At 46.3% G+C, this 209,140-nt stretch overlaps 4 protein-coding genes and 2 long non-coding RNA genes across 13 annotated transcripts; 3 read left to right on the forward strand and 3 right to left on the reverse strand.

Moving 5' to 3' along the window:
• Window positions 1-277: 277 nt before the first annotated feature.
• Window positions 278-7,074, reverse strand: LOC132225770 (CDKN2AIP N-terminal-like protein). 2 transcript variants are annotated; one of them, XM_059680747.1, is made up of 3 exons: window positions 6,767-7,074; window positions 5,432-5,514; window positions 278-2,447 (listed from the first exon to the last, which is right to left on the reverse strand). In XM_059680747.1, exons 1-3 carry the CDS (start codon window positions 7,003-7,005, stop codon window positions 2,296-2,298), a joined length of 474 nt encoding a protein of 157 aa, XP_059536730.1. In that variant the 5' UTR covers window positions 7,006-7,074; the 3' UTR covers window positions 278-2,295. The 2 variants fall into 2 exon arrangements, with proteins under 2 accessions (XP_059536730.1, XP_059536731.1); XM_059680748.1 differs by having other exon boundaries at window positions 5,415-5,514; window positions 6,767-7,068.
• Window positions 7,075-7,216: 142 nt separating this feature from the next.
• Window positions 7,217-85,818, forward strand: LOC132225771 (uncharacterized). The gene is made up of 7 exons (XR_009450983.1): window positions 7,217-7,990; window positions 15,522-15,568; window positions 75,665-75,827; window positions 78,235-78,391; window positions 79,333-79,668; window positions 81,666-81,796; window positions 85,551-85,818. It is a non-coding gene; the product is annotated as an uncharacterized LOC132225771 (long non-coding RNA).
• Window positions 85,819-87,572: 1,754 nt separating this feature from the next.
• On the forward strand, window positions 87,573-139,256 carry JADE2 (jade family PHD finger 2). Of its 7 annotated transcripts, none has more exons than XM_059680740.1 (13): window positions 88,870-89,299; window positions 92,988-93,170; window positions 98,048-98,105; window positions 99,990-100,078; window positions 112,161-112,318; window positions 116,899-117,059; window positions 117,707-117,918; window positions 119,094-119,261; window positions 120,649-120,765; window positions 121,866-122,330; window positions 130,544-130,661; window positions 133,284-133,412; window positions 134,734-139,256. In XM_059680740.1, the coding sequence occupies exons 3-13, from the start codon at window positions 98,048-98,050 to the stop codon at window positions 135,549-135,551; spliced, it is 2,493 nt and encodes an 830-aa protein (XP_059536723.1). In that variant the 5' UTR covers window positions 88,870-89,299; window positions 92,988-93,170; the 3' UTR covers window positions 135,552-139,256. The 7 variants fall into 7 exon arrangements, with proteins under 7 accessions (XP_059536726.1, XP_059536728.1, XP_059536727.1 ...); XM_059680741.1 differs by lacking the exon at window positions 88,870-89,299 and adding an exon at window positions 89,463-89,569; XM_059680743.1 differs by lacking the exons at window positions 88,870-89,299; window positions 92,988-93,170 and adding an exon at window positions 87,573-87,717.
• Window positions 89,571-90,423, reverse strand: LOC132225768 (uncharacterized). Its single transcript, XR_009450982.1, has 2 exons — window positions 90,231-90,423; window positions 89,571-89,992 (listed from the first exon to the last, which is right to left on the reverse strand). It is a non-coding gene; the product is annotated as an uncharacterized LOC132225768 (long non-coding RNA).
• A 12,458-nt stretch (window positions 139,257-151,714) lies between the features above and the next one.
• SAR1B (secretion associated Ras related GTPase 1B) lies at window positions 151,715-180,332 on the reverse strand. Its single transcript, XM_059680746.1, has 7 exons — window positions 180,179-180,332; window positions 169,948-170,023; window positions 166,834-166,953; window positions 162,215-162,280; window positions 160,282-160,385; window positions 159,120-159,251; window positions 151,715-156,381 (listed from the first exon to the last, which is right to left on the reverse strand). Exons 2-7 carry the CDS (start codon window positions 170,003-170,005, stop codon window positions 156,265-156,267), a joined length of 597 nt encoding a protein of 198 aa, XP_059536729.1. The 5' UTR covers window positions 170,006-170,023; window positions 180,179-180,332; the 3' UTR covers window positions 151,715-156,264.
• Window positions 180,333-190,095: 9,763 nt separating this feature from the next.
• Window positions 190,096-208,611, forward strand: LOC132225765 (protein transport protein Sec24A-like). Its single transcript, XM_059680738.1, has 3 exons — window positions 190,096-190,667; window positions 202,670-203,146; window positions 208,382-208,611. The coding sequence occupies exons 1-3, from the start codon at window positions 190,571-190,573 to the stop codon at window positions 208,594-208,596; spliced, it is 789 nt and encodes a 262-aa protein (XP_059536721.1). The 5' UTR covers window positions 190,096-190,570; the 3' UTR covers window positions 208,597-208,611.
• Window positions 208,612-209,140: the final 529 nt, after the last annotated feature.

Genomic DNA, 209,140 nt, shown 5'->3' on the forward strand with positions numbered 1-209,140 from the left:
GTTCTTGTGCTTTTCACAAGTATTGAGATTTATGTCTTTAACAGAAAAGATCCTCTTTTAGTCATTATTTGAAGGTAATACTACACTATGTCTCTTCCTAAGACATCACTTGATCCTCACCCCATCTTGGGGAAGACTATATATATGAAGAGGCCAATATCTTGTAGCTTATATCTGGTGCGAGCTCCTGTTTGAAAGCTAAGAGTGGACCATTTTACCTACACCACAGGAGTGCTGCCATGCAAAAAAATTGGATTTCAATGCCAGAAAAACATGATAAAATTGTAAAATATTATTTAATTTTGTAGGTAAGATAGCCATATCAGTCATAAAGATGAGAAGAAAAAGGAGCTGCTTAAACTGAGGAAATAATGAAAAAATGCATCAGAAAATGGTATTAGAAAATTTGATTTTGGTTAGCAAAGTCTTCAAAAATAAACTGATGGGGATGGAGGTGGAGAAGTTTATCCATCAGTATACAATTTAAGCTTGCTGTATGCAATAGATATATTCCTGATGGGATATTATTAATTTAATGGGACATTATATCTTCTAGAGAAAAAAGGATGCATCATGAGAAACCCATGGAAAAACGCATTTTAAAAGTGAATAATCAGCCCCGGCCGGTGTGGCTCAGTTGGCTGAGTGTCATCCTGTGCACAGTGAAGTCATGAGGTTTGATTACCAGTCAGGGCACAAGCCCAGGTAGTGGACTCGAGCCCCAGTAGGGGGTGTGCAGGAGGCAGCCAATTTTTATTTCTCTCTCTCCCCTCTCCAGAATCAACAAAAACATTTTTAAAAAGCAATAACCACACTCTGACTTTCCACTTTGTAATTTGGCCTTTTAAGCCTCACAAATTTCTACAAATAATTAGAATGAAAGAGACTAGGCTATGTTTGAAAAAATGAAGAGGTTAAGGCTCATTAAGCATGTGCTTGGCCCTCCATCTTAATCCTTGCCATAGCTCTGGTAGTAGTAATTTCTATGATCTCCATTTCAGATAAGGCTGGAGGGAAGAAGTGGCTTGTCCAGAGTTATAGGTCAGAGATCTTGTTTCTCCCAACTTGGTCCACTCCAGTGGTCACTAGAGATGAGCTAAAAGTTGCACAAAGATGAGGCCCATCCAAGGTGTGCAGCCTGGATTAAGCCATGGTAAGAGTCATCCCATTTCTCTGCCACCAGACACCATGCTCCCACAGTCAGCTCTCCTCGTTAGCACTTCTGGTTGTTCAGGTACCTGGGTTTTTCAATAAGTTAAACTAAAGCAGGATCCACTGTCTTATTTACTACTATCCTCAGGACCAAGCACCCTGATGCGAGAATCCTACTGTGACTGGCTATTACACTGCTGTCTCCTAAATGATGTCCCTCTCTCAGTACTTATGCTTGGAATAAATACTTAATGGTGGATGCTAAATAGGAAAGAGGAACAGGAGAGGGATAAAGAATAGGTACATTAACTAAAAGGGGGAAATAAATACCAAAATTTCAGAGCAAAGCAGCACTGCAATAAAGAATTTCTTTGTGCTTGGCAATTCCTCGAGTCTAGTAGAAGACAAGAGCGTAAGGCTCCCTCCGGGGGCGGGGAAATGAGGCCTTTACTCAGCAGCTCGGAGACCTTCTAGAGCAGGGGTCCTCAAACTACGGCCCGCGGGCCACATGCAAATACAAATATTGTATTTGTTCCCGTTTTTTTTTTTTTTTTACTTCAAAATAAGGTATGTGCAGTGTGCATAGGAATTTGTTCATAGTTTTTTTTTAAACTATAGACCGGTCCTCCAACGGTCTGAGGGACAGTGAACTGGCCCCCTGTTTAAAAAGTTTGAGGACCCCTGTTCTAGAGAATCTACAGATGAACTGGCTGCCTGGATCAAACTAAGGAATCTTTTGTCAGTTTAAAAATAAGATCAGATGCTCTTTTGCAGGCTGCCTCTTCCCATGAGCTGATGGGTACTTGCAGCCTATGGTTTGATTCTCTCATCTCTTTAAAAATGAGTGTGTGTGTGACTGTGGAGTATATGGATGGTGTAAACTTCAGATAGCAATAGGAAATAAAGGGTCTGGTTTGTGGGGGGGAAAAAAGGACCATAAGACCAGAATCACACTTAAAGGTGCATTGTTGAGAAATCCAAAGTATAAAATCCATTACCTGCCATTATTATATCAACATAAAAAAAATATGCATTTTAACAAAAAGTTTGATATTCAGAAACAAAATAAAAAGTCATGATTTATAAATACATAAATATCCATGCATACTTTTACAATGATAGCTACTGGAAGAATGAGACCTTTTAAAATGCCACTTTCATTTCAACTGCCTCTTCCCTACATGTTGGTAATACCAGGAGTTGTAAGAGAGCTTCTGTGGTCAAAGTCACATTCTTCCTTTCTAGCCTGTAGCTGATAATGAAAATGTGATGGATCTTCTGTCTTAGCTTTGATGCTGGGAGGAAAAAGGAAAAGATTATGTAGTCATGTAGCCCAGTGAATCAGATTCATAAAATACAGCAGCGATGCAATATTTATGTACTACCCAGATAGTAAGGAGACTCAAATTATTAATATTTTACTACACACAAAAAATTCAGAACTCTGACCATACCATCCATTTGGAAGCCAGAACCTAATTTTTTTTTTTGTCATTTGTGATCTGTAAAAGTTCACAATTTAATGTGAAATGGAAATGCTTAAAATATAACTTTTTTTCCTAGCATGCTTTGCAATGAAAGGTTCTAAAAGCAGAATCACACAGTTATTGTTCTAAATTAAAATCAGCTAAATCCAGGTAGTAATTCACAACATTCCACATTAAGTGAGGATATTTAGGAGATGTGAAGGTTATATACTTCTGGATTTCACACTATTAGAAACTGTCTTGAAATAGTGGCGAAATGAAGCCGACATATTATTTCTGGGTACTCTCTAGCACCTTTGGTAAATTTAAACATGGCTTAAGACAACTTTTAAGGAAGGTGTGAAGAAATCATTTTGGCTGTCACCTTGTATTTGAATGGATTTCCTGAACATTTAGCAGTGTGAATGAATCAATCTGAGAGTCTTTTTAGTAATCAGAGTTTTCAAGGTATGACCTATATCCTAGCTAAGCCTAGTGCGTCAGTCTTTTTGAGTAATTTAAAAGCAGCAAAATTCCTCACCAAAAACAAAAAGTATAAGAAGTCTTTCTCCTTTTAGGAGAATGCAGTATCACCTAAAGAAACCATCTTCAAAGGGAAGGAGATTATTCTCTAAATTGTCTCTCAGATTTCTGATAAGACCAAGACTACAACAGCACAACAGTTGCCACTGGCTTTGGTTGCTGCAAGTCTGGTGTTTGACACAAAGTGTTGATACGTGATCCACTCATCCTGGGCACCAGGCAACAGAATGGCCTATGGGGTCAGACAGAGCTTTTCTGGCTTCTTTTAGCAGATAAAGGGGAAAAGGTAGCTCCACTGAGCATTTATCTTGGGGATGCAAGACAAAACTGATTTAACTAATCTGCTTTTTTTTTTTTTTAATACAAATACTTACCACCTTAGAATCCTATCTCCTTCCACCAAGTGGCTACTCCACTACCCTACAGCTTGCCAAGACTGTACATAATGCACACAAAAAGAACCTCTTGAAACGCAGATACACTCATTTTTCTAACTTCTTCACTTTCCATTCTGCCATTTTCCCTCATGGATAAAAATGTTTTCAGGGGAAATGGACAATAATTACAATGAAAAATTCTTTCTTTTAGTCAATAATGACAGCTTCCTAGTCAATCACTCCTCTTTCTCCTTAAGACAATGCATTGGAAATATTAATTCTGACAGTCATAGTAATGACACCCTTTCTGAGTAAGCTGCTGCTCATTTGTTAATTATTGCTTGTTAATGGATAAAGCTGGTCAACCACAAAAGCTGCCAGTAGGTGCCTGGGGATGATTGTTAGATAAATGTTGTTCACTCCATATATTTGTGTTCGAACCTCCCTCTTTCAAAAGAAAAACCATACACTGCAACTGTTGGACAAGTACCATCAGTAGACCAGACACTCTAACCACTGAGCCAAACCGGCCAGGACCGTAAGTGTTTTTAAAGTCTTACTTTAAAGAGCTCATGTCCCTAAGTCATCTTCACTAAGTCCTAAGATATCAACAATGCCAGGCGATACATTTCCACCTGCTAGCTAGCCATAAGACTCAACTAAACTCTAATTTTAGAGGTAGGGGTCAATTGTGGGCAGAACTACATGTTTTCAGGTGCCTGGCTCAACATCAAGGTTTTCTTTTGTTCTGGGCTGGCAATGTTGCTTAAGGTTTGCCAGTATCTACTACATGCAAACACCTCAGGGAAGAGACAAAAGTCCCTGAAGGCTCTTTCCAGTGGGCTCTCAAGGTGGCCTTCAATGGAGAGGGGACAGCCTTCAACACAAAGTCTGTCATGCACACATGCCCGGGTTGTAGGCTCAATCCCCAGTAGGAAGTGTGCAGGAGGAGGCAGCCAATTGATGTTTCTCATCACTGATGTTTCTCTCTCTTCCCCCGCCCCCCCCTTCTCTCTGAAATCAATAAAAATTAAAAAAAAAAATTTAGAAAAAGAAAAATAAGTATTGAAGGAAATTGAAACACATGTAATCCAAAAGTGCTACAGAACTATAGGCCCCCTGCAGGCTTCTTCCAGGTAGCCAGATGCTAAGGATTAGTTTGACCGCAAAGCTGGTTTCTAGGATGCCAGGTTCGTGCCTGAGAACTATTATCTGGAACAGTGGTTCTCAACCTTCCTAAAGCCGCGACCCTTTAATACAGTTCCTCATGTTGTGGTGACCCCCAACCATAAAATTATTTTCGTTGCTACTTCATAACTGTGATTTTGCTACTGTTATGAATCGCAATGTAAATATCTGATATGCTATATGTGTTTTCCGATGGTCGCGACCCACAGGTTGAGAACCGCTGGAGGCTCACAGCGTGCGATGACAGCATAAAAAAATGGACATCCCAGGACAGGGCTCCCTACATTTTTGATGCTCAAGACCCCTTTACAATATATAACAGTTTAGAGAGACCTTCCCCCCAACACACACATACACTTCACTCTGGCCTACGGGTAATGTTAGGGATGTGCGTGTCAATTACAAAACCTCCTTAGGTTTTGCAACCCAATTATTATGAAGGGGTCTGATCTCTAATAGCCTGGCATGACAAAATACAGCTACATACGAGAGAGGAAAGTATACTACAAAAGAAAATTGATGTGAAAGATCTCAGGGAGGGCAGAATACCTTTTAGGAGCAAAAGAGCAAGGAGAGGATCTGCCACAAGCAGGAAGTAAAGGTTCACCCTATTCAGAAAACAGTATATATTTTAATGCATCACTATCAACTCTATACCATTTCAAATGCACTTGGAAAGCCTGTTTACCTTTTTCATTAACTCACTTCTGGTAGTAAATTGTGGCAGGTCTTCCACTTCAATCCCATCAGCCATTTCCATCACCTTGTCTAAAAGGTCTTTGTTGTAACTGCACAATAAAAAGTAGTAAGGTTAAAAACCTTGGGAAAAAATTGCTTGTCAGTATGGGGCTAACAAGAAACTGCAGGTAAAGGGACCGTAAACTCAATTCTCAGAGGACTGATTTGATACTACAGGGGAAATCAATACATGTTCAGCAGCAGGTTAGTTAACAGTTCTTCCTGTTGGGAATACAGAAGTGGCTCTAGGAATGCCAAGAGAACAGGTATTTCAAAACAAATTTGCAAAACAAGCAAAACATTCACAAAAATAGAGGCACTGTACATCTGGCAGTACATATTCATGCATATGGTATGGCAGCCAAAAACTTTGTAGTTTCTGAACACATGGAATGTTGGTCTAATGAAAATAAAATTATTTGTTCATTTATCCAACTTTCTGACATTTGCCGAATCTCGGATCCTGTTAACCAGGATTTCCCAGGGGCGCCTAGAAGGCAGAGAAAAGAGATGGATGTGACTGGCAAGATTTGCTTCCCCAAATCTTGTTCTAATAACCCCCAACATCTGAAAGCATAATCAAGTGAATTAGGGGTAGGTGACAAGAGTCAGACAACCAGGAGTAAGCTGAGTCATTTTATTGTAACATAATTTCAGGAAACGCTCAAATAAAAGGAGATGGGAGCCTCAAGATCTGTCACCTTCTTCATGGCTGGGGAGGGGGGAGATGCAAGACACCTGTTACTTCCCTGAGAGGAAAGGCAGTGAGGCAAAAGCTGGCTCTGGCTCAGGGTCCAGCAGGCTGGGGAGTGGGGAGATGAAGGCGAGGGCCACAGATTACATCCTGCCAGAAGCTGCAAGGCCCTACGTATGTCACCTCCCCTCTCTCAGCTTCTTCATATGTAAATTGGGGACCTCAGTTTTCGTCTCTGCATTTGCCATGTGGGTGAACGGAGCTAATGGACTTGAAATGCACTCTGCAGAGGTGACGGCTGGGGCTCACACTAGCAATACAAATAACGGCAATTTCAGAGGCCAGCATGTACTGAGCTCTTGCCAGATGGCAGCCTGTGTGCTAGGTGCTTTTCACCCTTCAATACTGTAATCTTCACAACGCATTTTCCCAACGAAGACCCCGAGGCTCAGAGAGGCCACACACATCTTCCCAAGGGGCAGGCCCAGGGTGGGAATCGGACGCAGGCCTGGCCAGTGCGGCTGGAGGCCGGGGGCGGGGTCCGCCTGGGCCAGAGCGGCGGGTCGGAAGGCGGGGGGCCGGGTCATCCAGCCGGCAGGGGACCGCACCTGCAACCCAGGAAGAGGTGGTTGGCCCAGACCATGGAGAGGGACAGCAGCTGGTCCAGGCGGCCGCCGCCGTCCGGCGGGTCGCGGTAGTCGGGCAGGTGGCGCAGGATGAACTCCATGCGGGCCTTCCATTGCTTCTCGCTCTCCGAGTAGGAGCGGAACTGCTCGGCGAAGTCGGTCGCCTGCCGCACCCCAGAAACCAGCTCCTCCACCGCCGCGGCGGCATCCCCACCCACCATGACGCCCTCCGCCGCCGAGGGCCAGGCCCGCCAGCCACCTTCCCGCGCCGCCTTCCCGACACGCACCGCGCCGCTCCCCGGCGGCTAGAGGGGCCCGGGCGGCGCGCGACTGCGCCGGAGGACCGGCCTGGAGCGCCCTCGCCGGGCGCGGCGGCCTCACCGGCCCGGCCGCTCCGATCTCCGCAGCCCTGGGCTCCGGGGCGGTTCTCCGCGGACCCCTGGGGGAACCCGTAGGGAAACCGAGGCCCCCAAGCGCAGGGACCAGGCGCCCCTTTCTCTCCCTCGGCAGCTGGAGGCACAGCTGTGCTGTGTCCTTGCCCTGAGGGTGCCCCGGGCGCCCGGCTCGCGGACGAATTTCCTCAGTTCGGGGGACTTTTCCGTGCAGCTGCTCCGGTTCCGTCTGTGACTCCCAGAGGTCGCCACGCCGCACCCAGGTGGTGGGGGACCCGCCTTCCTGGAGCGAGCCATTCATCCAGTTACGGACCCGCCAGGCCCTCTGCAATGAGAGCAAACCCAGAGGCCTGCTTTCATGAACTTGATCATCTGCTGAGGGAGCCATTGGTGAAACACCTAACTGTTCAAGTGAAAATGTCCAACGTTGACAAATTTTAATAAGGAAGAGGTCCAGAGTGCTAGGCGTCCAAACAAGCAAGGAACCTGCTCCAGACCTGGGGGGCCAAGGAAATGATGCTGGATGCTGGGAGCTGAGCAGGCGTTAACCACGCACAGAGGAGAAGGCCATGGCAAGAGAGGGCCTGGCCTGGTGAGAACAGCAAGAGCTGTGTGCCAAGGCCCGGGAGTGGAGGACAGTGGAGGAGGTGAGGCCACGGACATCCGCAAGGACCGCAGGCCGCGGCAGAGACTGTGGGCCAGATCCTAAGAGGAATGGGGAGCCACTGAAGGATTTTAACCCAAACAGGGACACCTGTGTTTCCAAAAGATGTTGGAAGGAGCCAGAATGTGTGTGTCCAGAGGAGATGAGCAGGTGAGCTGGCATGACTGCTGTCTGCTCTAGGACCACATAGCAGACCTCCTGAGAGACAGAAGAGCTTCGCTGCTCGTGGTGAATTTCCTACCCCTGAAAGCATTCCAGTACAGTAACAGGGAAAGCACTTGAGCCAGCATCAGCCTTGAGAGATTATTGACCTAATAGGCTTCCCCGTCATCCCCTATAAGATGTGGCATAGGCTACAGAGCCGGCCCTAGAACCCAGGATTAAGGGCTCCAGTGAAGGTCCTGTGTTGTGCGTGGGGCCCAGGGGAAGAGCCAACCATGTGTTGTCTGCTGCTTCTGATGAGAAATCAGCTGCATCCCCCCTCTTCCCCCCAAGGCAGAAACCACATACAGAATGGAAATACCAGGCAGTCTTATGAGTATACTGTTCCTGCAGACCCGACACCAGCTGCGGGGACATCTCATTTACGGTTAACAATATGGAGGCATGCTGCTCTCACCCTGTGAACAAGGAGAGGGTGGGCAGGGCTGTGAAGCCAAAGACAGACTCAGCTTCTCCACAGCAATCAGGAATAGATGCCCGGAGCTGGGCCTGTCTAACTGAGTGCAGATCACACCTCCTGAGGGGCTTGTTAAAACAGCGCATTCCCAGGCCCATCACCAGGTACTCAGTCAAGGCCCTGGGTAATTAATTCCACCTGTGAGTGACCAAACTTAACACTAATAAGGGCTTGCTGAACAAAGTTCTTTGTCACCTGATTGTAAGGTGGAAAGGCTGACCCACAAATAGGAACCTGGGCTCTGTGACCAGCAGCTGCAGCTACACAGCTGTGTCAGCCACAGGTGTGAAAAAGCTAAGGGGTCATCCAGCAACTAGCTTATTTAGCATCATCTTTGATAATGATGGGATATATGCATACATATGTACCTATATACAAACATACTCAGACATGTATGTAGGTTATAAGAACCCAAAAGTGCACAAATGGGTATCCTTTTAAATATATATATATATATATATATATATATATATATATATATATATATATATATATATATATATATTTTATTGACTTCAGAGAGTAAGGGAGAAGGAGAGAGAGATAGAAACACCAATGATGAGAATCATTGATTGGCTGCCTCCTGCATGCCCCCTACAGGGCACATGCCCTTGACCGGAATCCAACTCAGGTCCCTTCAATCCTCAGGCTACAGCTCTATCCACTGAGCCAAACTGGCTACGGCGGTATTCTTTGTTTTTAATAATATGAAATTGTTGACCTTATGCTTTCAAAATGTAAAGCAGAAAAAATTTTTTTAATGTGAAGTAGTTTAAAAATGCTAGTATTACTTATATAGAACCCTGAGGCAAGTCCCGTTACTAACCAGTTTTTGTCTCTAACTTGTTTCTATGATTCAGATTTTCTTAGAGGACTTACTTCCATGGACAAAAATCAGTTTTTCTACCTTATCTTTTTTTAAACATTTTTATTGAGGTCCAATTCATAAACCATAAAATCCACTCATTTAAAGTTTTTTTAATTCAATTAGTGTATTCACAGATTTATTCAACCATCAACACAAATTAAATAAAGAACATTTTCATCACCCCCCAAAAGAAATCCCATATTCATTAGCAATTGCTCTATTTCATAACAACTAATCTACTTATCTCTGGATTTCCTATTGTGCACACTTAACATAAGTGGAATCATACAATAAGTGGTCTTTTATAATAAACTCTCACTTATATAATGTTTTCAAGGTTTACCCATGTTGTGACATGTCAATACTTCATTCCTTTTTTAAAAAAAATTGATTAGAGATAGAGAGGAAAGGTGAGAGAGAAAGAGAGAGGGAGAGAGAGAGAGAGAGAGAGAGAGAGAGAGAGAGAGAGAGAGAGAGACCCATTTGTTATTCTACTTATTATGCATTCATTGGTTGATTTTTGTATATGTCCTGACCAGGAATCAAACCATGACCTCCTGGTTCATAGGTTGACGCTCATCCATTGAGCCACCACGGCTGGGCTCTCTTGCCCTTTTATAAATTTATTTATTTTTAAATATAATTTTTTTATTGATTTCAGAGAATAAGGGAGAGAGATAGAAACATCAATGATTAGAGAGAATCATTGATTGGCTGCCTCCTTCACGCTCCTTCTGAGAGGGCTCAAGTCTGCAACCAGGCCTGTGCCCTTGGTCAGAATCAAACCTGGGACCCTTTAGTCCGAAGGCTGACACTCTATCCACTCAGCCAAACCGGCTAGGGCTCTCTTGCCCCCCACCCCTCCCTTTTTAAAAAATTGTTTTTATTGATTTTAGAGAGAGAGGAAGGGAGAGAGAGAAAGAGAGAGAAATATTGATAAGAGATACATCGATTAGCTGCCTTCTGCACGCTCCCCACCAGGTATCAAGCCTGCAGCCTGGGCGTGTACCCTGACACTGAATCAAACCAGCAACCTCTTGGTTCAGGGGACAATGCTTAACCAACTAAGCCACACTGGCCAGGGCAGATCTCTTGCCCATTTTTTAAAAAAAATAGACTTTATTTTTAGAGCAATTTTATGCAGCAAAATTGAGTGGAAAATATTGAGAGTTTCCCTTACACACACATAGCCACCCCCACTATCAACTTCTCCCACCAGAGTGGTATATTTTGTTACACTGAAACATCATTAGTCCATAGTTTACATTAGGCTTCACTCTTGGTGTTGTACATTCTATGAGTTTTGACAAATGTATAAGGACGTGTATTCACCATTAGAGTAACATACAGAATAGTCTTACTGCCCTGACAATCCTAAGTGTCATTTGAAGAGCAAAAGTTTTTATTTTGATGAAATTCAGTTTCTTTTTTTCTTTTATGAGTTATGCTTTTTGGTCCTATCTAAGAAATCTTTGTCTAACCCCATGACATAAAGATTTCCTGTCTTCTTCTGGAAGTTTTATAGTTTTAGGTTTTTTATTTAGGTCTATGATTCATTTCAAGAAAATTTTTGTATATGATGCAAGGTAGGGGTTGTCAAGAGCAATAAAGGATATAAAATTTTACCCTACTTGCAAGTTAACAAGTTGCCCTGCCACAATTTCAACGGATGCTGACAAAAGACATAGGACTCCTGAGACAGAAACAAAGAACTTCGTTACAGCACAGCAAGTTGTGTGAGTTTCATGTTTGCATTGGTTCCCCATGTCCCCCAAGTCTCACAGGGGCTATGCCAAAAGACCCAGGTGGATGAAATACAAACAGGTACACAGAGAGGGTTTGTATCACAGCTCAGCAACTCCAAGCTTAGGGAACATCAATTCTATATAATAAAGAGCTAATATGCAAATGGTCATCACGCCCTCGTGCCCTCACACCCTCTCGCCCTTGCACCAGGGCCGGGGGACCTGAGACTGGGCCAGGGGACCTGAGGCTGTGTCCCACTCAACTGCTCCCCGCCCCCGCCCTGTGGGGCTTGACAGGGGTGGGGCCCGCCAGGTCTGGGTCTCGTGTGATTTCAAGATGCACGCGGGTAGGCGAGGACTTGACTCTGGGTCCCGCGGCGTGCCCCAGACTCTGACAAGAGGAAGATTTTCATATACATTTTACTAATTTTCTTTCATCTCTGCACTTCTATTATAGAGAAAGGACAAATAGCAATATTAAAATATTTCCTCTAATTACCCCCCTTTTAATGTGCATGAATTTTGTGCACCAGGCCACTAGTCTTTTATAAAGGACTGCAGGCAAACTTGTGCAACCTTTGCCCCAGAAAAATACATTATTTTTTTTACCTGAACAGTAAAAACAAAAAATTGCCCTTTGCTCTGAAGGTAGACACTATCTCCAGTCTGTTTCATGGAAAACATCCTTGAAAAGACAGTCTGGAACAAAACGAGTTAATGTCTAACTCTTAAGATGTGAAGATGCATGAGAGACCCATGGAGAATTGTCTCCCAACATAGGTTGAGATTCTTTTTTACCTTTTTTAAAAAATATTTATTGATTTCAGAGAGGAAGGGAGAGGGTGAGAGAGATAGAAACATAAATGATGAGAGAATCATTGATCGGCTACCTCCTGCATGTCCCACATTTGGGATCAAGCCCGCAACCCAGCATGTGCCCTGACCGGGAATCAAATCATGACCTGAGCCACACCAGGTGGGCTTTTAAAAAATATATATATATTTTATTGATTTTTTACAGAGAGGAAGGGAGAGGGATAGAGAGTTAGAAACATCAATGAGAGAGAAACATTGATCAGCTGCCTCCTGCACACTCCCCACTGGGTATGTGTCCGCAACCAAGGTACATGCCCTTGACCGGAATCGAACCTGGGACCCTTGAGTCCACAGGCCAACACGCTATCCACTGAGCCAAACCAGTTAGGGCCAAGGTGGGCTTTTTTTTACCTTTTTTCTTCCCTTCCCTTTCGTTCCCTTCCCTTCCCTTCTTTCCTTCCCTTCTTTCCCTTCTTTTCTTCCTTCCTTTCCTTCCTTCTCCTCCTCCTCCCCCTTCTCCCCCTCCTCCCACTCCTCTCCCCTCCTCCCACTACTCCCCCTTCCTATTCCTCCTCCTCTTCCTTTTTTTGCATATGGTTGTCTAATTGATCGAGTGCAATTTGTCAAAAATACTATCCTTTTTCCATTTAATTACCTTGGTACTTTGTCAAAAATCAATTGACCATATATGTGTGAATCTATTTCTGGACTCTATTCTGTTCCATTGATCTATTTGTCCTCTTACCAACACTATACTGCCTTGAATACTGTAACTCAGGAGTTAGTAAACTGTTTCTGTAAACAATGGGTTACCTATAATTCCTGTTGCATACTTTTCTTTGTTTCTTTTTCCAAACATTTAAAAACCTAAAAAAAGCATTTCTAGTTTCTAAGACTTACAAAAACAACCTCCAGGTTAGATTTGGTCCATGGACCATAGTTTGCCAACCCTGCCATAGCTTTATAGTAAGTCTTAAGATCAGATTGTTTGAGTCATCCTACTGTGTTCTTCCTTTCTTTCTCCTTCCCTTCCTCCCTCCCTCCCTCTTCCCCTCCCTCCCTTCCTTTCTTTCTTTCATTTTTAATTTTTAAAAATTGGTTTTGAGCCCGGCCAGTGTGACTCAGTGGTTGAGCATTGATTGACCTATGAACCAGGAGGTCCAGGAGGTCACAGTTCAATTCCCATCAGGGTACATGCCCAGGTTGCGGGCTTCATCCCCAGTGTGGGGTGTGCAGGAAGCAGCCAATCAATGATTCTCTCTCATCATTGATATTTTTATCTTTCTCTCCCTCTCCCTTCCTCTCTGAAATCAATAAAAAATATTTTTAAAAATTGATTTTGAGAGAAATGATAGAGAGATTTATTGTTCCACTTATTTATGCATTCATTGGTTGATTCTTGCATGTGTCCTGACCAGGGATCAAACCTGCAACCTTGGTGAATCAGGACAAGGTTCCAACCAACTGAGCTATTTGGCCAAGGCCAACTGTGTTCTTTTACAAAAATTTTTTGGCTATTTTATGCTATTGCTTTTTGATACAAATGTTATTATTAGTTTGCCAATTTCTAGAAAATAGGCTGCTGGGATTTTAATTGGGATTGCATTGAATCTATAGATCAATTTGGGAAGAACTAACATTTAACAGCATTGAATCTTCCAATTCATAATTCTGATGCATCTCTCCACTTATTTAGATCTTATTCTTGTGGTATATTTTTAAACCCGATGAAACATTAGATGTATACACACATTTATCACTTGACTTGTTTTTCATTCCTTCTCTATCTCTTACAATCTGGTTTCATTTTCCTTCTACATGAAAAATTTGTTTGCAGTTTCTTTACTATAGGTCTGCTGGTGGCATGTTCACTTTTTATCAACCTGAAATTACTTTATTTTGCCTTCTGTATTAGTTATATGGCTGCATAACAAATTACTCCAAAACTTAGTGACTTAAAACAATAAACATTATCTCACAGTTTCTGTACATTAGGAATGCTGGGGGAGCTCAGCTGGGTGGTTCTGGCTCAGCATCTCTGATGAGGTTTCAGGACCTTTATTGGCTGGTGCTTCATGTATGGGAAGGCTTGTTTAGGGCCAGAGGAGCCCCCTCCTAGATGGCTCACTCACATGGCTGTTTGCCACAGATCTCAGTTCCTCACTATGGACCTCTCCACAGGGCTGTTGAGTGTCCTCATATGGCAGGGGTCTTCCTTCAGAGCAGGTGAATCAAGAAACAGCAAGGTAGAAGCTATAATATCTTTCATGGCATGGATTCCGAGGTCACATAGCATCATTTTTGACTTATTCATTAGTCACTAAGTCCAGTACACATTCAGGGGCATGAAAATTAGGCTCCGTATTTTGACCCCACCAGTGTGTCTCAGTGGTTCAGCATCAACCTATAAACCAGGATGTCACCGGTTCGATTCCTGTTCAGGGCACATACCAGGTTATGAGTTTGATCCTTATTGAGACCATGCAGTAGGCAGCTGATTAATGTTGATATTTTCTCTCTCATTGATGTTTCTATCTCTCCTTCACCCTTCCTCTCTCTCCCCCCCTCTCTCTCTCGTCAATAAAAACACATTTAAAAAAATAGGCTCCACATTTTGGAAGGAGTGTCAAATGTATTCAAACCACCAAACCTTTCTTTTCATTTTTTCCTTTTCTCCTTCCCTTCCTCCTCTTTTTGCTTATCCTCTTTCCTTCACCTCCTAATACTACCTTGAACATTCCTTTCCAATCCTTTTGGGTCTGGAAACCTTAAGAGAATTCTAGAGGCTACGCTAGAAAAATAATCTAGAATGTTTTTCTTCAATTCTTTTACCACTAATTTATTTCTCATGCCTACAATGCATTGGTTATTAAGTCTAAGATATTCTATATATTAGAGTCTCTAGCATTTCCCTGTTAAGCAAACTATTGCTTTTCTGCTAAGAATTTTTTTTTCATTTTGAGAAAGTACCCATTAATTCCCATTTTTCTAAATGTTGTAAATCAAGAATAAGTATTTATCAAATGCATTTTCAGTATTTATAAAGCTACCCATGATTTTCTATTTAGATGACCCCACTGGTTTGGCTCAGTGGTTCAGTAGTTCATAATATGATTTATATTAGATTTTCTAATATTGAACCTTATTTCCATTCCTAAAATAAACTCCATTTGGTTATATATTCTTTTTAAAAAATAACTTTTATTTATTTATTTTTAAATATGTTTTTATTGTTTTCAGAGAGAGGAAGGGAGAGGGATAGAAAAATCAATGATGCAACAGAATCATTGATCAGCTACCTCTTGCATGCCCCCTACTGGGGGTCAAGACCACAACCCAGGCATATGCCCATGGGTCAATGCTCAACCACTTAGCCACACTGACCAGCTGGTCATAATATATTCTTCTTTCAGTGTGCTTTTGGATTCTGTTTGCTAAAATTTTATTTAGGAGTTTTGTATTGATATTTTTAAATGATATTGGCCTATTTTTCTTTATTCTTACAATTGTTATTATATTTTGATATCAATGTACTTATATTTTCTTTTTGAAATGAGTTTGTTCTTTTTCTAGGCTATGGAGCATTTTCAAAAATCATTGGAATCATTTGTTCTTTAAAGGTTAGTAGAGTTGTTGAATTCCCCTATAAAACAATGAACCTGATGTTTCTTACGTTTTCTGGGGGGAGGGAGAAGGGTGTTTGACAAATTTTATCTAATTATTTTGACAAAATTATTTCTTAAAAGTTTTATTGTAACTTTTATAACATTATATATATATATATGTTATATTATGCATAATATTATATTCAAATTATTTTGAAAAATTTGTGCAAATTCGTCTATTTTGGTTTTCTATCTTTAGTTTCTGATGAAATTATATATTTCATATAGGTTTTCAAATTTATCTGCATAAAATTGTATAAGGTATTCTTTTTTGTTTTTGTTTTGTTTTCTACTTTCTAATATTTGTGTGACTATTTCCCATTTGTAATTTCTTATTTTGGATTTTAGTGCATTTCCTTCATTATGATTAACTTAGCTTGTGACTTACTTAATTTATTGAATTTTTAAAAAGAATAAGCTTACTTATTTATAAGTTCTATATTTTGTTAGATTAACTGATTAATTTCTGTGTTTATCTTTATTTATTTTTTCTTTTGCTTTCCTTTGGTTTATTTTATAATTCTTTTTCTTGTTTCTTAAGCCAGCTGTTTATTTCATTTATTTTTCTTTTATTTATGTTGATATACTTATTTAAGGCGGTGAATTTTTCTTTGAGTACTATTTTAACTATATTCCTAGATCCTCCTATATATGCTCATTATTATTGTTTACTAGAAATTCTGCAGTTTTGAATTTGTATTTTCCACTTGATTATGGGTTTATTTAATATATATTCCCACACACATCCAAATAGAAGGGCACTCTTTGTTTTCTAAATGCTAGTATGTTATAAATGTCAATGTTTATTGTGTTGTTATTATAGAATGCTATCTATATTATTTTTACTGTGAAGATTTAATGAGATTTGGTTTATGGCTTAACATATAATCTTTTGTGTGTACAAATATTTCAGACCACTTGATAAGAAAGTATATTCTCTATTCTCAGGGTATAATGTTTGATACGTATCAGTAACATCTGCCTTATTGATTATATTGTTTGGACTTCTAAATTCTCATTTAATTTTGACTACTTGATTTGTTTGGAATTGGGCAAAGCAAATCAAAGTCTTCTATTATTAGTGTGTCTTCGTCTAAATCTCCTTGCATTTCTATAGTTTCTATTATATGCAAGTTCCTGTTGTATTATTTTGTGCATATATACACATATCTTAAATTTTTATGGTAAATTGTAGCCTTTAGCATTAAAAACTACTTCACTTTATTTTGCTTAAAGCTTTTTGTACTGAATTCTATGTTGTCAGATATTAAGAGTTTTAAAGTTTGTATTTTTCTTGTGTGCTTTTCTTTGCCCATCCTTTCATTATTAAGCTTTCTGAATTATTTTGTCTTATATGTATACAGCCTATAGTTGGATTGGGCTTTGCAATCTATTTTGAAAACTATTTTTAAAGTAGATGAGTTAGCCCCAGCCAGGTGGCTCAGCTGGTTGGAGCATTCTCCATACACCAGAAGGCTGTGGGTTTAATTCCTGGTCAGGACACATACCTAGGCTGCAGGTTCTTATCCCTGGTCAGGGTGCATTTCTCTCTCTCTCTCTCTCTCTCTCTCTCTCTCTCTCTCGCTCTCTCTCTCCCTCCATCCCTCCCTCCCTCTAAAAAAGTAATAAAAACATACCCTCAAGTGAGGACTTAAAAAATTACAAATAAATAAATAAATAAAATAGATGCGTTAAACTAATTTATATTTATTGAGATAACAGATATATTTGGTCTCAATTCTATACTTTTTAATGTGTTTTCATTATGTAGTTGCCCTTTTTCTTAATGTGGTTCTGATATTTAGGAAGTTTTGTATTTTTGTTCTAGAAGTTACCTTTATAAAATACTGTTGATCCACTCTCTTTAGGGACTGTATCTTCTAAATACCTACTATGAAGAATAATAAAATTATCTTGTAATCTCATCCTCTCCCCCTGACCCCTCCTCCATAATACAATCAATGGAATTATCAATCCTAGTGTTTATGTTAAATATGCTTAAGCTTCTACTTTATTTGGAATTTTTAAATAGTATCCTTTGAATCAATTAATTTGAGGTGATCAGTGAGCTTATTCTTTTTAAAAATATATGTTTTTATTGATTTCAGAGAGGAAGGGAGAGGGAGAGAGAGAGTTAGAAACATCAGTGGTGAGAGAGAATCATTGATGGGCTGCCACCTGCACTCTCCACACTGGGGATCGAGCCTGCAACCTGGGCCTGTGCCCTGACCTGGAATTGAACCCGTGACCTCCGGATTCATAGATCAATGCTCAACCACTGAGTCATGCTGGCTGGGCAGTGAGCTTATTCTTATTCCTATCTTCTCTCTTTCTTCTTCAGTTTTTTTATTAGAAATGAGAAATATCTATCATATTAAGGAATGTAACATCTGCATTCTGATCTGTCATCCTAACCTCTGTGTTGGTTTTACTCTCATTTCTGTAGTCAAATACATTTCATGCTCAGGGAGTGGCCTTGTATCTGGATTTCCTCAGACTCGCTCAGTAGTACTGAGACTGCTGTTCCATGGTTCTAGTAGGTTCCTCAGAAAAGGCTCATGATATTTCCTGATTTCTTACAGTTTTCAATATGTTTGTCTATAGGCTTTATACTTAAACTTTACTTTTCTTTGAGTGTCTTGTAGGCATTGCTCCACTGTTTTGTGCATTGAACAAGTGTTGGAGGGGTGGAAAGGTGTGGCCCGGGGAACTCTTTCTGTTGCCACAGTGACAAACTTCAGACATGGTCTCTGTGGATTTCAAAGCGTGGTTGATGAGAGCTTCTCTGTCCATCTCTCCTTCCCAGATTTCTTTACAGCCTTTGTTTCTAAGAGAAGGCGTCCACTTTTCTTTTTCCAGTGCTTTCCGTTGTCCCTAGCAATCTTTCTTTGTATGATTTAGGACTTGTTTTCATAGTTCCCTTTCAAAGTGGGGTTTTCCCGTTCTGGAAAGGATTAATAATAATAAGAGCTTTCTAAGCTCTCGGAGAGTCTACATCCCCTTCTCATTCAAGGTTTTTCACCAGGTTTCCTACTCTTTCTCACCTTTGGCAGCTCCTGACAAAACTTTGGAGGCTGCAGCTGGTTTCTCTATTTGTCGTTGTTCTTGTTGAGTGTGAGTTAATTCAGAGCTAAACTACTGCTCTAAAACAAAATATTCTTCTATTTAATTATAATTTAAAAATTTAATGAATGCCACTGTGACTTGTCCTTTCAACTAAACTTCCATGGACATCTAGGTTTTATTTTACTCCTGATAAACTAGAAGTGGAATTCCTGGTTCAAAGAACTGCACACTTTTAAAGCTTTTACTATGTTTTGCCAAAGTACCTTCTAGAATGTTTGGACCTAAGTTACCATACCTACCAGCTGCAGGCTTCCTCTTTAAAGCAGGTAAATAGTGCAAGGCGGCAATGAGTGCTCTCACATTTTTTAATTCCTTTGTTAGCATCATAATTAGCTAGTTAATATTAATAAAAGGAAGACAGCACATACATGAAGGAGCCATCAATGTTTCTCTCTCAGACCGATGTTTCTCTCTTTCTTTTCCTTTCTCTCTAAAATCAATGAATTTCCTTGGGTGAGGATTATATATATAAATCCCAGGTAATGTGGGAACAGAGGACACAGTTGGAGAGGCCCTATGCCTGTCTTCAGATCTTTGAAGAGCTGTTTTGTAGAAGATGGTTTATTTTCTGCTTTTCAAGGCAGGCATAGGGCCAAAGAGTGAAAGCTATATAAAGTCAGATTTTATCTTTAAATAGAAGAACTTTGAACAATTAGAGCTGTCTGAAAAATACTAAATACCCCTTGGATTGAACTGAGCCCCCGGTCATCTCACATCTATAATAGATTCATGATTGAACTAGATAACTAAATATTTTACAATTAAATACATACATACACACACACACACACACACACATATGCACAGCTCTTTGTTTTTAGAAAGTCTCTTTTGTTATTCTGACCAGTAGTTTTATAGAATAAGACCCTATAGCTACTCATCTTAATCCCAGTTTGATTTCTGAAACCTGTTGCCTGCCTAGCTGCTGTTAACTTCTATTCACTCAAGGTATAAATAATAGCGAAGCAACAAAAATGCTTTATGTTTGTGTTCATCCTCATTTTTAAAATATTCATATTTTAATTGTGTCGCTCTCTTTTTATTGATTTCAGAGAGGAGAGAGAGAGAGAGAGAGAGAGAGAGAGAGAGAGAGAGAGAGAGAGAGAGAGAAACATCAATGATGAGAGAGAATCATTGATTGGCTGCCTCCTGCATGTCCCCTACTGGGGATCGAGCCCACAACCCGGGCACGTGCCCTTGACTGGAATCAAACATGGAACCCTTCAGTCTGCAGGCTGACGCTCTAGCCACTGAGCCAAACCAGCTAGGGCTAGTTGTTTCTCTTTATACATTTATGTATGTGTATTGCCAAATTGTATATTTATATATTCTGGGGATGAATTTAGCTTTCAGGAGGACTCATATCCCTAGTCTTAATTCTATTAACCACAAAGAATAGTTTTCCCAGCACAAAAGGGAAAAAGTTGATTACATTTCCACCATTAGTCAGTGGTAGAGAACCTCCCAACACAGTACAACAACAAAATTCTCCTTTGAGAGTGAAACTTTTAGTAAGCACATTGTAGAGAAGATTAGGAACTTGTGTAAATTTGCTTAAAGAGAGATAGTTTTTCAGTAAAAAACAAGAGTTGGTGACATGGGTATGGTCCCACTCCTGAATTTACCTAAATTGAGGTCCCTTGTCATCCTGCCCTGCTCTCTTTCAGAAGAGAAAATGCAGCCTAGGGACCTCTATGCCCTGCAGGAGCCTTTGGGCACAGCTCCTGAGCCCAGGGATAGAGCCCTCAGGCAAACCCAGCTTCCCTGTAAGTGTACTCTGGGCTCACAGAGGCTGGCAAGGAGCTGCTGGCACCACGTCATATGTCTTGACTAGATATCAAATCACTGCCCAGCATCTGACCAGGAAGTTTTGTCAGCCTCTTTACACATCTCCCACACTATGAATATTAATTGCAGAACTTTCTGGTTCCATTAATCGCTTTAGCCGCAGACCTAGATTGTGGGGTCTATATTTTAGGGTGCCAGATTTAGCAAATAAAATAGGTTAAATTTGAATGTATTTTCTCTGGCAACCCTACCACATTTTCCAATCAACATTTAAGATTTTGAGAGAAAATAAATGAATGAATGACTAAGTGAATGAATAAATGGAGAGGAAGATCAATAGAAACAATTCAGAGCTGTGATTAATGAGTAACTAATACTTTAAAAATTTTGTTTTTCTCCATGTAAGATATTTTCTATTGATTTTCTTTTTAAATTTAAATTTTATTTTAATGAAAATTATACACACACACACACACACACACACACACAAATTTTAAAGTCAAATAGTACTAAAGGCATATGGTCAAGAACAGCAGTCCCCTATCCCACCCAACACCAACCCCCAGCCTGATCCCCAGAGGTATCTAGTTAAACTTTTTCAGCTATTTTGCCCAGTTTTAACCTCCTCCCCCATATTTTCCAATAATATACTTATAGTACCAATTTGTTGATTTGTCAGTTTTAGACATTACTATTTTCTTGCAATTATGGAAGATGAGGGTTTGTTTGTTTAGCCATTTCCTGCATCTTCCTTCCCTTTCCCCCAGCTTCCCAACCTGTTTCATAGTCGTTGGTTAAATCAGTTATCCTTTTTTACATTGTTATGGTTATGTAAATGTTTTTGGTGTTGTATTTTTTTATTATTATTATTTATTTTAAGATGATGGCTTTTTAAAAAAATATATTTTATTGAGTTTTACAGAGAGGAAGGGAGAGGGATAGAGAGTTAGAAACATCGATGAGCCGAAACCGGTTTGGCTCAGTGGATAGAGCATCGGCCTGCGGAGTGAAGGGTCCCAGGTTCGATTCCAGTCAGGGGCATGTACCTGGGTTGCGGGCATATCCCCAGTGGGGGATGTGCAGGAGGCGGCTGATCGATGTTTCTCTCTCATCGATGTTTCTGACTCTCTATCTCTCTCCCTTCTTCTCTGTAAAAAATCAATAAAATATATTAAAAAAAAAAAAAAAGAAACATCGATGAGAGAGAAACATCGATCAGCTGCCTCCTGCACACTCCCTACTGGGGATGTTCCCACAACCAAGGTACATGCCCTTGACCGGAATCGAACCTGGGACCCTTGAGTCCGCAGGCTGACACTCTATCCACTGATCCAAACTGGTTAGGGCTGCATTTATTTTCTTTTGCAGTTTATGTGTTGTAGTTTTTCTGAAGGTAGTAATTGCCTCATATTTTTTAATTTATTCACTTTTTTAATAAACTTATTATTAATTCTCACAACCCTCTAATAGCCCCTCAACAAAATTTCCCACCTAGTCACGCCTGTCAGGTAATCCTCTGGCCCATCTCTGACCTAAAATCCTCTATTTTCTGGTCAGAGGGCACTCCTGTCCTGCTGTCATCCAGGGCCTCCTTTGACCTCTCCTGGGCATGTCTTCCTCATTGTTGGATTATACTCTTTTTTGGGTGGACAATTTCCTGAGAAAGGGAACGTGAAAGGCAAATTATTTTTGATCTCCTGTGTCTGAAAGCATCTTTTATTCTACCACTTCTCTTAATAATTTGGGTTTAGAATTCTAAGCCATTAATAATTCTCACTCAGAATTCTGAAAATTTCACTCGATTGTCTTTCAGCTTCTAGTGCTGCTGCTGAGAGGTCTAGTGCCATGCTGATCCCTGATCCTTTCAATTGACCTGTTTTTCCTTCCTGGGTCCTTTTAGGGTCTCTTCTTTATTCCTGATGTTCTGACATTTCATGATAATGAACCATGAGTTATAAATCTTATTTTTCTTCCCTGAGGATGTTATAGTATTTTTAAAGCTTTCTTCTTCTCCCTGAACTTATGCATTCCCTTCCCACTTGCCCTTACTCCCCCATACCTGTCTGTCATGTCTGAGGCTTGCTTTAAAAGTCTAGGGATCTTGCTGCTTAGAGCACTGTCCCAATATGCCAAGATTGTGGGTTTGATCCCTGGTCCAGGCACATATGAATCAACCAATGAATGCATAAATAAGTGGAATAACAAATTGATGTCTCTCTCTCTCCTCCCCTTTCCTTTCCTCTCTTTCTCCCTAATCAATACATAATTTTTTTAAAAAGTTTGAGGATCTTGACTCTCCACTCATATGTAAGGGTTTTGTGCTACAGAGATGATTGCATGGTCAGCATGCCTGGGTGGAGCTTTTCCAATGGTGGACTTCCCTGTAGTGGGCGTTGGTCATAAATTGGCTTTTGCAATGGGGATCCCAAATGTCTGTATTAGGAGGTCTTACCCTTGAGTCTTCTCAGTTCCTACAGAAAAGGGTTCTTTAGTCTTCAACTGAGGGTAAGAGGTGTGCCTGGCTGCCAGGTTGTCTAGAAGCAGGGTGAGGAAAAGGAGCTGGGACTTAACCTTTTAGTATCTAGATTTCTACTTAGCCCCCATATTTTCTGCACTTCATACCCACCCTCCATAGTTCCTCATGTGCTGATGCAAATTGTCCACTGAGCATATCAGGTCTCCTGTGGGAATGGGCAAGGTGTGGCAACTCCACTGCCCACGTAGACTGTGCTCTCACGGAGGCCCCATCAGTCCCTTTTGCAGCTCTGCCCTTCCCTGCAGCTTGGTATGCTTCTCACCTTCTCACAGGGAACCCCTCTGCAGGCATCAGGCCTCCTGCCTCCCCCGTGCTGCCATGTGACTCACTGCTTCTTCCTCTGCTTCCCACACTCCTAAAATGTGCTAGCATCCTTCATCTGCTGCCATCTCCTATTCTCATATACCTTATGGATTTGCAACTCTTTTTATTCCTTTATCGTTGTTTTTGGCAGAGTTTTGGGAGGGAGCAGAGATTCATGAGAGGCTCTTCTGCCACATTTAACAAGAGCTTCTTTAGGGTCTGTTTTCACTCTGAAGCACTTGGGAACAATTTCCAGGCCCCATTCTCATGCTGTCAGTCAACACAGTCATTTTTGTTTGATTATGAAGTAGGTGTTTCTTTATGGGAAATAGAGCAAAGTCCAAACGCACACATTGTTTAATAGTATTAGTAAAACACCCTTGATCTTTTGAACAAAATTGAAATATGTTTCTCTGCTTTTGTCTAAGAATAGGGGACAAAAAAGCATGAGGGGCACTTTGAAATGTGGCCCAAGCCCCAGTGCTTACCAAACCTGCTCTGTCTTCTGGGTTTGAATAAAAGCAAGGAGAATGCCGAAATACCATCTCCTTTGAATTAATCATGAGCCCCACCTCTCCTGCTCTCCTGTGTTTACACATTACTGCTATTGTGTTGTATCTACTGGCGGATCTCCTTTCATCTGCAGGCCACACAAAACCCTCTTCATTTAAAACTACACATGTGGCTCTTGAATTAAGAGGGGGCATTTCAACAATAATTTCTCATTCCTCTTTTTGAAGGGCTCAATGTCTTAAGGAAAGCTCCCTGCTCTTTCTATGTGCTCTGCTGTGCCCAGCCAACATTTAAAGTCTGGAAAAGCTAAGGAGAGGGAGCAGGGTCAGGAGGCTGTCACAGGAAAAGGTGGGTCTGTGGGGTGGGGCAAAGGGTTAGCAATGGACCAAGATGGAGAGGGCCTTGAATGTCACATTAAGGGCTTTATTTCATTTATTCTTTTATTGTTGTTTTTAAATCCTCACCTGAGGATATTTTCCATTGATTTTTAGAGAATGGAAGAAATAGGGAAAGACAGAGAAATATCTATGTTAGAGAAACACATGGATTGGTTGCCTCCTGCGCACGCCCCGACCAGGGCCTGGACCAGGGAGGAGCCTGCAACCAAGGGATGTATGTGCCCTTGACCGGAATCGAACTGGAGACCCTTCAGTCTGCAGGCTGACACCACTGAGCTAAGCCAGCTAAGGCCACACTAAGGGCTTTATACTTTTCTGCAGGCAGTGGGGAGCTACCCAAGGACCTTGAACAGGAGAGTGACACGAGATCAATTGTGCTTTAACAAAATTAAGCTGATAATTGTGGGTGGGAGGGCTTAGAACAGAGAGAGGCAGGCCAATTAAACAAAGTGGTTCTTAACCCTGGCTACCAAGATCACTGGAAAAGCTTTGTAAAAATCCATTCCTCAGATGCAGCACTGAGCAGGAAGGCTACTGTGATAAGCCAATAAAAGGGACCAGACCTGAAACACGGGGCTGTGCTCTGAGAGGGAGAGGAAGAAACAGATTGGAGAGAGGCTGCCAAGGGTGGTGGTGGACTCTCACCTGATCTCTGCCTGTTTCAGAGACTAGAGGAAGGAGGCAGGACGATCATTGAGCTGGGCCAAATGAAGGCTAGTTCTCTCCCTGCAGAAGAACTAGAGGATCAGATTTGAGAGAAGACGGTGACAGGGGAACATGCAGGATGCCGAAGGGGCCTGGGACTTGGGGAAAGATGAATCTGTGAGCATCTGGCTCCTATATACAGTCATGGAGTGCATGGAGCTGGAGACTACAGTTCAAATCCCTTTGGTTGCACACACACGTGGACACAGGCATGGATACACGTGGACACACACAGCCCTGTTCTGCAGGAGCTGTGTTTGTGTGACACTGGAACCACAGCCTCCTCACTACAGAAAGCTGCTGATGCTAGCATTAACTCAATATGGCTGTTGTGATGACTTGATGAGATACAGCGTGCAAAGGCTGGGCACAGAGCCTGGCACGCAGGGAGCACTCCGTAAATGGTAGCTGTGAGTAATACTAAAAAATGCGATCTCATTTCTGAAGCCAGTGAGCCATAAAGTATTTCATTCAGTGTATCTCACTTCTGAAGCCAGAGAGCCATAAAGTATTTCATTCAGTGTTAGGAGACATGTCCACAGGAAGGCATGAAACCTTTCATTTGTTGCTACTCACTCTAGGTGACTTTCTCTGGGTGTGTGTTTGCTGAGCCCCTTGCCTTTTATTTCTAGGGCTTTTAGAGAAATGACAGTCCCTTGCTGCTGCGTTTAATTGGAAAGGAGCTCAGAGACTGAGATTATAATTATGACGTCTTAAATGTTAAGCTCTTCAAAAGTCTGCCATTGCCCTCACTGTCACCCTGAACACATCTGGAAACCCAAACCCTGCAGCGCCCCAGAGCATGCACTGGGTCTCAGCCAGGCTTCACCTGGGAAATCTGAGTGAGTGCCGTGCAGGCAGCAGGAAGATACACAATAAACCGAAGAGCCTATGATGAGCTCAGAGGAGGTGAGTTGATAATCTGCTATTTATAGCCCCACTAAGAGGCTCTGGCCGCCAGCTCCATGTGAGGCTGGGTAGAAACGATGCCTTCACAGAGCTGAGAGCACAAAATGAAATTGGTGATTCATGGGCAGCAGCCACTTGGAATACAAACACGTCCGCACCCCAGCCCCACGGCCCTTCCAGACGCCCGCTTTGGAAGCATGTTGCAGAGTTGCTAGCCTGCTGCCTCCTTTTCTGCATGCGTTTGGACAGGATGTGAGGACAGGCAGGTTCAGCTCCAACAAGGGGCCTAAGAAGGGCAGCAGCACCCCTTGGAGAACCCCAAGAGCCTGAACCTGCCCCTCTCAGAGACTCAGCCAGAGCCCAGGTCAGGGCTGAGTAAAAGGCAGGGCCTGGACGCAGGAGCCCACCCTCAGGTGCTGTGGCCTCAGAGAGCCTGCAGTTCAGAGAGAAAGGACAGGTCACACTTGCCAGCTGCACAGCCTCCATCACATTCCTCTTGGAGACTCAGTTTCCTCCCCAGTAAAATGGGAATAATAACAGAATCGGCCTCACTGGGTGCAATGAAGATGAAAAGAAGGAACATATGTAAAGTGGTCAGCACGGTCCCTGGCCCATCGAAGGCTCAGTGAATGGGAGCTGCTGCCTCTGCAGCTGTTTTTGCTACGGTGTCCTGGTCCCCACACTGATACCACTCCTCTGCTCACAGCCTGTGGCCCTGAGGCTCCTCATGGAGGTGGTGCCCTGGGGCCTCCACAGAGACCCTCTGCCTAACACAAGCACACCCCACACCAGGCTACCCAGCATTATGGACTCCCCCCCCCCCCCCCCCCCCGCCCGGGGAACTTGACTCTTTGCTTTGCCTGTCTCTGCCTTTGTCTAGAAATTAAGTGCTGTGCCTCTGGGTTGGATCTTGCCTGGGTTTGGCCACCCTATTCTTCTGTTCCTCTGATACCTGGGATGGTCCAAGGCGGCATTAACTATCACCCTCCAGTGGTGGGCTTCACCTAAGAGTCCCTAGTGCTAACTTGAGGTCTGTCGCAAGCACTCTGCCCACCAAGGGAGGGCTGGACGACTGGCAGGGTGGCCCACCCCACCTACCAGCTGGACACAAAGCGCAAACTGCTGATTCATGGAGGCTCATGAGGTCTGGCTGTTTGTGTATTCTCTCAGCTCCAGCTGTCGGCCAAAACATAATTGTAGCTGTCACTTTGGCAGCGAGATGCTATGAAGTGTCCTAATAGAACGGCCTCTGCTCCATGGCAGTGAGCGTTGGGGAGGTGGGAGGAATCTGCAGCTGCTCCTGTGGAGAGAGCCATTCTGGAAAGTGGTCTGTGTGATGCTCGGCCAGGTGCAGCTGCTGGAATGGTGTGAGCAGCAGGGTAAGGCCTTGCATTAGAACAGGCACTGGCATGCCTGCGTTTGCATAGATAGTAACGCAATTTTGATGATACCAATTAATATAAGAGAGTCTGCCGCTGAAATGAGGCTTTTGGGGCAGCTATGAGGACTTGGAAAACAGCCTTTAAACCTATGCACAAATTGGACAAGCATGCATGGGGTGAATGAGTGGTTAGGCTGTAGGGTACATGGCATAGAGAGATGGTCTAGAGATATGGCTGGGGCCATATTGGGAGCAAGGGACTTGAAGGCCAACCATGGAGCTTGGCCTTGATTCTGGAGGCAATGGGGAACTAATGAAGCACTTTAGGGAGAGAGTGATAAGGTCAGACAACATTGGGATCTAGGCTCAAACATCCCCAAGAAGTGTCACTAAGGGTAATTCTCTCCTTCCCTACAATAGTCTATAAGAAGTGTTGTTCTGCCCTGGCCAGGTAGCTCAGTTGTTTAGAGCATCGTTCCGATAGACCAATGTTACGGGTTCGATCCCAATCAGGGCACATAGAAGAATCAACCAATGAATGCATAAATAAGTAGAAAACAAGTCGATGTTTCTCTCTCTCTCCCCCCGCCTTCCTCTCTCTCTGTAACATACATACATACATACATACATACATAAATAAATTTTAAGATTAAAAAACTAAAAATAAGTAGTGTGATGCTTGGGAAGGTGTTCTGCAGCACCAGCTCTAGGATTCAGGAGTGGCTGTGGCTCTGTGCTTAGTGGGGAGGGCTGGCCCCCGTCAGACCAGCTGAGCGTGTGTGGTGAGTGAAAGGAGACAGCAGGCTCATGCTTTCCTTCTTCCTGGGTCCTCCTAGGCCAGAGTTCACTAATGAAGCATCTGCCTGCAGATGCGCCCAATGCAAGGGACTGCACACACTTGTGCTAAAGGTCAGGGGAGCTCCTGGAGCTGAGAGATGGTCGTACTGCCTGTTGGTGTTGCCTCCACCACCCCATGTACACATTAAGAAAACAGCAGAGCCCAGCTGGTGTGGCTCTGAGGTTGAGTGTCGTCTTATGAACCCAGTGAACCAGGAGGTCACGGTTCAATTCCGGGCATGGGCACATGCCCAGGTTGTGGGCTCGATCCCCAGCAGGGAGTGTGTAGGAGGCAGCCAATAAATGATTTTTCTCTCATCGTTGGTGTTTCTGTCTCTCTCTCCTCCCTTCCTCTCAGAAATAAATAATAACAATATTACCAGTATTTTTTTTTAAAGAAAAGAAAACAGTATCCAGGTTTGGTTGATGGAGGAATTCCTAGAAGGAAGGTTCTATCCTCATGTACTTAAATACTGGTTTATAGGTTGGCTAAGGAAGACGGAAGAATAGAAAGTGTTGAGAGTCATACTAGTAGGTGAGGCACCCAAGAGCTTGCAAGCAGAGCACACTGGGTCCACCATGTAAGTTAGGAGGAAGACAGGACTCAATTGACGAAAATTTTGTGTACCCTTCTCAGAAGTGCATTGTTGCACAACAGTGGTTTGGCAATGATTTTCCCTGTTCAGCTGCAAGCCAGAGGGCAGGATGCCTCTCAGGTTGTCTGTCAGGGGAGATGGGCCAGGAGGAAGGGATGTTCCCATTCTGGCATGATCTTCCATCAGCGTTCCCTGAATTGAGCTGCCAGGGGTGCCGGAGGGTGGAGAGCCAGCAGGTGTTGAACAGTGAGGAAGGCTCCTCACCTGGCAGCTCCTGACAAAAGTGGGTGTACTGGGTGACTGGAACCATTTGGCCTATGGGTGGGGCCTGAACTTTATGCTAGTCCCTAAGGGCAGGTAGCATGTCCTAACTACCTCCTGGCTGCCCATGGCTGGCTTGGAGCAGTAGCTCAAGATGTAGTTTATTTGGTTTGCTTTTTCCCTTAAAATTTACAAAATTTAATGACAAAGTATATCCAGTTTTTTTAAATTTTATTTAAAAATAGAACATAGAAAAGTCCAAGCAACCTTAAGTACAGCTTAAAATGAATGCTTTTTAAAAATAAATATAGAAAAGTATAAAAAAGAAAACAAATGACCCTTAAATATTTGCCTGGACAACTTCCACTGAAATTATTTTAACATACAAAAATGAAAAGCACCTCCTTCTTTCTTTCTTTTTCTCCCACAAGTAACCACTAACAGTTTCTTGTGTATCCTTCTAAAGTTTTTTTCTCTGTACCACGAATATTTCTAAAATGCGCATGTGGTCATACAGGCTTTGTCTATATTTAATGGTAAATTGTAAAAAAGGATGCAATCACACCCCTCCTAAGATATAAAATTAACATGTGTTAAAGATTTAACTCATTAATTAATGAGATAACTGCTAAAATGTTACAACCAATTGAAAGGAGAACTCAAAGTATGGCACACGATAGATAAGCAATGCTGAAATGGTTTTAGAAATGGATGGAAAACTAGTTAACTTCCTCACGGCAGTAATAGTCAGTTGTATTCCACAATTTGCATTTCTGTGAACAGGAATTATTTTCATTGCTATCAAGTTTTTACGACTTACCTTCCATCTTTAGAGTTGAGAAATGTCTAGTCAAAGACAATGAAAGGCAGAGATAACCCCAGTGGGTAAATTCTTCAGGACACCCACAAAATTTCAACATCTTTCACAGTTTTCCATACACTTATAATTGGGTCCCTCCCTCCCTCCCTCCTAGGATTTCCCTGTCACAGTCCCTGCTGCCCATTTTTTTGTCACAGCTGACCCAACCCTCTACCCAGGTTCCAGGTGATGGGTTGGGGCTCAAAGCCTGACCTGGGAGAGCCCACCATCACCTAGGGTGAGCCAGACAGGTGCTCCCCAGGCTCTGACACCCCACTTCTATGGTGTTGGGCCCTGCAGTTGTGAGTCAGGGGACTCAGGGCTGGCGATCATCTTGGGCCTTGTAAAAGAAGTATACAGAGGGCTGTCTAATGAGTTTCTAATTTCTGGGATGGCTTCATGAATTTGGATTCCATGAGAGTCCCCCTTTACTCATGAGTCAGTTTGGGTGGGTGTCTGTCCCAATAATTCCCCACCCAAGAGAATAGCTGGAACGTAAAATGTACAGTATTATGACCTAAGGGGTTGGGGTAGTGTCTCAATCCTCCTGGTCTGAGGTGCTCCCCACAGATCACAGGGTCTGTGTTGGCACCATGGGGCTTGATGTCAGCCCCAGAGGGCAGGGGCAGAGTGGTCTATGATACTGTGGAAAAGAACATATATCTGACTCACTCTGTGCCCTTTGTTTTTATTTTTAAAAATTTTTTTTCAAATATATTTTTATTGATTTCAGAGAGGAAGGGAGAGGGAGAGAGAAACATCAATAAGGAAAAATCACTGTTTGGCCGCCTCCCGCACGCCCCCTCCCTGGAGATCGAGCCGGCAACCTGGGCATGTGCCCTTAACCAAAATCGAACCTGGGACCCTTAAGTCCACAGGCCAACGCTCTATCCACTGAGCCACACCAGCTAGGGTGCTCTGCACCCTTTGACAATCATCTCCTATGAACAGGTTTTTTTATCTTAAAAATGAGGGATAATGCTACTTTCTGTCTTGCCTCCTAGGGCTGCTATGGGGGTCCAGTAGGAGGCATGGGTGTGAATCTACTGCCAAGACCAGTCACGTGGTGGGAACTGAGCCTACAGCTCTGGCAGGACAGGAGAGCTTGGCCTCTCTGTGCAAAGTGCTTTGGGAGAAGAGGTTTTATGCAAATGGCCAGTCATGATTAATTGATGGGGAGGCTCTCAGGCAAAGGATCAGATTTCACAGATAAATATATATATAGTTTGGCTCTCCTGAGAAGGAAATGTTCATTTAGCATAAGGCAAGTCTATCTAAATAAAGATTTTTCTTATCTTCAATGGGTACCTTCTCACCATCTTCATTCATTCACTGAGCATATATTGAGCACCTACTGTATGCTAAGCACTGTCCCAGGCACTGGGATAGTGAGATAAAGGGAGCTAGCTCCTACCCTTGTGGTGCTGGGAGGCAGACATACAGAAAGAGCTTTATCAAGGAGTGTGATGAGCACAGACAGAGGATATTCTCGCAGCACCAAGGAGGGGCACCCACCTGTGACCCCAATGTGGCATCAAGGATCCACAGGTCATGTACAGAGGAATGTCTGGTATTGCTGGAGTGTCAGGAGAGCTGAGGGGCTGGCCGAAGCAGGCAGTGGGGGTCAAATTTGTACCAAAAAACAGTCACTCTGGCTGCCTGTGGGGAACAGATTAGAGAGGAACAGACTAGAGGCACAAAGACCCATTAGGAGGTAGTTACAGGCATCCAAGCAAGAAATGATCTGAACTAAGGAAAGGGGTGGAAGGAATTGATTCAAGAAATGTTTTGGCCAAGATTTAACCTGAGAAATGAGACAGTGATGACCCTCAGGGTTTCACTGTGGATGACCATGTGGTTAGGGTTCACCATTACAGGTTAAAGAAAGTACAGGAGTAGAAGCAGGCTTGGGGGAAGGGGCGGTGCTGGGCGATGTTGAGTTGCATCATAAACGTGGTGAGTATGGAAGACCTATGGGCATCCAGGTGGAAGTATACAGTGGGGAGGTGAATACACAGGTCTGAAAGCCTGGAAGTTGTGAGGCTGTGAAGCCAGGGAGAGGAAGCTGAAGTGAATCTGAGCAGAGGCAAGTTTATATGAGTGTGGAGAGGAGGAGAGAGCAGGGGGAGAAGTGGAGGGACATCATGCCCTTTGGCCCTAAAATTCTCATTTGCTGAGAATGAGGGTGAGGGAGGAGCTAAGGGCAAGGAAAAGATGCTTGGAAATCTTTATATGGGAAATAGGAGAGAATCTGACCCAGGCCAAGCAATACAGGGCCCTGGTGGGAGGTTATAAGTCTGAATTGCTATGAATCTGTCCACCTCAGCTTTTCTCCACAACACAGAAGCCAGGAAGGCAGGTTGGCTTATAGTGCCGCACTGTGGTCTTGCTAGGAGGGTGTGGCAGAAGGAAGGGAGAGTGTGTACTAGAGAGAGCTAACAGTTCACCAAAGAAATAGTCCCCACCCTCCCATAGAATAGCGGCTTCCCAGCAGAGACTACATTTCCCAGTACACTCCTCCCCTCACACCTATTACATCTGAGAGGAGGCAAGTGACTTGTTCTTGCCAATGGAATGTTAATCAGAGATGACGTGTGTCATTTCCAGCCCAAGATAGTTAAGACACAGTTGTGCCTTCTGCACCCTTCCTTTCCTCTTCTTTTAGTTTGATGCCCCCTTGGGAACCATGTCAGATATGGAAGAGGCATAGGGTGGCAGTATCCTGGTCACTGAATCACTAGAGGGACACCACTGATCAGAAACGGCCATTTGGGGGTTTTATGAACAGGAAATTATGTTATCTGAGCTGATACACATTCTGGAATTTTTTTGTTATAGCATTTATCATTACCCTAAGTAATACAGGATTTAAGAAAATTGATGGGCCCTAACCGGTTTGGCTCAGTGGATAGAGCGTCGGCCTGCGGACTCAAGGATCCTAGGTTTGATTCCAGTCAAGGGCATGTACCTTGGTTGCGGGCACATACCCAGTAGGGAGTGTGCAGGAGGCAGCTGATCGATGTTTCTCTCTCATCGATGTTTCTAACTCTCTATCCCTCTCCCTTCCTCTCTGTAAAAAATCAATAAAATATATATATATATATATATATAAAAAGAAAATTGATGGTTATTCAGATGACTCTGATGGGCCAGGCTGGGGAAACAATCGAGGCCTCTAAAAACAGAAGATCTCTGTTAAAGTCCAAGAACAGCAGTGGAGAGAGGACTAGAAAAATATAAGAAGCAGGAGGTCAAGGCCTTTGGTAGAATTTAGGAGGCAAAGAATTCTGAGAGAAACTATCTCATGATGTGGCAAGAGCCAAGTGGGAGAAGGTGAGGAACATTAAGCAGGTCCAGGTATCGTGATGCTGGGAGTCAGGCACTGTGTTAGCTGGTTAGTGCACCCAGATGTGATGGTCTATGTTGAAGCAGGATGTGGGTGGAGAGGAAGCCTCAGAGGACTGGCCATTGTCCTGCAACCAGGGCACCAGGAAGGAGTGCTTTAGTATAAAGAATAAACCAACAGGACTGCCATCTCTCAGTCCAGTCAGTGGCCATGGCTGAATAGAACCAGGGCATCTCACCACTGTTAAGGACTTGCTCAGAGGCCACATAAGATGCACACTAAAAGCTGGTCCATGAAAGGGATACCTGTAAATGCTGATGTAGGCTACCTCCATCCAGAAACAGCCAGACCCACAGCAAGAGAGCTCTCTTTAGTTGATAGTTCCACTTGAACTCTCCAAAGCACTTATTTACAAACTAGAGGCCCAATGCACAAAATTCATGCACAGGTAGGGTCCCTAGGCCTGGCTGGCAATCAGGGCTGATCAGGTCCCCCACCTCCCCGCCTTCCTGCCTTCTCCTTTCCTCGCTCCCTCAGCACCCCGCTGCCACCACTGGTCTCCCACCATGTTCCTCACCGCCCCCTGGTGGTCAGTGCATGTCATAGCAAGCGATCGGTCTCCCAGTCAAACTCCCGAGGGGACAATTTGCATATTAGCCTTTTATTATATAGGATGTTTAAGCCTCATGGAAATTCCAGGGAGACCCATGAGAAGATGGTGTCTCTGCGCCTGGTAAAATCACCAGAGTGTTAAGTGAGATCTCACAGGAGGGGGTGGAGCCAGGGTCTCCTGATCCTTGGCCTGTGGTTCTCATTATAAAATTCCTTTGATAGGCATTTTAAAATATTAACTTCTCATCATCTTAGAAAGATTTAGGCATCAACATGCCATTGGCAGCAGGAATGACTGAGATGGCCTCCAAACACACTTCCAGCTAGTAAGTCTTAGAAGAATTTTTGAGTGAATGGTGCCAAAACAGGGCTGGGAGTAGAAGTGACAGAAAACTCAAGATAATAGTTGTGAAAATAAGAGAAGTTTATTTCTCTTTTAAAATAAATAAATAAATAAATAAATAAATAAGGTAGGTATCAAGAGTTGTGATGGCCCTCCACAATTTCAGAGGGAAAGGCCCCTTCTATTTTGCTGTTCTCCTCTGTTGTTGTGTAGTAAATTATTTCAAAACTCACTTGCTTAAAACAATGGTAAACATTTATCATTCTTTCTATATGTCAGGAACTCGAAGTGACTTAACTGGGTGGTTCTGGCTTGGTCTCCCTCGTGAGGTTATAGTCAGGGTATCACATGGATCTGTGGTCATATGGAGGCTTGACTGGGACTACAGTGTTGCTGGCTGTTGTCAGAAAGCTGAAGTTCCTCACCACCTATAGTTCTCCGTAGAATTGCTTGAATGGCTTACAACACAACAGCTGGCTTCCACTAGCCTAGAGCGAGTGATCTGAGGGAGAGAGCAAGGCAGAAGCTACAATATCTTTTATGATACAGTCTCAGAAGTCACACTATCTTTTCTGCAATATCCTATTGATCTCACAGGTCAGCCCTACTTGATATGGGAGAAAACTAAACAAGGCCCTGAATACCAGAAGTTGAGAATAATTGGAGGCCCTCTCAGGAGTTGGCCTACCACATCTGCCAGCCTCAAAGTGTGACTTTATCCTCATGGTCCAAGCTGCTGCTCTAACTCCAGCCATCACATTATAAAAGGTGCCTTCTAGCTAGCATGAAGAAGGAAGAAAGGAGGCAGGGCATGGCTTTTTCTTTTAAGGATACTTTCCAGAAGTTGAATACATTATCCTACTTATATCTCATTGACCAGAACTTAGTCACATAGCTGGAAAGAAGGCTGGGAAATTTAATATGTATTTTGATGGTGATGTACTCAGCTAGACCAGATACTAGGGATAGTTGGCACTCTCTGCCACATCAACAATGTTCCTGTGTAGATTTCAAAAGTTGGGGGTGGGGGAAGGGAGCACAGAGAACATAACTACCTTGGGTTACTGATCTGGCTAAAGACTTATGACCCATCTTGTTTAAGAAGTAATTGTGTGTATGTGTTGCAGGGATGGGGGAGGAGTGGAGATTAGTGCTTTTCCCTGTAATTAGTAAATCTCAGTATAAAAATAGTCCTTAGAAGAGCTCTGGAGACAAATGAGCATTAAAACAGACCTAGTCCTAGAAGCCCAACCAAGGGTGGTCTCAAAAATTAAGATGATCCAGAAAATGAGAAGATCATCACAGGACTCACCGTGAGGGCAGCTTCATTCTGCACCCAGACCTGCAGGTTTAAATAAATTTTAAGTAGCCCGATTTCCTGATTCAAATGCAGAAGCACAGATGGGCAACTCTACCAGCTGTGTTTTTAAAGGATCTTATGATTCCTGATCAATGAACCGAAGAGACCAAATACAGAAGTGTTTAGAGCTGAGCTGCAGATTTGTGAGAGACCTCTTAGAGACCAGAGCCAGGGCTTGGGCAGCCAGCTGAGAGCTGACTCAAGCTGGGGTGAGGGGGCAGGGAGGGTGATGTTGGGCATTGGAAACTGCCTAAGCAAATGAGCCATTAGCTAGCCAGAGAATTCTAAGTCTTGGGAAATCCACAGAAAAGCTGCCCTGGCAGAAGGAGGGCAAGGCTCTGGCTTAGCTAAGTGGCCAGTGAGAAGAAGCACTGTCATCCTGGAGAAATGCAAGAAGCCTGGGGCCAGGGTGCCCAGGGGGACAGCAGGTACTGCCAAGGCCTTGTGGCAGGGCTGGCTTTCTCTTTGCTGCCACAGCCTGCTTGGACATGGATCCTTATCATGAGAGTGGAAGAGAGTCTACTGAGGACTCAGAGGTTCTTGTTTCATGGAGGATGTCTGGGGGTCTCCTACCTGCCTGGCTGGTCTCACATACCCTGCCTATGGTCCAAGCTGGAGGATGTCCTAGGACCTGAGTCCCTACCTGGCCAGGATGGGATTGTCAGGATAGCCTGGGCAGGCAATATGCTCCCTCATTCAGCCCACAGCCCATAGGGTTGTCAATCATCACCACATTGCTGCTGCACCAGGGTCATTTTTCAGAGCAGTGAGGGGATCAGCAAAAGTCCCAGCTTTCCTCACTCTGCATTGGCTTCAATCCCAAGTTCATCAAGAAACTGGGGAACCTCCACAGACTTCAAGGACCCTTTCAAAAGAGACACCTCCAGGAGTAGCTGAGATTGATCTCCAAACTTCGGCAGAGGGTGAGGTCCCTGGGGACAAAGTTGGGCTGGTAGCAGGTAAGATGGGGCAAAGTATCCCAAAGTATCCTGTAATTGGCTTGGGAAATCTGGGATTCTGTTGCACAAAAGCTTAGTGAGCACCTGTTCACTGAGACAGAATAGGCTACCCCCTCGGGGTACAGAGCAGAGAAAGGTTCATATGACATCACCCCAGACAAACAAGTAAAGCAAAAGAGCTGAGGGTGCAACATGCAGTGATGGGTTAAGTACAAGGTACAGAAATAATGGAGGGTGGTGAGTAGAGAACAGAGTGGTAAAGGAAAGCTTGACAGAAGAAGTGATACCTTCAAGAAGGAATGGGGTTCCTCAACCAGCAGTGGGACCAGGTGAGGAAGGGCATCCAGGCAAAGGGAACAGTAGGTCCCAGAGTTCTGAGCTGTGAGACCTCCTGAGTAGAGGAAGGGAGTTTGTTTGCCTGGTGCATTTACTGTACTCTGAAGTTTCTGGGCCTGTTCAGGGTGCAATGTGGCCTTGATCTCTTTCCACTAAGCAACTCAGAGGAGTCAGAGCGGGGAAAGATGCTCCCTTGCTGCGGAGGCATCTGGTCATGATAGTGGAAGTACCATAATTAGGAAGGGGAGAAGTGTCCTCTGGTTTTGGAGAACCTACCCAAGGCCCAGTCCTTCTCCATGTAGGTCCCTTAGGTGTGACTGTCTCCCACAGTTTCTGATGGAGCAGAAGGCAGGGCTGGGAGGTGCTCTGGGTGGGGCACTCTGGCTTCACCTCCCTGTTGTCAGATCCAACCTCTCCAAGTCGCTGGTACTTTCCAGAGCTCATGGGAACCCCCAGTATTGTCAAAATATCCATCCTGCCTCTTGCAACCAGCACTACGGTAAAAGAAACATCATCTGGCTCATATTGATAAGCCTCATCGCTCTTTTTTTGTGTGGTACACATGCTTGCTTTTCCTCCAGGACCCAGGAAAATGTGATATGCAAATGAATCACCAGGTGACCCCAAAACAAACAGTAGCTCTGGAGTTGTTCTCTGAAGCAGAAGGAGCCAAAGACCCCAGAGGCCCAGTGGGTACCACCTCTGCTCTGGGTCAAAGTGGGCAAGTAGAACTGAACCAGAGCCATGCTGGGATGTCACCCTGTCTCCACCTACAAGTGGACCAGGAGCCTCTGGCACAGAGCTGCAAGTGCCACAGCAAGGCTATGAGAGAGTTTGTGGTGTAGGTAGAGGATAGGCCCTGCCCTAGGTATCAATGTCCTCACCAGCCCAGCTCATTCATCCAAGAACTCCTTTCCCCTGATTATTGCTCCTCTCACTGGGATATGCAAACAGCCTCCTGACAGCTCTGGCTTCTCTCTCATCTTTGCTAGTGCCAACCCCAAGGCCTAGCTCAGGTCACATCCTTCTGGCTCTATAATGAATTCCCTTAATTACAAACTCCTTGGCCTGGCATTCAAGGCTCTACTCACTACAGTACTAACTCACCTCTCACAAGTCTTCCTTACACTCCTCCATCTTTTTTATACTTCTGCCTGCAAAGCTCTCCCAACCTTGGGCCCTGGATCTTGCCTTTATCTGGTGTAAATGCCCCCTTGCCACTGCTGTAGACACCACCTTTCTGACCAGGCCTAGCTCCAGTACTGTCTCACCTATTGAGTCTTCCTTGTCACCCTCTGCCCTCTGAACCTATGGCCTTAGGGATGGAGCTTTTTTCTAGATTTGCATCTTTAGTTACAGGAGTCTCACATGCTAATAAAAACATTCCCACATTACAGAAGCATACACAATAAAATGAGCATGTCATCCCAACTCTCCTGTCCCTAGAATTTGCCCCAGTTAACAGTCAGGCGTGCACATAGGTACACATTTTACCCAGCACGAGAGGGACCAAAACCACTTGACATGGTAGGAGCAGGGTTGGGTTGGGAAAAGCAGAAACCTAGATTGACTTTGAAATAAAATTCTCAAAATCAGTCTGTGGGACCTTTGATTTCTTTCAAAGAACAGAACTCTAGGGAGGCATTTTTAATTTGTATGGGAATATTTATTCTATTCACCCAAGAGTCAGAAACTCAAGTTCAAAAAGCAAAGAGGGCCTAGCTGGTGGCTCAGTGGTTGAGCATCATCCCATGTACAAAGAGATTGCCAGTTCAATTCCCAGTCAGGACATATGTCTGTGTTTCAGGCTTGATCCCCAGTAGGGGGCATGCAGGAGGCAGCCAAATGATGTTTCTCTCTCATAGATGTTTCTATCTCTCTCCCTCTCCCTTCTTCTCTCTCTAATATCAATAAAAACATTAGAAAACAAAAAACTAGGCCTCTGCAGAATGCTCTTGACCTAGCACAACCCCCAGGTTGTGCAAGCCCAGGCTGAGTTGAACAAGAAATCTGCCAGCCTTGCCGTAGCCGGTTTGGCTCAGTGGATGGAGCGTCAGCCTGCGGACTGAAGGGTCCCGGGTTCGATTCCAGTCGAGGGCATGTGCCTTGGTTGCGGGCGCGTCTCCAATAGGGAGTGTACAGAAGGCAGCTGATCGATGTTTCTCTCTCATCGATGTTTCTGTCTCTCTGTCTCTCTCCCTCCCTCTCTGTGAAAAATCAATAAAATATATATTTTTTTAAAAAGAATAGGATCTCTTAAAAAAAAAAAAAGAAAAGAAAAGAAAGAAAGAAATCTGCCAGCCTTGATGACATGGTCACTCAGTTTGATGGAGAGAGATGAGGTTTGAACCCTGGCCTTTCCTTCTCCAGCCTAGGCCTTTGCCTGGCCCAGTGTTCTGGCTGGGCAGCCTGGAGCCCCTCTACCCCCTGGGTGATTCTCTTTATAGCATGGCCAAGAGAAGAATGCACCCTAGGGACTAAATGGTTCCCATCCACCTTAGAATAGGATCTGTGCTGGCATTTCAAGGGGGAAGTGCTGGCATTTCCTTCTCCAGGGACTCCGGCTCATGTTACGAGGCGGTTTGAGGGGCAGGGGGCAGATATCTTCCCCAGATAACCCAAAGAACCACATCTCTTGCCCACACTCCAATTTAAATAAATATTTAAGTAGGGAGAAAGGACTGGAGTGCACTAGTTGGGAACACCTAACCCCAACTTAAGTATGTCAGGGAAGGCTTCAAGGTATTGGCATCTAAACTGATACTTGAAAAATAAGCAGGAGGTGGCAGGTGAAGGTGAGAACAGCATTCCTTGCAGAGGGAACACCACGGGCAAAGGCCTGAAAATGAAAGGGAGCCTGACTTTGGAGAAACTGAAATTCACTGTTGCTAAGCTTAGTGTGTGAGGGGATGTATAGAGGTGTGGTTGGAGAGGTAAACTGCACGTGCAAACCCCACGGCTTTGTCCAGATGGCCAAGGTTTGCTACACAGACTATGAACTGGAGGTGAAGTGAACGTCTTTGGGTGAACAATAATGGTGGCCTGGACTAGGCAGACACAATGGAATATGAGAAGAGGTAGTATTCAACACAGCATGTCAAGGTGAGGGAGAGGAAGAGGACCCTGCCTTAAATGTTGAGGATATATATTCCTGATCAACAGTTGCATTTAAGAAACAACTTTTAAATGGTTTGGACTCAGCTCTAGCCAGTTTGGTTCAGTGGATAGAGCATTGGCCTGCAGACTGAAGGTACCCTGGTTCAATTCCGGTCAAGGGCACATGCCTGGGTTGAAGGCAACCCCCCCAGTATGGGGCATGCAGGAAGCAGCTGATCAATGATTCTCTCTTATCACTGATGTTTCTATCTCTCTCTCCCTTTCCCTTCCTCTCTGAAATCAATACAAATATATTTAAAATAAAATAAAGTAAATGGTTTGGACTCAGGGTGTGGGGAGCTGAGGGATCCCACATCCTTTTATAATTTGTCAAGAACTGAAGGCAAGTACTAAATGATAAGCCCCAATCTGGCCATCTAGCCTGCTGACATCAGTGCAAACCTGACTGGACACGCAAATCTTGTTTTGAGCATGTCTATGGCTAGACAACATAATCCTGAAGCAGATACCCCAGGTACACAGCTGACTACCTCCAGCCAACAAAGCACTCACCTGACGTTTAAGCCTAATGTCCCAGTCACTCAGCAAAACTCAGAACCTTTGCTTTTTAAATACAGAACAGACATAGTTCCTGACCAATTCCATTTCTCTCCCTTCCCCAACCCTGAGCCTAGGCTCTCTGCTGGAATAGTCCCTGTATTTGGTAGTAAACTTTTTCTACTCAACACTCAACTTTGATGTCTAGTCTTAACTCAAGGCAGAGGTTCCCACCAGGCACAGGGGCCTGAAGGGGCTTCAACAAAGTTGGACCCACCCTCTATGTTCTTTGCACAATTCTGATATGTTGCACTCTGTGGTTTGTCTTTGAGTTCTCCTGGACACCTGGGGGGTACAGTGGAAGGCCCCAGTAGGGGTTTGAGGGGCTGTCTGAGGCATGAAGCTTGAGGGTGGTGGGCTGTGGGGTATGGTAGAAGAATATTGGTAGGAATCTCAAAGCCTCAGTGAGGTCTTCAGCTCCTCGGTGACCTCTCCTCTCTGGGCCTGTTGCCCCCACCCTGACCCCAGCTCCCAGGCCTTTGCACATGCTGTTCCTTCTGCCTGGAATACTCTTTCCCTTCTTTGTCTGTTTGGTTCATCCTTCAGATGTCAGTTTTCTCAGGTAACACCTCACTGACTTCTTGGTCCAGGTCAGAGTCCTTAGTTAAATATTCTGATAGACCAGTGTTTCATTACTTTCCCCCCTTTATTAGAGGTTGTTTTTTTTTATTGGCTACCATCTGTCTTAATCAGGATGAAAGGGACCCGTCTGTGTCTTCCAGGAGAGAGAGGTTCTGCCTCTCTTACTTACTGCTGTATCCCCAGCCCCTGGCAAGAGAAGTGTCCAGGAATAGGTAGTGAATGAATGGATGAATTAATGAATGAGCAAATGGACAGCTGGATAGATTTCACTTGGTAAAACAAAAAACTCAATTGGACAAGATCCTTCCCAGCATTAATATAATTCTCTGGCCTCTATTGTTTTATCTCTGAAATAAGAAGAATGTTCTCTGCTTGCTGCTTTACTTCTGTATCTAACATGGCTCAAGTCAACCTGATAAAGTTCGGGGAGATTACAAAAAACAAACAACTTGAATAAAGGATCCCATTTGGCTCAAGGACCTTATTTTATGACACCTGGTTACATATTTGTGAACCTTGGGATAGAAATTCAGGCTGTGCCTGAAAGTACAGGTCTCTCTTTCAGAGCTGGATTTCAGTCTTCAGCTCCCCGGGCAGGGCAGGATGAGTTTCCAGAAGCCCCAGACATGCCTCCTAGAGTTAGGGCAATAATACTCTTCTGTATCTCCATGGCCAGGCAAGGAGGGTGGGTGAATGTCACAGCACAGAACTGGGGGTTGTGCCCCATGAGGGGCCCAGATGTTCTGCTCCTTTGTCCATCTGTCTAAATCAGTGATGGGCTGAGTGCAGGAGTTTTTCTGAAGCAGAGCCAGAGGTGTGACTGAGGGCCTGGTGAGTCATCTCCCAAGAGTCTAGGCTGCATAAGAAGGCTGCCTTTGCTGTTACTGCGGCAGGTGGGCCTCACCTATTGAGGTCTGGGTCTCCCTTTAAGGTGCACAAGGATGAGACCATCTCTATAATCCTCACCAAGTAATCTTCTCCAAACATCCTCTTGCGGAGAGCCTGGAGCTGCCCTTTCCTATTCCCCCTAGTCCTGAGGAAACAAGGTCCTCCTAAAAGGAATAGCTGGCTGGATGGAGGGATGACCTGTCTAGGGGTAGGAGTGAGACAAAGTCCTAGCCACATCATAAATAGCACTCATGCTCCTAAGAACCAGGATAGGGAGTACCAGCAAGTCAACAAAGGACATAAAAGAGCTGAAAAACCTACATGAAGGAAAGGAGGAGGCATTTCATTCTGGAGGAATCTTTTCAGTCCTTAAGAATTTAATGTCCACCCAGCTGATGTGCCTCAGTGGTTGAGCATTGGCCTATGAACCAGGAGGTGAGGGTTGGATTCCTGGTAAGGGCACATACCCGGGTTTCGGGCTCGGTCACCAGTGTGGGGCATGCAGGAGGCAGCCAATCAACGATGCTCTTTCATCATTGATTTTCTCTCTCTCCCTTCCTCTCTCTCAGATCAATAAAAACATATCTTTGGGTGAGGAGAAAGAAAGAGAAAGAAGGAAAGAAAGAAAGAAAGAAAGAAAGAAAGAAAGAAAGAAAGAAAGAAAGAAAGAAAGAAAGAAAGAAAGAAAGAAAGAAGAGAGAGAGAGAGAGAGAGAGAAGGAGGGAGGAAGGAAGGAAGGAAGGAAGGAAGGAAGGAAGGAAGGAAGGAAGGAAGGAAGGAAAGAAGGAAGGAAGGAAGGAAGGAAGGAAGGAAGGAAGGAAGGAAGGAAGGAAGGAAGGGAGAGAAAGGGAGTGAGGGAGGGAGGAAGAAAGGAAGAAAGAAAGAGAGGCCAGGGAGACAGGAGAGTCATAAGGAAGCTAGGGGCACACAGAATGAGGTCACTGTGACTGAGCTAAGGTCAAGGTAGCAGGAGATGGGCCTGGAGCCAGACTGGGCAGGACCTTTATCCAAAGGGATCATAGCCTCCTGGAGTGTTTGCAGCAGGACAGAGACCTATTTGACTTACATTTGGGGAAGCTCACTCTGACTGTAGGGTGGAGAATGGACAGCAGGGGGCATGGATAGGAGCAGGCAGGCAGTGAGAAGCTGCTGTAGACATCTAGAAGAGAGAGGGTGGGGACTCCACCCAGGTGGAGGTGGAGGTGGAGGGCTACAGACAGGTTCTGGAAGTGTTTTGGAGGAAGAGATGCCAAGGCCTGTGGCTGGATTGGCCATGGAATTGGGAGGCTTTGTCACATAGGTGGACAGTAATGCTATTTTCTGGAACAATAGCTTAAAGGGACAAGGCTGGCACTTGGTTGCTGGGAGCTGAGTGATCAGTTCACCTTTTCCCACCTTTGTTGGTTAGACATCACAGCCCATTCAGAAAGTTCTTTGAGTTTAACCCTGACCTTCCAGCTGCAATTTGAGCTCAAGCCATTCCATACTTGCCCTTGGTGAGTGCGTTGGGTACTGAGGGGCAGGGGGACTGAGGCATGGGCTCAGGTCCAAGAGCTTGGGTGGCAGGCATGCTTCCTGCATGACCACTGTCAAACATACCAACCTCTGGTGCTCGTCAGACTCAGACCCAGGGAGCCTGTGCCAAGTGCGTGGGCCAGAGGACCCAGTACAGGATCTTACTGCCTCAAGCCCTTCAGGCCCGCACATGCCCCTCATCCTGCCTCTGGAGCCCTCCCTCAGATCTGAAGCATCTCCCAGGGCCCTCGAGAAGGGATCTTCTTCGTGATTCCTTCAGAGGTAGGAGGTGGAGAGCAAAACCTCTGATCTTGATGCCAGACTCCAAGAAATTACTCACCCGAGGGCAAAGCTTCAGAAACCCAGGCAAGGTGCCCTGCCCAGATCTGATCAGTGTGACTGTTTAGCAGGCACTGTGGTATTGGGGGGCTTTCAGGGATGGGTCCAGGGCCTAGCACAGCATAGCTCCTTCCAGGCCTGGGCTTCCCTACACCTCATCTTACCAAACTGCAAGTGGGGACCAGGGAACCACGGCCTGAGCCCTCTTGGGACCAGTCCCTCTAGCTGACCAATTGGGACCCTCAAAGCCCCCAGATCTACTCAAGATTAACCTGACACATATTCTGGAGTCCCATCAGTGGCTTTCTCATTTTGATCCCTATACTACCCTTCTGGAAAGTGTCAGTCAGTACCATAGTGGCCCCATCCTGGAAGCCTGCTCCCCAACACACTCAGGAAAGTGCCCCAGGCTTAGCCACCCATGAGCTTCCCATCTCTAGGAGCTGGGATCAGATGACCAGCCTGCTCAGGTGTCCTTCTGCCCCGCCCTCCTCTGCTCAGCCCTCCTGGGCCTGGCTCAAAGCCACAGGGTAAAGGGACTATCACTGGGAAGGGAGTCAGGTGACCTGGGGTCTAGCTGGCTGGGATAGAGCCAGATGTTGTCCCAGCAGAGGTGGCATTTGGGAGTCATTAAATCTGGAGGGGCAGGATGAATTCACAAGGGTGGTCTCCCCACTCTCCCCTGAGCAGAAGCTTGTCTGGAGTCGTCTTGAGAGGCAGGCCTCTAAGGGAATAGCCCTGTGATGGACATTCTCCCCACCACCTCCTGTCCTGTGCTTTTGCAGCTTGAGTGGTAAGGACGCCTTCCTTATAGGAGCGGGGTTGCCAAGACTTTCAGCCCCAGGCCTGGTCTGCCCTGAAGTCACACAAACGCCTGCCCTTGGTCCTCCCACACACAACCCTATGAACCCCCTCCCCAAACTACCCCTCTTGGCTGGACTTCTGAATTTGCTCCAGAGGGCTGGATGGGGCTAAAGGGACCTCAGAAAGTATCCAGGGTCAACTTCAGGCAGAGGTTGGATCTGGCTATGTAAGAAATGGGGGCTGCCGAGGCTGGTCAAGGCAGGTTGTAGGGGTGAGGCCTGAAGGTGCTAAGAGAGGGGCTGATGGCTACCAGGTTAGGATCTGGCGGAGATTCAGCCACAGTGTGCTCCCCCAGCAGCCACCTCTGATTTAGCCATGGAGTTCTCTAAGATGGCTTCAAGGACTTTCCCAAATCCCATAGTCCCCTCCATCTCTATTCTCAGCCATTGTCAAGAGCAGTAGACTCTTCAAGGGTGAGCCAGCAGATGAGCTAGCAAAGTCAGGACTGCCCCACTCCCTTTTACTGTCCTTCTGCCCCATGTTCTAGGTATGAGACAGAAGTGCCCATCCCTGCTTGCCATCCTACTCTGTGTGGTAAACAACGCAACCTGCATTCCAGGCTCCTCCTGCTCAGTATATCATGTCCTATGCTTCTCCTGGGGGGGTGTGCTCCACTTATTTCCTGTCCAGACAAGGACTCTGACCAGGGTGAGTCCTCCACTGCCAGGGAGCCCCTTTGGGTTTCCCAGGGGTAAGGCTATTTGCCTCTCTGTTCCTGATATTGTCCTATGATAAGAACAATATTCCGGGAGGATGAGGGTCAGGCAGTCAGGGTGAGATGGGGAAAGGCCCATTCAGGAGTAGTAGGGGGTGCAGACCCTTTCTCTCTTGTCCATTGTTCACTGCCCCCTTCTAGCCAGATGATTCTTCCACTTGGCACCATAGAAAAGCTCTCTGAGAAAAAGAGGCTGAAATCTCTAGGGGCTCTGCATATGAAGGCAGATCGGGGATGGGAGAATGCTAGAAGAAACCCCCAGAGAACAGCTGTGACCTAGGAAGGAGTCACCATGGGCTTGTCAACCCACTCTAAAACTGGATGGTGGGCAGCCTCCTTTGGGGCCTGAGGGACCCTCACTCTCCCAAAGGAGACTGATCTTTGTTGGGTCCTGCAAAAAAGAGAGCCTGGTACAGCTTCCCATGCTGCTGTTAGAAGAGCCCTTAGGGAGTCGAACAGTGTCACTATGGGTCTCTGTCACTTTGGCCATTTACCAGAAGCTTCATGAGCTTCTGCCATTTTCTGGGCCTCAGTTTCTACATCTGTGAAATAGGTAGCAGTCTAAGGATTCAAAAGGATTCTATTTTATTCTCAAAATAACTCCCTTTTCTGCCTGTCATTCATTCCAACTGCCCACTTTCCTTAGTAAGTTCTGGTTAGACATTGCCCTAGTCAGGTACTGCTCTTGAAAGGTGGTGAGGGCACAATGAGCTTCTCATCTTTGGATCGTAACATTTTTCTGATGCCATCGTGCCTCCATTCCCTTTCCCCAGATCTGGCCATGATTTCCCCATAAATTGAGACCTCTGGGTAGCACCCTTGTCTGCTGCCCCCTATGCCATGCCCAGATGATCCCAATCTCATGGACAGGAGCCTGGGCAAAGATGTCAACACAACATTCCTTTGCTAAGGGGAGCCGAAGCTGTCATTGGCCCAAACAGGACTCTGACACTTAGCCAAGCCACCCTCTATTTCAACTGACACCTGTTGGCTGAACCCTTATTCTGTGTCAGGCACATAGATAGGCTCAGAGGCAGGACGTGGGTAGAGAGAAAGGTTAGCCATTCCACTGCCACCATTGCATCCTCACAGATGTGACACTGAGGTTCTACTTTAGCAAAATCCTCAAAGAGGGGACTTGTCCTTAGGAGCCAGGTAAGGAGGGCGGAGGGGGTTCAGCCAGGTCTCCAGGCCCTCTAACACCGTTAATGAGATGGCAGTGCCATGCGATATCTGGTCCAGCAGGCTGACCAGAGGGCACAGTCCTCTCATGTTTAAAGGAAAGTAGGATGTTGGGTTTGCTATCAGGCTCAAAGCAGGGAGCTGGCAATAAATCAAGAACTGAAAAGCGATGTCACTGCTTCAAAGTAAATTTCCAAGCCTGGGAAACAATTGTGCATTAAAATCCATTGGAGGGAAAAAAATCTATTAAAACTTCAGGAGAAATGCTTTGCTATAAATTAGATTTTTCTGCCAACCAGGATAATTCAATAATTTCCCCTTGACATTCTTGAGATTGCTCTTTGGGGGGAATTATGATGCTTTGAAGTTGGGAGCAATTTGTTTCCAAGGAAAGATGAAGAGTTGACTGGGAGTGGAGGTGAGAGGACAAGTAGGGGCTCTTCCAGCTAAAGGGGGAGGGAGCCCCACTTGGGGGTTCAGTGTCACTCGACAGAGGTTTTCCATAATGGCCACAAGGACTGCAATGCAGGTTTTTGACCAGGGTCTGCCCCAGGCCAGACCATGACGCTGACAGGAAAATGGCAGGGGGCTTGGGGAAGGCTTTGGGGTCCTCCAGTATCACTTTACAGTTAGGGCAGCCTCAGTCTTACAGCTTCCCTGGATAACTACCTAAAACCCTCCTCAACCCTTATGGAGCCAGACCTGGTCTCAAGTAACAAGGTGACTAGTCACTTCTTCTTCTTCTTCTTTTTTACAATTGATCTCATAGGGTAAGGGAGAGGAAGAGAGAAATAGAAACATCAATGATGAGAGAGAATCATTGATCGGCTGCCTCCTACACATACCCTATTAGTCTTCCTCTCTTCCTTTGCTGTGCAAGATTCAGCACCAGCCAAGGCTCCTCCCGCCCATCCCATCCACCTCCTGTAATTTGGGGCTTTGATCCTAGCTCTTGTCAGCCCAAGTCCTTCTGCATAAGGTCCAACCCAGCCATGCTGCCAGACTCTCTGGTTAGCCAAACCTTCTCTGGCTGGACAGGGCAGCTGGCAGAGGGAGGGTGCCAAGCAAGGGATGGGATCTTAGAGCGCTGGGCACAATCTGCCTGGCCACTGGGTGCCAGCCTCCAAGACAACTGTGGGAGCAGGGAAAACACTGAAGTCAGGACTTGAGCAGAGCAGGGCTCCAGAGGCAGCCTGCCTGGCTGTGAATCCTGATTCCTCCACTGGCGGGCAAGTCACTTAACCTGTCTCTAAACCTTGATTTTGCTATCTATAAAATGGGGGTAATAGTAGTACCCGCCTTATAGATAGAACTCAATGTAACAATGTGCATGAAGCACCTAGCACCAGCCTGGCACTCAGCAGTGGTACTTAGTATCTTTCAGACACAGGACCCCTGACCATAGGCTTTCCCACCTCAGGAAGCCCATCCCCTGCAGCCCCTCCTCAGTCCCCTTTCTCTCTCCCACCCAAACTGGCCTGTCCTGGGGACTTGTCTCCTCAGATAAAGCCACAAAGAGTGATGTCTGCCTGTAGAGCTGGGATGCCCACTGGGCACTGTCACATGATTGTGCTTGAGAACCTCACCCACTGTGGTCACTCATTGTTGCTACTACAACAACCCTCACAGGAAGGTGGTTGATTAGTTCTCTCATTTCACTGAGGCTCTGGGAGGTGAAGTGACATTGTCAAGGTCACATATCTAGAGGAAGAGTTTGGAACTGGGACTGGAACCCAAGTTAAACCAACTCAAACCACAGAGGCAGACTCTCATCTCAAGATCCCTTCCTCCCTCCCTGCCTTTCTTCTGCCTTCCTTTCTTCCTTCCCTCCCAGGAACCAGAGCCTCCCAGAGCCCAGAGGGTGGCCAGAGCGGCACATTGAGGCAGGGACATGTGAGAGTGATCTTCCCAATATTCTCTGCATCCTCGGGAGGAAGATCATAGGGCCCAGCAAAAAGAGGTTAAAGGGGAAGGAAGTGGGAGAGTCTGGGAATGTTTCCATTTAAACAGCTGTCAGAACACGCCATTCACTTGGACACTGCCTGACTCATAGAAAAGAGGAATTTGGGGTTTAAAGGTCATCTCATCTCACCCTCCTTTTGAATAATTTCTTCCACAGGTGCTCCCCAACCTCAGATAACAGGGATCTCACTACTTCCCAGGGCAGCCCCAGGGTACAGGTTGCTCTTGCTTCTGGACCCCTTCTGGGGCTCAGGCTTGTCTTTCAGTGGCTCTGTCCTGCCCACCCCCCCCCCCCCCGGCCCAATGGGCAGGAGATAGCAGCAGTTGGATGGTGTGTGCCCGCTGCTTCTCATGGCAAGACTCCAGGTTTTAGGAGCTAATCTGTGAGCAAGGCAGAGGCTTTCTGGAGGCTGCGTCTTTCCAAAGGGCAGGGCTGGGTGCAGGTGGGGCATTATTCCCTGTGGGCCTGGGCCTGTGCTCAGGAGTTTCCCTCAGAGTGAAGATCAAGGGGAAACTCAGGGCTGGAGAACTTTGCTACCATCTGAAACCAGGCTGGGAGTTCAGCAGACACCTAATCAATACCACTGGGTTTGCCTTAAAATGATAAATCTTTATATTGAATTAGCCCCCAGGCCAGGGGATGTCCAGATTCCTGGTTGTGCCTAGGAGGACACCATCAAAAGACCTGCTAGCAACTGGAAGGGCAGGACATGGAGGCTGGAAAGGGGCAGGAAGGATCTCGGGGTTTTGAAACTGTGGCTCCCACTACTCAGTATCAGTGTGACCCTCTCTGAGCCTCAATTTCCTTATCTCTGAATGAAGGTAACAGTGTTGTATGTTTCAGAGCCATGTGGGAGGTAACAAAAGACAGGATGCCTGCGAAGTGCCTAGCACTGAGTGGGTTCTCTGAAGGTGCTAGAGTTTGTTACTATTTGCAGCAGACGGGGAAACCCGTGGGAAATCCGGGCGCCTCTGGGAAGTTGGGGGTGGTGGGCTGGCCTTCCCGGACCCAGGGGGCGGGGCGGGGGCGGGGCGTCCCAGGTAGGGCCCCGCCTCTCCTGTCTGGCAGCCCCGAGGCCCACTGAGCTTTCCTGCAGCCGAAAGCAGCTGAGTCACTGTGGCCCAGCCGGCCTGCCGGCCGTTGGCCTAATCTCAGGACGTCACTACCCCCGAAAGCCCCCGGCCTGCACGTCGGGTGACATCTAATGTGTGCCAAGTCCCTCCAGCAACTCTGAAGAAACATGCAGGGGCCCATGGGCATGGGGTGCCAAGGAAAGAGGGAGCCTTCTTCCCAGCTGCCGGGAGGTATCCAGTAAGCCCCGTTCCTAGAAAATCCCCCTGCCTGCTGGCACAGTGCCTATCTTTCCACCACTAGCCAAACTTTCCTTGGGAATAATAATCGTCTTCTGCAGACTTCTCTTTTAAGATGCTCTGAAGGGGAAACAAGAAGACTGGAAAACAGGGGCTGATGGACCCTCTGAGCCAAGAGGGGGAGGAGGACTGAGAGGCAGGCCTGGGATCGGACTGCCTCCTAGGCTCCCTCTGGCCCCGCCTGCCCCCTCCCATCCCCCAGAACTCCAGGGGAAGTGGTGGGTGGGGGAGGGGAACAGAGCTGACATTCTGTAAACAGAGCCGATTTGGGCCTCAGCCAAGGACGGGGTGTCCTGGCCCAGCCTGGGTGTGAGGCCTTTACTCGGCTCTCCAGGACTCCCCGCCCTGCCCGGCTGCCCCAGGGGTTCCCGGCCCACTGCCAGCTCAGGCCAGGATGTGTCTTGAGTTTTGGGAAGTAGCCAGTTCCCTTGTGGGTAACGTGTCCTGGCCTAGGGGGACAAGGTGGGGGCTTCTCTCTAAGAATTATCATTGTTTGCTCATTCACCAAGTGCCAGGCTCAGGCATGGAGACAGCCTCTGGTCCCTGTCCATGGGAGAAGCTGCTACTGGGCTGTTGCCACTCCCATCTTCACCTCCCATTCCCCCTGCTCGCCTGCTGCCTGAGGCAGTCCCTGTGAGGTAGAGAAGCTGGGGGGTGGCGGGAGGGGGGAGGAGGAGGTCAGGTTCTGAGAACATTTCAAGACCCAGTCCTGCTCCCTGGGCTTGTTGCCAAGTATGGTATCCCATGCCCATGGCCTCACAGGGGCTACTCAGAGCAGCAAGGAATGACCTGGAAAGGAGGAAGGGAAAGGGCAGGCATCCAGGGACACTCAGTGGTACTCAGTGTTGGAAGCAATAGTCAGCTGTGGGTTTAAGGTGGGGAGAGTGGTCTTGGGTGTTCAGGGGAACAGGTGGCTCAGAGATACTGGCACCATAGCAGGTGGAGACAGCTGTAGGCTATCCCATGGATGAGAATGGGTTAGATACGGAGAGGATCCTGGTAGCAGGAGAGGAGAGAGGTTGGCAGTGAGACTGTAGGCAGGTCCCCAAGTACCAGTCAGATTTTAGACTTTATTGTTGAGGCAATGTGCTCCTGGATGATAGTGGGTGGGGTGGACAAAAAAAAGGATCCCATAGACAATTATGTTTGGAAAACACTGTTCAAAAAAGTTAAACACACCTGGCCAATGTGGCTGAGGGGTTGAGCATCAACCCATGAAGGTCCCATGCCTGGGTTCATGGTTCTATTCAGGTCAGGGCATGTGTTGCGGGCTTAATCCCCAGTAGGGGGGAGTTGCAGTAGGCAGCTGATCAATGATTTTCCCTCATCATTGATGTTTCTATCTCTCTCCCTCTCCCTTCCTCTCTCTGAAATTAATAAAAACATGTATTTTTTTTTAAAGCTAACCACCATTTATTGCAAGCTTTATCAGAGCCTTTATTTCACATGCTAATTAGTGAACATATTTGTTCTCCAAGACAGGGACTGGGTATGCAAAAGTTTCCCTCCCATCTTAAGCCCAGCCTCATAGGACTTGTGCTCTTCTGAAAACATTGGTGCCCAAGGATTAATAAATATGTCTTACTTGCTGGTTCTGGCCTGGGTGGAATGGATGTGCACACATAGGCACCAAAGAAAACAGCTTTCCTAGAAACCCAGATTCAATGACCATCTCCTCAAAGGAGGCCAGTCTGCAGAAGCACAGGCAGGGAGTGATGGTCATAAGAGGATATCAAATGAATGAGTTTGGCAGGCTCAAGGTTCCAGGTCTGAGGCTCCAGGCAATCTCCTACTTCCCAAACCAGGTCCCCAGCTCAGCATTAATGAATGTGGGATACCTGGTCATGGCTGGGGAATCCATGGCCTTCACAGAGAACATACTGAACAGAGGTTATAGATTGTGGCTGAGGTTGGTGCTTGAGGCTGTGGTCAGTGTGGTTCCTCAAAGTAGGACATATCTTGAGCTGAGCCTCCTATGGCCCCATATCTAACTCCACTGAAAGCTAGTCCTCAAAAATGGGGTTTTTCTCATTGTAGGGCGGCTGTAGGGTTAAGCCTTGGACTGACCTGTTGGCAAAGCCACAAACAAGTCCCAGCTTAAAGGGCACAGTTCTCTTAGCATAATTAAGCTTGACCTTATGAAGCTCCCTAGATCATATCTGGGTAGCTAATGGGCTGAGGAAGATACAGCAAGTGCTGCCAAAACAAGTGAAACTCACAAGAACATTGTAACTATGGTGACCACTACCTTGTTTACCTCTGGCTATAAAATAAAGGCTCAGCTTGCCTCTGGATCTCTCTCTCTGGCCTCAGCAGGGCACAGGAAGGCCCACCTAGACCCAGTTTATTCTCTTTGTCATTTCTCCATCCTTTCGCCGCCCTCACTCAGGCTTGTGAACCCTTGGCTGAGCTGGCTCGGCACATCTCATTGCTTTGGGAAAGAGGCTGCATCCAAGCTGTGCTACTCAGGGACCGCTCTGACAAAGAAAGACCTGCATCCTCACTGGGAAGCAGAGGGTGACCAGAAGAGCAGCAGAGGAAAGAGACTGCAGACCCTGCATGGCATCTCCAGAGCGTTCCCTGGGGCTCCCAGACATCCTGGGGGCACCAAGCGGGGAGCTGCAGAGGCCCTGCTTGAGCAGGTGGCTGTTAGATACAGAGGCTGGAATATATAGGCTGGAACCATGCAGGTCCCCCTGTCCTCACAGGCTGGGGAAGCAGTGTGTGTGTGTGCCTACATCTTCCTCCTACTTGCAAGCTGCTCCCATAAACTGTAAGATAGATATGGTGATGACATCTTGTATGCAGTGTGAAAGCAAACTGAAAAGGGAGAGGTCATTGGGAGCTGGCATCTCCAGGGAAGGGCTCCAAAATGAGGTAGGGTGTGGTAAGCCTTTCTAGGTGGCTAAGTTTTAGTGGTATAGAGAAGAAAGGACTGGCCTGGCCGGTCTGGCCAGCATCAGGAGAGAAGGCTGGAGAGGCCCAGAGTCAGTTTCACCAGCTTCTTTGAGAAGCTGATTCTCAGGCTGAGCAATAGAATGTCTTATGGGGGCCTGCAGAATATACACCCACAAGCCTTCCTTCCTCCAAGTCTCACTCCTGGCTTCATGGCCAGATGAGCCTCCAGAGTCTTCTTCATGTATTTTTCTTGCTTGTATAACTCCTGCAACTTGGCAATACCTCACCATAGTGCTGAAGTGGCTTTGCGTGTGGATGACCCAGAGTCCTCTTGACTGCCATAGCCATTGAATTATAAAAAACTAAACAGCTTGATTGAAATATAATTCTGTTATTCACTTCCTTAAAGTATACAATTCAATGGTTTTTAGTATATTCACAGAATTGTGCAATGATTGCCACAATCAATTTTAGAACATTTCATCACCCTTCTCAATAAATCATACCCATTAGGAGTCATTGTCTTTTCTCACCATGCCCCATCTGCGGTCCTAGAAACCACTAATCTACTTTCTGTCTTTATGGATTTGTCTATTCTGGATATTTAATTTAAATGTAATCACACAAAATGTGGTCTTTTGTTACTAGCTTCTTTTCCTTATATTATGCTTCCAAGGTGCATCCATGTTGTAGCATATATTAGAACTTCATTTCTTTTTATGGCTGGATAATATTCCATTGTATGCATATACTTCCATTCATCAGTTCATGGTCATTTGGGCTGTTTCTACTTTTTGGATATTATGAATACTGCTGCTGCGGACACTAATGTACAAGTTTGTGTATGTACATATGTTTTTATTTCTCTTGACTCTATCAATAGTAAAAGTGCTGGGTCATATGATAACTCAATATTTAGCATTTGGGGGAACTGTCAGATTGTTTTCCAAAGCAGCTGCACTACTTACTTTACTTTCCTACCAGCAGCATATGAGGGTTCCAATTTCTCCATGTCCTTGCCAGCATCTGCTATAATCTGTTCTTTGGATTATAGCCATTCTAGTGGCATGATGTTGTATCTCACTATGGTTTGATTTTATATATATATTTGATATTTTACAGAGAGGAAGGGAGAAGGATAGTTAGAAACATCGATGAGAGAGAAACATCGACCAGCTGCTTCCTGCACACCTCCTACTGGGGATGTGCCCACAACCAAGGTACATGCCCTTGACCGGAATCGAACCTGGGACCTTTCAGTCCACAGGCCTATGCTCTATCCACTGAGCCAAACCGGTTTGGCTGATATGCTTTTTTCCTGATGGCTAATGTTGAGTATTTTTTCATGTGCTTCTTCGTTATTTGTATATGATCTTTGGAGAAATGTATATTCAGATCCTTTGCCCATTTTTTAAAACTGGGTATTTGTCTTTCTATTATTGAGTTGTAAGAGTCCTTTATATATATGATTTGTAAACATTTTCTATCGTCCTCTGGGTGTTTTTATACTTTCTTGACTGATATTCTCTGCGGCACACAATTTTTAATTTTGATGAAATCCAATTAATTAATCTATTTCTTCTTTGGCTGTTTGTGCTCTTGATTTCATAGCTAAGAAGCCACTGCCTATTCCAAGTAACAAATATTTATACCTAGGTTTTCTTTTTAGAGTTTTGCCTCTTATATTTAGGTCTTTGATGTGTTCTGAGTTATTTTTCCGATATGGTGTGAGATAAGAGTCCAACTTCATCCTTCTGCATGTGAATATTCACTTGTCTTAGCACTACTAGTATTTGTTGAAGCTACTCCTTCTCTCATTGAATTGCCTTGATACCCTTGTCAAAAATCAGTTGGCCTTACATATAAAGGTTTGTTTAAGACTTTTTAGCTCTCCTATTGATCCCATCCTTATGCCAGTATCACACAGTGTTAATTATGGAAGCTTTGTAGTAAGTTTTGAAAGTGGGATATGTGAGTTCTCCAACATTATCCCCCCCAAATTGTTTTGGTTGTTTGGTTCCCTTGTACTTCCACATGAATTTTAGAATCAGCTTGTCAGTTTCTGCAAAGAAGCCCATTAGAATCTGATGGGGATTGCTTTGAATCTGTATATCTTCTGATCCATGAATATGGGATGTTTTTCCATTTATTTAGGTCTTCTTTAATTTCTTTCAAAAATGTTTTGCAGCCCTAGTTGGTTTGGCTCAGTGATTGGAACATCGGTCTGCTGACTGAAAGGTCCCAGGTTTGATTCTGGTCTAGGGCATGTACCTTGGTTACTGGCTCCATGCCCGGCTCCAGATGAGGCGTGTGCAGGAGGCAACCAATTGATATGTCTCTCTCAGGTCGATGTCTCCCTCTCTCTGTCTCTCCCCCTCCTTTCCACTCTATCTAAAAATCAATGGGAAAAATATCCTCGGGTGAGAATTAACAAAAAAGAAAAAAATGTTTTGCAGTTTTCACTGTGTAATTCTTAAAGTTCTTATTTAAATTATCCTGAAGTATTTTATTCTTCATGAATTGTTTTTTAAATTTGTTTTTGGGTTATATTGCTAATATATAGAAATGTAATTGATTTTTGCATATTAATCTTATATCTTGCAAACTTATTAGTATGCTGGACTTATTAGTTCTAATAGTAGTTTAGTGGATTCCTCAGGATTTTTTATATACAAAATCATGCCATCTGTGAATAAACAATAGTTTTACTTCTTCTTTTCTGATCTGTCTTTATTTATTTTTCTTGTCTAATTGCTCTGACTAGAACTTCATTAGTGTTGAATAGAAGTGATGAGAGTGGATATTTTGCTTATTCCTGACATTAGGAGGAATTCAGTCTCTCATTAATAGGATGTTAAGGGGTTTTGTACATGTCCTTTATCATGCTGAGGAAGTTCCTTCCTATTCCTAGACTGTTGAGTGTTTTTATCATGAAGAGCTGTTGAAGTTTATCAAAGGCTACTCAGATGATCATGTGGTTTTTGTCCTTTATTCTACTGATACGGTTTATTACATAAATTGATTTTAAGATGTTAAACAAACCGGTGTTCCTGGAATAAATCACACTTGGTCATGGCGTATAAACCTTTTTATATGTTGTTGGATTTGTTTTTCTAGTATTCTGTTGAGGATTATTATATCTATATTCCTAAGATATATCAGTCTGAAGTTTTCTTACTTATGATGCCTTTATCTGTTTTTGATACTGGGATAAAACTGACCTTATAGAATGATCTGGGAAGTGTTCCCTCCTCTTTATCTTTTTTAATGACTTATTTTTCATATTGTAAAAATAAAAAGATATAGAAAAGTATAAGTAAAATTAAAATTACTAGTAATTCCACTATATAGAGGTAAGCACTATTATTATTTAGGTGAATTTTCTTCCCATTCTTCTATGCTTATACATGTTAAAATACAAAATAGGCATCATGCTCTATATGGAGTATGGTATGCTGTTTTGCTTTTTTTTATGTTAAAATTATATTGTGAGCTACAATGAAATATTATTCAACCATAAAAAGGAATGAGGTGCTGATACATTCTATAACATGGATGAACCACAAAAACATCATGCTAAGTGAAAAAAACAAATTCAAGAGGTCATATATTGTCTGATTACATTTACATGAAATATTCATAATAGGTAAATCCATAGAGGCAGTGTGAAGATTGATGGTTGCCAAGGGCTGGAGAGTGTGAAATGCTTAATGAGTACAGAATTTCTTTTTGATGATAATGTTTGGAACTAGAGAGAGGTGGTGATTGCACAACATTGCGAATATACTAAATGCCACTGAATTGTTCATTTTTAAAATGCTTCTCTTTAGCCCTGGCTGGATGGCTCAGTTGGTTGGAGCACCATCCCATGCACCAAAAAGATTGTGGGTATGATTCCCAGTCAGGACACATACCTAAGTTTCAGGTTCAATTCCCAGTCAGGTTGCATACGGAAGGCAACTGATTGATGTTTCTTTCTCACATACATGTTCCTCTTTTTCTCTCTCCCTTTCTCAAATCAACGAAACATATCCTCAGGTGAGGGTTAATAAATGAATTAAATAACCATCTTTATGTTAATCAAATTTTACCCCAGTAAAAAATTATATTTGTGAATGTTATTAGATGTGATTTAAAATAAAGCTCTTATTAAGTTTGATTTTAAAATATTTTATTAGATTTAAAAAATTATAATATGAACATATTTTCTTATGATAAAGTGAAGTGATAGTTAAGGTTTATGTGCAAATTTCAGAATAGCATAATGATTTCTCAATAGCTACAAAATATTTCATTATTTTATTATATAGCTAATCTAATTTTTTATTATGTATTATGCTATAATGAATATCTTTAGGATTGTTTCCTGGAAGTGAGTTATTATTTCTTGAGCTTTATAAGATACTCCAAGCTCAAAAACCATAAAATTAATGCATAAATTGAACTATATTCAAATAAAAATGTTCTGTTCATCAAAGTATCATTGTAAGAGTGAAATGACAAGTTACAAAGTAAGAAAAAATATTTATAAAACATATACAGCTGATCCTTGAACAACGTGTTTGAACTGCACGGTTCTACTTACATGCCATTTTTTTCAATATGCATAGTACTGTCAATGTATTTCTCTCCCTTATTATTTTTTAATAACATGTCCTATTCTCTAGCTTACTTTATTGTAAGAATACACTATATGATACATATAACATACAAAATAAGTGTTAATCGACTGTTTATGTTATTAGTAAGGCTTTGAGTCAACAGTAGGCTACTAGTAGTTAAGTTTTAGGGGGTCAAAAGTTATATATGGATTTTTTTTTTTTTTTTTTTGCTCTGGCAGGATAGCTCAGTTGGTTAGAGTGTCATTGCGATTCACCAAGATTGCAGGTTTGGTCCCAGGTCAGGACACATATAAGAAGCAACCAATGAATGCATCAAGAAGTGGAACAACAAATCAATATTTCTCTCTCTCTCTTTCTCAAATTCAATAATTTTTTTAAAAAAGAACAAAACTGGGGACTCTTTCCCCCTTCCCACGTGGGAGTCTGTGCTGTGAGTTTCTTTTCCCTTCCCCACATGGGAGTCTGTACTTGTTCTTTAATAAATTTCCACTGTTGCTATATATATATAAAAAGAACAAAACTTATATGTGTTTTTTTGACTGTGCAGGGGTTGGTGCCCTAACCCCCATGTTGTTCAAGGGTGATTAGTAAATGGCTTGGATCCAGCATATATAAAGAGCTTCTATAAATTCATAAGAAAAATAACTAAATATAAAAATTTCTGAGTGTAACTAGGTAGTATTTAGAGGAAATTTTATAGCATTAAATGTATGTATTTAAGAAGAAATTATGAGCCAAGGATGCATTTCAGGAAGTTATTTTCAAAGAAAGTAGAAAAATTAAAAAAATAAGAATTTTAATGAAATAAAAATCAAACATATAATAGAGAGAATTTTTTTTATTGATTTCAGAAAGGAAGAGAGAGCGAGAGAGAGGTAGAAACATAGTGATGAGAGAGAATCATTGATCAGCTGCCTCCTGCACACCCTCAACCAGAGATTGAGCCCAAAACTCGGGCATGTGCCCTGACCAGGAATCCAGCTGGTGACCTCTTGATGCATGGGTTGAGTCTTAACCACTGAGCTGGGCTCATTATTATTTTTGAAGAACAAAGTTTAGTATTTAAAATTCTCTCTATTAACCTGGCCAATGTTTCCATCTCCCTCTCCCTCTCCCCTTCTCTCTCTCTAAAATCAATAAAAAAAAATCTATAAAAAGGATAATGAAATTGATAAAACTCTGATGAGAGTAATAAAGAAAAAAATAGATGAACAAATAATGAATAGTAAGAATGAAGAAGGGGACATTACTAGATGTCCTAGAGACATCCAGAAGATACTAAGAAGATATGAACAACTTAATGCTAATAAAAGTAAAAAGTTTAGATGAAATGGGAAAAATCCCTAGAAACAATAACTTACCAAAAGTGATTAATGAAGAAATGGAAAACCTGAAATAATTCCATAACAATTACAGAAATTGAATCAGTAACTTAAAATCTTCCCACAAAGAAATCTCCAAGTCCAGATAGCTTTACCTGTGAATTATATTGAACACTCGAGAAAAATAAAAATCCATTCATATAGAAACTCTTCTAGAAATTTAGAAGCTTTGACTCCTAAAGAACCAAAGTTATCCTTCGTAACTCATTTCACAATATTAATATGACCCTGACCCTCAAATCTAACAGTCAATATAGGAAAATTAAAGGCCAATCTCACTTATGAACATAGATATAAAAACTCTAAAGTACCGTGGAACCTCATTTCTCAAAGTTAATTCATTCCGGAAGGCTGTTCCAGAAGCTATTTGTTCGAAAACCAAATAATTTTCCCCATTAGAAATAATGTAAATTGAATCAATCAATTCCAGACCCCCAAATGATTCCCTGTTTTAAACTTTTTATATACAGTACATGTCTAATGTACTTTTATAAATAAACACTTCTTTTCTTAAAATTATTGAACCACCCCCTACTAGCCTTAAGTGAATTTTTCATGTATCATTGCCTCGGAAACGCTGTCACTGGCTAACTGCTTTTGGTTTATCCAATCAACAACAGTTTTTCTACCTACTCAATTGCCTGTGATTGTTTTGTGAGCACCCTTAGGAACATTAGCACTCTTTTAAAAAAATTTAAATAAATTTTTTATTGTTTAAAGTATTACATATGTCTCCTTTTTCCCCCATTGTCCTCTCCCCGGGCCATTCCTATCTCCCAGCACATGCCCTCACCCCACTACAGTCTATGTCCATTGGTTATGCTTATATGCATGCATACAAGTCCTTTGGTTGATCTCTTACCCTACTCCGCACCCCCTTACCTACCCTCTGAGGTTGTAGGGTCTATTCGATGCTTCTATGTCTCTGGATCTAATTTTGTTCATCAGTTTATGTTGTTCATTATAACCTTAGCACTCTTGATGTCCTCTTTATGTTTTAAAATTGTGCTAATCTTTGATTTCACCAGCAACAAAAGCATTCTCTCCTTTGTTTGTTGCCTGAGACACTTTTGATCTTGCTGAGGTATCAGCATGGAAGGGTTGTCAGGTTGATAACTGGAGTTTTGGTCTAGAACTGAGACTTTTTATTGCTGTGAACAACTTGTTTGAGAATCAAATTGTTTGGAGATGGAAGATGTTCAACAAGCAAGGTTTGATTATATTAAACAAAATTTAACATCATATAAAAAGGATGGTGCAGTAGTGTGGAGGAGAACGGAGGAGGGGCAGGAGTGGGGTGGAGGGGTAAGTGGGGGTGGGGGGCTGTTGGAAAAAAGGGGACATCTGTAATACTTTCAACAATAAAGATAAAATTTTTTTAAAAGGATAGTGCATATGATCAAGTTATATATAATCCTAGGAATGTAAGATTTGTTTAATACTCAAAATCCAGTTAATGTTATTTATCACACTAACAGATTAAAGAAAGAAAAATCTTATGGTTATCTCAATGGATGTAAAAAAAGCATTTGATAAAATTTAACTCCCATTGAACTAAATGGATAAATAATTTTTTAAAAAATAACTTTTGCCAAACTGGAACTTCCTTAATTTTATAAACACTATATTTTAAAAAATAGCTAATGCAAGTATCATACTTAGTGGTGAAACATTGTAAGTTTTCCCTTTGAAAATTGGAATAAAACAAAGATACCCATTACTAATACTTTTATTCAGTACTGAACTGAAGGTCCTGGCCAGCACAGTAAAGAAAGAAAAGAAATAAGGATTGGAAAAGAAAGAAACAAAACTGCCATTAGTTATAGATAATATAATAGTGGAAATAAAAAATAATCTACATATAATCAGATTATATTAGAATATATATTAGGCCGAGGCCGGTTTGGCTCAGTGGATAGAGCGTCGGCCTGCGGACTGAAAGGTCCCGGGTTCGATTCCGGTCAAGGGCATGTACCTGGGTTGCGGGCACATCCCCAGTAGGAGATGTGCAGGAGGCGGCTGATCGATGTTTCTAACTCTCTATCTCTCTCCCTTCCTCTCTGTAAAAAATCAATAAAAAAATATATATTTAAAAAAAAAAAAAAGAATATATATATTAGAATATATTAGAATAATTAAGAGGGTTCAGCAAGTTTCCTGGACTTAAAGAAAATCAATAAAGAAAAATCAATGTATTTAACAACAACAAAGAGAAAAATTTATTTTAAAAGGGTATCATTTGTAATAATAGAAATTTAGTAAGACTCCAATGCAAAAAATATTGAAAGCATTATTGACAGAGATTAAAGAGCTTAATAAATTAAAGTGGTACTCATGGATGGGTAGACTCAATGTTACAGATATTGTTAGTTCTTCCCAAAGTGATCTATAGATTCAGTTTTATTCCTAATAAAAACTCAATGTTTTATGGAACTTGATAAGGTGATTCTTAAATTTATATGAGCATACAAAAGGCCAAGAATAACTTAGTCACTCTAGAGAAAGAATGAGGTTAGAGGAATTGCTATACCCGGTTAATCTAAACCTATAGTAGTTAAGAGAGTGTGGCATTACTTGGGAATAGACAGTTCAATGAAAGAGCTGAGACTACAGAAACAGACCTACACACATCTGGACACTTGATTTCAGACAGAGATGACAGTGCATAGCAGTGGCAAAAAGACAGATTCTCGATAAACTTCACTAGAATCATTTAGGTATCCACTAGGGAAAAGAATAAAATTGGAAACCTACCTCACAACAAATTCTTCCTTGAGGTGGCATCTGGGTGGCACATCTTTGCATCTGCCACAAGCCCAAACAGGCAATAACCCAAATGTCAATCAGCTGAAGAAAGGTTAAACTCGGCTGTGTTCATATGACATACCCATAATTCCCCAGTGTTTCCTCATGCACTTTTGTGATCTATCCATCTTAGGGCAACCACTGATCTTGCTAATACTTGATTTGGTCAATCTTTAAATTCTAGTCCTTCTAGTAGATGTGCAGTTTTAATTTGTATTTCCCTAATGACAAAAGATGTTGAATATCTTCTCATGTGTTTGTTATCTAAATGTCTTGTTTGGTGAAATCTTCAAGTCTTTTGCCCATTTTAAAATTGGATTGTATATAATTTTTATATGAAATTTGCATATGTAATTTTGTGTATGGCTCATACATAAAGGCCTATAATCCATATCAGGTTAATTTTTGTATATGGTTAATGGTGTAAGAGTCACAGGCCACTATGTTGCATATGGCTATCCAATAGTTCCAGCACCATTTGTTGGAAAGATTGTTTGTTCCCCTTGAATTGCCTTGGTACTGTTTGTTGAAAATCAATTGATCGTGTACATGTGGGTCTATTTCTATTTTTACACTAAAATCACATTTTTTACACTGGCTTTTCAATTTGACCTGAATTCATTTAGTATAAGATCTGAGGTATAGTCTGGATTTATGTTTTCTCAAATAGTTAACCAATTGTCCTTGGGGGGGAAATCATACTTTTTATCTCTACTGTTTGAAGCCCAAGCTTATTATAGGTAGATTTATTATGCTATATATAAAGTCTATTTCTGGGCAATTCCGTTTCATTGACGTGTCTGTGGGTTTAGTATCAGTTGTGTGGAGAATGTGTTGATTAATATTCTTACCTGGAACTGAAGGGGAGCCCAGAGCTCCGTCTGCTCTGGGAAGACTGCCCCTCCTCAGATCTCCAGACCACCATCAGCAGGAGTGACAAGGGCTCCTGACAAGTACTGTCTCCTTCCTCCCAACAAACCCAACCTGGCCGCCACCCTCTGGCTTGGGCCCCTCAGGACCTCATCAGACTTTAGTCAGAACCCACAAGAGGCCTAGAACTCTCAGGACATCCCTCATCCCAGGAGTCTAAGGCCCGTATGGCTCTGTATTTCCCTTTTCTGACTTCATGGCCCACCCTACTCCAGGTCCAGAAAGCCTTTCACTGGACTCTCTGAAACTCGTGGTGTAGCATCATCAACAAACTCCCCTATATCCTGGACATCATTTCGGAATGTCCCCTTTGCTTTCTTGCTCTAATGGAAAACTACCTCCCTGCAAGGACTCTGTTTTCCCAGCAGCCCCTCAAGTGCTTACTCCTGGGTCTAGGGATGAGAGTTGCCCATTTTGCCCCCCAGTGCCATTTCTGTTTGCCCTCCTCCTTACAAACACCCATGTTTGAATGCCAGGTGATCAGTCATGACCACCCATTTCTCCCGCTTTTGCAGTCATTCACAGACCTCCTGTCATTTGCCCTCATCCTTGAAATTTTAGATCCTGACCCACAGTAACCTTCTCCAAGCCCCCTCCTACCTTTTTGTTTGTTTGTTGCATCAGTCATGTGGATGAACAAGCCTCTCAGCCCCTTGGCCCCCTCTTCAAGATCTTGGCTTCTGCAATATTTCGGCCTCTCACTCCCATAGCCAGACTTTGATCTGTCAAGGCAATTCCTTCTTCATCTCGATATCATGTATCCCCCTCTGTGAAAAGCATTGCCTTTCTCTCCAGTTCACTCCCTCTAGTACCCCCACTCCAACAATTCTTCCTGGAACCTACTGATCCAAGAAAGATTCATTATCCCCCACCCCTCGAGTACCACTTCTCTCTTTAGTCAGCTCAGTATATAGTCACCTGGCAAAACCACGACCCAGGTTAAACTCAACCCTCTACCCACTCTACACCTGCACCCAAAGGCTGCCCGGAACTGACAAAAAACCTACAATGGGCTGACCAGTCTCACTCCACTGACAGCCTTGTCCTAGTTTGCTAAGAAAATAGAAGCCCTTGGAAGAGCAGTTCCACGGCCTCCACCACGGCTTCCCCCACCCACCTGCATCTGTGTTCATCAACTCTGCCTTCCGTGTCCCTAATACGGACGAAGCGTCCATGTTCCTATTCAAGGACAGCCCCTTTTTTCTGCACCAGATGCCGTCCCCATCTGCCTACTCAAAGACTTCACTCCAACACTTATCCCCTTTCTCACCCGCATCATCAAAACAGCCGTCTCTCTCACGTGGATGTTTCTCTCTGTCTCTTCCCCTCCCTTCTACTCTCTCTTTAAAAAAGAAAATCAATGGGAAAATATCCTCAGATGAGGATTAACAAAATAAAAAATCAACTAAAAATATATTTTTTTAAAAAAGAGAAACCTCCTCTTGGCCTTACATTCCCCTCAGGCTCCCACCCAACTTCTCTCATCCTCTTTATGGCACAGCTCTCAGAAGGAATGGACTCTTCTTGCCGCCTTCAAGTCCTCTCCTTCCTTCCTTTCTCCCTTCCACTCCCATCAGGCTTTAGCCCCCATACCCCAGCAAAGCTGCCTTTGTCAGGGATTTTCCACGTTGTTAAATCTCAGGCCTCACCTTCCTTGCCTCTCCATAGCATGTAAGAGTTCATCTCTCCTTACCTGGTTCCCAGATCAGCACCATCCTCTCCTGGTTCCCCTTCTACCTCTCTGGTTGCTCCTCCTCTGTCTCCTTTGCTGGCACTTCATCTCCAAGGCTCCACCCTTGCACCTCTTTTCTTTTCTTCCTCTTTTTTAAAAATATATTTTTATTGATCTCAGAGAGGAAGGAAGAGGGATAGAGAGACAGAAGCATCAATGATGAGAGAGAATCACTGAGTGGCTGCCTCCTGCATGCCACACAGTGGGTCTAGAGCCCATAACCTGATTATGTGCTCTGACCAGAATCGAACCATGACCTCCTGGTTCATAGGTTGATGCTCAACCACTGAGCCATGCCTGCTGGGCAGCCCTTGGACCTCTTTTCATCTCTTGTCTACACTAACTCCCTTGATAATCTTCTACAGCAGCGGTTTTCAACCTGTGGGTCACGACCCCTTTGGGTGTCGAACGACCCATTCACAGGGGTCGCCTAAGACCATCAGAAAACACATATATAATTACATATTGTTTTTGTGATTAATCACTATGCTTTAATTATGTTCAATTTGTAACAGTGAAATTGGGGCACCACACACATGAGGAACTGTATTAAAGGGTCACGGCATTAGGAAGGTTGAGAACCACTGTTGTACAGTGTTATGGTTTTAAATACCATTCATTTGCTGATGACTTCTAAATTTATATATCTGGCCTAAGCCTTTTTCCGATTCCACCTCATATTGTCTCTAGGCAGTCTCCTGAATCTGAATTGTGGCCACACCACTTCTATTAGGCCCAAGTCGCCAGTTCTATGGAGTGAGGGCAGCTGGAATGGGGGCCAGTGACTCAGTGAATGCGGCCAGCTGGTGGATTCAGTCTGCACTCTGGGCTGGCTAAGCAGCTTGGTGTGAAGCACTCATAGCTGGGTCAAGGGTGGCTGCATCTCACAGGCATACAGGTGCCTGCCTCGGGACACTCGGCATACAGGCGCCTGCCTCGGGACACTCGGCCTGCTGGGCCTCCTTCCTGCCTGCTTTCAGGGCACAGTGACCTTTCAGGGGGATACTGCTAACGGTCTAGCCAGCCCTGAGGTATTGCCCATTCATCTCGTGGCCTCCATACCAAGCTGAGATTGTCTCTCCCCTGGACTTCATTGCTCTCTGGGACCCCACAGGGACCAGGCCAAGTGAGAAATTCTGTAAAACCCCTCTGAGTTCCTCTCCCACCTTCTGGGCTCACTGCTCTGGAACCACACCATACCTGAGGAACCCAGGTAGGCTTTCAAGGTGGGTTATGTCACCTGGGCCCAGTACGCACAAATGGGAAGCCAAAAGCCTTATTCACTGCAGCAGGGGGCATCGAAGCCTCCTGAGTGGGCTTCTCAGCAACAGATGGAACAGAGGGCAGTCCTCTCCCCACACCACTCAAGGCTGCAATTTTGCAAACCAAGAATTAAAGTCTGGAATACTCAATGCCCTGCGGTCTCGAAAAGTGGGAGGATCCTAAAGGAAGATCAACTTCCCTTAGAAGCCAGGCACATTGGCAGGACGTGCCCGGGTAAACAAGTGATCTCGAGGCAATGCTAATCTGCTCTTTCCTCTTCTTCAGAGTGTCTGGTCAGGTCTAAATTGAATTATTAATTTAGTCCTGTGTACCCGTGTCACTTTTCCAGACAACTCACCCACGGTCAATTTCAACATGCAATTTGCAATGAAATTTGACTGATCAGCAATACCATAATCAGTTGCAAATGTCTGTGCTTGTATTTGTTTGGTGTAGGGTCTTTTTCATGCAAGTGAGAGAGGCCAATAAATGTCATGACCTTGTTCTGGGACATTGACTAGCCAGAAGTTGTTTCTTGGGTCAGGGATGGGCTGGATGGTGAAGAAAATAGATTGTGGGGACTTGAAGCTGCAGCACGTGGAATTGTGTTTTCACCTTAACACATTTATGTTCACAAGAGTAATTTGAGTTGCACAGATGATAACACATGTAATCCATAAGGTAGAAGGGAGCTGGCATTACCTTGCCTGGCTTCACCCTTTAATCCAGTGGTTCTCAACCTTCTGGCCCTTTAAATACAGTTCCTCATGTTGTGACCCAACCATAAAATTATTTTTGTGGCTACTTCATAACTGTAATGTTGCTACTCTTATGAATTGTAATGTAAATATCTGATATGCAGGATGGTCTTAGGCGACCCCTGTGAAAGGGTCGTTCGACCGCCCAAAGGGTCGCGATCCACAGGTTGAGAACCGCTGCAATCTCTTCAGATCTACTTGCTGCAGACCTCCAGTAACAGGGGCTTCTGACCTGCTGAGGCAGCTCTATTTCTGAGAAACTTTTTTGCCTGGACTCCTATCTGCCGTTGTAGGTCTGTCCACCTAGTGCAGGGCTCTGGTCTCAACTCAGAAATTGTCTCATTGCCTGAGTTTGGGCCAGTCTCTAAGCCTCAATTTGTCCACCTGAAAATAGGGAACCCAGTTGTCCTATCTCAAGGATTGTAACAGAGCGTCTAGCTGTAAGCAACGGAAATTGACTCTTAACTTCAGCAGGTTGACTCCATTGACTTAAGCAGAAAAATAATAGGGATATTGAGCAGCTCAGAGAATCTCTGGGCAGAGCAAAGAAGCAGCGCAGAGGCCACACGGCCACAAGAAGGGCCCCAGATCATACTGCAGCACTGGCTCCGCCAAGACCTTGCTGCTATCACTGTCGCTACCACCACCCTGCACTAGGCTCTGCTGTCTGGCCTGCAGCATCCTGTCCTTGCCCTCAAGTGCCACCAGCTCCACTGTCCCATGGAGGCTGATCTATTGCACCCACATGACCACCAAGGACAACTCTCTGTGGTCCCTGCTTCTTTGGTCCACTAGCTCCCAGGTCACAGTTTGGAGCCATATGTCTGATTATCAAAGCCTAGGGCCGTGGTCGGCAAACTGCGGCTCGCGAGCCACATGCGGCTCTTTGGCCCCTTGAGTGTGGCTCTTCCTAAGCCTTAGGAGTACCCTAAATAAGTTAATAACAATGTACCTACCTATATAGTTTCAGTTTAAAAAATTTGGCTCTCAAAAGAAATTTCAGTCGTACTGTTGATATTTGGCTCTGTTGACTAATGAGTTTGCCGACCACTGGCCTAGGTCATGGGCCCCTGCCCTGCCACAGGGAGGCTGGGAAAAGTGTGCACGTGGTACTTTCAGTCTCTATGGTGGAAGTGGCTCTACCTCAAAATAAGGGGAATTCCCCATCACAGGAAGAGGGTTCAGATCCTGGGTAGCCAAAAAGAAGAACAGAGAGTCAATTAAGATAATAGATGTTAAAAAGGTTTGAAAAGGTATCAAGTTCTACCCACCTGCCAAAGATTATTCATTTTGTAACTACTTCTGCAGATAAAGAGGGGAGAATGTTGTGGTTCCTGTCCTCAGAGACAGCACAGTACCCTCAGGGAGGAGGAGGCCTGGGCTGGATGACTCCTGTTCCTAGCAGGGTGGATTTCAGGGTGCCCAGATTGTATGCTGATTAACTATGAAGTACTAAGTCCGGGGGGGGGGGGCGGGGGGGGCAATATCTGAGGCTTCTCGGGCAACCCAAAGCTTGCTTGGAGGTGGGTGGTGTCTCATATTCTCACTGTATCTGGGGCTGTGTATCAGTCCACTGAAGTCTGATGCAGACTCAGAGCTGAGGAATCCTGTCCTTGCGTGCCTCTTTCCACTGAGAGAACTGTGTCCATGAGGTAGCTTAGAGGGCCCATAGAGGAGGCCTCTACAGAGCTCACCGCAGCCTGTGTGAGCAAACCAAGCAGACCACTGCAAGCGCAGAGCTAAGGCCCAGGAAGGTCCACACTGAGGTCATTTCCCCACAAGCCTCCGCCCCTCTAGCTCTCTGGGAGATGAAGGAGATGTATCTTATTGTAGGGCTAGATAGGGCAGGGGAAGGGCAGAGGGGCCAAGTTAAAGCCCATTTTACACTTGGCATTGGGTCCCAATTTTACTAGTCTTTCTGCATTGTTCAAGCTCTCCTAGATTGTTGGCTGCCTGTGGGCTCAGCTCAACAGCACATAGAACATGGCCTGGCACCTGAGAGGTTTCTAGTCATGTTTACCTAAGGAGCAGGGGTCGTGGGGCTAATGGTCCCACTGCACCTTCTCTCAGGGAGGAGAGCTTCCCACCGCAGATGTCTGGATAAAAGGAAAAGAGGAGGTCATTGGACCATTCCAGTGTTAGGAGGCCCTAAGGGTGCTTTGCACACAGTAGGTGCTTCTTGCCCCTGGATAGAATAGAGTTTCCAGTCATTGGAGCAGGATCTGGGTCTGCCCTAAAGCCAGCCAGGTCCCCACTCTGTGGACTGGAGAAGACTCGGGGTTGGGCCCAGAGGGAGCAGGACTGCCCCAGGTCACACAGAAGTCCCCTAGAGAGGGGGACTTGAGTTACTGGAGAGGATAGTGTCAGCTTGGAAGACTAGGCACTGAAGTCAAAGAAAAGCAGAGCCTGTCTACCTTCACCCCACTGTACAGATGGGCAAACTGAGTCTTTAAAAAACTGGGTGCCTTGTCCCTACCTCACAGCTCATCTGCTGTCCTGCCCACTCCTTTCCTCTTTCTCCTTCTCCAGCTCTGAAGGAGAAGTACTGAAAAGCATCATAGCCATACCTGGCCCGGGTCAGGCACCCCACCTTCTGCCCTGCTCTAGAACAGGGGCCAGCAAACCATGTGAAGAGTCATACAGGAAATATTTAGACTTGGAGGTCCATAGGTCCATATAGCTCTGTTGCAGCTACTCAACTCTGCCTTGGAATGTGAAAGCAGCCAGAGATAATATGTAAATGAATGGGCCTGGCTGTGCTCCTTTGTTTATGAACACTAAAATTTGAATTTCATATAATTTCCACATGGCATGAAATATTATTCTTCTTTAATTTTGTTTCAACCATTAGAAAATATAAAAAACTATTCTTAGCTCAAGGGCTGTACAAAAATAGGCAGAGGGCCAGATCAGGCCTTCAGGCCATAGTTTGCCAATTCCCTGTTCTAGAATGTGCTGTCCTGGGGCCCAGATTTCCAGAGTCACCGAGGCGGTAAGTCATGTCATACTGAAATATGGGTGGTAATAGAGTGGCAAACCGTTCTGGTTTTCCCAGGACTCAGGGGTTTCCTGGGATATGGGATATTTGATGCTACTACCAGGACAGTCCCAGGCAAACCAGGACAGTTGGTCACCCTCGCTGGTAATCATTAACCCAGAGACAGGGTCCTGGTGTGGCCCCACGGGCCTTCCCCGTGCACTGCCTAGTGCTTGTGGTTTGTGGTAGGGCCTCTCCCGCTCTGCCTGGCCCTTAGCAAGGAGATGCCCCCTCCTCCAAGCAAGAAACCTCTGTGGTCTGGGCGCTCTTAAAAGGCAGGAAGTTGAATCATCAACTCCGGTAACGTCTCAGTCAGCCTGTGGGTCTGCCCTGGGAGCTCAGGGCTCCAGGCCCAGGGAGCTGGCTCTACACTTTGTTTGCTGCTCTTTCCGACCAGAAAAGCTCCGGAAAGAGGCTTCCAGGGAGGCTTCTGAAGAAATGAGAGCCGTGGAGTCAGGTGGGGAGGAGAGAGGATGGCAGGCTCTCACCGGCTCTGTCCTGAGCTTGCTGTGTGGCCTTCAGTGACTCCCTCGCCCTCTCTGTTTCTTGGCTTTGGCTTCTACGACAGAAATACTGATTCTTTAAATCCCCTTGAATGAAGAGTGTGGACCAAAGTGAGAGCATCCTGGATCTCTGAATGCTTTACGACCAGGGATGCAGGATGCTCAGACACACATCCCTGTCTCCCGCTCACCAGGGAGCAGAACCTGACCAGCCACCCCGGTTCAGACTGCAGAGGCTTTAGAAGGGCAACAAGTCTGGACTTAGAGAGCTGGAGGAGAGGGGCAGAAGAGGAGTAGGTTAAAGAGGAATCCTCACCAATAATAACAATGTTATTCATGCCATCTGTTGTTCATTAAGCACTCACTCTGTGCCAGCCCCTGGGTGATCTCAGTTGATCCTCACCATGACCCTTTAAGATAAAAACTATTATTATTATTTCTGTTGTATATGTGAGGCAAATGAAGCCCAGAGAGGTTAAGTACCTTGCCCATGGTCAAACAGCTACCAAGTGGTGGAGCAGGCATTAACCATTTGTTAGACTGTAGCTTTGGGGCTCGGGTGCTCAGGTGGCACAGGGGAGGAATGAGCTCCCCCGAGAGGTCAAGGACAGGGCGGGGGAGAAAGTGTGCTTCCTTTCTGGTGCTGCATAAGGAGCTCCAGAACATACTTAGAAGTGTGGGGCTTGCTGGGTGGGTCGTGCCCTGATGAAGCAGATCACCCTCACGCATTGTTCAGGTTGCCTCTGTGGGCCCAATGAGGAAAGTGGACACACAGCAGGATTTTGCTGCAGACAGGCCCTGGGCACTCACTTTTTTTGAGCAAAGGCAGCCACCCCTGCCCCAGAGGTGCCCTTGGGTGTCTCTGTCTGCTCCTTCCTGCCCCAGCATTGGTGTCACACTCAGGAGTCAGACTGTGGTCCACAAGACCCATGCCATGCCCTGCGTGGCCTCCCTGTTCCCCTGTAAAGGAGGGGACAATGAGGGCAGAGGACTAAGCCCAGGAGGGGCCCGCAGAGTCACTAACAGGGTGTGCTTCTTGGAGTGGAGGCAGCCGCCAACTTAGCTGTCCTCAGAAACCAAGCAGAGAGACCATTCTGGGGAAAGAAGCCAACCCAGCTGCCCAGGCCACTGACTGAACCCCCAACATAGGCTCGGGCTAGGCCTGGAGATGTCTTCTCTCCTGTGAGCAGCAAGTTCGAAGCCAGGCTCAGCCAAACCCCTAAGCATTCCTTACCTTCTCTGGGGCACCGTGAAATTTTGCATGAAGCCCTTCATCTAAAAAGGATTTTGTTCATGTCTGCTATGTGGGCATTGACTGGATTGGTAAGAGTGGGGGTTTTAGAGGGTTCGTTATCTAAAGACCTACTAGGGGCCTGGCCTGGACTGAAGCCTTGAGGAGGCAGTAGGGGGCCTGGAACCTGTGTGCAGTGGCTGAAGCCACCCTCCTGACCCCAACCTGGGCCTGCACTGGACCCCAGGCCTCAGGAGCCAAACCATCTTTGCAGACACTTGGATTCTCTTACCTGACTATTTGGGGCAGCCCTGAGCTAGACTTGATTATGGCAAACTGAAATAGTTCCTTCCTCGATGTGGCTGGCTCTCCCCTCCAAATGAGCCTTTTGGAGACCCTTGGGGTTCTGTGGTGAGCACAACTCCCCATCCTACTCTCCAGTTCTTCTGGCAGAAAAGGAAGAGCAGCCCAGGGAGCCTCCGTGCAGAGTGTGAGGTCCATGGGCCCTTGTGGACTGAGTGCCACGGGCAGCACAACGCCTCCCTCCAGGTATGGGCCCCGCCCCTTCCCTGTCCCCAGCTCCTTCCCCCTGGAGAAAGGCACAACAGGAATGGCCGGGTGAGACACTGTGGGACTGTGCCCAGGGAATGACAATTCTGGGCTTCTCCCTACTCCCTGTGAGTGTCAGCCTGGGTGTGGGCCCCGGGAGGCCCCCGTCTTTCCCTAGTCCAAAGGCCACTAACAGCCCAGCAGCTGGGAGTATGTGGAGGGGTGTTCTTCTGCCAGGAGGTGCAGAACAAAGGAGGGCAGGTGGGAGAGAAGGAAGAGGCTGAGCTTAGTGCATATCCTGGTGCCTGAGTGCATCTCCGTCTGGCCAGGACTAGGCCACTGGGGCTGCCCTCAGCTTCCCCTACCGCGCAGCCTGCACCCTGGACAAGGCTCTGCAGAATAGCCTGTCTTCTTCGGCCCCTCCTGCTCCTGAGAGGCAAGTTTCCTATAGGACTTGAGTGAAATAGCACCAGGTAGCCAGGCTCCCGAGCAAGTCCCTATCAAGCTACTCCTGGCCGAGTCTCCCCTCAGGGCATTTGCCTTATCAGGGATGGGTGCTGTCAAACTTGCCAGTGGTGGGATTTCTGACCCGGAGTGCTGGGTGAGGGAGATGATTTGGGTCGGGGCCCTTTGCAAGCCATTCAAATTGTCTCAGGTTGGCAGTGCTCCACTGCAGCGCTGGTCACTGGAGGGGCCACGTGAGCTCAATGGGGCCCCAAGTGGTGGGAGCAGGGAGACAGGGAGCTCCTGGGGCATACAGTGTGGCCAAAGCAAGGGGGACCATCCAGCACTCAGAGCTGTTGGCGTGGGATGGTTCTGCCTTGGCGGTGATGAGTGCCTATCATGGGGACATCCAGGTGCAGTGAGAAGGCTGGGCAGGGATGGTGTGCACAAGGGGATTGTGGGAGCAAGGGTCTGGAGGTGGGAACATGCCAGGCAGGGGTAAGGACTAGTGAGCCACCCAGGGAAAATGTATACAAAGGTTGTGAACAATTAGGCGGAGAGCTCTGGCCCTGAGCTCCATGCCTCCCCAAGCATTTGCTAGCCGTTAGGGGTTGAATTGTGCCCCTACAAAAAGATATATGGAAGTGCTAATACCCCTCATTTGAATGTGACCTTATTTGGACATAGGGTATTTGCAGATTTAATTGAGTTAAGATGAGGCCATTGGGGTGGCCCTAATCCAGTTTGACTGAATTCTTGTAAGAAGAGGGGCACTTGGACACAGACACAGGTGCACATGAGGAACCCCGCATGAAGACACAGAGACAACAGACACAGAAGGAAGGTGGCCACGTGAAGATGGAGGCAGAGATTGGAGTTATGCTTCCACAGCCCAGAGTCACCAAACGCTGGAAGAGGCAAGAAAGGCTTCTCCCCTGGAGGCTTTGGAGGGAACATGGCCAACACCTTGATTTTGAACTTCCAGCCTCCAGAACTGCGAGAGAACACATTTCTGTTATTTTTAAGCCACCCAGTTTGCGGTACATACTTTGTTATGGCAGCCGCAGGAGACTGCCACACCAGGCTGGCTCTGCTGCCTGGAACACCCTTCCGCCTGGTTCCTTCCAGTGAATCCTCTCACCACCTCCAGTCCCATCACCTGCTCCATGAGCCGGAGTTGAGTGCGATTTCTCTGTGTAACCTCATGCTGAGCCCTCGTCCAGTAGATCTGTAAGGTTTGCTGGCCAGCCTACATCCCTGCCTACATTGTAAGCTCCTCGGGGCAGGGCCTGGCCTGCAGTAGGGCAATGTAGACCTGGTCCACAGTGGGTGCTCAGTCAATGTGAGGTGGTAAATGGAGGAGTAGTCGAGAGTGCCAAGGCCCTCAGACTGGGATGAGCCATCTACTCCTCCACAGCCTGGCCTATCTGAGGTGGGCACAGAGCCAACCAAAGAGAGGTAACAGCACCATCCACACAGGCCATTTCCCAGCTCCTCCACTTTCTAGCCCCCTCCTGCCCTTATGTGAGTCTGAATGACTTGGGGAAATTCCTAACCTCCCCTTTCAATTGGGCCATTGGCCCTGTGAGTTTGCCACAACATAATTGCTCAGGTCCCTCCAACAAGGGGACTGTGTCTGTGGCTCGATGACTCATGCACACTGCTCCATCCCACAGCCTTGGGTGGGACCCAGGGCTGGGGTTAGTGCCAGCCAGAGCAGACTAGGAGCTTGGACATCCCGTTGCCCCAAGCCAGTCCCCAGGAACAGAGCGTACCCAAGGTTTTAGGACAAAAATCTGGAAGCAGGGAGGCAACTCTCACTTGAAGTGAGATCTGAGTGATAAAAAGGAAGAGACTGAGGAAACAGTGAGCTCAAAGGCCCTGAGGTAGGAATGAGCTTGGTATGATCAGGAGCTGGAAAGAAGGCAGGGGAGGCTGGAACATGGTGAAAAGGGGGTCAGTGGGGCCCTAGCCAGTTTTGCTCAGTGAACAGGGTGTCCTGGGTTCGATTCCGGTCAAGGGCACGTACCTCGGTTGCAGGCTGGCCCTGGTCGGGGGGTGTGCAGGAGGCAACCAATGGATGTGTCTCTCTTACATCGATATTTCTCTCTGTGTGTCTCTCCCCCTTCCGTTCACTCTAAAAATCAAGGGAAACATAACCTCAGGTGGGAATTAACAAAAAACAAAAAAAGAGGTCAGTGGTAGGACCTGAGATTAGATTGAGTCCACCTGGATAACTGGGATAATCTCTCCATCTCAACATCCTTAAATCAATCCTCTCTGCAAAGCCTCTGTTGCTATATGTAAGTATAACATATTCCAGGTTCTGGGGAGCACAACATAGATATCCTGGAGGGACATTATTCTGTCTACCACAGTGTCTCTCTCATCCTTACCTTTCTCTCTCACGCTATTGCTACAATTCTGTTTTCCTATCTATCTACCTATATGATCTATTGACCTGTCATCTGGCCACAATATATCTCTCTTCCTACCTCTTCACCAAGTCTCAACAAGTTACTTATCAATCTATTACTCCTCCATGACTTTAATCTTTCAATTTGAAAATTGAATCCCCCCTCAGCCCTCTAGCTAATAAACTGACTTTTAAATTCAATTTCAATCCTGGCCGGTGTTGCTCAGTTGTTAGAGCATTTTCCTGTGCACTGAAATGTTTTGGGTTCCAATCCTGGTCCGGGCACATACCCAGGTTGTGGATTTAATCCCAAATTGGGGCACATGCAAGAAGCCAACTGGTCAATGTTTCTCTCTCTCCCTCTCCTTTCCTCTTTCTCTAGAACAAATGAAAAACATATCCTCAGGTGAGGATTTAAGAAAAGATACTTCAGTCTATCATTATGAATTATCAAGCTTCATATTTTCACATGTGTCATATATGTGAACATTCTTTCTTAATGTCTCCAAATAAATTAAGTAAATATTGAGTGCTTGCCATGTGTCCAATTCTATGTCATGTGGGTGAGATAAAAGGCTGATGACACCCCCAGTAGCCATATTGGGTCCTTTTTCATCACCATCAATGCCATCTCTGCCAATCCATGCATACTTCCAATTTGTTATCCATATACGGACCATTTTTATATGGACTTTCCAGCCACATCTGGGCTGTTCTAGTCTGCCCTTTGCTTACTAGTCATCCTGTGTATGCCTAAATAATGCAGGCTCATTTTAACTCAATCTTAGATCAAGTGTGGGTACAAAAGTATATCTGCTAGGCAAGCATCTTCTACATCAAGTAACAAATCCTAAAGTTAAATGGAAATTATTTTTAGGTTGACTGGGCAGGTAGCACAGAAGATGGGGCCTCCAGAGATGTGACATCTGGCATGAGTGGATACGTGCAGACACACAACACACACACACACACACACACACACACACACACACACACACACACACATACACACACACACAAATGCACATGTGCACACACAAGCATATTTGTGCCCTCTCTTTTCCCTCTTCCCCCACATAGTGGCTCTTTCCTGATTCCCTCATTTCCTCCCCCACTCCCACCCCCAGGGCCAAAGCAGACACTTCAGCACTGACTCATGATCTCCCTCATCTTGTTTCCAGTCTAGGAATCTCACCTCCTCACCTTGGCTGTGAGGTCTTCTGAGGCAAGAATGATGCCTGTTCTTTCTTGGGCATGTCCTCCCAGCCTGGCCAGCCAGAGGCCTGGACACCTAAGAGCTGCTGGCCTTTCCTTGAACTCTGAGGGCTTCTGTGGAACAGAGAGGTAAGAGCTTAGATGCCCAATAATAGAGGCTCTCCAGAGAAGTCCCCACTGCCCAACACAGTTCGCTCTGCCCCCCCAAGGAATCTGCCTGTCTTGACCCAGCTGGTTGCCAGGGTAATGAGGGTTTCCTCCTTTGGTAGAACTCTCTTAGAGGAACTGCACTAAGTGGGTAATCTGCTTGGAGCAGACTAGTGGGGATCAGCTCAACAAGAATGTCCTTGTTTCCAAGCATCTCCATTGCACAAGCATCCAGTGCCAATTCCTGTCCAAGCCTCTCCTAGGGGCTGGCTGGAAACCCAGCACATTTGGAAGCAGCTTGCCACCAGCCAGAGCTGCAGGTCCTGGATGTCCAGCAGTTACATACCCAAGGCCAGCCCAGGCTCACAAGTCACTTTGTCCACAGCCCTAAGGGAGGAACAGCTTGCTCCCCAGTGTCTGCAAGAGGCTCCCAAGCAACCACCTTGCACCCTGGAGCCCTTCCCAGCGGTGGGAGGCTGGACAAGGCCAGGACACCATTAAGGAATCCCTGACTGAGGTGAGGAATCTCGGGGCCAGCTGGCCTTGCTGCTTCTGGTTCCGCACTGAGCCTGGATCCTATCCACTTACTATCCAAATCCAATGTATGCCCCTCTCCTGTCCTGTGGTATCCCAGGGCAGAGGCCTCATGTAGCACATCTCTGTAGCCTGAAGCTAGCTCAGAACAACCATAGGAATTGTATGCAGAGCAGATCTGCACCTATGCACAGCTCACACCAACATCCCTAGGCCCAGAGCCCAAGCCCAGGCCTATAGCAGTCTCCACCTCTCTTCCCCAGCTCAGAACCCTCACTTAGTAAGTTTCATTAACTGTTTAGAGCCCATCAGGTAATAAATTATCCCCTTATTTGCTCCCTAAAGGAGCCAGGCTGGGCCAGATATCCTCAAACTGAAGTGTTGGGAAGAAATGGTACTCCCCTGTCAGAGGAGGGAGCCCCCACAGGAGGCCATGCTACTCGGAAACTTCTCTCTTCCCACATGGTTCCCAGTCCCTGCCTGGCCCAAGCCTAAGTCCCAGCAGACCACAGGCCAAGTGGGGCTTTTCCATGCCTTGCTGGATCTCAGCCTCCATGAGAAGGCTCTGGAAGGACTAAGAATCTCAGGCTGGGCCAGCTAGACAAGCCCAGAGGGACATTGCCACTGGGGCCCAAAGAGGGGCAACAGGCACCAGGCCACCCAGTCAGCACTTGGCTGAGCCAGAGGGCAGCCTTCTTGCCCCTGCCCTCCAGGATGGCACTCGAGCCCATCTTTGGGCTCAGGGCGCACGTCCCTCCACCCCAACAATGCTTCTATTCCAGGAGAAGTCTAAGCACCCGTGGGGCAACCAGCACTGCCCAAATGCAAAGGGCTTCTTGGGGCTCCAACAACCACAGTCAGCTCTTCCCTCCATCTCTGTAGCCCCCACTCCAGCCCCTCACCCCTTCCCAGCCTCACTCCCCGACCTCCAACACAGGCAACCAACCAGTCATTAGTCTGATGGCTATCATTCCAAACACTTTGTTTTTTCTATGAAATTACATATCTCTGTGTGTCTGTGTTGAGATAAAAATGTAGACTTTTGTAGGTAGTTTTTAAATGTGAATGGGATTATACTGTGCACATTAGCCAGAAACTTGCTTTGTTATCAGGTGTACAATAAAATGATGCAATATTTGTGTATTCTGAAATGTGCTTTTTCACTTCACACTTTTATTAGGGCTCTTTGTACATCAGACACACAAAACAACACAACAATTCTTCTTTTTGTCTTCTTTTTACACGGGTTTATTTACCCCATTTTCTAGTGATGGACATTCAAACTGTTTCCAGTTTTTCACTGTTACAGTGACGTACCAACATTCTTAAACCTTCTGGTGCCATATCAGAGGGTCTCTCTACATAGATTCCTGGAAGTCGACTGAATGCTCTCATCTCCCCCTTCAACTTGGGGAACTTCAGGGTTCACTTTCACCCACGGGCAGCGTACTAGTATCTATTCTTGTACAAAGGGCAGTTCCCTCTTCAGGAAACACTGTGGACCAGCTCTTAGCACTGTTCTATCCCCACTGCACTGCTATGGGCCTCACAGACATCACCGTCTCCCTGGAACATCCTCACCCTCCATCTCACCTGAACTGCGTCTATATGCAGGTCCATCGATGGCCTTCTCAAGAAACTCCCTAACTGTACCGCCACAGCTCCCAAGATGGCTTGTTTTACCTTGACTACCTTCATATGCTTACGGAATTATCTTCCTAAATGGTCCTAAGTCCCTTGAAGACAAATCTGCCCTAAGATGGAGCCTTGTTTGTGTAGGGCTTGTTAAATGTGTGCTATTCTATATATAAAAGCCTAATATGCAAATTGTCCCCTTGGGCTGTTGTTTGACCAGGAGTTTGACTGGGAGAATGGGGAGTTTGACCACTTGCTATGACGTGCGCTGACCATCAGGGGTGGCACGGAACATGGCGGGTGTCAGCGACAGTGGAGGTGCTGTGGGCCCCGATAGGCCCTGATGAGAACGAGACCACGGCGGGATGGTGGAGCAGGTGAGCGGGTGGGTGGCACCAGGCCAAGGCAGGTGTGAGCAGGGCCTGATCGCCCCCCCCCCCCCAGACAGCGACCAATGGCAGTGGCAGGGGGTGGGACCACAACCCGGTATGATGGAGCAGGTGAGGGGGCGGTGCCAGGCCAAGGCGGGGTGCCAGGCGGGGCTGCGGGGCTGTGAGGCACGTATTCATGCACTGGGCCTCTAGTTTTTAATAAAACCAAGTTACCCTCAGTAAATGCATGGGAGCGGTCTCTGTAAGGTTGCTAGATTGGGGGGTGGGGGGAGGGGGAGGATTTGCTTTGATTTATCAGAAACCCTGGGAAAGAGTGAAAGGCTTTCGCTTGAACTGTTCAACTTGACTTGGAGCCAGTGCCTTTGGTTCTTGGTGGTAATTGGATTAGGCCAGGCCCCTCAGCTCCGAGTGGGGTGTCTCACACTTAGATTCTGGTCAAGGCTCCGGCTTGGCTGGAGTTACTGTCTGCCGCCAGTGTCCGGGGAGGCATTTGGAGGCCCCAGGGACCTACATTGCCTTCTGCCATCTGTGGCCACTGGGCTGGGTCTGAGAGTCTGAGGAGAGACAGGTGGCCTGGCTGGCACATCATCCAGACATCTCCTGGTGCTGGTCCGTACGGTCCTAAACCAGTTGGCAAAGAGTGCAGAGGGGTGCCTCTCCCAGGCATGCATTTATAGTGCACCACAGAAAGAGCCAAGGCTGGGTCTTGCCAGGGCAGTGTCTTCAGCCACAGATACTGTCTGGGCAGCTTTTCTCTCTATCCCAAACCCCTGCTGCAGCCCCTGCCTGGAGCCCAGGAGGCAGAAACTGCTGGCTTAGTACTCTCTTGAATGCCAAAGTATGTGCTTTGCACAGAGCTTGCCATAGATAGGCAGCCAGCAAAAATTTACCAAATGACCAACAGAATGAATGTCTCTCTCCCTTAGAGGAGGCCACCTAATGCCATTGACCATATGTGAGAGGAAAAGGACTGGATTCCAGAAACAGAGGAGACAGAAGAAAGTGTGAGCAAATCACACCTGCATCTGTGCAGTCTTCCCAGATTTCATGTTTTCCCTTCAGGATTCCCCCCCCAGATGTCTACAGGCACTCCGATGCTAAGGGCAAGTGATCCAGTTTTCCTAACACTCTAAAACGGTGACATTTCAAGTGTGATTTGTGACCAGCAGCATCAGCAGCACCTGAGAGCTTATTAGAAATGCAGATTCTCAGCCCGACTCCAGACCTAATGAATCAGAATCTGTACTTGAATCAGATCCCAGGTAACTGTGTGCATGTTAACACTGGACAAGTACGACCTGAAGCAGCTAGTGATTAAACATAGGACTTCTCACTTGGCTGCTAAGATGTGGCAAACTACATTTGGGGCTTCTACCTACCTTGATGACTCAAATTATTGAGTCAGATATTTTCTGTATCCCCAGCCCTTGAATACTGTCTAGAACAAGCATGTCAAACTCAAAGGCTAACATGGGCCAAATAAACAAGGTTTAAGTTTATGTGGGCCGCCAAAAACCAAAAGCTTCAATTTTCCTAGAAACGTAGGTTTATTTTGATAGAGACATGCTGAATACAAAGGGCTGAAATAAATGTGTAATTGTTAACATAAAATAATAGAACATTTTAATAAAAATTAGTATTTTTTTTCTTGAACATTAACTTACCAGACATTGAATAACTGCACAAATTAATGAGCATAATGTAAGTAAACCTATTTTTCTTGTTCTCCGAAAGCGAAATATTTCCTATTGCGCACACCAAATAAGTCAGTACAAGACTAATGACATGGCAGGCAATCAGCTGCTAAAATATTTGCTGCTAAAATATCAGCTGCTAAAATATAGTATTAGTGGAGAGAAATGGTGCACCTGCGCGTAAGGCACGTAAGAATGAAAGAGGATTATAGTAACCAGTCATTAGCGAATATTGTAGTTCATTATTAATAATTATGTATAACAGGATATTGTAAAATTTAAGTTATGAAAATTTTTTGGAAATTTTTATTGAAACGTTTCTCACATACTGTTATATTGGCCAGGCTGCAAAAATATTCATTGTGGGCCACATGCGGCCTGTGGGCCGCTAGTTTGACATGCCTGGTCTAGAACATAGTAGGCACTCAGTAAATATGCCATGAATAAATATTGAACAATTCTTGTGCTCTTTTTCCTATTTAACGTGTTCAGGGTATGCTGGACTTCTGTTTCTGGACATCAATTGCAAGTTATTAGAAGAATTTTTGTTTCCAGTGGAAGAACAGATATTGTTAAATGAGCAATTACTGAGTGCCAGGTCGATGCCATATCATGTGGATAAGTTCTCAGTCTTTTACAAAGTATGGTTCAAAGCCAAGGGCATCAAACATGACCAGGTGCTTGTTTAAAAATGTAGATCCCTCGCCAAAACCGGTTTGGCTCAGTGGATAGAGCGTCGGCCTGCGAACTGAAAGGTCCCAGGTTCGATTCCGGTCAAGGGCATGTATCTGGGTTGCGGGCACATCCCCAGTAGGAGATGTGCAGGAGGCAGCTGATCGATGTTTCTCTCTCATCGATGTTTCTAACTCTCTATCTCTCTCCCTTTCTCTCTGTAAAAAATCAATAAAAAATATATTTAAAAAAAAAAAAATGTAGATCCCTGGGCCCTGCTCCAGATCTGCCCATTGAGAACCTTTGGAGATGAGACCCAGAAGTCTGCATTTTTTTAAAATACGTATTTTATTGATTTTTACAGAGAGGAAGGGAGAGAGATAGAGAGTTAGAAACATCGATGAGAGAGAAACATCGATCAGCTGCCTCCTGCACACCTCCTACTGGGGATGTGCCTGCAACCAAAGTACATGCCCTTGGCCAGAATCGAACCTGGGACCTTTCAGTCCGCAGGCCGACGCTCTATCCACTGAGCCAAACTGGTTAGGGCAGAAGTCTGCATTTTTAACAAACATCCCAGGCACACTAAAGTTTGGAAATTATTGCATCCCTAGTTTACAAAGGAAACTAAGGAACAGAGAGATTAACTGACTTGTGCAAAATCACAGAGTAGGTGAATGGTGGAGATAGGCCTCAAACCCAAGACTGCCCAAATCCAGAATCCACAGTTTTAACCACATTGTCTATTATTATGCTGGAAGAACTGATGCCCAGGCTGACTGTGTATATTTAACCATGTATATCATTTTGTGTGTATCTCACGTTTTCCCAATGTTTGCTATATCATTCTTGTGGAGTCTTGGAAGGCAGTGAATGTGTTTCATTTTTCTCAGTGTCTGCGGCATCCATTACCATGCCTAGAACCTGGGAGATCCTCAACAAAAGTTGTTTGGATTGAATTTCTACAGATACATAGTTATCCATCCGTATAAACATAGATACTCAGAGGACATCTCATTTTCAGGTAGACTCTTAAAACAAGCTATAACAACTGTAAACTTTCCTGCCTTCTCTTGAACCCACTCCATCAAACTTTTGCTCATGTCATTCATTGATATAGCTATTGTCAAGATCACCAGTAACTTGAACCTGGATGAACCTAATGATCAATAATTGTTGGCCCTTATCTCACCTGACTCCTTGGCAGCTTTGGACATTGAACCTTTTCTTCCTCCTGAAACTCTTCATTTGGCTTCTAACCTCTCTGGATTCTCCTCCTCCTCCTCCTCCTTTCATGCCCCCCCCCCAATTTTGTTATTGTGGTTAAATAGACAGCATAAATTGTATTACTGTAACTATTTTTAAGTGTGCAGTTGTGATATTAAATATATTCACATGATTGTGCAACCATGACTACCATTCATCTTCAGAACTCTTTCATCTTGCAAAACTGAAACTGGACTCATTAAACAATAATTCCCCATTTCCCCCTCTCTCCAGCCCCTGGCAACCACATTCTACTTTCTGTCTCTATGAATGTCACCACTCTAGATATCTCATACAAGGGGAATCACACAGTATTTATGTTTTTGTGACTGGCTTGTTTCATTTAGCGTAAGAACCTCAAGGTTCATTAATGCTGTAGCACATTGCAGAATTTCCTTCCTTTTTAAAGATGAATAATATTCCATTGGATGTATATACCACATTTTGCTCATCCATTCATCCATCAAATGGACACCAGGGTTGCTTCCACATTTTAGCTATTGTGAATAATGCTGTGAGTATGAGTGTACAGATATCTCTTCAAGATTCTGCTTTCAATTTTGGGGGGAATGTATCCAGAAATGGAATTGCTGGAACAGAGGTAATTCTATTTTTTAATTTTTTGAGGAATGGCTGTACTATTTTACATTCCCACCAATAATACACAAGGGTTCTAATTTCTCCACATTCTCATAAACTCTTGTTTTCTGTGTTTTTGTTTTGCTTTATTTGTTTGTTATTATCTTAGCCATCCTGAGTATGAGGTGGTATCACACTGTAGTTTTGATTTGCATTTACCTAGTGGTTAGTAATGTTGAGTATCTTTTTGTGTGCTTATTGGCCGTTTGTATCTCTTCCTTGGAGAAATGTCTGGATACTTCTTTTTTAACATCTTGCTGATTCCTCCTAACTTTGCAGTGCCCAAGGGTACTATCCGTGGACCACTTCTTTTTCTTCTTTTAAAATATATTTTTATTGATTTCAGAGAGGAAGGGAGAAAGAGAGTTAGAAACATCATTGATGAGAATCATTCATTGGCTGCCTCCTGCATACCCCCTACTGGGGATTGAGCCTGCAACCTGGGCATGTGCCCTTGACTGGAATCGAACCCAGGACCCTTCAGTCCGCAGGCTGACGCTCTATCCACTGAGCCAAACCAGCTAGGGCAACCACTTCTTTTTCTACACTCACTTCCTTAGTGATCTCAAACACCTTATATCTTTAAATATCATCTACCTACTGACCACTATCAAATGACATCTTCAGCCCAGACCTTGCCCTTGAGCTGAGGCTACCATTTTTAGCTGCCTACCGGATGGCTGCACTTAGATGTCTAATGGTATCTCGAGTTTAACATGTCCAACACTGAACTCCTTATCTTCCCCCAAAACCTACTTCTTCCACAGTTTCCCCCATCTCGGTTACTGACAGCTCCATCTTTCCATTGGCACAAGGCAAACCTCTTGTCCTCATCCTTGACTTCTGGTTTTCTCACACCCCATCAACAAATCCTGTCAGAGCCATCTTCAAAATATACAGAATTTGACCACTTCCATTGCTACTGCCATAGTCCAAGTTAGCATCAGCTTTTACCTGATTTACTTCCGTGACCTCCTCATGGTCTTCCTGCTTCAGCTTTTCCTCCTTCCGTCTGTCTTCCATCCAGCAGCAGAGTAACCCTTAAAATCCGGTAGCACATCATGCCACTCTTCTGCTCAAAACTGTTCACATTACTCCTAGAAAAGCCGGATTTCTAATAATGCCCTCTATAACTCTTCTTTGTACGGGTACATATTAAGTACATTCTTGCCTCGGGGCCTTTGCGCCTGCTGGTCCCTCAGTCGACACAGTGGCTCTCAACCTTTTCTTTTGTGCCATAGACTCCTTCTGAGTGTAACATCTTCAAATCCATAAAATAAGTTATGTAAATAATAAAGAAAACTATATTGACATACAAATCTCAAAATATTTTAAAGTGTGTAATATAGTACTTTATGTTTCTTATTAACTCATTAAATTATAAGAGCTAGCAGCATTTTGAAGTAGTGATGAGTATAGTGATATTTTAGATATTTTCGACAACTATAATGTGATATGAAAATATCTGATTTCTACTAGCAACAATGTCACAGGTGCTGCTACGATCACTGTGATTTGCTGTCTGCATTCATAATTGAAGAGCATGCTGAATTAGTGAAAATAAAGATATATGTGTATTTTCCCTTCTAAGATCAAGACTCCCTGAATTTTATACACAGGCCTCTGGAGGGGAGGGGCATGTGTGGACTCCAGTTAAGAACCCTGAGCTTAGGAAGCTCTTTCCCCATAAATCTCATAGCTCACGCCTTCACCTCCTTTTACTCAAAAGCCACCTTCTCAGTGAGTTCTTTCCTGAGGACTCTAAATTGCATCCCCACGTTCCCTTATCTCCCTTTCGCACTTAATTTTTCTCCACAGCACTACCTTCAAACATGACATATAGTTTTTTACTTTCTTTTTTTTTTATAGCAAGTTCTCTTTTTTTCTTTTAAATATATTTTTATTGATTTCAGAGAGGAAGGAAGAGGGAGAGAGAGAGATGGAAACATCAACAATGAGAGAGAATCATTGATCGGCTGCCTCCTGCACGCCTCCTACTGGGGATCGAGCCAGCAACCCAGGCATGTGCACTTGACTGGAATCAAACCCGGGACCCTTTGGTCCACAGGCCGATGCTCTATCCACTGAGCCAAACCAGCTAGGGCTATTTTTTTTTTTACTTTCTAAGCAAGTTGTATAACCCTAACCAGTTTTGCTCAATGGATAGAGCTTCAGCCTGAGGACTGAAGGGTTCCAGGTTCAATTCCATTCAAGGGCACATGCCCAGGTTGTGGGCTCAATTCCCAGGAGGGCGCATGCAGGAGGCAGCCGATCAATAATTCTCATCATTGATGTTTCTATCTCTCTCTCTCAGTACCCCTTCCTCTCTGAAATCAATAAAAAATATATATATATTTAAAAAATAAATAAATTGTGTATCTCCTTTTACTAGAAAATTCCATGAGAGCAGGCTTTTTTGTCTGCCATTGTAGCGCTGTGTCCCCAGCACCTAGAATGGTACCTGGCATACAGAAAGCACTCAATAAATATTTGTTGGGGGAAAAAGAGTGATTATATCTCTAAGAACTCTATGTTTCTTCTTATTTTTTTCTGTAAAAAGTTAATGATTTGTGAGACTTTTAGTAAACATTAAAAAGTTATAATTAGCTTTGTGGCTATCATTCTGTTAACATTTCCAAGGTTAACCTTAAACAGCAGAGCACTGTAGGAACCCAAGGATTCTGATGGAGCTTCCAGTCCTAAACAAGCAGTAGCTTCCAAGGACGTTTTAGGGGACATGGGCCATACCCAGACTCAGGGAATCACTTCAGAATCAAGGTGCTGCACATAAGATTCTTTCTTACCTGCTGTACAGCAATCAGGCCCCCATTCTCAATCAAACCATTAATGCTAATACTGTTTATTTCTGGCAGTGTGGCAAATGGAAAGCACATAGACTTCACGGTCAGCTGGACTAGGTGCCAATTCTGCTACCACTTGCTAGCCCGCCTGATTGTTGGTAAGTTACTAAACCTCTCAGAATAGGTAAGATGGGTTTTTGTGAGGCTGAAATGGGATGGCATATACAGTATACAGCACAGATAGGGCACTGTATAAATAGTCATTCCCTCCCTCTTCCATCTCTCTAGGTCATTTTTTAAAAATATGTTTTTATTGATTTCAGAGAGGAAAGGAGAGGGAGAGAACAACAGAAATATCAATGATGAGAGAGAATCAATGATTGGCTGCCGCCCGCACACCCCCAACTGGGGATTGGACCCATAACCCAGGCCTTGATCAGAATCAAACCCAGGACCCTTCAGTCCACAGGCCCACGCTCTACCCACGGAGCCAAACCAGCTAGGGCTCTCTAGGTCATTTTTTATTTTTTTAAAAATATATTTTATTGATTTTTTACGGAGAGGAAGAGAAAGGGATAGAGAGTTAGAAACATCAATGGGAGAGAAACATCGATCAGCTGCCTCTTGCACACTCCCTACTGGGGATGTGCCCGCAACCAAGGTACATGCCCTTGACCAGAATCGAACCTGGGACCTTTCAGTCCGCAGACTGACGCTCTATCCACTGAGCCAAACCAGCTAGGGCTCTAGGTCATTTTTTAACTGCTTGCCAAGGCTTGTGGGATCCTGATGGCCAAGAGTATGTCCAGTCCTCTCCTGCATGTAAACCCTCTGCAACTAGACCTAACCAGAGCAGTCCCCTTGGACTGTGCCACTGTAAATTGGTGCCTTCCTTCCCACCTCAGATGTGTGGCTGAGACTGACATCTGGACCTTGGTCACAAAGCCCACCATCTGTCACAGCTTCTTCTGGCTTTCCCTTTTGCCGACACTGGGAGATCTTGTATATGTCCTCATAGAGGGTAAGACACATATCACTGTCCCCAGTTTTTTAGCATTAAGAGCTTTTAGAGGGCTCATTCACCCTTCCAAAAGGTAGGCACCAGGGAAAGTGCTAATGTGCACTGTGCACTCTGAGCCAGGCCCTGCTTTACACACATAGCATGTATGTGTACATATATACATATATGTACATATATACACATGTACACATGGCCTTAGGAACCCTGCCACCACTCCATTCCACAGAAGAGGAAAAAGAGAACCAGAGAGATGAATTCACTTGCCCACATCAAGCAGCTTCTGAACTGAAGGGTCAGGATTAGAACCCAAGTATTTAACCATTTTTTTACACGCCCACAGCCTAACACTGTCGCTGACTCGGGCTTTGGCAAATCCTGCTAACTGACCACTGAGAGCTAAAACTAAGTGGGAGGTGATACACAGACTGTCAATCTTGCCAGACCAGCCCTCCCAGACTTTGTGAATGAAGGAGAAATATTGAACTGACTCCCTTGAGCTCCTGTTTCTTTCTTGTTGCAAAAGTGCTTATTTCAGCATCCATCATCTCCCTCTTTGTTGTGTAGACAATCAGTCCCGTCAGAAGATTTGTGCTGTTATGAGTTTATTATTAGATTTATTTCTCCTATAAGAAATGTGCTCACAACATCCCATTGGGTAATCTTTTTAATTGTGACATAAATGTCACCTTATGTAAATTGAATATTTATCTTACCCTGGTCGGGGGCAGAGGGGGAAAAAGAATAAACAACCTTCAGTCTTGGAGAGGGAAGGTGGTTCCTGGCCCATTACTCATCCATGTGCCTTCAAAGCCAAAGGTGAGCTGAAAAAAATTATTGGATCATCTTTGAGGGGCCCCCAAACGGTAGGGTGAAGAAAAGTTGGCTATGATGCTTTGGGGATGTTGGGCCAGGCTCCCAGGTCTCCCTTCCCAAATCCCGCCCGAGACCTGACCACCTCCTCCCCAGCTGGGAGCATCGGGAGAAGGCTGCAGCTTGCCTCTCACTCCTCCCCATCCAGGAGGCCAGCCGGGCTCCTTCCTCGAGAGAAGGTGAGCGCGGCGGGCACTATGGGTTGAGTGGGTGTGGCCCGCGGCTCTGGGAACCGACCCAAGGCCCCGCCACCGCTCGCAAGCCGCCCCACAGTCCGCCTGCCTGGCGAGCACAAGCTCTTCTTCCAGAAACTGCGAGGATCCGAGCGCACTGTTTGTGCACCACAAGGTCAAGTCGGGAAGTGGAGCCGGAGGAGGAGGGGCGAGGAGGCGAAGGGTGGGGAGAGGGGCGCCCCGCTTCCTCGCCAAGTGCCAACCCTTGGAAGTTGCCCCTCTGTTTTTAACCCTTTATGGGGAATGGGAAGGACAAGCAAGGGGAAGGGGATACCCCGGGGCAAACTCCTCTAGGGCCAGGACCTGCAGCCACCCACCCACCCACCCATCACTACGTTCCCCACCCCCGGAAATGCGGGGCAGAGCTGGGTGCCAGGAGGCACCCGGGCGGGAGGAGGGGGCGATGAGCCCGAGAGGGACCCTCTATGGACTGCCCCTCCTTTCTAGAGGTCGCCCACAATTTCAAGTTTTCCCCGCCCGGGATGGTAGTTTCCATCTGCTGGGGGGGGGGGGGGAGGGCCGCACCCCCCTCCCCCAGACCCGCGCGCGCCTTCCCCTCCGCTCCTGCCAGCACTTTCTGCTCACTTCTGGCTGTAAAACGCCACGCGATTTATTCGATTCGCATTTTAAATCAGCGATCCAGGAGCAGGGCCTAGGGCGGGGGTCTTCCAGCGCTGGAGCCCCGGGAGGCGGGGTGCTCAATGCAAACCTCGTTCCCTCCGCGAGTGTCGCCTTCAGGCTATTTGCAAAGAAACGTCTTTTTGACGCAGGGAGAAATGGCAAATTTTAAGTACGTCATTAATATGGCGCCAAAAGATTTTTTTAAGTATAAGCTTGCCTTTTTTTTTTTTTTTTTAAGGTTGCGGGGGGCACCGCCCGGGTCTGGGGCGAGAAGGGGGCGGGGTGTGAGCAGAAAGTGTGAGTGAGAGAGTGGAGGGGCGGGGTATGTGGGTGAGTGTGTGAAGTGTGAGCAGACCTGATGGGACTTGCTCGGGCGCAGCCGCCGCTCGGGCCCGGCCCTGGGGACAGGGCGGGCTGGGGGCGCCCCAGAGTCCGCGGGGAGTCCGGGCTCGAGGTGCAGGCAGGCTGGCAGCCCGGCAGGGCACCCTCCCTCCTGCGGCCTGCAACGCTACCTGGACCCGTTTCTTAAGCCAAACAACTGGGCGCAGGGGGGTGGGGGGGTGGCGGGCTACGGAGGGGGGTTGTCAGGAGTGGAGCTCGGACTGAATAAGAAAAAAGTGGCTACTCCCCCTCCCTTGCTCCTCCCGCCCGCCCCCAACCACCCCACCCCCACCCCAACACATTTTTTTTTTTCTAAAGAGATCACAAGGAAGTCTTGGTTTAAAAAGAAACAGAAACATACACAGGGGGGTTGGTGAATGGTCCCGACCGCGGCCATCGCAGTTGGAAGCTATTTTTTGGTGGGGGTGAGTAGTGTCCATGGAGTTACTTTGCGCCCACTGCTAGAAGGCAAGGGCTCGGGTCCCTCGGGCTGAACCGCCCCTGGCAGAGGCGCGGGGCCGGGGACGCCGCGGGCCCCGTCGCCTCCCTCGCCGCGACCCCGGATGGATGCGCGCCCCCCGCCCGCCCGCGCCGGCCCCTGGAGCTCCGGATTTCGGGAGCATCCTTCCCGCGCCGGTCCCCGCCGCGGCGCGTAGCCGAGGGCAGCGCCCCTCGGAAGGGCACCACGGAGCAAGGTAAGATCCAGCCCCCAGCGATGGGCCCTGCGCATCTCCACGGCGTTATTTTGTGTTTTTGCAACAGATCTGCCAGCGCTCCTCGCTCTGTCTCTAGCTCGCTCGCTCCCTCTCTCTCCTGCTGGCTGCCTGTTCTAGGAAGCCAGCGCGCGGGGGGAGGGGGGATGCACAGCACAGGGAAGAGAGATTGCGCATGTTGGTCAGTCGTGTTTTAAAGAGTACATTGCGGGGAGGCTGAGAGGGGCGCATGCTACAACAACTTTTGGAAGGGTGAGTTTGGCGACCTTCTTTATTAATGACTGCGGCAAAGAGCCCCCGGGCAGGCTAGGGGGCGCGGGCGGGCGGGGGCGCGCAGGGGCTGCAACTTGCCCCGCGGCTCGAGCTGGGCGGAGGGGCTGCAGCGGGAGACCTGTGCCAAGGGGAGATCGTGCAGCCGGGGACGAGGGTTCGGAGGACCCAGAGTTAACTGCCCTCCTGTCGCCCCGAGTTTCATTTTGTTGGTACGCAGCACGTCCGGGCGACGAACCGGGTTGAGCCGGTGCACATGACCCCGCGCTGGGCTCACGTGCAGCCAGCCGGGTCCCAGACACCTTCCGGGGGCCACTGCCTCCGCCCTGTCGCCCCCTCTCCGGGCTAGGTGCACGCGGGCGCTGCACGCGGGGGCAGCGTGCTCAGCTCCCGGGCGCTGAAGCTCTGCACAAATTAAACACAGTTATTTGGAGGGGTGGGGGACGCCCTTTCCAGGTGAGTGTAGAGGGTGCGCAGCCCCGGCACCCGGGGAGCGGGCTGGGTCGGGGGCAGCTCCCTCCTCCAGGGCTGCGCGGGAGTCCGGCGGGGGAGAAGAGCTGAGAGAGTGGAAATGTACCCGCGGCGGCCGGAGCCGCGGGTGCGCGCCCGCGGGGCGACGGCAGGGGGCGTGGCCCTTGTTTACCTTCTCCCAACTCAGCGGGTTCGCGTCCCGCTCTGGGGTAGGTTCTGCAGTCCCCGGCTCTCCGCCTCCGCCCCTGCGCCCTGGGTGGTACCGGGAAGACGTAGGCTAGTGGCAGCCCCAGCCTGGACTCTCATACCCGACCCCCAAATGAGTGACACTGCAGCCCCCGCCCCCACCAAGCACCGCGGCAGTCGCTCTCCCTGTTCCCCGGCCCGGCCCCGCCCCCCAGGCAGTGGCATCTTCCCGGCCTCACCTCCTTCCTCTCTTCCTCTCTCCCTCCCTTCTTCCCACCCACTCGCCTGCGCCTGCGGAGCGGCTCCCTCCCGCCTCTTCCCCGCCTGTGTGCAGACTTGTGGCTCCCTCCGGTCCCTTCCCGCCTATCCCTGGGCCCTGAGACACCCTCTGCTCCAGGCCAAGGGATGAGACAGGGGTCAGCTTCGCGATTAGTCAGAAGATGGGGATGTCAGCAAGACAGACAGGATGGCTTCACTGTACCATCCAGAGGCCTAAGACCCCCTCTCCCGCCACACACACACACACACACACACACACACACACACACACACACACACACACACACTTCCCCACAACTGCTCACTCCACAAGGGGCGCGGGGCCCATAACCGCTTTACCCAATCCCTACCCCCCGCCCCGGGCGCTCAGTCCACCTCCCGTCGCCACCCCCGGCCTGAACCGCCTCTTGCCCTTCCTTTGCCTGGGCCAGAGCCCCCCGCAGCCACCTCCGGCTCCTCCTCCCGGCTCCCGCGGTCGGAATCACGCCGGCGCGCCTCCAGCCTGCGGTCCCGCGGACTGCCTCCAGGGGCGGACTGGAGGCGCGTGCCATCCCTACCCCCACCCCCAACCTCCTAAGACTCTGCCACCCGCCAGGGCACTTGACTTTTTATATTTTTCTTACTATCTTCGCCGCAAGTTTCATGCCCAGGGCTGGTGGGAGCGGGAAGAGCCATGTTTCCCTTTGCCCAGTGCCAAGGGCACACTGCAGCCCTCTGGTCTCTGCAGATTTCCAAACCTTGCCCCTGCACTTAGCACCCGCCGCCCCCCTCCCCCCGCTCATCTGCAGGATTCTGAGACAAAGTTTCACCCGCAGGCTGAGTTTGCAGGGGATCATCAGGGGGCATCATGTTTGCACTCAGCATTGCCAAAAGGATGGGGAGGGGCTGAGTGGCAAGCCTGACCTGCCATCTCACCTTTGTTGATAGGGGAGGAGCCCTGCGCTTTGAGCCCAGGCAAGCTATCAGGAGGTCCCCTTAAGGGTTCTGTTTGCAAACTGTTTCCTGGGCCCTGGTGGTGGTAGGGCCACCTGCGCCCTCCTCCCAGGGTAGCATTAACTCCCTTCACTGGTAGAATTCCCAGTAGGACATTTGGCAAATGGACCGGCCTGGGAACTGCCAACCAGGCCTGGCCCTGTTTCCTGGGTTCCCAGGGTGCTGGCTTCTCTGGGTTCCCAGGGTGCTGGCTTCTCCCCTACCCTGACTTCCTTGCTCACCTTAGGGCCCCAAGTGAAGTGCCATCCCTTCTGTCCCATCTTCCTGGGACAGGTTGGGACTGGCGGAGCCATCTAACAAGCAGAGGAGGAAAATAACAACAGAATAACTGTAAGGGGAAGGAATGAGTAATAAAGCCGACCCAGGCAGGGAGGAGGGCTTTCATGTTTAAGAGTTGCTATTTGCTTTTTAGGTCACAGGCTGCAAAAACAGGCTTTGATCCGAAGTGGGCGAATAATTTATTGAGAAAGTTTGCATGGTAGAAAAAAAGAATGTTTGTTTGATCTGGAGCCCTCTCAGTTGTCCCAAGTGCTGTTGGCTGTTGTTTAGAGTGGAAAAGCATTTGGTTCCACAGCAAATGCCTCACAGAGGGAAGTCTTTGCCCCAGGCAGCAGGACTTGCAGTGAATGTTGGATTTGAAGCTCTTTGGCCAGGGGTCTCCCCAGCACTTTTGGAGATGAAGTGTTTAAGGATAAAGTTGTTTGGGCTTGACATGCAGCAAATATTTCCCATCCAACATGCTTTTCCTTTCCCTAAGTTGCCTGGCTAAATAGCCAGTAATACTAATCTAAAACGCTCTCATAAATCTCCACTTAGCTTTCATTGGCAGGTGAAGTGGGACTGCTGGTCCCCAGCCCCAGGTGCCCCCCAGAGTCAAGGTTAGGCATTTGACATTGACTTCCATGTCCTTGAAGTTGGGGGCAGGGTGTCCTGGTTAACTGGTGTACCTGTTAACAGGGAGGCAGTTGTCTTATACCCAAGACTCAGGTCACAGGCTTCCCGTCCAAATTCTTCATAGTTCATCCAGCAGGCTCTTTGTGGGCCTCCAAATTCTCTACGGGAAGACCAGGTCAGAGTTGTGAGGAGGGGAGTACCTCTGGCTTTCTCTGCCCTCCTAGGACCCTTACCATGTGGCTCAAAGCTTAGGAACCCAGGAAGGTGCCCATAGGAATCTGGAGGACCCCGGCCACACTCAGGAGTTGTAGGCCTGTGTACTGTAGCCCAGTGGGATGGGGTATACCATCTGGAATCAGAAAGTTTCTGTGACTCGGTTCCTTCATCTACCAATAAGGCTAATAATAGTACCTATCTCATGGCGGGTACGTGGATTAAGCAATGTCGCATAGAGAAGACTAAACCCAAAGCCAGGCATGTGGTAAACACTTGATTAGTATTAGTCACTCTTACTATTATTATTAATGACCTGGACAGGGTCCAAGTGCAGCTTTGACCTTTGATCTCTCCCCTTTAGGGTAGGCTGAAGAGCCAACTCCCTTCTCTGAAGAAGGGATCAGAAGGACCCTGCAGTTGCCAATGGGCAACCATCTGTGGGAGCAAGTGGACTGAGCTTTGCCCTCTCTGAGGTGGAGAGTAGGGTGAGAGGTGCTGAAGGACAAATAGACAAAGCCCCTTTCATTCTCCCAGGATCCCCTTGGTATGTGCCCAGAACTGGGTCTGGAGGGTGGGTGTGGGCAGCATGTTCTAGGGGAGCTGGGTGCACTCTGGGACACTTGGAATTGCAGGTGGGCACTGATGGGTGTCGAAGGAGAGTCCAGGCTTCCCTGTGCTTGGAGAAGCAAGTTTGAGGATCTGTGTGCACAAAATCATTTTTGTGACGGCAATTACTATCCCTGAGAAGGCATTAAAGTTAATGAGAGATAGGAAAGAGTGGGGCTCTGACCCCCGTTTAAAGCCATTTAAGAGTATGCAGTTCTTGTTTTCTGAATGTCTGGCCTTCCCGACACAAGGAGGCTCTGAGGACAGGTTTTCCAGCCGAAATATCATTAAATTGTATTAGCATCTTATTACACACACGCCTTAGTGGTCTGCCTCAGACAGGGAGAGTTTTTGTTTCTCTTTGAGAGATTGTGTCTGGAATGGTAAATTGCCTGCTTGAAAGCCTCCCCCACTCCCCTTTTTTTAAGGAGGAAGACCAAATCCTGCTGTGTGTGGTGGCTGTCAGGGCAGGCCTGGTGGCCCCCGAGAGGAGAGGCTGGAGGCCAGGTTGGGGTGTTGTAACTGCCCAGGGAGCGGCTGCAGTAGCCGGCCTGAAAGGCCCACTGTTCCAGGGTCAGCTGGAAGGGCGTTAATGGAAGCCCAGGGTGTTTATTTGAGTTTATTTGCAGAGAAGTCTTTAAAGGGGGCTGGCACTGGGCATTGATGTTTCAAGTCCAGACCCAAGGCCCCCACTAAGACCAGTGACTAGTGCTGCCAAGAAAACATCTGCCACCAAATTGCTGCCCTATTACTAAGTTGACATTGATCATTAGCCAGGAGCCCAGCCAAATAAAGAGTCCTGGAAAACGTGTGAGGCTAAGATGGGGAAGAGGGCTGTGAAAACAGGACGAATCTTGGGCTGGGGTGTTTGCTCCTGTAAGCGACAGGCAGGCCCGCTGGGCCGGACGGTCCCCACACTTCCAGAGGGAGGGGACATGAACACACTCAGCACTCTGCACGTATCGCGCCCCTATTCTGTGCTGAATGCTATGCACGGAGGGCATGGGGGCCCAGCAGGGATCCGGACAGGCTGACTTTCATGGAACATATATTCTGGAGGAGAAGGATGTTGGACAAACACCAATTATGATGGATGCTCTGAAGACGCCAAATAACAGGATGGGAAGCTTTCTTTAGATAAGGCACCCTGCATATGTGACATTTAAGCTGAAACTTGAAAAATGAAAAGCCAGACATGCATAGGCTGCATAGACCATTACAAGGCAGAGGGTACAGGCTGTGTACAGGTCTCAAAGCCTGGGCTGTCAGGCTTGCTTCAGGGAATGAACGGAGGCCGGTGTGGCTGGAAAATGGTGGAGCAGGGCTAGTGGTCGATAGGAACTTGTTGAGTTAGGCAGATCATGTGGGGTCTTGTGGTGAGGAGCTTGAGTTTTATCCTTTGGTCAGTAGGAAGCCTTGGAAAGGTTTTAAATAGGAACATTTAAAATGTATACGTTATAATTTATTTTATTTTAAAATTTTATTGATTTTAGAGGAATGGAGAGGGAGAGAGCGTGAGAGCGAGAAACATCGATCAGGTTGCCTGCTGTATGCACCCTAACTGGTCATCAAACCAGCAACCTGGGTGTGTGCCCTGACTGGCATTCGAACCGGCAGCCTGTCGGTGCACAGGGTGATGCCCACCAACCAACTGAGCCACACTGCCAGGGCCCGGTTTATACTTTTTAAAGATCATTTTGGCTACTGTGTGGATCCTGGATTATGAGGGAGCAATAGTAGAAGCTGGGAGATACATGAGGAGTCCAGGCAAGAGATGAGATGGCTTGGACCCGTTTGGTAGCAGTAGACAGGGGGGAAAGGTGGGGGGGTTCATGGTGTGTTCTGGAGGGAGAGCCCACTTGCCTCGGGTTGCTGAGAGGCTGTGGGCTGCTGCTTCACTGAGGCGACCCTGTGACACCCACCCTCCCAAAGGCGAGCTTCCTACCTGTGTCTCCATGCTGGGGGCAGTGTGGGAGGTGCAAATGGAAGGAAAAATGACCCTTTCATTCCTACAGTCTCCTTTGTAGGTGGGGTTTCAGGGGTACTTCTGTCTCCAAAAGAAAGTGCCTTGTGACCCTGAGGTATTCTCCCAGAGCAGACCTTGCTTTGGGAGACACTGGAGGGGCCAGTGGAGAGGGAAAACCCAGAGGCCAAGATCAAATCTCAGCACCCCCAAGCCCCACCTGCATTTGCAGTCTTAGACTTCAACTTTGGTGAAGGAGTCCTCCCTGTACCCCTTGCTGGGGTGGAGAGGCGGGTTCAGGGGGCAAGGGGGTCCCACAGGGGAGCCCAGGCCTCACCGGGGCTTCATTAGCCACTGACAGTGGAGGCTCACCTGAGGCAGGGTGGCCTTTGCAACAGACATGGTTCAAAGGAAGGAAGCTTCACTTACAAACAGTGACTATCCTCTGAAGCCTAGTTATTATTTCAATTAAACCACCACAAAATCTGCACCCTTAATAACACCCTGCCCAGGAGGACTCCGGGATGTTTCACAGAGGGCAGGTTGGACAGGGACCTGGGTGAGGGCGGGGCGCCAGTCCGCATCCTGGCAGGTCCTGGGCAGCAGGGAACGGCATTCAGAGAAGGGTGTTGGCAGTTGGGTCCTGTCACAGAGGACCTTCCTTATTGTACAGGGTCACCGCTCCCTCTGAGGACCCCGTCAGGTGGGCACTGGTAGGAGGGTTTTCCACCTGGCCCAAGGCTGCATGGTATTAATAACTAGCATCTATGTGGAGAGCCAAGGGCTTTACGCTGCTCTCATTTCTTCTCACCAGCTGATTCTGGCCCACAGATGTATTTAGTTTGGCCTCCTGAAAGTGTTTTTAAAATCCTGAATCAGCTGCCAACATTTTCAGTTCAGCAGATTTATGTAAAAACGCAGACCCAGTTGTCTTTCCCCTGGTCCCTGGTCTAGTGGGGGCTGTGGCTTTTATGCTATGGGAGAGCCTGGCTTGGAAGTGACCTCCTTGCTAGAAATGAAGAGAAATGCAATTCCTGGACAGCCCACTGCAGGGGGAAACAGGTGGATGCAATTCTAGCACCTCCCTTTGACTTCTACCCGCCTGTGATAGGGCTGGGTTAGCAAGATGTAGTAGGTTAGAGGGCTTCGTTTAAAGTCACCCTCAGACCCCAGAGGACAGCGAGGATGGGTGGCTGCAGGTGGTAGAGCCTTATTGCACTAGGCTGCACAGAGGCAGAGACATCTAAAGATTGTTCATGGTCTCCTGAATCAGACAGATTTCTTAAAGCACTGCAATCCAGGGCAAACCACTTAACCGCTTGGCTTTGTCTTCTTCATCTGCAAAAGGGAAGCAGCTGTCTTGCCCACCTGTACCAAAGGTCTGTTCTGAGGGCTTAGGAAGGCCCCTGTGTACCATGGCGTCCCCCTTCCCCACCGCAATGAGTTGTTCCCACCTTCCTGCCAGCCATGCACCTCATACCACCAGGCATCCCTCCATCCCTCCACACCCTCTGCAGAGCACTTGTCCACGCCTTCAGAGCTGGGCAATAAGCAGCCCCAGTGAATCTTCCTGTCATCCTGATCTTGCTGTTGGGGGACGGGGTAGAGAGAAGCTCCTGGTTCTGGTCAAGCTCCAGGCAGGCGGGTCCTCCTGGTCAGCTCAGAGGTCTGGGTAATCACCCCTGCCTGATGCTCCCTGGTCCCTGCAGGCCACAGGCCTGGCAAAGGCGGATTTGGGTGGTGGCAGATAGTAGATAGGATCATAGGCGGGGTCGGGAGCCTGGCTGGCCTACAGCTGGGCTGGGCAGTGGGGCTCTTCCCTGCTGACACTGGCTCCTTGCCGTTTGCTGTGGGCAGTGAGGCAGCCCGGGTTCCAGACTCGCAGGAACAGGAACATGGTGGAAAGTGCTCTGGGCCCTGAGCCCCAGATCTGTTCTCACATTAGCACTCGGCCACTAACTAGCTGAGACCCAGAGCAGGTTAACAAGCCCTGGGTGTGCTCCCCTCCCAGGGGACAGGAGCAGGCTCTGCCACCCAGGACTCTGTAGCATTAGAGGAAATAGTGGGTGGGAAAGCACTTCCAACAGGCAGGCGCTGAGGAGGGCACAAAGGCGGCTCAGTGTGGGCTCAGGGATCAGCCCACAGGCATTCAAATCCCAGTTCAGACAGTTACTAGCAGGACAAGGCACTGAGCCTCCCCGGCAACTGAAGCAAATAGCTCAGAGCTCACCGGGTTGTTAGGAACTGGAGATGGCTGAGATAGTGTGGGGAGAGGAATGAGTGCAGCATGGGAGAGCTGCCCTTCTTACCTTGAAGTTAGGTACTGTAGTCAAGATAAAGTTGGTTTGTACTTTTATCAGGAGAAGGACAGTGGGGGAGGGAGGGAGCCCAGCCCAGGACCAGTCACCCTGGGCCTGGTGTGTCTCAGGGACCCAGCTTGGAGCCTCCCTGTACTCACCCCCTTTTCCACACTCCTGGCCGCCCCTCTCAGGATGTGTCCTCAGTGCAGGCAGGACTGGCTTGTCCTTAAACTCAGATAGGATGGGCCTACTGCCTTCCCTTCTCCGCACCCGGTGAGGCACCGGTTGCAACTTTTACTTGGGAGTGGATTGATTTTCTGGTGACCCTGAGTTTCCTGGGCAGGTCCTCTCAACTTAGACTCCTGCTCCTCTGAGACTCTGGGCTCAGGAGATGGAGATGCAGCCTCCTCTCCCCTCCCTCATCCCACCCAGGGTGGGTGGGGTGGAGTGGGGCTGGCTGGGAGGGAGGGGGGAGGCTACTGGTGATTTTCTGGGGAATTGAGGGTTTCCTGGGCTGCTTGCGTGTATAATGGGGCCTGCCTTTTGTTGCAGATGGAAGAGAAGAGGCGAAAATACTCCATCAGCAGCGACAACTCCGACACCACTGACAGTAAGGCCTTCCTTTTGGGGCTCCTCCAGGGAAAGCATGTGAATAATTTCCAGGCCCACAGATGAGGAGCGGCTGCCCGTGGTCTCAGTGCTGGGGAAGGCATTAATGAGAGCAGGTCCCTCTGCTCCTAAGAAAGTCCCCACACGAAGGCCTTACTGTCCTCTTCACCCTTCCTCCCCCCCCCCCCCCCCCCTCCGCCTTTACCCTCTAGGTCTCAGCCCCACCTGCTTTGCTCTGTTTGGAACAGATCTGCTCCCCTCTGGGCCTTTGGATATGTAACTCCTGGCTACTAGGAGTACATCCCTCTCCCTGTGGCACTCCTGTTGAGTCAGGGCACTATAGGAGGTCTCTACACAACCCATAGAAAATCTGTCACTGCAATAATTACTACCTCACCACTGGCAAGCTCCCTGATAAGAGAGGTCACTGTCTTATCCCCAGCTAGATAGGTGCTCAGTAAATGTTTGCTGAAGAAATGAATGAAGCAGTCTGACCTTCATGGGATCTGAGAGGTAGACTAGTGTATGGCCTGGGGGTGTCATTTGGATGTCTGGGGATGGAGGGATGTTGTCAAGGAGAAGGTAGGGCTTAGGGAGCCTCTTCTGAAATTTGGGGGAGGTGTGTGTAAGGTGAGAGCTTTTCTCTAGTAGTAGAAGGCAGCTCTTCCTAGCTGCCCAGGAGCCTGGGCCTGCATGAGCTGGTTGAAGTAAGGAGTTGCATTCTGCCCTGTAGGAAAGACACACTGCCAGGGGCTCCCACGCAGTGGGGTTACTGGTGGAAGCCCAGGTGAGAAAGAGGCTGCCCTGCCAGGGAGGCTGGGCCTGGAGCCCTGCAACTCTAGACCTCGGTTTGTTCACATAGGCGGTAAGCCCCTGAGATTAAGGAGATCTCCGAGGCCCCGTAGAGCTCCCGGAGTTTCCTATCTTCCTCCAAGAGCCTGTGGCAGATGCAGTCCCATCCCCCGCTCCAGGTCCCATTCATCACTGTCCTTTGGGGGTCTGTTGGTTCACCTGGGCTCTGGTGTCTAACTTGGCCAGCCCTTCCTCCCTGTGGCAGGAGATCACAGCGACTGGCCCTCTGTGGCTGCAACCACACTGCCTGTGGCCTGGCTCAGGAGAGCCAAGAAGGACCACATCCTCTACTTCTAACTTTATTGCATGCAAAGGAGCCTGTGAGGGCGGAGCACCTGCAAGGGGTGGGCTTCTGGGCAGCTAAGCCCTGTAGCCTCCTGGGAGTTGGGCCAGGCTGGTGCATATTCCTTTGCCAGCAGCTCCTTTGACCCGTAGGGGTAGAGGCCACAGCCCTGTAGTCCAGCAAGGGCCTTCGACCCTCGTAATAGTAGCTCATGTTTATTGAGAAGACTACAGGCATGATATCATCTCATTCTCACAACAGTCCTTTGAAGACAGTTCGTTAGCCTCTTGCCCCCATTTTATAGAAGAGCAAACTAAGGCTCAGAGAAACTTAGTTATTTGCCCAGGGTGACAAGCTAGTAAGTGGCTGAGCCAGGGCTCAAGCCTGGTCTGTGGGTCTACTTTAGAGCAGCACTATTCCCACTGCGCTGCCCCGCCTCTGTCCTCCCAGTGAGCATCACACCAAGGAGGAAGCAGAGGACAAGAGAGTGCAAGGGACTGTCGTGGGTCACATAGTAAGCTAATACTGAGTCCTGGTCACTGCCTTTATTTCCCAAGCCCCTTCGGGTTGGTGGGTAGAAGGGGTTTCATGTCATCATTCATCATTGGAGAGGCCCAGAGCAGGGACAATCTACCAGGTACTTACTGAAGTGTCCACCTCCTGAAGCTGGAGCTTCCCTTCTATCCTTGGGTGTGGGGGGTGGTGTTCCTGGCCTCCCAGGGCCCCTCATGGGCTGTGTTCTCTCTGCAGGCCACACTACATCTGCCTCAAGATGCTCCAAACTGCCCAGCAGCACCAAGTCGGGCTGGCCCCGGCAGAACGAAAAGAAGCCCTCAGAGGTGAGTAGTGGCCAGCATCCTAAAGAAAGGCAAAGTGAAGATGGGAGGTCACAGGAGCAGAGGCCTGGGGCAGTGAGCCCTGCAGGTGTGTGGAAGAGGAGCATTCCTGGCGGAGAGCGGTCCTGGCGGAGGGCATTCCTGGCAGAGGGCACAGGCAGGACCACGCGAGGCCCGTGCGGCTGAGTGAAATGAAGGCAGGGGGTGTAGGTTGTTGTAAAGATGTTGCTGTTGATCTGAGGATCTGAGTGAGAGAAGCCTTTCCAGGATCATAAGGAAGGTAATGGCAGTCTGATGTTATAATGAAAGGTCCCACTGGCTGCCGTGAGGAGAAGGGGTACCGGGACACAGGTGGGACCAGGAAGGATTCTGATTCTTTGCAGTTGACCAGGAGATAAACAATGGCAGCTTAGAGCCTGGGGTTGGCAGTGGAGTAAGAAGCAGTGGTATTCAGGACACTTTGGAGGCTGAGCAAGGGTGACAGGATTGCTGGTGTAGGGGTGGAGGATGGGTCCCCAGTCATCCAGTTAAGTCATCTGCTCCTTATTATGCCCAGGTCACAGTGCCTGCATGTTAAGCCTTCCTTTGTTTGACCTGGGATGTTTCTTGCGGCAGGTAGAGGTATTTGGCCTCCGGAGCTGTGGAGAAGGGGGGGGGGGGGGCGGCAGTATTCAAAGCAGAAGAGGCCCAAGGCACAGATGAGGCTGCCCGAGCACTGATTCTCGGAGAAGGTGGAGCGTCTGTGGAAGGATTGGATAAGGCCCTTAAGAGAGGCACTGCTCTGCAGCCTTCAGAGTAGCTGGGCACTTTAGAGTGCTGGACACTTCATTTTTTTAATCCTTAAAAGTAGCCCAGAGCCCAGCCGGTGTGGCTCAGTGTTAAGTGTTGAGCCATGAACCAGGAGGTCATGATTTGATTCCTGGTCAGGGGTTCAATTTCTGGTCAGGGCACATGCCTATGTTGCAGGCTTGATCCCCAGTGGGGGGAATGCAGGAGGCAATTGATCAATGATGCCTTTCATCATTGATGTTTCTGTCTTTCTCTCTCCCTCTCCCTTCCCCTGAAATCAATAAAAATAGATATTTTTTAAGTTAAAAAGTTTTTTTTTTAAGTAGTCCAGAGGTCTCAGTCCTGTGATAAGGAAACTGAAGTTTCCAAAGTTATATGCTCAAGACCTGAGGTTTGGGGGCCTAACAGTGCCCAGGGTGGGAAGGCCCAGAGTTCTGGGTCTGAGCCCTTGACTTGGGGCTGGGGGAAGTGTCTGTTCGGAGCCTATGGCCTCCTCTCCCCTTTCATCCCTGGAGCGATCTGGGCTCAGCTGTCATTAGCCAGCCCCTAGGGGGGTCTTCCGCAGAGCCTTGCATTTGAAAAAGGACTCCCGCCTCCTCCTGGAGCTGGCTGACCCCAACACTCTCCCTTTGTGGGGAGTGGGGAGCCTTTGAGACCTGATGCCTCCCACCCCCACCCCCAACCGGTTGTCCTTCCTTAGCCCCATGGAGGGAGGGGTGGAGCTGGAAGGAGATGCCTTCAGGAACGCGGTTAGGGCTGCACCGAGCCGGCTTGGGAAGATTCTCTTCTTGAGGCTGGTAGTGCCCGCCTGGACTAGCCCTGCTCAGTGGGTGCCCTGGGAAGTGAGAGGCAGAGTGCAAGAGCCCTGGAACCCCTGGGACCACTCCTCAACTCCACTGTCCCCCTCTCCCTTCTCACCCCCATCTTGACACCTGCAAGGGCTCCCCAGTTGTTGTGATTGAATTAGTAAGACAATAGCCACCTTCACACATCTTCTGGGTCCTGGGAGGCAGCAATTGTCAAGCCCCCATGGGAGCAGAGGAGCCTGCCGCTTCGGAGAGAGGTGGAGACGTTCAGGGGAGCTCCTAGGGCTGACTGCTCCCTCCTCCCCGCAAGCACTTGTAGGAGGAGGGGCCGGCTCTCAGGGCAGAGATCCCAGGGCCTGGGCTGCCATGACACCCAGGATAGGCTGGTGGCTGGGAGGAAACAGGTGTCCGCGAAGGCCGAGGAGAAAATGATTTGCATGGGGCTGAAAATTCCCCTGCTTCTTGGGTTTTCCAGCTCAGAGCCTTTGAACCTCTCCCCACCCCCTGCAAAAAAAAAAATAGAGGCAAGTCATTGTAAGGGTGTTAGTGCCCGGCCCTGATGGGGACTGGCTACACGTGGCTCTGGGTTCGAGCACAGGAGCCTCCCAGGGGGCTGTGCATTCTGAAGGAAACACCCAACCTCAAGTCCTGGGCTCCAGGAGAGCTGAGGAAGTCTTCCCCGCCTTGAACTATGGCCAAGGACAGCTCTTCCTCCCACAGCAGGCTGGAGAGCAGCCTGTGAGGTTTCCCTCGTCCCCTAAGTGAGGAGGCTGGGCCATAGCCACCATAAATTCCAAGCTATCTCAGGGCAGAAAGGAAACCGTCAATGAAAGCTTCCAAATTATTTGGCTCATGAGAAGGCGGAGATGAAAGCGAGGATTTGGCGGTACAGAACATTTGCACTAAATCTCGCTGGGTGTTGCCTTCTCTTTCTGTGAATGGAGTGGAGAGGAGGGCCCTTCTCGTCTGCTGGGCCTGGGGGCCCAGGGCTTTGGACCCCCTGATGAGAGGGGATCTGGGAGCCCCATCTGCCCTGTCCCCCAGAGTAAGAAGCCTGTGGGGTGGTTGTCAGGCTGGTCACAGGGTCTGCTCCCAGTCTGGCCCAAGTTCCCAGCCAGAATGTTTGCAAGTTGATGTGTGTGGTGCAGGAGCCCCCTTGCGGGGTGCTCAGTGGTTCACTTCCTTGCCTTGTCTCTCAACATGGACAGTGATGGGGTGGGGTTTGGAGGACCATGAGTCCTTATCCGAAGCAGCACCACTAGCCCATAGTGAAGCCAACAGCTGTGGGAAGGACTGGGGTTGGGTTTAGAGAACCGAGGGGCTGCTGCCCTGATGACCTGCCAAGGCCAGCCCTTCCCAAGTGCACCCTGAGGGTGCAAATCAAGGGATGCCCTCTACACCAGAGTGAGGTGCCCCAGGGCAGAAAAAGTGCTCAAGTCAGGACCCTGGACAGAGCCAAGGCCTTGAGGTCCAGATTCTCATCCACCCTTAACCAGTGGGTGGTCTTTCTCAGCCAAAGTGAAAGGGGAGTGCAGGCCTCCACCTGAGGTGGCCCCAGAATTCCCTTTGGCAGTAGAGTGAAAAGTGGGCCGACCCCAAGGACACCGGGTGCTGCCTTCCTCTGCTCTGCCTGCCTGCGGTATCCCAACAAAGCTGAGGTCTAGCGCTTGGGGCTTCAGTCAGCCAGGCCAGTCCTGAGGGGGGAGGAGGGGTTAGCCTGCCCTGGAAAGGTGGCATTAGTGCATAAATCTTGCTCGGGCCTTGAGTTTCTGGCTGACCTGTCTTACCAAAAGGCTTCATCATTATTGGTGCTTAACACTTTGTGGGTCATATCTCTGTGAATCTGATGGAGATCACAGACCACCGCCTATCCTACCTCACCCCTAGGAATTGTGACTTAAATGGTCTGGAGTGGGGCATCAGGTACCTGCACTTTCTCAAAGCCTGCCCAGCCCCCTGGAAGCCAGGGTTAAACACTACTGTCATAGCCCTTTCTCCCTAATATGCTAAGACAGGAGTTCCTGGCTTGGGCCTCCCTGGAAGATCCTGAGGTTGCAGAGGGGATGGGAGCCTGATTCAGTGACCTAAGAAAAGGCAGCAGGAGTGGGTGAGACTGTCACCCAGCTCACCCCCATCGCCCCAGCGGCAGCTAGGGGACTGGCAGGTTTTTGCTAAGCCTTCCACCCTGGCAGGGCAGTGTCTTCCTCAGGCTGGGCAGAGAGGCAGATGGGAGGGCAGGCCACCTGGTGGGGATTCCCCCGTCAGGCTGTCTTAAAGTAGAAAGTTGTGTTTTTAGGAAGTCAGAGTCCCCAGAACTCAGCCAGTGGGTAGGGACACTGATTAAACTCAGCCAGCCCTGACCAGTTTGGCTCAGTGGATAGAGCATCAGCCTGTGGACTGAAGGGTCCCGGGTTCGATTCCAGACAAGGGCATGTACCTTGGTTGCAGGCACATCCCCAGTAGGGGGTGTGCAGGAAGCAGCTGTTCATAGTTTCTCTCTCATCGATGTTTCTAACTCTCTATCCCTCTCCCTTTCTCTCTGTAAAAAATCAATAAAATATATTTTAAAATAAATAAAAATAAAAAAATAAATAAACTCAGCCAGCACCTAATAGACCCTGCCCGGTGCTAGGGGGACAAAAGTTGCAGGCTCTGTCCCCAGGGAGCTTGTCCTCTGGCTGTCAGCAGGATGCAGGTGCTACACAGGAAAGTGTCTGTTACAAGAGGTGCAGCCAGCTTTGCCACTGAGGAACTCTGTGACCATGGGCAAATGACTGCTTCTCTCTGAGCCTCAGAGTCGTCATCAGTCGAGCCCTACCCTGCACCCTGCCGTGGAGGTTCTGTTCTGTAGCTGTGACATCCTTTCCTGAGGCCTGTGGAGCCTGGAAGTGGGAGTGATCCCAGAGTGAGTGGAAGTGACCCTGGCCTCCCTGGGACAGAAGCCTGGATGGTCCCAGAACAGGGTGGGTGGGAGTTGGGATTCAACCGTCAGTTCCTTGGTTGGCCCTGGTGACAAACTAGTATATCTCTACATGAGGGGATGGGGCCTGTTTACAGTTCCACAGAGGCCCTTCGTCAGTGCTCAGCTTCTTGCCCCTGGGGACAGGGCCTAGGAGAAAGAGGTGATCTTTATGGACAGCTTCTGCCCCCATTGGGGTGTCCCCAAGACCCAGTGTTGGTGAGAATTCAACAAGTGAAGAGAAAGGAGGCAGCTCATTGGTTTGGCCCATTGCTTTAAAAAATGAAACCCTTCTACCCTGGGTGAAGGCGGGAGTGGCCAGATTGTGTTGGGGTGCAAAACCACAGGATCAGTGCGATGCCTTCCTGGAGGAGCAGAGGTATTACCCAGATGTTTGACATAACCTATTTTTAAATACTTTTAAAAATTGATTTTAGAGTAAGAGATAGAAACTTCGATAAGAGAGGGAGACATTGATTCGCTGTCTTTTGCACACCCCCTATTGGGGATCGAGCCCACAACCTGGGCATGTGCCTGACCAGGAATCGAACCGTGACCTCCTTGTTCATGGGTTGATGCTCAACCACTGAGCCACGCTGGCTGGGCAACACAATCTATTTTATATTAAAACAATGATGACATGTATTGTAGTAACATACCCACAAATGTGAGAGGCAAAGCAGGAGAATCCTAAAGAAGGTTTTTGTGTTTGCCCCAGTGGTTTCGAGCCCTGTTCCTAGCCCACAGCTCCTCTGCTATCCTGGAGCAGGCGGAGTGAGAGGGGAGCCTTCCACTGGGCTAAGCGCCTGCTTGCTGGGCCTCCCTCTGCCTTCCTCTGGGTCTCGTAGAGTCAGAAACAGTACTGCTCCCGCCAGCTGGAAAGGCCTCCTGGCCTCTGGGACTTGTCTTGCAAAAGAAATGTGTGTAATAAATTCTCTTTAAGAGCAGGAAGTGCTGTTATCCTTGTGAAAGAGAAAGAGATGTTGAGAGAGAGGGAGTGTGTGTCTGTGTGTTTTAAGTGTGTGACCAATGTGGTAGCTTGAATGGGACTGGGCAGAGCCTTTCTCTGGTGTTTTATGCCTAATTTTAAGTATTTAACTCTGTGTGATACTTTTTATCAGCTCCCAGCTCAGGAAAGGGACTTCTTTTGAACTTTTTTTTCCACTTGATTTATTTATTTATTTATTGCTTAAAGTATTACAAAGGGTATTACATATGTGTCCATTCCCCCCCCCCCCCCGCCCTAGACAGTCCCCTAGCCTCCCCTATCCCCCAGTGTCTTATGTCCATTGATTATGCTTATATGCATGCATACAAGTCCTTTAGTTGATCTCTTACCCCCCTCCCTCCTGCCCCCCAACCCTCCCCGGCCTTCCCGCTGCAGTTTGACAATCTGTTTGAGGCAGCTCTGCCTCTGTATCTATTATTGTTCAAAAGTTTATAATGGTCTCTATTATCCATGAATGAGTGAGATCATGTGGTATTTTTCCTTCATTGACTGGCTTATTTCACTTAGCATAATGCTCTCCAGTTCCATCCATGACGTTGCAAATGGTAAGAGTTCCTTCCTTTTTAGAGCAGCATAGTATTCCATCGTGTAGATGTACCACAGTTTTCTAATCCATTCATCTACTGATGGGCACTTAGGCTGTTTCCAGATCTTAGCTATGGTGAATTGTGCTGCTATGAACATAGGGGTGCATATATCCTTTCTGATTGGTGTTTCTGGTTTCTTGGGATATATTCCTAGAAGTGGGATCACAGGGTCAAATGGGAGTTCCATTTTCAGTTTTTTAAGGAAACTCCATACTGTCTTCCATAGTGGTGAATTTTTATTTATTGATTGGAGAGAGAGGGGGGAGGGGGAAAGAGGAAGAGAGGGAAATATCAACTTGTTGTTCCACTTTTTAAAAAAAATATATATGTTTTTGTTGATTTGAGAGAGAGAGGAAGTGAGAGGGAGAGAGAGAGAAAAACACTGATTGGCTGCCTCCTGCACAGCCCCTACTGAGGATCAAGCCCACAACCCGGGCATGTACCATGACCGGCGACCTCTTGGTGTACAGGATGACGCTCAACCAACTGAGCCATGCCAGCCAGGGCGGTTGTTCCACTTATTTATACATTCATCCATTGCTGCTTTTATGTGCCCTGACCGGGGATTCATTCCATAACCTTGCTGTATCGGGACGATGCTCCAGTCATCTGAGCTACCGGCCAGGGCGAAAAGAGATTTTTTTAAAAGAAGAAATATCTGACTGGTTTGCTGATAGTATTGCAGTGCTTGAGAGACAATGCAGACCTCAAACAAGTGGTTTAACCTCTCTGAGTCTCAGTCTGCACATCTGTAGGATGGGGTTACTATGAATTAAGTGAAATTATATATGCAAGGCATTTAGCAGAGCACGTACCATGTCACAACAGGACAATTACTTTTCACTACTAGCAGTTGTTTCTAACAAGATGAAGTGCTCAGAAAAAAATGCATTAAAATGAAGTATCTGGGCCAGGCCGGTGTGGCTCATTGGTTGAGCATCGACCCATGAACCAGGAGATCACGGTTCAGTTCCCAGTCAGGGCACATGCCTGGGTTGTGAACTTGATCCTCGGGGGGTCGGAGAGGGGTGGGCATGCAGGAGGCAGCAAATCAAGATTCTCTCTCATCATTGATGTTTCTATTCTCTCTCCCTCTCCCTTCCTCTCTCGAAAATCAATAAAAACATATTAAAAAATTAAAACAAAAAAATTAAGTATCTTTCACTTGGCTCTTTCAGGACATACCCTCAAATATCCTTAGGAGGGCGCTGGGGAGGGTGCCACTCCCAGCTTTGCATTGGGACTCCTCATGTGGACAGAGGTCATGGAGAGGCAGTCCTGGCCAGAGCCATTTCACTGACTGAGAGAGTGACCAAGACCAGTTGCTGAAGTCCACTGAAGAATCTTTTGACCAACTCCTACGAAGCAGGACAGGAAATTTCAGGGTTTAGCCATACTTCAGATAAATCCTGAGGTCCCTTCATTCATTCACTCACTGGTACCACACACATTTCTCGAGCACCTGCTGTGTGCCAGGCACTGTGCCGTAAGCAGGCATAATGATAAACAGGGTACACATGTGGCCTCCGCCTCCTCCGCTTGATTATTAGAGGAGCTGGACATTAAACAAATCATTACCCAAATAATCATAGTTTGTAATTGTGGTAAGTGCTGGAGCCTTTCCTTAAGTAACTAAACTTCCTCTTGGTGCCTCTTGGTCTGAAATATACTATGATACAACAGTTCACCTCGAGAAGAGGAAGTACAGAGTCGCAGGTCCTGGGATGAAATATTTCAAATAACATCCACAAGTCTGTGGTCATACATGAGAACCCATTGGATGGCACCGTGAAAGCTGCCCGTCGTCATTGTTTTTATTTGCTTTTGGAGACCACATCAGACGCCACTGATGCTTTCTGGCAGAGCCTGTTTTTGGTTCTCCCTGGAGAAACGTGTAGAAAGCTAGATGGCTGTGAAAGGCCAAGTTCATGACCAGTCTTCAGCTCCCTCCAGGGTTGCATCGGTACCTCTGGCACTCAGATTGGTTATTAAATTAAAATTTTAGACCTTTAAGCTTTCTTCATACTGTTTGAAGAAGCTACAATTCACATCTCCTAAGCAGCTCAGCAGAACTTGGTTGCTAGGCAGCAGACCTTTAACAATTTGTCAATTTCTGCCAAAATAGAGAAAAATAGTAAACATTCACATTCTTAGAAAATTGCTTGTTTTCCAGCTTCTAACTTTCTTGCCACAGCAAGGCTTCCAGTTTATCAGTGGCCATTTTATTCTTTATTTAGTTTTCATAAATAATTCAGAAGCAGTTTGAGAGAATAATTGAGCCTTTTTTCAAGCCTAACCTCTGGCAACTCAAAACAAAGATACTTGGTTTACAACTGGGTTGCCATATTTGTGGATGGGTTTTTTTTGTTGTTGTTGTTGTTTTAAATATTTTTTATTGATTTCAGAGAGGAAGGGAGAGAGAGAGAGAGAGAGAGAGAGGTAGAAATATCAATCATCAATGATGAAAGAATCATTGATCAGCCACTTCCTACATGCCCCATACTGGGGATAGAGCCTGTAACCTGGGCATGTGCTCTGACCGGGAATCGAACCATAACCTCCTTGTTCATAGGTCGACGCTCAATCACTGAGCCACACTGGCCGTGCTGGACAGGTTTTATATGAATGTACAGAGGCTTCTCTGAAAGGTAGAGTGCTCAGCTGTATGTAGCCTTGGGCAGCACCCCAGCAGGGTGGTGGCAGGTCCATGGGAGGAGGTTCTTGAGTCCTTCAGCTTTCGTTAGCACCTAGCATGTGCCAGGCCCTGTGCACTGCTGGGCTCCAACCTGCTGCCCGGCCGGACTTCACTGAGATCACCTCATAGGGAGACATGGAAAGAAGCCAGGAGATTCCCATATTGGGGCTATGGGAGTTCAGAGGAAGCCCAGAACCCAGCCTGGGATTGGGGAAGGCTTCCCAGAGCAGATGTGGGCTGAACTGAGACCTTAAGGATGAAGCAGGCCAGCCCCACCTTGGCAAGGGAGAAGAGTGTCCCCGCAGAGCCCTCCCGTGTGCCCAGGGAGAAGAGTGAAAAGTGCTCTGGAGACTGCGTCTGTACAGCACGGGGCCTGGCATGCCTTGCAGCTCAGTCTGAGGGCAGTTGCAACTTGCAAAAGTCCCCACCTGATTTGCATAGTGGAGTCCTAGCAGAAGCCACTTGATTTGACCTCAGGTTCACTCAAGGGAATTGACAGCCCTGTGGCCAAAAGGGGCTGTGGGGGAGTGTGGATGATGTCAGAATGGCCTTGGCGTGGGGTACTTTTGCCACTTCCAACACGCGGGACCTTGTCAAGGTTCTTTAACTAGACGGAGTGCCAGGTTTCTCAGCTGTAAAATAGGAATGATGGTAGCTCCTACCTCAGAGTTGGTATAGGGTCTGATAATAAATTAACTCAAGAACAGCTGGTACTGGGCACACAATACTCTTTAGCATTGTGACAGTGCTGCCTTACTGTGCTTACGTGAGTCCTCTGCCCAGAAGGGCCACTGGTGTCCAGCCTGCCACCTGCTCCCTGAGTGACCCAGGACGAAACAGAGCTCTGTTAAGATCAGACTCTTCTCTCTCCTGAATCTCCCTGGCCGAGTTGAGCCCAGGACCCCTTCCTGCTCGGAATTCTCAATCCTGGGCCTGTTCCTAGGTCAGGGTCACTTCTCCCCAGCTGGTGTGGCTTGGCACTCTGGCCTCCAACTCCAGCTCGGGCAGCACCCTGGTCTTTTGGCTTTGAACCCTGCAGACTAGAGGCTGTGTGTTGCTTTGTTCAGGTTCAGCTTTGGGTATATCTATGAGATGTTTAACCCTGTTGGTTCAAAAAGCACTGCCAGGAGCCAGCTGGGAGCCTCAGATTCATCAGATAATTCCTCAGAGAAGCCCTTTCATTCATTTGCTCAGTCACCTATTATGTGCCAGTCACCATGCACTGCGAATGCAGCAGAGAACAGGACAGGTGTGTCAGGGGAGAGGATGTGAAACAAGCAGCATGAGTGCGCCAGTTCAGATGAAGTACTGGGAAGTGAGGCAGGATGCTGGGATAGAAGGTGGCTCTGTCAGGCAGTTGGCGCTCCCTGAGTCAGGATGATCAAGGAAGGAATCCCGGGGGAGGTGGCATTTAAACTATACCACAGGATGATGGAACAGCAAGAGATTTTAAACACATCCATGCCTCTTTGGAGGGGCTCACAGGGACACTAGGTTCTTGAAGGGCTGCTATCGGGGCAGGAAGATGGACGGTCCAGGTGGGCAACTCCCCTTGGCACCAGAGCAGCAGGGCTTTGGCTGTCATGCCCCTTGGCTTGCCTGGGTTGGGAGAGCTTTGAGGCAGTGATGAATCTACTGTGGGTTCAGTTCACCCACCAGGTCTTGTACTGGCGCCCAGAGGGAAGTACCCAGCCCCAGCCCTGATGGGCTTGGCTGAGGCCACAGCTAAGAAAGGCCCCCACAAAAGCACTGAGTACCTGAGTTTGTGTTCTTGTATCAGCTGGTTCACTGCTTGCTAATAAGATATGCAAATCATCGGGGCTATAAAATCTTCACCACATTCCATCTTCTGTTTAATTAGCATTTAATTGTAATCTCATTTTAATTTTTTCACACTGGCACCCTAATTAAACGTTAGGGTATCCTTCTTAACAATTAAATTATATTGGCAAATAGAATCTTCAAGAAATTTGACCTTTTTCAAGCCAGGGCCCTCTCTGGCTAGATGCAGATGTTAATTAGCTTTCTGCAAGATGCTGCCTCAAACCCCCTTGGTGCACCCATTTCAGTTGTTTTCTTGCTGTTCTGGCCCTAGATTCAAATGAGACACTCACAGCCAGTGACTTGGGCCCCAGTAGGCAGAGGTTACCATGAATGAGTTTGTCATGAGCCTCCGAAAGGCCAGCAGGTGCTGACTTTTCCAGGGAGGGGTGGTTTTGAAGTTTGGTCTGAGGCCTTGAGCACTCCTTGAAGTGGTTTCTCTTGTCTCGTTGACACAATCACTTCTTTAACTTGTGACTCTCATGTGATGATCGCTGGGAAAGTTGGTACCTACGTAAGTCACATCGTTTGGAGCTGCCACCAAGTCCCTCAGCAGCCCTTCCTGGGAGGCCACCTGAGGTCAGGTAACCAGGGCACAAGAGTCACTGCCAGTGCCACTGGGGCTGGGCTTAGAGATTGTTGGGGAGATGGGGGCACAACAGGCAGAAGGTTGGGAAGAACAATTTCCTCAGTGACCAGAGAAAACCAAAGCATGAGGGTGTGTCTACTCAGTGGCCTGGCTCTGAGGGGACTTGGATGGGCTTGATTGAGAAGGAGTCCAACCCCGTCCTCCTGCCCCATCACACACAGAGGATGGAACTGGGGAGCCCCTGCTGAACAGGGACCTGGTGTCCTTGTTCTTGAGAGGCCGTAGGGACCCTGACCATTGGAAGTGTGTCTTTGCGGTTGCCCCAAACCCTACCTCCCCTCCGCTGTTTGCATAAGGTCCTGGCATTTCGTTTGCCCTGGTTGGTGCCCTGCAGTCTTGACATCTCCACTGTGCCTGTAGCACTATGTTTGCAACCTCAAACATAATTTTAAGCATTTGACAGAAATTCCCCAGTCACTTAATGGCAGTATGCATTCACCGAGGCCTTTTTTTTTTTTTTTTTTTTTTTGCCTTTCCCAGCCTTTCCTGTTCCCTCTGAGATCCACTCCCATTCATCACTGTCCTTTAACAGGTCAGGACACATATGAATCCAATTTAACACATTTATTGAATATCTGCTGTGTGCAAAGCACTGTGCTGGGTTTAGAGAAGATGCATTATTGCACTTAGTGCCTTTGTGTTGGCTTCTGACTTTAAGTGAGTGGGTAGAAAGCCCACTTGAGTTGTATTTGCCTCTTCCTCCCCTGGCCTGGGGAGAGGACCACCCGGAGGCAGTCTGAAGCCACTCTCACCATCCTTGCTCCCGACAGGTTTTCCGGACAGACTTGATCACAGCGATGAAGATCCCAGACTCATACCAGCTCAGCCCGGATGACTACTACATCCTGGCGGATCCATGGCGACAGGAATGGGAGAAAGGTGTGCAGGTGCCCGCCGGGGCAGAGGCCATTCCAGAACCCGTGGTGAGGTGAGCCGGGCAGCCCAGGCTAGGGGCTCAGGTAGGGGAAGAAGGGGGGGCTAGGACCCCACATGGGACCCACCAGTCCTGGGCTTCCTTGCTAGCCTAGCTTTATTTTTTCTTAGATTATTTTGGCCCATAAACCATTGAAATATTCCAGAAATACTAGCAGTTTACCTTTGAGACTAATCTCTTGGGCTTGGGCTCAGCTGTGGAGCCAGACAGCCTAGGTTCAAATGGCCATTCATAGTCAGTATGATGTTGGGCCAGAAATACAATCTCTCTGGGCCTCAAGTTTCCTTGTCTGTGAAATGGGAATGACAATAATATTTACCTCCTACTTAGTGGTGGAGTTGATGTAGGGAAATGATGCCTGAAAGGCATTTGGCACAGGGTCTGGCACACAAGTATTCAGTAACAACTGGCCCGGATTAGCTTGATGTCGATCCAAACTAGGTCCCACAAGCACGTCTTAATCAGGGAAATCTTCAGACTTTTAATGACTCCTTAAGACAGGGATAAGCCATGCTCTTGACTTCTTAAACCTTTGTAAGGAATTCTTAGTGGGAGGGATGCTCAGGCAGCAGCTGCTGTGGCCAGCCTCTGAGGAGGCCCCTGCCAGGGCTGCGTCCCCTGGGCTTGTGGGGCAGCGAGACCCCTGGTGCTCTGGTCAGGAGGTGGCCTCGTGGCCATGGGCCATGCCTCCAGCAACAGAGGTCAGCCAAGTGCTTCTTTCTGTTGCCTGGGAAACCCTCCAAGTCATGCCTTGGGGCCGAGGGGCCTGCTGTCCTGCCCTCCCCCACCCATCAGCTCGCCAGGGTTGGACAGCTTGTGTTATTAGCAGTCCACTCCTGGCCTTGGCAGCCCCAGAGCTCTTGCTCAGGCCCATTTGACCGGGCCTGGGGCAAAGATCACAGCTGTCACCTCCCATGACATTGGCACTGCTGCTTTCTGGCAGCCACACCCATGACTGGCTCACAGACACCCAGTGCCCTCTTGGTGCCAGGCCTGTGCTGGGCATGGATTATAGAGGCAACGCTAATCCCTGCCCAGGTGCTCTCAGTCAGGATTGGGTACTGGGCAGGGCTCATCCTCCTGTGGCTCCTGAGGGCTGAGTGCCTACCAGCACTGGTCTGGGGCCTTTGAGAATCAGGGAGCCCACACATGAGACTTGGAGGAAAGGACTTATTCTCCATCCCCTGCCCAGGCCCAAAAGTGTGGGGCAGGCTCCCGGCCGGTTTCACACCCTCACCTATGCAGACAAGAACTGCCACTTGCCCTTTTGAGCCTGTTTCTCCTCTGTCAAATGGAGCTAAGAACCGTACCTGCCTGGTGGTGTGCTGGGGAGGCCTGAATGAGGAAACATGGGCCAGGAGCCCAGGGTAATGAGCGGGGGCACCAGCTGGGTGGAAAGAGGTGAGTCCTGATGAGGCTCAGCCCAGCAGTCGGCCCCTCTCCTTGATGTCAGTGTCAGGTGGTTCGGGAAGCATCGCTGGCCTGGGTAATTAACTGCAGATGCTTCCACACCAGTAGCTTGGCTTCAGCCTGCCTTATCTGTTGACATCAAGAGGAGAGCACGTGTTCAGGCAATTCTGGCTCTGCTGGGTGCATTCCCCACATATGCATGTGCTGTAAGCTGACAGGAGCCAGGCAGCCTGGCTTGGCCATGCTCTTTGAAGAGGATAGACTGCAGGCAGGGAAGGGTGTGCTTCTTGGAGAGATCTTCATGCCTCTTCTTCCCGTGTCTCCCTCCACCACCTTCAGCACCTCCTCTTGCACGGCCCTTGTCTGGAGGCCAGTGTGGCAGCCACTATAGTCAAAATTCTTACAGGAACTCTCTTCCTGAGAACTTGCTGTGCTGAGCCTGTATGTTCATCTTCTCACTTATTATCATATTCGCCCTATAAAGTACATATTACTGTCCCCATTTTATAGATGAGGAAGTTGGGAAATTCTGGGGAATTCCCTGCATGACTGTCAGGGCTTAGTGGGCTGGGCCAAGAAATCACAGGCCCTGGGAACAAGCCCTGGGTCACCCCCGTGAGGCCCAGAGAGAGCCTGTGCCCTGATCACCCTGCATGTTGGTTCTGACTGCCCTCCCTGGCTGCTCCCCGAGGCCCCTCTGTCTCTGCCTCCTTCCCCCATCTTCCCTGGCCCTTGGGCAGGTCTACCCACCGCACGGTCTGAAATGTATCTGAGTAATGAGAGTCTGTCTTGCCCCCAGATCAGGACCTGAGTGAGGGCTTACGCTGCTCCCTCAGTGTGTCCAAAAGACCCAGCCCCAGGCCGAACCACCCTCTGGTGTCTGTTTGGTCTTTTGGAGTAGAGACCCCTCCCCTCTCCCGGATCCCAGCCCAGCCGCCCCTCTCCTCCCAGCTGACCTCAGTACAGCTGGTGCGGCTGAGACTGAGCCCTGGCCTCGGGTCAGGCTGGTCCATGCCTGGTGCGAGAGCTTCCTCCTCAGCCAGAGCCAGAAGGGGCTGAACGGATGGAGGTGAGGCCCAGGAAGCACAGGAAATGCCTTTCTGATGAGCCTCTTAACCCAGCTTCCCAGAGAAAGGAATGTGATACTGGCCTCAAGAGCTCTGGCCAGGTGGCAACTGCCTGAGTATACGGTGGGCAGTTTATGCTGGTAGGTGGTGGGCCTTTGGGCAAAAGTTATCCAAAACCCCGACTAAGCATATGCTGGGGGCACAAACAAAGCACGGGCATGACAGAAATCAGCCTGTGTATTTAAAAGAATGTATTATTTTGTAGGACTAAGTGTGTTCATCTTGCTTCTATTTTGGGGGTCCGGCCGGGGTGGCTCAGTGGTTGAGCGTTGATCTATGAACCCAGACGTCACGGGTTTGATTCCTGGTCAGGGCACATGCCTAGGTTATGGGCTCGATCCCCCTGGGCGGCGTGCAGGAAGGAGCCAGTCAGTGATTCTCTCTCATCAGTGATGTTTCTGTCTCTCCCTCACTTCCTCACTGAAATCAATAAAAATATATTAAAAAAAAAAAAAGAAATGACCTTTTGGGGGAACTAGGGGAGTTGTGCCAGCATCATCATCATCACCCAAAGCCATCCTTAATCTGGGCCTCTGTGTGGAAAGGTGGCACCAAGCCCTTTCACTTTCCCTTTGCCCACATCAACTGCCTCTGGGCTTCCCGCCTGGTCTGGAGGCCATTCTGCCTCCTGTCTCCTTCATCCTTCCTGCCTCTTGCTGACACCGGGGCATTTCCTGGAGTCCAGGGCCCTGCCCTCTCCTGTCTGCTCTGAGTCACAGCCCCTGGCAGCCCTATCTCCAACCCCAGGAGGCCTCCTGGGCAAGTGAGAGGCCTCTCAGCCCCGCAGGCAGGGCTGGCCAGACAGAGGCCAGGCTCCACAGCAATAACCATGGCAACCAGTGGGGGGTGGGAAAAGCTGGCATTTTGAACTGGTACCAGGAACTGAGGGGCAGCACATGCTGAACCAAGAGGGGACGTGTGCCCTCCCAAGGCAAAAAGCGCTCTATTCCATTTCAGAAGGAGCAAAGTGATGTCCAGAGGTCTTAAAACACACACTCACACAGGAAGGGCTTACTGTGTGCCAGGCACTGTTCTAGGAGCTTTACAGGTTTTCATGCATTTCCTCTTCACACCAACCATAGAAGGTAAATACTATTCTTATTAGCCCATTGTTCGGATGCGGTCACTGGGGCACAGAGAAGTTAAGTGGCTTGCCCAGAAGTACCCACTACGTGGGTCAGCAGGGCTCTGAGTCCCCACTCTGCAGCCAGGGCCCTTCCAAGCTGCCTCAGCGGGAGGGTTCACCGGAGTGTGATCTGGGACTGTAGTAGGTGCATCTTAGTATCCAGGGGAGGCTGTGTCCTCTTGGGGTGAGGGGAGCACCGTAGACAGAGACTCGCTGCTCAGGGAACATTCTTTTGAGGGCGAAGGGCAAGGTGTGTGGACAGCACTGCTCTCTGTGGCAGTAGACCTTTTTTATGTGGGAAGGGCCACCCTGGGTGGCAATAATGTAGCCAGAGAGGACTCCTCTTCACCCAGAGGAAAGCTGGCCTCAGTTCTTCCCAGGTTGTTGGTGAAGGAGGAACCAGGGCTGTGAGGGCCTGGCGACAATCCTGGCCTCTCCGCAGCCTCGAGGGCTGTGCTGAAGGACCTGGAGCCCACCTGGCTCTGTTCCACGTGTCCCAGAGTGGCTGGCAGGGGAAGTTGCCAAGGTCAGCACTTGGAATGCCTCCTACGGGCCGGGGCAGGGCAGATCCAGATCCTGGGGCTTTAGCTAAGGCCCAGGTGCCCGCTCTGAGCAGAATGGATGTGTATGGATGGATGTGCAAGGGCTGTGGGTCAGCCCCGGCTCTCATCCTCCACTCTGCCCGCAGCCCTTTGTTTTCCTCCCTGCTTGCTCATAGTCATCGGAGACTGCAGGGTGGGCAGGCGGGAGAAGGAAGCATAAGAAGGGAGTGAAGTGTGGGCACTGCTTGGATCCAAGTCTCACTAGGTCCTCAGCTGGGCTGGCCAACTCACCAGATGCCTCCAGACCCAGCAAGGGTGGCAGGCTGAGGGTCCTTCCCCTCATGACACCACCCCCTCTTGATTTCCTAGGATCCTCCCGCCGCTGGAAGGCCCCCCTTCCCAGGTGTCCCCTAGCAGCTCCGAACTTGGCGAGGGCTCCCAGCCTGATTGGCCAGGGGGCAGCCGCTATGACCTGGACGAGATTGACGCCTACTGGCTGGAGCTCATCAACTTGGAGCTCAAGGAGATGGGTAGGTGACTTGCCAGGCTGAGAATGGGATCGGGGGAAGGCCAGGCAGGGCTTTCTTCTGAATCCCAGCATCCTCACCCTCAGAAGGACAGTAGCCACGACTGGGCTTTTGCACTGAATGGATCTGGGGTGACAGTCCCTGCAGCATTACTGATTGGAGAATTTATTGGTGTCTCTGTGCCTGTCTCTGTAGCTGTCAGGTGAGGGTGATACTCGCATGTAATTGACAGTTCTTGGGAATAGGGTTAGTCAGCGTGACTGTTACATGAGAGTGAGTATGGACTTCACGGCTGGAGTCCACCAACATGTATCAGGGCCAGCTCTGTCATATTCAGCCACCTTCAGAGGTCCCCCATTCACACAGCTCAAGCAGTGGACTCCCCATGGAGCCAGCCGCATCCCAGAGATGCTGTCTGCGTGTACACTTCATGTGTGTGGTTGCAGGCAGGCTGTCTAGAGTCAGAACACCACGACAGGCCCCAGGGCCTTTGAGATCGGATGGTCCAGCCCATTCAGTTTTCAGACAATGGAGCTGAGGCCCACGACAGCCCACCTGTTTTCCCAGGTCACACCAGATGAATGGAAGCCCTCCTGTCCATCTGCCCTGAAAAGCCGCACTTCTCACTCCCTCCCCTGTTGTCCTCACAGAGAGGCCAGCGCTGGACGAGCTGACCCTGGAGCGTGTGCTGGAGGAGCTGGAGACACTGTGCCACCAGAACATGGCGCGGGCCATTGAGACGCAGGAGGGGCTAGGCATCGAGTATGATGAGGACGTCGTCTGTGACGTGTGCCGCTCTCCCGAGGGCGAAGACGGCAACGAGATGGTCTTCTGTGACAAATGCAACGTCTGCGTGCACCAGGTGGCCAGCCCCCCAAAGGCCCCTATCCGCACTGTGTCCTCACACGCAGCCCGGCAGGCCCCTGCCTGGAGCCGGTCATCCTGACTGGGCGTATAGCAGCACTGTGGGCACAGGCTTCTGGGAAGAAGGGCAAGGTGGGAGGAAGGGACTGGCATGATTGTCCTGTGGCACCGGGCCAGCTCTGTCAGCCAGACCTGAGTAAAGGCCCGTTGGATGATCTTTCTGTCCTGCCTGGCAGACTCCCCCCACCACCGCCCCCCAAGCACACTGCCCCTGCCTTCCTCCTCTGCTCCTCACCATCCTGGACTACAAAGGGGCCGCTCAGTGTAGTGGTTGAGAGCAGAGCCTGGAGCCAGGCTGCCTAGTTTCAAATTGTGGCTCTGCCCTTTGCAAGCTCTGTGGTTTAGAGCGAGTTTCTTAACCTCTTTGGACCTCTTTCCTCAACTGTACATAAGACTAAGTTGTAGTAAGGTCTGAGTTATTGGCTTCGAACATTATCCTAAGGGCTCTAAGTGTTTGTTACCATTGTTGATATAAACTGGGTCTGGCCTGACCAGGCCCACCCCTTGGACCTTGGGCACCCCTGGGCTGTGTTTGCAGACCTGACTGGAACACAGTGGACCCACTCGGGCTCTGACTTTGATGCCCGCCTGCCCTCCCCCACACACACTGCTGCTGGACTGTCTCCTGGGAGCTCAGAGAGGCCTCCCCTGGCGGGCGGGTAGGAGGCAGTACACCCCATTCACCCACACCCCTTATACTCAGCAGCTCTTAGGTTCATGAACCCTCGGCATGACTAGGAGGACCCCCTTATCAGATGCCTGTGAAAAAAGACGGAAGGTCTGCTCCTTGTCCTCAGGCAGTATACACACCAAAACACAGTCAGCCGAAGGCAGCGTGGACACTTCTGAGGCCCCTCACAGGTTAGGACCCTCTGGCTAAAGGGACAGTCCTCCCAGCAGAGGGCAGACCTGAGCCCTTTCACAGAGGACTGAAGTGGTGACTTCTCGCACACAACACCGACAAGTCCTCAGGAGGTCTCCTTGCCAGAGCCTGGTAGCAGGGTAGCTTTGTAGCTCCCAGCCCGGGTGGGGGCTGGGACATTCACAGCTGACTCCTGACCAGGTGCAGATTGACCAAGGCCCTGACCTGTGCCCACCCTGCTTTCTTCCCAGGCCTGCTATGGGATCCTCAAGGTGCCCACAGGCAGCTGGCTGTGCCGGACGTGTGCCCTGGGTGTCCAGCCAAAGTGCCTGCTCTGCCCCAAGCGAGGAGGAGCCTTGAAGCCGACCCGAAGTGGGACCAAGTGGGTGCACGTCAGCTGCGCTCTGTGGATTCCTGAGGTGGGCCGGTGGGACGGGGGGCGGCCCCGGGGAAGTGGGTCTGCATGGAACTCAGAACTCAGGTGGCAGAGCACTGGGAAAGGAGGGTGATGGGCCACAGAACATGGGATCTCAGGTGTTGAGCCTGGAGAACACTGGGGCCCCCAGGGAACTTTGCTACGGACTTGATCAGAACTCAGGTGGTGGTTTCCAGGGGAAATGGACCCCGGGAATCCAGTGGTAGGTCTGAGAGCTGGACAAAAGTCAGGCAGCTGACTGGGGAAAGCAGACTGTGGGTCCACCCCCACTGAGGCAGTGGTTCCAACCAAAGCCAAGCTGTCTTAGAAGTAAGCCAGGTGACCTGAAAGGAAATTGGGTGGCAGGCCTAATTGGAAGTCAGGTAGTGGGCCTGCTACTGGGGCTGTGGCTCGATAGAGGGGTGTCCTGGGTCTGAGTCTGGGTGGGGAGGGACCGTGGATTTACAGACTGGGTCCACAGTGAGATGGCAGAGACCCTGGGCTCCTAGAGGGCATCCCATTTTATTTGAAATAGGAAATGCTGAAATCTCCTGGAGTTTCAGCCCCGGCCCCGTTATGTGCCATGACCCAGAATGGGACCTCACTCCAATGCTGCCATGCCCAGAAGCAAGCCAGGTGGCCCTCACCTTCCTGGGCTCCAAGTCTGAAGGACTTTCTGAGACCCACCTTGCAGGCTTCTGTGATAATGGTGGTTGTGTCAGCAGTGGTCACTTGCTTCCACTGAGTATGCCCTGGGACAGAGAACCAGCAAGGACCCCACCTTGGGAGCCCTTTGGTTTAGGACTTCTGGGCAGGGGCTCTTCCATCCTTAGGCATGGGCGGGGAGCGGGGGGTGGGGGGGGGGCTGTGCCCAGGAGATGTGGACATAGGTATAGTCCCCATAGGAGAGACAGGAGGGCCTAAACAAGGGCTCTGGAAGCCTCCAAGAAGAGATGCTACCCTGACCCTGACACCATTACTTGTTGCCCAGAAAAATAAATAAAATAAAGACAAATTATGATAAGAAGTCAGAAGATGCTCTTGACAAAGGGCTGAGGTACAGAAGAGAGGGGACCTTGCATGTACTCATTTAGACACACACACTCTGAAGCATCTCTGTCTCAAGGGCCACACAATTGTAGGCACACACACTCAGTTACACTACTGATGTGCACCGTCTCACACAGTCACAAATAATGTGAGACTTGTTGCAGGTGAGCCCACACTCACCCAGTGGTCAGCTTGGGACAGTCAGCAAGGACTTGGGATTCTGGGGCTCTCCCATTGTCCTGTCTGCCTCCCACCTGTGTCAGCAGACAGCCCCCCATTTGGGGATCCTTGGGGCAGGCTGAGGACAAGAGACCTGATGTAGCTCCCTGTGTCCTGCCCAGGTCAGCATCGGCTGCCCCGAGAAGATGGAGCCCATCACCAAGATCTCCCATATCCCAGCCAGCCGCTGGGCTCTGTCCTGCAGCCTGTGCAAGGAGTGCACGGGCACCTGCATCCAGGTACATGGCCACCTCACCTCGCTGCTGCCCCGGGGCCCATGCAGGAGCCAGGTGCCACCCCCTCCGCCTGTCTGTAGTGGTGCTACAGACAGAGCCACTAATGGGCCAAGGAAGCCTGAGACGGGGACCAGTCAGAACCCCACGTGGGGGCCATTCCTCTAGGCATAGGGGGCAGGCCTGGGAGCCCAGGCTTACCATCCCATTGGAGTGCTGAGGACTTTGACTTATTAAGCTCAAGACCAGGTTTCTTTGTGCTTAATAAATACATTGGCCTGGCTTCTGGCATCAAGCATGACATGCAGCAGGCGTGGGAATCAGTTAGGCTCTTGCCGCACCAGTCCATTGACAGCAGTGGTTCCCGAATCCTAGTGTGATCCTTGTTACCCGAGGGCTTGTTAAAACACAGATGGCTGGGGTGGGGCTGAGAATTTGCATTTCTAGCAAGTTCCCAGGTGATATTACTGCCACTGGCCTAGAGGCTGGGAGGTAGGGATGTCCTGTCTCCCCAGGAACAGTTGTCATTGCAAACACTAGCTGTGCCTCTGCCCATTTGTACGGCTTTCAGAATGGCTTGTGAGTGCAGCGGAAATGGCCACGCATAGTGGGATGGGTTATCGCTGAGACAGTTATCAGCTGCCCACGACCATCATCCCAGGCTGGGAGGGAGGGGCAGGTGCTGCCTGGGCAAGAGAAGGAAAGGGTCCAAGTGCAGTCCCTCTTCCCAGAGGACAAAGGAGGTACGGCTCCCCTGACATTGCAGGAGCAGAGGAGGCAGGGCCTCCTCACCAGTCTCCTTCGATGCCTCTGATTCCAAAGTCATTTTGCCCACACAGGCATGCAGCTTGCCCCCAGAGGGTTGTCCAGTCATAGGCTTGTTGTCTTCCCCATGTCTAAGGTGTTGAACCCCATTTCCTTCCCAGCACCCCCCCTCCCAACTGCCATAGCTCCCTCCATACCCTGCAGAGTGTTAGGAGCCCATGCCATTTTATTTAGGGTCTCACCGCATTCTTCGTTCTCAGGACCCTGGGGGATGCCCACATCCTTCTTACCTCCCATCAGGGGTCCCCCCATGTCTGACACTGCGCTTGCTGTCCCTCCAGTGTTCCATGCCTTCCTGCATCACGGCATTCCACGTCACATGCGCCTTTGACCATGGCCTAGAAATGCGGACTATATTAGCAGACAACGACGAGGTCAAGTTCAAGTCATTCTGCCAGGAGCACAGTGACGGGGGCCCAAGGGTTGAGGCCACATCGGAGCCGGTGGAGCCCAGCCCGGCTGGCGGGGACCTGGAGAAGGTGACTCTGCGCAAGCAGCGGCTGCAGCAGCTGGAGGAGGACTTCTATGAGCTGGTGGAGCCGGCTGAGGTGGCTGAGCGCCTGGACCTGGCCGAGACGCTGGTCGATTTCATCTACCAGTACTGGAAGCTGAAGAGGAAAGCCAATGCCAACCAACCGCTGCTGACCCCCAAGACCGACGAGGTGGACAACCTGGCCCAGCAGGAGCAGGACGTCCTGTACCGCCGCCTGAAGCTCTTCACACACCTGCGGCAGGACTTGGAGAGGGTGAGTGCTCCTGCCTACCCCTGCCCGCAGGCCACTGCTCACTGCCCTGGAGCAGCTGTGGCTCACCAGGGCTCCCACTGTGACCTCTGGCCCAGGGGTTGAGGGCCTCCAGGTCTCATACAGGGAGGAGGTTACTGACTTTGTAGATCAGGGAAGGATCCAGCTCTTGGGTCTGAGTCCCTCTGGTCCCAACACTTTGGAAGGCCTGGTGAAGGGTCATGAGGCTGGAGACACTGGAGCTGGGGGGCAAGGACCCAGGCTTCCAGCTCCCCTGGCTTCCGGCCCCTGTGTGGCCGCTGTGAGCCCTGCCCGGGTGCAGCGCACAAGCTCCTGCTTAGAGTCCGAGGCCGGGGAGGAACTGGGAATGTCGAGTGAGCTGAACCAGCCCAACAAGTATGTGCTAGGCCAGGGCAAGGAAGACAGGTGTGACTATGGCTCCCCGGGGTGCCGGACAGAGGAAATGGAGTGAGCAGAGGGGGAGGGTGGGCTCACCTCTGTGGAGTGAAAGGATGTTGGGTGGGCCAGAGTGGTCTAGAAGTTACAGAAGGCTTTTAAGCAGGGACTTCCCTGCTGTGACTTCCACTTCCAAACGCTCACCCCGAGGGGGAATCTAAGGGCCTGGAGGGAGTGGGCGGGTTGGCTAAACACCCTCTTTCCCCCCAGCTGTGAGCTGAGAGACTAGTGATCTTGGCTTGGTCCAGGGTGGTAGCTTTGGGGGCTGAGCGAGATGACAAAGGGGTACAGACGCTGTGGTTTAGGGCTGAGCTATAGAGTTATAGAGGTTGGGGAGCAGCAAGAGCATGGAAGACCCTACAACCTCTAATCCCCCCTACTCAACCCAGAGGAAGTGAGCGGGTCCTTGAACATGGAAGCAGGATGTTCTGGTCCTTGGGTCAGTCCTCTGAATCCCAGGTGCTGGTCTGGCGCCCTGTGTGGGACATTCAGTTCAGAGTCCCAGACCATGTGGGATGGTGACCAGTGTCCTGCACAGCAGACACACTTGCCCACCCTTCCCCAGATCGTGTCAGGAAACGCACACAGCATCTAGAGGGCCTGTGTGGCCTGAAGCAGTGGCTCCGTTGGCAAGTCTATAAAATGGGTAGAGCAACTCCACAGGTGTTGTGCTGTGGGGGAGGCGGGATCGGGCATGAGGTGGAGGCTCTGAAACTGGACTGGACTTCTCCACCTTCGGCCCACTCATCTGCCCTTTCACACGGTCAAAGGGAAATGACCCTGTTGGCCTTGGAGGGAGGGAGCTTACTGCCTGACAACCAGTCTGCCACCAGGTCAGAAGGGAGAGGTATGCAGGGGGTGGCACCAGATGTCCCTGGCTCCAGCAGGGCAGAGGGCAAGGCCACCCACATTGCAGTCACCACTGCCTGGGCAGCCTCGCCTCCTGCCTCTTGTGGTAGGGCCGTCAGGTACAAACCCTTCAGAGCTACTGCCAGAGTTGTCCTAGGCCACCCGCAGGTCTCCAGTGCAAACACGCTGCTTTCCCTCCTGCGGTTCCATCAGATCAAGCTCTCTGGTCTGTGCTGGTCAGCCCTGTGTCTGGCCCTGGCTAGGCTGTGTGGGGAGGCCAGCGGGTAGGCTCACTGATTTCATCCTAGAATAAGGTGGGTACTCTCAGCCCCAATGAGCAGGTGAGGAACCTGGGGCTCAGAGAGGTGAGGTGACAGGAAGCCTCAGAGGACCGTGTGTGTTCCAAGAGTTGGATTTAGACCTGAATAGGAGACAGGTTTGTCAGAAAGAGGGTTGTTGGCTCATTTTCTCTTCTGTACATGTCCTGGGCAAAAGCATCCTCTTACCAGTCCCCGAACTCCCTATCCACCCCCCACCCCACCCACCCTGTTAGCTGGTACAGGTGCTCCGAGGGTCAACCTTGCCAAGGGTTAGGGTGCCAGCTCTGGAGCAACAAGAGCTGCCACACAGATCCCTCTGGTCGGGGAACAGAGTCCTTCAGAGTCAGCCCACTCTTCCTCCAGGAAAGGGAGGCAGGCCTGGCTTTCATCTCTGTAGCTTCTTAGGGCTCAGGAGCCCTGTCAAAATGCTGCTTCTCCAGCTGGGAGCAAAGTGAGGGTGTGCAAGCCATGCACCAGGTCGACCCCCTCCAGTTCCAGCCTCAGTGCCTTTCACAGCCACGCGTGGGTGACTGAAGTAAGTGATTAAAGCCGAGAACTGTGCCACAGGGGAGGCTTTCTGGAAAGACCCATGCATGCTCGTGGCATGGCCAGCGGGTCCAGCCTCTGCCCATGGCCCAGTGCTGACGGCCGAGCGTATCCAGCCTGTGACTGCGCACAGGCCAGCTTGGGCTGGAGCCATCGAGAGGTCGAGACCTTGGGCAGCCAGGGTTGGCATCCAGTCCAGCACTTCTCAGCTCGGTGCCTTCTGAGTTTCCGTTTCCACTTCTCTGAGTTGTCGTTTCCTTGTCTATGGAATGGGATAAGGATCACACTAACCTTAGGGGTGCCCGTGAAGACGGGGGACAGAGCTTAGCACAGTGTCCTCCTTGTGAGTGGTGGTGATCATTGCTGCTCGGGCTTGTAGAGGGGCCGCCAGCCTGCAGGGTGGGGGCTCCACGGAGAATTGAAAGGTAGGCCCAGTGCCTGGGACCACAGGGCATCCTCCCTGGTGGATTTGCCCCCAAGGCCAGGAAGGAGTTTTGCTGAGAGAAGGCAGAGCTGGGCCATGCTGCCGCCACCATGGAAGATGTGCTTTTCTAACATTTTAGCCACAGGCCGCAGCCCTGGTAGGCAGCTCGGGAAGGTGTGGCCACTGCAGCCTCCCAGAGCTATTCACAGCTGACAGAAACATTGCAGCACCGGCAACGGCAACGAGCTAGTGCGCTGGTGTCCCCTAGCAACCGAGGAGGCAGTTCCGGCTGTGCAGGGCTCTGCTGCCTGGGGGCCTGGATCTGGTTACCAGGGGTTTACTCGAGAGCCTGGGCTGGCCTGAGTCTGGGCTGGCCTGAGTGGGGCTCGGCGGGCAGGGGCGGCTCTCAGACACACACACCCCCCCCCCCCCAGCAGAGGATAATAGTGAAGGAACCCCTCCCCCAGGCCTTGTTTCCCATGGCTCTCCCCAAAGAGGAAGACCCTACACCTGCTTCCTTTTCACTGGTCACTCCCCACTCACTGTCCTCAGTGCCTGGATTGTGGTCTGCTTGGCCACCCCCGAAGCAGCCTTGGCCTCCAGCACTCTGGCTCCTCAATCCCAGCATCTCCCATCTCTGGGACCTTCTGACCCGTTAGTGCCCCCTTCCCACTCAAACCCTGTCACCACCTCCAAATCCCCACATTCCCCTCCGTAACCACAGCCTCCTGTTCTCCCTGCTCAGTTGCCTCCCAGGCTGTCTACCCTTCACTGTCCCTTATTTTCTTCATTGGCATTAGCTCGCTGCCTGTCCTCTTGCCCCTATATGGAGGCCACACCCCTGCCAGAGCCTCCTCCAGTAGGAGCCACACTCTGCCCACCGGGATCGATCCCCTAGCAGTGAGAAGGTGGGTCCCCCAAGATGCCTGACCCCCAGCCTGGGCAAGCAACGCTCTAGGCTCCCCAGTCCACCAATCACTACCCCTATCCACCTCGCTCAGGGCCCCCCATCTGATAGCAGACAACCTCACTTCCTGTTCCTCAGACCAGAACCCTCCAGCTTCATGCCAGGAGACCCTCTGTGCCCCTTCGCCGGCCCTCCCCCCATCCCCAAGAGTCCCTTTCCAGCCCCCACCCTGCAGCACAGAAGTCTCTCTTCTCTTCCCCCGTCTTGGTCTCCAGGATCCCACCAGCATTTGAATCTATTTTACCTTCTCCCAAGTTTGAAAGCAAATCCTCCCTTCCCATCTCCCTCTAGTCGTGGGTTTCTCCATCACATCCTTCTCTCCTTTCCCATCATCCCTCACTTCTCTTACTTCCTTGCTTCCCACTCCGGCCATGCTCCTGCCGCCACCACATTGCAGAACCTTTCACCAGGGCCAACAGCCTCCTCCGTCTCCCTAGGTCCCGTAGTCACTTCCCCATCCTGTCCCCTGGCCCTTTCAGCAGTGGCTGTCACAGTCAATCATGCCCTTGTTCTGGAATATTTTTTCTTGTTGATGATCTGACCAGATCCCCCCTTAATACCCCAGTTTGCTCTCCCCCTCTGAGTTCTCCTTGGTCTAGTGAGCATCCGCCACACGGCCTAAACTCTCAGTGCTGCCTCGGCTCCACAGCTGTGCTCCCCATCGGAAGGACTCTAGCCACACTCTCTCCTGAGCGCCAGCATCTCATGCCCAGCATGCCCACAGGTCCAAGACTGCTCCTCCCGCTGCCTCCATCTCCATGAATCCCTCCAGCCCTGGTCCGTTCTAGTCAGATAACAGGCTGTGTCCTCTCTGCTCTCCTGTATCCTCAGCCCACATCCAGGTTCTCTCTGCAAAATTGCTGATATCAAAACAATTTCATCAAAATGTAAAACCTGCCTTTATTACCAATCTCTGCCCTAGCTTTGAAGGACTTTGTTACTTGATTATTTTTTAAGAGAGTGTTTTATCTTTATAATCAGAAAAAACAATAAGGACAGTGTGAGGAGCCTGACAGCCTGGCTGAGCTTCTAAGGTGGCCTCAATACTCTGTCCCCCAAAGCCACCCGGGAGAGGAATTCTACAGCATTCCGTCACAGCTGGCTGTGGCACCGAGCGTCTCGGGAGAAATTAGAGAAGTAGTTGATGATTCCAGGGTGAAGTGAGCATAGGGTTAGGGTTAGGGTTAGGGTACCAACCAAAGAATGTTGGCAGAGTTGGGATTCTCAGGAGGAAGCATTCCTGTTTTCTATAGTCCAGACATTATTGATTGTGTACTGTGCCCAGATCAGGGGGGAAATTGAGCATTTATCTGTAATATCCTGTATTTTTAATATCTTTTCATATCTACCACTGTTTATTATAAAACAAACATATTCAGAATTTCTAATAGGATAAAAAAATATGCCAGTAGAAGTTCTAGTATTCTCTTCCTGTCCTACAATGAACCGTCTACGCAATAGCCTGTGCAGCTGACTGGGGGGCCCCTGGCGAGGGCCGTCCTCTGACTTCACAGTAGCACGTGAGGTGCAGCTTTGAGGTCCCCACCCCCAGAGAGGATGAAGGCCCCCAGGCCTGGGCATCTGTGTTTTTAATCAGCTGCCCTAGGGGTCTTGATGCCAGTTATTCTTTGGACTTGCCTTAGGAATCCTTCCTCTAGAGCAGTGGTTCTCAACCTTCCTAATGCCGCGACCCTTTAATGCAGTTCCTCATGTTGTGGTGACCCCCAACCATAAAATTATTTTCGTAGCTACTTCATAACTGTAATTTTGCTAACGTTATGAATCATAATGTAAATATCTGATATGCAGGATGTATTTTCATTATTACAAATTGAACATAATTAAAGCATAGTGATTAATCACAAAAACAATATGTAATTATATATGTGTTTTCCGATGGTCTTAGGCGACCCCTAAAGGGGTCGCGACCCACAGGTTGAGAACCGCTGCTCTAGAGTTTCAAGTGAAAGAGAAGAAACAGAACACTACCAGCAGGCTTTAACAGGAAGTATTTAAATATACTTTGGGGAGAAATCCATAACTCTGAGCCTCACCTCATCTGGCTTCTTACCTTAAGAGGTTGGGTTTAAGTGTGAGAAAACTCCAGAATGGAATGTTTTCAAAAATTTCAAAAAGCTGGCCCTTGACAGATCCGTTTTTAAGGTAGATGTATTGACTGGTTTGTTTTAAGGCCTCCAAAGTAGCCATGAATCCATCCCCTTCTTTTCATCCCCACTGACCCCACGCACATTAGGTCCTGTGGCCGCCAGGAAGAAAACAGCCTGGGATACAAGGAGGTAATGTTGGACTGCGCGCATGCCGGACAGGGAAGGCCTCTGGAGGTGATGCGAGTCCGGCCTTGGGGGAAGAGTAGAGTGTGCACCAAGGCTCCAAGGCAGACGTGGGCTGGACACAGACAGAAGCGCCTGGAGGTGGGGCAGTCCTGGAGGCCTGTTGGGACCGGACCCTGAGGTGACTGGATCAGACCGAACCGGCTCTGGGCTGTGTTTTTCACTGTGACAGGAAGGAAGCTATATTTGTTTCCCGGGGCAACTGTAACAAAGTACTACAAACTAGAGGCCAGAAGTCGCCGAGCTGAGCTGAGTCCTGCACCGGCTCCGGGGGGTCTGTTCCGGGCCTCTCTCCTAGCTGCTGGGCTGCCTTGACGTGGAGACCCATGACCCCAGCCTCCGCCGTGTCCTGTGGCATTCTCCCTGTGCGTGCGGGCCATCACATGGCCTTGCACAAAGACTTAGTGGCGTTAGGGCTCACTCATCTTAACTAATTACATCTGAGGTTCCGCACAGACGCCGTCGGAGGATTTGCACTTTCAGAGGATTGCTCTGGATGGCAGAGGGGTCCAGCTGAAGATGATGGGGGTGACTACGCGGCGAGGGGGCTGAGGCAAGGGGTCGTGCCCCCGGGAAGGACCAATGGGCATGCTGACAGATCGGTGATGGGGCAGATGAGGAGGAGCCGGGTCATTAAGGGCCCCAGCACTGACACACCACCATCAAAATCTCTGCACAGCTCTGCTTGGCCTGGCTCAGCGAGGCCTCACAGCCTCACTCTCTAGCCACAAGGCCTCGCTCTGCCCCTCCCCTGGCTGGCCTTTCCCTGGATTCCTGTCCCCAGCCTGTCTCCCTCTCTGTGATCAAACCCCTCCCTGCCTAACTGCCCCTTTCTCCAGGAAGCCTTCCTCATCCCCTCCAAGTCTGGTTCAGGGCCGCCTGGTCCTGTCAGTACTTGGTCAGCATCTGTCTGCCCAACTGGCTACAAATCCTGAGAAGAAAGGGACCCAGATGGCATTGCTCACTGCTGAGCCCAGGACCCAACACCACGGGAGTTTCCAGAGCCACAGCCTGTGCTCAGAGCCGTGTGGGAGGAGGTGGGTTGGCGGGAGGTCCTGAGGAGGTCAGGCTGGGCCCCTGCTGCCCTCTTGGGAGGTGCTGGCCACTAGGATGGCCTGGTGCTCCCTGTCTATCCTGGGTGCACTCACCAGTGCGAGTGCCACTGAGAGTCTTCCTGCAAGGCCAGGACGGAAGCAGGCGTGCTGGGACCTCCTTCACAGGCCCAGGAGGGAGATGAGGATGCTCGTGCATACAGCGAGGACTGATCACAGCCACCCCAGGCCGGGAGAATGGTGCCCATGACAACAGGCCGGGGCCTCTAAAACCCAGAGGTCATCCCAGGCAGCTTAAGGACATGCAGCCTGACCTGGAAGATGGAACCCAACTGGAGACAGAGTACTAGTTTTAGCTGGAAAGACCCTGGTGGGACCCAGAATTTCAGCTCAGCAGCCCCTGGCCAGTCCCTGCCACTGGAAGTTCTGACCTAAACTGAAGGTGACACCAGAACAAGGAAGTGTTTCGGGGAGGGGGCCTGGTCTTGGCCCAGGGAGCAGCCAGTGAGGATGGGCACACTGGAGCAAGTTGTCACATGAACAGAGAGCAAAAATGGCCAGTCCTTCAGGTGCTTCCAGGCCAGTGCAAGAGGCTCTTCCTCGCTGGCCCTCGGAGGCCAGGGGCCCCGCCCCGCCCTGCGAGGAGTTCTGTCTCTGGCTGAGCACATGCATGTGGACGTGGGGGCCTCGGCCAGTGCAGGCGTGGGCCTGGCTCAGGTCCCAGAGCAGCAAGGAGACCCAGGTGGGTTGGAGGCAGCCTGTCTGCTTGAAGCTGTTGTGCTGGGTTCTCTCACTCCATGCGCCATGGCCTTTCGTGTCTGGGGATAGGAGGTGGCTTTTCCATGGCTGAAGAGTTTCTTTGGTGGGAAAGAGGCCTTGGACAGGAGGCAGAGGGATGGCTTGGTGCCCTCGCGAGGCCCAGGGAGCCTCGGTGCACTGTGAATATAGGGGCGAGGGCTGTGTTAGAAGGGCCTCGGGCAGCAGTGTCGCTGACTCAGCCAGGAAGGCGGAGTCACCAGCCTGAGCTACCCAGACGCTCTCTGTCACTGGCTCAGCCAGGGCCACTGGGTCAAGGCTGTGCTCGGCCCATGCTTTGTATCAGGGAATTGTGGCTCAGGGCTAAGGACACCGGGGTCCAGGAATCGATTCCCAGATGTCCCGGGCAGGTTAGGCAGTGGTGGCCCCCAGAGCCGGAAGGTCAGGGGTGGTCGCCCTGGAGTAAGGTGGGAAATGTCTCTTGTGTTTCCTCAGGTTAGAAATCTGTGCTGCATGGTGACAAGGCGGGAGAGAACGAAACACGCCATCTGCAAACTCCAGGAGCAGATATTCCACCTGCAGATGAAACTTATTGAACAGGATCTGTGTCGAGGTAGGCGCCTTCCCTGCCCAACACCAGCCACCTCAGTGTGCACACACTCAAGGGGTTGGGTCCCAAGAAGGGTGTGTCTATGGAGCCTGGTTTGGGGCATGTGCATGGGGCCCGGGGCCACTGGCCCCCACCCCTACCCTCCGTCATTCAGTAACGGCCGAGAAGGGGACCTCCCCAGGGTCCCAGGTATGTATTGTTAGGCAAGGAGCCAGAGGTTGGAGTGTGGGCATCAGGCCTGGCCTGCCCTCTGAGAGCGTTCTTATCCACTAGGGACACCAGGTAGTGCCAGGGCCACAGTGGTTCAGTAGTAAATTGCATGGGAACAGGTGTGGACCAGAGGTCCTAGTGGCTGTGTGCTGGTGCTGGGGCAGGAAGGGCCAGAAGCCGGCGAGATTCCCTGACCCATGTGCCTGAGTGTTGAACCTGAAGAAAGCAGCTGCCCAGTGACGGAAGAGGTCCTTTTACTCTGGCCTCAGAGGATTCAGGCCCTGTGCCAGAAGCTATCCCCTCTTATTTCTTACTCTCCTGCATCACATGCATTTAATAGATTTGGAAATCAAAGGCCAAAGAAGCTCTGGCTTTGCTTTTATCTGTTAGTTGTGTGGATATTGCCAGACACAGGGCTCTTCCTGGAGTCTTCACATGTTAAGGAGGGCAGTGCTTGACCCCCAAATGGTGCTCTCGTGTTGGATTTCCTGCAGCAGGAATAGCTGGATGGAGAGGGATTTCGAGCCAGGGGCGGCCACTGCCAGCTCAGCCTCTGGGTCAGGCTGAGCCTGGAGTGGACAGAGAAGAGAGCTGCCAGGCCACCACCGGAGCCGATGACTGAGGGCTGGCCACCCCTGCCTGAGAGCCAAGCTGCCTCATTGCACTTTGGGATCGCCACCCACTCTGGCCCAAAAAACCAGGAGTGCCAAGTAAAGACGGTGGGTCACAGCCATGCAGAGCTCAGAGCTCGCCGTGCACCCTCAAGGCTATGGCACCTCGCTGGCGCCCGGAGTGGTCCCCGGCTCCCTCTCCTCTGTGATTGGTTCCGTGAGCACTAACTGAGCGTGGACGGAGGCCAGGCCCTGTGCTGGGCATTGCGGGCACACTGCTGCGGGCTGAACGGACAAGGTCCCGCCCTTGTGGAGCTCACCACCTGGAAAGACAAAGGGAAGTGCTGGCCAGGGGCGGCAGCGGTGCTGGTGCAGGGACAGCTGTGAGGGAGGCTTCACGGCGGCAGAGGTTCTGCAGCAGCCTCGGGCTTCCTGGGACCGCACTGGGCACAGCCAGCCGCAGGAGCGCACAGCCCAGGCAGCAGCGTGGCACGGCCTGCAGTGCCCAAGGCACGGGGTTCCAGAAGCAGGTTCAAGAGTCGCAACATTTGCAGCTCCCAGGTCTGAGTGGCCACAACAGGCAGCCCTCGTTCCGGGCAGAGGACTGGTTTGCCTCTGCCCGAAGCCGACGCCCTCCGTGTTGTGCGCTTGACCCCCGGCGTGGGGCGTGGGCTACAGGCATATTGCCGAGGCCTGTCCGGCCAGAGGGCTTGAGAAGGCTTCCCGGTGGCTGTGGTATTTATTGAGGCTGGAGCTGAACCAGGTGAAGGCCAGGACAAGGAAGGAGTATTTGTGGAGACCCAGAGACCAGAGCTTATCTTGTTAGAGAAACTGGGAGGAAGCTGCTGGTATCGGTGCGATTAGAGCAGAAGGAAGATGTCCAAAGTGAGGCTGAGGGGTTGCCAAGGTTGACCAGGCGAGGTCTTGTGACCCTCAGAAGGAGCTCAGACTAGCTGAGGACAGTGGGGGCCTCAGAAGCCTGCCCTCACAGTATATGGGCACTGGTCCCATGTTATAGATGTGGAGACTGAGGCCCAGCAGGAGGTGCACAGGGAATCAGCAGCCGAGCTGGGAAGATTGCAGAGCTGGGACCACACCCCCCAACATTTTCTTAAATCCTTATTTAGGAAGCCCTCCGGCCTGCAGCTGAGAAGCTGGGAGAAGATTCCTGGCAGCTGGGCCTCCCCCTCCATAGGTCCCTCCCTGCTTGGGTGTTTTCTATGGCTCCCTAGACCCGTATGGTCATGGACTGAAGGGGTATGAAGGTCAGGTGTGCAGCCAGGTCTCCCATCTCCTGTCTGACTTCAAAAGCAGACCAGGAGACCAAGGCAGGAGACCAGCTCAAGGGACTAACCAAAACCTCTTGACTCCTCAGATAGTGTTCTGTCCACCTTCATGTCCAGCTCCTTGGCCTAGCATTCAAGACCCTGCCCTGTCCACTCACCTCCAGCCAGCCTTCCACCCACCAGGACTCTCCCAGGACCTGTAGGCCATGCAGATCAATCAGGCTGCAGTCCAGATCCTGCAGGGTGGCCCTCCACTCACTTCAAGGCCCTGTGCCCTCCCCAAACCCGGCCAGAGCAGCAGTGGGCAGTTACACACTCTCCCACACCGCCTGCCCCTGGACTCACAGGAGCCGCAGTTACCCAAGCCCCCAAGGCGCTGAGCCTGGGGTACAGAGCAGGGCAAGGCGACCGGGATGGGGAGGCACCCGGTGAGGAGGGACTCCTGGGGTGGCACGCAGGGACCTTGGTTCTGGCAGAGGCAGTCTGGGATAACCACCTGCTCTCTCTCCCTGGTGCAGAGCGGTCTGGGAGGAGACCAAAGGGCAAGAAGAGCGACTCGAAAAGGAAAAGCCGTGAGGGCCCAAGGGGCAGCCCCGAGAAGAAAGAGAAAATGAAGGCGGGACCCGACTCAGTCCTGGGGCAGCTGGGTAAGTGGCCATGCTGGCCTGGCAGACCGGCAGGGCTCACACCATCCCTCCACTTGCAGCCCCCGTATGAGGCCGGCTGGGACCATCAGCACCCACTGCAGAGCGGGAGGCCTTTGCCCAGGCACCCCACCTCCTGGCCATAAAAAAGACTAGGGTTTCGGAGCCCGGGTGCCATCCCAGAAATTCCCCTTTTGTAGACCTGGAGGCTGTGTCCAGGAGCTCAGGAACTGACTGCTCATTCCACTGGCCAGGGTCCTGGAGGCCCTGAAGGGACCTAGGCCACCTGGCCCTTCTGGGGGCCACCGCCACGCTGGGAGGTGTGGGCCCCAGGGTTCTCCATCCTTGTCTCACTCGGCCAGAACCTTTCAATGGGCCCTCTCTTCAGTACAGTGACCTTCATGACAGAGAGACCCACAGGAGTGGCCAAAGGCACTGGCCCAACCCGTCTTCTCTGTCACAGACTGTACTGCTACCCCGTAAGCCAAGCAGCCCTTGAGGGGACCTCAGCAGGGGGCTTTGTCTCCCAGGATGTCACATGCTTCCCCCAGAGCACTTCTCAGGGATGGCAGTAGAGTCCCCTTCTAGGCCTCACTTCTAGCACAGAAGCCCCAGGTCGTCTCTTATCTCCCTCCGTCTCAGGAAGGGGACAAGTCGGGTGTCTAATGGGAGGCTAGTCTCACTAGCTGTCCCGAGACCTGAGGAAGGGGGGCGGGGTGGCCTATAGCTAGAGCAGGCACTGACATCCCAGAGGGGCCTTATACCCTGAAACATTGCCACCTTATTCATGCCTGACACCCTTACCCAACTTCCTTGTTTTGGAAGCTCTGGGAGGCAATGTGCATAGAAATCCAGCGCCCCCTGGTGGCCTGAGGGCATTTTCCTCCATTCCTCCGCTCCCTGCACCTCATGGGTGTGCAGGGCCAAAGGCCCTTGCTTGTTTTAATATTCTCCTGTGGCCACCTGAAAATGCTCAATAATAATTTTTTAAATATATTTTATTTATTTTTCACAGAGAGGAAGGGAGAGAGATAGAGAGTTAGAAACATCGATGAGAGAGAAACATCGATCAGCTGCCTCCTGCACATCCCCCACTGGGGATGTGCCCGCAACCCAGGTACATGCCCTTGACCGGAATCGAACCCGGGACCCCCCAGTCCGCAGGCCGACGCTCCATCCACTGAGCCAAACCGGTTTCGGCTCAATAATAATTTTTGAACACGGAGCCTGCAAAGCCTGCTGGGGAGGGTCAGAAAGGGATTCCAGAGAGGGTGGGACTGACACCTGCTGGCATCTCACCTTCCTCCTCCCTCCCCTCCGCCAGGCCTGTCCACCTCGTTCCCCATCGACGGCACCTTCTTCAACAGCTGGCTGGCGCAGTCGGTGCAGATCACAGCGGAGAACATGGCCATGAGCGAATGGTCACTGAATAATGGGCACCGCGAGGACCCTGCGCCCGGGCTGCTATCGGAGGAGCTGCTGCAAGACGAGGAGACGCTGCTAAGCTTCATGCGGGACCCCTCACTGCGACCCGGCGACCCTGCCAGGAAGGCCCGTGGCCGCGCCAGCCGCCTGCCTGCCAAGAAGAAGCCACCACAGGATGGGCCTGGTTCACGGACGACTCCGGACAAACCCCCCAAGAAGCCCTGGGGCCAGGATGCAGGTGGCGGCAAGGGGGGTCCAGGTCAAGGACCACCTGCCAGGAAACCTCCACGGCGAACACCTTCTCACCTGCCGTCCAGTCCTACAGCTGGGGACTGTCCCATCCCCGCGGCTCCCAAGAGCCCCCCACCGCTGGCCCCTGACACCCCCGACGAGGCAGCCCCCATGGCTGCCGACTCGAATGTCCAAGTGCCTGGCCCAATGGCAAGCCCCAAGCCCTCAGGCCGGCTGCGGCAGTCCCGCGAGAGCAAGGGAACCCGGAGGTCATCGGGTGCCAGGCCTGATGCCGGGACAGGACCTCCTTCTGCTGTGGCCGAGAGGCCAAAGGTCAGCTTACACTTTGACCCTGAGACTGATGGCTTCTTCTCTGATAGGGAGATGAGCGACTCAGACGTGGAGGCTAAGGACAGCGGGGTACAGCGGGGTCCCCGGGAAGCAGGGGCTGAGGAGGTGGTCCGCATGGGGGTTTTGGCCTCCTAAGTCACCCCTACCCCTGTCTCAGGCCCTGCCCTAGTCCCCCATGAGGCCTCAGCTCAGTCACAACTGCCATTTCCAATCTGCTGAGTGTCCCAAACTCTCAAGGCTGCCACTCCGTTGTGGTTTTATTTTTAATACAGAGAGAGTTCCGAATTCTACACTGTTGTCTTTCCTCTGTGCTGGCCTAGGACATTAGGATTCCTCCCACAGCTCTGGCTGCAAGGACCGGGCCAAGTCCTGTGCAGCACCCATGTGGCGGCGGCAGCCCCGCCGGCGTCGCTGGGCTCCTGGCTAGATGCAGACAAGGTGAAGGAGAGCTCAGGACGCCAGCCCGCTGCCACTGGGTGACACAGAATGTCGTTTGGGCATTATTTCATGGCAAATGGGCCAGCCTAGGGCCTGCCCACCTTGCCCTCAAATTCCACTGGAGTCCATTTGGGGGGTCCTGCTGCACTCCACTGATCCCCAAGGAAGTCTATAATAAGTGATACCCAGCCAGAGTCTACTCACTGTCACAAGCACAACGAGCTTACATGAGAAAGCACTGAGGGGGCGCAGAGGGCCCTGCTGGTTCCAGGGGAACCACAACCGCCCCTGTCAACCCACATCGAAGGCCTGCCCACCCACCCCGCCACCCTCCACTCCCTTGCTGCTCGGCCCCTGCCAGCGCCCAGCCCTGCAGCCCCGGGAAGGGGTTTCCGGGATCCTTCCTGAGCTGTGCCACTTACTCAGGGGACTCCCAGGCAGCCAGCCACCAGTGCCAGTGGAGGGCTGCCAGGGAGGGCCAGTGCCCAGATGGGGGCGTGGGCTCAGACTTGCCCGCTGCAGAGAATCGCTCCGGGCTCCAACTTCCTTCCTTCCGTAGGAGCCAGTCTCGGCCAAAGTCTGGTCACTCCCAGACAGCTGACCAGGCCGTTCGCCTTTTCAGGTTTCCCAGTCCTGCTAAGAGATGAGCTGCTTCCTCGGTTTCCTTCTGGAAACTCCTTCCAACTGGCAGTGGGATCCCGGGGTCCAGGCGGCCGCCTTGGCTGCAGGGGCTGTTTTAAGTCTTGCTGGAGGCTCCTGGTTCCTCTCCCTGTGAGCCTTAACCCCCTTTCCCAACTGTGCCCTCCCTCCCCGCCACCCACCCGCCTCTCCTCCCCTCCCCTCCAGGTCCAGGCAGTTGCTCTGAAGAGTTTTAGTGGAGTGGCCCCAGGGTGATAGCTCAGGGAACAAACAAGGAATTCAGTGAAAACGTGTGTTTTTTTCATTTGTGAATTACTCCTGGGTCACTTCCGCCACTGGTAAAGCCAGAACTTCTCCAACAAGAACCTTGCAAAAGCCCAGTGACAGTCGAATCATTCTGTGGATGCCAAAGAATATTTTGACCATAACACAGCACAGCCTGGACCGAGCACCTTGTCACTTGGACTTTTTTTAATGGAGGTCTTTAGCGACCGCTTACAGGAACATGTCCCTTGCACACACCCAAGGAGACCAGCCCGAGCTCTTGGAAGAGGATGCTGTTCGGCCGCCCGACTGTGGAAACCGGAACCAGGTGTTGGATTTCAAATCCTGGACTGGGCCCACCGTGAGCTTTCAGGAGCAGCCTCACAGTGGGGAGGGACACGCGGGAAACCGGCCCGGCCCAGGTCCTGACCGAGAGGTTCCCCCGTGCGAATGAACACACAGCGCAATTCGGGGATCGGAGCAGCTTGACCACTCGCCCCCGACTCCGAAACTACCGAGGTACGACAGTGGCGTTGTCATTGACACTCAGCTTTATGTGAATTTTAGCAAAACAGGAAACAAAGATGATGACTCAGTTCAGGGGATCGGACACATGTGTCCAGTTGGAATGGACTCAGCAGGCTTCAAGGACTCTGGGCGTTGGGATGGCATGAGCTACCACGTAGTTTAGTCTGCCTGCCACCTGGGTAGCAGTGGCCAGTGCAGTGTCAGCAGCAGCGTCCCAACCCCGTTCTCTGTTTACTGCCTTTGAACAGACCTCCTTCCTCCCCCGTGCTTCACGTCACAGCCTTGTCTGTGCTGGATTGCTCAGTCTGACCTCGCAGGAAGCAAGGGATGAGCTTAAAGAACAACCAAACTTTCCCTGGGGTGAGGGGACTAGGGTGGCAGGAATGGCTTAGGTCCAGGAAACTCAGCACTTGCCCCCTGACCCCTTCATCCATCCTGAGGCAGGGTCTGGGCCCCCTGGAGGCAGGAGAGAACCTGGGAGGGAGTACGGGGCAGCTGGCGCTCTTCAGGGGCCTCTGCTCAGGTTGGCTCTGGGTTCTGGCCCTCTTCTCTCCTGGCTCTTGCTTTGTTTGGGCAGATTATCGCTGGGGCATGGTGTCTGGTTAGGCTGGTGGGGGCCCCTCCCAGGCCAGGCCAGGCCCTAACCTCCCTTCACCAGGCAGCTGCCCACTTCAGGATGTCCACCTGCTGCAAGGAGGACGGGGATGCCGGTGTCCACTTCTTCCCTCCATTAGCCACGGCCCCTTCACTCTTTGTCCAGCCTCTGTCCATCGTGTTGAAGGCCTTGCCACCCCTGAGGTTAAGGTGGGGAGAAGGCAGACGAGAAGAGGCCTTTCCAGGCCAGAGGCTGGGGCAGATCTTGCCCTCGCCCACACTGCCCACACTCACTGGCCCTCAGGGAGGGAGAAGCTGCTGTCACTCATCCTGGCCGTCATCCTCATTTCCCAGGCCCAGCTGCCCACCGTCCCCTCCCCCCTCATCACAGTGAGAAAGGATAATGTGCAAGGGAAGTATTTTTATGGATCATAAATGTATTTTACAGCAAATGAGGAGAAAGGTAGAAGGGTTTATTTTATTAAATGAGCACTGACTTGGTGACAGTGCGTGAGAGGCCACCCAGGTTTCCACCTGGGGGCTGGACTGTGGCTGTGTCCACGTGCATGCGTGGCCCTGCGCGTGGATGGGCACACGATGGGACGTGCTAGGGCAATTCCTAGAGAATCAGCTGCCCGGCTCCAACCGACATGGGCAACAGCTGGACTTGGCCTTCCCTTGCTCACTGCTGGAGGTGGCCAACCTCTGCCCATGTCCAAAGCTCTGCGGAATGGTCTGGATGCCTGTAGCAAGGCCCTTGGGGAGGCCACTTCCCGTGCCCCTGGCCCAGCTGGCCACATTGGCCGAAGAGCCAGGGCTGGAGTCTGGGACTTTTGGTTGTTCTTTAGGGCACTTCCTGCCACCTTGTCCCTCAGATGCACAACCCTCTGTGCTCCACGTCGGCTCGGGGTGAGGGGATGATATGAATGTCACAGGAGGAGACACCTTCTGTCTTTGTTTCAAAGAAAGTGATGTGCCATTTGTTAATATACAAGAGAAATACTGAAAATATATTGAAAAGAGCAATTTTAAATTATTTTTGGCTTATGTTGCAATATTTATTTTCTTGTATTAGAAAAGATTCCTTTGTAGAGAAAAAATGTATTTTTCATTAACGCAAAGACCTCTCTCTCCTTTTTGTACATTGTCCGTGTTCGCTACCCTTGATGAGCAATAGGATGTATGGCCGCCCCGGTGTGGCCAGCGCCCGCCGTGCCCTGCATGACGTGTTGCCGCTGCTACGTAGCTTTCAGTCCCTTCCTGTCCTGCTCACCCCTGGGCTTCCAGGCCTGGCCACCCCCAGGGCCTGTGTCTCGAGGAGCCCTCTGCACTCCTCATGTGTTGGCAAACGCAGTTAATAAAGCAATGTTTTCTGTGCTGGTCCGTGTGAGGCTTCGTTGCATTGAGGGGGCAGGGGCCCGAGAGTCCTGTGCGCAGGCTGGACAGTGGCCCAGTGGAACAGCAGTGCTCCCTGGATGTCCCAAGGGGCCTGCTGCTACCCCCTGAGGAGTCATCATAGTGATGGTCACCGTGACCGCTCTACGGGCCAGCGGCTGTGCTTAAGAGCTGAGTTTCTTTTGCCCCTCACTGTCGTCGTCCCCTAGGATTCGGAGCGGATGAGGGGTGTACCCAAAGCCACGCCTCTGGTAAGAGGGGAAGTCCTACATCACAGGCAGGACTGTTGGAGTCTTGCCACCCCCGTGAGCCACCTGCCTGGGACAGTGGGAAGGTTTGGGAGGGAGCTTAGCAATGTCCCTACACCAGGGAAGAATTTTGCTCAAGTGTGTGTTTCATTATTTTCTGATTCCGCTAGAAGCTCTGGAAAGCGTGGGAAGTGTCACTGTCCCTCCCGGGGCAGCTCACAGTCCAGCAGGAACCCAGACATGAGGGAATGGGAGTCATGGAGGCCTGGGCTGATTGGAGGGGAGTAACACCATTAATTCATACAACAATGAATCCATTTGGTCACACACCTGGTTCAGCCAGTGCTCTGGGTTGTATACTATGCATGTCACCAGGGTCTGTCCTAAGAGCTTCCAGGCAATGGGACCTGGAGAATAAACAGTTGCTTGCCCAAAGGGAGCTGGATAGAAGGGAGAGACAAACATTCCTGGTGGAGGACTCGGTCGACACAGGTAAAGACCGGTCAAAGATGCGTGGAGTGGGTCTCACACCTGAGCCCACGGGAGGCTGTGTGGAAAGGGATTGAAATGGGACTCTAGCTTCTGGAGCCGCTGACTTAGTCATTTAAGACAGCAAACTGCCCCATTTCCTAACCAGTGCAATAGGAGGCAGGTCTCCACAGGCACCTCCAGACTCACAAAGTTCTGTGACTCCACAGCATAGGAAATAAACCTGGGGGCTCCTGGGAGGCCCCAGGAGCTGTGATTTGGAGCTGCCCTGGGCTCAGCACCACAGCCTCTCCCTTCGCCCAGGGCCAGCCCGATGCCTCAGTGATCCAGTCACGCGAGGTCCCCCACCCCTGCAAGACCCGCACCTGACAGCACACCCAGCTGACAGATGTGGGCACCTGTGGGTCGGAAGCAGCCATGCTCAATGGAAATAACGGTACAAGTAAGTACAGTAGCTACACATTTTTAAAAGTACAGGAAAAATTAATTTTATTTAACCCATGATATCCCACATATGATCACATAAACATGTAATTAATATAAAACAGTTATTAATACAATATTTTGCATTCTGTTTGCGCTGTGGGTGTGCTGCACTCACACCTCATTTGGATGAGCCACGTTTCAAGGTCAGTAGCCACGTGGCTGACAGCGACTCCATGGCAGCGCAGCCCTGGAGCCGTCAGCTGTTGCCTGGTGGCCTTGGGCTCATATCTGATCGGTGCTCCTAGGCCTTCGCTCCTGTCACTGCCTCTGCCGTCCCTGCCCCCTGAGAGCCCCCGAGGACAGGACAAGTGTAGGCCGAGCTGGTGGCAGCTTCCCGTGGAGGCCAGTTCTCTGCTGGCAGCTCCCAGGGGGGTGTCCACTCACCCGCACTTCAGTTGTGCCTGCCTGATTCAGCACTCACTGAGCACCTGCTGCTGGGCCCTGCGGCCCAGGATGACCACAAGCCCCTGTGGAGAGACCAGGCCGGTGTGGGAGACGGGCTTTAATCAGATAACCCCGAAGCAATGTGCAGTCACTCACTGAGACTGTGTGGCCTGCAGGGGGGAAGGTCTGCCCTCCCTGAACTCCCTTTACTCTGGCTACTCCTGCAAGTAAGATCTGGGGCGCCATCTACCGCCCGCTGGGCCCCAGCCCAGATATCTCCAGTCCTGAAACCCACAGGGCCAGAGCCAGCCCTGCATTCCCCGGGCTCAGACTCCAGCCTCTCGGCCCCTGCACTCCAACGCCTCCCAGTGCAGACAATCTTCTCCATCAGCCACAGGCACAGAGGCAGCTCACGGACCCGAGGCCTCCTGGGAGAATAAGGCATCGGCTGAGGCCTGCTGGGTCCCCAACCTGGACTGAGTTGGGAGGCCAAGGAGACCCAGGCCCTGCCTTCCTGCAACTGCCAAAGAAAGGCAGGAAGTCAGCAGTGGGCTGGAGAGGGAGCATGTCATACTCCCAGGGCTGGCCTCAGTCCTTACTGCACCTGTGTCTGTGCCCAGAGCTGCCAGAGGAGGCAGCCAAGGCCCCTTTCCTTGGAAACTAGCTCAGGACTCGGAGGCCAGGAAATGCCTGGCTGATCACAGTGGTCTCACAGCTGCCCTCCCCTCACAGGAGGCCTCCCATCCTTCGCCTGCCAGGCTCTTATGGGCATCCACGAGGGCCAACTCCTTTGCACTGCGAGGGCTGAGCCAGCCCCCCGACCTGTGTAGTCTGCCCAGCCACCCACTCTTCATCCCCCGGATGAGAGACTCCGGCAGAGGCGCATAAGGTTTCATGATCACCATGTTGCCCAATAAAAAATGAGTTAATAAAATGTGAATTTTAGGGCAGTCTTTGGGGTTCAGGCAGACTCAGAGGGAGGCAGGAATGGATGAGGGATTGGTCAAGCAGGTGACTTAAGGGGCCAGCTGAACGGAGCAGGGCGACGCTCCATACCCAGTGCGCTGAGCCAGACCTGGAGCTCAGAAGCATGCACACCATCCGTCCCGAGGGACCTGGGTCGGGACGCAGAGGCCCTGGTGCTGGCTTGTCAGGGAGACCTTCAGTGGGTTCGGCAGCAGGGCTGCCCGATTTAGCAAATAGAAATACACGACGCACAGTGAAATTAGAATTTCGACAAACAATGAATAATGCTTTGGTATAAATCTGTTCCAAATACCACATCCTGTATTTTTCCTGGCAATCCCAGTGGGAGGCCTCACATCCTCTGCTACACGGTGTCTAGGCAGAGGGTTGGTGCTGGCGTGGGATTTACCGTTGTAGACAAACTGGGGCAGACCCAAGACTGTCCGCACAACCCAAACGCTCACCCCCGCAATGCAAGAGCCATGGAAAGGCCAGGACAGACAGAACCAGCCTGCACCTGTCTCACTGTGCCTCAGCCCCGCGGCCTCCCAACCCAAGCTGAACAGGACTCGGAGGTGTCCCAGAAGGGACCTCGCTCCCTACAGCTCCTTGAGGCCCACGGCCCATTTATTTGCTGACTCAGGTCAGCATCTGAAAGAGTTCACGTTGGTTGCAGCACCCTTCACTACAGCCAAGAGGTAGCAGCAACCCAAGGATCCACACAGCGGTTCTCACCCTTCCTAATGCGCGGCCCTTTAATACAAATACAGCTCCTCGTGCTGTGGTGACCCCCAACCATAACATTATTTTCGTTGCTGTTTCATAACTAATTTTGCTGCTGTTATGAATCGTAATGTAAATATCTGATATGCAGGATGTATTTTCATTGTTCACGACCCACAGGTTGAGAACCGCTGCAATGGATAAAGACAATGCGGTGGATACATGCAGTGGGACAGTATTCGTTCTTGAAAAGGAAAGAGCCTCTGACACGTGCTGACATGGATGGCCACGGAACGCACTATGCTAAGTGAAATCAGCCAGTCACAATTCCCCTTACCTGAAGTGTCTAAACTTTCTATGCTGTATCCAACTCACAGAAACAGGAAGTAGAGTGGTGATTGGCAGGGGCTGGGGGCGAAGCAGGTGTGAGTTGCTTGGCGGGTGCAGAGGCAGGATGGGGGCCTGGGCTCTGGCGCACAGCGGTGTGCTTGTTGGTGACGGTACTGTGCTGTACGCTTGGAAATTGCTGGGAGGGTAAATTTTGTTTTGTGTTTTTCTGCCACCATTTTTTTTAAAAAAAGAATACTATACAGGAAAAAATATCCTGCTACATTCAATAATGTACAACTGCTTTGTTGCAACAAAAGACATAATATTAAGCAAAAAGAAGCCATTCTAAAATATTATAAGGAAAAAAGAGTTCAAGTTGGGTCTCTGCCTTTTGTGGGGCATTAATGATCCTCCTACATCCCCCAACTCAAACTCAGGCCTCTTTTTATTATTGTTATTTCCCTCCCAAGGCTTTTTGCACAGCGCTGTAGGGAAATACGGCTAACGCAGGAGTGAGGAGACCAGGGTTCGAGTCTTCTCTCTGCCACTGATGTACCTCAATTTTCCCATCCGTACAATGGGAAAAGAGGTGTGGTTACTGGGATTTCTAAAGTCCAGGTCCTGGGGGGAGAGTCCATGGTCAGAGGATGTGGTCAGTGGGGATCCAGGGAGAGCCTGCTGGGCCCTGGAATGTAAGACCCTGGGTGAGGTGGGCTGGCTGGCAGGTGAGGTAGGCGAGCTCCCAGACTGGCCTTGGGCAGCGGGAGAGAAGGAAGAAGCTCTGCCCACTCATTCTGGGACCTTCGCCTAATCAGGTGCCTGTCGCACGGTGAAGGGGCAGCAGGTGCATAGCGGTGGCCTTGGGTGTGACCATGGAACGAGATACGAGGTCTGGTTGGGACAGTGACAGGGCCTCAGGCCCCGGGAGGAAGGTGAGGCATCTGTCCTGCAGGCTTGGGGACGGGCCTCGGCCTCCTGCCTCTGTTCCGGGTGACAGCTGTTCTAAGACAGGCCTCCCTGGGTCTAGAAGTTTGTGTTCAGTGGGTGATCCCCTCACTCCGCTTCCGTCCTCAGCTAACATTAGCTACCTGTGGCCATTCCGGTCTAGAGAATTCATCCATGAATGCACCATGAAGAAGGAAGCGACTAGAAATAGGATCTAGATGGCTGTGGGTTATAATGGAGAATTAGTGACCTGCATCCTGGCCCTTTCTGGGCCCCAGTTTCCTCATTTATTACATGAGGATGAGAGTTCCTGCTGGCCCACCAGGCAGGGTGGCTGAGAGGCACAAAGGAGGCATGGGTGTGAAGTGGGTAAAATGAGGAGCCACTGGAGGCGCAGAGGACAGGAGAAGCGGGGCTTGAGGCAGGGAGGCCAGAGGAATCTGTACTCTCCCTTCCTGGAAACTGAGCCCGGGCAGCCCTGTTGTTTGCAAGTTCTCATGTGCCTTCCTACCCCAGGGTCTGGGGTCAGGGCAAGGCACTGGCCACCTGCAGCTCCCTGGGCAGGGCTGGGGAAGGGGCTGGGTGTAAACAGCTGGTGCTCATCCTGGAAGCAGCTCATGTGATGCCTGTAACAGTCAGCTGCCTGGGCCTGGGAAACACCCAGCTCCCCAGCTCTCTGGGCTCCCTGCCGCCATCCTGTTCCCCCGAAACCTTGTATCCCAGGAGTCTGGAGGCAGCTGAAGAGGATGTCCCTCCTGACCCCACCTCCTAGCTCCCTCTGCAAAGAAGGAATGTTCCATCGCTGGGCACCAAATGCTGTGATCAACAGGAAACTCAGAAGAGCAGCCAGGATTTGCAGGAGAAGCAGAGGAGGAAAGTGACTCAGCAGAAGAAACCTTGCTGGTGGATGTTCTGGGCTGCTATTTTGGGGCTCTGGGTGATGGCCAGGTTCTGGTGACAGGTGCAAAGCCTTGCTTCCAGGTGCCAGCTGTAGTATTCATGCCCATTGGCTGGCCGAGGGAGGCCGAGGGGGCTTGGCAAGGAGCTCCGGTGGGTGGGTCTGACCCTGCCTCACCCAATGTAAGACACACAAATGGGCGCATGTCCAACGGGGAGCCGTGTGCCAGGTGGAGGCATCAGGAATCAGAGGAGATGCTCAAATCTTAGGGCCCCCTCTCCCCTCCAGGAGCACTGCCTTCTAGTCAAGAAAGGGAGTGGGACTGGCCCCAGCCTGCACCATCAACCCTGGGTGCTCAGGGTGGGGCGGGGGGGGGGGGCATGAAAGCTTGTGTTCAACTAACCACCTTCTCTAGGCTGAATTCTAGTGACAGAGAGCCTGTCATTTTGAAAGCCACCCAGTGCTAAGCCATCTCTGTTAAAAAGACAGCTTCCGCCCTAACTGGTTTGGCTCAGTGGCTAGAGCGTCGGCCTGCGGACTGAAGGGTCCCAGGTTCGATTCTGGTCAAGGGCATGTATCTTGGTTGCGGGCACATCCCCAGTAGGGGGTGTGCAGGAGGCAGCCGATCAATGTTTCTCTCTCATCGATGTTTCTAACTCTCTATCCCTCTCCCTTCCTCTCTGTAAAAAATCAATAAAAATATATTAAAAAAAAAACAACAACAACAACAGCTTCCTCCAACTCAACTGCAGTTGTCTCCTTAAAACTTGGCCTTTTTATTCACATCATCCTGAGCCCTGGAGCCACAGAGATCAAGTCCAATCCGCTGTTCCCGGTGCTAGTCGATGAGTTAGGGTACCTGCCCGCATGGCTTTCCAACTCCAGTCCTTCCCTCAGGGTTAGAACACAGGGCATCGCCGTTTCCACCCCAGGGCCCCACACTGTTCAGGCAGAGCAGTCCCCTCTCAGAGGCTGCAGAGGGAATGGCCACAGAGGGACAGAAGCTGTCAGCTCCCGCCTGCCAGCCGGGTCCTCAGAGAGCGCCCCCTGGCCCCAGCCAGGTCATCTATAGGTTGGCAAGAGCTGCCGTTTCGATAGCTTCAGCACATGTTTTAGTTTTAACCCAAACCAGAATCTTTCCTATTAAACAACAAAGAAAAGGCCTTCACAGCTGAACGCGTTCCTAAAAGAAGGGGCTCATTAAGCCATAGGCCAGCCAGAAAGAACCAGAGCCAGCAGCAGCGCCGGACGAACAGAGGAGACGCCGAGGCCGCCGTCCTGGGCTCCTTCGTGCTTCGGGTTCAAGGGAGAAAGATGTAAGTTGTTTGAAAGAATCGGCTACAGATGAGGGGTGTGCAGAGGAGCGTTCTGGGAGGGGGGCAGAGGCCCTAGGGAAGCAGTGGTAGCTGTTGAGGGTTGGTTGTGGCAACAGTCCGGAAGGCCACGCGCAGCAAGGCTGGAGGCGCCTGGTGGTCTGTGGCTCCTCGTGGTTGGCTCCTCGGCTCTTCTCCTTTAGAGAATCCAGAAAGCCGCCTGGACGGTAATGCCAAGTGTCCACCTACACTCAGGCACGGGGGCCGTCTCTCCTGCAGCTGTGGCTGATTAACCTCTCTTGTCTCTTCCTTCCGACCTGTGGCTTACTGTCGATCAGGACATCTCCGTTGTTTGTTTGTTTCATCATTGCCGTCATTTAATTCAGGACATCTCAGTTGGGGGGTCTGGATCATTTGCCTCGTCAGCGCCACACATGCAGGTGCCCCTGCTCAGTGGTCAGTGCGGCACTTGGAGAAGAACACATGCCTGCCCAGGTGGCCCCAACTTCAAAGTAGCATGTCCTCGTCCCGACCGTGGCCCCGCGGGCGGGCTGTTCTGGATCACTGGCCCCTACCTTGGCTTGGAAAACATGGCCATGCGTCATAAAACGCTGGTTTGGACATCGGTGTGAGAAATAATGTACTTAATTACAAGTAAGAAGCAGGTTGAGATGTGGGAAAAGAGCAGCCCTTTCCTGCCTCCTGCTCTGCAGGCTTTCCTCTCACGCTTGCCTCCTCCTGACACCTCCTCCACACGGCACCTCCCCAGGCACGGGCTCTCCCAGCCCGCAAACCAGTGTCCTTTTCTGCCCTGCCTTTGTCTTTGCTGTTCTATCCTCTCTTGCCCCTTCTGCCCTTAACCAATTCGTACTCCTTTAAGATTCACTTCTGGTGCCCCCTTTCTAGAAACCTCGATAGTCTGGGGCTTCTTATTGCCGTCCACAGTGCCTTCAGCAGGTCTCTGCCCATGTTTCATTATGCAACGCGGGCCCAGCAGGCAGGTGCTCAGGACATGTCTGCTGACTGAAGGAAAGGCAGGCAGGAAGTGAGGCCAAGCGCCCCGACCTGAATCCAACCCCAGCACCATCCTCGGTAAATGCCTGGTGCTAACTAATGGTTTCCTGTAGGGGTAAGGCTGTGTGTGAGAGAGAAAAAGACAGAACCTGGCGAGTAGGGACCCTGCCCCTGCTTTGCACAGCCCGGGACTGGCACTTGGAGTGGTGGGCAGTCACCAGGTCATCAGACGGCAGGGCACTGCTTCTCCAAGGAGGAAGGCAGGCTGGGGCCCCGCTGCCACCCAACTGCCGGAGGACTGGTGATGCTGAGCTGGCCCCCATAGAAGCTGGGCGCAACCTCAGACTATTCCCTAAAGAGCTCTGTGCCCCTGCCATCTGCTGCCAGGCAATTAGGAACGAAAGCAGCTTCCTTCAGGAAGAGCTGTCTCCCCAGCCATGGAGCCCCTCGTTACAACAAGCTGCCACCTACTTGGCCTCCCTGGCGTCCAGAACAGGCTAGAGCTCTCCTGTCTGTCCCTTCCTCAGAGGGGCTCTCGGCCATTCAGGCCTCAAGGTGAAGTCCCCAGGATGGAGAAAGTCAACTTGCTTTTCTTTCCTTTTTAAAAATATTTTATTGATTTTTTACAGAGGAGAGGAATAGAGTTAGAAACATCGATGAGAGAGAAACATCCATCAGCTGCCTCCTGCACACTCCCTACTGGGGATGTGCCCGCAACCCAGGTACATGCCCTTGACCGGAACCGAACCCGGGACCCTTCAGTCCGCAGGCCGACATTCTATCCACTGAGCCAAACCGGCCAGGGCTTTTCTTTTCTTTTTGACAGTATTACAGATGCCCCCATTCCTCCCTCCCGTTGCCCGCTCCATCCAGCCCCTGCCCCACCCCAGGCCTTCCCCACACTATTGTCTGTGTCCATGGGCAATGCATATATGCATAGACTAGTAAATTCTTTGGTTAATCTCTCCCCTCCTCACGCCCCTGCCCTTTGAGATCTGTCAGTCTGTTCTACAACTTGCTTTACTCCAGACTGCAATCAATGTGGTGTGACTTCCCAACTACAAGGTGGGTCTAAAGAGATTTCAGCCCTAGCCGGTTTGGGTCAGTGGATAGAGCATCGGCCTGTGGACTGAAGGGTCATGGGTTCAATTCTTGTCAAGGGCACATGCTCAGGTTTCGGGCTCAATCCCCAGAAGGAGGGCGTGCAGGAGAAGCCGATCAGATTCTCTCTCATCATTAATGTTTCTCTCTCCCTTCTTCTATGAAACAAACATATATTTATTAAAAATAATTTCAACCCAAACCCTAGCCCTTGCTAGAAGAGAATGGTACTTGATAATATTTGTAATCACTCTGGTTTCTGAGAGTTTGCTAATCCCGAATGAAATAGGATTACCATTCCACTGTTGAATTTCACTCCGTTTTAGCTCAAGAAAGCAGTAAACAAAAATTTCTGGTTTATGTAGACTTGTACTCCTGAAACCAATATAATTTTATTAACCAATGTCACCTAATAAATTCAATTTTTAAAAAAGTACTTTAAAAATTTCCATTTTGACCCCCACCCTACCCCTGTGTTTCTCTCCCTGTCCACCTAAATCTCACCTTCAATTATTTCTTCCCCTCCTTTACTTTTAATAGCCATGAAACATGCCACGTGCAAAGCTCTTTGACTGGAGGAATGTGTTACCCATTAACCCAAGCCCTTTCAATTCGATCAAAGAAGAAAACACTTCAGATCTTTTTGCAACATTATCAGCTTGTCTGCAGTGGCATACTGCCATCACCGAGGTCAGTGACTTTAATAAACATCTTAAAATTGTTCACCACAATGTCCCACCCAAATCAAATTTCCATTCCAAAGCAAGGCTTACTTTACTAAGTAATAGCCAGAAATTACTGAGACTTGGTGTCTAATTTTAGATAACTTAATAAACAAGAGGCTTTGTAGACATAGGCCCTGACCTTTGTCAATTAACTGAATCTCCAGCTGAACCCTGTGGAAGAGAGGTGGCAGAAACAGAGCCTTGTTTTAGGACATTTTAAAAATGATTTTTTGAGAAAGAGAGAGAGAACTTCTATTTGTGGTCCCACCCATTTAGGCATTCATTGGTTGGCATCCAGGGCTCAAACCTGAAACCTAGGCTTAACAGGAAGATGCTCTAACCACTTAGCTACCCGGCCAGGGCTTTAATCATCGGGTTGCTAAGCTGTTGTTCTTACCTTTCAAAGAGGAGGGTGGTGGCCACTTTACATTGTTTCCTAGGAAGTTCCCCTATTCCCAACAAGGGCTTTGCAAACTCTACTGGGGGCTGTTACTTGCATTACTTGTACCTTACAAGTATCAGATAGTCTAGTTCAGTGGTTGGCAAACTCATTAGTCAACAGAGCCAAATATCAACGGTACGATTGAAATTTCTTTTGAGAGCCAAATTTTTTAAACTTAAACTATATAGGTAGGTACATTTTTATTAACTTAATTAGGGTACTCCTAAGGCTTAGGAAGAGCCACACTCAAGGGGCCAAAGAGCCGCATGTGGCTCGCGAGCCGCAGTTTGACGACCACGTGTCTAGTTGATAATGTTGTAGCTAAATTCAAGAAAATGAGCTAAATAAACTGGACTTTATTTTCTTAGCATTTGTCCCTTCAATGCAATTACTATCTACTTAGTTTCAATTCACAAATAACTTGAATCCATAGGTAAATCTCTATTTGATGGGCCCAATTTTAATAGAACCAATAGAATGATTGCTTATATTAAAAGAGCTAGCACAGCCCTGGCCGTGTAGCCAAGTTGGTTAGAGCATTGTCCCAATAAACCAAGGTTGTGGGTTCGCTCCTCAATCAGGGCACATACAAGAACCAATGAATTCATAAATAAGTAGAACAACAAATCAATGTTTCTCTCAAATTAATAAAAATAAAAGAGCTAGCACAATGCTTGTTGCCATTCTGCACATGGTTAGTGGGAAGGCTAAAGTGATGGCTGTAGAAAGGTTTTATATTTGCATTTAAGTCTCAAAAGTAGCTTTTTAATCATTACCAAAATGATTTTTTCTTCACTGATTGGCCAATGATTAGTGTTATTAGTACTCAGTATTGTTATAACTCGATTTTTCCTAAATGAAAAATACATACTGGCATCAGAAAATCTAAAAAGCTTGTTACAGATTCAGATTACTGCCCTCCATCCCCCTTCCCTATCTGAATCACAATATTTGGTGGAATTTTTTTTGCACGTGTGTGTGTGTGTGTGTGTGTGATGAAAGCTCCCCAGGAGGTTCTGATGCATAAAGCATAGAACCTTGGTATAGATAAAACCAACTGGTTGCCTCATTTTTCACATTTCAACAGTCAATTTTGTGTAAGTCCTACTTTAGTTTGCCCACAGTTGTTTCCAGTCTCGTAAGGCAAATTAAGTCTTGGTACTTAGCAAAGTTTCTTTGAATCCTTGTACAAAGGGAAAGTTCTATTACTGTCATAATATCACAGTCTAACGAGTAAAATGAAAATTACAACTGAATGATAAAAATGGAACTTGATACTAGGGTTTTTCAATGACAAGATTAACATTTTATTTTTCTATTCCTGACAATCAAATTCATAGGAGGTGAAGAGATAATAGAACATAAAAATAACATACAAACACAATTCAAGAACATTTAACCATCTATTGTAGTGTTCTTTTTAAAATACATAAAGGTAAACAGAAATATCTTTATATAAATTATGCTTAACAATCTGTATACACTGTAAAACAACTGTTAAAGTTCACACTAAGATACTAGTGCAAGCAGTGTACAAAAGTGCAAACAAGGTTAGTGATGAAAACTTATCACCACCTTACCACTTCAACATACTCTGCATTCGGCCAAATACTGAAGGCCTCACCATGGAAAACGCTTTCATCACTTATAAAACCACCGACTACATTCACCCTAGTGCTCTCGCCTCAGTATGGCAGCTGATTGCACTCAGGTTGGGAGCAGCACCAGGGAATACAGAAACCTGTGTAGAGTAGGCCATTCTGATGTGAATCCTTACACTTGACAATGAAAAAAATTCCAAAGACAACTTGTATGTCAAAACTGTAGAACTGTCACCTTTTTACACTCCCCCCATTTTTGATATGTATTTTTGCCCTCCAAATTTTTTAAACTAAAATTAAACCTAATCCTCCTCCCCTATTTAAAATGCATGCTGAAGAATTCATCCACTCCAATGCAGCTTTTCCAAAAATTAATTCTGCGTAAAATCACACAAAACCCTTTCCCATTTCTGCCCTAAAATCTATTTTGGGTGGGGACACTTATAAAACAAAGTTGACTTTGGATAAGTTTGTTTACTTGACTTTGGATTCTACTTAAAAGTGTGTTCGAAGACCTGAATAATCAACCAGTGGTATTACATATATTAGCCACTCAATGTTCTAAATTCTGGGAACAAAAATTAGTTGGTTCCAAATTGCATCTTCAATGGACTGTGGATTTCCCTTCATCCTCGGGAGTCTTTGTATCCAGGTGTGGAGTAGAGGTATGTGAGGGGGGATGGTTCAGGAGTAGTAACTTGGTTTTAACAAAATCCCAATCACTTTACACAGAGGCACAGTCCTCTATTACAAGAGCTTGCTCGTTTTCATTTGATTTTATTTTTTTATTACAAAGCACTGATCTACTTTTCAACAGGACAATGATGGAAATAGCCAGAAGCATCAATGTGTAGCTTTGAGAACTTAGTCCTTCACTGAAAATAAATTGTTTTCTGAATCCTCATGTTTATAGCAAAATATTAAGGTTTATAGAAAGCCTTTAATTTCCTATTAATTTTAAATTAAGGAATTTGTACTTGCTAGTCTCTATTTTCATACTTTCTTGGAGATTTTTCTGAGGCTTCACTAACTTTTATATATGTTTAAAATAATCCAAACATTACCCTCTAAAGAAAATGAAAACAAGATACTTTGAAAGACTTTCCTTTAAATTAGCTATTCTCGGTGTACTGTGGTACATTTAGTTGGCAATAAGTCCTTGCAAACTTCAGACACATGACTAACAAGACTGAAATGCTACCCTGGGTGGGTAGCTCAGTTGCTTAGAGCATCATCCCAATACACCAAGGTTGTGGGTTCAATCCCAGGTCAGGGCACATACAAGAATCAACCTATGAATGCATAAATGAGTTGAACAACAAATTGATGTTTCTCTCTCTCCCTTCCTCTCTAAAATAATAAAGACTGAAATGCCACATTGAATCACATACCAAATACAGTTTTAGGAAATGTGAACCTTTCCCCGGAATCTTTCAAATCATGTCAACTAAGAAGTATACTGTTTTTGATGGTGGAACTTGTGAAAATGCTGGTTTGTTTGTTTGTTTGTTTTGAGATATTTTTTAGAAGGAGAGGAAATGAAAGGGGGAGAGAGATATATCAGCTGCCTCCTGCACACCCCCCATCGGGGATCGAACCTGAACCCGGGCATGTGCCCTGATTGGGATTTGATGCATGGTGTGATGCCCAACCGAGTCACACAGGCCAGGATAAAAATGCTGGGTTTTGAATGTGGTTGATCAAATCATTTTGCAGGAGGCAAGAATAACTGTGTATTATCACAGCTACTACCCTATTTAATGATTTATAAGTAGTTTCTGTACTGGAAAACACTATAGAGAAGGGTAAGCCAGTTGAAAACAGGAAAAGAAACAATGTTCTGCTTATATGTTGTAAACCACAGTGAATTTGTCTATGTACACAGGCACACAAAACTAAAATTTAGATCTATGCAGGCCACATCTGAATTCATACATCTTTGGCACTCAAAGATACTCAGTCAACTAAGCAATGGTAAAGAATATTTTTTCATATCCAGTAGTCTCCCCTCTTATCCTTAGTTTTACTTTCTGAGGCTTCAGTTACCTGTGGTCAACCATGGTCTAAAAGTATTATATAGAAAATTCCAGGAAAAAAAAAATCATAAATTTCAAATTTTGTGCCATTCTGAGTAAAGTAGTGTGATGAAATCTCATGTCATCCTGCTCTGTTCCACCCAAGACATGAATCATTCTTTGTCCAGTGTATCACTCTGCATACACTACCTGCCTGTTAGTCATTAGTCTCTTAGTAGCTGGCTTGACTATGTATCACAGTGCTTATGTTCAAGGAACCCTTATTTTACTTAATAATGAGCCCACAGCACAAGAGTAACGATGCTGGCATTTCAGATATGCCAAAGAGAAGCCATAAAGTGCTTCCTTAAAGTGAAAATGTATGTATATATAGGACAAAACATAGTATATATGGCTCAGGGCTACCTGGGATTTCAGGCATCCACTGGGGGTCTTGGAACTTCTCTCCTGTGGATAAGGGGGTACTACTGTACTTTAGGAAATGTATGCCCCAATTTAAAAAATGCTGTACTCTCCATTCAAAAAATTCACTGAGATAAAAATAACAGAAATAAAAATTCACTAATATAAAGATAAGCTGAAATCTATCAATTTAACCAGTCACCCAAAAGTATAACTAACAGTCATTGAAGTAGGTATGGGGTTAAAGAATCTCTTTAGAAATATAAAAGTGGGCTAACACTTTGTATTTTTAGAGTTTTGGAATTAAGATTTTAAAACACCTTTTGGACATCCTGATTTATATGGAACCGAATCTTAACTTGTATATAACAGTGTTAACAATTACATTTTCATGCCTTACAGTGAGAGGTGCAAAGTTAATCTATATTCTTAATAGGACCATTTACACTCAGCATACTCCCCAGGTGCACACACTCACGCAGGCACACACAGGGCATATGTTTTCCGCAAGTGCTTCTGCTTCTTGCCATCTCTTGAAGGGAGCAGGGACTCGGTGTGTGTGCTCCGAGGAGCTCTCAGAGCTGGAGTATGCCCAGTGGCTGGGGAACTTTGCAGCCCACGTCCCTGGCACTGGGAAGGCAGCCGGTTGCTGCGAAGTGCAGCTTCTTTCTAGAGGTTCAGGCCACATGAATCTTACGTCATTGGGAAAATATCCACAGTTTAGACGTGGTCCACAAAGTGACTTTGTTTCTTGGATCCCGTTGTCAGAACTAGACTAAGAATTCTGGAACGAGATATTGTGTACCAAAAACACATTTTTCCCCTTTAGAGAAACCAATAAGCTTTTTTCTTTATACCAACTTATGAGACAAATAATTAACTTCCCAAGTATCACACTAGATATTAGGGAATACTTGAACTGAAGAAAGATACCATCAACAAGAGGCAGTTACTTTTAATAAGGCTTAGTTCTGTTAGTCATGCCGTCAGAAGTGAGGACTTTAAACAGCTGGCAAAATAAACCAACAGGCAGAAATGTTATTTTCTACTTTTCCCATGGTACTACTGATGTTTCTAAGCAGGGAAGAAGCTTTTATTTTCATTTGGAAGGAAGCTGAAAGTGAAATAGAACAGCCAAATCACTAAAACCCAATGTTATGTTAAGAAATGGCCTTGTTGGTTTAGCTCACTGGTAGTTCCTTCCAGTCATACTCCTCATCCTTACCTGCCTCATGTGTTAACATTACCAATGAAAGGCTGTGGTGACTGATTTGGACAACAGCTAGAGAAAACACTAATTTTAATATTTAAATTATTCTCTTTTTTTAATGTAAATTATTCTTGATGGAGCCAGAGCAATCTATTTTCAATGGAATTAGTTAAATATACTATAAAAGCTCGGTTTATAACCAAGAGAGAAATCTTAAGCTTGAGAGTCTTTAAATATATATATTTGGCACTTATCTTTTTATCTTATTTTACTAATTAGGGGAACCTCAAATGGAAAAAAAATCACTCAATGTCTTAGGAAATTAAAATGTTTTTAAAAACTAACCAAAATTTTGTTAGTGAGTTTATCAGTGAGGTTTGCGGACACTATCGCATGGCAAGTATTGCATCTAAAAGTGAAAGCCTTTATTGCTGTAATGTAACAGCTGGCTGAGAGCAACTAAGGAAAAGAAAAAGTGCATACATTTTCTTTCCAAAAAATAAAATATGACAAAGAATGCAAAAGAGCTATGGGACAGGAGCAATATCTCCACAATTTTAATGACAACTGGAGCAGAACAGGCTTTCTTTTCCGGCAGATTCACGGGTCCCTGCAATGAACTGCACAAGACCCTATTTGTCACTTGCTCTGGGAAGTGCCATTACGTATCAAGAGCCTGGGGAGTACCTCTAAATGTGGGGAGGCTGGGGCCTGTCACTACGTTTGGTGACCAGGCAGAGATTACCAAACCAGGCATCAGTAAGATTGGAGCACTTGAGAATTAGGCAACTGGAATGGACCTATAGGGGCCTAGCAAACCAAAATCCAACCTGTGGTGTACCGGAAGATGTGCTTTTCTTTAGAAGGCCAGTCCCACGGGGACTAGGACACGGACCCTACCAGCACTGGGAATGGTAGTGTTCCTGATTAAAATGCACAGGATTCAGAGAGAAAGTGGTATAAAGTACAATCAAACACAACTTGTCTCCTGGTAAATGCGAAAGTCTCTAGGAACTGAAACATTTTTCTAAATATTCTGAAGCAATCTCCTTTTCCAACAACCACCTCATGTGTATAATATAAATATTCCATTTCAGAGCATACTAGCTAGATAAGACACATTAAAATGAAACATTTGTCCAACAAAGATGCCAAACATAAGGGTCTATTTTATTGCATGACGTTTGCATAAGAAAAAATATTATTGAAACCTGTAAGGCATCATGCAATCATCAATAAGCTAATTATTAACTGTATACTTAAGATAGGTGGAGATATAATCTAAAATTTAAAAACTAGTTCCAAAAGTACATAAAAAATTTAACATGATGAGCTTTTAATTATAGTTTATATTTGTAGTTTCATATTGTTAAAAAGTGCTTCAAATGTACTGCTGAAAAGTCGCTGTTTATAAATGGCGTTGGGGGTCATGTCAGATTACAAACAGTAAAAACTAATTATCTTCATGGAATTAGAAAGCTAACATTATGATATTCAAACTTACTTGAATCAGTTTTCAATTGTCACTCAAATTAAGTCAATATAGTATTAATAATCTAAAAAATATCTGTTTTCTAACCAACAAAAGTCTATTGAATTCAAGTTATGCATGTTCAACAATCAAATCTCTGAGTAGGCCTGAATGGCAAGACCTGGACCTGAGGCAGGTTGGTGGTGTTAGTCAATGTACTGAGCCATCCAGCGGAAGCCTTCTCCATAACCTTGCCTTTTGAGCACACTGCACATAAAAACTTCTAGTGGCCGGGCATTCAGTTCTTTCAGAGATACATTGCCCTAGAAGAGAAGACAAACATTATGCTGGATGGAACTTTTGTGGAATAAAAGCCCCACTCCCCAGCGGAATTATAGCTGATGTATGGCAGAACAAAAGGTGGCTGGATAAAGCCACTTTAGGGCCAAGTGGGAAAAGGTGGCTTGTGAGGCCTACAAGCATGAAAATCATCTTTGACTGAGAAAAATTTCAAGTTACCTCAACTGACTTTACAAACATTAAGGTGAATATTCTTTATGTAGGTTTATGACTAAACAAGGCATTTCCTAAAATTAATATGTAATTGAGTTATTAAAAAGATACAGAAACAAACCAAAGTCTACCTTGTGTAACATAAGAGTTTCCTTCCACAGCCTACAGTATTTCTAAAGTCAGATTATATGTAAACCAAGGAAATTTTGTTTGTAAACTCTGGAAATTTTTTTTTTTTCATTTGAAGATCTAATTGACTTTATTAAGTAGTCCATGAATCTAGCAGCATCCAATCTAGCAACTAGAAGAGTGCCCCCAACTCTGGGATTTTTTAATACTAAGGCCCTTCTCCTGAACAAATCCTAGTGGAAATGAATGCAAAAATAATGCATCTTAAAGTTTATTAAGTATGTGTTCAGAAAACCCAAAACACTCCTATGCCCAAGTTTACATTTTATTTTTATCTCTGGTGAACTCAGGGCCTACACACTAAACTGGGGGCCTAAATACACTTCTGGTATGCTTAAACATTCAAGTATATTATTTGGTGGTTAATTTTGAAAATTTATTTAGCTCAGCTGGTGTGGCTCAGGGGTTGAGCATCAACCTCTAAAACAGGAGGTCATGGTTTGATTCCTGGTCAGGGCACATGCCTGGGTTGCAGGCTCAATCCCTAGTGTGAGGCATAAAGGAGGCAGCCAATCAATGATACTTTCTCATCACTGATGATTCTATCTCTCTCTCCCTCTCCCTTCCTCTCTGAAATCGATAAAAATCTATTTAAATTTTTAAAAAAACTTTAAAAGCTTTGATTTAGTCTCCCATAAGCATGAGCTTTGACATTTTTGTTATCACCAAGAAAAGGTCACATTCAGTGGCATAAAGAAAACAGTGAGGGCATTTAAAAAAAAAAATCCCAAAATGACAGGTATTTTTTTTTTTTTTTAATTTTTTTAAATATATTTTATTGAGTTTTTACAGAGAGGAAAGGAGAGAGATAGAGAGTTAGAAACATCGATGAGAGAGAAACATCGACCAGCTGCCTCCTGCACACCCCCCACTGGGGATGTGCCTGCAACCAAGGTACATGCCCTTGACCGGAATCGAACCTGGGACCTTTCAGTCCGCAGGCCGACGCTCTATCCACTGAGCCAAACCGGTTTCGGCGACAGGTATTTTTATTTAAGTATAGGTGGTATACAATATTATATTAGTTATATTAGTTTCTTGTACAATATAGTGATTCAACATTTTTATACCCTACAATGTGATCACCCCACTAATTCTATTTTTTTTTTTTTTAAATATAATGATTTCAGAGAGGAAGGGGGAGGGAGAGAGAAATAGAAACATCAATGATGAGAGAGAATCATTGATTGGCTGCCTCCTGCAAACCCCCTACTGGGGATCGAGCCTGCAACCCTGGCATGTGCCCTTGACCAGAATCGAACCTGGGACCCTTCAGTCTGCAGGCCATTCCTCTGTCCACTGAGCCAAACCAGCAAGGGCACACCACTAATTCTAGTAATCATCTGTCACCATGCAAACTTATCACAATATTATTGACTATATTCCCCTTCAGCTTTTTCATCCATCCCTTCACCCTCCACCCCTCTGGCAACCATCCCTTTGGTGTTGTTTCTATAAGTCTGTTTTTGCATTATTCTGTTTGTTTTAAATTCTACATATAAGTGAAACCATACAGTATTTGTCTTTCTCGGTCTGACTTATTTCATTTAGCATAATGTCCTCTAGGATCATCCATGTTGTCGCAAATGGCAAAATTTCTTTTTTAGTGTCTCACACACACACACACACACACCTCCTTTATCTACTCACCTATGGACAAACACCTACGTTGCTTCTATATCTTGGCTATTGTAAACAATGCTTCACTGAAAATAGGGGTGCATATATCTTTTCAAATTAATATTTTCAATTTCTTCAGATAAATACCCAGGGGTGGAATGGCTGGGTCATATTGTAGTTCTATTTTTAATATTTTGAGGAAACTCTATACTGTTTTCAACAGTGACTACACCAATTTAAAACCCAACCAACAGTGCCAAGGGTTCCCTTTTCTCCACATCCTTGCCAACACATTTGATAACTTTTTTATAACAGCCATTCTGACTAGTGTTCAATGTGTTTTTTTATAATTTTTTTTGTTGAAAGTATTTCATATGTCCCCCTTCTTCCCCCATTGATCCCCCCAAGCCCGCTTCAATGTGGTTTTGATTTGTATTTCCCTGATGATTAGTGATGCTGAGTAAATGCTAGTTTTTGAGGGGAAAAAAAATGAAGGGCTTGAGTAGTTGGATGATAGTAATGTAAAAAGACATTTTGTTGTACACATGAAAGTAGTATAATGTTATATGTCAATTATACCTTAATTTTTTTTTTAAAAAAAGGATCCAGATTGTACCAATTAGGCTGGTAACATGATTACTGTTAGGGGTAGTGTTGAAATAAACTATTTCAGAACATAAAAATATACTGTTGAATGAAGTATTCATACTTGTCAAACTTTTTTTTTTTTTTTTTTTACCTTTCCTGTTGTCTGACCATATAAACCAAACATCTCTCGTAATCTCTCTTCACTGATGGCTTCAGGTCTGTCGATCTTATTCCCAAAAATCAGTATAGGCACATTAGCAATGGTTTCATCTGTCATTAGTGACTGAAAAAAACATGAAAGCAAAATGAAACACAGATGTTGATATAAAACCATCCGAAGGGCTTATTTTGACAAGATACCAAATGGGTATCAAGGACTTGTTCTCTGTCATAACATGTCAGTTTTGCTAACTTTCTTTGGCAAACTTTTCCTCAATTTTAAGTGAGCTCAAATTGAATCCTGTCTTCCTAAGGCTCCTTCTGTGATGCTCACACTGCTCACTCTGTGAATCAGTGAGGTACAGCAACCAGAGCCAACACCTTGGAAATGGGCAGACTGATTTCATTTCCAGTTCTGCTGCTTCCAAGCTGTGAGATCTTGGACAAATAGGTCTCGCTGAAGTTCATAGAAAATGGAGTAGTAGCACCTACGTTATGGAGTGGATTTGAGAATTTAATGAGGTGATATGTATAGTGTGGCATAAGGTAGGAACTCAGTAATTCCCTAACCCTGTTGCAGGACCACAGAACCTAACTGGACTTTTTCACATGAACAAGTATTTCCTTGCCTGTTCTGGGCAGAGGCGAAGGCATCCAACCTTCAAATCATGGACCTGCTCTCTCTGGGGCCCCAGATCTAGCACTGGCCTTGCTTGCTACTCCTGAGCCCCTTTAAGAAGCATCTGATCTAGGGGAGGTGAGGGGAAGTAGCTACCCATGGCCCTGCTCATTCCTGGGAGTGGTGACAAAGATGGTATGTTATACCATTTCCAGGTTCTGGCCAACTCCATCAGAAACTGGCAGCCGAGGATGATGGGGGATTCAAGACCAAGCCACTCCAGGAATGTAGCAAACATGAGATATACTACAAGGACACACTGCCCAGAGTGAGCTCAAGTCTTCAGGAAGGAAGTCTGCGTTAGTACTTCCTCAATAGCTACTCCCTCTGCATTCTAAATAATCGCTGAGCTCCACAAATTGCCTGGAGTTACATCAGAGACTACAGAAAAGCTGCATTCTCATACCTAGATCTCCAACCTATTTCCTCAGGCTTACTAGTAATTCAACTGTTTAGTTTTAATTATTTAACTTACATCAAGTTCTTCTTTTGATTCTAACAGCCTTTCATGGTCTGCACAATCCACCAGAAATACAATGCCATTGATAGCAGGAAGGTAGTTTTTCCACACTCTTCGAGCTAACAAAAACAATCAGAAATTAGATTTTATTTGCTGGTCAAACCTAGAAGATTGTTTGATGAGAGTCCAATAAGATATCAAGTGTAATTATCCCTTAGCTGCTGCTACTCCATATATACTCAAGTTAATCTTTTACCTAGTGTTGCCAAATCTTTCCAGAAGAAATTTCAGGCTTTCCTTGATTGTGGGCAAGTCAATACTTTGCCCCAATTTTCCCATGTTTTATAAGTAGTATTCATATCTGCTACCAATGATATATAATGCTTGTTAAGTTCATTGGAGAACTGCTATTATTTTCATATGCAGTATTCATTTTTTTACATTTCTAGTTTATCAGTCTTTTTGTTTTATTTTTTTGCTGGGGATAAATTTGGAATCAGTGGCAGAAGAAATTAGTACTAGGTACAGACTTAAGTTAAAATAATAAAAGCATACTTACTGTTCTACTCATAACAGAAATAAACTAAAGTCTATAAAAACATATGATAATTTTTTTCCATGACATTCTTTTCTAAATAAAAGAGTTTTTGGAATGCCCCAGAGAAAAATACCTTTTCTCTGACTTCAGTTTTATGACATATCTTAAAAACAATATAGAAATGAAGTCTCAGATGAGCTCCATTAGTTTTAACTCCCTCTAATCATTATATTCCAGAAATTACTTTATGTGTATTTCAAACAAGTATGTCTCAAATGTGATTTCTTTCTTTTTTAATCCTCACCCGAGGATATTTTTCCATTGATTATTTTTAGAGAGAGTGGAAGAGAGAGGGAAAGACAGAGAGAAATATCGATGTCAGAGAAACACATAGATTGGTTACCTCCTGCACGCACCCTGGCCAGGGCTGGGGCCAGGGAGGAGCCTGCAACCAAGGTATATGCCCTTGATGGGAATCGAATCTGGGAGCCTTTGGTCTGCAGGCCGATGCTCTATCCACTGAGTCAAACCAGCTAGGGCTCAAATGTGCTTTCACTAGTCACAGCCACTTAAAATCTTTTCAACTATCTGTCATATGAGCTTTTTAGAATGCTCACCAACTTTGTTCTATTCTTTATTTACAAATTACTATGTGCTGGGTACTGCCAAGTCCTTCTGGGAATATAAAAAATGGACAGGATAAAAAAAAAAAAAGTGAACAGATTTAAGTCCCAGAAAGTTTAGGAGAAGAGATAAGGCAGTCTTTTCAAACTTGCAGACATGTACACAAATGCCCTACGTGCTGTGGAAGTACAGTTGAGAGTACTTCCAGCTGCAAGCAGCTCCTTGGGGAGGTAGCAGCACTCACCCAGGCCCTGAATGTGCGTCACTCATGTGCAGATGGAATGGCATGAGCAGAAGCACAGAGCGGGAGAAAACCAAGAGGGTGTGGTTTGGTTAGAATGAAGAGAATGGGAAGGGGAACATTGGGAAATAAAGACTTGAAAAGTAAACTGGAACCAGATCATAGAAATCCCAAATGCCAGATCAACAAGTTTGGCCTTTAATTTATAGGTAATGTGTTAGCCACTGAAGGCTTTTCATACAAAGCAGTAACATATTCATAACATGATTATGACAATAAGTGAGAGATGGATTAGGGCAGAGAGAAAATGGAGGCTCAATTTTACTCATTTGCTTTACCACCAAAAGCAATTCAAACTTCAATTGATCAGGAGTATCATAAAAATCACCCTTTGCTTTTAAAGCATTTATCTAGGGGTAATAATTCCTAAATTTTAAGTCTACTCTGGCTTTCCTTGCGTAGAATGAGATTTCATGCACTGGAACATAATGGTCATGTTTTTATTAAGTTAAAATAAAGCTTCCACAGGAATAATAGAATCGTACCTTGAACATGTCCTCCCAGATCAAACGTTGTAAAGGTCATGCCAGCAATGGTTAGTTCTTCTGAAGCTAAACAATAATAAAAAGTATTTTTACAACATGAAAATCAGAAATCCATTCATGGTATATATTGCTAATTTTGATTTGCTTTAACTGAAAAAAAGTCAAACATTTAGGAACTGATAAAATAATTCTTTATTGTAATTAGATATATTCCAATGCATATTGATGGTATAACATAAGTAATGGTAGTATTCAATTCTACCCACCACAAATCCATCACTTATTTATTTTTCCTTCTCTATTTCTCCTACTAAAATGTTAACCTATCCAAGCAATTATTTTTTGTGAATTCTCCCAATCTAATAATTTCCTGCAAGTCAGCTTAAATGATACAGGTGAAATAAACAATTTTCTCTATGGCTGTCAAATTTTATATGAGACAGTCTTTAATGACAAACACAAATATAATAAAAAAAATTTGGCCATTATTTCTTCAAATATGTTTTCTGCTCCCTACCTTCCCCTTCTGGGACTTCAATTATAGGTCTCCTAAACAGCTTAATATTGTCCCAGAAGTCACTGAGGCTCTGTTCCTTGTTTTTCAGTCATTTTTTCCTCTGTGCTTTTTTTTTTTTTTTTTTTTTTGTGCTTCATTTTTTAGTTTATACTGCATTGACTTAGGTTCACTGGTCTTTCTTTCTGCACTACTGGCACTGTCTAATTTGCTATTAAGCCTATCCAGTGAAAATTTCATTTCAGATACTCTATTTTTATTTCTAGAAGTTCCATTTGGTTCTTTTAAAATATATATATATTTTTTATTATTGATTTCAGAGAGGAAGAGAAAGGGAGATAGAAACATCGATGAGAGAGAATCATTGATCAGCTGCCTCCTGCACACCCCCTACTGGGGATCGAGCCCGCAACCTGGGCATGTGCCTTTGACTGGAATCGAACCCTGGACCCTTAGTCCGCAGGCTGACACTCTATCCACTGAGCCAAACCAGCCATGACCATTTGATTCTTTGATATCTTCCATTTCTCGCATTATGTTCATGTTTTCCTTAAATCCTTGAGCATATTCATAACAGCTGTTTTAACTTTCTTATCTGCTAATTCTATCATCTTTGTCAACTCTGGGCCTGTTTCTACTGATTGATTTTTCTCCTGGTTATGGATTATATTTTCCTGCTTCTTTGCATGTCTAGTAATTTTTTATTTTTATCCTCACCCAAGGATGCCTTCATTGATTTTTTAGAAAGAGGTTAAGGGGGAGAGAGAAATATTGACATGAAACATCGATGGACTGCAATACCCCCACACGCACCCAGACGGGCATTAAACACGAAACCCAGGTATATGCCCTGATGGGGAATCCAACCCATAACCCTTTGGTGTAAGGGACAATGCTCCAACCAACTGAGCCACACCAGCCAGGGCTCTAGTAATCTTTTTATTAGATGGTGGATTTTGTTGTATTCTTTTGAAGAGACTGGACTTTGCTCTGGCAGGCAGTTGATTGCAGATCACTTTTTATGCTTTGTTTGGGAAGATTTAAAGTAGCCTTTATTTTGAGACCACTTTAATCCATTATTAAGGTAGGACCCTTTTGGAGTTTCTATCAAATGCCCTGTGTATTCAACCAAATCTCCCCATTCTGGCTGATGGGAACATGAATGATTCCCGGTGCCATGTAAGCACTTGGAACTATTTGGCTAACAGATCTGCTACAGTCCCTCCTCCAGAAACTGTTCTCTGACTGGCTTGGTGGAGTTTTACGCTATGCGCGCACAGACTGGTATTCAGCCACAAAAATGCCTGGAGTTGTTTCTCTGCGGAGCTCACTCCTCTCTGGTACTCTTGCCCAGCAAATTCTAGTCACCTGTGCCTCTCCGAATTCTGGTCTCTGTCTCCCAACCCACCGAGACTACTGGGTTATGTCTGGGTTTCATCTCCCTGCCCCATGGTCTGAAAATTATCTCTTGTGAAAAAGCTTAAATAAAGAAGGGTTTCTTTTCCTTCTCTCAGGGATCATAGTCATGTGCTAGCTATTGCCCTATATCTGAAAAAGAGTTGTAGTATATATTTTTGTCCCGTTTTCTAGTTGTTTACAATGGGAATGTAATTCCAGACTCTGTTACTCCTCATGGCCAAAAGCAGAAGTCCCCTACAATTATAATGAAAGGTTCAGCGTGATTGTTTACTATTCAGTATAACTGCTAAGGCTCCAGAGTAGTTTATCTTGTTAAAAATTCTGTACGTCCAGTGCCAATCGAATAAATAATTACTGCAATTTGTGCTCAAAGTGTGTTCCTTTCCATAAGGAAAAGATAATGGTTGGATGCAGTTGGAAAACTACCTCTATGGTTATATTCCCTGCTTTACTAAAGAAGTCCCAGTTTGATTAATTTAAGACACAGAACACTGTTGATATCCCAGGAAATTTCCTCTAGCCCCCTCCCAGTCAGTCCCCACCTTCACCTCCACAGAAAAAAACTGATCTGAATTCTGTCACCACAGGTCAGTTTTGCCTGTTCTAGAATTTCACATAAATAGTGTCATATGGTATGTAATTTTTTATGACCAGCTTCTCCCATGCAGTATAATATGCATCTGTATGTATCAGTTTATTCCCTTTCTTGTTCAGTAGAAGTCCATTGTTTACCCATTATATTTTTAAAATATTTTTTTATTGATTTCAGAGAGAAGGGAGAAGGAGAGAAAGACAGAAACACTAATTATGAGAATCACTGATTGTCTGCCTCCTGCATATCCCACACTGGAGATCGAGCCCACAACCTGGGCATGTGCCCTGACCAGGAATCCAAACATGACCTCCTCGTTCATAAGTCGACACTCAACCACTGAGCCATGCCAGCTGGGCCCATTCTTTTTTTGATGAATATCTGAGCTGTTTCCAATTTTTGGTTATTACAAATAAAGCTAGTATAAGCATTCTTGTACAATGATTTTGGTGAACATATGTTCTTATTTCTCTTAAATAAATACCTAATAGTGGAACTGCCAGATCATAGGGTAGAATATATATGTTACTTTTTTCACATCTGCTTTTGATTAACTGAAAAATATAAATTGACTTGGTGACTTGAGCTGCAGAAAGGTTGAGATAGCAATTGTTTGTGCCACTACTTATACTCCTACTACTTAGAATGTCTGGCATAAAGTAGGTGCTCAATAAATATTTGTTGAATAGGTAAAAGAGAGCAACATCAAAAAATTAAAACATGACTCATACACAATATAAGACCACTTTGTAGTCTCTTCTAATTCTGTTGTTTTTGCAGACAATTTTATAAACTCAATTGCACAGTATTGTTCTTGTATCAGAATCTTATTTGCCAAGTCCCACTCTCTTCTCATAATATAAAAGATTTGTCCATTTTATAAAATCTTCCTTTTTCAACACCACTAATAGTTTTATAGATAAAATCTTTACTTTGTTCTGTTCTCCTTCCAGGTACTTTATTTACTGAACTAAATAACTATCATATTACCTACTTTTTGGTGCAGTTCTCAATTTTATACTCATTATTTAAGGCCACACTCATTATTTCATAATCTGTGGATTAACTTGTCTTTAAATTCTGTGTCTACTTAACTCAGTCTTTTCAACAGTAAAAGTGAGATTCCAATTACTTATATGTTAGGCTTCTTTGTAATTACTGTTACTTTAACTTTAGTTTCTCAAAAGGTGCCTATTACATAACCATATATATATATATATATATGATGGTATGTATTAAATCATTATTAATGTCTTTCAGGAATTCTTTCTTAAAGAAAGCACGGTAAATTATTTTAAAACTTTCCATAAGTGTATCAGTACATGGCTTCTTTTTTGGAATAATTCTATGATCTTTTTTTTTTTTTTTTAAAATATATTTTATTGATTTTTCACAGAGAGGAAGGGAGAGAGATAGAGAGAGTTAGAAACATCGATGAGATCGATCAGCTGCCTCTTGCACATCCCCCACCGGGGATGTGCCCGCAACCCAGGTACATGCCCTTGACCGGAATCGAACCCGGGACCTCTCAGTCCGCAGGCTGACGCTCTATCCACTGAGCCAAACCGGTTTCGGCTAATTCTATGATCTTTATATTAGGTATTGTTGAAGTTGTTAGGACTAGAAAAATAACTGGTTAATAAATGGAGTCACCAGTAAAGTATAAGAGTGTAATCTGGAAAGAAAAGAAAACAACTACAATCTGTCCACTGAATAATGATTAAAATAGCACAGCTTTAAAATCTGAAAGAAATTTATGTATGTAAACAATGTTATGGTGACTTATATAGCCTAAGTAATATCTGGTTGGATAGACCTTAATCATGTCATAATCACTGAAACGGTAACTTTTTAATTGCTTTAGCTGGAGAAGAGTGTACTAACTGATAAGAAGATCTGAGTATTATTTCAAGACCTAAATATACTCCTGGTAGTTGGGTCACCTATTATTTACTATTTAAGAACAGGTCAAATCACCTGATTATAATTTATCCATACAAAAAATCACCAAAGAAAACCTTTCAGTTAGCGCCTATGAATCAGTATCACTAGATAAAGTAATAACAGTAACAATGTATGGGGGAATATACTTACTGGGATGTAACGTTGGGACATGTTGTCCAAGTCTGTCATCTTTTAGCATGTGTAGCAATGTTGTTTTTCCTGCATTATCCAATCCAAGAAATACCAATTTACCAGTTTTCTTATATAATCCTACAGAGAAAGCTTTGATTAATCAAAGTAATATCTGACACAGATTATCCAAATAAAATGACCTTCAACAAAATATATTAACAGTTTAGTTATTTAGATACTTTTCTTAATTACTCTGATTTTTTAATAAAGAAACACCTATTAACCTTTTGAACTTTTAGACTTTATAAACTGGCCTGAATAAGCTTGGGACTCTAACTTATTTTTAGTTTTGAAGAGCTATTTTAAATATATTATAATTTGGGAAATCAAATCATTACTAAACTAAACTTCACCCCTATCAAAGAATGTGTGTGTTATCTAAACTTATCTGTAATGCCAAAATCCGTCCCCTTGACAATTTGGGGGTAAATATATGTGTCTTCTCACTCACAAAATTATTGAAATCATGTATTTATGAAGATAGACCAAAAGAAAATTTAATGGATGAAAATAAATTAAGTATTTTTGACAATAAAAATTACAGCAAGGCCCTGGCCAATTGCTCAGATTAGAGCAGTCAGCCTGAACACTGAAGAGTTGCAGGTTCGATTCCTGATCAAGGGCACGTATCTGGGTTGCAGATTCCATCCTGGGTCCTGCTCAGGCACATGTGGGAGGCAACCAATTGATGTCTTTCTCACATCCATGTTTCCTCTCTCTCTCTTCCTCTGCCTCCCACTCTCTCTAAAAATCAATGGAAAAAATATCCTTAGGTGAGGTTTAACAAACAAACAAAAATTTACAGTAAGTTTTTCAGTAAAAGTTTTTCTCACTGTCGAATTTCCCTGAGAATAAAATTAAGCTTTACAGGATTGCATAAAACTAAGCAATAAAAACGAAATAAAACACCTAATTTTAGATGTATAACCAAGCATTGATAAAATCATAAATAAACAGAAAAAAGACAGCATTGACCAAATTATAGACTGGCATTTACTGCAAAATTCCATATTGAGCCTTATTATTTTTCTTTAAAGATTTTTTTTTTAACAGCTGCTTTAGATTTACAACAAAACTGACAGAAAGGCAGAGATTTCCCATGTGTCCCGTTTCCACACACATATAATCTCCCCCATTATCGACATCACCCACCAAAAAGATATCCTCTTTTTCTTTGTTAAAATATATATTTTTTTATTTTTATTCAGAGAGAGAAAGGGAGAAGGAGAGAGAAATAGAAACATCAATGATGAGAATCATTGATTGGCTGCCTCTTGCATGCCCCACGCTAGGGATGGAGCCCACAACCTGGGCATCTGCTCCAACCAGGAATTGAACCGTGACCTCCTGATTCATAGGTCAACTAACAATTCGGATCCTTAGGGGAAGATTATCTTCCATATTTACTTGAGCTGGGATAAGACATTTGATCTTTATGAATTCTGACAAGTAACTTCTTTAAACATTTTTATTTCTTAAAAGGTTTCTACAGCCTGACCAGTGTGATTCAGTTGGCTGAACATTGTCCCATGCACCAAGAGGTTACCAGTTCCATAACCAATGAGGGCACATGCCCAGGTTACTGGTTTGATCCCCAGTAGGGGGTGTGCAAGAGAGAGCCAATTGATGTTTCTCTCTCATAGATATTTCTATCTCTCTCTAAAAGCAATAAAAACATTTTTTGTTGTTAATCCTCACTGGAGGATATTTTCCCATTGATTGTTAGGGAGAGCGGGAGAAAGAGAGAAAGGGAAAGACAGAGAGAAACACATTGACTGGTTGCCTCCTGCACAAGTCCTGACCAGAGCCCAGGCCAGGGAGAAGCCTACAATCAAGGTATGAGCCCCTGACTGTAATTGAACCCAGGATCCTTTGGTCTACAGGCCAACGTTCTATCCACTGAACCAAACCGGCCAGGGTAAAAACATACTATTTTTTAAAAAATGTTTCTTTCTTTTTTTTTTTTTTTTCCTTTTCAAGTTGGGGTGAGTCCTGGTAAAAACGTTTCTACATAGATTGTTTCTAACCAATGCAATCAATCTTACCATCCTTAAATAGCAAAAGTATATAGGATAAGATTCCAAAATGGAACACCAAGAACATTTAAACTTTAATCTGTACAGTGGGTTGGACTAAATTTTTTTTAATAAACATCGATTTATTGCATTCATTGGTTGATTCTTGAACAGAGGTCGAACCTGCAACCTCGGTGTATTGGGATGACACTCTAACCAACTGAGCTACAGGCCAGGGCATTTTTTTATTAAATTTTTTAATGACTGATTTTAGAGAGAGAGGAAGGGGAATATATATATATATATATATATATAGAGAGAGAGAGAGAGAGAGAGAGAGAGAGAGAGAGAGAGAGAAAAGGAAACATCAATTCTTATTGTCCCATTTATGTATGCATTCATTGGTTGATTCTTGTATATGCCCTAACCAGGGATTGAACCAGCGCAACCTTGATGTATTGGCATGACACTCTAACCAACTGAACTACCCGGTCAGGTCTATTATTTATTAATTGCTGTATTATTTTCCATATGCACAATTATAAACCTACTTTTGCCCCATCCTGTAATATTCCTATTAACCACTTTAAGGAGTAGAAATTATTATTTTACAGATAAGGAAACTAAGGCTAAATTGGGTAAAGTAATTTGCCTAAGATTACATAATTTATAAGAGCTACAGTCAGTCATTAAACTTTTTTTTACAACTTCTTTTTTTAAATATTTTATTGATTTCAGAGAAGAAGGGAGAGCGAAAGAGAGATAGAAACATCAATGATGAGAGAATCATTGATCAGCCACTTCCTGCACGCCCCCCACTGGGGATCAAGCCCGCAACCCCAAGCATGTGCCCTTGGCCGGAATCGAACCTGGGACCCTTCAGCCCGCAGGCCGACCCTCTATTCACTGAGCCAAACCAGCTAGGGCTGTATTTTACAATTTCAAAGATCACATTCTTAACTACTGGGTATATATATAAAGAGGCTCTAGACAAATAAGCACTTTTATATAAGTAGGCTTAAATGGATAACAATAGAGAATAAAGAGCCAACATTACCTAAAAACTGTAGCACACTGCTGAAACCACTATAAATCCAGTCAAATATGAAGGACATATCCAAATCTTACAGGGTCTGGAAAAAAACATGTTTGAATTTAGTAGACAACATTAAATGCCAATATACATTAAACAACAACATTAACCAAATCTGAGTAAATAACCCTACAACAATCTTACCACAAAGAATTAAACACTCTTATCCAAGCTGGTCTAACCTGATCTATACTGATGCATAAAAATGCTATTAAAATACTAAGTAGAGACTATTTTTTGCCCATCAAAGGAACCAACACAATGAAGAAGAAAAAAGTTATCAACATAAAAATAGAAATATAACAGCCAGGACTAGAAAAAGTGTGGTAAAAGAGGCATTGTTAGTGGCAGTATAAATTTCTACAAATCTTTCCCAAAACCAATTTGGCAATAATAAATCTGTTGATACCACTTGACCTAAGAATTCTACTTTCAGAAATTGTCCTAGCTCTGGACAATGTGGCTCAGTTGGTTGAGCATCTTCCCATGCATGGAGAGGTTGCCAGCTGGATTACCAGTCAGGGCACATGCCCAGGGTACAAGCTTGATCCGCAGTAGGGGGTGTGCAGTGGACAACCCATCAATTTTTTTCCCTCTCTCTCTCAAACATAAAATCAATAAAAACATTTTTAAAAAAAGAAATAGTTCTAAATATGGAAAAAGTTTATATATAAAGACGTGCATCAAAGTGTTATATAAGAAAAATTTAGAAATAATCTATGTTCAAATTAAATTAATTATAGTACACATGACCTATGGAATAGTATTTACCAAAAATGATGGAGTGCGGGCTGGAAGAGCAGGAAGAAGAGAAAGAAGAGAAGAAAATTTATGATAAAATAAGTTTCAAAGTCAGATTATACCTAATGGAATAAAAAACCCTTTTCTATTTCTTTTGGTCTTTTGAAGTGGTACCAGATGGTAAATTTCTGTGTTTATCTTTTACTTACACTTTTCAAATTTTAATCATATTACTGAATGTTTAAAAAAAAAATCTTATCTTCTCAAGCTAGGCCTTCTCGATCATCAGTAAAACTTTCCTTACCCTCCTTACCTTACTAGCATGAGCAGAATTTTGTTCCTGCAATCAGTTGATTCCTGATTAAGACAGTGACTGGCAAATTATGAAGGTTCATGTGTCAGTATCACAAGAATGAGATCTACAACAGCAATATATTCAGGGTATCCCAAAAAACGTAGACACGCTTTAACAGCTGAGAGCTCGATTTTGTAAATGAAATGTATTTTAATAAATACTGCCTTTATAATTATTCAATGTGTGTATATGCATTTTTGGGGACACCCTATATACTAATATACAACAATCTAATATCTTAGTTCTTGTTTTACTCAAGTTGAAAATTACACCTCATTCTACTATTATCATTTTAGGTCATTTAGAAATTGAAACGTGTAGTCAGAGAAAATATATACAAGTGGCTTATCTTTTTTTTAGGTATTTCATATATGTTTTTCAAAGAGAATCATAGATTTATCGGGATGATCACTTCATAAGTTATATAAATGTGTGAAACTGAAAGGGGAGAGCAAAAAGTCAGATATTGTCAGATGGTATGATTGGGTTAGGGACCTGCAAGCAGAGTAAAAATCAATGGGTGCTAATCAGTGAGGCAGGAGCCAGAGTGATAAACAAATCTCAGACAAATTTAGGTATTTGGTCATGCTTGCTACCTATGTATATGGACATAAGAAAGAACACTGACTCAACCTTTCAACTTAATAAAAACAGCTACCATTTTTTTTTTTTTTATTGCTTAAAGTATTACAAAGGGTATTACATATGTATCCATTTTATCCCCCCGCCCTAGACAGTCCCCTAGCCTCCCCTATCACCCAGTGTCTTATGTCCATTGGTTATGCTTATATGCATGCATACAAGTCCTTTAGTTGATCTCTTACCCCCCTACCTCCTGCCCCCCAACCCTCCCCGGCCTTCCCGCTGCAGCTCGACAATCTGTTTGAGGCAGCTCTGCCTCTGTATCTATTATTGTTCAAAAGTTTATAATGGTCTCTATTGTCCACGAATGAGTGAGATCATGTGGTATTTTTCCTTTATTGACTGGCTTATTTCACTTAGCATAATGCTCTCCAGTTCCATCCATGACGTTGCAAATGGTAAGAGTTCCTTCCTTTTTACAGCAGCATAGTATTCCATCGTGTAGATGTACCACAGTTTTCTAATCCATTCATCTACTGATGGGCACTTAGGCTGTTTCCAGATCTTAGCTATGGTGAATTGTGCTGCTATGAACATAGGGGTGCATATATCCTTTCTGATTGGTGTTTCCGGTTTCTTGGGATATATTCCTAGAAGTGGGATCACAGGGTCAAATGGGAGTTCCATTTTCAGTTTTTTAAGGAAACTCCATACTGTCTTCCATAGTGGCTGCACCAGTCTGCATTCCCACCAGCAGTGCACAAGTGTTCCTTTTTCTCCACATCCTCTCCAGCACTTGTCGTTTGTTGATTTGTTGATGATAGCCAGTCTGACAGGTGTGAGATGGTACCTCATTGCTAAAACAGCTACCATTTATTGAGCATATGGTCTAGCAGTTAAGAGCAAGAGCTCTGGAGCCAGGACTTGACCACTTACTACCTACCTGTAAAATGGAGATAACAGTAGCTACCTGAGATGGTGGTTGTGAAAATTAAATAAATTACTACACACAAAGCAAACAAATTTCTACAATACATCTTGCATGGAGTAAGCATTCAGTATTAGCTGCTATTATTATTTCTCCTTCTATATGGCCCACGTACTAGGTCACCACTAACCACCCTAACAACCTTTCAAAGTAGATATATTACTGTTCCCATTTTACAGAAGAAGAAACTGATGCTAAAATAACTATAACTCAACTATTAGTGATTGGCACCTCTAAGTTTCAAACCTGGGTCTTTCTGACCTCCACTTCCAGGCCCTTTCTCTAAAGAAAAAAAACAACATATTTTTCTGACTTTTTGTTGTTGTTAATCCTCACCCGAGGATATTTTTCCATTGATTTTTAGAGTGGAAGGGAGGTGGAGAGACACATTGATAGGTTGCCTCCTCCTGTGCCCTGACCAGGGCCTACAATCAGCCTGCAACCGAGGTACGTGCCCTTGACCTGAACTGAACCCACAACCTTTCAGTCCTTGAGCCAAGGCTCTATCCACTGAGCAAAACCAGCTATGGCAACATATAGTTTTAACGGTTAAAATTTGCTTAAAGTATTATATACCATTTTTCAGTTACTTCAGCTCATGACTCTGATGTATAATCCTTCTTCCTCATATCCACATCCAATTATTCCCCAATTCTATCAATTTCTATGGAGAAGACTCAAACTTTCTTTGATTCCCACAGGAGAATCACCTAGTGAAGAACCTTATGTCACTAAGACACTGGGTGATAGGGGAGGCTAGGGGACTGTCTAGGGCGGGGGGATAAAATGGATACATATGTAATACCCTTTGTAATACTTTAAGCAATAAAAAAAAAAAAAAAGAACCTTATGTCACATTCCTAAACTGCTATCTTAATCTCAAAATTTGTTTCTCCCATTTGTATACACCCTCCAGAATGGTTTCATCAATATGTCATCTTGGACTTGGCTTGCATAGTCAGGGTGATTATAATTCCCAGTTTCACTCGCAAAAGGTCCTGAGTTAGGTGTTAAATTATGTGGCCACCCCATACATGTGGGTGGAGAGTCACTGGAAGTTTGTAAGCTGAAAGACCATCACTTGAGATGGTCTTTAAGGGACAGATAGGGGTGGAAGAACCAACAGACTCCAGAAGGGTAGAAGGTAGAACTAGAAGAGACAGTGAAAAAACTAGAAAGCAAAGAAGTTAGCCCCATCATAGACAGCTGCAGAAATGTCACACCTGGCTTTGGCGACAAGAAGACAATTGTTGAGAGCATGAGCAGCCTGCAGTGGCGCAGTAATACAGGACAGACTAAGGCCAGTACTTAAAGTACAGCAGAGCCTATCTACACGATTCATTAACTGTGTGATCTTGAATGAGTTACAAGTTTCTTCTGCAAAATCTTTCAGGGTGCTATAAAGATCAAATGAGCCTGGCCAGCGTGACTCAGTGGTTGAGCATCCACCAATAAACCAGGTCACAGTTTGATTCCCAGTCAGGGCACATGCCCAGGTTGTGGGCTCGATCCCCTGTGTGGAGCATGCAGGAAACAGCCGATCAATGATTCTCTCTCATTACTGATGTTTCTATCTCTCTCTCCCACTCCCTTCCTCTCTGAAATCAATACAAAATATATATATATATTTTTTAAAAAGATCAAGTGAGATACAATCCACAAAATAAGTATTTAATACCTAGTTGCTGTATTAACAAGTGAATGGACCTTAACAGGTTTGGCTAAGTGTATAGAGCACCAGCCTGCAAACTGAAGGGTCCCGGGTTCAATTTCGGTCAAGGGCACATGCCCAGGTTGCAGGCTCATCATTGATGTTTCTATCTCCCTCTCCCTCTCTCTCTCCCTTCCTCTCTGAAATCAATAAAAAAAAATTTTTTTTTAAGTGAATGGGGCAGGAGAATAGGTGGAGACAGTGAGGAGAAAGTCCTCTTTCAAGAAGTTTGAGATGAGCCCAGTTGGTGTGACTCACTGGTTGAGTGTCAACCTATGAACCAGAGGTCACAGTTCGATTCCTGGTCAAGGTACATGCCCGAGTTGCAGGCTCATTCTTCAGTAGGAGTTGGCAGGAGGCAGCTGATGAATGATTCTCTCATCATTGATGTTTCTATCTCTCCCCCACTCCCTTCCTCTCTGAAATCAATAAAAATGTTTTTTAAAAAGTGTGAGATGGAATGAGGGAAATGAGATTTTCTTTTTAAGGAAAGGTGAAGCTTAGAGTATGTTGATAAACTGAAGGGAAGGAGCTAATGGAAAGGGAGAGGTTAAAGATGAGAGAGAAAGAGAAGGAAGGAGTTAACCAAAAGGGGCAAAGTTTCAAGAGGAGACTGGGCTGAGAGCACTTCGGGTCCTCTAAGATTACAAGAAAGGCGGGCCAAGTACGTATAGTGGAGGTGGCAGGAATCTGACTCCAAAAGTGAAGAAGAGGTGTAGAGAAATTCTGAGGAGCAGAGTGAGGATTAAAATAGCCACTGTGCAGGAAAAGATCAAGTTAAAAGAAGAGTCAAGTGCTTGGCCGGAGTTGAAAAGCATTTAGCAGTACCAATCTGCACTGATTTCCAATCTCCCCTACTCCTCCCCACCCTCACTCTCCAACAGTGCTTAACTTTAGAGAACATTGAGTGAAGGAGGATTATGGACTTCCAGAACAGGACCTAATAAAAGACAAGGGAACAGGAAATTGAGAGTACTAGTAAGAGAGACTAAGGTGAGGTAAGGTGATCAGAAGTTCAGGCTGAGTGGAAAAAGGTACAAAGGCAGTGGTGCATAGGGATGGGAATCAATGGCAGGGTTCTCAAAATATAGAACTGGGAGAAAAGGAGGAAAGCCATTCGTAGAAAAGCAGGCAGTGATGTAGTAAAAGGGTGAGGTGGGCCATAACTGTGTCAGAAAAACAGAGGCGAGTGTGGAGTTCAAGAATTCAAGAGAGACCCTGGCTAGGTGGCTCAGTTAGTTGGAGCATCCTCCCATGTACCGGAGGATCTCAAGTTCGATGCTGGGTCAGGTCTGCCACGTGCGGGAGGCAACTGATGGATGTGTCTCTCTCATCCTCACATCAATGTTTCTCTCTCCCTTCTCACTACATCTCTTAAAAAAAGGGGGGGGGGGGGGGTTGTAGATTAATCTGAGAGAGAGAGAGAGAATGGCACCTATTTACTGCTATAAAATTTGTCCCAAAAGAAATAATTTAGCCCTGACCAGTTTGGCTCAGTGGATAGAGCGTCAGCTTGAAGACTGAGGGGTCCCAGGTTCGATTCTGGTCAAGGGCATGTACCTTGGTTGCGGGCACATCCCCAGTAGGGAGTATGCAGGAGGCAGCTGATCGATGTTTCTCTCTCATCGATGTTTCTAACTCTCTATCCCTTTCCCTTCCTCTCTGTAAAAAATTAATAAAATACATTTAAAAAAAGAAATAATTTAATAACATATGGGAAAACTCTGCTTTAGAAGATAATGAGATATTTATATTTCTAAAAACTCGTGGTTTCTAAGAACCTTAAAACAAGCTGGGAGTCATTAGTCATTTTAAAGTACAGATAAAAATGCCTAACTAAGAATAAAAGTTACTTAGCCACAAACAGATACCTGAGCCCTGAGAACAGGTTACACAACACCATGACACCCTATTAAGACATGTGAAGAGCAAAGGTCAAGAACAAGGAAACATATACACATCAGCAGATTTATTTATTGCATGAACACCAAACAGGAAAAGCCCTATACAGATTGGAAACGTGATCTAACTCATGTAACATGAAAACCAGTGCAAAGGGTTTAGTGGAATAGAACCTCTCAGATTAAAAATAACTTCTTACACCAAAAAAAACAATCTTAAATAGGCAAATCCTTAGAATAAGTAGATTAGTGTTTTTCAGACAGGAAGGGAAGAGAAAACTGGGAGGAGTGGTTGCTAATGGGTACTGGGTTTCTTTTTGGGGGTGACAAAATGTTCTGGAATTAGACAGTGGTGATGGTTGCATAACATTGTGAATATGCTAAAAACTCTGAACTGTATTTATAAGGGTAAATTTTATGATACATGAACTATTCAATAAAGGTAATATTAAAAATTAGTCAAATTTACATGGTCTTTTAATATTTACAACAAATTTATATAAGTAATTAGGCAGAACCATTTAGGTGTAAACTCTAGGGGGGAAAAATAAATAAACTACAACAGGATACAAATACTCCAAAAAGTACTACTCAAAGAAAATAAAAGCTATGATAGTCTAAAGAGGCAAATACAATATCAGAGTAGGATTATACAATCAATACATTAAAAACTTTTGGAAATAAAGTATGGTAGAGCTATGGTAAAATGGATAGAGTACCTGTCTAGAATTTTAAAAATATGGATTTAACATGCATATTTTGAAATACTATTATTTCATTCTCGAAAAGTGAATCTTTCTAAGCCCCCGTTTCCTCCTACTATAATGGGAATAACCACCTGCCTCAGTGTTGTAAGAATGGTTAAATATGATAATGTACCCCAAAACACCTTGAATACTATACAATATAAAATGGTGTTAACTCATCCAGACTAAATTACTTAAAGTTCAGTGCACAAAACTTTAAATGCCAATTTGCAAATTAACTTCAATATTAACAATTTTTAGGCCTGGTCTGGTATAGCTCAGTTGGTTAGAGCACTGTCCTGATATGCCAAGATTGCCAGCACATGTAAGAATCAACCAATGAATGCATAAATAAGTAGAAAAACAAAAATTGATGTTTCTCTTTCTCTCTCAAATCAATTAAATTTTTTAAAACATATTAACAACTTTTTTTTAAAATATATTTTATTGATTTTTTACAGAGAGAAAGGGAGAGAGATAGAGAGTTAGAAACATCGATGAGAGAGAAACATCGATCAGCTGCCTCCTGCACATCTCCTACTGGGGATGTGCCCGCAACCCAGGTACATGCCCTTGACCGGAATCGAACCTGGGACCCTTCAGTCCGCAAGCCGACGACGCTCAGTCCACTGAGCCAAACCGGTTTTGGCTATTAACAACTTTTAATATGAGCAAGTTTTAAATGATATTCTGATTCTATTTTAAATATTAACAGCACTGTCACCAGAAAGGGCACTAGACTAGTTTCCTTCAACTTGAGGTAAAAGGAAATTTCACTAGAAGAGATAAATCAAAATTGTTTACGTAATTGTGTCAGGTTTATGATTAAATCATGGACAGGTTTCAGGGGGTGGAAAGTGGAGGAAGGGGAAGGGGTGACAGGAAAAAGAATAAACAAACAAATAAAAAAAGGTACAAAATCCATAAGGTGAATATACTATCTGTAAGCCAATTTAGAATTATATATACCTCTCTCTCTAATTGAAATACTAGAAATATAAAGAAGGCCAAAACCTCTTCTTGACCATGTTTTGCAGAATTTCAGCAAGGCCCTGTGCATTACTAAGGATCCAGAGTAACCATGTTCGGTGTTTCAAGACAAGACTGCTTTATAAATATTCTCCCCTAAAACTGTTAGATTTTCTTTCTATAGCCTTTAAAGTTTTAAAGCAGTGATGCAAATAAAAATCTCAAGAAAATATTTTAGGAATGAATACATAGCAATTACAATAATGGAACATGACCTTTTGGTTAATGTAATCAACAAAAAGTACGAACTAAGTTTCCTCTAGGGAAAAGTGATACTCGATTAAAAGACAGTTAAATCTGTGACAAATATTAATAGTAGGATTCTTTTAAGAATGAAAAAAAGGGGGGAAACCTCTATATTATGAAAAGAGTTGTGTGTGAGTACTGAACTTGCCTGTACTGAATTAAGAAAATGAAAACTGCCCTGGCTGGTTTGGCTCAGTGGATAGAGCATCGGCCTGCAGACTGAAGGGCCCCAGGTTCGAGTCTCATCAAGGGCACATGCCTGGGTTGTGGGCATCATTCCCAGTAGGGGGCAGGAGGCAACCGATCAATGATTCTCATCATGTTTCTATCTCTCTCTCTCCCTTCCTCTCTGAAATCAATAAAAATGTTTTTTAAATGAAAACTGACATAAGCAATGACAAATTCAATCCTTAAAATATTTTTAACTGAAATTGTTCTAAAACGTATACAAAAGGAAGATAAACTTTTCAACACTGTGATTTTAAAATTATTTGCTTAATGTTTTGCAGAGAAATAATTTAAATGAGTTTCAGATAAGTGTACGTAAGGAAGAGGGTGGAAAAATAATCATTACTATAGAACTCTGATTGGTAAACTTCAAATGATGTGGCAGTGATTTTTATTTTTTTTTATTTTTATTTATTGCTTAAAGCATTAGAAAGGGTATGTGTCCTTTTTTTCTTTTCTTTTTTTCCCCCGCCTGATTTTTATTTTTAATAGACCAATCTTTTGTCTCAATTCTTGCTTGAAATGAAAGGAAAGGGAAGTTAAAATGTACCCCATTTAAACTGCTAATCTTCGTAATTATTGAAAACACTTCTCTAACATTTCTAAAATAAAGGCAACACCTTCCTTTTCCGCAAACTCAGAAAATACCAATGAACTATAAACCTGAAAGTTTTTAAAGTTCAAAATAGTTTGGTAATGAATGCAAATCCACTAAACAGTATTACATATACAACTGCTTTGATACATCACACCACTAATCACTGACAAACTGTAAAGCTTCCTTCATTCCTCCTCTGTAAAATAGAAATGATACCACTACCTTCCTTAGTGGATGGCTGTGAGCATAGCTAGCGCCTTCAAACAGTAGTCAATACATGTTCCTTTCCTTTTCTTTCATTCGCTTCACTGTGACTTACTCTTAACTGGTACTTAACACTGGACAGACGACATTCTTCAGAGCTGTACAGACCCTGATTTAACAACATGCAAATAATACTAGGTTTAATTTTTCTAGGTAAAAAGATCTCTTAACCTCATTTTGCCCACGTACCAAATACCTTAAATTTCTGACGAGTTTGGTGGGGGTTTTTTGGCCTCCCATGTCAGAGTTTTCGCTGCTGTCAAAACAAATTTCTATCTTGTTGTAAAATCCTGGAACAATTTATAAGTCATTACAGTTTCCCCCAGAAGTGGATTTTTTCCCACTCGAATGGGACTTGAGCTGTGGGACCTGCGCTGTGGCAAGATGTCAACTCCCAGTAGTAAAGCGCAGTGAGCCCCTAATCGGGAGGCTGAAAACAACACGCAGTGTCACAGCCTCTTGAGCTGTCAGATTCCGGCCGCCCTCGCCTTCCCCGGTGAGGAAACTGAGGCCGAGGGCAAGGAAGGGCTTGCCTGCAGTTTAGAGTCATCTCGTTCTTTCCTCAAATAACCCACCGTTTGACAGCAGCGGTGTCCTGCCCAGAGGACCATCACAGCGGCCCCGCACAACAGAAAAGGAACCCACCCTGCCTCGCGCCGCCTGATTCCGGGGCGAAAAACAGGCGCCCCTTCCTAGCCCCGCCACAGGCGGGGACTCTGGAGGAGCCCAGACCCAAAAAGTGCGCCTTCCTCGGGATCCACAGCTGCCGCCCGCCGGTTCTCCCCAGAGGAGAGGCCGTCACTCACCTGGGATTGGAGAGAACGCGATTCCTTAATTGGCGTCAGCCCTACACCCTCCGAAACCCAACAGCTAAGCGCGATGGCTGCCGCTGCCCCAGCTCCCGTCAACTCCTTCCGGGCCCGCGGGTGCTGCACTCCTGATGGTCCGCAGGATTGTAGCACCGGGCAGCCCAAGTTCCGCCTCCTAGGGTTCCGCCGCCGGTCCACCAGCTGAGCACGTCTCCCCACACCGGCCCAAAGGGGCTTCCGGGGCCCATGGGACTAAACAGAGAGGGATATACCGGTCCCTACCTTGGGGAAATTATCCGAATTATCCGTGACATCATTTTTTTAAAAATGCTTTTATTGATTTCAGAGAGAGGAAGGAAGAGGAACAAACATCGGTGTGAAGGAAACATCAAGGGCTGCCTGCTTCACGTCCCCTGCTGGGCATGTGCCCCGATGGGGAATGGAACTGGGGGCCTCCTGGTGCATGGTCTACGCTCAACCACTGGGCAACACTGGCTTTCTCGAATTCACAAATGATTTACAAAATGTAGCTCAGTGCCAGATAATGTGTTCGCTGCTGGGTATTGAGCTTTAACAAGACTGTCTTGACTCTGCAGTTCATTGTTAATAGCGTTACTTTCTTTAAATGTGTTTAAATGAGAATATTTTGGTGCCTGGAATGGAAGTGTGATGACAGTGCTTCCAAGACTGCTCTTGTAAGAAGGTTAAAACCTGTATTTTTATAAAAAAATGTATTTGAGCCTTGGCCAGTGTGGTTCAGTTGGTTGGGTGTCCTCCCGTGCCCGGAAAGCTTTCAGGTTAGATTCTCAGTGAGGGCACATGTCCGGGTTGCTGGCTGATCTCCAGTGGGGTGTGTGCAGGAGGCATTTCCATGAATCTTTCTCTCTCACACGGATGTTTCTCTCTCTCCCTCTCCCTTCCCCTCTCTCTAAAAATCAATTAAAAATTTTTTGAACATTTATTTGAGTCAAGCAGAGGACAACTGGAAGCAAGATCTCAACAGATGGAGTAAAAAACACTTCCTAGAATTACAGTTTGCAGTTTCTTTTATGAATTTGAAATTAAGGTGGGAACACAAGGAAAATTAAATGAAGATGGGAGTAAACAAGGTGAGACTGGATTACAGTATGGTTAACAAGAGTATGTGCTCCGTTGGGATGCTTATGCCTCCTAGGAGTCTGAAAAAGAGAATTACTCTGGCATTCCAAAAGTGAGTTAACCTAGTGTACAAGAACAATGGACAGGGCTTGCTCAGGCAAAGATAACCCTTTTACTAAAGAAGTTATATGTTTGGGGCATGACTACCCACCATGATCTTCCCAGTTAGGAATTCATGATGAGATCAGCCTGTGACGTTGCTTTCAGTAGAACCCATTTTTTAAATATATTTGTATTGATTTCAGAGAAGAAGGGAGAGGGAAGGAGACAGAGAAACATCAATGATGAGAAAGAACCATTGATCGGCTACCTCCTGCATGCCCCCTACTGGGGGTTGGACCCAAAACCTGGGCATGTGCCCTTAACCAGCATAGAACCTGGGACCTTTCAGTCCACAGACCATTGCTCTATCCACTGAGCCAAACCAACTAGGGTTCTGCAGCAGTTCTTTTTTTTTATTAATTAAATCTTTATTGTTCAGATTATTACATTTGTTCCTCTTTTTCCCCCCCATAACTGCCCTCCACCCAGTTCCCACCCCACCCTCCTCCCTCACTCCCCACCCACCGTCCTCATCCATAGGTGCACGATTTTTGTCCAGTCTCTTCCCGCATCCCTCTCACCCCTTCCCCCCCCCCAAGAATAGTCAATCCACTCCCTTTCTATGCACCTGTTTCTATTATAATCAACAGTTCATTCTGTTCATCAGATTATTCACTTGTTTTTCAGATTCACTTGTTGATAGATGTGTATTTGTTGTTCATAATTTGTATCTTTAACTTTTTCTCCTTCTTCCTCTTCTTAAAGGATACCTTTCAGCATTTCATATAATACTGGTTTGGTGGTGATGAACTCCTTTAGCTTTTTCTTATCTGTGAAGCTATTTATCTGACCTTCAATTCTGAATGATAGCTTTGCTGGATAAAGTAATCTTGGTTGTAGGTTCTTGGTATTCATCACTTTGAATATTTCTTGCCACTCCCTTCTGGCCTGCAAAGTTTCTGTTGAGAAATCAGCTGACAGTCGTATGGGTATGCCCTTATAGGTAACTGAGTTTCTTTCTCTTGCTGCTTTTAAGATTCTCTCTTTGTCTTTTGCTCTTGGCATTTTAATTATGATGTGTCTTTGTGTGGTCCTCTTTGGATTCCTTTTGTTTGGGGTTCTCTGCGCTTCCTGGACTTGTAAGTCTATTTCTTTCACCAGGTAGGGGAAGTTTTCTGTCATTATTTCTTCAAATAGGTTTTCAATATCTTGCTCTCTCTCTTCTTCTGGTACCCCTATAATTCTGATGTTGGTACGCTTGAAGCTGTCCCAGAGGCTCCTTACACTATCTTCGTATTTTTGGATTCTTTTTTCATTTTGTGTTTCCAGTTGGGTGTTTTTTGCTTCTTCGTATTTCAAATCGTTGACATGATTCTTGCAATCCTCTGGTCTGCTGTTGGGAGTCTGTATAATATTCTTTATTTCAGTCAGTGTATGCTTAATTTCTAGTTGGTCCTTTATCACAACCTCGAGGGTCTCATTAGATTTCTTGTAGGTCTCATTAAGTTTATCGGCAGTTTCTAGAAAATTCTTGAAAAACCTTAAAAGTGTGGTTTTGAACTCTATATCCAGTCATTTGCTTTCCTCCATTTCTGTCATTTGTGTCCTTTTTCTTTGTCTCTGCATTTTTTATGCTTCCCTGTGTTGATAAAGTGGTTTTCTGTGCTAAGTGTCCTCTAGGGCCCAGTGGTTCAGCCTCCCCAGTTACCTGAGGAGGACACTCTTGGTGCACCCCCTTGTGGTCTTTGTCCACAGTCTTGTTGTAGTTAAGCCTTGATTGTTGTTGGTATCACTGGGAGGAATTGACCCCCAGGCCAATTGGCTGTGAGAATCAGCTGTGTCTGCAGTGGGAGAACTTCTGTGCTGGAGGCACCCCTCTGGGGCAAGACTTGCTTCAATGGGGCTTTGGTGCTCACTGAGTCTGGCCCCTGAGTGTGTCCTTTATGGTTCCATGGAGCTGCAAACTGGATGGTCCCACTCTGACCTCTGGGTACCCTGGCTCCTGGATCTCTAGGGAGGTGCTAATCTAGCCTCTGCCTGAGGCTATCCAGCAAAGGCCTCCCTGCAGGGCTTGGGTGGGGCAGGGCAGGTCCCACGGGATCAACAGGGCGGGGCTAGCAATTATGGCTGCTCTCAGAGGCCCGGCATCTCAGTGTCTTGGCAATCACTGAAAGCCCCTCCAAGAGAAAGCTGCCCTCGACTTCCAACTGATGCCAGACAGTCCCGCTTCTCCCCTATGAGTCTGGGTCCCCAGAGACTCGCCGGGAACTGGAGCTCAGACCCTGAGACTCCCTCCCGATTGAAAATTACTACCATGCCCTCAGCTGCCAGCCCGCTCTGTGTGCGCCTCTGTACCTTAGTATTTTACTTCTGCACTGTGCCTCCTCTGAGTCTCGATATGCTTTTCTCTTTCCTTCTAGTTGTAGAATTTCCACTCAGCCAGCCTTCCTGTGGTTCTGGATGATGTCTGTTCCGTCTTTTAGTTGTATTTTTGAAGTGGTTGTTCGAGGCAGCAAACTCCAGTGTTTACCTATGCCACCATCTTGGTTTCTCTCTCTGCAGCAGTTTTAATGTTTGCCCTGATGTTCCCATGTGTGCTAAGCCACTCCCCAGCTGTGTGCATTTGTTTACTTGTAATGACTGATGAATGTGATCATTTACTAGACCTATTCAGTATAAATTTAAAATTACTGTAATACATACAGAAAGCTTTTCTGTGAAATTAAACTTTTCTTTTTTATACATACTTAATTTTAATTACATAAACGTGTCTACTTAAGTAAAAATAGGTAAACTAATTTGTCAATTTTTTAATATGTGCGGCATTTGGAAGACCTACTTTATTATATAATAGACTTTCAGCTTTAAGGGACACCCCCTCGCCCAAGTTTGTCCATTATATCGAGGTTTTACTGTATTTATTAAATAAATTAATTAATCAATGAAAGAACTGCTGAGGACATTCAGCAGAAAGTATAATAAAAAATAGATTTAACCCTGGCCAGATGGTTCAGTTGGTTGGAGTGTCGTCCCATACACCGAAAGGTTGCAAGTCTGATTTCCAATTAGGGTACAAACTTAGGTTGTGGGTTCAATCCCCAGTCGGAGTGTGTATGAGAGACAACCAATTGATGCTTCTCTCTGGAATCAATGTCTCTCTCTCTCTCTCCCTCTCTCTCTCTCTCTCTCTCTCTTTCTCTCTCTCTCTCTCTCCCCCCCTTCCATTCTCTCTAAAAAATCAATAAACACATATTTTTTAAAAATATATATCTCAATATTAAAAAATATAAAAAGCCCTAACCGGTTTGGCTCAGTGAATAGAGCTTTGGCCTGCGGACTGAAGGGTTCCAGGTTCAGTTCCGGTCAGGGGCATGTACCTTGGTTGCGGGCACATCTCCGGTGGGAAGTGTGCAGGAGGCGGCTGATCAATGTTTCTCTCTCATGGATGTTTCAAACTCTCTATCCCTCTCCCTTCCTCTCTGTAAAAAATCAATTAAAAAATATATATATATGGTTAAAAAAATCTAAAAATAAATAAAAGTAAATCTGATACATATACACATGGAGGGTGCAGATGCAGCAGAAGGGTCATGTTGTTCTGAAAAATAAGAGTAAAAAATTGAATGACATCAGTTTATTTTTTTATTATTTTTATAGCAAAGGTGGAAATTTTATTGAAAAACAAGTACAGACTCCCATGTGGGGAGGAGGAAAGAGTCCCACAGAATGGACTCCCACGTGGGGAGGGGGAAAGAGTCCTTGTGACATCAGTTTAGAAATGCGTATGGTAGTGTAGGGTAAGTATAGGTAGTTGAGCAAAGAAATATCAATACCCTTAACAACTAGTAATAATTCTAATAATTTTTTCTTGATATTTGTGTGACCACATTTTAAGAAGTCAGAGAAGGATTTGACAATGTGTAGACAATACTAAACTATTTTTCATATGCTGTCTTACCAGTTAACTTCCTATTGTTAAGTTAGGGTAGGCAGATGACAAATGCTGCTTTCCTTCTTAATAGTTTAAAACTGACTACATTAAAAATGTACAAAAAAATTTAAGAGACTTAACTATAGTTTTGGGAGGAGTAATAGTAACATGGATTTTTAGGGCTGGAACAAATTTTAGAAAAAAAATTGCTTATGTATTAGCAAATTATTTGTATATTTAACCTGATTTAACCAGTGAGGTTATTTACTTTTTGAAATGGCTAATCCTCTCCGTCAGTTTTTTTCTTTGGACACGGATATTGCTTAAACAGAACAAAGTTCAAAGACGCGTGATTTAACCAAATCAAACTCCTGTGCCAGCGTCAACAAACCAAGATCATTAAGGAATTGCATAAAAAAGAGAAAGGAACTAATGCAATTTTGAGACCAGGTGTGAGCATTTGCCCATTTGAAGAGTCACCCTGATTTTCTGTCTGACCTCAGGAGGATTCAGTTTCTCTCTCAGGTCTATTTTCTCTTTACAAGATTGAGAAACTTGAGCCTGGCCCATGTGATTCAGTGGGCGTGCAGGAGGCAGTGGATCAATGTTTCTATTGCTCTCCCTCTCCCTTCCTCTCTCTCTAAAGTCAATAAAAACATTGGAAAAAAAAAGATTGAGAAGCTTGAGTTTGTCATATTTTTAACTGTTCTTGGGATATATGATTTGGGACTTTTATAAAATAGTTGGGCCAAAAGTGTCATCTTCATCCTAGAGAAGTCTTAATACTTGTAACTTGTACAAAGAGTTGTGGAATTCCACACACAGCAAACATATTTTAGTAAGGTTCTCAGGAAAATGATTATATAGAATTAGGATAAAATTTAATACTTTTGAATTCTTACTGTTTGTTTTTCAGACCTGAGATAGCAGTTTAGGTCTTGCTCATTTTGTATATAATTTCACCTTTTATAGCAGGCATTTGGTATTAAATAAGTTGTACTTCATCCTTCAGAGATTGTGAAACCTTTGGTATGACATTTTAGTCAATAGTATAAACCTGTAGTTTAAAAAAGGGGTTTATCATTAGCTCAGAGCAGGAAAAACCTACCTAGAATGGAGGCAGCTAAATTGATATTGACTAATCACTCCAGTTTCTATCTCTCTTTGGCCTCAAAAGTTAAAAAAAAAAAAAAAAGTCTACTTGCCAAAGAAAAAAGTCTACTCTCCCAGAAGGGAAGTTTTTTTTAAAGTTATGTCCTGGTCTTTTGGGTTCCGTAGGGTGTGTGTGTGGCGGGGGAGGTTGGCGAAGACTTTGGTTTCAGGTGCAACTGGATGTCAAAGTTCGCTTCTCTACACAAGCTTCAGCTGCATGACTTGCATTTTTGGTCTGTTGTCTCTGAGGACTTGTATTATTTGCATCTTCTTCCTTCCCTTTAGTTTATTGATTTTAGAGCGGGGCGGGGGGGGGGGAGGGAGAAAGAGAAAAAAAAAACCACACTGACTTGTTGTTCCACTTACTTATGCATTCATTTATGATCTTGTATGTGCTCTAGGGCTTGAACCCACAAACCTGGCATATCGGATGGACACTCTAACCAACTGAGCTACCCGGCCAGGGCCTCCTTCCCCTGCTTTGACAGCAATTGTGGGCAATGAGCTTGGCCTAAAAAGCTTTAAGCAAATATCAATACTCTCATGAATAGATGTCAAGGGCAAATAAGATATCATAGTTGGAGCCAAATTACAAATATTGATTTAATTTAAGAGGTAGGATAGAATAGAGAAATCAGAAAGGGGGGAGGGAGTAGATTGCCAACACATTTCTTGCTTCCATTCTCTGTTTGACACCTCTTTTCTCTGATTTCACACCTTTCTGGGATATTTTTTTAAAATATATTTTTATTGATTTCAGGGGGGGGGGGAGAGAGAGAGAGAAACATCAATGATGAGAGGGAATCATTGATTGGCTGACCCCTGTACTCTCCCGACCAGGGACCACGCCCACAACCCAGGCATGTACCCTTGACAGGAATTGAACCTGGGACCCTTCAGTCCCCAGCCATCACTCTATCCACTGAGCCAAACCAGTCAGAGTCCTTTCTTGGATCTTATCATATCCTGCCTTGATTTGTGTATTTGCTTCACCATCCCACTGTAAACTGCTTAATATGAAGAACTACATATTCATCTGTAATACCCTGCCTATATTCCAGCCCTTCTCCACCAGCACAGAATTTTACTTCATGCCACACTGTTGTTCAAAGCCAGCAGTGACTCCCTATTGGTCACAAATTAAAGTCCAAATATCAAATACCTTAGATTATATCTTGAAGCACTCCAATTTTAATTTCCATCACATCCCAACAATTCCTTTCTCACCTTCCCCTGGTTTCTGCAGGGTTTCCTCTCTGGGCCTCTGGTTATTTTACAAGCTCAAGAGACCTAAAATAACTGTATAATCACAATGCTCTTCCCCCAACCCCCACTTCCTACACACCTCTCTCCTTATCTCATTCAAATATTACTCATTCCTCGGGTTAGGGATCCAACATGAGGATCCTACCAGTTGCTGAGCATGTCTATTCTTTTTTTAAATTTATCTTTCTATTCTTTTCTTCTTTTTTGAGCATGTCTATTCTAATTATGCATTCCAGAACTGGGGATATAACCACAGGATAGATTCAGGGACTCACTGGGCCCACTGTTAGATGGGACCTGAGGGAAAACTCTATTGTTTACTATAAGCTCCTATTTTCACTGATAGAGCAGAGTGTCATTTTGGGTCTCTAGGAGTTTGTGTCAATTTAGGAACTGTGTCCAGTATCCCCTGAAAAGTCTGATCATTTCCCTTTATTCAAAGTACAGTCATGTTGGTAAATGGTCATTCGTCCTGTGGACTAAAAAGGAACCACATACTAAACCAGACAAGTTCAGGGGAGGCTTTCATGGCAAGCCTTACAAATGCAAGAGACCTAAAATTACTGTATAGGATTATTGGCAGCGAAACTGGCTCCAGATGTTAGACTAGTGGAGTCAGACTGGACCTTGGCTGGGCAACCTCACTACTTGAGTTCTGGTTAAGAAAGAATTCAGAGGCAAGACTCAAACTATAAGAGAGTTTATTTAGGAAGGCATAGAGGTAGAAGAAGTGAGCCATAGAAGAAATATGCTCAGAAAACAAGTAAGGCAAAAGAAAGTGTTATAATGTACCCCGTGAATCACACAAGGACGTCTCAAGAAGTCGAATTAAAGAGTCACATTTATTGCAAATCCGGGACTGAGGGGGCATTTCGCTCTCCCAGATCTCATAGTGCCCGTCCCAGCCCCAACACCAGATTTATATAGGCAAAGATCACAAAGGTATTGATTACATCCCAAGGTTTGGAATGAGGAACCCGGTTTGCAAAAAAGCAGTTTACAGAAGCAGAAGCAGTTTGGTTTCTGTACTTATTTTGAGTACTAAGCTGGGCTGCCTTAGCTCACGGGGAAGTCAGAAAAAAGGGGGTCTGGGAGGAGCTGCTGCTGCCCATGGCTTCCCTGGTTGCAAGTCTCATGGGGTTCCTTAGAGGTTAGGGCCGTGGTCGGCAAATGCGGCTCTCAAGCCATATGTGGTTCTTTGGCCCCTTGAGTGTGGTTCTTCCTAAGCCTTAGGAGTACCCTAATTAAGTTAATAACAATGTACCTACCTATATAGTTTAAGTTTAAAAAATTTGGCTCTCAAAAGAATTTTCAATCATTGTACTGTTGATATTTGGCTCTGTTGACTAATGAGTTTGCCGACCACTGGGTTAGGGGATAGGTGTGGGGGAGGGTAGGGGGAAACGAAGGGTGAGGGGAATGGCATAGGCACACTGGGACCTTCATTTCCAGGGGTTTTAAAGGCTGGGCGTTCAGGAGTGGATCAATAGGATGTTCATCAGCTTTACCAAAATGAGATTTATTCTCTCAATTTGTCTGTCTTTGGGTGGGGTTGGCAAATGGCACTTAATTGGATTTCTGTTGTCTGTCTCCCTGAGTTGGGTGATTTTACCCTCTGTTTGGGGAGGAGAATTGCAAACCATTTACTCTTAAATGTCCTCAGTTTAGGGAAGATAACATTGACTAGGTGGCTGCAAACTGCTGTTTAAGCATCTGTGTTCGTTTCCCTATTCCGCTTGTCCTGCAGTTTTCCTAGCTTCTTACTACTCTATAACACTTGGAACTTAGGAGAAAAAGAGAAAAGGAAAACATGCCTGGGGGAAAGGGATAGGGAAAGGCGCCTGTGTGCTCCATAGAGAGAGCTGCCCAGAAAGCAAGTCTGAATGGTTTAGCTTACTGTAAACTCTTAGAGGAGGAAATAAAACTGCCATTGACACGTGCTGTTCAATGTGCCCTTAGTGAACTTTAGCGTGACTATGTTATGAATCAGCGAGTTTCAAAATTAAAATTACTTCTAAATCCTCAGGTCAAAAAGCAAGGCCTCCGCCGCGGTGATTACACTTTCAACACACGTACATAATTAGCCACCTCTTTTTTAAAATGTTCTTACAATTTACACCTGCAATACGATGAAATACTGCAATGAACATTATTCCAGCTACCAGACATATAGTCTCAATAGAGGATGATGACGTCTGTAGTCTCAGGTAACCTTCACACACAAACCGGGGACAGGAACTGTCAGTCCCATTTCCCGAAAGCGGCCAGTGAAACCCTGATTGCGCTAAGATCCCGGCCCTGCCGGCGAGGTGACGTTTACGACGGCGGGGATTTCCGTACCGGTGACACACGCCACTTCCGGCCGGTGGTGAGAGTCAGTGACGTGGCAGACCAGCCCGAACACGGTCCTTAGGGCCGGGACAGCCGGGGCTGTCAGCTGGCCTCTGGGCAGCCCCGCCGGGAGAGCACCGACTGCGGCGGCAGTCGCCAGCCCGGAGCCGGAAGTGCCACGTGTCCCCATTGCGCCTGCGCGGCCGGCGGCTGACACTTCCGGCAAGGGCCTCTCTTCTCTCCGGGCTTGGCTGCCTCCTTCCAGCACCGCGTTCCCGGCCCCACCGACGTGACTACCTACCCTCAGCTCCCAGGCCAAGTCGTGGCCGCCGGTGGGCTGGGGAGAATGTGGCGCCGGGCCTAGGGCTTGATGCGCCTCCCTCTCTGCTCCCCGCCCTCTGTCCACAGTCGTTCTTTCCCTTCGCTTCCAGGAGTCGCCTTTCATCTCTTCTCTCGGCGCTGTCGCATATCGCGACCAGCCCCTTCCAACCCGGATAACCACCGTCGTCATGTCCCAGCCGGGGATACCGGCCTCCGGCGGCTCCCTAACCGGCCCCCAGGCCCAGAATGGGGCCGCCTCGGCCTCGGGGTCTTCCTATACCAACGGTAGGTGCCACTCGGGGGCGCAGGGAGGGCGCAGCCTGGGCCCGGGCTCCCGCTGAACTTTGGTTGCTGCCGCCGCCTGAGGCGAGAAGAGGGGAGGTGACATCCCGCCCTGGGTCTGAAGCCGGTGGCGGTGGGCGGCTGGGCCGCCACGGAGACAGCGGCGAATATGCACCCGTTACTCCTGGCTCGTCGTAGTGTTTTATTTGTTTATTCATTTGTCCAGCAAACAGTTCATGAGCACGTGTAAACCTGGGTGAAAACTAGATTCTGTCCAGACCTCAAAACTCGCATATAAAGCTCATAGTTGTTTATGTGCCACCGCACCCGTCTTATAGAGAGCAGATTCGGTCCTGCAGGGCTTGCGGTGGGATGGGGGCCATACTCAGTCGGAATTTGTGGAGATTAATGAATGATCGTACTTCCCGGAGATCCCTGTAGAGCCGGTTCATCTTTCCCAGAACCTTCCTCGAATTGTGCTTGGGCCACCTGTTCGGTTTTGAGGCTTTGGAAGAACCCGAGGGGAGGGTTTCCTGTTTGATTTCCAGAGGTCTTTACATCCCACGGAAAGTGGTCGGGCACAGCTCTGAATCTCTGCTGAGAGTGTGCATGTGGCACTATAATTTGTCATTTGGTGTGAGAGTATCTTACGATTTTTTTTTTAACCACTTATAGGATTTTAAAAATTGTACTGCGTTGTGATTTTATTATAATTGTTATAATAAAGATAGATTGCCAAGTTACCAATCTACCTACAAATCTTTGGTTCATGGAAACAAAACCAGAATAATACTAAAATACTGAGATTTCCGTTGGAATCTAAAATTTCTGTGAAGTTCGAGAATATAGGCAATGACTAAAATAGCTAATTCACATTATTTTTAGAGAAGACTACTGTCTTTTTTTTTTTTTTTTTTTTTTTACAAAGAAAGCTCTAAAAGACTTTTAAAAATGTCTGTGAGTGGGCAGAAGCAAGAGTAAGTGGGGGTAAGCACTGAAATGGTGTTCAATCGAATCAATTGTTCTTTCTCAAATTTATGGTAACATTGTGTAAATTACATTTATTTTAGACTATTTACTGACATTTACGCTGTGGATGAAATCATTTAAAGAAATTTACTTTAAGCTATAAACACTTAAACAAGATGTCATATGGCTATGGCTTTATCTTATAATCTATAAATTTCAATTTACATGAGCTTTAAATTTTTTTAATTTTTTGATTTTAGAGAGAGGAAGGGAGAGAGAAACATCGATTTATTTTCCCCCTATTCATGCATTCATTAGTTGCTTCGTGTATGTGCCCTGAGGATTGAACCCACAACCTTGGCATATGGGGACCACTCTCTAGCCAACTGAGCTACCCAGCCAGGGCTGAATTTACCATTTAAAACTCATAAAATTGCCCTGCCCTGGTAGCTCAGTTGGTTAGAGTGTGGTTCTGATATTCCAGGGATTTGGGTTCAATCCTCGCTCAGGGCACATACAAGAATCAATAATGAATGCATGAATAAGTGGAACAACAAATCGATGTTCCTCTATCTCAGTGGCGGCAAACTGAGGCTCGCGAGTCACATGCGGCTCTTTGGCCCCTTGAGTGTGGCTCTTCCACAAAATACCAACTTCTGTGCGTGGGCCACAAAGTTTCAATTGCACTGTACATGTGCACCTGCACGTGGTATTTTGTGGAAGAGCCACACTCAAGGGGCCAAAGAGCCACATGTGGTTCGCAAGCCTCAGTTTGCCGACCACTGCTCTATCTCTCCCTTCTCTTTTTTTTCCCTAATATATTTTTATTGATTTCAGAGAGGAAGAGAGAGGGATAGAGAGATAGAAACATCAGTGATGAGAGAGACTCATTGATCGGCTGCCTCCTGCATTCCCCCTACTGGGGATCAAGCCTGCAACCCAGGCATGTGCCCTTGGCCAGAATTGAACCTGTGACCCTTCAGTCCACAGGCAGACACTCCATCCACTCAGCCAAACCGGCTAGGGCTCTCCCTTCTCTTTTTAAAAATCAATAAATAAAATTTTTAAAATAAAATAAATATCCTCCTGTATAATAAAAGCCTAATATGCTAAGTGTCAGGTCATCCTGTCCATTCAACCAATCAAAGCGTAATATGTTAATGATATGCCAAAGCCACTCAACCGCTTGCTATGACCTGCACTGACCACTAGGGGGCAGACAGTTGACCGGTTGACCAGTCGCTATGATGTGCACTGACCACCAGGGGACAGACACACCAACTGATAGGTTAGCTTGCTGCTGGGGTCCAGCCGATTGAGACTGAGGGAGATGGGCCAGACATGCCCTGGAGTCCTCCCGCCGTCCCGCCCAGGCTGGCCAACCTCCCGCGTCCCTCCCGGGCCCCGATCATGCACTGGTGGGGTCCCTTGGCCTGGCCTATGCTCTCTTGCAATCAGGATTGAGGGCCTCCCCCCCCCCCCACCCACCCAGTGCACAAATTTTGTGCACCAGGCCTCTAGTATTAAATACATAAATGGCAAATCCTGTCAATGTGCTTGTAAGCTTATATGACAGTATAGTTTTGTTAATTTTGAAATGTCAAAGGAATTTAGCCACTGTGATATGCTGTTTTGGAGATGTTGTCATTACGTTGATTTGATCCAGTCCAACAGACATTTGTTGCATACCTTCTAAGAAGTTCTGTCCTTGGGGAAATGGAACCCAAGGTACAGTCCCCTCCTTGTACACAGGTTCCCTAGAGCCAAGTGGGGATTCACATATGGAATGAAATCATAGAACTGCATAAATACATACCTTTTAAAATATATAATTGACAGTCTTTTTATAAGCCCCATTTCTAAAGTTCTTTTTGTAGAGGTAGTCCCAGTAAAATGGCTAATGTCCTATATTGGATTCATTTTTTTGTGCATCCCACTAATAATAAAGAGAGTATGGGTATGGTGGAGAATTGGAGAGAGGTTATTTCTCTAGAAGGTGAACACATAGTTCAGTGCTGGAATGTAATTTTATTTTGGTTAACTCTTACAAAGCAGTTATTGCTGCTTAAATATTCATAGAGCCCTGGTCAGGTGGCTCAATTGGTTGGAACATTGTCTCCATACACCAAAAGGTTGTGGGTTTGATTCCCTGTTAGGCCACATACCTAGGTTGCAGGTTCCATCCCTGGTCGGGGCGAGTATGGAAGGCAACTGATTAGTTTCTCTTTCATGTCCATGTTCCTCTCTCTCTCTTTCTCTCTCTCTCTCTCTCCCTCTCTCTCTCTCTCTCTCCCTCCCGCCCCACCCCCTCTCTCTCTAAAAATCAGAACAACAAAAATGCTATTGAATGCTCTTAAGCTTTAGATTTAATGTAGCTTGCTTATATTACATATCATAGTTCGGTTGGATCTTCAGATATTTTTAAACTATAATAAAAAAAACCCAAATAAAGTAGTCCCCCTTATTCATGGGAAATACGTTCCAGTGGATGCCTGAAGCTGGATAGTACTGAAACCTGTATAGGCCATGTTTTTTCTTATATATATGTACCTATGATAAAGTTTAATTTATAAATTAGGCACAGTAAGAGGTTAACTAGTAATAAAGTAGAACAATTAAACAACATACTGTAATAAGTTACATAAATATGGTCTCTCTCAAACCCTTTCTATGATGATGCAAGATGATACAATGTTTACATAAAATAAAATGAGTTACTCAGAATAGTACACAATATAAAACTTATGAATTGTTTATTTCTGGAATTTTCCATTTAATATTTTCGGATCGCGGTTGACCGAAGGTACCTGAAACTACAGAAATCGAAACTGAATAAGGAGGACCAGTATAATCACCTTTTTCATTTTTCTATAATTTCTTTCGTATTGTATGGTATCATTATATTATAGAATTCCTCAAAAATGGAGACCTTTCTGTGGTCAGTTGTTGCATTACAATTTAAAATTGTTGAGATATGTTTTTCTAAGTTTCAGTGTAGATTTGTGTATACGTATTTCCTTTGCAAAAATTGATAGTGAAACTGTAAGACTACTTAAACTGGCAGATCTTTATCTGATTAGCATGTAATAAGGCTAAAGGCAGATAATGATTCCCACTGTTAACTAACTGCTTTATTTTGACTTTGAATCCCTTTGCAAAAGCAGTTAGAAATTGCAGCTTTATTAAATTTATTTTGGTAATATTTATGTAATATTCACTTCTCCCCATATAGATTAAGGGTGAGAAGAATATTCTCAAACCTCTCTCCCACCCAGCTTTCCATTTTATTGTAATTTTATTAAATAATACTGATTTGCCTCTAGACCAGGGGTGGGCAAACTTTTTGACTCGAGGGCCACAATGGGTTCTTAAACTGGACCGGAGGGCCGGAACAAAAGCATCGATGGAGTGTTTGTGTGAACTAATATAAATTCAAAGTAAACATCATTACATAAAAGGGTACGGTCTTTTTTTTTTTTTAGTTTTATTCATTTCAAACAGGCCGGATCCGGCCCGCGGGCCATAGTTTGCCCACGGCTGCTCTAGACTGTAAAACCTATAAGGGCAAGCATATCTGTTTTACGCATCATCCTCTCTCCAGCTCCCCACATGGTGTCTAGCACATTTTAAGAGTTACTAGTTTTATTGTTTGAAAGTTTTAGATTTAGGTATTTTGTAATTTAGGTCACTAAACATATACTGACTTATGCATTGTAAGATTAGAGCTCACTTCCAACTTTTTCTGGTAAAATTTTCTGTGGATTTTTGCACAATATTATCAGCTAAAACTCAATAGAATATGTGTGTGGAGGGTTGGTTACCAGTTTAAATTCTAGATTTGTACTCATCTCTATTTTAGGCATGACAAAAATATAGATCTCTTTTAGTTTCACTATGAAGTAAACCATGGTTATGATTGTATATTTAATATAAGAAGGCTCTAGTCATGATCAAAGCATGCTGTGAATAAAATTGGCACGTGGTCACCCTGGCCAGTGTGGCTTAGTTGGTTGAGCGTTGTCCTATTCATCAAAAGGTTGATGGTTCCATTCTCCATCAGGGTACATGCCTGGGTTGTAGGCTTGATTTCTGGTAGGCTGCTGTAGCCAGTGGATGTTAAGCTCTCACATCAATGTTTCTCTCTCTCCCTCTCCCTTCTTTTCTTTCTCTCTCTAAAAAAAAAAAAAGAGAGAGAGAGAGAGAGAAAACAACAACAGCAACACCCAATGGCGTGTGGTTTATAAGACTGATTCTTGGCTGAGTTCCCTTTAATGTTTTCAGTGGGGCAAGTAACTTTGGACTCTCATAAGACTCTTTGCATGCCTCTGTTAGAATATATGACATTGAGCTTTTTTTTGTCTCTGCTGATACATTGGAAGCTCCTGAAAGATACCTGGTAGCAATAAGATCTAACATTTATTTTTTAATTTATGCCCAGTTACTGTGCTAGGCGGCATTATATGCATCATCTTCTTTAATCCTCAAAACAGTCCTATGAGCTTAGAACTGTTAGGTTTAGTGACAAGCATACTGAGATAAGTGGTCAAGCAACTAGCTCAAGATCATGCAGCTAACCACCCAAATTTGTGGAACCTAGATTTAAAGCTAAGCAGTCTTGCCCTGACCAGGTAGCTCAGTTGGTTAGAGCATTGTCCCCATATGCCAAAGTTGTAGGTCTGGTCAGGGCACATTCAAAAATCAACCAAAGAATGCATAGATGGGTGGAACAACATCTCCTTCCCCCTCCTCCTCTCCCTCCCCTTCCACTCTCCCTCTCCCCCTCCCCTCTTGCAGCACACTGATTGAAAATCACTAGTATAGAGTGACCTTGTGCTATTAGGAAGTTGATTGTATAGAACTTATGACATTCCTTTAGATAGTTTTCTATAGTAACTCCCAGAAATTGAATATGCACCACACTGTAGTGTTTGACTATACAGGAAATGACTGAGTTCAGTGAACTACCTTGACTTGTGTGATTTGGGACAAATTGGCTTAGCTGCTCTAAGTTTGGAGTTTCTCAGGGCACCAGAATCTTTAGAGTTTTTTTTGGAATATGCCGATTCTTTATTTAATCTATTAGTGTTTGATAAATTACAAATATATAAGCAAAGTATTCTTGGAAAACGTAAGTAATTAATTTCCCAGAGCATATCTCTCTGATTTGATGTTTTTCAGATCAGCCAGAGATATAACTTATTTATGTTACTCTCTCCTTTCCTACCCTATGTGTTCAGAGGATTCAAGATGACTATATAAATGGGTTATATAAACATTGAGGGGGTAAAATTTAGGGAAAGTGAAACTTTTTAAAACCTGTGTATATGGTAAGAAAGTCACATTGTTTAGCTGCTTTCTGATTATATTCAAAGAAGGTCAGTCTAATGGGACTCAGAACATGCCCTTGTTTCTAAAGTACAGATTTAGCATTCCCATTGGTGGCTTCTTATTGGTGTTGCCATTGAATAGTGGCCTTTTCTCCCTGGCCAATCTGTTAGTCTGCTTATCTTAAAACTAGAGGCCCGATGCACGAAGATTCGTGCAGAAACGGGCCTTCCTTTCCCTGGCTGTCGGCACCGCCTTCGCTCTGGCTGGAGCTGCCTTTCTGCCTTGGCTCCAGCCTGGGGCCGCCTTTCCGCCTTCCCATGCTGCCCAGAGGCCCCGGAGTGGCTGGTGCAGTGCGGAATGCCTGTGTCGTTGCCGGCGACACAAGCATCCGCCCCACCCCCAGCCACTTGGCACCTACATATGCAAATTAACCTGCTATCTTTGTTAGGTTAATTTGCATACTTGCTCCTGATTGGCTGGTGGGCATCATGAAGGCACAGTCAATTTGCATCTTTCTCTTTTATTAGTGTAGTCTAGAAGCCTGTTGCACGAAGATTCGCGCAATAGGCCTTCCTTCCCCTGGCTGCCGGCACCAGTTTTCCTCTGGCACCTGGGACCCAGGCCTTTGGTCCAGCCGCAGTGGAGAAGCCAAGCCTCTTCAGTCTTCAGTCTTCAGTGCGGCCAGAGCCTTCAGTCTTCGCTCCCCACCTGCGAATGCAAATTAACCACCATCTTTGTTGGGTTAATTTGCATATTCATCCAATTGGCTGGTGGGCATAGCGGAGTGACACTAATTTGCATGTTTCTCTTTTATTAGTGTAGATGATTCCAGACCAAGGCTTACTATTTAAATACTTTAAACACTTTTCCATTGGAATCCTATGTCACATTTCACATTTTTAAAATATGTTTCTTACTTCAGAGTCCTTAGACAGGGATCAGTAAAAAAAAAAAAAAAAAGCAACCCTTAATTATAGATAGAAAGATTAAGAAATTAACCTGAGCCTTGGTGGTGTGGCTCAGTTGGCCTTTGAACAATGCCAGGGTTAGGAGCATCGACCCTCTGCACAGTCAAAAATCTGCATATGACTATTGACTTCCCCAGAACTAAATGACTAATAATCTACTATTGACCGGAAGCCTTACCAATAAGATAGTCAATTAACACATTTTGTATGCTGTATGTATTATATACTGTATTCTTACAATAAAGTAAGCTACAGAAAAGAAAATTATAAGAGCCTGGTTGGCATGGCTATGGACCAAGAGGTCAGGGTTTGGTTCCTGGTCAGGGCACAAACCCGAGTTGCGGGCTTGATCCCCAGTGGGGGTGTGCAGGAGGCAGCCAATCAATGATTCTCTCTCATCATTGATGTTTCTATCTCTCCCTCTCCTAATATTCTTTTTGTAATTTATCCCTGTTGCTTATTCATTTCATTGACAAACAGTCTATTGTGTGACTAATCTACAATTTCTTTATCTCCTGTTGATGGATATTTCATTTCTTTCCAATTTTTTATTATTATAAACAATGCTGCAGCTAACACGTTTGGATCTATTTCTTTTGTCCTGGAAGGATAACTATGTTTTTTTATTTTGGAGAGCAATGTATATAGACTAACTTCCTCCTTCCAACTCATCTATATGTTTCTGTAGGCCTCCCAATTTACCTCTCTCTATATATACACAGAATTATGTATGTTTGTATAAGCATTGCATAATTATGAAATGATTCAAATTAATCTGATGACATTTGTACATTGGTTGCATGGACTAAGGAGGTATGAATAGAAGGTAAATATTTTATTTTTATATCTTTTAAGCATAAATAGTTCAAAGACTTTTTTTAAGTTTATGTGAGTAGCATATTTTAAAAAATATGAATCTTATTTCCTAATTTTATTTTATTTAAAAAAATATTTATTTATTGACTAGAGGCCTGGTGCATAAAATTCATGCACGGGTACAGTCCCTAGGCCTGGCCCGTGATCAAGGCCATCTTCCCCAGCTGTCTACAGCCAGCCCCACCCTGCCCCCCCCCCCACCCATCCCTAGTTACCCGTTCATCATCGGGTGATTGGTGCCTGATGGCCGGGGGAAGGGACCGAGAGGTCGACTGTTCCTGCCCAGTCGCCGGCCCTGCCCCTGCTGCAGGTGGCCATCATGCAGTCGGAGCCTGCCAGCCAGGGAAAGGGACTGAGAGGTGGTCAGTGCACCTCATAGTGACTGTTCCAGTGGTTGTTCCACTGTTAGGGTCAATTTGCATATTACCCTTTTATTATGTAGGATATGCCTCTTGGCCTTCTGTATGTCTGCTTTTGAGAAGTGTTTAAGTCCTTTGCCCATTTTTTGATTGGATTGTTTATCTTCCTTTTGTTAAGTTGTATGAGTTCCCTATAAATTTTGGAGATTAAACCCTTATCATATGTCACATTGACAAATATGTTCTCCCATGCAGTGGGCTTTCTTGTTTTTATGGTTTCCCGTCTTATGTTTAAGTCTTTATCCATTTTGAGCTTATTTTTGTGTATGGTGTAAGTTGGTGGTCAAGTTTCATTTTTTTGCATGTATCCAATTTTTCCAGCACCATTTGTTGAAGAGACTGTCTTGACTCCATTGTGTGCTCTTGCCTTCTTTGTCAAATATTAGTTGAGCATAATAGCTTGGGTTGATTTCTGGGTTCTCTGTTCTGTTTCATTGGTCTATGTGTATGTTCCTGCGCCAATACCAGGCTGTTCTGAGAACAGTGGCTTTGTAATACAACTTGATGTCTAGTATTGTGATCCCTCCAACTTTATTCTTTTTTCTCAGGATTGCTGTGACTATTCGGGGTCTTTTTTTGTTCCATATAAATTTTTGGAGAGTTTGTTATAGGTCTGTGAAAAATTAACAAATCTACAAATGACAAGTGCTGGCAAGGATGTGGAGGAAAGGGAACCCTCATGCAAATTGGCACAGCCTCTGTGGGAAACAGAGGAGTTTCCTCAAAAAAATTAAAAATGGAGCTCCCATTTGACTCAGTAAGCCCACTCCTAGGAATATATCCCAATAAATCAGAAACACCAATCAGAAAGAACATATGCACCCCTATGTTCATAGCAGCACAATTTATAATAGCTAAGATTTGGAAACAGCCTAAGCGTCCATCAGCAGATGAGTGGATTAAAAAACTGTGTCACATCTATACAGTGGAATACTATGTGCTGTAAAAAAGAAAGAACTCTTACCATTTACAACAGCATGGATGGACCTGGGGAGCATTATGCTAAGCGAAATAAGCCAGTCAGAGAAGGATAAGTATCACATGATCTCACTCATTTGTGGAATATAATGAACAACATAAACTGATGGAAAAAAAAATAGATCCAGAACAGAACCAAAGAACTTGTATGCTTATAAGCATAACTAATGGACACAGACAATGGGGGTGGTGGTAAAGGCCAGGGCTGGGAAGCAGGGCACACTGGGAGAGAACAACGGTGGGAAAGGGGACATATGTAATACTTTCAACAATAAAGAATTTTTTTAAAATTATTTATTTAATTGTTTTTAAAAAAATCTTTATTGTTGAAAGTATTACATAGATCCTCCTTTTTCCCCCCATTAACTTTTTCCAGCCAGCTCCCATCCCTGTCCCCCATCCCCCAGGCCCTCACCACCCATTGTCTGTTTCCACAGGTTATGCATATATGCATAAAAGTTCATTGATTTTTCTTTTTATTATTGCCTAGTTTTATGGACAGAAATAATAGTATAGTCCTCAATAGAAATGCTGATTTTAAGAGTTATTTTATTTATTTATTTATTTATTTATTTATTTATTTATTTATTTATTTATTTCATTTAGAGAGGAAGGGAGAGGGATAGAGAGATAGAACCATGGAGAGAGAAATATCATGATAGTCTGCCTCCTGCTCGCACCCTACTGGGGATTGAGCCTGCAACTGGGGCATGTGCCCTGACCAGGAATTGAACCGGAGCCTCTTGGTTCCTGGGTTGATGCTCAATCACTGAGCCACACCAGCTGAGTCTGATTAATTTTTTTATAGCAGTTTTAAAATGTACAATTCAATGTTTTTTAGTGTATTGACAGAGTTTTGCAACCATAACTACATGTAGTCAGGTTTTTTAAAAAAAAAAATTTCTATTGATTTCAGGGAGGAAGGGAGAGGGAGAGAGAGAGAGAGAAACATCATTAATAAGAGAGAATCATTGATCAGCTGCCTCCTGCACACCCCTCACTGGGGATCGAGCCTGCAACCCGGGCATGTGCCCTGACTAAGAATCAAACCGTGACCTCCTGATTCACAGGTTGATGCTCAACCACTGAACCACACCAGCCAGGCACTACAATTTTTAGAATATTTTTATCACCCCCAAAAGAAACTCTATACCCATTAGTAGTCACTCCCCATCCCCTCCTCCTAGCCACTGCAACCATAAATCTACATCTGTGTTTGTGGATTTTCCTACTCTGGACATTTTATATAAATGGATCATATAATGTATGGCCCTTTGTGACTAGTATCTTTCACTTAGCATGATGTTTTCAAGATTTATTTATGTTGTAGTGTGTTGTCAATACTTCATTCCTGTTATGACCAAACTAGAGGCCTGGTGCACGAAATTTGAGCACGGGTGGGTGTATCCCTCAGCTTGGCCTGTGCCCTCTCACAATCCAGGACCCCTTGTGTAGGGTCCCTAGGCCTGGCAGGCGATCAGGGCCTATCGGGGCTTTCTTTCCCCGGCTGCCAGCAGCTGGCCCCACCCCCACCACTGCTACTGCTTCCCATCTGTGCGGCACTGCCCCCTTCTCTCCCCCGCCACCAGTCACCTTCCTCTGCTGGTCGACAGGCATGGGGTGTGATCACTTGGCTGGCCTGGGCCTGCCTCTGCAGGGCCATCACTGGCCGGCCCCGCACACCTGCCACAGTGTCGCTGGCTGGTGGCCTGGGCCTCCCTCTGTGAGGCAATTCATCATAGGGCAATAGTGCCATCCCCCCACCCCCTGACCAATTGCATCACACCTGCCTTGGCTGACCTGGCGCTAGTGCGTGTCATAGCATGGTCGTCCGGAAAGTTGTCCGGATGGTTGTTCTGCTGTTTGGTCGATCTGCATATTATGGTTTTATTATTATAGATAATATTCCATTGGTTCCCTTTTGTACCCCTACTTAACAGTTTATGGACATTTGGGTTGTTTCCACTTTTTGACTATTAGTAATAATGATGTTATGATATTCGTGTGTATAAATTTTTATGCAGACGAGAAGTGGAATTGCTGGATTGTATGATAACCGTGTTTAACATTTTGAAGAACTACCAAACTGTTTTCCAATGTAGGTGCACCATTTTACATTTTCACTAGCATTGAATGAGGGTTCCATTTTCTGCACATCCTAGTCAGCACTTGCTATTTTCCTTTTTAACAATCCTATTTGGTGTGAGTAGTATCTCATTGTGATTTTGATTTGCATTTCTCTAGTGACTAATGTTGACTGTTTTTGTATGTGTTTACCGGCCATTTATTTATATATCTCTTTGGAAATGTATTTGAATGTTTATTTAACTCCTTTGTTTATTTTTAAATTAGGTTATTTGTCTTTTTATCGTTGAGTTGTAAGAATACCATATATTTTATTGTATTTTTTATAAAGTATTGCTTTATTTGTTTGCAAGACTGATTTTTTTCCTCCTCTTATTGGAAGGTCCTATCCAAAATGCACTGCTGTCTGCACAAGGATATAATTCTCAGCTTCCAGGATCCTACTCTCATCTATTACCAGCAAAGACTTTGAATCCAGTCTCTGGACAGTCGAACTATGGTGGTTCTCAGACTGTTTCTCCATTAAATAATTATCAGGGACCTGGGCAGACTCTTCATAGACCACCTGTGGCTTCTAATGCAGTGACACCTTCACTCCATAGTGGTCCTGTTCCCCGAATGCCACAACATGCTTCTCAGAACCCAGCTGCTACACCAATGTCTTCTGGTAGCTTTCATCCTGGAGCCAATGTACCGCCACCTCTGAATTGGCAGTATAACTATCCATCCACAGGATCACAGACAAACCATTATCCTCGTGTATCAACTGGACCAACTATGTCTGGGAATACAAATTTGACAAGTCATCAGTATGTTTCTTCTGGAGATCCTTCACTTCAAAACAACTTCATAAAATCAGGTAGAGTTCTTTAAAATATAGAAATGGGAAACTTTTGCTTAATTAGACATTTGAATTAATGTTTCAAGTCTTAAAACCATTGTAAGACTATTGATTTTTAAAATCATTGTTAATGTTTAAATAAACTATTTCTCTAACCTTTAAGTTAACTTAAAATTGTGGATTGTTCCTGCTTTGCATCTTATCCTCTATGTTTACTTGAGTCACTCATGATATTTCAGGGATTCTGGAATGCATGCAGAGCCACTTCCTTAAGGACTGATCATTACTTTTATTAAATTGGTTCTGTTTTGTATTCTAGGGAAGATCAATCCCTGTGGTTTCTCTTTGGTCTTTTTATTTTCTTTTCTTGTATTTTCATTCATTTCAGAGAGGAAGGGAGAGAGAGAGGTAGAAATAGCAATGATGAGAGAGAATCATTGATTGCCTGCCTCCTGTATTCCCACACTGGGGATCGAGCTCGAAACTCAGGCATGTGCCCTGACTGGGAATCGGAACTATGACCTCCTGGTTCATAGGTTGATGCTCAATCATTGAGCCACACCATGTGGCCCTCTTTGGTCTTGATTTGAGACTTGGGTTATCTTTTTGTTATGGCATAGACAGTTTTTGGCTCCAGAAACTGTAGGATCTCAGATGTCAAAACAGATCATATTTTTGGAGTGAGGAATGTCATTGAGCATAACTGCAGTCAGAAAGCAGTAGACATGAAGAACCAATATCAGCCCTTGTCAATTTGGCTCAGTGGATAGAACATTGGCCTATGGACAGAAGGGTCCCGGGTTTGATTCCGGTCAAGGGCACGTACGTTGGTTGCAGGTTCCTCCACTGGCCCGGTTCCTGGTCAGGGCCCGTGCAGGAGGGAATCAATCGATGTTTCTCTCGTGTTTCTCTCTGTCTTTCCCTCTCTCTTCCATTCTCTCTGAAGATTAATGGAAAATATCCTCGGGTGAGGATTAAAAATAATAATAAAATAAAAAAGGAATAAAGTGGCAAAAAAAAAAAAAATCCAATGCATTCAATAAGCAAAATACAAGAAGAAGAAGAAGGAAAAAAGCAGAGGACAGATTTTTTATATTTATGTTTTCTTCTAAGAGTTTTAGCTCCAATATTTATGTCTTTGATCAATTTTGAGTTAACTTTTTTTTATATGGTGTTAGGTAGGGATTCAACTTCATTCTTGTGCATGTGGAGATACAGTTGTCCCAGGACTATTTGCTAAACTATTCTTTCTCCCATTGAATTATCTTGGCACCCTTGTTGAAAATCAATTGCTCATAAATGTAAGGGTTTATTTCTGGACTCTAAATTCTGTTTCATTGATCTATATGTCTATATCTTTATACCAGCACCAAACATCTTGATTACTGTAGCTTTGTAGTGATCTTTGGATTTGGGAAGTCTGGCCCTACCAACTTTGTTTTTCGTTTTCAAGGTTGTTTTGGCTGTACATCACTTCGGGAAGAAATCTATATATTCTTGGACTGACTTTTATCTTTTTATTTTTAACCTCAATGTTTGATCATATCCGCTTCATTTAACTATTAAAATTTGTCTTATACACTTATAAACATTAGTAGTGTTACTTTGAAAAGCATTTAAAACCCTGTATCGCAGTGGTTCTCAACCTTCTGGCCCTTTAAATACAGTTCCTCATGTTGTGACCCAACCATAAAATTATTTTTGTTGCTACCTCATAACTGTAATGTTGCTACTATTATGAATCGTAATGTAAATATCTGATATGCAGGATGGTCTTAGGCGACCCCTGTGAAAGGGTCGTTTGACTGCCAAAGGGGTCGCGACCCAAAGGTTGAGAACCGCTGCTGTGTCGGGATATGCAGGTTGAGTCTGCTCAGCAGACATCCTCAAGGAAATGAACTATGAAAGCATCCAAGTGAAATAGTAAACAATAACTACCTTTTTATACTCATGTATATTACTGCGTATACTATATACACTTCATCAGGCTTGTAGTTTAACTGCTAAAACTACTTATTTTTCTTACCTCCTTGATCAGCCATTGACCCTGATGAATGCATTTTGGCCTCGTAAAGAGTAAGGCTATTCCTAGAAACTTAATTTCTTTGTCAGAATCTTTTGACCCACAATTGTTAGAACCAAAATTCTCCTGGTTGCTTTTATTTTTTAATTTTTAAAAATTTTTATTTATTGATTCTAGAGAGAGAGGAAACTCATATATGCATTCATTGATTGACTCTTGTATGTGTCCTAACTGGGGATTGAACCACAACCTTGGCGTATTGCTCTAACCAACTGAGCCACTCAGCCAGGGCTCTCCTGGTTACTTTTATTCTTATTCTTATTGACACCATGAGTGAGCATTAGTCAGTTGAAATTAATGAATATTCACTTCATAATTAATAATTATATGTAACAATTATTTAATATTTATTATTTTCCAGCACTTTGCCAGACTTTTATATGTGTTATCTTAATTTTTATAACAGTCTCTTTTACAAGAAATAAATCTGAGGCCTGAATCATTTACCCAAAGCCACAAGAAAATAATTTGGGAACAGGTACTATATAAGAAGTGTTTAAGAATAGGTGTAGCCCTAGCCGGTTTGGCTCAGTGAATAAAGCGTTGGCCTGCGAACTGAAAGGTCCCAGGTTCAATTCTGGTCAAGGGCGCATGCCCGGATTGTGGGCTCGATCCCCAGTGGGGGACTTGCAGGAGGCAGCCAATCCATGATTCTCTCTCATCATGGATGTTTCTCTCTCTCTCTACCTCTTCCTTCCTCTCTGAAATCAATAAAAATATATTTAAAAAATAAAAAAAGAATAGGTGTAGCTTCTTGTTTAAAAACATGATCAATAATCTGAAATATTTTTGGCGCTAACAGAAACATTCAAGTAGAGCACCTTGACTGAAGCACAAATGTGGTGAAAGAGGCATAGCAAGTGTCATTACTTATGAAGGTTTCCATGTAAAAGTAGGAGAAAGATAAATAAACTAATGAAATGAACCTAAAATAAATGTATGACTACCCTTCTTTTTTCTTATGAGAAAAAAATTCTTCATATTTGACCTCTGTTTTTTTCAACCCATCATTAATAATAGGTGCCTGTTTGTTCAATTTCAAAACTCTATGTAAGTTATACTAAGTTTCTAGTCCACATATTAAAATTCTTCCCCCTCACCCCCTAATAGTCCATCTGTTAGCATCCTTGCATTAGTTTTAGGGATCTTAGGAGACAGGTTCTAAAACACTACTTATTACTGTTATAAATAAGAATTATGCAGTTTGAAAAAATAATGATTATCCTATAAAATGTAGCATATTTTTGGATTCAAAAGCATTCTGTTGAAAGCTGTGAAAAATCTCTGTAAGTTCACTTGAATGCTGTTAAACATTAGGTTGTTACATTTTTTGAACAGATGTGTCATACATTCTTGTTCATGCTGAGTTGGTACTGTACCTTGCCCTTTTGTTCTTTGACTTGTCTGTATTGCCAAAGATATGAATGATATGTGTGGGTGCTTCTTTGATAAGGGTGTTACATGGTAGTAATCTTTGTCTTCACTTTTGTCAACAAGGCACTGATTAGTCTTATTGGAAGCCATAAAGTTTAGTAATACAATAATTTTTCAATTTGGCCCTGGAAAATTGAATACTGTTGAAGAAGCATACTGAAAATTTTTGTTATTTGCCTATCTTTATTCCTTTAGTTGTACAAAATTACAGGGTTAACTGTAGAATATATTATAAAGTAAGATTTATTATCTATTACATTTACAAATTCAGAGGATAAAAAAAGCCTTGGGCTGAAAAATTAAATCACATACTTATCAGTATTATTTTATCTACTTTGCAGACTTTGTTCCTCCTCTTTGGCAAATGAGAAGGTGGAAGTAATACTGTTGACTTGAGTGTATAGATCAGCTGTGGGCAAACTACGGCCCGCTGGCCGGATCCGGCCCGTTTGAAATGAATAAAACTAAAAAAAAAAAAAAAAAAAAAAAAAAAAAAGACCGTACCCTTTTATGTAATGATGTTTACTTTGAATTTATATCAGTTCACACAAACACTCCATCCATGCTTTTGTTCCGGCCCTCCGGTCCAGTTTAAGAACCCATTGTGGCCCTTGAGTCAAAAAGTTTGCCCACCCCTGGTATAGATGGTTGTGGGTTTTGGAACTTTTGATATCACATAGAAAAATTTCCTCAAGAGTAACTGATAATGTTTTTTATACTAGCCAGAACTTAATTGCCCTAATGGAAAATTGGTGTAGTTGAGGCAGTGAAAATACTGGTGGATACCAGAACAAATATCATGTAATTCTTAGTTTAGTTTGATGAGTATTTTTATACCTTTCAGATAGTGACCTATAAGGCATATGCATAAACTTTGGATCATTTCCTGTTTTTTAGGCTTAGGAAATGTTTTTAATTTAGTATTTAAACCATTATTGAAAGTAAACTACTTTTTAAAAAATGTATTTTTATTGATTTCAGAGAGGAAGGGAGAGGGAGAGAGAGATAGAAACATCAATGATGGGAGAGAATCATAGATGGGAGAGAATCATATATTAGTTGCCTCCTGAACACCCCCCACTGGTAATCCAGCCTGCAACCCAGGCATGTGCCCTGATGGGAATCAAACCATGACCTCCTGGTTCATAGGTCGATGCTCAACCACTGAGCTGTGCCAGCTGGACAAAAGTAAACTTTTGATTATCATTAGGTTATTAAAAGGTACAAATTTACAGTCTCATTTTTAATAGGTAATACACCACCAATAAAAATAAAGCAGAATGAAATAAAACTTAGAGAATTTAGCGTATCACAATACTAACAAATTACAAAGTATTTACAATGCTAACTCTAAACCTAATCAATGTTAATTGAATGGACTATATTAATAGGTCATTAATAAAATTTTATTCGTGTTAATTTCTACTGGAATATTGGATGTGGCCTATTGAAACTGTGACCAGTCAATGAAAAATTAATCAATAAAGAGGGCACTGTCTCTATCTTATAAGTGATTTGATGTTGAGTTTATACTGCTTTAATAATTTACTATAGAAGAGACTTGGCAAGATGTAAAGTATGCATATAAATTAAGTTATAAACCTGGGAAGTTAACATATTTCTGGTAATTTGTTGGTGGTTGTAATTAAAATTTCAAAATTACTCAGATTTAGTGAAAGGCTATTTGGCCTTTGTCCTAAATTCTTGAGTAACGTGAAAAACCAATGTTTTCATAGGTTCTGCACCCCCCTTAGTGAGTCCACCTCTGCCTACCACTTTCCAACCAGGAGTTCCTCTTGGGCCTCCTCCAACTGGAAGACCACCTCCAGTGAGAGACCTAAGTCCTCAGAAATCATCACATAGGGATGTGCCTCAGCCCTCATTTAATTCACCTATCAACCAAGAAGGTAAGCATGGCAAAACCAAGTCAAGTCCTAAAGGTTTGACTTAGGGTAGAAGAATGAATATTGTCTGAAATCTGTGTATTCATATCATATTTTTTCCAGAAAATCTAGTTGTTTTGGTTAGGGTTGGCCTTCAGAAATTTAAAGTTTAATATATTTTATTGATTTTTTTACAGAGAGGAAGGGAGAAGGATAGAGACATCAATGAGAGAGAAACATCGATCAGTTGCCTCCTGCACACTCCCTACTGGGGATGTGCCCGCAACCAAGGTACATGCCCTTGACCGGAATCGAACCTGGGGACCCTTGAGTCCGCAGGCTGATGCTCTCTCCACTGAGCCAAACCGGTTAGGGCAGAAATTTAGAGTTTAAAGGACTTCCTCAAAATTCCACAGTCCTAGCCCTGACCGGTTTGGCTCAGTGGTCCCAGCTTCGATAGCAGTTCCTTTGTTTTTAGAATTATAAGTGTGTGTGGGGGAGACTTGTAAGTAGTTTGAAAAGAATGGTATTAACAATGAATAACAAAATGATAAAGCAATGTCCCACAGATTGCCACATCATTTAAAATTTTAACCAATTAAAAATATACAC

Source organism: Myotis daubentonii, unplaced genomic scaffold, assembly GCF_963259705.1.
Source record: "Myotis daubentonii unplaced genomic scaffold, mMyoDau2.1 SCAFFOLD_94, whole genome shotgun sequence".
In the NCBI taxonomy this organism is placed as follows: domain Eukaryota; kingdom Metazoa; phylum Chordata; class Mammalia; order Chiroptera; family Vespertilionidae; genus Myotis; species Myotis daubentonii.

Coding starts and splice junctions, on each gene's coding strand:
- SAR1B (XM_059680746.1), bottom strand. CDS start 170,005: ATGTCCTTCATATTTGACTGGATTTATAGTGGTTTCAGCAGTGTGCTA. Junction 166,954..169,947: donor CAGTGTGCTACAGTTTTTAG/GTAATGTTGGCT, acceptor CTTTCTCTGTAG/GATTATATAAGAAAACTGGT. Junction 156,382..159,119: donor ATGGTCAGACAACAGGAAAG/GTAAAAAAAAAA, acceptor CTTCTCTTCTAG/GGCAATGTATCTCTGAAAGA.
- JADE2 (XM_059680743.1), top strand. CDS start 98,048: ATGGAAGAGAAGAGGCGAAAATACTCCATCAGCAGCGACAACTCCGAC. Junction 100,079..112,160: donor ACGAAAAGAAGCCCTCAGAG/GTGAGTAGTGGC, acceptor TGCTCCCGACAG/GTTTTCCGGACAGACTTGAT. Junction 120,766..121,865: donor GCACGGGCACCTGCATCCAG/GTACATGGCCAC, acceptor CTGTCCCTCCAG/TGTTCCATGCCTTCCTGCAT.
- LOC132225765 (XM_059680738.1), top strand. CDS start 190,571: ATGTCCCAGCCGGGGATACCGGCCTCCGGCGGCTCCCTAACCGGCCCC. Junction 190,668..202,669: donor GGGGTCTTCCTATACCAACG/GTAGGTGCCACT, acceptor TCTTATTGGAAG/GTCCTATCCAAAATGCACTG. Junction 203,147..208,381: donor AAACAACTTCATAAAATCAG/GTAGAGTTCTTT, acceptor ATGTTTTCATAG/GTTCTGCACCCCCCTTAGTG.
- LOC132225770 (XM_059680747.1), bottom strand. CDS start 7,005: ATGGTGGGTGGGGATGCCGCCGCGGCGGTGGAGGAGCTGGTTTCTGGG. Junction 5,515..6,766: donor CACCTCTTCCTGGGTTGCAG/GTGCGGTCCCCT, acceptor TTTATTGTGCAG/TTACAACAAAGACCTTTTAG. Junction 2,448..5,431: donor GCCACAATTTACTACCAGAA/GTGAGTTAATGA, acceptor TTTTCCTCCCAG/CATCAAAGCTAAGACAGAAG.